The sequence below is a fragment of the Anomaloglossus baeobatrachus genome, chromosome 2, assembly GCF_048569485.1.
Source record: "Anomaloglossus baeobatrachus isolate aAnoBae1 chromosome 2, aAnoBae1.hap1, whole genome shotgun sequence".
Classification (NCBI taxonomy): Eukaryota; Metazoa; Chordata; class Amphibia; order Anura; family Aromobatidae; genus Anomaloglossus; species Anomaloglossus baeobatrachus.
Genome location: NC_134354.1, coordinates 733,412,025 through 733,700,382, shown reverse-complemented (window position 1 = coordinate 733,700,382; position 288,358 = coordinate 733,412,025). Strand labels below are relative to the sequence as shown.

At 48.6% G+C, this 288,358-nt stretch overlaps 2 protein-coding genes across 2 annotated transcripts in view; both read right to left on the bottom strand.

Moving 5' to 3' along the window:
• Positions 1-46,741: 46,741 nt before the first annotated feature.
• Positions 46,742-272,189, bottom strand: MIPEP (mitochondrial intermediate peptidase). Its single transcript, XM_075337383.1, has 19 exons — positions 271,997-272,189; positions 268,792-268,965; positions 248,105-248,193; positions 228,620-228,706; positions 202,126-202,189; positions 185,102-185,284; positions 180,295-180,451; positions 172,257-172,305; positions 170,366-170,426; positions 168,482-168,534; positions 147,640-147,793; positions 143,013-143,090; positions 140,611-140,815; positions 118,103-118,212; positions 117,644-117,718; positions 116,682-116,801; positions 91,935-92,056; positions 89,733-89,806; positions 46,742-48,928 (listed from the first exon to the last, which is right to left on the bottom strand). Exons 1-19 carry the CDS (start codon positions 272,129-272,131, stop codon positions 48,831-48,833), a joined length of 2,088 nt encoding a protein of 695 aa, XP_075193498.1. The 5' UTR covers positions 272,132-272,189; the 3' UTR covers positions 46,742-48,830.
• Positions 272,190-287,185: 14,996 nt separating this feature from the next.
• The window catches only part of LOC142290658 (complement C1q and tumor necrosis factor-related protein 9A-like), a 4,810-nt gene continuing 3,637 nt past the window's right edge, over positions 287,186-288,358 (bottom strand). The window contains exon 3 of the mRNA XM_075334635.1: positions 287,186-288,358. This exon is cut by the window's right edge and continues 45 nt beyond it. Coding sequence (XP_075190750.1) covers positions 287,913-288,358 — 446 coding nt within the window. The 3' untranslated portion in view covers positions 287,186-287,912.

The following is a 288,358-nucleotide window of genomic DNA, read 5'->3' as shown; positions in this document are numbered from 1 at the left end:
ATAAATCTGAGAGATATGTCACACAAAATAGTTACTAAATAACATTTCCCACTTGTGTACTTTACATCAGCGCAATTTTCAAAACAAAATTTTTTTTCGTTAGGAAGTTAGAAGGGGTCAAAGGTCATCAGCGATTTCTCATTTTTCCAACAAAATTTAGAAAATAATTTTTTTTAGGGACCACATCACATTTGAGGTGACTTTGAGAGGCCGAGGTGACAGAAAATACCCAAAAGTGACCCCATTCTAAAAACTGCACCCCTCACTCTGCTCAAAACCACATCCAAAAAGTTTATTAACCCTTTAGGTGCTTCACAGGAACCAAAGCAATGTGGAAGGAAAAAATGAAAATTTTACTTTTTAACACAAAAATGTTACTTTAGCCATAAAAGTTTCATTTTCACAAGGGAGAAAAGAGAAAGTGCACCCTACAATTTATTGTGCATGTTCTCCTGAGTACGCTGATACCCCATATGTGGTAAAAATCAATTGTTTGGGCACACAGCAGGACTCGGAAGGCAAGGAGCGCCATTTGAATTTTTGAACGCAAAATTAGCTGCACTCATTAGCGGACGCCATGTCGGGTTTGAAGACCCCCTGAGGTGCCTAAACAATGGAGCTCCCCCACAAGTGACCCCATTTTGGAAACTAGAGTCCTCAAATATTTTTTCTAGATGTTTGGTGAGCACTTTGAACACCTGGGGGCTTCACAGAAGTTTATAACGTTGAGCCGTGAAAAGAAAAACATTTTTTTTTACTACAAAACTGTTGCTTCAACTAGGTAGCTTTTTTTTCCACAAGGCTATCAGGAAAAAATGCACCATAAAACGTATTGTGCATTTTCTCCTGAGTACGCAGATACCTCATATGTGGTGGAAATCAAATGTTTGGACACACGGCAGTGCTCGGAAGGCAAGGAGCGCCATTTGAATTTTTGAGTGCAAAATTAGCTGCACTCATTAGCGGACGCCATGTCGGGTTTGAAGACCCCCTGAGGTGCCTAAACAATGGAGCTCCCCCACAAGTGACCCCATTTTGGAAACTAGAGCCCTCAAATATTTTTTCTAGATGTTTGGTGAGCACTTTGAACACCTGGGGGCTTCACAGAAGTTTATAACGTTGAGCCGTGAAAAGAAAAAAATTTTTTTTTACCACAAAACTGTTGCTTCAACTAGGTAGCTTTTTTTTTCACATGGGTATCAGCAAAAAATTCACCATAAAATTTATAGTGCATTTTTTCCTGAGTACGCAGATACCTCATATGTGGTGGAAAGTAATTGTTTGGGCGCATGGCGGGGCTCAGAAGAGAAGGAGCGCAATTTGACAGCAAAATTGGTTGGAATCATTAGCGGACGCCATGTCACGTTTTGGATACCCCTATGGTGCCTAAACAGTGGAGCTCCCCCACATGTGACCCCATTTTGGAAACTAGACCCCTCAAGGAGTTTATCTAGATGTTTAGCGAGCCCCAAGGGGCACCACAGAAGTTGATAATGTTGAGCCATGAATACAATTTTTTTTTTCTCATTACAAAACTGTTACTTGAACCAGGTAGCTTTTTTTTCACAAGGGTATCAGGAAAAAATGCACCATAAAACGTATTGTGCAATTTCTCCTGAGTACGACGATACCTCATATGTGGTGGAAAGTAATTGTTTGGGCGCATGGCGGGGCTCAGAAGAGAAGGAGCGCCATTTGACAGCAAAATTGGTTGGAATCATTAGCGGACGCCATGTCACGTTTGGAGACCCCCTATGGTGCCTAAACAGTGGAGCTCCCCCACAAATTACCCCATTTCGGAACTAGACCCCTCAAGGAATTTATCTAGATGTTTGGTGAGCCCCTTGTACCCTCTGGGGCTCCACAGAAGTTGATAACGTTGAACCGTGAAAATTATTATTTTTTTTTAACCACAAAATTTTTGTATCAAAGAGGTAGCTTTTTTTTTTTACAACGGTTTCAGGAAAAACTGCGCCATAAAACGTATTGTGCAATTTCTCCTGAGTACGCAGATACCTCATATGTGGTGGAAAGTAATTGTTTGGGCGCACGGCGGGGCTCAGAAGAGAAGGAACGCCATTTAACTTTTCAAACACACAGACGCGGTACAATGATCGGCCGCTGCAGGATGCACGGTCGGATGAGATACAAAAAGCGTTGGGGATACGGAAAAAAAAAGGTCACGCCAAAAATTGAGCAGGGATGCAGATCCGTTATGTGCATCCCTGATCAGCGCTTGGCGGGACGCACGGACGGACGCGATACAAAAAGCGTCGCAAATACGGAAAAAGTCACGCCAAAAATTGAGCAGGGATGCCGATCCGTTATCTGCATCCCTGATCAGCGCTCGGCGGGACGCACGGACGGACGCGATACAAAAAGCGTCGTGAATACGGAAAAAAAGTCACGCCAAAAATTGAGCAGGGATGCCGATCCGTTATCTGCATCCCTGATCAGCGCTCGGCGGGACGCACAGACGGACGCGATACAAAAAGCGTCGTGAATACGGAAAAAAGTCACGCCAAAAATTGAGCAGGGATGCCGATCCGTTATCTGCATCCCTGATCAGCGCTCGGCGGGACGCACGGACGGACGCGATACAAAAAGCGTCGCAAATACGGAAAAAAGTCACGCCAAAAATTGAGCAGGGATGCCGATCCATTATCGGCATCCCTGATCAGCGCTTGGCGGGACGCACGGACGGATGAGGTGTAAAAATGGACAGGATACAAGAAAAAAAAAAAAAAAAAAAGTTATACTCACAGTACCAGGAGGATCACTGACCAGAAGAGCTGCAGAGGAACAAGAAGGCAGTGAGATGGACAGCTTTACAGGAGCAGCAGGCAGGACGTTGAACAGATCAGCAGAAGGACCCAGCGATGGAGGCAGATGTGATCGGGCCAGTGAAGACCTCGGACGACCCGTGAAGGCAGGTAAGAGGACGTCGGGGGGGAGCAGAGGGGGATGGGGGGGGGATGGGGAGAGGGGGGGGCAGATGGGGGGGGGCAGAGGGAGAGCAGAGGGGCGGAGAAGCAAAAGCAGAAGGAAGGAACCTTGGAAGCAGATGACAGAGGAGGCAGGCAGAGCGCGTGGGGAGCAGATCGGGATGCCGGGGGGCAGATCGGGGCGTAGGGGGGGCAGATCGGGGCGTAGGGGGGCAGATCGGGGGGGGCACGGGCAGGGGCCTTCACGGGAGCGCGCAGGGGCCTTCACGGGAGCGCGCAGGGGCCATCGCCGAAGCGCAATACTTACCATTGGAGCAGGCGCGGTGACAGCAGAGGCGGCGTCTGCGGCGGCAGCAGCGGTGGCGTGGTACCAAAAGTACCAGCCACACCACGCTGCAGACATGTTGGGGGAGGGTCCCCAGACCAGGACAGGCCTGGGGAGGGCGGCCACCTCCAGATCAGACCGCCCCACTGCACACTGATTGGAGCGATTGCGCGTCATAGCACGATCGCTCCAATCAGTGCTGCAGGGGCTGGGGGCGACATGTTTGAGGTCCACCTATGATATGCTGCAGCAGCTGCGGCATCTCATAGCTGGATCTCACAGGATCGCACTAATTCCGGCATTATTTTTGCCGAAATTAGTGCGAACGATGTGGTTGGCGGTTCAGATTTGAACAGCCAATCACATCGATCGCCTATGGGGGGTGGCGATGCCACCCCCCCTGGGGTCAAGCAAAGGTCCCCTGCTGTAAGAAACAGCAGGGGACATCATTTGAAAGCCGTTGCTATGGCCACGGCAATCAAATGAAGTTTAGGCAGTAAAATTACGTCCCTGGTCGTTAAGTCACGTTAAAATAGGACGTAATTTTACTGCCCGCGGTCGTGAAGGGGTTAAGTAATTCAGGAGATGTGCATTTCTGTAATCGCCATATTTCAGAGCTGCAACATGACTGGAGTATCAAAAAGCACAAGGTGTGCCATACTCAGGGACATGGCAAAGTAAAAGAAGGCTGAAAAATGACCATCTTTGAACAAGAAACATAAGATAAAACGTCAAGACTGGGCCAAGAAATATCTTAAAACTGATTTTTCAAAGGTTTTATGGACTGATGAAATGAGAGTGACTCTTGATGGGCCAGATGGATGGGTTAGAGGCTGGATCAGTAAAGGGCAGAGAGCCCCACTCCGACTCAGATGCCAGCAAGGTGGAGGTGGGGTACTGGTATGGGCTGGTATCATCAAAGATGAACTTGTTGGACCTTTTCGGGATGAGGATGGAGTGAAGCTTAACTCCCAGACCTACTGTCAGTTTCTGGAAGACAACTTCTTCAAGCAGTGGTACAGGAAGAAGTCGGTATCGTTCAAGAAAAACATGATTTTTATGAAGGACAATGCTCCATCACATGCATCCAACTACTCCACAGCGTGGCTGGCCAGTAAAAGTCTAAAAGATGAAAAAATAATAACGTGGCCCCCTTGTTCACCTGATCTAAAACCCATAGAGAACCTGTGGTCCCTCATAAAACGTAAGGAGGTGTGAGATAGCGACCACCAATGTGGTAAATGGTCGCTATATGTTGCAGTAGAGAAGGTCGCTGCAATATTAAACGGAAGAGGTTGCTATGGGACTTGTAGTTCCACAAAGGCTTGTTTCTGCATATAAGGGCCAGGTTCCCTTTAATAATGCCTGTGTGCTGTGCAGGTCTGGAGAATCACAGACCTCCACCTGTGGCTGTGTCAAGTCTGATTTAGGAGACTCAGTGTGTGTTCTGCAGAGTGTGTGAGGGCAGAGCAGGGAGCTCTGGATGTATCAGCCTGTGTGGAGGCTGAACACGGGCTCTGGAATTCAGTCTGGGTTTAAACTGGAAGTAGTGTGCAAGCCAGGCTGGTTAGTGCTGTGGCTACTGGACCAAAGCTCTCCTGGAGTGGAGAGACAGACAGGAGTCTGCAGCGTGTCTCTGGGTTCTTGGAAGGAGCCACAGCAAGTGTTGTTCCCTGGCAGGAGCCAGTGTGTACAGGCGCCACACTTCCAATAGAGACTGTATTGGAAGCCCACGGTATGTGGTTTTGCTATGTTTTTGCCTTAAGCCAGGAGAGGTCTGTTATGTTTAATGTTTGCCGTTTATGACAAGTTTTTAATAAACGGCTGGAATTTTTATAAAAAGACTGTAGATGTGTTGCTGAAGCTACCTCACCCTGCAAGCGAGTTGAACCCCCAGGTTGCGGGGTGCATAGTTACATATGGTGGAGAACGCGGGAATGCGGTCTGGTTGCTAGGGGCAACGCAGCCTGGTTGCTAAGGGCAACGGCCTAGGACGGTTTGCGGTGGATTAGCGGGTCCACGAAAATTTTGTCTGTGCACTCAAGCAGCTGGCGGTGGATCGGCGGGTCTGCGAGGTTCCATGCTGCAGTGGCGGGAGACCTGCGACTGGAGGTTCCAGGTCAATCCGAGTTTGCTGGGTCCTGCTTGGTGAGCAGTGATACACCACAGGCTGGAGATCCTGGTTGTACGGGCGGTACAACCAGGAAAGGTTAGTAGTAACCAAAACACCCCTCCCCCCTTCTTGAACCACCGGGTATTACCCATTGGAGCGCCCCTCCTGTTGCTCTTCTCGTTTCAGCATGAAGGAGCTACTGAAACACCTGCTGCAGAGCCAGCAGCAGCACCAACAGCATGTGCCAGGAGGTCCAGCGACAGCCTGGGGGCTGAGATTCCAAAAGGAAGGATAGCTCATACGGACGCTATGGAGGAGCTGTACCAGTTCCTTGTGCGTGGACAGCAGGAGCCATCAGTACGCACCGATGTGGCAGCAGTGGACCAGTTTGTGAGTTCCTTTATGGGTCCAGTGTAGACACAGGGTGCCCAGCGAGACAAAGGGGAACTGTGTGAACTGGGGTCTAAAGACACTATAAGGGAGTCTCTGAAAGCCCAAAAGGGGGTGGAGTCCCATAAAGGGGTGGTTGCCCAAAAGAGTGCGGAGAATCCCAAATCTGAAGTTGCAGTGGCACCAATGGACAGTAGCCAAGGACAATAGTGTTCATGCTATGCGTGTCCGGTCTGCGGTACAGACTGCCCGGCTGATGAGAAGTCACGTCTGTGTTCTGTGGAAGTTGATGGCAAATGTGTGACTGGGCTGGTAGACTCGGTGAGCTTCGTGTCCCTGGTGAGGGCCACGCTTGATACCTACCCGATTCTTGGAAGGATGGAAGCCAGCTGCAGACATGAAAACATTGGAGAGGATCCACGGTCCCGAGTGGTCGTTGAGACGGATGGGGTGTTTGGATCCGTTAATGTTGGGGTAGTGCCTGACTTACTGCATGCCATTATAATAGGCCGAGACTTTAATTTTTTTGAGGACTTGTGGTCGATGGCGGAAATGGCCAGCTACTTGTGTAAAAGCCGGAAAGGCTCAAAGGAAGCCCTATCACAGCGGGAGGCTGAAAGTGTTCCTAGTATTATGATATTGTGTAATAAGGGGAAGACAGTGCTTACTAGAGGTGACAGTACTAAGTTAGGGGTGATCAAAGAAAGAAATGGACGTGCCCCCCTTAGGGATATGACGTTTACAGTAACAAAGGATAGTGTGACCGTTAAAAACGGGAGAGCTCCAGACAGGGGGTTCAACACTTGGTTAAGTGGGGGCTTGTTAGTTCAGGACACCAGGGGGAGTGACGATGACTCCAGTAAAGACACTGACTTTACTAAAGTGACAAATGAGTACAGTGACGTACTGATGAGCAAAGAGGGGAAAACCTCCCGTCGCCGAAGGCGCAAGAAGCGCAGAGGGGTGGAGCAAGCTACAACCTCTGACAATATGGTCCAGATAGAGACAGTGTCGTGTATTTCTGCCCAAAGTGTGGATTCCCTTCCAGAATCTGAGTGTGCAGAGAAGGTTGAGCAAGGCACATTGCCGATAGCAACCGCTAATGTAGAGTCGGACAGCAAAATCATGCAAAAGAAAGAGGAGTCTGAGCTGGAACTGACACATTGTAACAACAGAAATCAGCAGGGTGAAAACGCAGAAAAGGAGCCGACCAAGGAAGTACTGGTGGTGTCCCCTATGACTTCCCAGTGTGAAGCTGATGGTCTGTTGAGTGTAAGCACTATAGGATATCAAATCCTGGAAAGTACTGTAAGAGATGACATCCTAGAGAGTGGTGATGGAGAGAAAATCCACAATTATTATGGTGACCAGACTGGTGGTCCATCCAGTGCTGGGATGATGGACAGTGAAAATAGCGCCAAAGCTTTACAAGGAACAGAGTACCATCCTGAAGGGTGTGACACCCTGGCAGGAAAAGAAAAGGCTGAAGGTGACACTGCAAAGCCCCAAGAGGAAGTTGAAGGTAATGCAGTAAGGGTCCAAGAAACAACTGGTGCTGAAGTGGAAAGAGCCTCTGAGGAGGTGAAGTCTGGACCAAAGGTCTCATCCGGAGCTGAGAGCTTGACTGACCCAGCTGGTAAGATCAAGATGGAAGATACAGAGATTGACTCCACTCAGAAGGAGACACCAAAGATTAAAAGCAAAGAGAAACCCAAAGGCTCTGAAGCTGGGGCTGAACCTGAGGAGTGTGTAACTCGAGAGGTGGAGCCTTTGGTGAAGAATAAAGATGTATGCAAGAGACCAAAGGGACAGTTTAATGTCACTGAAGGTAAAGGAGCCCGTTTGGTCCTTAAGTGCATAATAGATGTGCCAGAAGACTTGAGAGATGCCTGTGCCAGTGAGGCGGTACATGAAAACTTCAAGACGGCCGTAGGAGCCTATAAAGTGGACTTTGCCCCAGAGTCTTGTCGGTTGGTGGTATGCTCTGTAAGTGATGTCACGAAGAAGCGGGTGGCTATCCTGAGTGGCATGCACCTACAGTGTCTTTGCACGAAGTGGCTCATCTCTACAAAGATGGCAGAAGACACCAAATAATTGGAGCATATGAAGCAGCTCACCGCAGCATTTCAGGAAGTGGTGGTTGTGAAGAAACCATTAATTGGGCTTGCAATAAGAGCGCTGAGAAGTAATATTCAGCAAGCCAGGAAGGTTCCAGGTATTACAGCTATTGAAGTAGAAGAACATTCTGAATCTATGGGAAAACTGCAGAAGCAGTGAAGACAGCTAGAAGGCTGTTGGAGTTTGTGGAAGAAGTCACACAAGTGCCCAGAGAACTTGTCAAGAAGCTGATTTGAAGAAATGGAAGAGTCATGCAGGAGATGGTTGATACGTCCGGTGTGACGAGAGTAAGAATTAATATTCATAATGAAGCCAGGATACTCTGTAAAGTCGGTATGGTTCCCTGTGTCATTGTGGGAACAAAGGAGTGTGTTGAAAGTATACGAGTTCTCCTAGAACACCGACTGGGATACCTGGAAGAACTGAAGCAATTGAGTCTTGAAAGACAGAAGATTGCAGAGAAACTTTGTCAAGTTAGTGTGAGGTCGCGACCGCTTTTGGGCCAGGGCCCAAAGAAGTGCGGTCCACCTGGTGACTGTGTTGCTTCAGATGGCAAAGGAAGCAGGTACTGTAGTAAAAGGAGCCAAGGTTATAGAGGACCTAAATTATACATCGGGCTATAGCACAGACTCTGAAGACTCTAAGCCCTCTAAGACAATGTCCGAAGGAAAGAGTGGCGCTTGGGACATGTCTCTAGTCAAAGATGGCATTGAGAAAGTGAACAATCAGAGCAACGGACGAAGATGTCCTAGAAGAGCCCAATATCGATCTGGACACAGAGAATGCATAGGCTCTAGTTATGACAGAACCTCAGGGCTGATGTACCCAAACAGTAGCCCCTCTAGTGGACTGAATAGCGCAGGGTCAAGCCGCACAGTAGTTACGACTAAGAGAGTGGCTCACTACCACACTGACCATTTGAGACGGTCATGGAGGGATAGGTCTGACCAGGGACCGTGTCTGAGAAGTGGGTTTCCTGTGAAGGGTTTGGTGACAGACGGTATGTCGAGAACTGGAGCTCAAGGTTGTCAAAGAGGGCCCTCTCAACTGGTAGGGCAAGGTAACCCTGATGCCCTGTCTCGGGGCCCCTGTAGGGTATCGAGTGTTCAACCCTACAAGTTTGAACAGAGGGGGGGGATATGTAAGATAGCGACCACCAATGTGGTAAATGGTCGCTATATGTCGCAGTGGAGAAGGTCACTGCGATGTTAAACTGAAGAGGTTGCTATGGGACTTGTAGTTCCACAAAGATCTTATTTCTGCATATAAGGGTCAGGTTCCCTTTAATAATGCCTGTGTGCTGTGCAGGTCTGGAGAATCACAGACCTCCACCTGTGGGTGTGTCCAGTCTGATTTAGGAGACTCAGTGTGTGTTCTGCAGAGTGTGTGAGGGCAGAGCAGGGAGCTCTGGATGTATCAGCCTGTGTGGAGGCTGAACTCAGGGCTCTGGAATTCAGTCTGGGTTTAGACTGGAAGTAGTGTGTAAGCCAGGCTGGTTAGTGCTGTGGCTACTTGACCGAAGCTCTCCTGGAGTGGAGAGACAGACAGGAGTCTGCAGCGTGTCTCTGGGTTCTTGGAAGGAGCCACAGCAAGTGTTGTTCCCTGGCAGGAGCCAGTGTGTACAGGCGCCACACTTCCAATAGAGACTGTATTGGACTGGAAGCCCACGGTATGTGGTTGTGCTATGTTTTTGCCTTAAGCCAGGAGAGGCCTGTTATGTTTAACCCCTTCAGCCCCCGGGCACTTTGCGTTTTTGCGTTTTTGTTTTTTGCTCCCCTTCTTCCGAGAAACGTAACTTTTTTATTTTTCCATCAATCTTGCCATATGAGGGCTTGTTTTTTTCGGGACGAGTTGTACTTTTAAATGAAACCATAAGTTTTACCATATAGTGTACTGGAAAACAGCAAAAAAATTCCAAGTGCGGAAAAATTGCAAAAAAAGGGTGATCGTGCAATAGTTTTTGGGATATTTTATTCACTGTGTTCACTATATGGTAAAACTGAGGTATCTATGTGATGCCTCAGGTCGGTGCAAGTTTGTAGACACCAAACATGTATAGGTTTACTTGTATCTAAGGGGTTAAAAAAATTCACAAGCTTGTCCAAAAAACGTGGCGCACGTTTTGCGCCATTTTCCAAAACCCGTAGCGTTCTCATTTTTCAGGATCTGAGGCTCAGTGATGGCTTATTTTTTGCGTCTCGACCTGATGTTTTTAACGGTACCATTTTTGCGCAGATGCTATGTTTTGATCGTCTGTTATTGCATTTTGCGCAAAATTTGCAGCGACCAAAAAACGTAATTTTGGCGTTTGGAATTTTTTTTGCCGCTACGCCGTTTACTGATCAGATTAATTGATTTTATATTTTGATAGATCGGGCATTTTTGAACGTGGCGATATCAAATATGTGTGTATTTTTTATTTTTTTAACCCTTTAATTTTCAATGTGGTGAAAGGGGGGTGATTTGAACTTTTAGGTTTTTTCATTTTTTTTTAATTTTTTTTTACTTTTTTTTTACTTCTTTTTTATTTTACTAGTCCCCCTAGGGGGCTATAGCGATCAGCAATCAGATCGCTCTGCATTATCTGCAGATCTCAGCTACAGAGCTGAGAACTGCAGATTTGCTGCTTCACTTTCAATGCCGGCTGTATTCCGGCATTGAGAGGAAGTGAGTCATGTTAGCTACAGGCGTCATCACATGACCCTGTGCTACCATGGAAACCGCCAAAAGTCACGTGATCATGTCACGTGACTTCCGGTGGGGGCGGGGTAAGTGACTGTCATTGCGGCGCCCATATACATATCGCTGCCAAGATTTTGGCAGCGAAATGTAAGGGGTTAATGGCCGCGGGTGGAAGCGATTCCACCCGCGGCTAGCAGGCACACATGTCAGCTGTTGATAACAGCTGATATGTGCGCGGATCGCCGCCGCCTGCCTGCGGCAGGGGGCGGGGCTTACCGGCACACGATCCATGACGTACCCAGTACGTCATGGGTCGTTAAGGGGTTAATGTTTGCCGTTTATGACAAGTTTTTAATAAACGGCTGGAATTTTTATAAAAAGACTGTAGATGTGTTGCTGAAGCTACCTCACCCCGCTGCAAGCGAGTTAAACCCCCAGGTTGCGGGGTGCAACGTTACATAGGGAAAACAGTCCACCTCTCGGAACAGTGTCTGGAGGCTGTGGTGGCTGCTACACGCAATGTTCAGCGTAAACAGATCAAGCAACTGACAGACTCTATGGATGGTAGGCTGTTGAGTGTCATCATAAAGAAAGGTGGCTATATTGGTCACTAATTTTTTGGGGTTTTGTTTTTGCATGTCAGAAATGTTTATTTCTAAATTTTGTGCAGGTATATTGGTTTACCTGGTGAAAATAAACAAGTGAGATGGGAATATATTTGTTTAAGTTGCCTAATAATTCTGCACAGTAATAGTTACCTGCACAAACAGATATCCTCCTAAGATAGCCAAATCTAAAAAAAAAAACCACTCCAACTTCCAAAAATATTAAGCTTTGATATTTATGAGTCTTTTGGGTTGATTGAGAACAAGTTGTTAATCAATAATAAAAAAATTCTCTAAAATACAACTTGCCTAATAATTCTGCACACGATGTATAGGGTAAGGAATGGTTACGTTTTGGAACTAGCAAACAATCGGAGGGGATATTTGATTGACAAAGAAACTGTTCAATTTAGAAAAGTCAGTGAAGACTAAAGGCCCCGTCACACACAGAGATAAATCTTTGGCAGATCTGTGGTTGCAGTGAAATCATGGACACACAGTCATATGAAAAAGTTTGGGCACCCTTATTAATGTTAACCTTTTTTCTTTATAACAATTTGGGTTTTTGCAGCAGCTATTTCAGTTTCATATATCTAATAACTGATGGACTCAGTAATATTTCTGGATTGAAATGAGGTTTATTGTACTAACAGAAAATGTGCAATCCGCATTTAAACAAAATTTGACCGGTGCAAAAGTATGGGCAGCCTTATTAATTTCTTGATTTGAACACTCCTAACTACTTTTTACTGACTTACTAAAGCAATAAATTGGTTTTGTAACCTCATTGAGCTTTGAACTTCATAGGCAGGTGTATCCAATCATGAGAAAAGGTATTTAAGGTGGCCACTTGCAAGTTGTTCTCCTATTTGAATCTCCTATGAAGAGTGGCATCATGGGCTCCTCAAAACAACTCTCAAATGATCTGAAAACAAAGATTATTCAACATAGTTGTTCAGGGGAAGGATACAAAAAATTGTCTCAGAGATTTAAACTGTCAGTTTCCACTGTGAGGAACATAGTAAGGAAATGGAAGAACACAGGTACAGTTCTTGTTAAGCCCAGAAGTGGCAGGCCAAGAAAATTTCAGAAAGGCAGAGAAGAAGAATGGTGAGAACAGTCAAGGACAATCCACAGACCACCTCGAAAAACCTGCAGCATCATCTTGCTGCAGATGGTGTCAATGTGCATCGGTCAACAATACAGCGCACTTTGCACAAGGAGAAGCTGTATCGGAGAGTGATGCGAAAGAAGCCGTTTCTGCAAGCACGCCACAAACAGAGTTTCCTGAGGTATGCAAAAGCACATTTGGACAAGCCAGTTACATTTCGGAAGAAGGTCCTATGGACTGATGAAACAAAGATTGAGTTGTTTGGTCATACAAAAAGGCGTTATGCATGGAGGCAAAAAAACACGGCATTCCAAGAAAAGCACTTGCTACCCACAGTAAAATTTGGTAGAGGTTCCATCATGCTTTGGGGCTGTGTGGCCAATGCCGGCACCGGGAATCTTGTTAAAGTTGAGGGTCGCATCGATTCAACTCAGTATCAGCAGATTCTTGACAATAATGTGCAAGAATCAGTGACGAAGTTGAAGTTACGCAGGGGATGGATATTTCAGCAAGACAATGATCCAAAACACCGCTTCAAATCTACTCAGGCATTCATGCAGAGGAACAATTACAATGTTCTGGAATGTACATCCCAGTCCCCAGACCTGAATATCATTGAAAATCTGTGGGATGATTTGAAGCTTGCTGTCCATGCACGGCGACCATCAAACTTAACTGAACTGGAATTGTTTTGTAAACAGGAATGGTCAAATATACCTTCATCCAGGATCCAGGAACTCATTAAAAGCTACAGGAAGTGACTAGAGGCTGTTATTTTTGCAAAAGGAGGATCTACAAAATATTAATGTCACTTTTATGTTGAGGTGCCCATACTTTTGCACCGGTCAAATTTTGTTTAAATGCGGATTGCACATTTTCTGTTTGTACAATAAACCTCATTTCACTCCAGAAATATTACTGAGTCCATCAGTTATTAGATATATGAAACTGAAATAGCTGCTGCAAAACCCCAAATTGTTATAAAGAAAAAAGGTTACCATTAATAGGGGTGCCCAAACGTTTTCATATGACTGTATTGTTCCATTTGGACACAGACAAAAACCTGGCACTGGTTGTCCACAATTTTACTGCAACCACAGATCTGCTGCAGATTTATCTCTGTGTGTGACAGGGCTTTTAGAGAGCAAAAGCAAAAAGATGGATAACACTGGGGAACAATTTGCAAAAAAATTTCTGTTGAGTTAGGTTTTTGAGCTGATTTATACTAAAATTGGCATGCTGATTCCAAAAATGTAGTCAGTTTTTTTCTATCATGTCAAGTTTTTCCTCCTCAACTTACCTGCCATAGAAGCACAATTGCACTGATTTCTGTAATAAGACTTGTTATCTGAGTACAATTCGACTCATATAGAGCTACGTGGCAACTTGTAAGAGTAATCACAACTGAGACAGTGTGGTGAGAGGTGTGTGCAGCTTTTTTGTTCATATTTGTACTATTTAAAAAAAAACAAAAACACTTTTTAGGTACAGTAGTTTACATATTTTTGAGAAGACAAAAATCTTATAGTTCAAAAACTTGACGTGATAGAGAAAAACTGAGATCATTTCTGGATTCAGCATCCAAAAATTAATTAAGAACAGTTGTCTGACCTAACTCCTAAAAAATTGCGTTCCCCAGTGTAATCTGTAGGTTGTGCTGGTCGCATACAGTTGGTGACTTGTGGTAGCTAATGAAATAAAGGGGACTAGAGACGGGATAACGTGATCCTTGAATGTTGACCGAGACACAGAACAAGAACAAAGTGATAACTAGAGCCTGACCCTCGAATGGGGCGGCCCCAGACAATAGGACAGAAGACAAGACTCTAGTGGCCAGGACGCTAACAGTCAAAGTAATGGGTTAATCTTAACTGGCCTGTGAACATAGTTGGCTTACATTAGCGGATTCTTACCAAGCGTTTGAGAGCATGAGGCCTATTCTGGCCATGGTGATGGAACTCTGATACCCCTGTAAGCAGACTAAACATGGAGCCGCTGCAAGGGAAAGTGACTGTGAAGAGTTGGGCTGTAACACAGGGCTGGGCTGGTCACAGGACCAGCAAACTCTGAAGCAACTAAGTGGTTGCCAATGTATGAAAAGCGCTATGGAATTAACGGCGCTATATAAGTGATTATTATTATTACTACTAGGACTGGGTCTGAATATGTCTTGTAGAACTGTATCTTGCTGGAAGATATACAGTATGTCCACTGTCCGAGTTGTAATGATTTTGCTGAGAATGAGTTGTTGAGTAAAGTACTGTTCTTTGAAACAAACGGGTGGTCTCCTTGTGAGTACAAGTCGTCATCCGATCCTGGCCACCTGATGTTATTGGAATCATGCGACCTGCATGGGTTCACAGCCCTCACGACACAAGTACACACCCTCAGCCCAGACCGGCTTTTTCATGTAGCGTGCCGGAGCATCCAGAGTATATCCCTCGCCAACGACTATAGCCCCATGGCACCTTATAAATAAAGGGTGTAATGTTGATTATTTGTATCTTGGTCTCAGTTTGGGATCGAGGATATAAACTTTGTTTTCACAATGGGTCTTATGGTCTTAACTTTACATTCCTCTGAGATACCTTCAAGCAACTCCAGGAGATGAAATTAATGATGTGTCTCCCCGCGCCTCCTCTTGTGACTGGAGATTACTACCTGCAGCACATTCCTCATCCTACACTGACTCTTTTTCTTTTTTTCCCTAAGACATAACAAAAGGCATAGTGTCTGCTTCTCCCGCAGATTCAGAGCGCGGTTTGTGTGCTGCATAACAAAGAAATACAAAGCTCACTTTGTGCTAGCAGGGTGCAATCTAATCCATATTTGGTTTAAGCATCAGTGTTGGCAAAACCCACTTGGCCTTCACAGTGCATCTGATCCATTTTGATTATATCCCATGATGCAATACTTCCAAACGGTACTTAACAATGGCCAGTGGATTTGCCAGCAGTCCTGCTGTTTTTCACATACGTGGTGAATGGCTGGATTAGAGGAGAATGTTTCTGATGGTAGACAGGATGGGAATGAGCATTGCATTGGGTCTCGCCAGAGATCAGAGTGGAAAGCTCGGTCTCCACAAGATGTGTGAGAAAGGAAGAGTTCAGAAGAAATCCCACCAGAAATATCTATGAAATATCTTATAAGACAATGGAGAATAGAAATGTGCAGATGTGCGGACTGTATGGTAGAGGAGCCAAGGTCACATGTGGTGGAAAATGCAATCTTAGGCCCCGTTCACATAATGTGTTCTAAAAACCCTCCACAAAACTCAGCCACTTCATCACATCACGGACACTATCGGTGTCTCACTCCGATACAGTTCTGGAGCTATAGGCTGGTTGTAAAGGCATATTACCCTACATTTAGAGTTAAGGGTGCTTTACACGCTGCGACATCGCTACAGATATATCGTCGGGGTCATGTCGTTAGTGATGCACATCCGGCATTGTTAGCGACATTGCAGCGTGTGACACCAAGGAGCAACGATCGCAAAAACGGCAAAAATCGTTGATCGTTGACATGTTGCTCCTTTTCATAATATCATTGGTGGTGCATGCCGCTGATTGTTCCTCGTTTCTGCGTCATCACACATCACTATGTGTGACACCGCAAGAACGACGAACATCTCCTTATCTGCGTCCACCGGCAATGAGGAAGGAAGGAGGTGGGCGGCATGTTCCGGCCGCTCATCTCCTCCTCTCCTCTGCTATTGGACGGCTGCCGTGTGACGTCGCTGTGATGCCGCACAAACCTCCCCCTTAGAAAGGAGGCGGTTCGCCGGTCACAGCGACGTCGCATGGAAGGTAAGTCCGTGTGACGGGTGTAAGCGATGTGTGCCACGGGCAGCGATTTGCCCGTGACACACAACCGACGGGGGCGGGTACGCTCACTAGCGATATCGATAGCGCAGCGTGTAAAGCCCGCTTTACTGTCAATGATTGTGTGATGCTCTGTCCAGATGTTGTTTCCCTGACAAGTGGAGATGACAATGGAACGAGTGCGGGGGAGTGGTGCTGGTCTGGGACAAAGGGGTAGTCGTGTCTGTCCTGGGGACAGGTGTAGTGGTGCCGGTCTGGGGGAAAGAGAGAGTAGTGCCGGTCCTGAGCAGAGGTGAAGTTGTGCTGGTCCAGGGGAAGGGCAAGTGGTGCCGGTCCTGGGGAAAGAGAAAGTGGGCTGGTCCGTGGGAAAGCAGAAGTGGTGGCGGTCCAAGTGAAGGGGGAGTGGTGATGGTCCAAGCGAAGGGGGAGTGGTGATGGTCCAAGCGAAGGGGGAGTGGTGATGGTCCAGGGGAAAGGGGGAGTGGTGACGGTCCAGCTATGTATAATAACATATGGCTGGGGAAAACTGCTTTGATTACCATATGAGTAAAGGTCCTACACTATATGGTCAAAAGTATTGAGACACCTACACATCACACCCACAGAACCCTCTAGGATGTTCTATTCTAGGCATTAACTTGAAGTTCTTTTCCCTTTTGCAGCAATAATGGCTTCCACTTCTCTGGCAAGACTTTCTACAAGAGTTTGCAGGTGCCTATGGGAATTTTGACCATTCATCCAAAAGAACATTTGCGAAGTCAGACTCTGATGTTGAATGAGAGGGCCAGATTCACAATCTCTATTCTAGTTCATCCCAAAGATGTTGGATGGGGTTAAGGTCATGTTCTTCCACACCAAACTGCCCCAACCATACTTTTATGGACCTTTGTGCACTGGGCACAGTCATGGGGAACAGAAAAGAGCCTTCCCCAAACTGTTCCCACAAAGTTGGAAGGTAAAATTGTCCAAAATGTCCTAGGTGGATTTCCTTTCATTGGCAATAAGGGTAGGCCAATACTTGGAAAAGACGCCATAACTTTGTCACGTCTCCATAGTTTAGAGTTGGCACAATGTCATCAGGCAGGTAACTTTCTCATGGCAGTCACTAAACCCATGACCAGCTGAGGGAGGATTCTCCGGTCATGATGTCTGTGTAACCAAACCCCCTTATCCTCTAAAATTAAACACACGGACTGCATGCGACTTGGTTCAAATGGCCACAGCAGCCTTTTTTATTGCCTATTGTTTTACAGACTAGTACCTTAGGGACGCCGTCCAACGGGCGACCCAAAACAACCACATAACGGTAACAATAGACAATAACATTTACAATACCCCCCGGGGTAGGCCCAGTCCACTACTACTACTCCCCCTGTCCCCGGCCGCAACACACCGACCCAGAGACGAGGTGCCAATCACCCACGGATTGACCCCCACACTTTGGCAGAACCCCGTGCCTGCCACATCCCGGAAACCGAGAGCCACCATACCAAGACAATGACTCCCGGTCCAGCCACCAATCACTTCCAAACCTCTGGACCAGACCTACCCCCACCGCTACTGTGACAAAAGGTATCCCAACTACCCAAAAACATCTCCCACATGACAACACAAAGGGAGGGTGGGCGGGGATCGTTCGGCGTCCGGAAACAGAAGAGGAGGTAACTCCTTCCTCTCCCAGCTAACCCTTTCCCTGCTCCTCCTCTTCCTCCCCGGCTAAAACCATCCCCCAAAGCCATATTAGGCATATACCACTGTCCCTATTAACCCATCACTCCCTACCTCCCCCTTGGTCATGTCGCCCCTCCCCCCAAGTGGGTCCGTGGCTTTCTTGACCAGCTGAGGGAGGATTCTCCGGTCATGATGTCTGTGTAACCAAACCCCCTTATCCTCTAAAATTAAACACACGGACTGCATGCGACTTGGTTCAAATGGCCACAGCAGCCTTTTTTATTGCCTATTGTTTTACAGACTAGTACCTTAGGGACGCCGTCCAACGGGCGACCCAAAACAACCACATAACGGTAACAATAGACAATAACATTTACAATACCCCCCGGGGTAGGCCCAGTCCACTACTACTACTCCCCCTGTCCCCGGCCGCAACACACCGACCCAGAGACGAGGTGCCAATCACCCACGGATTGACCCCCACACTTTGGCAGAACCCCGTGCCTGCCACATCCCGGAAACCGAGAGCCACCATACCAAGACAATGACTCCCGGTCCAGCCACCAATCACTTCCAAACCTCTGGACCAGACCTACCCCCACCGCCACAGGACAGACCACGTGACACCTTACGTGGCCTGGACCCGCCACACACCAAAAGCACGCTCCACACCATCCTGCAGACCCAACGCCCATAAATCCAGACCGACCTCGTTGAGGTGCACACCATCACCCCTCCGAAATCGCCAATCAGCCGGCTCCAAATCCCTGTGCCGTACCACAATCCCACCATTCCTGGTCACAAACCTAGCCACTACCCTATTCACCTGGGCCCTGGCCTTATTAACCTTCTCCACCGACCGAGCCCCTCTCCATGCCAACCTGGTCACTATGTCAGACCATACGACCAGCAAACCAGGATACCGCTTCCACAACTGCAGTAAATCAATCTTTATGTCTCGGATCAAATCCCGCGACGCCCTGGCACCAAGATCATTACCCCCCACATGCAATACCAGCACATCCGGGGGCCGCTCAACTTTACAATGGAAACGAAATTCCGGGACCACCCTGCCCCACTCCATGCCCCGAACTCCGATCCATCGAACAGTCGCCTGCGCACGATCCAAACCCAGCTGTCGACCATTCGGGCGGACCTCCGCCCGACGGGCACCCCAAAATACGAAGGAGTGCCCCAAGATCCAGATCAGGCACTTCCCTATAACAAATAAAACAAAACGAAAATATCAAAACCAATAACAGCACAACCACCAACACATCAAAAAACACCCCTTTCCTCAAACCTTCCGCACGTAACCAAAGTCCCATGATGCTACAACAACTGCGGTCTCACATACCGCCGAAAACAAGAAGATTCCCATCTACCAATACGCTTTACCACCTCATCTCCAAGCCCCCAACGGGCTGCCTCCGTTGCTGCACCAATTCGGAATGAATGCGACCCGAATTCCTCCGGGCGCTCCCCCGCGTTACGTAGACTTAGCCGCAGCACCGCCACAAACTGAAACCTCGACAAAAACGACCCATTCAAATGCCGCAACAACGGGCCAGGTAAGCCTCCCCTCACGGCCATAAATCTCTCGACTAAACGCACAGGGCACAATTCCTCTCCTGGAACCGCATATAACACCACCAATCTACCACGGCCCAGCTGATCCATTTTTGACCGGCGAATCCGGCACTCCACCTGTCTACTGCTCACTTGCACGTCCTCAAACATCAAACCACCACCCGTCACCCTGGACGGGCTCACCAGCTCGCCTATCCGGAACGCCCCATAAAAAGCGAGACCGAAAGCCGTTGTAAATAGAACCGTCTCGTACACAGACTCACAAATGCCGCTCAGGCCACCCACCATCCGTCTCAACAAACCAAACGATACAGGGCGCCTCTTGTCCCTCTCCCGTACGCCACGGCGAAAGCCCCGCAAAGCCTGACGAACCCGAAAATCCTGTGAAACATCACGCTCCCCTCTCATTTTTAACCAAAATGCCACTGCCGACACCCGATGTGCCACAGCCGATGCCGATCGCCCGGCTGAAAAATCCGTACTCACCAATGACAACAAAGCCACCAAGTAATCCACGCTTTCCCCACCAAACATCAGACGCAACAACTCCTCCCATTCAGCCCACACCTTAGCATACCGGCACCAAGTCACCTCGGTCACCGAGTTCCGAATCAAGTCTGAGATCACCGCCTCACCAGATGCCACAAATCCTCGGGGCACTCCACTCCAACTTCGTCCGCCCACGGCAACAGCGCCCGAAACCTGCTGAACTGAAAACGAGACAAAGCATCAGCCACCTCGTTGTCAACACCCGGAACGTGCCTTGCCACTACCTGCACATTCAACTGCAGACATCTCAACACTAAATGCCGCAAATACACCACCACCGGCTCCGACTTAGCAGACAAGTTGTTAATCGCGTGCACCACCGCCTGGTTATCACAATGAAAACACACTTTCCTTCCGGCAAAGTGCGACCCCCATAGCTCCACTGCCACTACAATGGGGAATAGCTCTAACAGAGCCAAATTCCTAACCAAGCCGCTCTCCCGCCACGCCTGTGGCCACTGCCCGACACACCAATGACCTCTGAAGACAGCCCCAAACCCGGCCGACCCCGCCGCATCCGTAAACAGCTGCAACGCCCCGTTAGACGCCACCCTCTCCATCACCAGCGTCCGGCCGTTGAAATGCTGCAAAAATTGATCCCATACTTCCAAATCGTCCCTGATCGCCTTTGTGATCCGCACAAAATGCGCCGGCAACCGTACCCCGGCCGTCGCCGTCGCCAAACGCCTCGCAAACACTCTCCCCATTGGCACAATTCTGCAAGCAAAATTCAATTTTCCAAGCAAAGACTGCACCGCCTTAAGCCGCACCTTCTTCGCCGCTTTTACCCCTGACACTGCGGACCTCAAATCACGGACCTTCTCCGCCGGCAACCTGCATTCCATAGCAATGGTGTCAATTTCAATTCCCAGAAAACACATCACCGGCGCCGGGCCTTCCGTCTTATCCGGCGCCAAAGGAATCCCGAAACTGGCCGCAACTTTTTGCAACGCAAATAGCAAACCCGCACAAACCATCGAACCCGCCGGCCCGACACACAGGAAATCATCCAAGTAATGAATGATGGACGTAAGCCCGGACACGTCCCGAACCACCCACTCAACAAACGAACTAAATGCCTCAAAGTACGAACACGAAATGGAACAGCCCATTGGCAAACAACGATCAACATAATAACTGCCATCCCACCAGCAACCCAACAAATGCTGACTATCTGGATGAACCGGTAACAACCGAAACGCTGCTTCCACATCCGCCTTTGCCATCAATGCACCCCGCCCCGCCGCCCTAACCAGGTCCAACGCCTTATCGAACGACACATAATATACCGCCGACAACTCCGGCGCAATGCCATCATTCACCGATAACCCTTCCGGGTAAGACAAATGATGAATCAGCCGAAATTTATTCCGCTCCTTCTTTGGTACCACCCCCAACGGTGACACCACCAAATTCCCGCACGGCGGGGCGACATAAGGGCCGCCCATCCTGCCCAAAGCCACCTCCCTTTCCAGCTTCTCATCCACCACTTCCGGGTGATCCCGAGCGGAACGCAAATTACGATACGGCGGAACCGATGCATTAACAACCGACGGAATATGAAAACCATCCGAAAAACCAGAACTTAACAACGCCGCCGCCTCCTTGTCCGGATACCTATTTAAAAACGGAACCATCACTTCTACCTTCACCGGCGTCGTCCCTCTTACCAGCCCCATCACCAGCCTTTCCTTTTCCTTTTTTAAAACATTTGGACAAGCTATGTCCCCCCCCACATCCGGAGCATTCATGCTTAAAACGGCACGCCGCTCCAAACCTGCACTGCCCTTCATTGTACTGCCAACACAAACCTTTCTTGAAACTTGCCGGGGACCCGGCCCCCCCCGAACCCCCGGCGCCCCCCCGAAAGGGCTGAGCCGGTGCCGACATCAATCGCATCCATAAGGAAATATCCTTATGGTCCCAACGCATATCTGGCCGCAATGCCTTCCGCTGCCTAAATTGCTCGTCGTAGCGCAGCCACGCCAGTCCGCCATAAACTCGATAAGCCTCCCCTATCGCATCCATGTAGCCGAACAAAGCCGAACAATGCTCCGGCTCCTTCTCCCCGACCACGCTCGCCAAAATCGCAAATGCCTGTAGCCAGTTGGCAAAAGTCCGAGGAATAAGCCTATAACGGCGCTTTTCCTCCTCGTCCTTCTCCTTTTTGGAATCACTCGGCTTAACCCTATCCAAATTAAATTTCTCCAGGGGAAGCAGAGAAAATATCTCCACATATTCCCCTTTCCAAATTTTTTCCCGCACCTCCTTCTTTAAATGGGCCCCCAGCGGGCCCTCAAAACAAACATAAACTTCGCTTTTAGCCCTATCATCTAAGCGCACCACCTCATCCTCCTTCTCCTTTTCCTTCTCCTTTTCCTTCTCCTTTTCCTTCTCCTTTCCCCCCCCCGTCTCACTCCCCCCTTCGCCCCCCCCCTCTACTCGCACCCGCTCCGTCACCCCCCGTCGCCGCCGAGGCCCCTAAACCGGCTGCACCCACCCACGCCGCCACCGGCGCCTGGGCCCCCTCCCCCCCCCGCTCCCGAAGCCGCCGCCAGCCCCTGCAACAGCCCCAACAATTGACTCCACACTGCGAAACCAGCGGGCGCTGCCGTAGCCGCAGCCGCCCCCCCCCCCGAAGCCCCCCGCCAGCGCAGCCCCTGCCGCCTCCGCGGCCGTCTCACCCGACCGCCGCTCGGCGTCTCCCGAGACCGCCGCCTCGCTGTCCTCCGTCTGTCGTCCATCCGACTCCTCCGAACCGAAAGCCTCTTCCCCCTCCTCGCCGCTGGCCTCATCTTCCATCCGACATCCGGGGGGCGCCGCCGCAGCACCCCCCCCACCACGGCCGCCAGACAGGGCCGCCGCGTGGGCAGAGTCATCCCCGCTCCATCTCTTGCCCCGGGGTGACAACCCAGGAGACCGTCCTGTCCCCCGCGCCGGCACCCCGGGCCTCGACCTCTTGCGCCCGCCCCCCTGCCGACTGCAAGGGGCCTCTGGGCGCGGACGACCAGACGCCCGGCTCCGGATCTCAGCCGTCGTCGCCTCTGGCCCTCCTGGGCTATTGCAGGCCTCCATCCGCCGAGTCCTCCCGCTCCCACGGGAGACTGCCACATCCGGGGGCTGCACAGCGGTACTGAGTGACCCGGCGGTTGCCGCAGGGCTCCCGCCGTCACTCCTTCTCTCAGCCGCACCGGGGTCAGGCACCGCAGACCCCCCCCCGGCGCCGGACCTACCGCCACGTGCAGCCCCGCGGTCCCCCCGCCGACTGCAGGGGGATCTGCTGGCCTCTCTCCTGCGCCGAGCGCGCTCCCGGCCTGGAGCCGCTGCAGTCTCAGTAACTCCAGCCCGGAGGCCGGGACCGGAAGCAGGCCCCGTGCTGGCCACTCCCACCTCCCGACCGCCGCGGCTGGAACGAAGATTCCTCCCGCCGGCCTCTGCAGCAGCCAGACGCTGCTGCTGCGCTGCACTCTGCGGAGGGTCCCTGGAGGGGCTCTTACATCTCCTCCTCGCCCCCCCCGCGCCCGGGGAATACCTGCGGGGGGGCCGCGACTGGCGCCCGCCGCTGCTGGGGGGACGAGGGGCAAGCGCCGACGGGTTAACCCCGGCAGCCCTGATGTGGGTCTGCACTGCCAGGGGCCCGTGCGCTGCGACCGCTGCCTGAATCAGACGCTGGAGCTCCTGAAGATCTGCCATGGAGGTGCACGTGCAGATCGTTCGGCGTCCGGAAACAGAAGAGGAGGTAACTCCTTCCTCTCCCAGCTAACCCTTTCCCTGCTCCTCCTCTTCCTCCCCGGCTAAAACCATCCCCCAAAGCCATATTAGGCATATACCACTGTCCCTATTAACCCATCACTCCCTACCTCCCCCTTGGTCATGTCGCCCCTCCCCCCAAGTGGGTCCGTGGCTTTCTGATCTGTCCATCAGGTGCCAGATAGTGAAGCCGGATACATTACTACCAGCACAGTGGAGGCAGCTTTACATCACTACATCCGCCACTTGGCGTTGTGCTTGGTGATGTAAGGTTTACGTGCTCAGTCATGGACTCCCATGTAATAAAGCTCCTAATGCAGTCTTTGTGTAGATATTAAGGCCAGAGGAGGTTTGGTGATGATAAACTTGTGGCAATCCACTGAATCAGACGCCTGAATGCAACAATTAAGACAAGACAGGCGTCCTAATATTTTTGTACATTTTGGGTCCATGATTTTGTGACATCTAAGAGCTCATCAAAATGCAGAATTCTTCCTGCTTTGGATGTAGAAACCCCTTATCTCTTGGGCCCCTGTGCGGCTGCACAGGTTGCACCAATAATATGTCCATCCCTGTGCACCCCCATTGATTGTCTGAATAAAGGGACTGCAGTGCTCCCCTTCATTGTTTACCAACCCATTAATGTGAAAATGTCAGAGCTGCAGTACCGGGCACTGCCACTAGATAATGTGTGGCGCTGTTACTGGTACACAATGAAAGGGTTGTGCAGCGCTGGTCAGCACCTCAATCAGTGGATCAGGGGGGAGTTCTGGGAGTCGGACCGCACCATGTGCTACAGATTGCAAATATAAAGGATTGGCCATTAATACCAAAGTCCTGGAAAACTTCTTTGCAACAGATATCCAGAATATTAAAAAAATCAGCTAAAAGTCAGTCACAATACTTCTCGATATTGCCCCCACAGCGTCCATGGTCTAATGGGCCTTGCGGGTCTTTGTGTTCTTTGCTGTACATTCATGTGACCACTGCAGTTAATCACCGACTTGACTTGTGATGTCCGCATGCATGACACATGACCGCTCCAGCTGGTATTAACAGATATGGATATCTTTGGGGGATTTATATTATATACTTAAGTGTGTAGATTTTGGGCCAGAAATATATATATTTTTCAATTGTGTTTCATTAAAAATTTTGCACTATTTGGCTTTTTACAGAATCTCTGGATCCAATTTTTAAAGAAAACCGAAACATTTCAACATTTGTGAACATAAACATCGTGACTTTTTCATTCTTTTTGTGATGGTGGAATATTGGGGGTTGTGCGTGGTTTTGTGTGGGTTCGTATTTTGGGTGAGGTGCTCTGTCCATTCTGTGTACATTGTCCTGTTAAGTTAGGTTAATCACCCCCTGCCTGGGTTTTGTTCCTAAGTCTGGGGGAGGGCACCTGGGATCCACCTAAACTCTGTTTACTTGGGACATTGGTCAGTCTGTCGGAGAACTTCAAGAGACAAGGAAGACGATTGATCCTCTGGGGGAGAAGCTGCAGCTACAAGCAGCAACCTAGAGAGCCATTGAGAAACCCCCCATCTGCCTGGAAAAGAACTGCTGGAGGATTGTGACTGATCCCCGGGACATTTATCCCTTACTGGACTATTTTACCCTCTGTGTGGTGGATTATTTTATGAACCTTCAGATTTTGCTTGGAATAAAGGTTCTTTGGATTGCTCACTGATCTTCAGCTCTATTGATTGTGTGATATCGGAGTAGGACCCCGTGACACTTTTTATGCCAGAAATCTGTCAAGACGCTTTAACAAAGTGCCTTCTCTATTCCCCTGCACGTTGCTGAATGAGTTAACAGAGCATCCATCAGTGAGCTCCTTAGAAGCTCATCTCAGCTGATTTATGACCTCGAAGCTCAAATCAACTTTGATGTTGTCTGTGGTTATAAATCAACACAGAGAAGCTCAGATAGACAGATAAAAGAAATACAAACTCCCCTTCAGAACAAGCTCACTGATGGACTCTTAGAGAACTCATTTTTTAACAATCAATTGAGTGTGGACAATGTAGGCTCTTGGAAGGAAGAAGTGCGACATTTTTAAGGAAACACAATTCATGCATTGAAGTAAAAAACAATTGCCATTAAATTTATCCATATCCCTTACTGATTCCCAGTATGTAGCCTTATGTGCCCGATGTGGCAGATCCTCGACTGTGTTTATTACGGTGACCTCGTGATACAACGTCTCCACTTCAAATGGTTTCTCATGCAAAGATCAAATGCAGCATTCTGTATATTGTTTTATATTCATTGTGCTCCAATAGATAATCCCATCAAGGGCTCGGAGGGCAGCCGTGATCAGAACAAAGTGCAGGACTCATCTATTGAGCATCCACCAGATCTGTCTCAAGTGGCTTTACTTTGTTTAAGAGCACAAAGACCTAATCATCTGGTACCTAGAACAGGTGCTCCCGACACCGGGCCCGGAATACACAGAACATCAATCTAATTAATGCCTCATGTGAAAATGCATAAGCTGGTAAATTTAGGGGGGGAAGTAAAAAAACTGAAAAACTCCTATTTTATAACCCCCCCCCCCCTCCTCAATTGCTTTCCAGAGCCTGAATCACACTTAGTTGCCATTCAACATACAGGGTAATGTAATGAGTTGTTATAGAATCCTTTGAAGTCAATGGGAGTTTTAAGACTTAATTCACAAAATGATATGTAGATTCTAAGGCTTCATTTAGGCCGTGTTCCCATATAGTGTAAATGCTGGTTTTTTTTTGTTTGTTTTTTGTTTTTTCAAACAATTCAGAGATTTATCTCTTAAAGGGGTTGTCCATTACTCGGACAAACCCTTCTGTCTCCATATTTCACCCCCAGGTAAAATAATAATGCCTATACTCACCTCCTGTACCAGCACCACTCCTATGGTGCTGTGGTTTGTGGTGCCAGGGTTCACATGGGGTTGTGACATCATGTGAGCCCCATGTTCAATCAACGCTTACTTATGTCTCCCCGCCTTCGGACCAAACGAGCAATCAACAGGAAGTGAGCATTTCAGCAGACACTCACTTCCTGTTGATTGCTTGTTTGGTCCAAAAGCAGGGAGACAGAAGTAAGCGCTTATTGGACACGGGGCAACAGCACTTGAGGAACAGGAACCGCTGGAACGGCGCTACTTCGGGAGGAGAGTATAGGCTTTATTATTTTACAAACAACACAAATGGTCACATGTTGACCTCTGGCAAGCAGAGCCGAATCCTGACATTGAGTATATTACACGCTGTTAGAGCAAATTTTCAGCAATTCACTGCAGCGTGCAAAATCCTTTCCTGAAAAATCCTTTTAACCAATATACCCTGGATTACCCAAGATTCATTTTGTTTATTCAATAGGCTTGCAGCAATTTAAAATAACAACTTCAGTTATACTCGCTCACTGCAGGTCATGTGATGCTTCTCCATTGTTGCTCTAGTCTTTGTTTACAAGTTGCAGTGTTGATGTAATGACTAAAGCTCACATGAGCGCTGCAGCCAATCATTTGGCTAAGAGTTTTTGAACTGGGTGCTCGGCATTACTACTGTGCCCAGTAATTGGATTCAGCGTTTACGTAATATTACTGTGGTAGCCTATCAACAAAGAAGAGAGCAGCAGTGGAGACAGTGCTGGTCCTACAGAAAGGTGGATATAGCTGAAAAAGTAAATTGGAAAATCCTTCTAAGGACTGAACGTGAAGTAAAAACATACTGTTTCATATATTTCATACACAAACATACTCAATAATCGACACCCCATATAACAGACTGGTACACTAACATTGATTTGTATACACACTTATACACAAACACTGCTATATGTTGAAACACACGTACTGATATACAGGTGTATCTCAATAAATTAGAATATCATCAAAAAGTTAATTTATTTCAGTAATTCAATACAAAAAGGGAAACATATTATATAGAGTCATTACACACAGAGGGATCTATTCCTATATATTATATAGAGTCATTACACACAGAGTGATCTATTCCTATATATATTATATAGAGTCATTACACACAGAGGGATCTATTCTTATATATTATATAGAGTTATTACACACAGAGGGATCTATTCCTATATATTATATAGAATCATTACACACAGAGGGATCTATTTCAAGTGTTTATTTCTGTTACTGTTGAGGATTATGGCTTAAAGCCAATGAAAACCCAAAAGTCATTATCTCTGAAAATTAGAATATTATATAAGATCAACTGAAAAAAAATATGTTACACTCAGAAATGTTGGCGTCTACTGAAAAGTCTGTACAGTAAATGCCTCAATATTTGATCGAGGCTCCTCTTGCATGAATTACTGCATCAATGTGGCGTGCCATGGAGGCGATCAGCCTGTGGCACTCCTGAGCTGTAATGGAAGCCCTGGTTGCTTTGATAGCAGCCTTCAGCTCATCTGCATTGTTGGGTCTGGTGTCTCTCATCTTCCTCTTGACAATACCCCATAGATTCTCTATGGGGTTTAGGTCAGGCGAGTTTGCGGCCAATCAAACACAGTGATACTGTGGTTAGTAAACCAGGTATTGGTACTTTTGGCAGCATGGACAGGTGCCAAGTCCTGCTGGAAAATGAAATTTCCATCTACAAAAAGCTTGTCGGCAGAGGGAAGCATGAAGTGCTCTAAAATTCCTGGTAGATGGCTGAGCTGACTTTGGTTTTGATAAAACACAGTGGAGCTACACCAGCAGATGACATGGCTCAGATGAAACTTCACACTAGACCTCATGCAGCTTGGATTGTGGCCTCTCCACTCTTCCTCCAGACTCTGGGACCGCGATTTCCAAATGAAATGCAAAATTCACTTTCATCTGAAAACATCTTGGACCACTGAGCAACAGTCCAGTTCTTTTTCTCCTTGGCCCAGGTAAGACGCTTCTGGCATTGTCTATTTGTCATGAGTGGCTTGACACAAGAAATGCAAGAGCTGTAGCCCATGTCCTGGATACGTCTGTGTCCGGTGGCTCTTGAAGCACTGACTCCAGCAGCTGTCCACTCCTTGTGAATCTCCCCCAAATTTCTGAATGGCCTTTTCTTAACAATCTTATCAAGGCTGTGGTTATCCCGCTTGCTTGTGCACCTTTTTTTACCACACTTTTTCTTTCCACTCAACTTTTCACTAATATGCTTGGATACAGCACTCTGTGAACATCCAGCTTCTTTAGCAATGACCTTTTGTGGCTTACCCTCCTTGTGGAGTGTGTCAATGACTGCCTTCTGGACATCTCAAGTCAGCAGTCTTCCTCATGATTGTGTAGCTTACTGAACCAGACAGTGAAAATTTTAAACGCTTAGGAAGCCTTTTCTGGTGTTTTGTGGTAATTATTCTAATTTTTTAAGATAATGATTTTTTGGGTTTTCACTGGCTGTAAGCCATAATCATCAACATTAACAGAAATGACAGAAATAAACACTTGAAATAGATTTGTGTGTAATCACTCTATATAATATACTAACTACTACCCGGCTTCGCCCGGGTTAATAACTGTTGTTAACAAAATAGAATGTATTAACAAAAATTTATTCTGCACACAATATCCGCTGCCCGGGATAGTAACTGTCTCTCTGTTTCTCTCCCATTCTCTGTCTGTCTCCTCCTCTGTATATATCTCTCTGTCTCTCTCTCTGTCTCTTTCCCTGTCTGTCTCTGTCTCTTTATTTGTCTGTCTCAATCTCTTTCCCTGTCTGTCTATCTCTGTCACTTTCGCTGTCTGTTTCTTTCCCTGTCTGTCTCTTTCCCACTCTTTCCCTGTGTCTGTCTCTTTCCCTCTCTTTCCCTGACTGTTTTTTCTGTGTCTGTCTCTGTCTCTTTGTCTGTGTCTGTCTCTTTGTGTCTGTCTCTTACCCTGTCTGTGTCTGCCTCTTTCCCTGTCTGTGTCTGTCTCTTTCCCTGGCTGCATTGTGACACGCCAACATTCCATATAAGGGCGTGGCTGCGCATTCTTCTGAAGTTCTGACTGCACTGTGCGCCTCCCAGCTCCATTCGCTTTAATGGAGGCAGGTTTTTTGGCGAATAACTGTAAAGCGCGGTGTTAAAATTTCCCCTCAAAACATAGCCTATGACGCTCTCGGGGTCCAGACGTGTGAGTGTGCAAAAGTTTGTGGCTGTAGCTGCGACGGTGCAGATGCCAATCCCAGACATACACACATGCACACACACACACACACACACACAATCAGCTTTATATATTAGATAGGAATAGATTCCTCTGTGTGTAATGACTCTATATAATATATGTGTTTCCCTTTTGTATTGAAATACTGAAATAAATTAACTTTATATTCTAATTTATTAAGATGCACTTGTATCTACACACACTCATTGATAGCCAGATTTATATTTATGTGCTTGAAAAAATTAAAAGCGTGAAAACAAAAGAAAATATAAACAGGACATACAAAAAAAACCTATTTGAGATAATGGCCCAAACACAGTGAATGTATACTATATAGAATTCTAAGAAAGGGTAATCATAAAAGATATATACACCATGAAGAGTGTTTATAGACGGCTGCAGTTTACATCCATCACTATACAGTATTATATTGTGCAGTGCTGACTATGGATCTTCAGAATTTATGCAGCTCCAACTACATGACATTTCAGCCAGACAATGTTGGGAATTCTAGCTTCACCGCTCTTGTTGTTCCTTATTTCATAGATTTAAGGCTCTTTCAGATGATCCTGCAATATGGTCCATGCAAAGACTAGAATGCACAGATTAGTCGCAGCTCTCTCGATAAGAATGTGACAGCTTCATATATTTTTGAGGCTGTCACGCTCGGCAAACAATACCCGCGGCCAGTCCGTGCATTCTGGTCTGTGCACGAACATCTGAAAAAGCCCTTATAGATGATTTGCACCAGAACCACCATCAGTACATGAATACATCACCTGAACCACCATCAGTATGTATGGGTGGGCAGTGCCCCATGATGTAAATGTGCTTTGCGTTATGTATTACTGTTGAATATTATAAATGCATGTGTTGATATTTAAGTGTTTTTAGAGAAGAACAGGTTCCAGATGGAGCAGAGTTAGGACTGTAGACTAGGTTGCCAAATCCTGCCACCTAGTGTTGGGTTAAAATAGCGGTTAAGAAAGAAGATGTTAGGTAAGATAGGGTTATGGTAGTGAAAGGGAGGAGTGACAGATGGCAGGGAAGATGGTTAGACGAGGGAACTCTAGAGGAAAGTCAGTTTTGAAGTGGTTCAAAGTGAGAGGTCATGGCCTCAGTGTTAGGGCCACCTCTGGAGGTCTGGAGCCTAGGGCTCACCCTGGCGGGCTTAGAATGTCATCCAGCTATAGAAGCCGCTGGGGCCCAGAAATGGAAGAATGTGTGTGGTATTAGGGGGAAGAAGCTGCAGATGCCAGAGTATTGAGAATGAGGTCAGAGATAGTGGGTGACAGAATGAGTAGTAACCCACAGCGAGAGAAAGGAAGGCCATGTCTGCCATAGCATGTGAAGAATAGAAGTGAAAAAGACTGGTTGGTGAAGGAACGCTAGTGTTGCATGTCTTGCTATCCATCGGCATTAACGACTGGTGATGAGCACCAGTCTGAACCAGCAAGTAAGTGTTATTCACCCCGCCCGAAGCCATGTCCGCACACGGAGTCTCCTTGGCAAAGGAGAGTGGCACCCAGGCAGCTCGGGGCCTTTTCGTCGAGTGCATGAATACATCACCAGAAATACTGTTATGCTCACAGGGGGAGCATGGTATTAGTGAGTCCACTGGACCGAAGGTGCAGTTTACTTGCCTGAAGAAGCGAACTGGACCAGCCAGCGAGTCTTCACTAAAGCCACCGGAGGTGAGAGCAGGTACACACGCTGGTATGCAGCCGGCAACCCCAGAGTCTCTGCGGCACCTTGGCAGCTGGCGCCATGGATACAATACAGTCTTTTGTAAAACCGGCAGCATTAGCAGTAGCTTGTGTCGTGGAATTGTCCTGTATGGACGCATGGATGGATGGACGAATGCAGTAGCAGTGACAGGTGTGGATACTTGCAGTGGCAGGTATCATGGTAGCCAATCGGCGTAGATGATTGTAGCAGCAGCGGATTAGAATAGCACTGAAATGTAGACACGAATAAGCAGCAAAATGTAGCACAATAACCGTAGCAGCAACAGCAACACTAAGAACCTGAGAACTAGCAATGTAACTAACTCATTGCCCAGGGACCGCCCTAAAGGGGAAGGTGCCTTAAATATATGTAACCTCTCAGCTGACCATGAGAGGCACTTCTGGGTCAGGGTGCACTGGTCCTTTAAGAAATGGCCGCATGTGCACAATATGGGCATTCCTAGGAGGTCTGTGAGGTGTGTGCAGGCCCCGTGAGACAGCAGCATGATCCAAGGACGGGGTGGTCACAGCAGGACAGCCAGGCAGGTGAGAGAGCCAATGCCCCAGCCAGAGAAGGTAGGCAGGACAGGGCGGGGATGCTGTTATGGGTGTTACAACCACTATCACTACCTCAATACAGCATCAGAATCATCATCAGTACAGGAATACATCTCCAAAGCTTAATATAGAGATCAATTTTAATATCAGATTAGCCCCATATATTTTTTGTACCTTGTGAACCTACAACTTCCAGTATGCCCTAAAGAATGGTAAGAAAATACTGCTAGTTGTTAACAGCCATCAGACAGCACACCATACAGGAACCTGATGACCAAACAGTACTGATTAGACACAGCCTCTCATTGAAGGTGACATCTTTGATTGGAGTAGTTCTAATCCTTTTGGCTCCATCTGGTATATATGACACCATAATGACTTCACTACCACAGCTTGTCACCTCCATCTTCTCCCATCTGCTGTAGCATATCCAGGAATGGTGCCCTTAAAAATAACAGTACATGATCATGTTCCTGAATATAAATATCTGCCCTACGTTGTTCCCCTGAATAAACTGTTGCATGTCACTGTACAAATATGGTCCCCACATGGTTAATTGCCTCCAAACTATATCTTCCTATTAAATATACCCTCATAATCAGAAGTCCCAGCACTTCCGGTCATACGCACTAGACCTCTCTGAAGCCGGGACGCATACACCCAGCTTCATAGTGCTCATGACCAGAAGTACGTTGCATTCTGATCAGATGCACTGTGCCTAAACTTGGCATCTGAGGCAGTGACACAGGTAGGCATGTCACTGCCGATGATGCTGGGCAATGGGCATTGAATAGCATGTTAGCACACCCCTGTGGGCGTGCTTACATGCTAAAAGGGCTGACTAGTCGGGGGAACTAACGCCCTTGCAACTAGTCCTTGCGCTCATTAGCATATGATAAAGGATCTTTAGAAATACTTTATCTAAAAAACCCATTATTTATGCTACTAGATACAGGGACGGTTAGGCAGGGATTAGGCATACGCACCCAGTGCTGCTCGTGGTTATGGGTGCATAGGGGACCTGACAGTATTTACCGTTTTACTGTATACTGGACCTTTTGTGTTTCCACCTCATTTTCGAACATTGTACTTCCACCTTTATGCAGAGACCCCCTCCCCACTCACTTGACAATCATCTTACATCGGCCAATCGTAATGCAGCATGTGTGGAGGCAGGGCCGCCATCAGTTCATTACTACTGTAACTCCTGTACCTGGCCCCAGCAAGGAGGGGGGCCCGGCCGCTGACAGCCCGGGCCCCTCCTCTTTCATTTCTCTGCTCACCGGGTGCCAGGGGCAGGGACGTTGCCACTACATTTCGCAGAGCCGGCTGTGCAGTCAGGGGGGGCTGGGCCGGGGGGCAATTGCCCTCCCAGTTGTTGTCCAAGGCCGGCCGCTAGCTGGAGGATCTGTTTCTGCATCCGTAGGTTCTGGATCCTGCTATCAGAGATTCATTTTCACACTCTTAAATTATCTTTGCCGCTCATCTGGTTTTATCCTTACATTTACATATCAGGAATGTGTAAATAAATAAAATATAATCGTAGTTTCCAGAAATCTTGACACTACAGAAACATGTATCCATACCGTTCTATAATTGGCTACACATGGATTTGTGACCTCCAGAAACGCTCTCCTCCACTAACCAATCAGAAGCAGCTGATTTCAATGTTATTTCATGATCCCTTGATAAAATATCCGTCGTTACAATACAAGGCGCCAAAGATGTCATACGAGTCTAGAACGTCCTATAATTTGGGTCTGGTTGCTCCCTCATTCCAACCACATTAACCACTTTCTAAAGTTCCTTATTATTACATTTTCTTTCAAGACTTTGGCCGTTCTTCATACAAAACAGAAAACACAGTCTCCTGTACAGCTGACTTCGGCAGAATATATAGAGCTTCAATGGAGATAAGCAGTAATGTCAAGAATGTGAACAGCTAGAAAAGGTTCAATGAAATCTGAAATTTCGCTGAGCTAGAAATGGCGCCCATATCTACATCTAAATTCATCATCATCATCATCATCTTACAGGATTGTCAGTCCGAATAATGTCCGTAAAAAAATACTAATGTTATTCAATAGAGCTGTGCAGACAAGTCGTTTCTTTTTTCCCACATAATATTCAAATTTCCTCTTTAGAGAGGACAAACTGTAGAGCAAACTATTGGAAGTAGGAATCCTAAAAGTCATTATCGACCCTTTAACAAGCCTTGTCATATGGCCTGAGATTAAAACCAAACCAGAACCTCACTTTGCAGACTCAATATTCCAGGATGGTGCCCCTCATCAGTGCAAAGCATGAGATTTGATTTGACTGTAAGAAACTAGGGCATACGGTACTTCAATTTTTTTGACTTTGGTCGATGTGTCAGATAAGGCTTGGCTATTCCAGTCAAAGGGAGCGCAAAAAAAAATAATAACAGATTTTTATTAATACATTGCAATTCTTTAATATAGTAAAGTGGATTTGGTCTTGTACATTTTTAATAACTGCTGATGTATAAAAATTGACGCCATACCTGTTATGCTCGCAGGGCGACATCTGTATTAGTTGGTCCACTGGACCGAAGGTACAGTTTACTTTGCCTAGGGGAACAAACTGGACCGGATGCCGAGTCTTCACTGCTGCCACTGGAGATGGCAGCAGATACACATGCTGGTAAGCAGCTGGCAGAGGGCAGCCCCAGGGGATCTGCGTACCCCAGTAGCTGGCACCACAGACACAGTACAGTCTTAGGTAGAAGCGGCAGAAGGCAGAGTAGTGGATCCGTCTGTGATGGATGGATAAGTAGAAATGGCAGCAGTGACCGGCGTGGATACTTGCAGTGGCAGGTATCGTGTTAGACTCCCGACACGGATGGTAGTGCCAGCAGAAGATTAGCAAACTGGCACAGCACTGAAATATAAACAAATGTCAGCGGCAGCACAAAGGGACCTGAGAACTAGCAACATAATTAACTCATTGCCCAGGCACCTCTCTTAAGGGGAAGGTGCCTTAAATACTTCCAAGCTCTCAGCTGACCTGAGAGGCACTTCTGAGTCAGGGTACACTGGCCCTTTAAGAAAAGGAGCATGGCTGCACACACACCCTACGGGAAAAACCAGGAAGCCTGTGAGGTGTACGCAGGCACTGGGAGATGGCAGCAAGGATTGGGGACGCGGCAGCCACAGCAGGATTTTCGGGCGGGTGAGAGAACCAATGTTCCCACCGGGGCAGGACAGTATAAGTGTTATAATACAGATGACAAGAGAACAAAAATCATGAGTTTTCTGTATGTCGTTCACGCAACTTTTTTGTACAGCCGTGACAACTTATCTATAAAGTGTAAAAATTACAGCTGTGTATTCCCCAGAACTAGTCCACTTTACTTTATAATTGGGGTAAACATGACAATGAGAGGACAAGCGGGACACTTTTCTTCTTTTTCCCTACATCTGAGACCAGTGTTTTAAGTGTTTAGTTTTTAGTATTCATGATGATTTGGGGCCATTGTAGAATTGACTTTACAGGAGTTTATGGTTTCCATTTCACTTACAGTAGAAGTATCTATATATATATATATCTATATATATTGCCTTATTCTGTCTGTCTGTCTTGCTTCAAAATGACGTCATTACAGTGACAACCGTCGCCACACCGCGCGCGCTAAAGAGCCTGCGACCAACGGCTCAGCTAACTGAACAGCTCGAACTACGGGCCCACAGGACGACGACCGACACTTTTCCCCGCATCCACACGGAGCCCCGACTCCCCGGTGAGTGCTGCAACCCCGGGAGCCCACACCGGGAACCCAGCCGACACATACCCACCGCTCACCTTCGCCCCCGCACACATTATCGCACTCGGCTCCGTCCCCCCCCCCACACTCCGCCCTCCGCATGGATACACTGAACACACACACACACACACACCCCTCTGGATAGTCACCTGTCCCCAGCCATGCAGTCCCCGGCACGGACGTCCTCAGCGCCATGGCCCCGCTCGGCTCCACCACCCCCGCACTCCACCCCCCGCACACATTACCCCGCAGGATGAGGGCACATGTCAGGATGGTGGCTACACCACGATGGGGGCACATACCAGCATTGGGCCACATCACAGCGTCAGCATATTTTTACTTAACTTTACACTGTTCATGGCCTTCTTTCATTACAAGCCATGGACATCATTAAACATTAGACTCATCTATTAACACTGTTCCTTCTGTTGTTTGCCATTTTAAAAGCAATAAACAATTAAGAATACTAAATTAAACCTAACCCATTCATTACCTTATTATTCAATCTGCTAACCTACATACACATTCTAGACTACCCGATGCGTTAGAATCCGGCCACCTTCTAGTTATTTTTATATATATATATATATATATATATATATTTATATACAGTCAGGGCCAGAAATATTTGGACAGTGACACAAGTTTTGTTATTTTAGCTGTTTACAAAAACATGTTCAGAAATACAATTATATATATAATATGGGCTGAAAGTGCACACTCCCAGCTGCAATATGAGAGTTTTCACATCCAAATCAGAGAAAGGGTTTAGGAATCATAGCTCTGTAATGCATAGCCTCCTCTTTTTCAAGGGACCAAAAGTAATTGGACAAGGGACTCTAAGGGCTGCAATTAACTCTGAAGGCGTCTCCCTCGTTAACCTGTAATCAATGAAGTAGTTAAAAGGTCTGGGGTTGATTACAGGTGTGTGGTTTTGCATTTGGAAGCTGTTGCTGTGACCAGACAACATGCGGTCTAAGGAACTCTCAATTGAGGTGAAGCAGAACATCCTGAGGCTGAAAAAAAAGAAAAAATCCATCAGAGAGATAGCAGACATGCTTGGAGTAGCAAAATCAACAGTCGGGTACATTCTGAAAAAAAAGGAATTGACTGGTGAGCTTGGGAACTCAAAAAGGCCTGGGCGTCCACGGATGACAACAGTGGTGGATGATCGCCGCATACTTTCTTTGGTGAAGAAGAACCCGTTCACAACATCAACTGAAGTCCAGAACACTCTCAGTGAAGTAGGTGTATCTGTCTCTAAGTCAACAGTAAAGAGAAGACTCCATGAAAGTAAATACAAAGGGTTCACATCCAGATGCAAACCATTCATCAATTCCAAAAATAGACAGGCCAGAGTTAAAATTTGCTGAAAAACACCTCATGAAGCCAGCTCAGTTCTGGAAAAGTATTCTATGGACAGATGAGACAAAGATCAACCTGTACCAGAATGATGGGAAGAAAAAAGTTTGGAGAAGAAAGGGAACGGCACATGATCCAAGGCACACCACATCCTCTGTAAAACATGGTGGAGGCAACGTGATGGCATGGGCATGCATGGCTTTCAATGGCACTGGGTCACTTGTGTTTATTGATGACATGGCAGACAAGAGTAGCCGGATGAATTCTGAAGTGTACCGGGATATACTTTCAGCCCAGATTCAGCCAAATGCCGCAAAGTTGATCGGACGGCGCTTCATAGTACAGATGGACAATGACCCCAAGCATACAGCCAAAGCTACCCAGGAGTTCATGAGTGCTAAAAAGTGGAACATTCTGCAATGGCCAAGTCAATCACCAGATCTTAACCCAATTGAGCATGCATTTCACTTGCTCAAATCCAGACTTAAGACGGAAAGACCCACAAACAAGCAAGACCTGAAGGCTGCGGCTTTAAAGGCCTGGCAAAGCATTAAGAAGGAGGAAACCCAGCGTTTGGTCATGTCCATGGGTTCCAGACTTAAGGCAGTGATTGCCTCCAAAGGATTCGCAACAAAATATTGAAAATAAAAATATTTTGTTTGGGTTTGGTTTATTTGTCCAATTACTTTTGACCTCCTAAAATGTGGAGTGTTTGTAAAGAAATGTGTACAATTCCAACAATATTTCTATCAGATAATTTTTGTTCAAACCTTCAAATTAAACGATATATATATATATATAGCTCCACAACTCCCTTTTCATATTAACTTAAAAAATAAAAGGTGTGAAGAGGAAGGGGTGACGGTGGCGAAATAATAAAGGCTTAAAAAGTTTTTAAAGAAATAAGTACATAGCTATGAAGTTTAAAACAAAGCTCCCGTTTTTTTTCAGGCCACCGTCATATTCACAATCCCCTTTTTAGTGTCATTGTCACTGCCTACGTAAATGCAAATAAAGTAGTTGTCAACTACCTGGGAGGCAAGAAAAATAATAAACAATTGAACCTCTGCTCCCGGACTGGTGCTGGTCCTCCATTATCAGTGTTTCAACCCCTGCTGATATCACCAGCAAGCAGAGAGGTCACGTGGGTGCTGCAGCCAAAGTTTGACTGCAGCGGTCACATTTTATCTGAGCCAAATGGGAAAATACAGTGACTAAAAAAAGGACTAGTGATACAGCGATGACTATGGAGGATTTTTTTCAGTTCCCTGTATCCATTGATAATGGGGGATCTGGTAGTGTTCAATCCCTTTAAAATGAACTGCACAAAAAGGAGCCATATCCATCTCCAGGATTATTTTATGCTGGCATTTCCCTTTAAATCCATCTGATATTGTAAATGTCTGCTTGGATTAGTCGCTCCGTGGCCTTTAATCATCAGCCAAATGACAGTAGGTTTCTTTCAGTAAATATAAATAAGGCTGTTTTGAATGGTGCCCATTCATCTGCCAGGTGCCGGCACATTGATAGTCAGATACTCGCTAAATAAAAGCTGCATAAAGTCAGTCTCAGACAGAGTGTAAGACGGTCTGTAATTTACTGTGATGAGTGAAACCACGATGACTTGGTCTATTCCAGCACTGACAACCAGTATGGAAGAACACACAATGGAAATAAACTGGGTCCGCACATTCCAAAGCCACAAAAAAAAAAGCGGGGTCACGTAGAGTGCAGTGGATCGCTAGAATAAAATACATAAAATGTAACTGAACTGAAATACGGAAAATGGAGAAGGTTCCAGTGACTAACGGCAACAAATGGGGCAGAGAAATTACCATATTTTTCGGATTATAAGATGCACTTTTTCTCTCAAAAATTTGGGAGGAAAATGAGGCGTGAGTCTTATAATCCAAATGTAGTTCACCGGGAAATGGTGGAGAGGAGTCGCAGGAGGCAGGGGTAATGCTTTGAGCGCTGCGCTATGGCGGCTGTGCTGCAGGCTTCAAATAATGGCGCCCGGAGTCGGCGCGTGCGCAGATGGAGCTCTCAGCTCAAGATCTCATCTGCACACGTGCTGCCTCCAGCCCTTTGATGTCACAGCAACGGACTTAAGGAAAATAGCACCCGGAGGTGGCGCGTGCGCAGATGAGATCCCGGCTTGTCATTGAGCTGATTGCTCAATCTGTGCATGCGCCAACTCCAGGCGCCATTTATTAGAAGCCCACACTGCCGACAGTTTCTTGGACAGCATCTGGGACAACCGCCGCTCCGCCCTGCTCCTGCCTCTTTTGACCCCACTCCACCACCACTGTTGCCCCCCAGGTGAAACACCATCAGATTTTAAAACTGACCCAATTTTGTTTTCTCTAAATTTGGGGTGCGTCTTATAATCTGGTGACTCTTAGAAACCAAAAAATATGGTATATTCACGCATATGTATCTATATGTAGCCTAATCCTTCTCTTCTCCCTAACCTACAAGCAGAATATAGGATGATGGGAGATTCGCATGACCGCAGATCAGACATACAGTCATGGCCCGAAAGTGTTGGCACCCTTGAAATTATTCCAGAAAATGAAGCATTTCTCCTAGAAAATTATTGCAATTACGTGTTTATTTCGATTGTGTGTATTGGAACAAAAAAAAAAAAAAAGAAAAATAAGGCAAATTGGACATTTCACACAAAACCCCAAAAATTGGCAGGACAAAATTGTTGGCATCTCTCAAAAAATGTCGGTAAACTGTTTCAATCATGTGATGCTTGTTCAAACTCATCTGTGGCAAGTAACAGGTGTGGGCAATATGAAAGTCACACTTGAAACCAGACAAAAAGGAGAGAAGTTGATTCAATATTTGTATTGTGTGTCTGTGTGTGAGCAATTACCACTAAAAATACTTTGGGAATCCCCCATAAATAGATTAAAACAAAGCACTGGAGAGATCCGATCTTAAAATCGCTATTGGGAGAAGGCGCCTTCAAATATGAGAGATCTGGAGCTGTTTACAAAAGTGGTGCAAAATTCTAGATGAGAGGCGTAAGAAGCTTGTTGATGGTTATAGGAACCGATTGATTGCAGTTATTTATTCCAAAGGGTGTGTGAAATTATGTCCAATTAGCATTTTTTTCTGTTTGTTTTTGTGTTGTTCCAATTCACACAAAAGGAAATAAATGTGTTAAACAACACGAATGTAATTGAAATAGTTTTCTGGTAAAAACACTAAATTTTCTGGGAGAATTTCAAAGATGTCAACATTTTTGGCCATGACTGCCATCGATCACATCTGGAACATCATAAGTTGGCAAGTGCAAAGGGAGTCAAACTGGAGGTCTGTTTCCATTACTGATCCAGCCATTGCCCATCCATCTGGTCCATGAAGAGTCATTGTCATCTTATGAGCCCATAAAACATTTGAAAAATTGGTCCTTACATTTTTCAGCCCAGTCTTCACATTTGCCTTTCTGTGTCTTGATCAGTGGTGGTTGGTTTCAGCCTCCTTACCTTGGCTTGGTCTCCGGCATTGAACACCTTGTAGTTCTTGGTTCTCTAAGGAGGTTGCAGTTCTGGAATTTGACAGCACTGGAGGATAATGGCTTCCTGGTCGCTTCACATTTGATTCTTATAAAATTTTTGAAAGTTAATGTGCACCTTTTTTTTCCCCCAACATGTTTTTTGCAACCCTATTGACTATTTGTAACAAAACTTTTGATGGTTTGGCCATGAGATCCCATTATCTTTATCTAGCAATTTCAACAGTGCTGCATCCCTTTTCAGTTATAATCAATATGGGCTTAAAGTGCAGCCTCTCAGCTTTAATTTGAGGGTCTTCACATCCTAATTGGAGTAAGGGGATTAGGAATTACAGCCCTTTAACATGTAGCTGCCTCTTTTTCAAGGGACCAAAAGTAATTGAATAATTATCTCAAAAGCTCTTTAATAGACTGCATGGATTGTTCCCTCGTTAATTCATCATGAAAGGTCTGGAGCTGATTCTAGGTGTGGCATTTACATTTGGAAGCTGTTGCTATGAATGCACAACATGTAGTAAAATAAGCTTTTAATGGAAGAGTCTGAAGAAAAAAAAAAGAAAAATCAATCAGGGAGATAGCAGAAATGTTAGCAGAAGCCAAATAAGTTAAATTCTGCAAAAAAAAAAAAAAGTGCACTTGTGAGCATGGGACTCAAAAAGGCCTTGATGGCCACGGAAGATATCAGTGGTGGATTATTGCAGAATCCTTTCCATGGTGAAGAGAAACCCCTTCACAACATCCACCCAAGTGAAGAACACTCTCCAGGAGGTAGATCTTTCAGTATCTAAGTCTACCATAAAGAGAAGATTTCATGAGAGTAAATAGAGGGTTCACCACAATGGGTAAACCATTAATCAGCCTTAAAAATAGAAAGGCCAGATTATACTTTGCCAAAAAACATTTAAAAAAGCCGCCCAATTCGGGAAAAGCAGCAGAGGATAGATGAAACTAAGATCAACCTGTACCTCAATGATGGGGAGAAGAAAGTATGGAGAAGGCTTGGATCAGCTCATGATCCAAAACACAACACAACCTCTGTAACACATGGTGGAGGCAGTGTGATGGCCGGATATGCATGGCTTCCAATGGCCCTGGGTCACTAGTGTTTATTGATGATGTGACTGAAGACAGAAGCAGCCGGATGAATTCTGAAGTGTACAGGGCAAGACTTTCTGCTCAGATTCAACCAAATGCAGCATGGTTGATTGGACAGTGCTTCACAAAACAGATGGACAATGACCCAAAAAAGTACTGCAAAAGCAACACAGGAGAAGGCAAATAAGTGAAATATTCTGTAATGGCTGAGTCATCACTAGATCTCAACCCCATTGAGCTGCATTTCACATGGTAAAGGCAGAAAGACCAACAAACAGGCATGGTGGCTCAGTGGTTAGCACTGCAGTCTTGCAGCGCTGGGGTCCTGGGTTCAAATCCCACCAAGGACACCATCTGCAAGGAGTCTGTATGTTCTCCCCGTGTTTGCGTGGGTTTCCTCCGGGTACTCCGGTTTCCTCCCACACTGCAAAGACATACAGATAGGGACTCTAGATTGTGAGCCCCAATGGGGACAGTATTGCCAATGTATGTAAAGCGCTGTGGAATTAATAGTGCTATATAAATAAATAAAATTATTATTATTATTATTAACAACTGAAGTCGGATGCAGTAAAGGCGGCAAAGCATCCTAAAGGAGGAACCATAGCATTTGGTGACATGCATGGCTTCCAGACTTCAGGCACACGTTGCCTGCAAACAATTCTCTACAAAGTATTAAAAATCAACATTTTATGTATGGTAAACTTACTTTGTACAATTACTTTTGAGCCCCTGAAATGAGGAGGCTTTGTAGAAAAATGGCTGCAGTTCCTAAACGTTCCACAGGATGTTTTTGTTCAGCCTGAAAGTCTACACTTCAATTACATCTCAGTTTTGACATTTAAAATAAAAAAATAGCTGCCTGCAGAGCTGAAATCACGAAGATTCACTGTACAAATATTACTGGACCTAACTATGATGATATGGTCAAAAAAACTGTCCTAATTATTGTGCACAGTGTATAAATGGCACATTTTGGAAGACGATAAGGGCATACACTGGCACCTTGTAGTCTCAAAGCGGAACGAGTTTCCAGATAATTTTTTTTTTATTTAGAAAAGTATCTACAATTCCATAGTGCTACAACACATGTTATAACTACAAACCCTTCCTGTTCCTAGATAATGTCTGTGGTCCCAAATAGAAATGTAATGAATCAGATGAAATGTCGTCTCCTCAAATTTTCTACTTGTATTTTTCTAGGAAAAATGATGATACAGGCCTTAAAGTGTGAAGAATGAATAATGTTCAAAATGAACCTTATGAATTATGTATACAGTGTGTTCACCCATATCCTGTCCACCGCCATTAACCTGTGAATGGCGGCAGCTATAGTCATATAAGTGGTGTCTAGGTATAGTAAAGTAGCCATGCGCTACACAATGAAACCATCTATAGCGCCACCTGGTGGAAAACAACGGAGTTAGCATTTTTATCTCGAAAACGGAACGAGATAGAGAAAAAAAGTGAATTACAAAGTTGTAGGGCATCATCAATTCAATAGGAATCGACACCTTGCATACAGAAATGCTATGATTAGAACGTGTAAAACTCACAAGGCTGCGGACGTGAAGCAATACCTCATGGAGACCTTCCTACAGGTCATTGGGTATGGTGGCTGCGTGGAGTGGCCTCTACACTCACCTGACCTGACCCCATTGGACTTCTTTCTGTGAGGTCACATCAAACAGCAGGTGTATGCGATGGGGCCCAACATTAACGGATATCTGTCAGCAGGTTTTTGCTAAATGTTCTGCGAGTAGCATCGAGGGCTAGAGAGACTGATTCCAGCGATGTGTCACTTAAACGCCTGTGTTTCTGTTTCAATAAATGTAGTGTTTATTCAGTAGGAGATTATCACTGATAAGCTGTCAACGATTTGCTGGTCCAACCCTGCCCCTCCAGCACTGATTAGCAGCTCTCTGTCAACATACAATGTACACAAAAAGCTGATACTCAGTGGAGCGGGCAGGGCTCTAATTCCAAGCTCTGCTAAATCTGCAGCAACTGCTTCACCCAGTATACTAAGTGACAGATCGCTGGAATCAGGGTCTTAGCCCCTAACGTCATGATGATGTTCGATTATATCGCAAAAACCTGCTGACATATTACCTTTAAGTGCACTTTCCCACCTGTTTTCCATTTATCTTTGCCCTTCTTTGGCTTTATGAAGACAGGGCTGCCAAAGAAGAGGAAGAGGAGGGTGAAGATAGAGTGAAAACAAGCAGGTGGGAAGGTGCCCTAAGGCTGGTTTCACATCTGCGGTATTTTGCCACACTGCCGGATCCGGCACAAATGCAGTACAGTTCTATACAGTTCACAGGCATCGCGGCAAGCTCCGGTCACATTCGGTCATGTGACCGGAGCATGATACAGCATGTGACCGGAGCTTGCCGCGATGCCTGTGAACTGTATAGAACTATACTGCATTTGTGCCGGATTCTGCAGTGTGGCAAAATACCGCAGATGTGAAACCAGCCTTAAATGGTTGGCTGCGTCATGATGCACCGAGCGCCTGTATTTAGTTTGAACAGTCATTCTATGCGACAGAGACACTTTAAATCTGATAAAAGTAAAAATGCCCTCTAAATACCTTGTATCAATTGGGAACTTAAATTATACATAGTGGCCCAGGCCACTCTGTATAATTTAAAAACACCTTCATAATACTCACCTAGGGGGTGTACCGATCCGATGAGTGTCGCTGCTCTCCATTCCAGCGCCTCCCTCCATCTTGTACGATCGATGCCCTCCTGCCCAGCTCTGTGTGGATGACTTGTCCTGCATCATTCACATAGAGGCCGCCATTGTGCTCCTCTAAAGTACTGTGATGTGCAGGTGCAATGAAAGGTCAAGGACCGCCCGCACATGTGCACTACAGTACTCTGATCTGCCCTCAGCCGAGCAGATCAAAGCACACATGCGCAGAAACGCATTGGCGGCCTCTGTGTAGATATCGCAGGACACGTCATCCATAGTGATGGGAGATCCCTCCGATGGTCGGGATTGGGAGCCTCGCCCGATCTTTTTGTAAAGATCGCGATAACACGATCTTGCGTCCGATCACCGATCTCAGGCTTTAGCTATGGAATAGGGCGCGGGGCTGTAAAATAAAGAATATAATTAATAATAAACATTGTCATTATGCTTACAGGTTCCGCGACTTGTCCTGCAAACTCTGTCACCAGGGCCGCTTCTGCTTGATCATTGCTGCGCCTCCGGGTTGAAGGACCTTCCGTGACGTCATGGCCATGTGACCAGTCAGGTGTGAATGTTTTACCTCGTTGGTTACAGACTATGTCATAGTCATGTGACCAATCAAAGGTCCTGTTAAGTGAGCGTCGCATCACATCACGGTGCACAATCTCCCGAAATGCAGCTGACCTGTCCTGAGAGCATCAGCCTTTGCGGGGTGATGCAATGTGATGCAAGTGCAATTATACCCTGTCAGCTCTGCTACATTGATCTGTACAGAGCAATGTAGCAGAGCTGACTTGGCTCTCTCTGCTTCTCACTTTGTATAGACTGTCTGTAAAGAGTGATGAAGCAGAGTTGACATTGCTGTCTCTGTGGATTACGTCGGACTATGGACTTTTTTTATAATCAAGGTGGAGTCTCTAAATGTTTGTTTTTTGTTTTATTTCTAATAAATGTTTTTTTCTGTGTTGCGTTTTTTTTATTTTTACTGTTTACTAGAAATTCATGGTGGCCACGTCTAATTTGGCGTGAATTTCAGGCTTAGTACTAGCTGAGACTACAAAGCTGGTATTAACCCGTTTATTACCCAGCATGCCGCTGTCATCAGGGCTGCTGGACTAGCCGGGTAAAGGGCCTGGAAATAGCGCTAAGAAACAATGCGCCATTTCCAGGAACGGCTGTGGGCTGCCGAGAATCCAAGCCCCCAGCTGCCTAGCTTTACCTGACTGGCGATCAAAATACAGCGAGGCTCCCGATCCCGACCATCTGGGGAGATCTCCCATCACTATAGATGACGTGTCCTGCGATATCCACACAGAGGCCGCCATTGCGCTTCTGCGCATGTGCGCTTTTATCTGCTCAGCTGAGGACAGATCAGAGTACTGTAGTGCACATGCACAGGCGGTCCTTGACCTTTCATTGCACCTGCACATCACAGTACTTTACAGGACCAGTCTGTAACCAGCGAGGTAAAACAACATTCACGAGCGGCCGGGAGACAGTGGCTGATCGGGTCTGCAGGACGCGTCGCGGGACTTGTAAGTATAATGACAATGTTTTTAATAATGTGCTTTTTTTTTTTTTACAGCCCCTGGACTCGATCTGTAACATGAGCTTCCCAGGAAAGCTCGTGATCGTGTACATGATCACTATGTGATCGGTACGATCACCCATCTTTAGAGATCGGGATAGCCCATCACTAGTCATCCGCACAGGGCTGGGCAGGACGACGGCAATAATGGAGGAGGCGCTGGACAGAGAGCAGCGACACCCACCGGACTGGAACGCTCCCTAGGTGAGTATTATCAATGTGTTTTTTAAGTTCTACACAGCGGCCTGAACTCTTATATACAGCATTCCAGAATATTGTATATATTGAGCTCACTGGTGGTGGCCGCAGCTTACAGGGGAAAAAGCTGGTGACATGTTCCCTTTAATAATATTCGTCCGTGTTGCCATTTTTCTGTTCATTGAGCTGTTGGAGGGTTTCTTTTTTGCATGGCCAGCTGGTGTTTTTACTGGCAATATTGGGGCATATTTTCATTGCAATTTTATTTTAGGATGGTGGGGCGATCAGATGGCAGCAATTCTCGCAATTTGATTTTTTTTTCCTGTACATCATTTACTGTATAGAATTTTTTTTCCATAGATTAGACACACGTGGCAACACCAAATATGTAATTTTTTTATTCTTAAATTTGAAGAAGGGAGATGACACAAATCCATATATTTCTTTAAACCATTTTTTACTTCATTTTTTGTTATTTCTCTTGGATTATATACTGTTGTACTACAGCTCTGGCAAAAATTAAGAGACTACTGTGCATATTTATAAACATCAGCTTCTCTACATGTCTGACAGCCATTCCATTCCAGTGTCCGTTGAATTCCAAACAGACTACAGACCGGCAGAGGGCGAAAGCGACTCTCCACTGACCGGGATGACCGTCATCTTATTCGCATGTCACTCAGCAACCGCAGGATAACATCAAGTGACCTACAAAAGGAAAGGCAAATGGCAGGTGGGGTGAAGTGCACGGCTAAATCAGTTCGTAACAGGATTCTAGAGGCAGGGCTCAAGTCATGTAAAGTTAGAAAAAAGCTTTTCATCAATGAGAAGCAAAAGAGAGCCAGCCTGAATTTTGTCAAAGACCATAAGGATTGGACCATAAAGGACTGGAGTAAGGTAATCTTCTCTGATGAGTCTAATTTCAAGCTTTGCCCAACACCTTGTGGTCTAATGGTTAGACGGAGACCTGGAGAGGTGTACAAGCCACAGTGTCTTGCACCCACTGTGAAATTTGGTGGAGGATCGGTAATGATCTGGGGATGCTTCAGCTAGGCTGGAATTGGGCAGATTAAAGTTTGCAAAGGACATGAATCAAGCCATATACAAGGTTATCCTGGAAAAACAGTTGTTTCCTTCTGCTCAGGCAATGTTCCCCAACTCTGAGGACTGTTTTTTCCAGCAGGACAATGCGCCATGCCCCACAGCTAGGTCAATGAATGTGTGGATTAAGGACCACCACATCAAAACCCTGTCATGGCCAGCCCAATCTCCAGACCTGAACCCCATTGAAAACCTCTGGAATGTAATCAAGAGGAAGAAGGATAGTCACAAGCCATCAAACAAAGAAGAACTGCTTACATTTTTGCACCAGGAGTAGCATAAGGTCACACAAAAGCAGTGTGACAGACTGGTGGAAAGAATGCCAAGACGCATGAAAGCTGTGATTAAAAAATCATTGTTATTCCACAAAATATTGATTTCTGAAGGCTTCCTGAGTTAAACCATTATTAGTATTGTTGTCTCTAAATAATTATGAACGTGTTTTCTTTGCATTTTTTGAGGTCTGAAAGCAATGCATTGTTCTGTTATTTTGCCATTTCTCATTTTCAGAAAATAAATACAAAATTTATTGCTTGGAAATTCGGAGACGTTGTCAGGAGTTCATAGAATAACAGAACAATTTACATTTCACTCAAAAATATACCTATAAAGAGAAAAATCTGAAAGCTGACAATTTAGCAGTGGTCTCTTAATTTTTGCTAGAGCTGTACATTGCAATATATAGTGAAAATGACATTCTCCTGTGAAGCCTAGCCTCATAGGGGTCCAACATGGCCTTCAGCACGTAAGTGCACCCCCGCAATTGTGTTGTTGGGTGAAAACTATGGGAGCCAATGAACATACGTACAGTAACCAGCCCATTAAATGCTACAGTCAGAGATGGGCAACGACATTTAAGTGATTAAGCAGCAGCGATCAGAGCTCTCACCGGTTCCTGCTGTTTTAGGCAGATGCAGGTTGTAGCTAGAATGTTGAGAAGAAGTTAAAAGTCCAAAGTAAAAAAAAAAATAAAAATCTATATTAATTTGTAACGCTGTCCATATTGTGTGTACCCGTCATGGGAATCTGATAATATATAAGAAAGCAGTATTCCGTTTTATCATGTGACATCTCTATAGAGTGAAAGGCTTGTCTGGATTTAGAAAAAAATAAAATAAAACAACAAAAACATAAAAAAAAAACTATTGAAGTTAAAAGTGAGGGGTTCCCAATTTAGGGCCCACATTTAGCAGTCACAAACTATAGAAAGTGCCTCTGCTGCTGGAGGACCCGGCCCATCCAGGTATCTTCTAGCTAGCAAGTGATCACACTCGGACATTTATCAGGTGCCCCGGTAGACAGCAGCTTTCATGTAAGGTGGCACTAATTAACAAGTCCCATATTCAGTGTTCTGCGTTCTTTGCCGTCTTCTACTCCGAGTCCATAATAAACGTCTCAAAGTCTGGATCCAGATCAGACACCAGGGCGTCCACATAATCATCCACCAACGGACACTTCTGAAGCATGCCTGCAAATAACGAGATTCAGCATTAATATGCAGAACATCTTAACTTCATTGTTATAATGGTATAATTATATCAAACAATCTCCTTATTCAGCAAAACATTTTCCCCAGCACTGACTCATTCTAAAAAGGCGAATCAGTCTTTGCTTTAGTACCAAACCATACTTGGATTTAAAGGGAATCTGTCATCAGATTTTTACTACCTCATCTGAGAACAGCATGATGTAGGCAAAGAGTCTGAATCCAACGATGTATCACTTAGATTACTGGCTGCAGCCGTTCTAACACAATCAACATTTTTAGATTTAGCCATGTAGCAGAGCTAAGAGGGCTGTCCCCACCCACACCAGGCTCTCTATAGAGATTGTACATTGACAGTGAGGTGTCAGAGGTGGAGGTGTTTTGGACTGCAACAATACGTCCTGCTGCTTAAACAATCACGGCAAATAAACAGATTAGACCGTGGCAAAACAGGCATCCATGAATTCTAGGTTTTAATCCTTGCAGAATGCTGGCTTCAGATTACATAGCAAAAATCTGCGGACAGATTCCCTTTAAAGCATGAAATAGTTCTCTCACAGCTTCTAATTTTTGCTTTGGCTATGATTGTAGCTCAAGCATATGTAAGACACTCACAATAGAGCTTGCCTGCTTTTATCAGCACAGAGGCTGCTGTAATCACAGGACTTTATTAATATGCAGGTTTCCTCTATTGACAGACAGCTCGTAATTTTCTTGTATTTTACCAAGGAATATCGCTAGGAAGGAAGAAATTAATTTCTTCAAGTACTCTACCCTATACTGAAATGATATTCATGTGGCTCTCTGGAAGATCACATTAACCCCTTCAGCCCCGGGGCACTTTCCGTTTTTGCTCCCCTTCTTCCGATAGCCGTAACTTTTTTATTTTTCCGTCAATCTTGCCATATGAGGGCTTGTTTTTTGCGGGACAAGTTGTACTTTTAAATGAAACCATAAGTTTTACCATATGGTATACTGGAAAACAGCAAAAAAATTCCAAGTGTGGAAAAACTGCAAAAAAGTGTGATGGCACAATAGTTTTTGGGAATTTTTATTCACGGTGTTCACTATATGGTAAAACTGATGTGTGGGTGTGATGCCTGAGGTCGGTGCGAGTTTGTAGACACCAAACATGTATAGGTTTACTTGTATCTAAGGGGTTACAAAAAAAATCACAAGCTTGTCCAATAAAAGTGGCGCACGTTTTGCGCCATTTTCCGAAACACGTAGCGTTCTCATTTTTCTGGATCTATGGCTCAGTGACTGCTTACTTTTTGCGTCTCGAGCTGTCGTTTCTAATGGAACCATTTTTGCGCAGATGCTACATTTTGATCGCCTGTTATTGCATTTTGCGTAAAACATGCGGCGACCAAAAAAACGTAATTTTGGCGTTTGGAATTTTTTTGCCACTACGCCGTTTACCAATCAGATTAATTGATTTTATATTTTGATAAATCGGGCATTTCTGAACGCGGCAATACCAAAATGTGTATATTTATTTATTTTTTAACCCTTTAATTTTCAATGGGGGGAAAGTGGGGTGATATGAACTTTTAGGTTTTTTTATTTTTTAAAACTTTTTTTATTTTTTTTTTTATTTTACTAGTCCCCCTAGGGGGCTATAGCGATCAGCAATCAGATCGCTCTTATCTGCTGATCACAGCTATACAGCTGTAAACAGCAGATTCAGTCACTTCCTGTTTCTCTCTGCTCTCGGCCGAGGGAAAACGAAAGTGAAACTTCATAGCTGCAGGCGTCATCACATGACCCGGTGCTACGATGGCAACCACCGAAAGTCATGTGATCACGCATGTGACTTCCGGTGGGGGCGGTTGTAAGTAAAAATCATGGCCGCGCGCATATAGATTTAAGGGGTTAAATGTTGCGAGTGGAAGCGATTCCACTCGCAACATGCAGGCACACATGTCAGCTGTTGAAAACAGCTGATGTGTGCCGACCGCCACCTGCCCGCGGCAGGGGGCGGGGCTTAACGGGACACGCTCCATGACGGATATATCCGTCCATGGTCGTGAAGGGGTTAAAGGGACTCTGTCAGCACGTTTCTGCAATGTAATCTGAAGCCAGTATGCTGTAAGAGTTAAAAACAGAAAATTTAGCCCTGCGTGTCTTATCTCAGTCTTTTTTTGTTTACTGAAATATTAGTTTAAGCCTCTTATCTTTATCATTAGTGGATCTCAGCAGCATGTGAGTTGTAGTCCAACTCTGCCCCCTTCTGTGATTAACAGCTTCTGTCTATGGAAATGTATACAAAGCCTGGTAGGTCTCCTGCATGCAAAATCTAAAATATTTCATGGGTGTCAAAATGTCTGCACACACTAATTTGATTGTTGAACTCAGGGCCTCTTTGCCTACATCATGCTGCTATCAGATGAAGTTGCAATAACCGATAGTGGAATTGGACATCCCAATCTGCACAGAGTAATATTCCTATAGTTTGCGCTAGGGGGATATTTTTCCAAAAGAAAAAATATGCATCTTATATTTTCTCAAGGTAATCTGTTAGGACTTCCAGTGAACTGTTTGTATAAGAGTTATGACCACATTGAAGGTTCCATTTTCATAGAAGCAATAAAGTCAATGTGAACAGAGTTTTAGGGTGCATGCCCACGATCAGTGTTTGCAGCATTTTAGACGCAGCATACGTCAGCTGTGTCTAAAATGCTGCATTGTACAGTACAAGCATAGTGGATGGGATTTCTAGAAATCCCGTGCCCACTGTGCTTATTTTTTCCGCAGCAAACACTGACCTGCGGAGCGTCTTTTCAGACCGCAGCAGGTCAATTGTTTGCTGCGGATTCACATGAGTCTTCCGTAGGGAGAACACAAGCAAGAGACCGCAGCGCACTGAACCCTGATCATGGACACAGTCAGCTGCGATCTCCTGCGGAGGAGACGCGTGCCTCCGCTGGTCAGGACCCGCTGAATTCTGAACGCAGCGAGTCCTGATTGTGGACACATAACCCTTAAGCTGGCCGTCCAGAAATGGCTGTCAGGTGAACACATAGAAGAGCTTTCAGAATGTAGAGGGGAATAAATGGCTGCCAGACTCTTCAGGTGGAGGCTTGCTCTTCTGAGAACCAAACAATTGGACATACTGAATCCAACTTTGTCCAATCCTCACCCCCCCCCCTGACATCCAGAAAAAGTCTCCCATACACATTAGATGGTCCGCGTCGAAGGTCAAGGTAAATGTAATGTATACAGTCAGCCTTGGAGTAATTGATTGACCATCTTACATTTGCGGGAACTCCCGTTTTATCTCCTTTGCAACCCCCCCCAAAAAAAAAAAAGAAAAAAAAAAAACAAAACATGTCCAGGACTCGGAAAAATCTGGTGCTTTCCTGAAGCCTGGTATAAGCTGGCACGAGAGCCAGAACCTAGTACACAGACTCTTCTGCTTTGATGTGGTTCTTTATGAAAGAAAGAAAAAAAATATCCTCCCATGTAAAAGTAAACATGACCCGATTGTGGACTGCCGCGCCTTGTGTACATCATGCAAAATAAAAAAAAAAAAGCCTTCTACAATTCGGCTTCTCTCGGAATAATTATAGGCAGCATTTATTAAAAGTGTAATCTCTGGCCTCTATCCCTGAATAAACAGTGCCGGAGCCCGTCCCCGCACCGGCCTGCAGCTCTGACAGTTCAATCAGCATCAGGCTCGGAGAAAAAAAAAAAAAAAAAGAGCCGCGGGCAATAGTGAGCAGTTATACAGATTGTTCCCTGATACACACAGTAAACTGCCTAATGCAAGTGCCGGCACGAAGAATCAATAGTATCAGGAATGGCTGCCACTTCCAAATAAAATCTAATTAGTAAAAAATTCCCGGTAGATCGCTGTAAGGAATGCAAATGGAATCCTGTTTACCCTCCGCATTCCAAAGACCACAAGAAAGGAGCCATCCCAGCCAGAGACCTTTTAGCCTGTGCCCCTGGCCTCCATGAGGGTGGTATCAAGGAAGAAAATAAGGGTTTTTTACCCCCCAAGAGGCCAATGACTGGTAATGCAGTTACCAAAATAGGGAGCAGCGGCAATATGAGACACAACCAATACATAAAAATGCTTCCACGGCATTGTCTTCATCAAAATCCATATCATTGGCTTCATATAGACATACATTAGCTAAATTAGTAGTTGTAGACATTAACGTATTATTCTGGTTAAGGCATATCAGATAGCCACTAATTAGCGGCGGGGGGGGGGATCTGAATGCGGAATTTGCCACAATTGGGTACTTGTGACTTGAGTTTCAGTGGAGCGGTGGTCACGCATGAAGCAATGTATATGGGACAGCAGAGTCCAGCGATAGGCTACCCCATGCACTGCTGCATAGAGTGCACAGTGTGGCCGCACAATGAACATGCACAACTACGTCTACATTCACGCGCGAGTCCTATATATAGTTCTAACTAAAACTCTTCTTTAACAGGGTTGTCCGCTAATGAGATGTTAGCATTAGAGATGAGCAAGCCCGAGGTTGAGGGGTCGTATAAAAAAAAAAAAAAAAGTTTTAGTTTTGAGTTTGGGTGCTTTACGTATGCTAACCACCCAGTCAAGTATCGCGGTGCTCGGGTACACTCGGTGCTCGGCCCAGTGCGAGCAGTTTGCAGTGTTTGATCGGGTCACACTGGGGGCAACAACAACATGATCGGCTGTAGTGTGCACCAAACAAAAAAAGGAAAGGAAAAAAGAAAGACCCTACCCTGCCTTCCCCAGAAGTGATCTGTTTATGGCTGCTGTATGTGGGCGGAGACACAAACTGCCCAATCAGTGACTTTCAATGGGGTTTAGGTCAAGTCCGGGTCCAGAACTGAACTTTATCTAAAGTCTGGCTGAACCCGCCGAACCGAACTTCCATGGGTCCGCTCATCTCTAGTTATCATCTATACATAGGTTAGGTGATAACTTACAGATCAAAAGGGGTCTGACCGCAGAATAGAGCGGCAGTGCCCAAGCTCAATCGCTGCTCCATTCATTCTCTATGGGACTATGATACTCCACTTGTTCCTGCAGTGTCATAGAAAATGAATGGAGCGGAGTATGAGCATGGGTACTGCTACTCCAGTCTAACAGGGATGAACATGCCCGTTGTGTGGATCAGACGGTGTCCCACCGGAGAGGTGATCATCTTTACTGGTCAAACCTTAAAGCAGCAGAATGATCCAGAGGTTTTACATGAAGTTCACAATGTTAAATATCTACCAGAGAACTAGACCTACCATGTGGCATGAAAACATTGTTGTCTTATCCTGTAATATTGCTTTTGGGCCCTCCAGCACCAGGGCCCGGGCGTGGCTGCTGCATCCTTGAAATGTACGGCATGTACACCATTCTATTACAGGAATCAGAACAGCAAATATTGTCCCAGGAGCAAACATGTGGTAACTCAAAGATGACCTGTCATTAGGGCTATTCCCATCTCTAAGATCCTATCCCAGTATGTAGTAGCTGTAATAATAATAATAAAAATAATAATAATAATAATAATATTACCTTCAATTAGAAATGTAGTATAGTTCTTCTGATAAGCTATGTATCTTACCTCATGTGCAGGGCATTGCAGCTTTGATATCCAGGATTACATCCACTCATATGGTGACAGTTAGTTGCTCGTGGTACCAAAGCTTCAATGCCCTGCACATGAGGTGAGAGGTAGCTTCTAATATTGTTATTATTACACCAACTACATATTGGGATAGTGTCTTGGAGATGGCAATAATCCTTTTAAGTTCAAAGCAGTCATTTTTTGTTCTTATTTTATTCCTCCTGCCCCTTCTCTTCTGCTAACTGTTATGGTTTTGGTAAAGAGGGCAGAGCTCATCGGATATTGGGCGCAATTAATAAAAAAAACCAAATATCTTTGGAACCTTATTTTGGGTTTAGAAAGAAAAAAAAATGTACTCAGGGGAATAAAACAAGTGCAAAAGCTGGACGCTTAAATTGGTGCCAGGTTATCTTTAAAGGGGCTGTCCAGGACTTATATACAGTCATATGAAAAAGTTTGGGCACCCCTAGTAATGTTAACCTTTTTTCTTTATAACAATTTGGGGTTTTGCAACAGCTATTTCAGTTTTATATATCTAATAACGGATGGACTCAGTAATATTTCTGAATTTAAATGAGGTTTATTGTACTAACAGAAAATGTGCAATCCGCACTTAAACAAAATTTGACTGGTGCAAAAGTATGGGCACCTCAACATAAAAGTGACATTAATATTTTGCAGATCCTCCTTTTGCAAAAATAACAGCCTCTAGTCGCTTCCTGTAGCTTTTAATGAGTTCCTGGATCCTGGATGAAGGTATATTTGACCATTCCTGTTTACAAAACAATTCCAGTTCAGTTAAGTTTGATGGTCGCCGAGCATGGACAGCACGCTTCAAATCATCCCACAGATTTTCAATGATATTCAGGTCTGGGGACTGGGATGTACATTCCAGAACATTGTAATTGTTCCTCTGCATGAATGCCTGAGTAGATTTGGGCGGTGTTTTGGATCATTGTCTTGCTGAAATATCCATCCCCTGCTTAACTTCAACTTCGTCACTGATTCTTGCACATTATTGTCAAGAATCTGCTGATACTGAGTTGAATCCATGCGACCCTCAACTTTAACAAGATTCCCGGTGCTGGCATTGGCCACACAGCCCCAAAGCATGATGGAACCTCTACCAAATTTTACTGTGGGCAGCAAGTGCTTTTCTTGGAATGCTCTGTTTTTTTTTTGCCTCCATGCATAACGCCTTTTTGTATGACCAAACAACTCAGTCTTTGTTTGATCAGTCCACAGGACCTTCTTCCAAAATGTAACTGGCTTGTCCAAATGTGCTTTTGCATACCTCAGGCGACTCTGTGGCGTGCTTGCAGAAATGGCTCCTTTTGTCATCACTCTCCCATACAGCTTCTCCTTGTGCAACGTGCACTGTATTGTTGACCGATGCACATTGGCACCATCTGCAGCAAGATGATGCTGCAGGTCTTTGGAGGTGGTCTGTGGATTGTCCTTGACTGTTCTCAACATTCTTCTTCTCTGCCTTTCTGATATTTTTCTTGACCTGCCACTTCTGGGCTTAACAAGAACTGTATCTGTGTTCTTCCATTTCCTTACTATGTTCCTCACAGTGGAAACTGACAGTTTAAATCTCTGAGACAACTTTTTGTACCTTCCCCTGAACAACTATGTTGAATAATCTTTGTTTTCAGATCATTTCAGAGTTGTTTTGAGGAGCCCATGATGCCACTCTTCATATGAGATTCAAATAGGAGAACTACTTGCAAGTGGCCACCTTAAATACCTTTTCTCATGATTGGATACACCTGCCTATGAAGTTCAAAGCTCAATGAGGTTACAAAACCAATTTAGTGCTTTAGTAAGTCAGTAAAAAGTAGTTAGGAGTGTTCAAATCAAGAAACTGATAAGGGTGCCCATACTTTTGCACCGGCCAAATTTTGTTTAAATGCGGATTGCACATTTTCTGTTAGTACAATAAACCTCATTTCAATCCAGAAATATTACTCAGTCCATCAGTTATTAGATATATGGAACTGAAATAGCTGCTGCAAAAACCCAAATTGTTATAAAGAAAAAAGGTTAACATTAATAGGGGTGCCCAAACTTTTTCATATGACTGTATAATATAGATGACCTCTCCTTGGATAGGTCATCAATGTCTGATAGGTGGGAGTGCGACACTCTGTCCCCCCCCTCCCCCCGCACCGATCAGCTGATCCCAGGGGCGATGGCGGCCGGAACTACTTAGTTGTGGAGCAAAAAAGCACAGCTCTGTCAGAAGAATGGTGCCTGTGGCCAGGAAATGCACATCTGGCCCCTATTGATTCAAATAGCTAGTGGATGTGCAGTACCTGGCCGCGGCCACTATATAGTTGGTGGAGCTGTGCAGCTTTGCAACTAAGTAGATGGCGGCATCAGGAACAGCTGATCGGTGGTGGTGCCAAGTGTCGTACTCCCACTCATCAGACATTGATGACCTATCCTGAGGAGAGACCATCAATATTAAAGTCCTGGACAAGCCCTTTAATACAAAAACATGTTGCTCCGTTTTGAAGTTTGTTCCTTTTTTTGCAGTGCTCTATAGCGTGTCTAGCAAGTGGGGAAGAAACGAGATATGGAAGGTGACCCCCTACAGGAAATGTCTTCTACCATGGTGACCATTCCGTAAGAGAAGCTGAAGGAATATAAACCCATGCATGTAATGGACAACGTGAAAAATACGTTGTAGCGGTTTCTAAAGGGGTTTCCAAAATTAGAAAAAAAAGCAGTCCCTTCTCCAAAAACCGCCATTCTTGTCCATGACCTGGTAGTGCAGCTCAATATAGACATTTTTTTCTGAGCACCAGGTTTTGCAGTTGAGCCGAGCTTATTCTATACTGGTGGTGCAGCTGACCTCCCTTCTCATATGATCTGAACAACCTCTTTGGCTGTTTATAAAGTTTTCGGAGCAGAATTGATAACTTTTAGGATTGCTACTTCCAATAAGTGGCACAATAGTTCATCATCTTCCTCTCTAAAGAGACAATTTAAATATTTCCCAGAGGAGCATTGCAGCTATAAGACTCCTCACCAATGATAGCCAGATTGGTTGCTCAGTCTCCACAAGGAGAAAATATTTCCTCTAAGACCCCAGTAGAGCTTCTCATACAGCCAGATCAGATCTCATACTTTGCACTGACGAGGGACAATCATCCCGAAACACTGTGTCTGCAAATTGAGGTTCTGATCTGGCATAAATCCTAGGTCATATGAAAAGGCTCACTGGAGGGCCACTTTTGACTTTTAGGACTGCTACTTCCAATAGGCGGCGCTAGAGTTAGTCTCCTTCCTCCCTGAAGAGACAATTTAAGTTTTTGGAGGAGGATTTGAAGCGTGTCAGCTCAGTTTCTGCTCCAAAAAGGCTACAAAAAAAATTGTGTGCCTATTGTTTCAGGGAGGAACATGGCCATGGGTAGATAAACCGCCTATATAAAGCACATACTGATCGATTAGTGGTAGTAATCCTCTCCAGTCTGTTTTTCTTATCCAGTCATTGTCGCCCATTGCCTCTGCTCATCGTTCTTAACATCCATTATTTTGTTGTTCAGTATATAAAGCCCCTACAGCAGTGGAGAATCCAATTTATTACCGAAAACCATCTGGCTATCAGTCATCTTTATAGGGCTGTGATAACGATCTGATTAGCCAGCGACTACAGACAGAAGCGCCGCAGTTTTCACAACAGTTTGGAGGCCAGCAGTGAACAGAGCCGGCCGCTCCCGGGCCCGGGGCCATGCTGAGGCTCACCTTCTCGGCTTTGAAGTTTTCGGCCCTCGTGAAAGGAAACAATTTCATTTAATTATGTTGGTGACAAGAGAGGTTCTTGGTTGAGGCAGTGATTTATGAGCGCGGGACATGTGAAGGAGGCCGAATAGGAGCGTGTTCAGAAATGTCAAGTCCTTGTCCTCACTCTCTGTTAACCTGACAAGTGACCACAAGACTCCTCCATAATCACAAGTATATTAAAGGCCGATTATCGTGAACACATGTTCCTAGAAACACCTTATAGTGCAGGGTAAACCAGGCTGTCAATCACCCAACAATCAAAACGGTCGTTCGTCGGGTGAAAGGATTTTTAAGATCGCTTTTCAATGTTCTTGGCAGCTGGGTCCTAGGGTCCCTCACCACCCTAGATAGGTTCCACAGCTATGCGGTGAGCTGGATACCTGACCCTAGGTGTCCTAGTGCTGTACCCTAAATAGGGAGTGGATGGGATGAGCTCTTCGTCAACCCCACTAAACACGAAAAGAAGACGCATGGGGGACACACGGGGAAAAATTCATGAACTACTTTATCTACAGATGAACCAGGTAGAAGTTCAGCAAAGTATTCAGCACCTATACTACAGATGAGTACAAGCCACCTGCTTGCAACTAAAGCTTCAATGAACTGAAAATATCACCAGCAACAGTCCAAGGAAGGAAGAATTATTTAAACACAAAGACAATGCTGAATATCAGCAGCTGGGTGGAAGGCAAACTCCTGCTGGGTCTAAAGGGGGAGAGATGAATCCGGCAGGAAATCTGCCTATACCAATGAATATTGACAGCGGGAACAATGGAAAGTCAGGTAGCATTCTGCGCAGCCACATGCTGTGACTTTCTATGGCCAGAAACCACATGTTTGTGGTGACAGCGCTATGGAAATGGGCGGAACTAGGTAAGAGCCGTGGTGGGATGGAGGCATGGCCACAACCACCCTTCAAATTCATCAAAAGTGACGTTTTGTATGCCAAGCATCCTACTCCAGAGAACATCCTGCAAATCCAATAAGTTGAGTGCGCCTCTTAATAAATTCGGAGTCATGTACTTCAGTAAGACTGCTGTAGCATGAGCATGTGCTATGCCGGTTTTGATGAATGGACCCTATGCATAAATGGCCTTTCTGACCAGCCAATAATCGGTTTGTATGAATGCTACTTCCAGATTATCAGTCCACATGAGGATATGAGCCATCACCCAACGAAAGAGCAAAACGTATAAAATGAGAATGTGCACCACTAACTTGCTGCTGTATGGGGTCAGAACGATGGCATTAAGAAGCGCCAATTTATGTAGTGGATCAGTGCTCATTAGCGGACCACAATCAGAAAATCTAAAGGGGCCTTAAAGGGCTATTCCCATCTCCAAGTTCCTGTCCCAATATGTAGTAGGTGTAATAATAATAATATTAGCAAATATCTCTAAGTAGAAATGTAGTATAATTCTCCTGATATAGCCATGTCTATAACCTCATGTGCAGGGCATTGCAGTATCTTAGGTATCCATCGTCAAGACCATGAGCAACTGTCACTATATAAGTGGAAATAACCAATGCCCTGCACATGAGGTAAGAGGCATGGCTATATCAGGAGAACTATACTACATTCATAATTGGAGGTATTTGCTAATATTCTTATTATTACACCTACTATATATTGGAATAGGATCTTGAAGATGGGAATAGCCCTTTAAGTCACTATACAATGCCATATAGTGCAGAAGAAATCTACTACACACTAAATGCATGGCTCGTGCCTTTGTACAAAACTAATACATTGGGGGGAATTTACTGAAAATGGCTTTTTGTATGCCGGTCTTGGTCCAGTGTAAGGTGGAGTGGGAGACATTAATTAGGAGTTGGTCTCCTTGATGTATCTTTGCCTCTGTGTGCCAGAAAAATGATTCATCCACACCAGCGTAGGTTAGCAGTACAATTTATTACGCTTTTTGCATATATGCCGTATTAAATCTGACGCACATTCTAGCGCCTGGACACTTAAGTGACAAAACTTTTTTGCATAATTTTGTGTAAAAGTGCGAGACAAAACTTGAAGCCATTTATATAGCGATACAGAAGTTGTGGGGACCTGCCGGGGAGTCACAGGTTTGGCAACAGCTGGAGACTAAAAACTAGAGAATATAAACCTCTTCACCGAACATGTAAAAAATTACCAAATCTAGGAATTGGAGAATTTGCTAATTTTTCTTTTTGCTTTTAGGGATATTGCCATTTTTTGGCTTTTTAGTGATTCTGGATAAAAGGGGTTGGCTAAACTGTGCCATCCCTGACCATGGAGTTGAACTGTAATACCCCGCGTGGTCAGAGGTGGCGCTCTTTCTAAAAGAAAGCTATGTTTTTATAATTCTGGATAAAGCCTTCACATGAGATTGTCGAGGATCAACAAATAAATAGGTGCTTCACTACTCTGCAATAGTCGCCACATCTCTGTAAAACAGATAGGGAAGGTTTTTTCTAAGTACCTTGTTCAGCCAATTCTGCCTCTGAGCAGCGCTACTGCAGTCTGTTTATCCCCATGAAGTCTATCTTTAAACTTGTCAAAAAGCTGGATATTGACTAAAAGAGACACTTAATATGGTGGTTATAGTGGTCTCCTAAAAAGAGCCACTGCTTGGCTAGGTCCTTCCCGGAGGGATATCTGGCTAGTTTCTGTGTTGAGACTCCTAACAGAGGCTCCACAGACTTTTTTGATTTGCATATTTCCCAGGGGGCAATGCACCTAGGATTTCACTGTGTTGAGCATCCTCGCTGGCTGCCGGCAGTGTTTTCTCTGGCTGGTCTCCCCGAGATCAGTGATTGTTTTGTGTTGTTGGTCTACTAGGCATTGCTCCCACATGGCCAGAATCCTCATCCACATTGATGAGGGGCAATACCCCGAAACAGCTGTCTGTGGATGGATACCTGGCCTTGGTATTTCCCTTGTCATAGCTTTAAACTTGTCAAAGAGTTGGATATTGACTAAAAGGGCCACTTAATATGGTGGATATGGTGGTCTCCTAAAAAAAGCCACTCCTTGGCTAGCTCCTTCCCGGAGGGATAACTGGCTAGTTTCTGTGTTGAGACTCCTAACAGAGGCTCCACAGACTTTTTTGATTTGCATATTTCCCAGGGGGCAATGCACCTAGGATTTCACTGTGTTGAGCACCCTTGTTGGCTGCCGGCAGTGTTTTCTCTTGCTGGTCTCCCCGAGATCAATGATTGTTTTGTCTTATCCCCATGAAGTGACACCCCTCTCGGGCTTCGTAACCTCTGAGATCCGGTGATGTCGGGTGAACTGGAAGTTGACCAGACATCACCGAGCCCGGCCCCACTCTCCATGAGTGACTGGGCTGTGGGAAGCGTTTCACCACTTGCCACAACCCAACATGTCTCCTGCTTGTGGCGCTCTGCAGCAACGGAGAGTGCGCGCCTAGATGCTGCGCTGTGACGCTGGGCTGTGACGAGAGCTGAAACGCCGCCCACAGCACAGTCGCTCAGGAAAACTGGGGCCGGGCTCTGTGATGTCAAGTCAACTGGAAGTTGACGTGACATCACCGGATCTCAGAGGTCACTTCATGGGGATAGACAGACCACAATAGCTCACAGACAGAATTGACTGAACTAGGTATTTAGAAAAAGCCTTCCATATCAGTTTTACAGGGATGTGTCACTATTGCAGAGTAATGAACCACCTCTTTAAGGTAGTCTTTTACCCAAAAATTTACCTTGTGGGAGATGGAGTAACAATAATATTTTTGATTACATCAGTTCTTCTGCTGCCCCTTAAAAATAACTTTAGCATAATATGTATATGAAGATGCTCAGTGCCCTCTTGGTGCGGCAAAGTGTGTCGGTGCACCGTTCCATCTATTTAGTTTACTGCCACTCACTTTAGGGTGCATGAGATCACGTTCTCCTCGCTTCTGGCATTACTCATCTCCTCTGCTATGCCTTCAGTACAGGAGAAAGCACACAAATCACTCCTTACTGATCACATTGCTCAGGTATAACTGTGTAGCAATGACGAGTTTGAGGAGAGAGCGCTCTGTAAAGTGATAGAGGAGACAAGTAATGTCAGAAACAAGGAGAGAGCAATTTGGGCGCGCTCTCCAGCAAAAGCCAATGATCACATAACAGAGAGCTATTTCCACACAGTGCTGGCTCTGGGCAATCCTGTATGGTCAATTAACAGATGGAGGAGCAATAATCTAAATAATTGGATAAAACAGTGCACCGAGGAGTTGAACCACGTCAGGGTTGCACTTAATTTGCATATTACAATAACGGTGTTTTTTGGGGCAATGATAGATATAAAAACAAAAAGAATGATTTTTTTTATAATTGCTCCATCTCCTACAAGACAATGTGGTTAGTCTGAAGTGTAATTTGGGTGCATTCTGCCTTTTAGTGGCTTATCTGTAGGATTACTTCACAGTGCATCACTCAGTGGTGTGCACTAAGCAATGCACATTGTGCTGTGCTCCGTGTCCCACTATCAAATAGTTTCGGGTACTATAGGAGCTGTATTCAACTGATTGGTGAGGGTGAAAGGGGTTGACTATCATCAATATGTGAATTTTGGAAAACCCCTAAAGGGGGCTTTACACCCAGTGACATCGCTAGCGTTCCCACCCGCCCCTGTCGTTTGTGCGTCACGGGCAAATCGTTGCCCGTGGCAGACAAACTCGCTGCTACCCATCACACATACTTACCTCCCTAACGACGTCGCTGTGTCCGACAAACCGCCTCTTTTCTAAGGGGCGGTTTGTGCGGCGTCACAGCGACGTCACACGGCAGGTGTCCAATAGAAGCGGAGGGGCGGAGAGCAGCCGCAGGAAAGTCACGCCCACCTCGTTGCCGGAGGACACAGGTTTGGTGTTGTTCGTCGTTCCTGGGGTGTCACACGTAGCGATGTGTGCTGCCTCAGGAACGACCAACAACCTGCGTCCAGAACAAGGAACGATATTTGGGAAATGGACAACGTGTCAACAATCAATGATTTGGTGAGTATTTTACATAGTTAGCGGTCGCTCGTATGTGTTACACGCAACGACGTCGCTAACGAGGCCGGATGTGCGTCACAAATTCCGTGACCCCAACGACATCTCGTTAGCGATGTCGTTGCGTGTAAAGCCCCCTTAAGGCAATCATTCAACTGAATGGGTGTCACGCTAATGCATGGATGTGGGGGAGCTGCTCTTTCATACTTGTTCCAGGTTCTGGCTCATAAAGGGATGACCCGAGCAATGGACCCTTTGTATGATGGCAGTCTGCCCAATTGGGGGAAAACTCCTTTTAGGACAGGATCATTATTTCACTGTTGTCTAATTTTTATGTGTTTATTTTTTTTTGACTGTTCCACTTGCATATTACATTGGGGATTTTCTGTCTTTTCGGCCCTCTTTGCCGTCCTTCCCCTTCTCGTCACATATGTAATTATTCTATACAGTGTAATGCTGTGCAGTCGGCCAGGACGTTTCTGCATTTCTGCTTGCCAGGATTAGACAGCTCTGGCACCGCAGCATGCGGCTATATAACATTCACATCTCCCTCCCAGATCCATTCTGCTTAGAAGTGCAGCTGTGCATCCCGGAGCCAAGAAACGGCTCTACAGAAAGGTCTAAATAATCCGCCCCACTGATAAGAACTGTGCATGCAGACTGGGATTTATCCTCCTCCACATCTGCACTCTTTGTAGTTTTTGCCCTTGAAGTAATGATACAATTTGCCCATCGGGTCTTAGCGGAGATAAAAATCGCTGTATTGTAGAAAGGAGTAAAAGTGGATCAAAGGCGAGAACGCGATGACCGAGCCAAGAAACAAAAAGTAACAGTATATCTTCAGCGACGCAGGATTAGATGTCGACACAAGTGACGTCCCAGGCTACAACACGACGCACAGACCAGGCGACCCAGGGCAAAAATAACGCTGCGGAAACCAAATACATAAAAAATCAAGGTCATTCTCTAATGCCTCTATGGGGTATTACAGCTAAATGTCAACTTAAAGGGAAGATGTCACCAGAAAATGGCCTATTGTATTAGTTTTTAGTGATAAATGCACTACAATACGAGTCTTTTTTATTTTTTGTTTTATAATTTTAAACATTTTGCAGTTTTAGACCCAACTTTTTGTTGGGCACATGGAGATCTGCAGTAGACTGACTCAGACACTATTGAATTGTATAGACGCATTATCCGAGTGCATGGTCATCATTGTGCAGGGAGGGGAAGGGGGTGAGCTGTGACATCACCCACTGTGAATGGTGGATTCCGTGTTACATGATATCATTGTAACTCTGTGTGTTAATGAGGCTGCTTAACCCTTTAACAACCAATGACGAAAAAGTACCGCATATATTCGAGTATAAGCCAAGTTTTTCAGCCCATTTTTTAAGCTGAAAATGCCCTCCTCGGCTTATACTCGGGTCAGGGTCCCACAAAAAAAACAAACGCTTATATTCTCACCTGTCTTCCGTTCCCGCGGTGACCTCAGCTGCTTCTTGTAGACCACAGGCACATAGATCCCTCCATGATAGCGTCTAATGCACGGGCTGAAGGATGCCGTCATGTCTTTACAGCAGTTGAATGTTTTACAGCGGCGGTGGTGCCGCCGTAAAGTATTCAACTGCTGTAAAGCCACAATGGCATCCTGCAGCGGCGGCTCCTTGCACGGGACGTGATCATCAAGGTGTGCCTCTTGCAGACAGCAGGCACATAAACCCCTCCGTGATTGCGTCCTGTACACGGGACAGCCACTGCTGCTGTCATGGCTTTACTGCAGTTGAAAGCTTTACTGCACCGCTGCCGCCATAACGCATTCAACTGCAGTAAAGCCACGATGGCAGCCTGCAGTCCCGGGCATTGGAGTCGATCATGGAGGGGTCTACAAGAAGCAGCTGAGGTCACCGCAGGAATGGAGAACAGGTGAGAATAATTTTTATTTCATAATAGAGGACAAGAAGGGGACCAATAGGAGGACATTACTGTAGGGCACATTACTAGAGGGTCCAACGAAGGGGCACAAGGATGGGCACATTACAATAAAGGGAGGGGGCACATTATTTCAATGGGGATAAGGATGGGCTTATTACAATAAGGGGAGGGGGCACATTATTTCAATGGGGATAAGGATGGGCTTATTACAATAAGGGGAGGGGGCACAAGGACAGGGCACATTATTTCAAGGGGGATAAGGATGGGCACATTACTACAAGGATGGGCACAGTACAATTTATTGGGATCTATTTTTATTTTTGAAACTTCCCAGTAGTTGCTGCATTTCCCTCCCTAGGCTTATATTGGGGTCAAGACTGTTTCCCACTTTTTTGTGGTAGAATTAGGGGCCTCGGCTTATACTCTAGTATATACGGTATTTCACACTCTAAGGTTATGTCCTGGACCATGGTGTGCAAATTCTCCATGACTTCAGACAGTCACTGACGGCAATCATAGATCAGTGTGGAGCTCGGCTGTGGTTCCAATCACTGTCCCGCTCACCCATTACTATAATTAGTCAGTTAATCGTAGTGCTAACTTTCATCCATCATGACAGGAGAAGAAAATGTTCCTTCTGGCTCTGATCAGTGCTGTTAAAGGGGTTGTCCGGTCTAAAATGACAAGTCTGCAGGAACCTGTCCTGGCTACCATGTGAGGAAGACCGTGCTTTCGCTATTGATCCTGAAAGTACAGTGTTAATTGGTTGATCTTCTTTCACTCCACGGCACTGGACCTGGGGGGGGGGGGGGGGGGGGTGTCTCCCGAGTGCACTGAATTGAGCAGCGGTGCTGCAGGAATATGACTCGCAGCAACCATCTGAGGGAGCAGACCCGTGATGGCGCTTCTTCCAACATGACGAGAGGCATAGAGAAGCTGGGGCGGATTGCTAGGAGCGCAGTGGATCGGATGGTGGAGAAGACCCCAGGTAACTCTGATTGAGATGGCTAAAGATTACGGGCTGCAGGGAGATAGTACAGGCAAGATGGCGCCACTTCCTCAGAGGAACATTCAGAGAGAGACACATGCTTCAGCCAGAGGATACCAGTTTAGAGGCGCCCAGTGAAATCAGTGATCCTACAGTGGAACCAACTTTACAGGATATACTGGCAGCAGATAAATCTTCTGTCTGCATATTGGAAACTCTGAAAAATCATGTGGGGCTTAGAGAAGATAATGCCCTTATCAGGCCGGACATGCAGAAAACTAATGAAAAAGTTACAGAACTGGAGGAAAGAGTCAGTGGAATAGAAGATCAGATGCCCTCTGTACACACAAGATCTTGAGAGGGCTGAAGAACATCAATGCTCTTAATAAAATAGGCGATCTAGAAAACAGACTCCCGCTTGGTGGGATACTTGAGACAGCAGAGGGCCATAATCCTGTTGACTGTTTTGAGCCCTGGCTGATTGAAAAAATTGGTAAAAAGGATCTCTTGCCACTGTTTGCCATTGAGAAAGCGTAGAGATCCTACGAGAGCTTTACAGCCTGGCGCTCCTCCAAGGTCTATTCTAATTAAATTACTGTGCTTCAAAGACTGTGGCAATATTCTACATAAAGCCTGAGACCACTCTGCACTATTCATAGACGGAAAATATTGATATATCCAGATTTGTCATCAGACGTTCAGAAAAAAAGGTCACAATTCTGGAATATAAAACAGAGACTAAGGGATAGGCAGATTCGTTACTCCATGATATGTCTGGCCCAGCTCAGGGTAGGTGCTATGGGTGGAGTTCATATGTTTGAGTCTTCCTCTGATGCCTTAGCACATGAAAAGTCTCTGTGAATTGGATCTGGATGATGGGACTTTCCCGACAGCGCGGAGCAACAGGACTGAAGCTGTGGTGTCCAACTATAGGGCTTTTCCCCTAATGGATTGTTTTATGGCTATGGGCGCACGCTGCATCTTTTTTTGACCACAAAGATGCGTTTTTATCTTGTGGTGACACCAAAGAACAGTGTTTTTGGTCTAAAAAAATCCGCAGGAGTCCTCCACCTGTCAGGCCTCTACTAAAGTGAGCCGCGGGATTAGCGCTGACGTCACTCAGGTGATGTGCAGTGACACAGCAAATCACCTGAGTGACGTCACCGCTGATCTCGCGCGGCTCACTTCAGCTGCGGCCTGATATGAGGTCACAAGTGGAGGACTCCAGCTGTCACCGCACATCACCTGAGTGACGTCACCGCTGATCTCGCGCGGCTCACTTCAGCTGCGGCCTGATCTGCAGTAACAGGTGGAGGACTCCAGTCAGATAATGTGCGGTGATAGCTGGCGTCCTCCACCTGTTACTGCAAATCCGTCCGTGACTGAAGTGAGCGCGAGATCAGCGGCGACTTCAGTCAGGTGATGTGTAGTGACATTTGAAGTCACCGCTGATCCCGCATGGCTCACTTCACTTGCGGCCTGACCCTTATAGTGAGCAGTCATGTTATATGGCCGCTCGCTGTGATTGTCAGATGTAGCAGAGTCGGATGTGTCATGGGACCTCATGTGGATTACGTCGGACCTGAAGGGGTGTTTTAGGGGTTAATAAAGTGGTGAAAGAGTGGGCTTTTTTGGGTTTTATTTCAAATAAAGGATTTTTTTGGTGATAGTGTTTATCTACTTTCACTTACAGCTGAGTGATGAGGGGGTGTCTCACAGACGCTGCCATCACTAAGCTAGAACTTAGTGGCAGCTATGGGGTGCCATTAACCCCTTATTACCCCGATTACCACCACACCAGGGTAATCGGGATGAGCCGGGAATAGTCCTGGGACTGTCGCACATCTAATGGATGCGGCAATTCCGGACGGCTGCTGGCTGATATTTTTAGGCTGGGGGGCTCCCCATAACATGGGGCTCCCCATCATGAGAATACCAGCCCTCAGCCGTGTGGCTTTACCTTAGCTGGTATCAAAATTGGGGGGGATCTCATGTCTTTTTTTTTTATTTATTTCACTGCACGATATAGACCCGCCCACCGGCGGCTGTGATTGGTTTCAGTGAGACAGCTGTCACTCAGGAATGGAGGCGGGTCTGCTTGCAATTAATCGCAGCCACTGGTGATCAGGGAAGGAGTGAATATGTTATGAGCCAGATGAGAATGAGCGGCCGGCTCTGGAAGATGAAAGAGCTGCCGCGGCAGCAGTATGACAGCCGCCCGGTGATCAGGGAGTATGAAGCGCTTGCTCTTATCCCTTTGTGCCCGATTCTGGTCCCCATTGACTTTATATGGGGAGCAGTATCTGGCCAAATACCAGCGATCAATCCCCACAACCCGGAGTCTAGTCAGAAACACGCATCAAAACGCATGTTAAAACAACAACTTGCATTTTTCATTGCAGTTTTCCACACCTCTTTGAATTCAATTGGTGAAAAACGCCAAAAGAATTGACATGCTGCATCTTTGTGGTCACCACAAAGATGCAGTAAAAACAAACTGTAACGTGCGGACAGCAAAAATAAAATCTCATAGACTTTGTTGGTGAAGGAAATTCATGCAGTTTTGAGACCAAAACTGCACCCAAAAAGGCGCAGAAACGCAGCAAAAAACACAGCGTACGCACATAGCCTATCAAAGGACAAGCCCGGATAATTGCAAAGGAGTAATCGTGACTTTCCAACCTTTTTCTCTTCTCAACCCATCCTCCTTTTTTATATTTTTCCTCTGTCTCCCTCTTTAATTTTCTGTTCTTGTCTGAATACAAATTGGCTGATAGCCGTTCTCTCCTTGCTCGTTTTTTTATGAATGGGACAATGCCGAGTTGAATCGATGGTGAAATTGATGAAAGGTTTACTATTGTGATCCTTCTTCTAGGTGCATTCAGGCTGTTGACCAGACATACTTGTCTAAGGCTATGTGCGCACTTACCGGATTTTGCCGCGGATTTTTTGCGGTTTTGCTGCATGTTTCGCTGCAGAAAATGTTCATAACATCTCTGCAAAGAATCACCAGCAAAACCTATGGGCAAAAAAAATCCTGTGCGCACTAGGCGGAATTTGACAGCTGCATGTTTTGCTGCGGGATTCCCGCAGCAAAAACAATTGCATGTCAATTCTTTTCCGCACGTCGCTGCGGGATTTCACTACATTGACTCCAATTTTAATCGTGAAATCCCGCAGGGAATAACGCAGGAAGCAAATTCTGTGCGGTTCACTGCGTTTTCCTGCGTTATTCCCTGCGGTATTTCGCGGTTTACCTGCGGTAATGTACATCGCTGTCTGCGGATTTGCAGGGAAGTGATGTCATTACAGGAAGAGGAAGCGGAGCAGAGAGTAAACACACACCGATCACACACACACAGACATCAGAGACATAGATCACAGACACAGACACATAGAACACACATAGAAAGAAAACGGAAATATAGAAAACAAAGAACGTGGGCTCCGCTGCATATTTACCTTCCAGCCGAGGTAAGCACACAGCGGCGGCCCGGTATTCTCAGGCTGGGGAGAGCGAGGGGCAGGGTTAATGTCCCCTGCCTCACTCCCCCTCCCGCAGCCGAGAATATCAGCCGTAGCTGCCCCGGGACTGTCGCATGCATTATGCGGCAGCACCGGCGTGTCCCCGGCTCTTCCTGCCGCCGTGTAGCAGTGGCGGTCAGGGTAATACAAGGGGTTAATGGTGGTGGATCACCGCCATTAACTCCAGGCTTGATCATGGCAGCGTCTATGTGACAGCTGACATGATCAACCCGTAAGTAAAGTGAATAAAACACAGACACCGAAAAATCCTTTATTTTAAATAAAATAAACAAGCCTCGTTCACCATTTTATTAACCCCTCCCGCACCAAAGCTCCGGCGTAATCCACAGCTCCGACGTCCTGCGCTGCTTACATCCAGCCGCGACTGTCACAGACACAGCGCTGAATGAATGCAGCAGACAGCATAGGTAATTACCGGTCATTTCCCACGGCCGGTAATGTGAACTCACTGCCGACCGTGGGAAATGTAGCGATCTGTCCTCTATCTATCCGTCTATCTATCTATCCCTCTATCTGTCTGTCTGTCTGTCTATCCCTCTATCTATTCTTCTGTCTATCTATCTACTATCTCAGAATTAAATGACTTTCTTTTTTTTTTTTTTCTTTCAATGTGCTTTATTGCATTGAATGCAATAAAGCACATCCCAACCCGCACGCGGCAAAACCGCAGCAATACCGCGAACAATACCACGGTGAAACCGCAGCAAACCACATGCGGTTTTCGGGTGCGGTTTGCCGCGGTTTTTTAACGCGGGTGCGGTAATCTTTGAGAGCATGCGGAATTTTCTCAAGAAAATTCCATTTCCCAGTGCGCACATAGTCTAAAGGCCACTGTACACACAGAGATAAATCTTTGGCAGATCTGTGGTTGCAGTGAAATCATGGACATATTGTTCCATTTGTACACAGCCACAAACCTGGCACTGATTGTCCACAATTTCACTGCAACCACAGATCTGCCGCAGATTTATCTCTGTGTGTGAGAGGGCCTTTAATGTAAGAGAAAAGTCTCACTGTTTTTGTGAGATTATTGTTGAGTTATTTGGGAGGGAATTTTACAGAGGAACCTGGTTTACCCCATACTGGAGGGTGTCTGAACGATGGAGGAATTGAAGACATATGCTATAAGGTGCAAATGTCTGGTACTCTGACCTGAGACCTTTGATTAGGCGCATATAATTAATGCAATAGCATGGATGTTCGCGGCCTATAGACGCCGGTTAAGAGGTGCGTTGTGTTTTCGCGGCTACGGCAATTTCAACCTGGGATTATTTGTCTTACTGAAACGCATATGATCATATGATGGGAGATTGAACCAGATTTTTGAAAATAGCCTTTGTGGGTCTGAAATGTCACTCACCCTTTACTACACATTCAAGGGAAGTATGTGTATTGGACTCAAGTCTATCCCCTGCTCATGTAGTAACTCAAAGATAGCTGCAGATGGCAGATTTGTGCGTTTGGCCTGCACTATATATATACACAATCTATACCGCCTTCATATTCAAAGGAAATCCTTAAAAGAATTTGGTCTTCGGTCGGTTCTTTTCCGGTGACTCCAGTTTTTATTGTGGGAGATTTTAATACCTACCTTCACCCATAATGGAATAAATTCCATGCCGGTAGCATCTCCCAAAATACACACTCTATCACTATATATCACTTGTTAGAAGAAACAGGATTGATCGATGTTTGGAGAATGCGGAACCCCGAAGTTAGACTCCTGCTATTGATTCTCATATCACCTCTCTGTTAAGAATAGACATGGCCATGGACTCTGCTTCAATGATCCCATATGTTAGGATGGTGCAAAATTTACCAAGAAGTGTATCGGATTATTCACCGATGCATATACAATTACAGCTGGGGGACTCGCAGACAGATATTTATGGAGGTTAAGCCCTTTTTGGCTATAGTTGATGGGTACGACTATTGGCGATAGGCTCTCAGAATACTTCCGCCTCAATAAAAAGTCAGTATCTAAGATATGTGTTTGGGATTCTATGAAAGGACAACATGCGAGGGGTCTAAATTTGAAGCGCTGTATGGTGGTTCAGCGGTAAGGGCTGTATGGTGACTCAGCGGTAAGGGCTGTATGGTGGTTCAGCGGTAAGGGCTGTATGGTGATTCAGGGGTAAGGGCTGTATGGTGGCTCAGCGGTAAGGGCTGTATGGTGGCTCAGCGGTAAGGGCTGTATGGTGACTCAGCGGTAAGGGCTGTATGGTGGTTCAGCGGTAAGGGCTGTATGGTGGCTCAGCGGTAAGGGCTGTATGGTGGCTCAGCGGTAAGGGCTGTATGGTGACTCACCGGTAAGGGCTGTATGGTGGCTCAGCGGTAAGGGCTGTATGGTGGCTCAGCGGTAAGGGCTGTATGGTGGCTCAGCGGTAAGGGCTGTATGGTGGCTCAGCGGTAAGGGCTGTATGGTGACTCAGCGGTAAGGGCTGTATGGTGACTCAGCGGTAAGGGCTGTATGGTGACTCAGCGGTAAGGGCTGTATGGTGATTCAGCGGTAGGGGCTGTATGGTGGCTCAGCGGTAAGGGCTGTATGGTGGCTCAGCGGTAAGGGCTGTATGGTGGCTCAGCGGTAAGGGCTGTATGGTGACTCAGCGGTAAGGGCTGTATGGTGGTTCAGCGGTAAGGGCTGTATGGTGGCTCAGCGGTAAGGGCTGTATGGTGGCTCAGCGGTAAGGGCTGTATGGTGGCTCAGCGGTAAGGGCTGTATGGTGACTCACCGGTAAGGGCTGTATGGTGGATCAGCGGTAAGGGCTGTATGGTGGCTCAGCGGTAAGGGCTGTATGGTGGCTCAGCGGTAAGGCCTGTATGGTGGCTCAGCGGTAAGGGGTGTATGGTGACTCAGCGGTAAGGGCTTCATGGTGGCTCACCGGTAAGGGCTGTATGGTGACTCACCGGTAAGGGCTGTATGGTGACTCACCGGTAAGTGCTGTATGGTGGCTCACCGGTAAGGGCTGTATGGTGGCTCAGCGGTAAGGGCTGTATGGTGGCTCAGCGGTAAGGGCTGTATGGTGGCTCAGTGGTAAGGGCTGTATGGTGACTCAGCGGTAAGGGCTGTATAGTGACTCACCGGTAAGTGCTGTATGGCGACTCAGTGGTAAGGGCTGTATGGTGGCTCAGCGGTAAGGGCTGTATGGTGGCTCAGCGGTAAGGGCTGTATGGTGGCTCAGTCGTAAGGGCTGTATGGTGACTCAGTTTTGCAGAGCTGGGGTCCTGGGTTCAAAACCCACCAAGGACGACATCTGCAAAGAGTGTGTATGTTTTTTGTGTATTTGGTTGGGGTTCCTCCAGGTTTTTTGTTTCTTCCCACACTCCAAAGACATACTGATAGGGAATCTAGATTGTGAACCCTAATGGGGCTTTGTAAAGTGCTGCGGAATATGATGGCGCTATACAAACAATGCATAATAAATGTGGTAAGTGGGGGACCCCATTATAGTCTTTACAGTGTTGCCCAAAAGCTTCAGGTTTTGCACGCAGCCCACACATGTGTGCACCGTCTGGATTAGCTCCCCATTTCCAGAACCATATTATTCTTCCTGGTATTAAAAAGTTTTCTATCGAAATGGAGTTGGCCAAGAGTGTTTTATGCATTAATTAAATATTCCTTTACTCAGAGCAATTAGGCAACACCCAGATAATGGGCTGAGCTCCGGGCAGTAATCTCCCCTGGACTAGAGCCATCCGTCCATTTATCCACGAGGCCAAATATCTCTAAAACACCAGTATAAATATTTAGACACATTCCGCTTCTAAACTAAAACAAAACTTTTGCCGTCACTCCGAAATCCAAGAGGGATTTTGAGCCGAAGCCATAAACAACGATTCTGCAAGGAGTAAAAATTCCTTTAATCCACAGCATCGATGGGATTTGGACGGGCGACGGATTAGAACATTATTTTGATTATTGGGCGTTCATTTAATAATGATCATACAACTCTAGAATATATATATATTAATATAAGCATAGAGAATTCACTTGCTTGGTTTGCGGATCTTCTCCAGCCGTTGTTGATCCAGCGCTCGCTCGTAGGAATTTTGATAATTGATGCAAGAACACAAAACGTGTTATTAGGAATAATAGTACGGGAGTGGAATGTGTTCCCAACCTGCCCCAATGCATCTGTAGCGTCTGACGAGAGGTGTTAGGCCATGTGCCCACGGGACAACGTACCCGCGGACTTTTCGGCAGGTCTTTCCGCAGGTTCACGCAAATCCTCGGAATCTGCAGCTATCCATTGCTGTGGTATGTCTGCGGAGTTGTTGCGGTAAACCTGCGGAAACAGTGCAGATTTTGTGCGGAAGTCCCGCTCTGTAACTCCATAGTGGAGGAGCGGGAATTCCACAGATATTTCCGCATGAATCATTGACATGCAGTTACGTGCAGGAAATCTGCAGCATATTCCGCAGCCGCACATACCGCAGCATTCATACAGGCACTCCCCAAATCCCATAGGATAACATGGGGAGTGTCTGTACTTGCTAGAACCTGCAGATTTATCTGGATAATCAAGATAAATCCGCGGGTTCTCCGCAGCAAAATCCGCGTGTACGTTGTCTCGTGGGCACGAGCCTTAGCCTCCATGCGCCTCACCACAAATCGGTGTAAAGAATGCCACCGCTCGCTCGTCATTAATAAGACGAGCTGTGTCATTACGTCACTGCCCATTTTGGCAAAGCTGGGTGAAACGGGATTGAAAATGCAAAAAATGGCAAATTTTTGTGCAACATCTACTTATTAAAGAAGGGAATTTTGTTTACTTACCGTAAATTCCTTTTCTTCTAGCTCCAATTGGGAGACCCAGACAATTGGGTGTATAGCTACTGCCTCCGGAGGCCACACAAAGCACTACACTTAAAAGTGTAAAGCCCCTCCCCTTCTGCCTATACACCCCCCGTGGGATCACGGGCTCCTCAGTTTTAGTGCAAAAGCAAGAAGGAGGAAAGCCAATAACTGGTTTAAAAACAAATTCGATCCGAAGAAACATCGGAGAACTGAAACCATTCAACATGAACAACATGTGTACCCGAAAAAACAAAAATCCCTAAGAAAACAGGGCGGGTGCTGGGTCTCCCAATTGGAGCTAGAAGAAAAGGAATTTACGGTAAGTAAACAAAATTCCCTTCTTCTTTGTCGCTCCTAATTGGGAGACCCAGACAATTGGGACGTCCAAAAGCAGTCCCTGGGTGGGTAAAATAACACCTCGTGATAGGGCCGTAAAACAGCCCCTTTCCTACAGGTGGGCAACCGCCGCCTGAAGGACTTGTCTACCTAGGCTGGCGTCCGCCGAAGCGTAGGTATGCACCTGATAATGCTTGGTAAAAGTGTGCAGACTCGACCAGGTAGCCGCCTGGCACACCTGCTGAGCCGTAGCCTGGTGCCGTAATGCCCAGGACGCACCCACGGCTCTGGTAGAATGGGCCTTCAGCCCTGAGGGAACCGGAATCCCAGCAGAACGGTAGGCTTCAAGAATTGGTTCCTTGATCCACCGAGCCAGGGTGGATTTGGAAGCTGGCGACCCTTTACGCTGACCAGCGACAAGGACAAAGAGTGCATCCGAGCGGCGCAGAGGCGCCGTGCGGGAAATGTAGATTCTGAGTGCTCTCACCAGATCCAACAAATGCAAATCTTTTTCACATTGATGAACTGGATGAGGACACAAAGAAGGTAAGACGATATCCTGATTGAGATGAAAGGGGGATACCACCTTAGGGAGAAACTCCGGAATCGGGCGCAGAACCACCTTGTCCTGGTGAAACGCCAGGAAGGGAGATTTGCATGACAGCGCTGCTAGCTCGGACACTCCCTGAAGAGACGTGACCGCTACTAGAAAGGCCACTTTCTGTGAAAGGCGAGAAAGGGAAACATCCCTCATAGGCTCGAAAGGCGGCTTCTGGAGAGCAATTAGAACCCTGTTCAGATCCCAGGGCTCTAACGGCCGCTTGTAAGGAGGGACGATATGACAAACCCCTTGCAGGAACGTGCGTACCTGAGGAAGTCGTGCTAGGCGTTTCTGAAAAAATACAGATAGCGCTGAGACTTGTCCTTTAAGGGAGCCGAGCGACAAACCTTTTTCCAAACCGGATTGCAGGAAGGAAAGAAGAGTAGGCAATGCAAATGGCCAGGGAGAAACTCCCTGAGCAGAGCACCAAGATAAGAATATCTTCCACGTCCTGTGGTAGATCTTGGCGGAGGATGGCTTTCTAGCCTGTCTCATGGTGGCAATGACCTCTTGAGATAATCCTGAAGACGCTAGGATCCAGGACTCAATGGCCACACAGTCAGGTTCAGGGCCGCAGAATTCCGATGGAAAAACGGCCCTTGAGACAACAAGTCTGGCCGGTCTGGTAGTGCCCACGGTTGGCCTACCGTGAGGTGCCACAGATCCGGGTACCACGACCTCCTCGGCCAGTCTGGAGCGACGAGGATGGCGCGGCGGCAGTCGGACCTGATCTTGCGCAGCACTCTGGGCAACAGTGCCAGAGGTGGGAACACATAAGGTAGCCGGAACTGCGACCAATCTTGAACTAAGGCGTCCGCCGCCAGAGCTCGGTGATCGTGAGACCGTGCCATGAAAGCCGGGACCTTGTTGTTGTGCCGGGACGCCATTAGGTCGACGTCCGGCATCCCCCAGCGGCGACAGATCTCCTGAAACACGTCCGGGTGAAGAGACCATTCCCCTGCGTCCATACCCTGGCGACTGAGAAAGTCTGCTTCCCAGTTTTCCACGCCTGGGATGTGAACTGCGGATATGGTGGATGCCATGTCTTCCACCCACGTCAGAATCCGCCGGACTTCCTGGAAGGCTTGCCGACTGCGTGTTCCTCCTTGGTGGTTGATGTATGCCACCGCTGTGGAGTTGTCCGACTGAATTCGGATCTGCTTGCCTTCCAGCCACCGCTGGAAGGCTTGTAGGGCAAGATACACTGCTCTGATTTCCAGAACATTGATCTGAAGAGTGGACTCTTGCTGAGTCCACGTACCTTGAGCCCTGTGGTGGAGAAAAACTGCTCCCCACCCTGATAGACTCGCGTCTGTCGTAACCACCGCCCAGGATGGGGGTAGAAAGGACTTTCCTTTTGACAATGAGGTGGGAAGAAGCCACCACCGAAGAGATTCCTTGGCCGCCTGAGAAAGGGAGACGTTCCTGTCGAGGGACGTCGACTTCCCGTCCCATTGGCGGAGAATGTCCCATTGTAGTGGACGCAGATGAAACTGCGCGAAAGGGACTGCCTCCATTGTTGCTACCATCTTCCCTAGGAAGTGCATGAGGCGTCTCAAGGGGTGTGACTGGCCTTGAAGGAGAGATTGCACCCCTGTCTGTAGTGAACGCTGTTTGTCCAGCGGAAGCTTCACTATCGCTGAGAGAGTATGAAACTCCATGCCAAGATATGTTAGCGATTGGGTCGGGGTCAGATTTGACTTTGAAAAGTTGATGATCCACCCGAAAGTCTGGAGAGTCTCCAGCGCAACGTTCAGGCTGTGTTGGCATGCCTCTTGAGAGGGTGCCTTGACAAGTAGATCGTCCAAATACGGGATCACAGAGTGACCTTGAGAGTGCAGGACTGCTACTACTGCTGCCATGACCTTGGTGAAGACCCGTGGGGCTGTCGCCAGCCCGAAAGGCAGAGCTACGAACTGAAGGTGTTCGTCTCCTATAACGAAGCGTAGAAAACGCTGGTGCTCTGGAGCAATCGGCACGTGGAGATAAGCATCCTTGATGTCTATTGATGCTAGGAAATCTCCTTGAGACATTGAGGCGATGACGGAGCGGAGAGATTCCATCCGGAACCGCCTGGTTTTCACGTGCTTGTTGAGTAGTTTTAGATCCAGAACGGGACGGAAAGACCCGTCCTTTTTTGGCACCACAAACAAATTGGAGTAAAAACCGTGACCTTGCTCCTGAAGAGGAACAGGGGTCACCACTCCTTCTGCCTTTAGAGTGCACACCGCTTGCAGAAGAGCATCGGCTCGGTCGGGAGGTGGAGAAGTTCTGAAGAATCGAGTTGGAGGACGAGAACTGAACTCTATCCTGTACCCGTGAGACAGAATGTCTCTCACCCAACGGTCTTTGACCTGTGGCAGCCAAATGTCGCCAAAGCGGGAGAGCCTGCCACCGACCGAGGATGCGGAGAGAGGAGGCCGAAAGTCATGAGGAAGCCGCCTTGGTAGCGGGTCTTCCGGCTGTCTTTTTTGGGCGTGACTGAGCCCGCCAAGAGTCTGAGCTCCTCTGATCCTTTTGAGTCCTTTTGGACGCGGAGAATTGGGACCTGCCCGAGCCTCGAAAGGACCGAAACCCCGACTGTCCCCTCCTCTGTTGGGGTTTGTTTTGTCTGGGCTGAGGTAAGGATGAATCCTTACCCTTGGACTGTTTAATGATTTCATCCAAACGCTCACCAAACAGTCGGTCACCAGAAAATGGCAAACTGGTTAAGCACTTTTTGGAAGCAGAATCCGCCTTCCATTCCCTTAACCACAAGGCTCTGCGTAAAACCACGGAGTTGGCGGACGCCACTGCCGTACGGCTCGTAGAGTCCAGGACAGCATTAATCGCGTAAGACGCAAATGCAGACATTTGAGAGGTTAAGGATGCCACCTGCGGAACAGATGTACGTGTGACCGTGTCAATCTGTGTAAGACCAGCTGAAATAGCTTGGAGTGCCCATACGGCTGCGAATGCTGGAGCAAACGACGCGCCGATAGCTTCATAGATGGATTTCAACCAGAGCTCCATCTGTCTGTCAGTGGCATCTTTAAGTGCAGCCCCATCTTCCACTGCAACTATGGATCTAGCCGCAAGCCTGGAGATTGGAGGATCCACCTTGGGACACTGGGTCCAGCCCTTGACCACGTCAGGGGGAAAGGGATAACGTGTATCCTTAAGCCGTTTGGAGAAACGCTTATCTGGATAAGCGTGGTGTTTCTGGACTGCCTCTCTAAAGTCAGAGTGGTCCAGAAAAGTACTTAATTTACGCTTGGGATACCTGAAATGGAATTTCTCCTGCTGTGAAGCTGACTCCTCCACTGGTGGAGCTGGGGGAGAAATATTCAACATTCTATTGATGGACGCTATAAGATCATTCACTATGGCGTCACCATCAGGAGTATCCAGATTGAGAGCGGTCTCAGGATCAGAATCCTGATCAGCTACCTCCGCCTCATCATACAGAGAGTCCTCCTGCTGGGACCCTGACCAGTGTGATGAAGTCGAGGGCCGCTCATAGCGAGCTCGCTTAGGCTGTCTGGGACTGTCGTCCGTGTCAGAGCCTTCACCCTGGGATGCATGGGACACCCCCGGAGCCCGGAGCTGTTCCAACTGAGGGGGACCAGGGAGCAATGATTCCACAGTGCCCATGGTCTGAGTTACTGGTCTAGACTGCAAAGTTTCTAGAATCTTAGTCATAGTCACAGACAATCTATCAGCAAAAACTGCAAACTCCGTCCCAGTCACCTGGACAGTATTCACAGGTGGTTCTCCCTGGGTCACCTCTAGCAGAGGCCCCGGCCGAGCAAGTGCCACAGGGGCCGAGCACTGCACACAATGGGGGTCAGTGGAACCTGCCGGTAGAGTAGCCTCACATGCGGTACAAGCAGCATAGAAAGCCTGTGCCTTGGCACCCTTGCTTTTTGCGGATGACATGCTGTTGTCTCCTCTGAGCAATCTAGGAGGGTATATAGCCAAGAATCACCAGCGACCGTACAGTGCAATGTATAGCATGCAAGCATAAAAATACAAATGTACACTTCGGCACTAGTGGGGTCAGCACCAGAGGTGCCGCTTACCGCCCGCTCAAACGCGGGTGTGTGGTCGCCAGAATCCCGTGTCTGGGTCTCCCAGAACTTGTCTCCCCTCTCCAGCTCAGACTGCACACAGGAATGGCTGCCGGCGTTCTGTGAAGAGGGGCGGATCGTGGGCGTGCCTCAGACAAAGTGCGGGATACTGGCGTCCCACTGTGCCCAGTGTGAGGGCTGGAGTATGTAAAGTAGACTCCAGCCCTCGGCGCTGACGTTCTGTACAGCGTCCCGCCCTTCCCCTGACTGGCAGGCCTGGGGGCGGGAACGAAACGAAACTAGGCCGCAAAAGCCGGGGACTCGAGTAATAAGCGCGGCCGTCATATATGCACGGTCAGCGCGGAAGTCCCCGGCGCACCACAAGTCCCAGCCGCGCCGCAGCGTGAACTGACAGCAGCGGCCGGCGCGGCAGTTCCCAATACATTGACTCACTCAGCAGAGCTGTAGTTAGTAATGGCACAAGCGCGCAGCGCTGTTGTCCCCGGCGCACTAACACACCCAGCAATGCTGCAGTGTGTCTGCGCGCGGTCTGTACGGGGACACAGAGTACCTTGACGTAGCAGGGCCCTGTCCCTGACGATACTCAGCTCCATATCCAGCAGAATCCCCAGGGGCTGTGGATGGAGCACGGTCTCAGTGCCTGGAGACCGGTAAAATCCCACTTCACCCAGAGCCCTAAGGGGGATGGGGAAGGACGCAGCATGTGGGCTCCAGCCTCCGTACCCGCAATGGGTACCTCAACCTTAACAAACACCGCCGACAAAAGTGGGGTGAGAAGGGAGCATGCTGGGGGCCCTAGTATGGGCCCTCTTTTCTTCCATCCGACATAGTCAGCAGCTGCTGCTGACTAAACAGTGGAGCTATGCGTGGATGTCTGACCTCCTTCGCACAAAGCATGAAAACTGAGGAGCCCGTGATCCCACGGGGGGTGTATAGGCAGAAGGGGAGGGGCTTTACACTTTTAAGTGTAGTGCTTTGTGTGGCCTCCGGAGGCAGTAGCTATACACCCAATTGTCTGGGTCTCCCAATTAGGAGCGACAAAGAAAACAGAATTCTCACAAAATTGCTTTGATGAACCGGGGGGGGGGGGGGGGGGGGGCTGGGGGCTTGTGTGTATGTATATATTTATGGGTTTTTCTCTTCATTGTCTCCTGAATTGCACATTTTTTGTCAACCGCTGTAACTCCATCATATAATGAGCTCGTCGCTCTGACTGATAAATCCAGGACTCCTCCGAGGGTGACGTCTCTGGCTTATGCGCTCCGTGTCTCTTAGGGATTAAGTCAATTTTAATCCTGGTTGACGTCTGGTAAACGTTGGACATGTTTAATAGCAAATGCGTCATACAACTCCTCTATCATGGTATACCGATAAAGACTGGGAAATTATATTATAGAGGCAAAGAATAGCTCGGATACTTCAGTGTGCAGAATTCAGTCTCGCCATGCTGGAGACCAGGAGTAATGTATGTATGTTATATTTTATATATATATACATATACACATATACATATATACATACATATATATATATATATATATATATATATATTTTTATTTATTTATATATATTATATATATATATATATATATATATATATATATATATATATATATATATATATACACACACACACACACACATACACATATATATATGTATATATACACACATACACAATATATATATCTAATATTATGTATCTATCTAATATATATATATGAATAAATATATATATATATATATATATATAAAAAATCTGATATATATATGTATATATAAAAAATCTAATATATATACACACACACAGTGTATATATATATACATATATATATATATATATATATATATATATATATATATTATATATATCCATCCATCTATATATCCATCCATCTATATATCCATCCATCCATATGTATCTATCTATCTATCTATCTATAAAGTTCTATATATAATATATCTAAACAACATCGGTGGTAGGGATCAGCTGCAGTCAGGGAAAATCCCAGGCCTGGTGCTATAGATGTACAAGAAGGACCTTTACAAATTTAGAACCACAGTATTGGTAAGGGAAATATTTCAGATACAGGTTGCACACAATGGGCAACTAAGTAAGGAATTGGCTAAAAGATAGGAAACAAAGTAGTCGTAAATGGTACATTCTCTAATTGGGCTATAGTCAGCAGTGGGGTACCGCAGGGATCTGTGCTAAGACCAATTCTTTTTAATCTCTTTATTAATGACCTTGTGGATGGGATTGATTCATTCATGGGCAGAAACTTGCATAATAAACTTTATTAATATCAATCTGATCCTTTATTAATATCAATCTGTCCTTCCTACAGTCAAGTATGGTGGTGGGAATGTCATGGTTTGGGGCTACACGAGTGCTGCCGGCTGTGCTACACAGTTCATTGAGGGAACCATGAATGCCAACATGTACTGTGACATAGTGAAGCAGAGCATGATCCCCTCCCTTCGAAAACTGGGCCGCAGGGCAGTATTCCAATACGATAATGACCCCCAAAAACATCTCCAAGACGACCACTGCCTAAAGAAACTGAGGGTAAAAGTGCTGGACTGGCCAAGCATCTCCAGACCTAAACCCTATGGAGCATCTGTGAGGCCTCTCCAAATGGAAGGTGGAGGAGCGCAAGGTCTCTAACATCCAACAGCTCCGTGATGTCATCATGGAGGATGGAAGAGGATCCAGCGGTTCCTGTGATGACCTAATGAATTCCATGCAATATTATTCATTCCCTTTTAGTTAATACTTTTTAGCGCCACCTTTTGCTGCGATTACAGCTTCAAGTTGCTTGCGGTATGTCTCTATCAGTTTTGCACATCGAGAGACTGAAATTCATGCCCATTCTTCCTTTGCAAATAGCTGGAGCTGAGTGAGGTTGGATGGAGAGCGTTTGTGAACAGCAGTTTTCAGCTCTTTCCACAGATTCTCGATTAGATTCAGGTCTGGATGTTGACTTGGCCATTCTTACACCTGGATACGTTTATTTGTGAACCATTCCATTGTAGATTTTGCTTTATGTTTGGGATCATTGTCTTGCTGAAAGACAAATCTCCGTCCCAGTCTCAAGTCTTTTGCAGACTTCAACAGGTTTTTTTTCCAAGAATGGTCCTGTACTTGGCTCCATCCACCTTCCCTGTCCCTGCTGAAGAAAAGCAGGCCCAAACCTGATGCTGCCACCACCATGTTTGCCAGTGGGGATGGTGTTTTCAGGGTGATGAGCTGTGTTGCTTTTACGCCAAATATATCGTTTGGAATTGTGCCCAAATAGTTCGATTTTGGTTTCATCTGACCAGAGCACCTTTTTCCACATGTTTGGTGTGTCTCCCAGGTGGCGTTGTGGCAAACTGCAAACAACACTTTTTATGGATATCTTTGAGAAATGGCTTTCTTCTTGCCACTCTTCCATAAAAGCCAGATTTGTGCAGTGTGCAGGATTATTGTCCTATGGACAGACTCTCCCACCTCAGCTGTAGATCTCTGCAGTTCATCCAGAGTGATCATTGGCTGCATCTCTGATCAGTCTTCTCCTTGTTTGAGATGAAAGTTTGGATGGACGGCCGGGTCTTGGTAGATTTGCAGTGGTATGATACTCCTTCCATTTCAATATGATCGCTTGCACAGTACTTCTTGGGATGTTTAAAGTTTTGGAAATATTTTTGCAACCAAATCTGGCTTTAAACTTCTCCACAACAGTATCACAGACCTGCCTGTTGTGTTCCTTGGTCTTCATGATGCTATCTGCGCTTTAAACAGAACACTGAGACTATCACAGAGCAGGTGCATTTATACGGAGACTTGATTACACACAGGGGGATTATATTTATCATCATCAGTCATTTAGGACAACATTGGATCATTCAGAGACCCTCAATGAACTTCTGGAGTGAGTCTGCTGCACTAAAAGTAAAGGGGACAAATAATATTGCACGCCCCAGTTTTTTATTTTTTATAAAAATTTAAAATAAGCAATAAATATCGTTCAAATTCACAATTGTGTCCCACTTGTTGTTGATTCTACACCATAAAATTATTTTTTTTTATCTTTACTTTTGGAGCCTGAAATGTGGGAAAAGGTTGAAAAATTCAAGGGGGCCGAATACTTTCGCAAGGCACTGTTGTTTTTGACCTGCACTTTCTGAGGTTTGGTGGAGGGTGATCTATCAGTGATAGTTTAGGGTGCAACAGGGTTAGCCGCCGAGAAACGGGGGCGCCACAAAATTTAGGTTGAGGCCCTCGCCATTTTGACTACAGTACATCAATTAATGTCCTCATTATAAAGTCACTACCTGTTGCCCCCCCGCTTTATCTATCACGTATTACCCTTGTGTAGTATCTACACATCACTTTTTCTGTTTGTGGTATGTTTGCTTGGGATTTTAATACATACAATAAAGTATCAGTTTTAGAGGTTTTTTGGTCTGTCTATACTATACCTCTGGTACTCGGAGTACACCTTGGTTTTGATTTAACAGTAATACTACAAGTAAACAAAACAATTTCACAATAACAGAAGATAAAACAGACATGACAAACTAAAGGACAACAGCGGGAATGTGTGTATATATGGAAATGACTTGTATGGCCTTGTGCGCACTAGGCGTTTTTGCCGCGTTTTTAGCGGCGTTTTTTACCGCGTTTTTGTGCTGAAAACGCAGTGACATTGCTTCCCCAGCAATGTCTATGGGTTTTCATAAGTGCTGTCCCCACACAGCGTTTTTTTGTAGCTGCGTTTTTGTGGTGACCACAAAAATGCAGCATGTCAATTATTTCTGCGTTTTTCACTGCGTTTTTCACCCATTGAGTTCAATGAGATGTTCAACAACGCAATGAAAAACGCATATAGCCGCGTTTCTATGAAAAACGCAGCTATAAACGGTGGTTTATACGGTGGGTGGGCAGTAAAGTGACGTGTACAGGAAGAGGATTCCTTCTGTTGGTAAACACAGAAGCTTGAATCCTCCCGGTACCGTCACCGCTGCGTCCACCTCCCGTCCTGTGCATGTCAACTCCGTGCGGCGCCATGTCTGGGCGGGAGGTGGAGGCAGTGGCGAAAACAAAAGTGAACAGTAGAAAAAAAAAAAAATGTCATATATACTCACCTGTCTGCAGGGTCCCGGTGCCATGCCCGCTCCCAGCCCCTGTCTCGGTACCGCCGCTCTGGCTGTGTGCAGTCTCCCCGAGGCAGGACCTTGCTTGCAGGACCTGGCGGTGGATCACCTGATGCAGTCACCTGACGCATCAGCTGATCGTAGTCTCGCCGGCTTTTTCGCGCCCGGCCGGCTATCAGCTGATCCTGCCGTCAGGAGACTTCATCAGCTGATTACCGGCAGCTCCTGCAGCGATCGGACAGGATCAGACTCCTGTCCAATCGATCGCTCCAGGAGCTGCCGGTAATCAGCACAGCACATAAGTGAGTATTATTTTTTTTTTTCTACTGATGCATCAGCTGATTGTATAATCGGCTTTTATACAATCAGTTGATGTGTCATGTGATTCACGTAGTTTAACCTGACACATCATCTGATCGCTTTGCCTTCTAGCAAACCGATCAGATGATATTGGATCCGGATTGGACGGCGCGGGACCCTGACCCAGGATTACTGCGGAGGGGGGTTCTTTATTTCAATAAAGATGGAGTCACTAATTGTGTTGTGTTTTATTTCTAATAAAAATATTTTTCTGTGTGTTGTGTTTTTTTTTTATCATTACTAGAAATTCATGGTGGCCAGTCTAATATTGGCGTGGCACCATGAATTTCGGGCTTAGGGCCAGCTGATAATATACAGCTATCCCTAACTCCATTATTACCCAGCTAGCCACCCGGCATCAGGGCAGCTGGAAGAGTTGGATACAGCGCCAGAAGATGGCGCTTCTATGAAAGCGCCATTTTCTGGGGTGGCTGCGGACTGCAATTCGCAGTGGGGGTGCCCAGAAAGCATGGGCACCCTGCACTGCGGATTCCAATCCCCAGCTGCCTAGTTGTACCCGGCTGGACTCAAAAATTAGGCGAAGCCCACGTCATTTTTTTTTTTTTTAATTATTTCATGAAATTCATGAAATAATTAAAAAAAAAAAAGGGCTTCTCTATATTTTTGGTTCCCAGCCGGGTACAAATAGGCAGCTGGGGGTTGGGGGCAGCCCGTACCTGCCTGCTGTACCCGGCTAGCATACAAAAATATGGCGAAGCCCATGTCATTTTTTTTTTCTTTTTGGGCAAAAAACTGCATACAGTCCTGGATGGAGGATGCTGAGCCTTGTAGTTCTGCAGCTGCTGTCTGCTCTCCTGCATACACTAGTGAATGGAGGATGCTGAGCCTTGTAGTTCTGCAGCTGCTGTCTGCTCTCCTGCATACACTAGTTCTGCAGCTGTCTGCTCTCCTGCATACAATGAACATTTTGAAGAAGGAAATGACATCAGACCTTTTTTTTTTTTTTTCATCAACAATCTTTAATGGCATTGTGCACTGATTAAAAATGCAGTGAGCAAAAACGCAGCAAAAAACGCACCAAATCGCGGCAAACGCATGCGTTTTTTAGCCGCGGGTGCGTTTTTTTAGACAAAAACGCACATAAAAACGCCTAGAGCGCACATACCCTATAGAAGGAAGTCTCCAGCTGGGGGAACATTGTGTGGAATGACTGTTTAAATTAAGGCTCAACACATACAGATCTAAAAGGTGGGTTCACACATAGCGACAACGACGCCGCTGCTAAGTCACCATTTTCTGTGACGTAGCAGCGACGTCCCGTCGCTGTGTGTGACATCCAGCAACGACCTGGCCCCTGCTGTGAGGTCGCCGGTCTTTGCTGAATGTCCTGCTTCATTTTTGGACGTTGCTCTCCCGCTGTGACGCACACATCGCTGTGTGTGACAGCGAGAGAGAGACGAACTGAAGCGAGCAGGGAGCAGGGAGACGGCTTCTGGCAGCCTGCGGTAAGCTGTAACCACGGTAAACATCGGGTAACCAAGAAGCCCTTTCCTTGGTTACCCGATATTTACCTTAGTAACTAGCGTCCGCCGCTCTCACGCTGCCAGTGCCGGCTCCCTGCTCCCTGCACATGTAGCTGGAGTACACATCGGGTAATTAACCCGATGTGTACTCTGGCTAGGAGTGCAGGGAGCAGGGAGCCGGCACAGGCAGCGTGAGAGCGGCGGACGCTAGTTACTAAGGTAAATATCGGGTAACCCAGAGAAGTGCTTTCCTTGGTTACCCTATATTTACCTTAGTTACGCTTCCACGCGTCGCTGCTGGCTGGGGGCTGGTCACTGGTCGCTGGTGAGATCTGCCTGTTTGACAGCTCACCAGCGACCATGTAACGACGCAGCAGCGATCCTGATAAGGTCAGATCGCTGGTCGTGATCGCTGCTGCGTCGCTAAGTGTGCCATTACTTTAAGACTTAAGGCTATGTTCACACACTGCATCTTTTCTTAACCACAAAGATGCAGCGTTTTTGGTCCCCAAACAAATGCACCCGGAAGCGTTTGATGCATTTTTACCGCATTTTGCCCAATGCGTTTTTTTAAGTCAAATCTATTGACTGGACGGCTCAAATGCTGAAAAAACACAAAGAATTGACATGCTGCATCTTCAAAAACACAGCAGAGATGCAGGCAAAAAAAGATGCCCAGTGTGGACAGCAAAAAAGAAATCTGATAGACTTTGCTGGGGGAAGGAAATGCATGCATTTAGGTGCATCTTTGTGACCTCAAAAATGCCCCAAAAACACAACAAAAGATGCAGTGTGTGAACATAGCCTAAAGGGGTTGTCCAGTCTAAACAACAAGTCTGCAGTCACTGCGTGCATCATTCCATGTGACTTCAGACTTGTGAACCCTCACATTGCGTACACTTTGCGCAGCGAGGATTCTCCGGTGTCAGTGCTGGGAATGGCGGTCACGTGGCTGTGTGTATGCAGTTTGTATACTCATGACCAGAATCCGATTAGTCTGTTTCTGGCCTCTCACAATACACCTTGCATTGAGCACACCGAAAACAGTATTTTCGGATTCTAGCGGCAGTCTGCATATCATATACTCACGGCTATGTGACCGCTGTTTCCAGCGATGACACTGGAGAATCCTCACAGAGCATGCAATATGAGGATTTATAAGTCTCAGTGATTGTCAGCTTCCTGCCTATGAATAGTGTAAGTTGCCAATCAGTGGTGGGGGCGGGGTTATACAGAGCTCAGCATTCAGGGGACTGGTAGTTCTGCGGCACATGCAGTAAGTACCACATCCCTGGAATCAGGGTCTCTGCCCTAATATGCTGCTCTCAGCTAAGTTAGCAAAAAAAACCTGGTGATAGATTCCCTTTACTAGCAGCTTGGAATACTTTTTGGGTAGAACAGTTTTAGTGGTGAGGGGAGGAGGGGGTAGAAAAAAAAAAACGCCTAATTTTAAAGTTCACGTAAAACATAACAGGAAGAGCAGATGTTGGGGGAGATAGACAGGAGCAAGCGGCAGCCAGAATATGTGCACAGGAATGTGAGGAAATCCATCAAAGGCTTCCTGCACTTTATACTAAAAGGTTCAGCACCGCCAGGACACAACATAATTACAGGTCAGTGCTACGACTGTCGGATACAACGTCCGCTGCAAAATAATAAATGAGAGAACGAGCGGACAAAACCGGGAGAGGACTATATGGGATAATGCCTCCCAAACTACAAGTCTTCAAGTTCTGTCAAAGGCTTTGCACACTACACCTGCACACATAATTGTTAATATTGTTAATTTACTTCTTATCTGCAAAAGTTAAGCAACTTTCTAAATAGTCTATATTAAAAAATGTTCTACCATATTGCTGCTGCAGAATGGCGATAAGTGTTGGTGGCCAAGACCTTGGCCTCTCCTGGATCTCCTCATACCTTTCCAACCACACTCCCCACACCATCTCCTCATCTTGCCTTTTCGCAGTTGGTGACCATCAAGACTCTGTCGTTGGACCCCTACTCTTCTCCATCTATACCTTTGGCCTGGCACAACTAATAAAGCCCTATGGCTTACAGAAGTACCATCTACACGCTGAGGACACTCGGAGCTACCCCTGTGGCCAAGACGTCACCCATCTGCTGTCCAGAATCCTGGAGTGTCTATCACCCACACCCTCATTGTTCTCCTCTTGCTTCCTAAAACTCAATGTGAACAAATCTGAACTCATCATCATTCCTCAATCTCACCTATTCTTCCCTACCCAATCTATTACAATCAATTACATCACGCTCACCCCAGTACCCAAAGTCTGGGTACCTCTCACCTTGCCTTGCCCTCTAAATCGCACAACCAAGCTCTCGTCACCTCCTGCTGCCACCAATTCAGAAATATTTTCAGAATCCGTTCTTTCATCAATCCTGAATCTACTAAAATGCTAGCGCATGCCCTCATCATCCCCCGTCTTGACTACTGCAACATTCTCCTGTGTGGCTTTCCTGCTATCACTTTTGCACCTCTCCAGTCCATCCTTAACTCTGCTGCCCAACTAATCCACCTCTCTCCTTGGTACTCCTCCACTTCTCCCCTCTGCAGATCCCTTCAATGGCTCTCAATTCCTCAATATATCTAGTTCAAGCTAGTAACACTGACTTACAAAGCCATCCTAATGTGTCTCTGAACTAATCTCCCAATATGTTCCCAAATGTAATCTCTGGTCCGCCCAAGACCACCTTCTCTCCTCCACACCTGTGTTTCTCATCCAACCGCCTCCAAGACTACTCCGGAGTATCCCCCAACCTCTGGAATTCTGTGCCCCAACACAATCGCTTATCTGCCACATTCAGAACCTTCAGACAGAAATTGAAAACCCCTTTCTTCAAAAAAAGCTTATAGCCTCATCACCCCTGGAACTGCTGCAAATCCGACCAACTACTGTCTCCCAACAACTGGCAGAAGAGGACAGTGGCTCCGGCCCCCGTACACCAGCCTTCAGCACGACTCAGACAGGGATAAAATAATGTAGATATCGTGTTAGGTCGCACAATGCAGTAGGTCGGCCATAAGAGCCGTAAGAGCCGTAAGAGCCATAAGAGTCAATTTCCGGAGAAGCATTGACCACATGTATGAGAACCACTGATTCCAAATAATCACAACAGAGGCTGTGTGCCCAACACCCCGGTGAGGGGCGCCGACATAGCTCAAACGTTTACTTTACCTTCCACCATGAGTGTCGGCTCCTTTCCCCCACCGTGTGCCAGCATCTCCTTGCGGTAGCGTTCTCCCATGACCCTACGGACAAGACATTTCCAATTATCATCCACTGCACGCTCAGGATCACACAAGGGGACAATTTAAATTTAGGCCACGTGCACACGCTGAGTATCTGGTGAGTTTTGTTTTTTTACATCTTTTTTGGACTATTTACCTGGGGACCTTCCCCGGCAACAAGGCAGCAGTTGGAACATAATAGGGTCACTTTACCATCCACAGGGTCATTTTCCCTCCTCCTTTAATAGGGTAAGCTCAGAACACTAACCCCACGCCCAGCATAGCTTTCTGTGTATATTGTATAGGGATAGTGAGCTGCTAATCAATGCTGGGAGCATGTGGTCGGTCTAGCAGTCATGCGAGACCTAATCCAAGCAGTGATGATCTCCTGCTGATAAAACACTCATTGTATTGAAACAGCAGCACATAGCGTAAGTGACACATCTCTGAAATCACACCGTGTTTCAGTCTCAACCTCATGCTGATTCCAAAGCAAAAACCTGCTGACAGATTCCCTTTAACTAGAATACGGCGGTACTGAATACATTTGTTATTTTTATATTTTATAATTGGTAAATGGGGAAGATTCAATTTTTTATTTTTGGTTCCCTCTACGAGACTTTAACCTGCAATCATTTGATCAATTGCCTCAAATATGGCAACATTTATGCATTGTAGTAAATTGGGAAAATAATGATCACTGAATGGCCAAAGAGGGCGCCTTTAGGCCCTGTGCCCACGCTGCGGATTTATTGCGCAATTTCCTGTGGTTTTTTTTTCGCAGATTTGCCGCAGATTGCTCAAAAATCCGCAGTACAGTGAGTCCCCATCCATTTCTACGGAATTTTTTAAGCATTGTGCCCATGCTGTGTTTTTTTTCCGCTGCGGAAATAGTGCGTATTTCCCTGTAGAAAAATCTGCAGCATGTCAATTATTCCTGCGGATTTACCTGCGGATTTTGCCCATGCAAGTGAACGTGAGGTCAAAAATCCGCAGCAAATCTGCATCAAATCCGCAGGTCTGTGCCTATAGGGTGGTTTTCCTGTCTTTTTGGTGCATATTAGACATGACATAAAAAAAAAAATTTTTTTACCCTCAACCTAATCCTAGCTTTATTCATACACACAACAGTGTACAATGGTTACAATCCGCACCAAAAATGAACACAAAAACGCAAAGTTTTGGTGCGTTGTTCTGGGAGATACTGCAGATTTTGCTGCAGAAAAATCCGCACCATCTTTTGTCCGTGGGCACATAGCCTTAAGCATTTTTTTCCCATCCCAAATACATGAAAAATGCATTACACATACAGAAAACGCAGCAAAAAAAGGTCAATTTTATTTTTGCCACGAGATTCAAAGTTGGTGCAGAAATTTCTGCCCCAAATACTCAGCGTGTGCACATAGCCGTAGTCTTTTACCCATTAGCTTTCAGCTACTGCAATGAGAAGGGGGCATGTTCTTTGGGGTTTCCAAGTAAACTAAGGCTGGTTTCACACATCCGTTTTTTGGCATCAGGCACAATCCGGCAAAAAAACTGATGCGACAGATCCAGCAAACCCCCCCCCCAAAAAACGGATCAGTCGCATCAGTTTCTTCCATGCGTTACTTCCGTTTTTTGACGGATCCGTTCTGATGATGAGCATGCGCAGATCAAAAAACCGGATCCGGCGTCTGGATCCGGTTTTTGACGCATTACGTCAGATCCGACGTCCATTGTAAATCATGCCGCACGGCGCTGGATCTGGCGCGATATGGTTTTTCGCCGGAGACAAAAGCAAGCAGCGTTCCATCCGGCCGCCGGATCAGCTATTTACACCGGATCCGGCAAAAGCCGCATGCAACGCAAGGCCATGCGGCATAGTCCGGCGCTAATACAAGTCTATGGGGGAAAGAACGGATCCGGCGGCAACACACGCCGCATCCGTTCTTTCCGGTTTTAACGGATTGTACCACACAGCAAAAACCGGATGTGTGAAAGCAGCCTTACTGCATCTTCCTAATTCAAAGCCTGATCATTTTGCACAAATGACACAATATGCACAATGTATTTATCAATGGAGCAACATTCATCTCTGCAGAATCCGGATCTGTAAATGTATCTTACATGTAATAAAATGATACCCCTGAGAGTGACATGAAACTCTTACCGGTCAAATGGATTTTTCATGAAGCACTGTTTCCATACCATGGAGGCCACCGCCCTGGACATCAGGTAGGAGTAGTATTTGGCCCCGTATCCTGCTAGATGACTGAATCTTAGTTGCCAGGCCTGCATTAAAACAAAACATTATATAAAGAGCTATTTTTAGCTGCTTAATAATGAAGTGGGCAAATAAAGTGTCATAATACAGTAGTAATTTAGATATAAGGTGCCTTATGGTAGTTACAACAGCTGGAAGAAAGTTGTGGGTTCAGGGCTGTTGTAAGCTGCTAGTAAAGTACTGAAAAGAACAAACCAGGTGTCACCTATCACCCTTAGGCTATAAGGGCATCAGTTCAATGGATTTACAATGGAAAGATTGATAAAAGCTCATGAAGTATACATTTAAAGACACAGAGTGACTGTTCAGACCAAGCACATGCGCTTGGTGCACCCTTGGCGTGGCCAAATAGTTCAGTGTATTTTCTCACCTACTTGTTTTCCATCCGTCTCTGCCCTCCTATGGCTGCTGTAAAGTCAGAGCTGGCAAACTTGGAAGAGGAGGGTGAAGACTGACGGAAAACAAGTGGGAAGGTGCACTGGACTGTTTAGCCACACCAAGGGTGCACCAAGCCCTGTGCTCGGTTTGAACAGTCTCCCTTGAATAGAATGTCACCTATAGGCTATAATGCTAAAAACACGTATACCACAAGTTTTTATTTTTTTTAGGACTCAGACTACGCTATTTCAAATACTTTTATAAAACCAAGGCTGTGTGCCCACGTTGCTTTTTAATGGGCAGAAAAGCTACACATAAAAAAGCATGTTTTGTCAGGAAAAAAGCAGCAAAAAAACACTCTTTTTTTTTTTTACTGCGTTACAGCTTTACATGCTTTTTTGTGTTTTTTTTTTTTAGTCATGGCGCTCACGGGGGTTCCTCCACTGTACCCCAGCGATTGCCGCCAGGTAACCGGCTGATCTAACAGCCGGGACCTGGCTTTTGCTGCCAGAAGCAGTGCCCGCGCCGCTCCCAGCAGTTTAGCCCCCTTAATGCTGCGATCAGTACGATTGCAGCATTCAGGAGGCAGGGTGAGGAATCGCTTACCTCTCCCTGGCGATCGGCTCCCTGTAATACGATGACAGGTACCAGATTGCTGCACTGGTAACCCTGGATTATCACCATGACAACCCTGGGTTACTGAGGTACAGATCACCTCACAGACCAGGGCACCTATGCCAGCAGAGTTCCCTGCAGCAAGGTCCCGCAGTAAAGACCGCGATATGAGTAAATGTCTGCAGGAAGCCCCAGTGATGTCAAAAACAGCACATAAAACCGCACAAAAAAGCAACATGGGCATTACACATGCGCTTTTGGATCCATTAAAATAAATTGGTGAAAAAAGCAGGAAAAAACACATAGAAAAAATTGACACGCTGCTTCTTTTTTCCACAACAAAAAATCCAAGGAAAAAAGAAGCAGCGTGTGCACTGTACGTCAGGAATCTCATTAGACTTTGCTGGGATACTTTTTCCATGCTTTTAAAAAAAAAGCAAGGAAAAAAGCAACGTGGCCACAAGGCCTAAAAGCATATGGAGGTCAAAAGGCTACATTTTTGCCTTATAGGAAAGGGCCCACAAAGCATGTACCAAAGGCACTTTTTACAGTACCAGCAAAAGCTAGGAGATTTCGGAAACCTCCTGCACACACTTGGTGACCTGACTAAATTGGAAAACAGCAACTTTTTTTTTTTTTTTTATTATTATTTTTTTTTATTATTATTAACTCTGGTCAGTATCATAACTGCTCATAACAATGAGAAAGTAAAAAAAAAAACACTGCCAAACAACCTAACTGTATTAAAAATGTAATGTAGACAAAAGACACGTAATTTGCACCCGAAAAACACTGCAAGGAAAAAAAAAATTGTCAAAAATATTGTGAAAAGCAGCAAATATGCTGAAAAATTGGAATTTTAAAACCCCTCTTTTTACTGCAAGAAAGCAGATTTTGGCTGTAGTAATAAAATAGTGTGTGAACATAGTCGTATGATATTTTTGTAGCTGCACCGTCGCGATCATTTCAGTCTCCAACCACAATCTTTGCTAATGCTCAATGATTTGTTGAAGTGCTTCTGTAGCGCCCCTGAACCCCTCAGGGCACTATTAGGTACTGCATCCTGACAAAGATGCAGGGCCTACCCCCAGGGACCTGGAAGACCAGTGCCGGTAACATCAAAACACAACATCCCCAGTTTCCCTCTCCCAATCATGGGTGACTGACTAGTCCAAGACCCAATGGATGGCCACCCAGAGGTGGAGCCAGTCCAGTCCACTAGACGAGAACCCGGTGGGAGGAGTAGAAAGAAAAGACAGGGAGTCCGGTAGTGACAGTTGAAGGGGACGGACATGTCTCCAGACAGGGTCGTGTAGCAGTGACGTAGGAGTGTGGTTGCCAGAGAGGGTACAGCCAGGTACCCCTGGAACCAGAGCACCGACGGGGCACAGGGCCCTAGGTCAGGCAAACACTTCAGGCTACCTGACAAATACCTGCACAGTGAGGGGACCTTCATGGAACTCACTGACCCAAGAATCTGGGGCCACCAGCAGTAAAGATAGAGCCAAAGACCGTAACAGAACACCGACCCTACAGGGCTCACCCTTCCCGCCATACGGACCAGAGACTGCCGACAGACGGTAGGGAACCCACAGACACTCCAAGCTACGGGGTTCCACCAACCTGTGAGAGGTGCTGGGGAAGGAAGCCGCCAGGTTACCACACAGGCACTGGAACAAAAAGGACCAGGGGTTGAAACCAGCAGTCTTCAGTGCCTCAGCTCAACACCACTGTGAGTAAACAACAGTTGCACTGCATCCCCATCGTGTGGTCTCCATTATTTCTGCGCCGGGACCCAACATCCACTCCCCGGGGCCCGGCCCTACTTACGGAGGGCCTACCATCTAGGCTGCCATCACCATCAGCCCCAGTGGTAAAAGACTGTGCAGCGGCGGTTCCATCACCAAAACCACAACCCGCAAGAGGCGTCACAATATAAACTCTTTAAACTCCCCTGTATATAATCCCTTTAAAAAGCGACCCCCAGGGTCACGGAACTGGGCATCGGCCATTACACAACTGTGACACAGCATCCCCGTACATATATGGCCCGGGACTGAGTACCCCACAGACCTGAGGCGTCACTCTTCTGATGTGAAATCAGCGCTGCAGACAATCACAGACAATAAGAAAGGGAGGAGACTGAGTGCTGGACCCGGGGAGAGTAAGTACAAACTACAGCCAGAGAAGAGGGGCATTTGGAAGACCCCTATAACTTTTCCTGCATTGCATTAAGTGATATCATCTCATAAGGTTCCAAGTCAATATGACCTTGAGGAAACCAGTAACAAAAGCAAAAAAAACACAATACACTTAAACTTTTGTTATTAATATGGAGTAATGTGTGATAGATGGGCAGCGGATGGCATCCACTCAATATGTTCTTTCCATGTTAACATCTCTGGATAGTTCCAATTTAGGGAAACCTCCTGTAGGTGGAAGAGTTTTTAAACAAAAATGGATTCATGAGACAATGTCTGGAGAACAGAGGGATTAAACCGAGATGAAGATTTAAGCTCTGTTCACATGTTGCATTTTTGCAGAATTGTTTTTCCATTTTTTTCATGAGTTTTATGCAAATAAAAATCTTTTTTTTTACAGTACCAGCAAAAGCGACGAGATTTTAGGAATATACACAGGCACATTTGCTATTTGTTCCCTGAAAAATGGAAAACTGATGCTTTTGTTTTCTACAGCTCTGAAAAAAATCAGCACGTCAATTCTTTCAGCGTTTTTGCTGCTTTTTGAACCATTGAAAGCAATGACTGTGAAAAAAGGCAGCGGTGATTTTTGCTACTTTTGCGGTCAATGAAACTAATTTTCTTTGTCGCTCCATTGGGAGACCCAGACAATTGGGTGTATAGCTTCTGCCTCCGGAGGCCACACAAAGTATTACACTTTAAAAAGTGTAACCCCTCCCCTCTGCCTATACACCCTCCCGTGCATCACGGGCTCCTCAGTTTTATGCTTTGTGTGGAAGGAGGCACAAATCCACTCATGCATTCTCATTTTAGTTATATCGGTTGGAAGAAAAGTGGGCCCCCACGGGGCCCCCGGCATGTTCCCTTCTCACCCCACTACGTCGGCGGTGCTGTTAAGGTTGAGGTACCCATTGTGGGTACAAAGGACGGAGCCTCATGCCGTCTCCTTCACCATCCCTTAGCGGCTCTGGGAGAAGTGGGATCCTGAGCGGTCATCCATTCACTGGGACCGTGCTCCCTCCGCAGCCCCTGTGGGAATCTGTCGGACAGGAGTTGATTTATCCTCAGGGACCGGGCCCTGCATCACTATGGTACTCTGTATCCCCATGGGGGATGTGCATGGAGCGCCTTCATCCCGGACGCTGCAGCAGCTGCTTATTTGTGACGGCCGGCGGACTTCCGCGCCGACCGCGCCTGTTTGTCGGCCGCGGTCTTAAATTTAGTCCCCGGCTTCAATTGCGGCCTAGTAGCAAAACTCCCGCCCCCGGGCCTGTCTATCAGGGGTAAGGGCGGGACTGCCGACCTGACGTCGGTTGTGAGGGCCGGAGCATCCTGTATGTTTCCTCCCCTCTCACTGATCACTGTGGGGACTCCAGATTCCCGCACTTTTCTAGCGCCGCCCACGGCCCCACTCCTCCCTAGAGAGCTCCGGCAGCCATTTTTTTGGCATTCTGCCTGTGGAGGATTTCCAGGAAAGAGCTCTGCAACGCTGGGAGACCTAAGGCAGGGAATCTGGAGGACACACACTCCGCTTTTTAGCGGTCGGTAAGCCACACCGGTCACCCGGTGCTGGTCCCCTTAGGGTGCCGGAATAGATACTATATATATATTTATATATTTCTGTTTGGTCGGGCTGTATACCCTTTCCCATATACCCTCAGTGATCACTCTCCTAGGAGACAACAGCATGTCGTCCACAAGGAGCAAGGGTGCCAAGGCACAGGGTTATTTTGCGACCTGTACCTCTTGTGCGGCTAAGTTACCTGCGGGTTCCACCTACCCTCACTGTGAGCAATGCTCAACCCCTGTTTTGCTTGCTCAGCCGGAGCCTCGGTCACTAGTGGGCCCCTCGGCTCAGGTAGAACCCCTTGCTCCCCCTGTCCAGGCGGCAGGGACAGAGTTTGCAGTTTTTGCTGAAAAACTCTGAGTCACTCCCACAATCCATGGCTCAGTCTATGGACAAATGGTCTGCCAAGCTGCTTGAAGCTTTGCAGTCCAGACCGGTCCTTCCACAGGCCCCGGGCCCTGTTGGATCTTCGCCTCCAGGCCCCTCTCTGTCCGCGCCGCAGCACGTTCCCAGGGGGGGCCCTAGGTCTCATGTGGAGGACTCCGGCCCGGACCACAGTCCCAGACCGGCTAAGCGGGCCCGCTGGGAATCTTCCCCGACTTCTTCACGCTGCTCGGGTTCCCAGCTTGAGGAATCTCTGGAGGACGAGGCGGACGTCGCAGCTCAGGGCTCTGACCCTGACGTTGCTCTCAATCTTGATACACCTGAAGGGGACGCCATAGTAAATGACCTTATCTCGTCCATCAACCAGGTGTTAGATATATCTCCCCCGCCGCCACCTGTAGAGGAGTCGACTTCTCAGCAGGAGAAACACCAGTTTCGGTTCCCTAAACGTACACGGAGTGAGTTTTTCGATCACTCTAACTTCAGAGATGCTGTCCAGAAGCCCAGAGCGGTTCCGGACAAGCGCTTTACTAAGCGCCTTACTGACACACGTTACCCCTTCCCCTCTGACGTTGTTAAGGGTTGGGCTCAATGTCCCAAGGTGGATCCCCCAGTCTCTAGATTGGCGGCTAGATCTGTGGTATCGGTTGCAGATGGCTCATCGCTAAAGGATGCCACTGACAGGCAGATAGAGCTCCTGGTGAAATCCATCTATGAAGCCACGGGCGCGTCTTTTGCCCCGGCTTTTGCAGCCGTGTGGGCACTCCAAGCTATCTCAGCTTGTCTGGCTGAGATTACTGCGGTCACACGTAATTCTGCTCCGCAGGTTGCGTCTTTGACTTCTCAGGCGTCAGCTTTTTCTTCCTACGCCATGAACGCAGTTCTAGACTCTGCTAGCCGTACAGCGGTGGCATCCGCTAACTCTGTGGCAGTCCGCAGGGCCATGTGGCTGCGCGAATGGAAGGCAGACTCGGCTTCCAAGAGGTTCTTAACCGGTTTGCCGTTTTCTGGCGACCGCTTGTTTGGCGAACGATTGGATGAGATTATTAAGGAATCCAAGGGAAAGGACTCCTCCTTACCCCAGTCCAAACCGAAGAGACCACAGCAACGGAAAATACAATCGAGGTTTCAGTCCTTTCGTCCCTCCGCCAAGCCCCAATCCTCTTCGTCCAGCAGGCCGGAGAAAGGCCAGAGGAACTCCTATGCGTGGCGGTCCAAGTCACGCCCCCAAAAGGCCGCAGGAGGCACTGCTTCCAAGGCGGCCTCCTCATGACTCTCGGCATCCCCGAACTGCATCCTCGGTCGGTGGCAGGCTCTCCCGCTTTTGCGACGCCTGGTGGCCACATGTTCAGGACCGATGGGTGAGAGACATTCTGTCTCACGGTTACAGGATAGAGTTCAGCTCTCGTCCCCCGACTCGTTTCTTCAGAACCTCTCCGCCCTCCGAGCGAGCCGATGCACTTTTTCAGGCGGTGAACGCTTTGAAGACAGAAGGAGTTGTGATCCCTGTTCCCCCCCAGGAACATGGTCGCGGCTTTTACTCCAACTTGTTTGTGGTGCCAAAGAAGGACGGCTCGTTCCGTCCCGTTCTGGACCTCAAACTGCTCAACAGACATGTGAGCACCAGACGGTTTCGGATGGAATCTCTCCGCTCGGTCATCGCTTCGATGTCACAAGGAGACTTCCTAGCATCGATCGACATCAAGGATGCTTATCTCCATGTGCCGATCGCACCCGAACATCAACGCTTTTTGCGTTTCGCCATCGGGGACGAACACCTTCAGTTCGTGGCTTTGCCTTTCGGCCTGGCGACAGCCCCAAGGGTGTTCACCAAGGTCATGGCATCTGTTGTGGCGGTCCTACACTCTCAGGGCCACTCGGTGATTCCCTACTTAGCCGATCTTCTGGTCAGGGCACCCTCTCAGATGGCGTGTCAAAACAGCCTTTCCGTCGCTCTGGCGACTCTCCAGCAGTTCGGGTGGATCATCAACTTCCCAAAATCCAAGTTGACACCGACCCAATCACTGACGTACCTTGGGATGGAGTTTCATACTCAGTCAGCAGTAGTCATGCTACCGCTGGACAAACAGCTTTCGCTGCAGGCAGGGGTGCAATCTCTTCTTCGGGGTCAGTCACACCCCTTGAGGCGCCTCATGCACTTCCTGGGGAAGATGGTGGCAGCGATGGAGGCAGTGCCCTTCGCGCAATTCCATCTGCGGCCACTCCAGTGGGACATTCTCCGCAAATGGGACAGGAGGTCGACTTCCCTCGACAGGAACGTCTCTCTTTCCCTTGCAACCAAGATGTCACTTCAGTGGTGGCTCCTTCCCAACTCTCTGTCGCAGGGAAAATCCTTCCTACCCCCCACCTGGGCTGTGGTCACCACGGACGCGAGCCTGTCAGGGTGGGGGGCGGTTTTTCTCCACCACAGGGCTCAGGGAACCTGGACTCCGATAGAGTCATCCCTTCAGATCAATATTCTGGAGATAAGGGCAGTGTATCTAGCCCTATTGGCCTTTCATCGGTGGCTGGAGGGCAGGCAGATCCGGATCCAGTCGGACAACGCCACTGCCGTCGCATATATCAACCACCAAGGCGGCACTCGCAGTCGTCAAGCCTTCCAGGAAGTCCGACGGATTCTGCAGTGGGTGAAAGCCACAGCTTCCACCATCTCCGCAGTTCACATCCCGGGCGTAGAAAACTGGGAAGCAGATTTTCTCAGTCGACAGGGCATGGACGCGGGGGAATGGTCTCTTCACCCAGACGTGTTTCGAGAGATCTGTCGCCGCTGGGGAACGCCGGACGTTGATCTCATGGCGTCACGGCACAACAACAAAGTCCCGGCATTCATGGACCGGTCTCAAGATCACAGAGCTCTGGCGGCGGACGCATTAGTTCAGGATTGGTCGCAGTTTCGACTGCCCTATGTATTTCCTCCTCTGGCGATGCTGCCCAGAGTGCTGCGCAAAATCAGGTCCGACTGTCGTCGCGCCATTCTCGTCGCCCCAGATTGGCCGAGGCGGTCGTGGTACCCGGATCTGTGGCATCTCACGGTGGGTCAACCGTGGGCGCTCCCAGACCGCCCAGACTTGCTGTCACAAGGGCCGTTTTTCCATCTGAATTCTGCGGCCCTCAACCTGACTGTGTGGCCATTGAGTCCTGGCTCCTAGCGTCCTCAGGGTTATCTCAAGATGTCATTGCCACTATGAGACAGGCCAGGAAACCAACGTCCGCCAAGATCTATCACAGGTCTTGGAGGATCTTCTTATCCTGGTGCTCTGATAATGGTTTTACTCCCTGGCCCTTTGCCTTACCCACTTTTCTTTCATTCCTTCAATCCGGAATGGACAAGGGTTTGTCTCTCGGCTCTCTCAAGGGACAAGTATCGGCGCTATCCGTATTTTTTCAAAAGCGTCTAGCCAGGCTTCCGCAGGTCCGCATGTTCCTGCAGGGAGTTTGCCACATAGTCCCACCTTACAAGCGTCCGCTGGAACCTTAACAGGGTGCTAACGGCTCTTCAGAAACCACCTTTCGAGCCGCTGCGGGATGTCTCTTTATCACGTCTTTCGCAGAAGGTGGCATTTCTAGTGGCAGTTACATCGCTCAGTAGAGTGTCGGAGCTGGCAGCGCTGTCATGCAAAGCCCCCTTCCTGGTTTTTCACCAGGATAAGGTGGTTCTGCGTCCGGTCCCGGAATTTCTCCCTAAGGTGGTATCCTCTTTTCATCTTAATCAGGATATCTCCTTACCTTCATTTTGCCCGCATCCAGTTCACCAGTGTGAAAAGGATTTGCACTCATTAGATCTGGTGAGAGCACTCCGGCTCTACGTGTCTCGCACGGCGCCCCTGCGCCGTTCAGATGCCCTCTTTGTCCTTGTCGCTGGCCAGCGTAAGGGTTTGCAGGCTTCCAAGTCAACCTTGGCTCGGTGGATCAAGGAACCGATTCTTGAAGCCTACCGTTCTTCTGGGCTTCCGCTTCCTTTGGGGCTGAAAGCCCATTCTACCAGAGCCGTGGGTGCGTCCTGGGCATTGCGGCACCGGGCTACGGCTCAGCAGGTGTGTCAGGCAGCTACCTGGTCTAGTCTGGACACTTTCACGAAACACTATCAGGTGCATACCTATGCTTCGGCAGACGCCAGTCTAGGTAGGCGAGTCCTTCAGGCGGCGGTTGCCCACCTGTAAGAGGGGGTCGTTTTCGGCTCTTTTTTTATCGAGGTATTCTTTTACCCACCCAGGGACTGCATTTGGACGTCCCAATTGTCTGGGTCTCCCAATGGAGCGACAAAGAAGAAGGGAATTTTGTTTACTTACCGTAAATTCCTTTTCTTCTAGCTCCTATTGGGAGACCCAGCACCCGCCCCTGTTCCCTTCGGGCTGGTTGTTCTTTTGTGTACAGATGTTGTTCATGTTGAATTGTTCTTTTGGTTCATGGTTTTCAGTTCTCCGAACATCCTTCGGATTGAATTTACCTTAGACCAATTTATAAGTTTCCTCCTTCCTGCTTTTGCACCAAAACTGAGGAGCCCGTGATCCACGGGAGGGTGTATAGGCAGAGGGAAGGGGTTACACTTTTTAAAGTGTAATACTTTGTGTGGCCTCCGGAGGCAGAAGCTATACACCCAATTGTCTGGGTCTCCCAATAGGAGCTAAAAGAAAAGGAATTTACGGTAAGTAAACAAAATTCCCTTCATTTAAACATGTATTGCAGACAAATGACAAAAAAAATGCAGCAAAACATGCAGCTTTTTTTTTTTACTGCCAATGGGGCAAAAATGCAACGTGTGAACATAGCCTTAAGGCCGCTTTACACGCAACAACATCGCTAACGAGAGGTCGTTGGGGTCACGGAATTCATGACGCATATCCGGCCTCGTTAGTGACGTCGTTGCATGTGAAATGTATGAACGACCGCTAACGATCAAAAATACTCACCTTATCGCTCTAATCCCGATTATCGTTGCTGTTCCAGGACGCAGATTGTTCAGCGTTCCTACGGCAGCACACATCGCTACATGTGACACCGCAGGAACGATGAACAACACCGTACCTGCGGCCGCCCGCAATGGAAGGAAGAAGGTGGGTGGGATGTTCGGCCCGCTCATCTCCGCCCCTCCGCTTCTATTGGGCGGCCGCTAAAGTGACGTCGCTGTGACGCCGAACAAACCGCCCCGTTAGAAAGGAGGCGGTTCGCCGGCCACAGCGACGTCGCTAGCCAGGTAAGTATAGTGTGACCGGTCGTAGCGATATTGTGTACCAAGGGCAGCGATTTGCCTGTGACGCACAACCGACGAGGGCGGGTGCTTTCACCAGCGACATCACTAGCGATGTCACTGTGTGTAAAGCGGGCTTTAGGCTGTGTGTGCATGACCAGGATTCACAGCGTTTTGTATGCAGAGTGTTTTCCCTGTGTCCAAAACACTGCGTTGTACAGTACAAGCACAGCGGATGGATTTCTAGAAATCCCATGCCCTTTGTGCTTGTTTTTCCCGCAGCGAAACCTGACTTGCAGAGCGGATTCTTGAGCCACAGCATGTCAGTTGTTTGCTGCAGAGACGCAAATGTCCTCCGCAGGGAGAACACAACTGCCTGAGCCCGAATCGTGGGCATGAGTGTAGCTGTGGTCTCCTGCGGAGGAGACTCGCGGCCCCACAGGTCCAGGACGCAGCGAGTCCTGATCGTGTGCACTTACCTTAAGGCTGTGTGCGCATGCTGCGTTGTTTTGGTGCAGTTTGTTGTTCAAAACTGCATGTCTCTCCTTCCCACAGCAAAGTCAATGAGAATTCAGAAATGCTGTGCACACGTTGCTTTTTTTTTTTGCCTGCAGTTTTAGGTAAAAAAAAAAACCCCAAAAAAAACCAAAACTGCAGCATGTCAATTATTTGAGCATTTTTGTCCAGTTTTTTTTTTTTTTAAACCTTCCAGCCATTGATTTCACGAAAACAAGCGCATAGACAAAAATGCGTAATAAACATGTGTATTCTGGCACAAGGTGCAGTTTTCTTGTGAAAAAATTTTCTGAAACAAGCGCACATAGCGTAAAAGTTTCCTATACAGGTGCAGGTTATAAGCAAAAAAACACCCTGTGGTTTTAGGAGCATGGTTACATAGGGCAGATAAACTGCAGATTTTTCTATGCAGTTTTCCAAGACATAAACGTGCAGCAGATTACAATGCTTACGACTTAAATAAGATTTTTACCAAATTTAGTGTTAAAAAAAATGTGTATTACGTAAAACAAAAAAAACAAACAAACAAAACTCCCCCCCCCCCCAAAAAAAAAACGTTTACTGTGGAATTCCCTGTGTGCAATGCCTGTGGAGGAAACCACAAGTGGCTCATGCAGTGGATTTGTCATTTTTCTGGCAAATCTTGTGTGGACGTTCCCCAACACACAGCTGCACATTTTGTGGACGTCTGGGGGAAATAAAAAAGTATGCGTTAAAGTTTCCAAAAGGACGACCACCCTGACCATAGAGTATTGGGCTGAGCTGCAATACCACAAATGACCTTGAGACAAAAGTGGCGCTGTTTTTGGAATAAAAATTAATAAAAAAAAGTTTATCATCTCAAAACATTAATTTTCATGGATCGCTGTGCCCTAATATAAGAGTTAATATAAGCTCTTGGACATGACATGCTGTCCAGGCTGGGTAAAGGTCTCGGGTTTGTTCTGTACTATGTAGGACACTGCATTTTAAGAGAAAAATCAGCGCCGGAGGTGCACGATCAGGCTACATTACAGGTAATACTGGCTCATGACAGTCTCTACAACACCAGGCAGATGTAACAAGTCAGGATTAAGACGTTCCAGCCATTTATTAAGCTGCTTTGCTCGGGGCCTGATATGTGCCATGTGCAGATCATGTCGCTGCCTGTTCTCAGTAGCTACGTCTAATCACAGTGTGAGCGATGATGTCAATCTGGATGAGCGCCCTGACAGCACAAATGCCACTGTTTCACCTTAAGTGTTATGGCTTAATTGACCAAAAAAAAATAAAAATCACGCTCCGGTTTTGTGCCTGTGTGCTAACACCTAGAGAAACCCTACACGGCATAAGACCATGATACTTCTCCCAGCTTAGATATTCTTTGTATACCCCATAAGTGTTCACACTGGAGGGGAGCAAAGCATTGGTAGGATAGTCTCTCCTCCCACAGCATGAAGGTTCTTACTGCAGCTGCATCTCCCCCCTCCCGGGATAACACAAGCAAGACTTTTGTAACGGCACAGGGAGGTTTATGAGTATTACCAGAGTCTGGAGACTTTACAGGACAGTGCTGAAGATGCCACCTTCTCCTAATATCACATATTGCAGAATCTTATATACTCACATGAACTACAAAGTTTCATATCTTCCTATGTACTACGTATTACAGAGTTTAATTTGTCACATTATCATTAAATTGATGTAGGCATGAAAGGGGTTGTACAAGGAAAAAAGATTAGACCCACAAGCAGTGTGACATGCCGGCAGGTATCGTGCAGGAATCATCTGCTGACAGTATTATTATTATTTATTATTATAGCGTCATTTATTCCAAGGCGCTTTACATGTGAAAGGGTATACATAATAGGAACAGGTACAATAATCATAAACAATACAAGACACAGACAGGTACAGGAGGGGAGAGGACCCAGCCCGCGAGGGCTCACAGTCTACGAGGGATGGGTGAGGATACAGTAGGTGAGGGTAGAGCTGATAGTGCGGCGCTGTATCAGACTGAGGGTACGGCAGGTTTTAGGCTTGTCTAAAGAGGTGGGTCTTCAGGATCCTTTTGAAGCTTGTCAAGGTAGGAGAGAGTCTGATATGCTGGGGTAGAGCATTCCAGAGTATGGGGGAGACACGAGAGAAATCTTTGATGCGATGGTGGGAAGAGGAGATAAGAGAGGAGTAGAGAAGGAGATGTTGTGAGGATCGATAGTTACGTACAGGTAAGTAATAGGAGACTAGGTCACAGATGTAGGGAGGAGACAGGTTGTGGATGGCTTTATAGGTCATGGTTAGTGTTTTGAACTGGAGTCGTTGGGCAATGGGAAGCCAGTGAAGGGATTGGCAGAGAGGAGAGGCCGGGGAATAGCAAGGGGAGAGGTGGATTAGCCGGGCAGCATAGTGTAGAATAGATTGTAGGGGTGCGAGACTGTTAGAAGGGAGGCCACAGAGCAAGGGGTTGCACTGACAGGTGTCCACCAGGTAGCGTGACATGCGAACAGGTATTGTGCAGGCATCATCTGCTGACATTGCACTGACAGGTGTCCACCGGGCAGCATGACATGCCGGCAGGTATTGTGCAGGCATCATCTGCTGACATTGCACTGACAGGTGTCCACCGGGCAGCATGACATGCCGGCAGGTATTGTGCAGGCATCATCTGCACTCCTGATGTAGAAGAGAGCGGTGCCGGAGAACGACTTAGGTTTTCCCAGATTTATAAAACATACATCTAGATCAGACTAGCAGACATTTTGACAAATAGATCAGTGGCACAAGATCTAATGCAGCTTACCAGGCAGGTTACTCACTCCTCTTGTTTTATACCAATATTCAGCAGAGAAACAGTGCTTCACATTATTAATCTGCTGCATTTGCTGCCTCCTTTGAAGCCGTGCACTTTTCAAAGTTGTCTGCTGATGGTCTCTGATGGTTAGCTGCAGCAGTGACGCCATGTCTATAGCGCTCATACCTGCTACAGACAATCACTGGGCTCAGCGATTCTGGCACAAGTCACAGAGCCCAGCGATCCCTCTTTATTGCTGCTCTGGTGTTTGATGATTGGCTGCAGCGGTGACAACACAGGTACAGTGCTGTAGACTTGTAGTCACTGCTGCAACCAAATCAAAAACCAGAACAGCAATGGAAACACATTGCTAGACCCGGAGAGGGGGAGTAAAAAAAAAAAAAAAATCATTGTTGTTTTATACATCTCAGACCCCATCATGTCTTAACCCTAGAACGCGCAACATAGAAATCTACACTTTCACATAACTGGGGCCTTTTAGGCCTGTGTGCAAATAACATGGAGTAACTCAAATAGAAATACTTTTCAAAGTTTATTTGAGATGTGAATATTTCAAGACATTATAATTATGTGCATGAAACCAACAAAAGTAATTACACCGGCTTAAAACGCCCAATATATGCATTCCAAATAATTAATATAATAATAATGATAATAAAAGTTTTAGTTCTATAGCGCCAACATATTCCGCAGCGCTTTACAATTCAGAGGGGACATGTACAGACAATATGAGACAATACAAAATAACAAAATTAAGATACCAGTAAAAGTAGTAAACATGGTGCAGGAATATTTCTTTTAAAAACTTTCCTTTTCAACATTACTGATTACCCCAACAATTTTCACATATTTTTTCTGAAGAATGTTCCTTGCAGACATTTTGTCCACAAGTAGTACAGAAACGCTCAGATTTCCTTTCCTTCTTTGCTGGACAAATATAACAGCGCTTTTTTTTTTTCTCTTGGCTCTGGATGTTCCTGAAAATGTATACCACATCGGATCATAGCTTTCGTAATTTGCCTTGGCAAGCATTTTGCGTTGCTTCGCTCCATCATGGTAGGCATCAAAAGTTCAAAGACAAAGTAAGACAAGATAAAGACAAAGTCTTCCCCAGCAACAGTACAGACAAAAAAGACTGAGGATCACATGTAAACCAAGTACAGGCCTAAAAGGCCCCAGGTATGTGACTATGGGGTAGTTCCAAAAAAAGAAAATGCCGATGACATAAAAATATATGAACAACTGGAAATTAGTAACAACTATATACCTGAGGAATAACTAGAATTTCAAAGTTCTAACTACAGTAATCTTGCAGAAAATAGAAAACAAGTAACCTAGCAGGCCTGCGAGGCCCCAGGTATGCGTTCTAGGGTTAAGAACTGAAAGGCTACAACTCCTTTAAGACTCATGCTTCGTCCCCTTGAGGTGCTTGCTAGGTATAATACAAAGTATCGGTATCTCGCTGTAATGATACGGCAGAACATGTTATTAATACAGTGTAATATGACAGACGGCCGGTCTGGTGCCCATTACTCCTTCTCCAATGTTACCGCATTGTTGCCGTTTCGTCTCCATTCATCTGAATATTACATTCTCCATCTCTTGGCAGGACAATCTATTCTGTCATCACCACGTCGTACCCGACACCCTCCTCCCCTTGAAGCCTCTTCTTCTTGAAGACATTCTCTTTTCCACTCAACATCATACGGTAATTATTTTTATTCCATGTCCTCGGGGTGTTTTTCTAAGCAGGTAACGTTACGTCTCAATCCTCCTGTGATTCTCCACCTGTCAATTACTTCAATTCTACAAGAAGCTGCTTTCCATATCCAGAGCGGAGAACATCAAATCCCACCATAAACCTAGCACCTTCCCAGAGGATAGGTGAGAAAAGCATGGGAGGTCTCCATGATCACTAGCAATCAGATTACTAGCAATCAGACCCTGACTGATGGCCAATACCAATGATACGCAATGTTATATATGGATGCACAAATGTGTACTGAGTCATTGACATCAAGACGCCTAACACGCTAGACAAGACTCTGCGTCGGCCATGGGCTGATCTCCTCACAGTTATATGACAGCTGTAACACAACCCAGCATTATCTAACAGAACGTAATTATACTGAAATTCCAAGATGTCAGTGTCTGTAATACTGCCAAAAGGCAACGCAACACTGCATGGCATGAAGTAATGCTGGTTTATAGAACTTAAAGGGGTTTTCCACTTTCAGGAGGTACCCCCAAATCTCTAAAATACCTAAAGTATAAAACAGAGCGGATACTCCCCCTCCCCTGCTCGGTTCTCGATGTTTTGGTTGCAGCAGTGAGATCACGTCGACATAAAATCGTGGTAGTGTCCTACCATAATACGTAAAAAAAAAAACCAACATGGACCATAATTTCATTGATTCTCACATGATATACTTCTCTGAGAAGTGGACGGTAAGTTTACAGTTCATGTACAGACACCCCACCACCTTAGCTGGCCAACGGCAGAATGATCATATGGAAGACTGGTACCTCTCCCAACTCCCCCACAACATATGGGTGCTAAGATCGGCTGAAGGTCCGTGTGTTTTCCACAAGGAGGGCAGAGAAGGTCACTACCAGACAGCTCTGGCAGCTGCTTAAAGGGAATCGGTCACCAGATTTGGAGGCTATAAGTTGCAGCTAGCACCACTGAGCTCTTATGTACAGTATTCTGGAATGCTGTATATAAAAGAGCTCAGGCCCCTGTGAAGAATGTAAAAACACTTATATAATATACTCACCTCAGGGGCGGTCTGGTCTGATGGGTTTCTTTGCTCTCCGATCCGGCGCTTCCTCTTTCCGGTACGGCGCATCCTCTCTGCTACGATCTCCATCCTACTCCTTTTGAGGCCTGTGTGCATGACGCGTCCTACATCATGCACACTAGCCGGCATTGCGGTAATGCGCAGGCGCACTTTGATCTGCCCTGCTGATCAAAGTGAGGGAGTAGGCACCAGACCAGACGTCTGCTACGATATCGTCTGCTGCAGCTAATCGGTAAGATCAGCTGTCCTCCATTCCTGTTGTGACCACGCGCGCTCCCGCGGTCACAATGAGATCTGAAGAAGCGAGGGCGCATGCGCCGCCCTCTCAGGCACAAGACTAGGTAATGCGGGCTTCAGAAACATGGCGCCGGGGATAAGCGCTATGCGCAGGCGCCAACTCTGACGCCATGTTACTGAATAGAAAAATTTGCATAGAACCAGAGACAGGGAGGAAAAGGCGGCGGGGGAGAGGGGGCGGGAATCATGTGCATAATTATCAGATATTATCTGCAGAGGTACAACTGGCAGTCAAAAAGATGATGAATTTTTAAACTTCACAAACTTGGATTTCAAAGCCTAAACATCCGAGCTGCCCACTAATGGTATGTACAGCCTGTGCCTGATAGTGCCAGTACTGCACTGGCTGCAGCTCATATACCAAAATCCTGATGTTTGGTTCCCTTTAACTTCTGGTCGGACGTTCCAACTGAACTTGCCCGACCACTATTTTTCCGACATTACCTGTCTGGGGAGAGTCGGGGATGCTCCATACACATTATACTCAGTCGATCCCATCAGGTTCGCCCAACTTTAGTCCAATGTGTATGGAGGACCTTAAGTGCTTCTTCCATCTTAAAAAAAAATGGTGTGATATTACTAAGGTCATTTGTGGTTCAACACCTAGGAACCTCAGAATCCTGAAAATGATGATTTAGCAGCACAGCCCCTTTAACTAATTTGATACAGCAGAAATGGCAATTTGGGTGAATAGAGCAGCACTGAAGGTCCCTGGGTGTCACTGAACAGGAAAGATACAAAAGGGGAAGCATCCCGAAACTATGATGAACTGAGGCCCTTTCACTATTAAGAACCGTGAGGTCCAAGAGATCAGACCCCCCACCAAAGACATGTCATACCCTAGTGATTTGCCATAATTTTATACGAGGTTCAGCTCCGTTGATGGGAACCGGTCACTCGATCCATCTGCATGAATCAGATCCTGACTGCACAATTCCAGCCAGGTATACACACAGTATATATCTCTGAGGTGCTCAAGTGCTTAAAGGGACTCTGTCAGAAGGTTTCTGCGATGCAATATGAAGACAGCATGCTGCAAGAGTTAAACCGAGAATTCAGCCCCTGCGTGTCTTATCTCAGTGTCTTCTTTTTTTTTTTTTACCTGCAATATTAATTAATCTTATCTTATCTTTATCATTAGTGGATCTCAGCAGCATATGAGCTCTAGCTTGACTCCACTCCTTCTGTGATTAGCAGCTTCTGTCTATGGAAATGTGCACTGAAAGCCTGGTGTGAGCGTGGGCAGCTCTCTCAGCACTGCTACATACAAAATTTAAATATTTCACTGTCAGAACGACTGCAGCCACTAATCTAAGTGATACATGGTTGGATTCAGGACCTCTTTACCTACATCATGCTGCTCTTAGATGAGGTAGTAAAAACCTGCTGACAGATTCCCTTTAAAAGAAAAATAAATACAATAGAGGTTTGCCACAACTGCAGGTGATTGACAGGTCTCTTGTTTAGTACACACATGGGGAGACTTGTCCGTCACCTGCAGTGTCATTGGGAGAATTCGGGCGAGGGGGCATGAAACCAATCTAGTCTCGGACTATCTTAACTATAACTTTCTCTGAAATGGAGAAGAGTTTTTTTTAGAGAAAAATACACCTGGGTGCAATCGTGCCGCCAAGCTCCGATTTAGGTCGCCAGCTTTTTGAGCAGCAGGAATAGGATGACAGGTTCACTTTAAGAAACAAAATTTAGCTTTCCTTTCACTGCTTGTTAGAAAAAACTTCAAGGCCCGTAATTTCAGAAACACTCTGCCAAATAAAGTGTCTCGAAGCTGGAAAATGTGTTTGATTTGGATCACTTATGTAAACCCAGGGAGAGCCCGCGCTCATATTGTTAACAGAGCAAGAGAGAAGATTAAAGGTCCGGTTCACGGCACTTGACTGTTTGTATGAAGCTGTCAGGGACACGTATAGATCAGCGCGCAGTGTAAATATTTAGGAGGTGTTTACTCAGGGGAAGTGCAGAGGAATTTACCATCCGATTAACCACTTACGGAGCTCCAGACACCAGCCAGGTGCTGGGGCAATTATTCATCCTTTATGCTATTGTGACTTTCCTGGAGGGATCTGCTACAACCGAGCCGTTCATCAATCCACTATACAAAGAGAAATCGGCAGAGGAGAAACATGAGGTGTCAGGAGGACTACCTGCAGAGTAACGTGTGAACATTACACAACATACATGGACAGACGCAACTTGTATTGGACAAGGTGCCACGTCATCCAGGAATCCAAAGCGAAAACAGTGGAGTTGCTTTCTATACATGGAGGGAGCACAACCGGGGCGAGACATACCGGCCGTCATAGATAACCCCGGTCACAGTCTCACATACCCCCCCCCCTCAGTTCAAGCGTGCGGGGTTGAACTCCCGCCATCAAACACGGGCCGCGGGACAAGGCATCGGCGTTGCCCTGCAACCTACCGGCCCGGTGTTCAACCGTAAACCAGAAGTTCTGCAGAGAAAGGAACCACCGGGTAACCCGGGCATTCCGTTCCTTGGCGGACCTCATCCAGACCAGTGGAGAGTGATCAGTCACCAAGCGAAACTGTCGTCCCAGCAGGTAATAGCGTAGGGACTCCAAGGCCCACTTGATCGCCAGGCACTCCTTCTCCACTACGCTATAATTCCGCTCGTGAGGGGTGAGCTCCCTACTCAAGAAGGTGACGGGGTGTTCCTCCCCCTGAACCACCTGAGACAGCACTGCCCCCAGGCCGACCTCAGAGGCGTCAGTCTGTACTATGAACTCCTTCCGGAAATCAGGGTTGACAAGAACGGGCTGTCCGCACAGGACCCCCTTCAGGGCCCGGAAGGAGTCCTCGGCCTGCGGAGTCCAGCGCACCATGACGGACTTCTTGCCTTTGAGAAGGTCCGTCAAGGGGGCTGATAGTCCCGCAAAATTTTTTACAAACCTCCTGTAGTACCCCACGATACCCAGGAAGGCCCTAACCTGCTTCGTGGTCAGGGGTCTAGGCCACTTCTGGATCGCCTCAACTTTGTTAATTTGGGGCTTAATCACTCCTTGGCCTATTACGTAGCCCAAGTAGCGGGCTTCCGTGAGCCCCAACGCACATTTCTTGGTATTGGCTGTCAATCCGGCTGTTCGGAGCGCGTTCACCACCGCTTGTACCTGTTCCAAGTGGGTCTGCCACTCAGAGCTGTAAATAATGATGTCATCAAGGTACGCTGATGCATACGCCTGGTGGGGTTCCAGCACCAAGTCCATCAACCTCTGGAACGTGGCCGGAGCGCCATGTAACCCAAAAGGCAAGACAACATAGTGGAAGAGACCCTCCGGCGTAACAAAAGCGGTTTTCTCCTTGGCGGACTGCGTCAGTGGCACCTGCCAGTACCCCTTGGTCAGGTCGAGCGTGGTGAAATATCGCGCTTGTCCCAGCCTATCAATCAGCTCATCCACCCGGGGCATGGGGTAGAGGTCGAACTTGGATATTTCGTTCAATCTCCTAAAGTCATTGCAGAACCTTAAGGAGCCATCGGGTTTTGGTATCAGGACAATGGGACTAGCCCATTCACTCCGGGATTTTTCGATGACCCCCAGGCGTAGCATTGTCTTCACTTCCTCTGATATGGCTTGTCTTCGAGCCTCCGGTACCCGGTATGACTTCAGGCGTACCTTCAGGTGAGGCTCGGTGACAATATCATGTCGTATCAGACTGGTCCTACCAGGCAGCTCGGAGAAGACATCGGGGTTCTGCTGAACCAGCCGTCTGGCCTCTCGCCTCTGTTGCTTGGTGAGGGCTTCTCCAATCCTTACTTCCGGTTCGCCCTCTCCGGAGGTCGCTGGAGCCGGGTTTGAACGACCCGAAGAGGAGGGAGATGGGGATAAATCAACCATCAGGCTTTCCCGTTCCTGCCAAGGTTTTAACAGGTTGACATGGTATATTTGTTCAGGTTTCCGCCTACCGGGCTGCAATACCTTATAGTTGACCACCCCGATTCTTTCCTTTATCTCGTCGGGGCCTTGCCACTGAGCCAGGAATTTACTCTCCGCCGTGGGGATCAATACCAACACCCGATCCCCTGGTTTAAAGGTCCGCACGGTGGCTTGTCTATTGTAGCGGCCGCTTTGCGCGGCCTGAGCCTCCTGTAAATGCTCCTTCACAATTGGCATGACCGCGCTTATGCGGTTCTGCATTCCTAAAATGTGTTCAATCACACTTTTATGGGGGGTGGGCTCCTGCTCCCATGTTTCCTTTGCCAGGTCCAACAATCCCCGGGGATGTCACCCGTATAACAACTCAAAAGGCGAAAACCCCATGGATGCCTGTGGCACCTCTCGGATGGCAAAGATCAAATAGGGAAGCATCATATCCCAGTCTTTCCCGTCTTTGGAAATCACCCTTTTGAGCATGGTTTTCAGGGTTTTATTGAATCGCTCCACTAAACCATCCGTTTGAGGATGATACACAGACGTACGCAACTGCTTGATCTGGAGTAGCCGGCATAGCTCTTTGGTCACTTTAGACATGAATGGGGTCCCCTGATCCGTAAGGATCTCCTTGGGCAACTCCACCCGGCAGAACACAGCAAACAACTCCCGAGCTATAAGCTTCGCCGCAGTATGTCTGAGGGGTATCGCCTCTGGATACCGGGTGGCATAGTCAACGATCACTAGGATGTGTTGGTGCCCTCGAGCGGACTTTACGAGGGGCCCCACCAGATCCATCCCTATCCGTTCAAAAGGGACTTCTATAATGGGTAACGGTACCAACGGACTGCGAAAGTGGGCCAGGGGTGCCGTAAGCTGACACTCCGGGCAGGTTTCGCAGAACCGTTTTACCTCCCCAAAGACCCCGGGCCAATAGAACCTTTGCAATATTCGCTCCTGCGTTTTCTTGACCCCTAGGTGGCCACTCATCAGGTGTTTATGAGCCAAGTCGAGGACCCGCCGGCGATATGGCTGGGGCACCACCAACTGCTCTACCCCCACGCCCCTTATTTCATCTACCCGGTAGAGTAAATCCTGCTTAAGAGCGAAATGGGGGTACCTTACCTGGGCACCGGGCAGCTGTGCCACCCAGTCAACCACTGTCACCCGACTCCGGGCATGTATTAATGTAGGGTCCTGGAGTTGGGCTGTCCCAAACGTATCCGGGGACGCCTCCAACTCCGGGAGGGGCTCGACCATCTCAGCCTCTCCTGCCAATACCTCTAGGGGCGACCTATCGGGTTCACATTCTGTCCCTATCATGGGGACCCCTACGGCAGGCGTCCCGGATTCGGGATTGTCGGGCTCAGGTCCCGGACTGTCCAATACCTGAGGGGACTTAGGAGGCCCCTTCCATAGAGTCCAAAAATACGGCAGATCCCTTCCTAATATCACGTCATAGGGAAGAGTGTTAATAAGTCCCACCTCATGTTGCACCTGACCGCAGGGTGCTGTGATGGTGACAATCCCCGTGGGATAATCTCGGCGGTCCCCATGTATGCAAACCACCCCCACGGTACGTCCTGTGGCCTTTACTTCAGCCCTTAGGGTTGATCGCACAAGGGTCACTAAGCTTCCGGAATCCAACAAGCCTGTAACCGGACATCCATTCACCTGTATTTGGCACAAGTGGGGCTCAGTCTCCGGGGAGACAAGGTCCGCGGTACACACCGCCTGAGCATACATTGAACCCCGCCGGATAACCCCACAATCCATGGGCTCCGTGGTGAGTGGACACTGGGCTTCCATATGTCCCACCCGCTGGCACCGCCAACATCTAATAGGGAAGGAAACCCCCTTGACGAGTTGTCGTTTAGGGTACATAACCTTCCGGACCTCAGGGACGGCGGGCGCGGCCTCAGACGGGATGGTAGCGGACTCCCGCACCGGTGTCCGCGGTGGGTCCTTGGCCCGAGGTTTGGAGAGGCTGGACCGATGGGCGGCACGCAAAGTCTCAGTGTCCCGTATCAAGTCCTGCGTAGCCACATGTCGCTCCACCAGGCACACTAATTGGTCCAGGGTACTTGGGTCGCCCTGTCCTACCCACCGTTGAATGGTGACGGGTAAAGTGCGCACAAAGCGATCAACCACTACCCTTTCCACCATTTGCGCAGGGCTCAGAGTGTCAGGCTGCAACCACTTCTTTACCAGATGCAACAAGTCATAGGCCTGGGAGCGTACGGTTTTGACTTCCTCATAGAACCACTGATTTACCCGCTGAGCCCGTACATAGGTATTCACCCCCAACCGAGCAAGTATTTCGGCTTTCAGGGTCTCATATTCTATGGCGTCCTCGGTACAGAGCTCCAGGTATGCTTTTTGGGGCTCCCCCGTCAGATAGGGCGACAATACCTCAGCCCACTGGGGGGTCGCAGCTTTTCCCGCTCGGCCACCCGCTCAAACACCGCCAGGAACGCTTCCACATCATCCCCCGGGGTCATCTTTTGCAACGCTTGTCTCACCGTTTTCCAGACGCTGCCGTCGTCACCCTGTCCCGGGGTTGTTGCTGCCGGTCCGGCACGGATCGACTTGGCCAGGAGAACCATCTGTTCTTGGTGCCTTTGTTCCTGCAATTGCAAGGATTGCTGCTGACGATCCAACGACCGGAGCAGGTGTGCATTGGTCTGTTGTTGCTGTGCATTAGCCTGAGCCAGCTGCTTTAGTATGTCCTCCATGGCGTCGCCGGGTTTGGGCTGTAGTATAGCCGCTCGAATCCAGGACATGCGCTGCTGGGTCACCAGGGATGGATGCTACACCTCACCGGGCTGGCATGCCTGCATTCTCCACCATCTGTGAGGTAGCGTGGTCGGCTGCGCGGCAGAAGACACGGGATCCAGGCACCAATGGTCACAGCACACGGTTTATTGCACAAACAAATGTCCAACACAGCACACACATGTCTGTCTCTGGCAGAAACTCAGGGAGTTGTGTTCACTCCCTCACACTAAGGACCCATGCCCATGTTCCTGTTTCCTTTTAACCCTCCTCTCAGCCTTCAGGGAAACAGCTTTAACCCTGGAGTGGAGTTGCTTTCTATACATGGAGGGAGCACAACCGGGGCGAGACATACCGGCCGTCATAGATAAGCCCGGTCACAGTCTCACAACCCCCAAACACAGTAGATGAAAACTGTCCAAACCCGCCAGTTGTAGTGACCATCAGATGTGTATGGGACCGCCAGATGCAGCGGGATTGGCGACCATCAGATGTGTATGGGACCGCCAGATGCAGCGGGTTTGGCGACCATCAGATGTGTATGGGACCGCCAGATGCAGCGGGATTGGCGACCATCAGATGTGTATGGGACCGCCAGATGCAGCGGGATTGGCGACCATCAGATGTGCATGGGACCGCCAGATGTGTATGCGACCGCCAGATGCAGCGGGATTGGCGACCATCAGATGTGCATGGGACCGCCAGATGTGTATGGGACCGCCAGATGCAGCGGGATTGGTGACCATCAGATGTGTACAAATAAAATAAAGTTAACTACCTATGCAATGAATGAAAAGCTTAAAAGGGAACCTGTCACCAGATTTGGTGTATAAGCTGCGGCCACCACCACTGAGCTCTTATACACCGCATTCTAACATGCTGTATATAAGTCTGTCTGGACATTAAGGTAAAATTAGGCCCAGTGCTTAAGGGGTTAATATAGCTTGTGTGTCAATTACTCGCTGGATAATCTCTGCTTGGGGGTCAGTGAATGAAAACCTTAAAATGAGTAAATAGATTTGTGCTGTTCTGGTCCAAGCCCAGTCCCCCGGGTCAGCCCGGCCGGGGCAGTCGCCACTTCTGCTGCCGGCATTAGGGCACTTCTTGCTGTTGGTCATACATCACCCATAGATCGCCAGGTTACACCAAAATTCATCTTAAAAAAGTCTTTAAACAATAAGTCACAGCACAGCTTACCGTATGAGGTACATATGGCAACCCGTAGGAGGATTCCTGGGCTTCCCTTAAAATATCCGTTGTTGAGCCCTTTAGAGGGTGTTTTCCATGATAAATTTGGTCCAACATAGAGTAAAAGACCTGGAATACAGAAAACAGCTGTGAATGCCGGGCACCAGTTATTAGAACGAGTCTCCAATGCAATGGTTTCTTTTTGTAGAAATGGCGCTGGTTTTACTTTTGAGCAATGTATATAACATGTATAGCACTGTATACCCTGCAGACAATGGTTTAGAATTCGTGAAACCTCAGAGTTTCCAAACCTGCATAACATATCTTCTATATAACGCATGCCAAGCGACATATGATGGAGCTGATCATCTGGTCTAGATAAAGCGGTGGTCTTCTCAGTGATGTGGTGTTATAGAGAGGTCTCACTGTATCCAAGGTATTTAAAAGGGAGCCTGTCATGTGAAAAACCTATTAACCTGGAGATATGAGGTTAATCTGCAGTATAATAGCGTTACAAAGCTATCGGCCAGTGTGCTCTGAAAGCTCAACTACTGGGAAGAGATTAACTTCTTTCACTCCCGGCAGCCTCCGGCTTTCAGTCATGGAGGTGCGACCAAAGCAGCTTTAGTCATCACAAAGTACATAGCGAGTGGCAGCTATAACCATACCCCCGAAACTGACCAACAGCTGGCTCTGTCCTGGAACTGACTGAAAGCTGGCTCTGTACTGATGCAATACAGAGCTGGCTGTCAGTCAGTGCCAGGATGTGGTTACAGCCACTGCTCATTATGTACGGAGTAGTGACTGAAGTGCGCCTCTATGACTGAAAGCTTGAAGCAGCCGGGTCAGACCATCATTGTGGTGGCCGCACAGCTTTAGAACACTAATGACCTGCAAGTTATTGGCCCTTTTTACATTACGGATTCCCTTTAAATATGCCATCCCTCCCATCACTGAGTAAATACACTCACCTGTAGCTGCATGTCTGAAGCTGCACCAACTTTTTTGGATTCACAGAGACGAGCTACCATAGGTTTAGACAAAGGCTGCAACAGAAAAATTGTAGACAACGTCAGCATCCTACATTGGTGGATTCCCCGAGCTACATTCTCAGCAAAGGCCCCAAACCACAACTCTGACGGTAACAATTTTACATAAAATTTTAAATATTTTTGCATATTTGCTTGCCCTCACCCCTGTTCTAAAAAGTAAGCTGGGGTTTCGCAGGATGGGCGAGGCTACCCCGATGGATTCACTATATGTCAGGAATTAAATTATAGGAAAAGTCTGATATGACAGCTCATAGCTCCAGCAATGTCAGGTTTGTGTCTGCACGAGGTGCTCCACATAAGACGTGCGCCCCTCCTGATTATGCTCCATCACTCTCAGGATTGGTGTAACAATCATCATACATGTCCCCCACAATTTACCTGTCCGGTCTGGTAGTGCCTTGCAAACTGGTTTACGACCCTGTAATCCCCAGCAAAGTATTCCATAAGAATAGACGGGACCTCAGCGAAGTCAGTGGCACATCTGGTGCCTAAAAACAGCAGAGGCAGAAGAAAAGAAAAACGCAATGTGAACTAATCCTGATTATCTTTATATCACAGGGACAGGACAGGAGCAGCACAGAACGCGTGACCACAGTATGTGCTTGTCAGGAGTCCGGGCCTTAGACAGTGTGCGGACGACTCTGCCTATGCATGAATTACCGTATTTTTCGGACTATAAGTCGCACCGGACTATAAAGGCTGCTTTACATGTTGCGACATCGCTAGCGATCTCGTTAGCGATGTGACACGCCAGGTCGCAGATGTGACCGGCGCTATAAAAACGACCCATGTGCGATCTCGGCAGATCGCATCTGCGATCTGGCGTGTCACATCACTAACGAGATCGCTAGCTATGTCGCAACGTGTAAAGCAGCCTTAAGACGCACCCTGGTTTTAGAGGAAAATAGGAAAATAAAATTTTAAGCAAAAAATGTGGTCATGACACACTGTTATGGGGGTAATGTCCCCAAATTCTCTACTAAGGTACCCCATCCTGGTAATGATCCTCCTGCCTTGTATATGATCCTGCTATAAACCCCCATCCTGTTTATATACCCCAACCTGCTCATATGCCCCCATCCTGCTCATATGCCCCCATCCTGCTCATATGCCCCCATCCTGCTCATATGCCCCCATCCTGCTCATATACCCTCATCCTGCTCATATACCCTCATCCTGCTCATATACCCTCATCCTGCTCATATACCCTCATCCTGCTCATATACCCTCATCCTGCTCATATACCCTCATCCTGCTCATATACCCGCAATCCTGCTCATATACCCGCAATCCTGCTCATATGCCCCCATCCTGCTCATATGCCCCCATCCTGCTCATATGCCCCCATCCTGCTCATATACCCTCATCCTGCTCATATACCCTCATCCTGCTCATATACCCGCAATCCTGCTCATATACCCGCATCCTGCTCATATGCCCCCATCCTGCTCATATGCCCCCATCCTGCTCATATGCCCCCATCCTGCTCATATGCCCCCATCCTGCTCATATACCCTCATCCTGCTCATATACCCTCATCCTGCTCATATACCCTCATCCTGCTCATATACCCGCAATCCTGCTCATATACCCGCATCCTGCTCATATGCCCCCATCCTGCTCATATGCCCCCATCCTGCTCATATGCCCCCATCCTGCTCATATGCCCCCATCCTGCTCATATACCCGCATCCTGTTCATATACCCCCATCCTGCTCATATAATAATAATAATAATAATAATAATTTTATTCATTTATATAGCGCTATTAATTCCACAGCGCTTTACATACATTGGAAACACTGTCCCCATTGGGGCTCACAATCTAGAGTCCCTATCTGTATGTTTTTGGCGTGTGGGAGGAAACCGGAGTACCCGGAGGAAACCCACGCAAACACGGGGAGAACATACAAACTCCTTGCAGATGTTGTCCTTGGTGAGATTTGAACCCAGGACCCCAGCGCTGCAAGACTGCAGTGCTAACCACTGAGCCACCGTGCCGCCCGCATATGCCCCCATCCTGCTCATATGCCCCCATCCTGCTCATATGCCCCCATCCTGCTCATATGCCCCCATCCTGCTCATATGCCCCCATCCTGCTCATATACCCGCATCCTGCTCATATACCCTCATCCTGCTCATATACCCTCATCCTGCTCATATACCCTCATCCTGCTCATATACCCGCAATCCTGCTCATATACCCGCAATCCTGCTCATATGCCCCCATCCTGCTCATATGCCCCCATCCTGCTCATATGCCCCCATCCTGCTCATATACCCTCATCCTGCTCATATACCCTCATCCTGCTCATATACCCGCAATCCTGCTCATATACCCGCATCCTGCTCATATGCCCCCATCCTGCTCATATGCCCCCATCCTGCTCATATGCCCCCATCCTGCTCATATGCCCCCATCCTGCTCATATACCCTCATCCTGCTCATATACCCTCATCCTGCTCATATACCCTCATCCTGCTCATATACCCGCAATCCTGCTCATATACCCGCATCCTGCTCATATGCCCCCATCCTGCTCATATGCCCCCATCCTGCTCATATGCCCCCATCCTGCTCATATGCCCCCATCCTGCTCATATACCCGCATCCTGTTCATATACCCCCATCCTGCTCATATAATAATAATAATAATAATAATAATTTTATTCATTTATATAGCGCTATTAATTCCACAGCGCTTTACATACATTGGAAACACTGTCCCCATTGGGGCTCACAATCTAGAGTCCCTATCTGTATGTTTTTGGCGTGTGGGAGGAAACCGGAGTACCCGGAGGAAACCCACGCAAACACGGGGAGAACATACAAACTCCTTGCAGATGTTGTCCTTGGTGAGATTTGAACCCAGGACCCCAGCGCTGCAAGACTGCAGTGCTAACCACTGAGCCACCGTGCCGCCCGCATATGCCCCCATCCTGCTCATATGCCCCCATCCTGCTCATATGCCCCCATCCTGCTCATATGCCCCCATCCTGCTCATATGCCCCCATCCTGCTCATATACCCGCATCCTGCTCATATGCCCCCATCCTGCTCATATGCCCCCATCCTGCTCATATGCATATGAGATGTGAAATCTCCAGCTGAAGGACGGTGGATCGCACAGGTGCTCCAGGATCCAAGGTGCCGGTGAATCCTAGGAGCCAGCAGCCATACCTAACTCGGACTCCTCCAGCACAGCAACGGAACATCAGCGGTGATAATAGAAACCCCCTACCCCGGAGGATATATCCATCTATCCATCTACCACCGTGGTTGTGCGAGGGCGCACAACCTCTTCAGGTGAGCAAAACCATAACTGTACTAAATACATTTTCAGCTCACGAGTGCTTCTCATATGCGCTACTATATATTTTTCAGTACCCATCCTGGTATATGGCCTGTATCCTATGGCACTATGGCACAGAGAAAAAATAAACGTTTATATTCACCTTTCCTCACTCCCTGCAGCACCGATCATCTTCCTCTCTGTCACAGCAGCGCCGCTGACGCTGACCTGTGTGGAGCCGTCCCCCTGCAGCAACGCGCTGTCTTCCTGTCTGTGCCGGTCAGCTGATCTGTGTGGACACTAGCGGCGCGCACAGCGATGACGTCATCGCTGTGCTCACCGTTCTCTACACAGATCAGCTGACCGGCACAGACAGGAAGACATCGCAGTGCTGCAGGGATCGTGGCCGGTGAGTATACTGATTCACTGCCCCCCCGCGTTGATAATGATGTGTGGGGGGCAGTGAATACAGCCGCACATGCTCACTCCAGACTGTAGTTGCCAGGGGTGATCATGTGGACCGGCTCTTTACTATGTGCGCGTCCCCGTCCATCACCCCGCCCACCTGTCAGCGCCGGCTTCTGCACTGAGAGATGGGCAGGAGGATGGGCGTGCATATGAAATGAGCGGTCCAACATGGTCACGGCAGGCGCTGCTGCTGCCTGCTCGTGCCCCCGATGACCCGCTCCACCGCAGCACCCTCATTCCCCGCAGCCATGCCCTACATTCAGACCATAAGACGCACCCCCCACTTTCCCCCAACATTTGGGGGAAAAAAAGTGGGTCTTATAGTCCGAAAAATACGGTACATGTACACAGGTATTGAAGGACATTTTTTGGCTATTGACAGCGATTTTAGTCCATTGCCAGGAGTTTCAGCTGTAGACAGGGGCGTAATGTGAAGTTCATTAGTCCCAGTGCAACAGCTCCAACAGGGTCCCCAATTATTGCAAGACTATTAGTATTGGACTTTTCATAATTGCACAGAAGAGCAGAGTAGAGCAGGGGTAGGGTAAGAACCCCTGGATCTTGGTATGCTGCGTTGGTGTGATTTCTGTGGAAAAGCTTTGCTGGTCATTAAAATCTGGTAACGGGGACTCTGGGTGTCACTACTGTGTGGAGAGCAGGAGTCGACTGTGGCTCGCACCCCTCTCTCAGATCTGAATCTGGCTCGCTACCCTCTCTCAGAGCTGAATGTGGTTTGCGACCATCTCTCAGAGCCAAATGTGGCTTGCACCCCTCCGACCCTATCTCAGAGCCTGCTGTGGCTCGTGACCATCTCTCAGAGCCAGATGTGGCTCGCCCCTCTCTCTCAGAGCTGATTGTGGCTCGCACCCCTCTCTCAGAGGTGAATGTGGCTCGCACCCCTCTCTCAGAGGTGAATGTGGCTCGCACCCCTCTCTCAGAGGTGAATGTGGCTCGCACCCCTCTCTCAGAGGTGAATGTGGCTCGCACCCCTCTCTCAGAGCTGAATGTGGCTCGCACCCCTCTCTCAGAGGTGAATGTGGCTCGCACCCCTCTCTCAGAGGTGAATGTGGCTCGCACCCCTCTCTCAGAGCTGAATGTGGCTCGCACCCCTCTCTCAGAGCTGAATGTGGCTCGCACCCCTCTCTCAGAGCTGAATGTGGCTCGCACCCCTCTCTCAGAGCTGAATGTGGCTCGCACCCCTCTCTCAGAGCTGAATGTGGCTCGCACCCCTCTCTCAGAGCTGAATGTGGCTCGCACCCCTCTCTCAGAGCTGAATGTGGCTCGCACCCCTCTCTCAGAGCTGAATGTGGCTCGCACCCCTCTCTCAGAGCTGAATGTGGCTCGCACCCCTCTCTCAGAGCTGAATGTGGCTCGCACCCCTCTCTCAGAGCTGAATGTGGCTCGCACCCCTCTCTCAGAGCTGAATGTGGCTCGTACCCCTCTCTCAGAGCTGAATGTGGCTCGCACCCCTCTCTCAGAGCTGAATGTGGCTCGCACCCCTCTCTCAGAGCTGAATGTGGCTCGCACCCCTCTCTCAGAGCTGAATGTGGCTCGCACCCCTCTCTCAGAGCTGAATGTGGCTCGCACCCCTCTCTCAGAGCTGAATGTGGCTCGCACCCCTCTCTCAGAGCTGAATGTGGCTCGCACCCCTCTCTCAGAGCTGAATGTGGCTCGCACCCCTCTCTCAGAGCTGAATGTGGCTCGCACCCCTCTCTCAGAGCTGAATGTGGCTCGCAACCCTCTCTCAGAGCTGATTCTGCCTCTCAAAGTCTGAGAAGTTGGGGACCTCTGCTAAATAGTAAAAATATAGACCCATTACAAGACAACAGGAGGGAAAGATTTAGAATAAATCATGAGATATCAAACCAAAGCACGGGATTTTTAAATCAACTTCTCTCAATGAAAGAAAAATACCTGAACTTTTAATAAAGTTTTTATGTAAAGAAGGGAATTTTGTTTACTTACCGTAAATTCCTTTTCTTCTAGCTCCAATTGGGAGACCCAGACAATTGGGTGTATAGCTACTGCCTCCGGAGGCCACACAAAGTACTACACTTAAAAGTGTAAGGCCCCTCCCCTTCTGGCTATACACCCCCCCGTGGGATCACGGGCTCCTCAGTTTTAGTGCAAAAGCAAGAAGGAGGAAAGCCAATAACTGTTTTAAATACAAATTCAACCCGAGAAACAACCTCGGAGAACTGAACTGTTCAACATGAACAACATGTGCACCCGAAAAAAACAAATTTCCTAAGAAAAACAGGGCGGGTGCTGGGTCTCCCAATTGGAGCTAGAAGAAAAGGAATTTACGGTAAGTAAACAAAATTCCCTTCTTCTTTGTCGCTCCTAATTGGGAGACCCAGACAATTGGGACGTCCAAAAGCAGTCCCTGGGTGGGTAAAAGAATACCTCGTGATAGGGCCGTCAAACAGCCCTTTCCTACAGGTGAGCCACCGCCGCCTGAAGGACTTGTCTACCTAGGCCGGCATCCGCCGAAGCGTAGGTATGCACCTGATAATGCTTGGTAAAAGTGTGCAGACTCGACCAGGTAGCCGCCTGGCACACCTGCTGAGCCGTAGCCTGGTGCCGTAATGCCCAGGACGCACCCACGGCTCTGGTAGAATGGGCTTTCAGTCCTGAAGGAACCGGAAGCCCAGCAGAACGGTAGGTGTGAAGAATTGGTTCCTTGATCCAACGCGCAAGGGTGGATTTGGAAGCTTGCGACCCTTTACGCTGACCAGCGACAAGGACAAAGAGTGCATCCGAGCGGCGCAGAGGCGCCGTGCGGGAAATGTAGATCCTGAGTGCTCTCACCAGATCCAATAAATGCAAACCTTTTTCAAATTGGTGAACTGGATGCGGACACAAAGACGGTAAAGTGATATCTTGATTGAGATGAAAGGAAGATACCACCTTGGGAAGAAATTCTGGAATTGGACGCAGAACTACCTTGTCCTGGTGAAACACCAGGAATGGAGATCTGCATGATAACGCCGCCAGCTCGGACACTCTCCGAAGAGACGTGACCGCCACTAGAAAGGCCACTTTCTGTGAAAGACGAGAAAGGGAAACCTCCTTCATAGGCTCGAAAGGCGGCTTTTGGAGAGCAATTAGAACCTTGTTCAGGTCCCAGGGCTCCAATGGCCGCTTGTAAGGGGGGACGATATGACAAACCCCTTGCAGGAACGTGCGTACCTGAGGAAGTCGCGCCAGGCGTTTCTGAAAAAATACGGATAGCGCGGAGACTTGACCCTTAAGGGAGCCAAGCGACAAACCTTTTTCCAACCCAGACTGCAGGAAGGAAAGAAAAGTAGGCAATGCAAAAGGCCAGGGAGAAACTCCCTGAGCCGAGCACCAAGATAGGAATATCCTCCACGTCCTGTGGTAGATCTTGGCGGAGGATGGTTTCCTAGCCTGTCTCATGGTGGCAACCACTTCATGAGATAAACCTGAGGCCGCTAGGATCCAGGACTCAATGGCCACACAGTCAGGTTCAGGGCCGCAGAATTCAGATGGAAAAACGGCCCTTGAGACAGCAAGTCTGGACGGTCTGGTAGTGCCCACGGATGGCCTACCGTGAGGTGCCACAGATCCGGGTACCACGACCTCCTTGGCCAGTCTGGAGCGACGAGAATGGCGCGGCGGCAGTCGGACCTGATTTTGCGGAGCACTCTGGGCAACAATGCCAGAGGTGGGAACACATACGGTAGTCGGAACTGCGACCAATCTTGAACTAAGGCGTCTGCCGCCAGAGCTCGGTGATCGTGAGACCGTGCCATGAAAACCGGGACCTTGTTGTTGTGCCGTGACGCCATCAGGTCGACGTCCGGCATCCCCCAGCGGCGACAGATCTCCTGAAACACGTCCGGGTGAAGGGACCATTCCCCTGCGTCCATGCCCTGGCGACTGAGAAAGTCTGCTTCCCAGTTTTCTACGCCTGGGATGTGAACGGCGGATATGGTGGATGCCGTGTCTTCCACCCACGTCAGAATCCGCCGGACTTCCTGGAAGGCTTGCCGACTGCGTGTTTCCCCTTGGTGGTTGATGTATGCCACCGCTGTGGAGTTGTCCGACTGAATTCGGATCTGCTTGCCTTCCAGCCACTGTTGGAAGGCTTGTAGGGCAAGATAGACTGCTCTGATCTCCAGAACATTGATCTGAAGGGTGGACTCTTTCCGAGTCCACGTACCCTGAGCCCTGTGGTGGAGAAACACAGCTCCCCACCCTGATAGACTCGCATCTGTCGTGACCACCGCCCAGGATGGGGGTAGGAACGACTTTCCTTTTGACAATGAGGCGGGAAGAAGCCACCACCGGAGAGATTCCTTGGCTGCCTGAGAGAGGGAGACCTCCCTGTCGAGGGACGTCGACTTCCCGTCCCATTGGCGGAGAATGTCCCATTGTAGTGGACGCAGATGAAACTGCGCAAAAGGAACTGCTTCCATTGCTGCTACCATCTTCCCTAGGAAGTGCATGAGGCGCCTCAAGGGGTGCGACTGGCCCTGAAGGAGAGATTGCACCCCTATCTGTAGCGAGCACTGTTTGTCCAGTGGAAGTTTCACTATCGCTGAGAGAGTATGAAACTCCATGCCAAGATATGTTAGTGATTGGGTCGGGGTTAGATTTGACTTTGAAAAGTTGATAATCCACCCGAAACTCTGGAGAGTCTTCAGTGCCACGTTCAGGCTGTGCTGGCATGCCTCTTGAGAGGGTGCCTTGATAAGTAGATCGTCCAAATACGGGATCACGGAGTGACCTTGCGAGTGCAGGACTGCTACTACTGCTGCCATGACCTTGGTGAAGACCCGAGGGGCTGTCGCCAGCCCGAAAGGAAGAGCTACGAACTGCAGGTGTTCGCTTCCTATAACGAAGCGTAGAAAACGCTGATGCTCTGGCGCAATTGGCACGTGGAGATAAGCATCCTTGATGTCTATTGATGCTAGGAAATCTCCTTGAGACATTGAGGCGATAACGGAGCGGAGAGATTCCATCCTGAACCTCCTGGTTTTTACGTGTTTGTTGAGCAGCTTTAGATCCAGGACGGGACGGAACGACCCGTCTTTCTTTGGCACCACAAACAAATTGGAGTAAAAACCGTGACCTTGTTCCTGAAGAGGAACAGAAGTCACCACTCCTTCCGCCTTTAGAGCGGACACCGCTTGCAGCAGAGCATCGGCTCGGTCGGGCGGTGGGGAAGTTCTGAAGAAGCGAGTTGGAGGACGAGAGCAGAACTCTATCCTGTACCCGTGAGACAGAATGTCTCTCACCCAACGGTCTTTGACCTGTGACAACCAAATGTCGCCAAAGCGGGAGAGCCTGCCACCGACCGAGGATGCGGAGAGAGGAGGCTGAGAGTCATGAGGAAGCCGTCTTGGTAACGGTTCTTCCGGCTGGCTTTTTTGGGCGTGATTGAGTCCGCCAAGAATCTGAGCCCCTCTGATCCTTCTGAGTCCTTTTGGACGAGTAGAATTGGGACCTGCCTGAGCCTCGAAAGGACCGAAAACCAGACTGTCCCCTCCTCTGTTGAGGTTTGTTTTGTCTGGGCTGAGGTAAGGATGAATCCTTACCCTTGGAGTGTTTAATGATTTCATCCAAACGCTCACCAAACAATCGGTCACGAGAAAAAGGCAAACTGGTTAAGCACTTCTTGGAAGAAGAATCTGCCTTCCATTCTCTCAACCACAGGGCTCTGCGTAAAACCACAGAGTTGGCTGACGCCACCGCCGTACGGCTCGTAGAGTCTAGGACAGCATTAATCGCGTAAGACGCGAATGCAGACATTTGAGAGGTCAAGGGTGCCACCTGCGGAGCAGATGTACGTGTGACCGTGTCGACCTGTGTAAGCCCAGCTGAAATAGCTTGGAGTGCCCATACGGCTGCGAATGCTGGCGCCAACGACGCTCCAATAGCTTCATAGATGGATTTTAACCAGAGCTCCATCTGTCTGTCAGTGGCATCTTTAAGTGCCGCCCCATCTTCCACTGCAACTAGAGATCTGGCTGCAAGCCTGGAGATTGGAGGGTCCACCTTGGGACACTGTGTCCAGCCCTTGACCACGTCAGGGGGAAAAGGATAGCGTGTATCTTTAAGCCGTTTGGAAAAACGCTTATCTGGATAAGCGTGGTGTTTCTGGATTGCGTCTCTAAAGTCAGAGTGGTCCAGAAACGTGCTTAATTTACGCTTGGGATACCTGAAATGGAATTTCTCCTGCTGTGAAGCTGCCTCCTCCGCAAGAGGAGCTGGTGGAGAAATGTCTAACATCCTATTGATGGACGCTATAATATCATTCACTATGGCGTCACCATCCGGGGTATCTAGATTGAGAGCGGCCCCAGCATCAGACTCCTGATCAGTTACATCCGCCTCATCACACAGAGAGTCGTCCCGCTGGGACCCTGACCAGTGTGATGAAGTTGAGGGTCGCTCATAACGAGCCCGCTTAGGTTGTCTGGGACTGTCGTCCGAGTCAGAGCCGTCACCCTGGGGTGCATATGACACCCCCGGAGCTAGGAAGTGGTCCAGCTGAGGGGGACCAGGGGGCAATGGATCAACAGTGCCCATGGTCTGAGTTACTGGTCTAGACTGCAATGTTTCAAGAATTTTAGACATAGTCATAGACAATTTGTCAGCAAAAGCTGCAAACTCCGTCCCTGTCACCTGGACAGCATTTACAGGTGGTTCTCCCTGGGTCACCTCTAGCAGCGGCCCCGGCTGAGCAATTGCCACAGGGGCCGAGCACTGCACACAATGGGGGTCAGTGGAACCTGCCGGTAGAGTAGCCCCACATGCGGTACAAGCAGCATATAAAGTCCGTGCCTTGGCACCTTTGCTTTTTGCGGACGACATGCTGTTATCTCCTTGAGAAATCTAAGGAGGGTATATAGCAGAAAACCACCAGCGACTGTACAGTGCAAAGTATTGCCAGCACAAAGAAGGGAATTTTGTTACTTACCGTAAATTCCTTTTCTTCTAGCTCCTATTGGGAGACCCAGACGATTGGGTGTATAGCACTGCCTCCGGAGGCCACACAAAGCAATTACACTAAAAAGTGTAAGGCCCCTCCCCTTCTGGCTATACACCCCCAGTGGGATCACTGGCTCACCAGTTTTAGTGCAAAAGCAAGAAGGAGGAAAGCCAATAACTGGTTTAAACAAATTCACTTCGAAGTAACCTCGGAGAACTGAAAACCGTTCAACATGAACAACATGTGTACCCGAAAAACAACCAAAAATCCCGAAGGACAACAGGGCGGGTGCTGGGTCTCCCAATAGGAGCTAGAAGAAAAGGAATTTACGGTAAGTAACAAAATTCCCTTCTTCTTCGGCGCTCCATTGGGAGACCCAGACGATTGGGACGTCCAAAAGCTGTCCCTGGGTGGGTAAAGAATACCTCATGTTAGAGCTGCAAGACAGCCCTCCCCTATATGGAGGCAACTGCCGCCTGCAGGACTCTTCTACCTAGGCTGGCGTCCGCCGAAGCATAGGTATGCACCTGATAATGTTTGGTGAAAGTGTGCAGACTCGACCAGGTAGCTGCCTGGCACACCTGTTGAGCCGTAGCCTGGTGTCGCAATGCCCAGGATGCACCCACGGCTCTGGTAGAATGGGCCTTCAGCCCTGATGGAACCGGAAGCCCAGCAGAACGGTAGGCTTCAAGAATTGGTTCTTTGATCCATCGAGCCAGGGTGGCCTTAGAAGCCTGCGACCCTTTGCGCTTACCAGCGACAAGGACAAAGAGTGCATCCGAACGGCGCAAGGGCGCCGTGCGGGAAATGTAGATTCTGAGTGCTCTCACCAGATCTAACAAATGTAAATCCTTCTCATACCGATGAACTGCATGAGGACAAAACGAAGGCAAAGAGATATCCTGATTAAGATGAAAAGAGGATACCACCTTCGGGAGAAACTCCTGAATGGGGCGCAGCACTACCTTGTCCTGGTGGAAGACCAGGAAGGGAGCCTTGGATGATAGCGCTGCCAGCTCAGACACTCTCCGAAGAGATGTGATCGCTACCAGAAAAGCCACTTTCTGTGATAGTCTAGAAAGTGAAACCTCCCTCAGAGGCTCGAAGGGCGGCTTCTGGAGGGCAACTAGTACCCTGTTCAGATCCCATGGATCTAACGGCCGCTTGTACGGGGGTACGATATGGCAAACCCCCTGTAGGAACGTGCGCACCTTAGGAAGGCGTGCCAAACGCCTCTGAAAAAAGACGGATAGCGCCGAGACCTGACCTTTAAGGGAGCCGAGCGACAAACCTTTTTCTAACCCAGATTGCAGGAAAGAAAGAAAGGTAGGCAATGCAAATGACCAGGGAGACACTCCCTGAGCAGAGCACCAGGATAAGAATATCCTCCACGTTCTGTGGTAGATCTTAGCGGACGTGGGCTTCCTAGCCTGTCTCATGGTGGCAACGACCCCTTGGGACAATCCTGAAGACGCTAGGATCCAGGACTCAATGGCCACACAGTCAGGTTCAGGGCCGCAGAATTCCGATGGAAAAACGGCCCTTGGGACAGTAAGTCTGGTCGGTCTGGTAGTGCCCACGGTTGGCCGACCGTGAGCTGCCACAGATCCGGATACCACGCCCTCCTCGGCCAGTCTGGGGCGACGAGTATGACGCGGCTGCAATCGGATCTGATCTTGCGTAGCACTCTGGGCAAGAGTGCCAGAGGTGGAAACACATAAGGGAGCCGGAACTGCGACCAATCTTGCACTAGGGCGTCTGCCGCCAGCGCTCTTTGATCGCGAGACCGTGCCATGAAGGTTGGGACCTTGTTGTTGTGCCGGGACGCCATGAGGTCGACGTCCGGCCTTCCCCATCGGCGACAGATTTCCTGAAACACGTCTGGGTGAAGGGACCATTCCCCTGCGTCCATGCCCTGGCGACTGAGGAAGTCTGCTTCCCAGTTTTCTACGCCGGGGATGTGAACTGCGGATATGGTGGAGGCCGTGGCTTCCACCCACATCAGAATCCGCCAGACTTCCTGGAAGGCTTGCCGACTGCGTGTCCCCCCTTGGTGGTTGATGTATGCCACCGCTGTGGAGTTGTCCGACTGAATTCGGATCTGCCTTCCTTCCAGCCACTGCTGGAAGGCTAGTAGGGCAAGATACACTGCTCTGATTTCCAGAACATTGATCTGAAGGGTGGACTCCTGCTGAGTCCACGTACCCTGAGCCCTGTGGTGGAGAAAAACTGCTCCCCACCCTGACAGACTCGCGTCTGTCGTGACCACCGCCCTAGACGGTGGTAGGAAGGATCTTCCCTGTGATAATGAGGTGGGAAGAAGCCACCACTGCAGAGAGTCCTTGGCCGTCTGGGAAAGGGAGACTTTCCTGTCCAGGGATGTTGACTTCCCGTCCCATTGGCGGAGAATGTCCCATTGAAGTGGGCGCAGATGAAACTGCGCAAACGGAACCGCTTCCATTGCCGCCACCATCTTCCCGAGGAAGTGCATGAGGCGTCTTAAGGAGTGCGACTGACTTTGAAGGAGAGCCTGCACCCCAGTCTGTAGTGACCTCTGCTTGTCCAGCGGAAGCTTCACTATCGCTGAGAGAGTATGAAACTCCATGCCAAGATACGTTAGTGATTGGGTCGGTGACAGATTTGACTTTGAGAAGTTGATGATCCACCCGAACGTCTGGAGAGTCTCCAGTGCAACAGTCAAGCTGAGTTGGCATGCCTCTTGAGAGGGTGCCTTGACCAGTAGATCGTCCAAGTAAGGGATCACAGAGTGTCCCTGAGAGTGCAAGACTGCTACCACTGCCGCCATGATCTTGGTGAACACCCGTGGGGCTGTCGCTAGACCAAATGGCAGAGCTACGAACTGAAGATGGTCGTCTCCTATCACGAAGCGTAGAAAGCGTTGGTGCTCTGTAGCAATCGGCACGTGGAGAAAAGCATCCTTGATGTCTATTGATGCTAGGAAAGCTCCTTGAGACATTGAGGCAATGACTGAGCGGAGGGATTCCATCCGGAACCGCCTGGCGTTCACATGCTTGTTGAGCAGTTTTAGGTCCAGAACAGGACGGAATGAGCCGTCCTTTTTTGGCACCACAAAGAGATTGGAGTAAAAACCTTGACCTCGTTCCTGAAGAGGAACAGGGACCACCACTCCTTCTGCTCTTAGAGAATTCACCGCCTGCAGAAGGGCATCTGCTCGGTCGGGATGTGGGGAAGTTCTGAAGAACCGAGGCGGAGGCCGAGTACTGAACTCTATCCTGTACCCGTGAGACAAAATGTCTGTTACCCACCGGTCTTTGACCTGTGGCAGCCAAATGTCGCAAAAGCGGGAGAGCCTGCCACCGACCGAGGATGCGGAGGGAGGCGGCCGAAAGTCATGAGGCAGCCGCCTTGGAAGCGGTACCTCCGGTTGCTTTCTTGGGGCGTGAGTGAGCCCGCCAGGAATCAGAGCTCCTTTGCTCTTTCTGAGTCCCTTTGGACGAGGAGAATTGGGGCTTGCCCGAGCCTCGAAAGGACCGAAACTTTGACTGCCACTTCCTCTGTGGAGGTTTGCTTGATCTGGGCTGGGGTAAGGAGGAGTCCTTACCTTTGGACTGTTTAATGATTTCCGCCAATTGCTCACCAAACAGTCTGTCTCCAGATAATGGCAAGCTGGTTAAACATTTTTTAGAAGCAGAATCTGCTTTCCATTCCTTTAACCACAAGGCTCTGCGCAAAACTACAGAGTTGGCGGATGCCATTGAGGTACGGCTCGTAGAGTCCAGTACCGCATTGATAGCGTAGGTCGCAAACGCAGACATTTGCGTAGTTAGGGACGCCACTTGCGGCACTGCTGGACGCATGAGAGAGTCCACCCGCGAATGCTGGAGCAAACGACGCGCCGATAGCTTCATAGACAGATTTCAACCAAAGGTCCATCTGTCTGTCATTGGCATCTTTAAGTGAAGCCCCATCCTCCACTGCAACTATGGATCTAGCTGCAAGCCTGGATATTGGAGGGTCCACTTTTGGACACTGGGTCCAGCGTTTGACCACGTCAGGGGGAAAAGGATAACGTGTATCCTTAAGGCGTTTAGAAAAACGCTTGTCCGGATAAGTATTGTGTTTCTGGATGGATTCTCTGAAGTCAGAGTGGTCCAGAAAAGTACTCAATTTACGCTTGGGATACAGGAAATGGAATTTCTCCTGCTGTGCAGCTGCCTCCTCTGCAGAAGGGGCTGGGGGAGAAATATCCAACAGCCTATTGATGGCCGCTATAAGGTCATTTACCATGGCGTCACCATCTGGCGTATCCAAATTGAGTGCGGCGTCAGGACAAGACTCCTGATCACCCACCTCTGAACCCTCATATAGGGACCCTTCTCGCTGAGACCCTGATCCGCGTGATGACGTGGAGGGTCTCTCCCAGCGAGCTCGCTTAGGCGGCCTGGGACTGTCATCGGAGTCAGAGCCCTCAGCCTGTGATGCCTGGGACCCCCTTGAAGTACGGATTAGTTCCAACTGAGGGGGACCGGGGAACATAGACACAGCAGTGTCTATGGTCTGAGCAACTGGCCTGGACTGCAAGGTCTCCAGGATTTTTGTCATAGTCACAGACATTTTATCAGCAAAGACTGCAAATTCTGTCCCCGTCACCGGGGCAGGGTTCACAGGCGTCTCTGCCTGGGCTACCACCACAATAGGCTCTGGCTGACGAAGTGCCACTGGGACTGAACATTGCACACAATGAGAGTCGTTGGAGCCTGCTGGTAGATTAGCCCCACATGCTGTACAAGCAGTGTATACAGCCCGTGCCTTGGCACCCTTGCGTTTTGCGGATGACATGCTGTTGTCTCCTCAAAGCAATATAGGGTGTACAGCCAAGAAGCGACCTTACAGTGCAGTATATAAATATATCTAGACACAGCAGTGTCTATGGTACAGCGAAAAATATAACACTGTGGCACTAGTGGGGCCGCACGTATGTGCTGCTTACCGCCCGCTTAGCGCGGGTGTGTGGTCGCCAGAAACCCCTAGCCTGGGTCCCCCAGAGCCTGCGTCCGTTCTCCAGCCAGACTGCATGTGTATAATGGCTGCCGGCGTCCTGGGGAGCTGCAAGCCTGGGGGCGGGCCTAGGGCGTGCACAGAGAAAAAGCGCGAAGCCTGTGTCCTACTGTGCTCAGTGAGAGGGCTGGAGCATGTAAATCGTGCTCCAGCCCTCGGCGCTGCCGATTGAACAACGTCTCTCCCCTACCCTGATTGACAGGGTGGGGGGCGTTAACGAAGCGGAGCTAGGCCGCAGAAAGCCGGGGACTAAAGTTAGAAGCGCCGCCGCCGTAAAAGCGCGGTCGGCGCGTCCCCGGCGCACTACAAGTCGCAGCTGCGCCGCCGCTCCAGGGGCGGTCGGCGCGGCGATCCACACACATAAAGTCCCCCAGTAATCTGCGGGGACTATAAGCCCAGCGCACAGCGCTACAGTCCCCGGCGCACTAGCACACCCAGCAAGCCTGGGGTGTGCGTGGCCTGCCATACGGGGACACAGAGTACCTGAAAGTTGCAGGGCCTTGTCCCTGAACGGCACTCCCGCTCCACATCCAGCAGGTTCTATGGGTCTGTGGATGGAGCCCGGCCTCAGGGCTTGGTGGCCGGTAAGATCCCACTTCCTCAGAGCCCTTCAGGGGGATGGGGAAGGAAAACAGCATGTGGGCTCCAGCCTCCGTACCCGCAATGGGTACCTCAACCTTACAAACCACAAGTGGGGTAAGAAGGGAGCATGCTGGGGGCCCCATATGGGCCCTCTTTTCTTCCATCCGATATAGTCAGCAGCTACTGCTGACTAAACAGTGGAGCTATGCGTGGATGTCTGACCTCCTTCGCACAAAGCAGAAAACTGGTGAGCCAGTGATCCCACTGGGGGTGTATAGCCAGAAGGGGAGGGGCCTTACACTTTTTAGTGTAATTGCTTTGTGTGGCCTCCGGAGGCAGTGCTATACACCCAATCGTCTGGGTCTCCCAATGGAGCGCCGAAGAAATACAAAAGTACACTATGGCACAAGTGGGGGAGAGCCCTTGAGGGCTGCTTACCGCCCGCTGAAAAGCGGGTGTGAGATCGTAGAATCCCTTGTCTGGGTCTCCCAGCCTCCCCTCCGCAGTTCAGCGTGCAGGCAGGAATGGCTGCCGGCGTCCTGTGAAGAGGGGCGGACCGTGGGCGTCCCAAACAAAAGAGCGGGAAGCTGCGTCCCCCTGTGCCTAGTGTGAGGGCTGGAGTATGTAAAACAGACTCCAGCTCTTAACGCTGCTGGACTGTACAGCGTCCCGCCCTCCTCCTGACTGGCAGGTCCGGGGGCGGGAACGATACGAACTAGGCCGCAAAAGCCGGGGACTGTAGTAATCTAGCGCGGCCGTCATATATGCACGGCCAGCGCGGAAGTCCCCGGCGCACCACAAATCCCAGCCGCGACCAGTAAACACTGACCCCAGCGGCCGGATCGGCCGATCGTTCAAAGTCACCTCACTCAGCAGAGCTGTAGTGAGTAACGGCACCAGCGCAGCAGCGCTGTTTACCCCGGCGCACTAACACACCCAGCAATGCTGCAGTGTGCGTGCGATAAGCACGGGGACACGGAGTACCTTGATGGAGCAGGGTCCTGTCCCTGAGAAAACTCCGCTCCGTATCCAGCAGATCCTCCAGGGGCTGTGGATGGAGCACGGCCTCAGTGCCCGGAGACCGGTAAAGTCCCACTTCACCCAGAGCCCTAATGGGGATGGGGAAGGAATCAGCATGTGGGCTCCAGCCTCCGTACCCGCAATGGGTACCTCAACCTTAACAAACACCGCCGACAGAAAGTGGGGTGAGAAGGGAGCATGCTGGGGGCCCTAGTATGGGCCCTCTTTTCTTCCATCCGACATAGTCAGCAGCTGCTGCTGACTAAACAGTGGAGCTATGCGTGGATGTCTGGCCTCCTTCGCACAAAGCATAAAACTGAGGAGCCTGTGATCCCACGGGGGGGTGTATAGCCAGAAGGGGAGGGGCCTTACACTTTTAAGTGTAGTACTTTGTGTGGCCTCCGGAGGCAGTAGCTATACACCCAATTGTCTGGGTCTCCCAATTAGGAGCGACAAAGAAACAGATTTTTGAAAAATATTTGGTGACTCTTCAGTTTCCATTTCACATTTTATATCTAAAAAGAATAAACAAGTTTTTACAAATTTTTGCTGTGTAGTAAGCAATGTTTGGAAGCTTTGATCGGTGGGGAATGCTTTAAAGGAAGGGGCAAACTCGCTCCACTTCTCGTTGAGTACTGATAGAGCGGCAGACAGGCTCAACGGCAAACCTACGAGTCTGTACACGGCTATGCCAAAGCTCCAACCATTAGCTAAGCACTTGTGCCCTCCTCTGAGTAATCGTGGAGGTTTCTGGACATGGACCAAAATGTTCTATAACAAATCTAATAATCTTGCACCTTTCACTCTGGCGAATTGTCAGCAGTCTCATTATCATTACATGCAGAATAACAATGACACACACAGGAACCACAATTCACTATAGGCGATAATCACATCTCACCTCCTCCCCCTCCCTGCACAGGTCACAGAGAATGATTACAATTTCACCACTCGACCTAAAACTGTCAATGAATATCTACAGTCTAGTGATTCCTATAGTTTACACACGTGGTCAAAATTGTTGATACCTCTCATTTAATGAAACAAAACCTCACAATGGTCACAGAAAACTTGAATCTGACAAAAGTAATAATAAATAAAAAATATTTAAAAATGAACAAATGAAGGTCAGACATTGCTGCTTTTCTGCTTCCACAGAATTTTTTAAAAATAAAACTCATGAAATCGACCTGGACAGAAATGAAGGCCACCTCCTCCTCCTCCTCCTCCTCCACTTAATATTTTGTTGCACAACCTTTTGAGGCAATCACTGCAATCAAACGATTCCTGTAACGGTCAATCAGACTTCTGCGCCTCTCGACAGGTATTTTGGCCCAAGAGCAAACTGCTCCCGTTGTCTGGTGTGTGAAGGTTGCCTTTTCCAGACGGCATGTTTAAGCTCTTTCCATAGATGCTCAATAGGATTTAGGTCAGGGCTCATAGAAGGCTACTTCAGAATAGTCCAATGTTTCCTCTTAGCCTTTCTTGGGTGTTCTTAGCTTTGTGTTTTGGATCATTATTCTGTTGCAAGACCCATGACCTGCGACTGAGACCAAGCTTTCTGACAGTGGGCAGCACATTTCTCTCTAGAATCCCTTTATAGGATTTAGATTTCATTGTACCTGGCCCAGATTCAAGACACCCTGCGCCAGATGCAGCAAAGCATCCCCAGAACAAAACAGCCTCCTCCATGTTTCACAGTAGGTACAGTGTTCTTTTCTTGATATGCTTCATTTTTCCGTCTGTGAACATAGAGCTGTTGTGTCTTGCCAAAAAGTTAAATTTTTGTCTCATCTGTCCATAGGACATTCTCCCAGAAGCTTTGTGACTTGTCAACATGTAGTTTGGCAAATTCCAGTCTGGCTTTTTTATGATTTTTTTTCGAAGTCCACTTTGGCTCAAACAACGACGGACGGTGTGATCTGACACTGATGTTACTTGAGCTTGAAGATCCCCTTTAAATCTCTTCAGAAGTTTTTCTGGGCTCTTTTGTCACCATTCGTATTATCCGTCTTTTTGATTTGTCATCAATTTTCCTCCTGTGGCCATGTCCAGGGAGGTTGGCTACAGCCCCATGGATCTTAAATTTCTGATTAATATGTGCAACTGTAGTCACAGGAACATCAAGCTCCTTGGAGATGGTCTTATAACCTTTACCTTTAACATGTTTGTCTATAATTTTCTTTCTAATCTCCTGAGACAACTCTTCCTTCCCTTCCTCTGGTCCATGTCGAGTGTGGTACACACCATGTCACCAAACAGCACAGTGAGCATCTGTAGCCCTATATACAGGGCCCACTGACTGATTACAAGATTGTAGACACCTGTGATGCTAAATAATAATAACAAACCGTGATTTCACATGTCCCTTTTGTCACATTATTTTCAGGGATACCATCATTTCTGTCCAGGCCTATTTCATGAGTTTTATTTTTTTTAAATTCTGTGGAATCATGGTTGAAAAGCAGCAATGTCTGACTTTCATTTTTCATAGATTCGTTATTATTACTTTTGTTAGTTTCAAGTTATTTCTGTGACCATTGTGGGTTTTTCTTTCACTAAACGAGGGGGACCGACAATTTTGACCACGTGTGTATATCGCTGCTGTAGATCTCATCTAAGAACGGTGCTAAAAAGAAGCTCACACAAAACCGACCCCCCCCCCCAAAAAAAAAATATTATTATAATAATAATAATGTACAGATAATAATATACAGACCCTACTTTCTAATATGTTTTCATTTTCTGATTGCAAAGAATTTTTCTTAGCACCTGGTTCTCATTTGTATGATATAGTGTTAGTTGGGAATAAATCACATGTACTATCGTCCCCCCCAAAGTCATTAAACACCCAAAAGACACTGCATTAAGGATCCCTAAAAACAGTGGAAAATATGACATTTCCAAATGTAATGATCGGAAATGAAGATCACAAGATCATTCATATTAGGTAAAAAACAGAATTTCTAATAATATTTGCACAGCTGTAAAATGATCTCAAACCCCCGCGGCTCACACCCTGCACAAACATTAGCAGGGCACTGCAGAGCTGGCCCGACATGAAAGCGCACAGTGTCACTGTGCTACATAGTGGCTGCCATCGCCCCACTGCAGACAGCCGTCATCAGGAGAGGCGTTGGTGCTCGGCTCACATCCGTGAGCTACCAACATCGGCCTACGCTGTAGTACCACAGATACCAACAGCCATGGACGGCCCAAAACCAATGGAGACATGTCTGTATTTCTCCGATATCACAGATGACGTGGGCCAATACAAGTGTATGGGTCTGTGAAAAATACGTGAGGCCTGTGGATTGCAAAGGATAGGAGAAGGTTTGTCATTTTTTTATCCATCCGTGAAAATCACACTGACACACACACAAAACACCGATAACACCGATTTTTTTTAGTACGTGTTTAAACACAGACATGTGCATGGGGGGGCTTTACACGCTGCGACATCGCTTCCGAAATATCGTTGGGGTCACATCGTTAGTGACGCACATCCGGCGCCGGTAGCGACATCGTAACGTGTAAATCCTAGGTGCGACAATCAACGATCGCAAAAGCGGCGAAAATCGTTGATCTGTGTAGCGTCGTTCATTTCCATAATGTCGGGTCGACCGCAGGAACGATGTTGTTTGTCGTTCCTGCAGCACCACACATCGCTGTGTGTAAACCCGCAGGAGCGACAAACAACATCGTACCTGCGTCCACCGGCAATGCGGAAGGAAGGAGATGGGCGGGATGTTATGTCCCGCTCATCTCCGCCCCTCCGCTTCTATTGGCCGGCCGATTAGTGACGTCGCTGAGACGCCGAACGCACCTCCCCCTTGAAGGAGGGATATTTTGGCAGTCACAGCGACGTCGCCGAGCAGGTATGTGCGTGTGACGCTGCTGTAGTGATAATGTTCGCTACGGCAGCAATCACCACATATCGCATGTGCAACGGGGGCGGGTGCTATCTAACTCAGCATTGCTAGCCGATGCTAAAGATGTTGCAACGTGTAAAGTACCCCTTAGACTGAATACAAATAAGCAAGTTTGCAACTGACTTGCTTTTTCTATCTGTTGTCATTTTCCTGCTATGATAGCTTTTATCTTTCCTATTGCACAGCTGATTTCCATGGAGCACGCCCACTAGTGCCTGCCCAGACCCTGGCCATAGTGTTCAGTACTTACATTCTGGGAGAGAAGCTATCTGGCTAACATACCAGCCATCTGTCTCCAGCTCATTGATTTCTATAGAGCATTTAGCTACTCAACTCCCTCTCCCTTCATCTCAGTGATACAGCTTGCAAAATTGCTTGCAGCAATGGCTTCTACAGCAGGTCTCCTAATCACAGCTCTCACTGTCCCGAGCTGTATACTTGCTCAAATGCATAGTTATTTCTACCTTTATGAAAATATAGCAACTGTATACACTCCAGAATAAACCATTGATGGCTGAACGTGTTACAGAAGAACTTGTGCCGAGTTCTATAAAGCTAGTAAGGCCGAAGCCACACGGCGAGAAAAACGGTGCGAGTGGAGTGCGATAAAACATCACATTCCACTCGGACCAATATTAGCCTGTGTGTCAGCACACATTAGCGATTATTTTCTCAGCCCTAATCGGACCGAGAAAACAAGCGCAGCATGCTGCGGGTGTAATGCGAGATTCTTTTTCTTGCATCCATTCAAGTCAATGGGGCGAGAGAAAAATCGCACTGTACTCGCGGGTACACTGGTTTACCGCGAGTGCAGGGCGAGAATGGCAATAGCCGGCTACGGAAGAGAGCGGGAGATAAATCCCTCCCTCCCCTCCGCAGCACCGGCCCGCCCCCCCGCAATTGAGGTCCGCTTGCACAGTCGGACCTCAGTCGCAGGGACACTCGCATGACACTCTGCGCTGCCAGGATGAGCCGAGTGTCATGCGAGCATCCCAGTAGTGCCCTGTGTAGCCCCGCCCTAATAATACAGCTCTACTAGACCAGACCTTTCACACAAAGGAAGAGAGCCTGTACTACCAGGAAGTAAGGAGACTGCACAACTTGGAGCTGCTCAAGAGACAATTTGAGAGTACACTTTTAAGGAAACACTTCTTTTGGGCTTCATAAGTGTGATGGTGGAACATGGGGGGTTGTGTATAATTTTGGGTAGGTTCGTATTTTAGGCGTGGTGCTCTGTCCATTCTGTGTACATTGTTCTATTTGCAGGTTAATCACCCCCTGCCAGGCTTTTGTCCCAAAGTCTGGGGGAGATCCCACTCTGCAGACAGATCTGTAGACATATTTGAGCAGTACTTGAGATTGTTCATTGCTGAGAGACAAAATGTGACCAGTTGGAAAAACAGGCATTTTATTTCTAAATCAGATGTTTTAGTTTCTTACCTTCACTTGTACTAATGGTTCATGGAACAAAAAAAAAAATGTCTAGTTAATTTAAACCCAAAAAGGGAGGAAAGTATATAGGAAAATCCATGCATGAAGATTGCGGGGTGAACAAGGTCGGGGATCTACAGGAAGTCCAATCTGCTCTTACCTGTGACATGCTGGTATCGTGTCCGGCCCAGCATGGAATGCATTGCATGGCCCATTTCGTGGAAGAGATTCTCCATCATCCCGGGGGTCAGCAGTGTTGGAGAGCTCTTAGTGGACTGTGGAAAATTCAGCATTAGGACGACCACCGGAAGCTGGTATTCTCCATCTTCCTTAAGCCTCCCGCCTCGAATGGTGAAGTGACAGTCCTGGAGAAGATACGCAGAGCAAATCATAGTTTTACTCACTTATTTAGCACATCCACAATTCTGCAGCGCTTTACACATATCATCCCTGTCCTCCTTTGGGGCTCACAATCTAAATTCCCAATCTAAATTTCCTGGAGGAAACCCACGCAAACACAGGGAGAACATACAAACTCCTTGCAGATGTTGTCCTTGGTGGGATTTGAACCTTAGGACCCCAGCACGGCAAGACTGCGGTGCTAACCACTGAGCCACCGTGCTGCCCACACATACGGCTTTGTTATTTTATTTTTAGTATATGTTCACTTTACTTACATTATTTTTTACCGCAATATACCTTAAATATGATGTTTTTCCTGGAAGAAAATTATATCTTTTCTCTAATAGACTTCCATTTTTTTTTTGCTTGTGATATAAAAAATGGTGTTATTTGTGTATTGTGTTTTTGATATACTGATGTGATTCTTACAAGAATCTATGAATTAGACAGCAAGTCAAAAGGATTGTAACATACCCTCTCTGATGTAAAGAACATAAGAGGGAGGTAAGATGCCAAAAACATGGGGGTAGGCTAGTGTCATGAGATGAAAAAGTTAAAAAAAATTAAATAAAAAAATATTAATGCAAACCTTTAATATCTGCATCTGTATAAACACAGGTTGTTATTTTTTCTAAAAGGATGAAATAGCAGCCAGGTGGCTCAGTGGTCAGCACTGTATGGTGGCTCAGTGGTCAGCACTGTATGGTGGCTCAGTGGTCAGCACTGTATAGTGGCTCAGTGGTTAACACTGCAGTCTTGCAGTGCCGGGGTCCTGGATTCAAATCCCACCAAGGACACCATCTGTTCGGAGCCTGTATGCTCTCATCGTGTTTGCATGGGTTTTCTTGGCGTTCTCCACTTTCCTCCCACATGCCAAAGACATAGTGATAGGGAGTTTAGATTGTGAGCCCCAATGGGGACAGTGATGATCCCATCTGTAAAGCGCTGTATAAGTGAGTAAAGTAAATTAATAAAAAGCGCAGCGGCCATGTGCACAAATGTACCGTATTCTCCGGAGTAGAAGACGACCCCCAACTTTTCCAGTTAAAATATAGAGTTTGGGATATACGGTATATAATTGAGTATAAGCCGACCCAAGTAATGTGCCCATTGTTTAGTAAGGTCCTCTGCAGTAATGTCCCCTGCAGTAATCAATGTGCCCATTGTTTAGTAATGTACCCTGCAGTAATGTGCCCATTATTTAGTAATGTTCTCTGCAGTAATGTGCCCATTGTTTAGTAATGTACCCTGCAGTAATGTGCCCATTATTTAGTAATGTGCCCATCCTTGTCTCCCCCTTGTAGTAATGAGCCCATTATTTAGTAATGTCCTCCTACCGATCCCCTTCTTGTCCCCTATTATGCTGTTGTTTACACACAATAAACATTCTCCCGCGGTGACCTCAGCTGCTTCTTGTACACCGCAAGGCACATAGACCCCTCTGTGATAGCGTCCGGTGAACGGGGCTGCTGTCTGCCGTCATGGCTTTACTGCAGTTGAATGCTTTGCGGTGCTGTAAAGCATTCAACTGCAGTAAAGCGCTGACAGCAGCAGCATCGGCCCCGTGTACAGGACGCTATCATGGAGGAGTGCTTCTTGCAGACCGCAGGCCCATAGACCCCTCCATGATAGTGTCCTGTACACGGGGCCGCCGCTGCTGCTGTCAGCACTTTACTGCAGTTGAATGCTTTACGGCACCTCAAAGCATTCAACTGCAGTAAAGCCATGATGGCAGCGGCTGCGGCCCCGTGTACAGAACGTTATCATGGAGGGGTATATGGGCCAGGTGAGAATAATGTTTATTGTGTGTAAGAAGGGGACCATTAGGAGGGCATTACTAAACAATGGGCTCATGCAGCACCGAGCACCGCCGTATAAGAAGACCCCCGACTTTTAAGATTTTCAGGGGTGAAAAAGTCGTCTTATACACCGGAAAATACGGTACGTCAAATGGGTTTTGATTAGACATACGCATTTCCCATTATAATCTATGTAACTACAAATTATCAGTTTATATGATTTTATTTTTGTGTTCAGAGAGCGCGCGATTACGTCCAGTACACCAGGTGAAGCAGGCCTCAGTATATAAGGGGGAGACCGGCGGACAGCCCCCCTGTAATAATATAGGCCCTTTACATCGGAAAACCCTACACAACTTACCTGAGGGGGTTTTTCTGAACGATGAAAAAAGTCACAATAAATGTATCCCAGAAGCCCTTCATGCTCATGAACCACAGCCTGGAGAAATAACAAAAGAATGGGTTATAAATGTCCTATTAAATGGATTTTTGGACAACTCACCTATGCTTTGCTGAAAGATAGAAAAGAATATTTCAGGTAACTATACAGCTGTCACATTCTATAACTATGGCGGACAATGTGGGGTCATATCACAACCATCCCCGTCACACGACATCTAAAATGTCATGCATATTGATATAGTAGGTCACTGATGGAGCAGCGCTAGAATCTACCCGTCACCACCGCCAGGGCTGTATTTTGCCTTCATGCTGCCCTAGGCACTTTAAGTGGTCGCGCCCCTTAGTGACAACGTAAAACTGAGTTTTCGCACACGACATCTGTTTAAGGCAGATCTACTCTGTAGCACACTTTAAAAAGTATCAATAAGAAACTACCCCCCCCCCCCAATGGGAATCACCACAGGCACATCAAAACATAGCATGAGTATAAAATATTCCCACCACACCGTCCCCACTTTTATACTGTGACTGTGACACTGCCCCTAATAAACTAAAACACCACTCTGCCCTCCCTTATAAACCACTGTATACCCACCACACCTTCCTCGATTATGAAATATGATCTGTACATTGTGAGGAGGGAGCAGCATGATTTGAGGACAATGTCCCATGCATGCTGCCCCCTCCTCACAATGTCCCATGCATGCTGCCCCCTCCTCACAATGTCCCATGCATGCTGCACCCTCCTCACAATGTCCCATGCATGCTGCCCCCTCCTCACAATGTCCCATGCATGCTGCCCCCTCCTCACAATGTCTCATGCATGCTGCTCCCTCCTCACAATGTCTCATGTATGCTGCTCCCGCCTCACAATGTCCCATGCATGCTGCTCCCTCCTCACAATGTCCCATGCATGCTGCTCCCTCCTCACAATGTCTCATGCTTGATGCTCCCTCCTCACAATGTCCCATGCATGCTGCTCCCTCCTCACAATGTCCCATGCATGCTGCTCCCTCCTCACAATGTCTCATGCATGCTGCTCCCTCCTCACAATGTCTCATGCATGCTGCTCCCACCTCACAATGTCCCATGCATGCTGCTCCCTCCTCACAATGTCCCATGCATGCTGCTCCCTCCTCACAATGTCCCATGCATGCTGCTCCCTCCTCACAATGTCTCATGCTTGATGCTCCCTCCTCACAATGTTCCATGCATGCTGCTCCCTCCTCAAAATGTCTCATGCATGCTGCTCCCTCCTCACAATGTCTCATGCATGCTGCTCCCGCCTCACAATGTCACATGCATGCTGCTCCCGCCTCACAATGTCCCATGCATGCTGCTCCCTCCTCACAATGTCTCATGCTTGATGCCCCCTCCTCACAATGTCCCATGCATGCTGCTCCCTCCTCACAATGTCCCATGCATGCTGCTCCCTCCTCACAATGTCCCATGCATGCTTCCCCCTCCTCACAGTGTCTCATGCATGCTGCTCCCTCCTCACAATGTCCCATGCATGCTGCTCCCTCCTCACAATGTCCCATGCATGCTGCTCCCTCCTCACAATGTCCCATGCATGCTGCTCCCTCCTCACAATGTCCCATGCATGCTGCTCCCTCCTCACAATGTCCCATGCATGCTGCTCCCTCCTCACAATGTCCCATGCATGCTGCCCCCTCCTCACAGTGTTCCATGCATGCTACCCCCTCCTCACAGTGTCCCATGCATGCTGCCCCCTCCTCACAGTGTCCCATGCATGCTGCCCCCTCCTCAGTGTCCCATGCATGCTGCCCCCTTCTCACAATGTCCCATGCATGCTGTCCCTCTCCATGAGCTCCTAATGCTGCCTTCCTCTTTTCCATAATGAGACCTTCATGTTGCCCCACTCATGCTAAGACCACCACACTAACGCTTATGCTGAGACCCCCCCACACACACTACCCCACTCTTGATATTGACTCCCCTACATTGCTCCACTCCATACTGATCCCACACATGCTGCCCCTTCTTCACATTGAGCTCCCAATGCTGACCCCTCTTATTCTGAGTCCTTACACTCCCCCCACCCAATCGATTTTGTCATTGCACTATCCCTCATCCCTTGTCCTCTGTCTCTAGCATTAGCCCCTCTCTCCCACTCCCCCAGCATCAGCCTCTCTCCCCCAGCATCAGCCTCTATCTTCCCTCAGCATCAGCCTCTCTCCCCCAGTCTCAGCCTTTGCCTCCCCCCAGCCTCAGCCTGCCCCAGTCTCCGCCTCAGCCTCCCTCCAGCCTCCCTCCAGTCTCAGCCTCAGCCTCCCTCAAGTCTCAGCCTCAGCCTCCCTCCAGTCTCAGCCTCAGCCTCCCTCCAGCCTCCCCCCAGTCTCAGCCTCAGTCTCCCTCCAGCCTCCCCCCAGTCTCAGCCTCCCTCCAGTCTCAGCTTCTGCCTCCCTCAAGCCTCCCCCCAGTCTCAGCCTCCCTCCAGCCTCCCCCCAGTCTCAGCCTCCCTTCAGCCTCACCCCAGTCTCAGCCTCCCTCCAGCCTCACCCCAGTCTCAGCCTCAGCCTCCCTCCAGCCTCCCCTCAGTCCCAGCCCCTGCCTCCCTCCAGCCTCCCCAAGTCTCAGCCTCTGCCTCCCTCCAGACTCCCCCCAGTCTCTGCCTCTGCCTCCCTCCAGCCTCCCCCCAGTCTCTGCCTCTGCCTCCCTCCAGCCTCCCCCCAGTCTCTGCCTCTGCCTCCCTCCAGCCTCCCCCCAGTCTCTGCCTCTGCCTCCCTCCAGCCTCCCCCCAGTCTCTGCCTCTGCCTCCCTCCAGCCTCCCCCCAGTCTCTGCCTCTGCCTCCCTCCAGCCTCCCCCCAGTCTCTGCCTCTGCCTCCCTCCAGCCTCCCCCCAGTCTCTGCCTCTGCCTCCCTCCAGCCTCCCCCCAGTCTCTGCCTCTGCCTCTCTCCAGCCTCCCCCCAGTCTCTGCCTCTGCCTCCCTCCAGCCTCCCCCCAGTCTCTGCCTCTGCCTCCCTCAGCCTCCCCCCAGTCTCTGCCTCTGGCTCCCTCCCGCCTCCCCCCAGTCTCTGCCTCTGCCTCCCTCCATCCTCCCCCCAGTCTCTGCCTCTGCCTCCCTCCAGCCTCCCCCCAGTCTCTGCCTCTGCCTCCCTCCAGCCTCCCCCCAGTCTCTGCCTCTGCCTCCCTCAAGCCTCCCCCCAGTCTCTGCCTCCCTCCAGCCTCCCCCCAGTCTCTGCCTCTGCCTCCCTCAGCCTCCCCCCAGTCTCTGCCTCTGCCTCCCTCCAGCCTCCCCCCAGTCTCTGCCTCTGCCTCCCTCCAGCCTCCCCCCAGTCTCTGCCTCTGCCTCCCTCCAGCCTCCCCCCAGTCTCTGCCTCTGCCTCCCTCCAGCCTTCCCCCAGTCTCTGTCTCTGCCTCCCTCCAGCCTCCCCCAGTCTCTGCCTCTGCCTCCCTCCAGCCTCCCCCCAGTCTCAGCCTCTGCCTCCCTCCAGCCTCCCCCCAGTCTCAGCCTCTGCCTCCCTCCAGCCTCCCCCCAGTCTCTGCCTCCCTCCAGCCTCCCCCCAGTCTCTGCCTCTGCCTCCCTCCAGCCTCCCCCCAGTCTCTGCCTCCCTCCAGCCTCCCCCCAGTCTCAGCCTCTGCCTCCCTCCAGCCTCCCCCCAGTCTCTGCCTCTGCCTCCCTCCAGCCTCCCCCCAGTCTCTGCCTCCCTCCAGCCTCCCCCCAGTCTCAGCCTCTGCCTCTCTCCAGCCTCCCTCCAGTCTCTGCCTCCCTCCAGCCTCCCCCCAGTCTCTGCCTCTGCCTCCCTCCAGCCTCCCCCCAGTCTCTGCCTCCCTCCAGCCTCCCCCCAGTCTCAGCCTCTGCCTCTCTCCAGTCTCAGCCTCTGCCTCCCTCCAGCCTCCCCCCAGTCTCAGCCTCTGCCTCCCTCCAGCCTCCCCCCAGTCTCAGCCTCTGCCTCCCTCCAGTATCAGCCTTTGCCGCCTCCCCCCCCCCGCATGCGCAGATCTCCGGTCTGCATTAGAGACACTCCCACGCTCCTTATGAATCCACTTACCTGCTCCAGTGCCCGCCACCATCTTCCTGGCTCACGTGAGTATCCTCTTCTGACACCGGCTTCCATCACGGCATCATCCGCGGCGTCCTGCTGTGAGCTCTGCATGTGACGTCCACACAGCAGTGGACGCATCACAGAGGAAGGAGCTGATTGGCGCGCGCCTGTGACCCCGGAAGTGCAGGCGCCGGCAGTTCCGGGGTCAATCAGCTCCCTGTGCTCGGCAGCCACAAAAAAAAAATGTAAAAAAAAAAATGTAAAAAAAAAAATGTAAAAAAAAAAAAAAAATTTTTTTTTTTTTTTTTTTTGCTGCCAGAAGGTGCCGCCCCTCACAATCTGCCGCCCTAGGCACCGGACCACGGGTGCCTAATGGTAAATACGGCCCTGACCACCGCACAACCTCCGGTCACAGACAATGAGGCCAACAGGACCGGAGTCAGCTCCGGCACCCTGGAGACCCGCAGGCATGATTACGGAGGTCAATCCTCCATCGTGTCCACAGTGCTCGGGGATCACCTGGACATCGCTCACATTTACATTTATCAACCATCCACACATTCATTAAAACTTACTAATTTCCGGACATCATCCGACCAAACCTCTCCCTTCTCCGGCTGCTCAGAATACAGAGAAATGCCGAGGAGCTGGTTGAACAGTGAATTTAATCCTTCCATGCAGGCACCGAGGGAGAAAAACGGGGAGTACAAGCTGGGCTCTATGTTATACCTAAGGGGGACAGACAGTGAAGACCGGGTGACTAAGGAGCAGAAGTGACAATAATCATCATCATCATCAATCATAAGTTACATATGTTTACATAAATACATAGATTGAAAAAAGACCTAGGTCCATCCAGTTCATCCTTCCACCAATTATATATTACATCTGTCATAATGAAAGCAATGCCACCGAGTGCTCGTACACAGCAGTGCCCACCACAAGCTGGGGACGGGACAAGGCAAATATTTAACATAGTTTTTTTTTAATGCAGTTCTAATATTAAAAAAACAACCCATGAACACTATATATACACACAGATCACCTACAGAGGGTGTATATACACACAGATCACCTATAGAGGCTGTATATACACACAGATCACCTATAGAGGCTGTATATACACACATCACCTATAGAGGCTATATATACACACACAGATCACTTATAGAGGCTGTATATACACAGACAGCTCCCCTATAGAGGCTGTATATACACACAGATCACCTATAGAGGGTGTATATACACACACAGATCACTTATAGAGGTTGTATATACACAGACAGATCACCTATAGAGGCTGTATACACACAGATCACCTATATAGGCTGTATATGCACACACACACACGCACGCGCAGATCACCTATAGAGACTGTATATGCATGGGTAGAACACCTATAGAGGCTGTATATACACACGCAGATCACCTATAGAGGCTGTATATGCACGGTCTGAACACCTATAGAGGCTGAATATACACACATCACCTATAGATGCTGTATACACACAAATCACCTATAGAGGATGTATACACACAGATCACCTATAGAGGCTGTATATACACACAGATCACCTAGAGAGGCAGTATATTCACACAGATCACCTATAGAGGCTGTATATACACACATCACGTATAGAGGCTGTATATACACACACATCACGTATAGAGGCTGTATATACACAGACAAATCACCTATAGAGGCTGTATATAGACAAAGATCACCTATAGAGGCTGTATACACACAGATCACCTATAGAGGCTGTATATACACATAGATCAACCAAAATCCCTGAAATATACGATGAGATGACATATTACTGCCACGGCTGCTCTGGGAAGTCAGAAAATACAGAAGTTGAGGAAAAACCCAAGTTTCCAGGTCATTTCTCTTCCTCTATTTTAGGGATAAATGCTGTTTAATTGCGATCATTTGGTCGGAGTCTTCCGTCCATCGCGTCACTTCAAGCGTGTTTTCTCTCTCACTGAGCTAATGTGGCTCATGTGCCTCTGATTAACTTGCCATCGGTAGGCCAACTCTCAGCGCCCGGAATAGAAGGATCTCCCTGATTGTCATAAAAATTACAGCCAGCGCGTTACATAAGCTTCTGGTTGGTAAAAAAAAAAAACAACCCAGAACCACAAGATGTTTGACATCTGCTTCTTACAAAGCTTTTCAGCTGCTGCCAGGAGCACAGATCTCTTCGCCCCTCCCGATGTTGTGAGTGCAGAAGCTGACAATCACAAAAGGTCAAGTCAAACTTAAAAGGCGACCATACGAATGTAGTCAATGATGGTTTTGTATCGTGAGGAGGGGCGTGGGACAATCCGGGTTGTTTGGTGTAACTTATGAAATGCAGGCAACATCTGTGCGGAGAAATCTGGAGGGTTGGGAAATGAATGATATGGTAGAAAGTGAGCCTTCAATTATCACAGCTCTGCACGTTAACGCGGGAAGGACACACTTGGTTAAGGCGTTCCAGCAGCGCCGGCGTCTTCACACGGCGGAGTCTGGAGACACTTGTAAGGTCCAACTATCAATGGGCCAAGAATTAAAAGGGCTGTACAGGAAAAGTAACAAAAACGGCGCCACCATTCAGTGTGTCAGTTATTGCAGAACCTGAAACAGAACGGTCAGGGGAGTCATCAGGTCCTTTATAATGGAAGCTGAAGGCACCTGCTGAACTCAAAGGATGTACAGCAGTGTTTCTCAACTCCAGCCCTCAAGACCCAACAAGAGATCATGTTTTCAGGTTTTCCTTAATATTAGACAGGGGATAATTCCACAACCTGTGCAACATTAAGGAAATCCTGAAAACCTGATTGAGGAAAACCTGAAAACATGATCTGTTGGTGGGTCTTGAAGGCTGGAGTTGAGAAGCCCTGATGTACAGGTTCCTCTATCAATTGGGCACCTCACGTCAGGGCCGCCATCAGGGCATGACAACAATGACTGGTATATGGGGCCCAGGGTAATTACTTTACTTTATTAAGCACTGGCCTGGTCTGGGCCCCCCTCATCACCAGGTCCCTGTCACGGCCGCAGCACAGGGGCCCGGCCTTGTCACTTCACCCACTACACTGGCTAATTTGCATGTGAATTAGCGCTTCAGGGGCAGCACATGCAAATTAGTCATGTGCTAGATGCTACTTTTCCAAGAGTGGCGGTGAGACTGTGGAAGATTTGACGGGTGGAGGTAGAACTAGGGTGGTGCATGGGCAGAGTCTCAAGGGGGCTCGAAGGTTTTGCCAGTATGGGACCTTGAAATTCCTAGTGGCAGGCCTCCCTCACGTTCACGTCACTAAAAAACAGGCCGCAATCTACAAATAAAATATATAAACATGCTAACAGAAGTCCTGGTATTTTGATTACTTTATTTCTTCTGGGGGGAAAGTGAATATATACACTTCAATACTACAATATTGCTGTATTCAAAAAATAGGCTTCATGGGAGTACAAAGATGGGGGTGACCGGGGGCTTCAGTAGGCAATTTGTCAGGGTGTGGTAGGAAGAGAATGCGCGCCTCCTACCCGAGGCGCTTTGATTTACAGCTGTTAGAGGTAGACTGTATAACCCGCTATCTATGGAGTGAGCGCAGCTCCTGAGCATGCACCCAGCCTGTGACGCCCTATTACAAAACACATCAGGAAAAGGTAAAAAAAAGTGCCTCATGACTTTTTAAAAAAATAACGTGGACCAAAATAATTTAAAAAAAAAAAAAAAGAAGACAAGGAAGGTTGAACGAGAAGGACCTAGGTCTTTTTTTCAACCTAAGTAACTATGTAACATTACTTATAGAAATGAGCAAACTTGATTTGGAAAATTCGGGGTTCATACTGAACACTGGGTGTCTGGGTGTCAAACCCGAAAAAAACAAAAAAAGGCCATGATCAAGTTCTGCTGCTGTTCGTGTGCTAACCACTTGACTAAGCATAGTTGTACTCGGGTACTCTCAGCCCAGTGAAAGCCGATCGCAGTCTCTGAATGGCTCTCAATGTGGGTAAAAAAACACATTAAACAAACACCACCCTCCCTTTCCCGTAAATGATCTGTTTATGGCTGGCTGTATGTTGGGCGGAAAACCAAATTGCCCAATTATTGACTTTCATTATACTTGTAAGGCTGCTTTCACACTACGTTTTTTTAACATGCGTCATGAACGTTTTTTTCCTGTAAAAGCGGATCCTGCTTTTACAGCAAAATAAACGCATGCAAACGCATGTTTTATTTTGCAGGATCCTGTCACTTTAAGTTTATGGGCGGGCATTGGAGTCATGTGATCGGGAGTCAGTGGAACTGAACGTGATAGACTGGGAGCCGGCATCTGACAGCTGTGGAGGCTCGTAACCAAGGTAAACATCTGGTAACTTACTTGGATACCCGATATTTACATTGGTTACCAGCGTCTGCAGCTGCTAGGAGCCGGTTCCCTACACATGTAACCAAGATAAACATCGGGTAACTAAGACCGCGGTTACCTGATGTTTACCTTGGTTACGAGTGTCCTCCGCTCTCAGGCGGGAGGAGAGTGGAGAGAGAGGGAGGGGGAGGGAGGGAGGTGGAGAGAGAGGAAGGGGGAGAGAGGGAGGGGGAGAAAGAGACTGATCACGCGAGGCTGGTTTCTGGGCATGCTCAGTAGAGCAAGCAGGATCCTGTCTATCAGCATGCCAGCGTTCACATGCGTTTGCGTGCTGTTTAGTCAGGATCCAGCAATTTGCAGTATTTGGACGCAGCTCAAAAACGCTATAAGTAACGTTTTTGAAAAAAGTTAAAAAACTGCAAGTCGCTGGATCCTCACTATAACGCACGCAAACGCAGGTGAACGCATGTTGGCGCAAGTCCATTGCAAATGCATTGAAATCAAAACGCATTTGCACTGGATCCGTTTTTGCGTTAATAAAACGTTCATGACGGATGTTAAAAAAATGTAGTGTGAAAGTAGCCTTACTTGGAGTCAAGCCCGTAAGTTCGGGTCCCACTGACTTATATCGGGTTCGGTAACAAGTTCAGGTCAAGTGTGGGTCCCGAAACGAGCTTTTAACTAAAGTTCGGCTGAACCCAGCGAACCCGAACAATTACTTACCTGATAAATCCTCCACTGTTCAAGCGCTACCACTCCCCGCCGATCTGACTTGGTGAGATAACAAAACCAAACTACCCAAGTGACTGCTGCAGCCAATCACTGGTCTCAGTGGTGTACTGCTAAGGGTAGTGATTGTCTGCAGTGGTGGTTATGTGAGTAGTAAGTGATGTCCTGGTCTTTGTTGACTGCTCTGCAATATTGAAATATGGTACTTGACAAGAGAGCGCTTAAGACAATCATTGTCCTCAATAAGTTTAGGGCTGAGACCGGCGATTTAGCTGCAACAGTCACATCATGTCAAAGGTTGAGGACAAACCAGTAGAGGAACTGAAATGGTGGTGAATTTAGCAGGTAATGTCTCATTATTGTATGCAATTTTCCCCACTTGGCTGAATTTATAAAAATACATAAAGGGGATTTTTAGACAGACCATAAGATGCCTTTCTCGCAGCCTTCATGAAAGATGGGGGGGAAGGGGGGGGAAACACAAGAACCAAAAGGTGGACGCTGCTGCCACCAGGTGTCTGCCACCAAGAAATACAACCTAAGAAAGAGGAAAAATAAAGTCTGCTCCTTCTCAGCAGGCTACACTTGCCTACTGGCAACCAAGCTATTCACTTAGTGGAAAAAGCATTAGGAAAAGCAGAATCCTTTTTTAATTATTTTTAATACACATAAGTGACCAAGGGAGGTGCTGGGTTCCCCAATTAAGGCTACAATAAAGGTATTTTACAGGAAGTCCCAAAACTCTCATTTTTTTTTCCTGCCACTTATTGGGGGGACGCAGCAACCATGGGACATCACAAAGCAGTCCCTAGGGCGGAATTTTTTTTATAAATGTTTAAGGCAAATCCCTTGCGTAGTACCCAGAGTGACTGCTGTGCACACCACCTTTCTGCCCAGACTTGAATCTGCCGTGGCGAAAGTGTGAACCCTGAAAAATTTGGAGGAAATATGAATGGTGAACCAAGTAGCAGCTTTACAAAGCTGCAAAGTCGATGCCCGATAATCAATAGCTCAGGAAGCCCCCACTGCCCAAGCGGGATAAGTCTTCAACTCTTGTTCTTGGCTTTATAAGCTTACAGGATGGTAGAAGGGACCCAGCAGGAAATGGTCGCGTTAGAGGCAGAAAGACCTCAACGAGGTCCTTCTGGGATGACATAGGGAATCCGAATGTCTGAAGCAAGCCGTCACCCTCAGGTAATGACACACTGATCTGACCAGATCCAAACAGTGTAAGGACTGCTCCACAGGACTAGAAGAAGGACAAATGTAAGGAAAAATCATCTATTTGCTAAAGGAGAAGAAACCACCTTGACAAGGAATGAAGGCACCGGACACAACACCACCTTCTCTAGTTGAAGGGTAAGAAAAGAAGAGTTTCAGGATGGAGGCACTAGTTCTGATACTCGTCTGATAAAAGTAATAGCAATCAGGAACGCCACCTTCCACGAAAGCAGGAGTGGGGAAAAGCTGTGGATCGTCATAAGGGAGGACACTGTAAAGCACCAGGTTAAGATCCCAGGGATCTAAAGGAGGCCAGCAGGGAGGAATAGCATAAGCCACAACCTGAAGAAAAGTCCTGACTTAAGGTTTTGAATGCAGGTCTTTCTGGAAGAGAATGGACAAAGCCGAGACCTGGCCTCAGAGTACCGAGGGCCAAGCTGGACTAGAGGCCAGGCTTCATGAAGGCAAGGAAAAGAAAATACCATAAGGTGAGAGAACCTGGTTTGATGGCAAAAACGAGATAGCTTCTCTGCATTGCTCAGGCCACGAACCAGGGATCCTTGTGATGATGTTTGGATGCCATCAAGGTCAACGTGTGGAGTGACCCACTACATGCAGACTTGATCAATGCAGAGACCACTCTCCCACGGTTAATGCTTCTCAATTTAGGAAGTCTGCAGCTCATCCACTCATATGATGTGGATTGCTGAGATTCTTGGTTCCACCTAGTCGAGAATCTGTGAGACCTCAACTCAGAGTCCCTCATTGACTGTTGCTTCAACAAACCAAGGGGGGGGGGTCACATTTTCAGACTGGATCTGGATAGGGACACATGTCTGCTGATCCGGCCAATGCAACAGTGCAAGATGAACTGCTCTGAGTTACATGACATTGATAGGAGGAACTTCTTCATGATTTGCCCAATGATGATGCATTGTCTACTTCTGGAAGATGCCTCTCCAACAGAGAAGGCTGGTGGCTGTCATCACAGTCTGCCAGGAGCTAGAAAAGAAGGAACATCCAAGAAGAATGAGGGGAAAGTCCTTCCACCAGATCCGAGAGTGTCTGACTCAGTTGGGGGAGGAGGATCGGGCAATCTACGGAGAGGGCAGACTTGTCCAAATGACAAAGCATAGCCAGCTCTGGTGTGGATGCTTATGGAGTAGTAGAGAGTAAGAGGAGACGGGAAGTTCAAGGATTGGATGCTAGTGGGCAAAGCCGACATCTTCTAGAAGAAAAGCTTGCTTGAGCTGTGTTGAATCAGCATGAACAGCTTTCTCAGGCCCCTTTCACACGTCAGTGATTCTGGTACGTTTGTGCTTTTTTTTAAACGTACCAGAATCACTGACATACGCAGACACATTATAATGAATGGGTCTGCTCACACGTCAGTGATTTTTCACTGCACGTGTCTCCGTGCGGCGTACCCGCGTGTGCGTGATTGCCGCACGGAGACATGTCCATTTTTTTCTGGCATCACTGATGTCCCACGGACCACGCAGTGGTGTGGTCCGTGAAACACGTGCCAGAAAAAAACGTGCTTTTAAAATAAAAATCATTATTACTCACCCGGCTTCAGCGGCGCTCTCTGCAGCCCGTTCTGCTTGCTGCTTCTGAGCCGGCTCATTATTGTCGCGCATATTCATGATGCACGACACAGCCGACCAGGAAGCAGCTGCTGCAGGGGTCAGCGCCGGCCGGATGCTGCACCGTGGGAGCGATCAGCACCAAGGACAGCGGGAGCGGGCACAGGTGAGTTAATCTCTAAGTGCAATCACGGGCCACGGAAAACGGAGCCCAGATTGCACTTAGACAACCCACGTGTGCCGTGATTCACGGCACACGGAGGGACATGTGCATGTTTTACACGCCAGTGAAAAACGTCAGTGTTTTTCACTGACGTGTGAAACGGGCCTCAGGAAGATGATGCACTGAAGCAACATTATTGGGCTGCTTGCTTTAGTTTTGATAAAATCACTATTTAATCTCCTGCAGAATTAGCAGTTCTCTGAATGCCAAGCTGTTTATAACCCTTCCCACACCACTGACTGACAGCTACGTATATTATGCATAGGAAGAAAGCTGCCAATCAGTGTTAGGCTGCTTTCACACCTCCGGTTTTAGCAGAGCCGGCCAATCCGGCTCTAAAACCTATGCAACGGATGCGGCGACAAAACCGCATCCTTTGCATAACTTTTTGACATGCGGCCCGTCTGTTTTTTGCAGCTTGCGGCATGCTACTGAGGATGTGCAGTGGAAAAAAACGCATGCGGCGGCCGGATGTGGTGTTTGCCGCAGGACGCAGCATGCGGCGTCCATAGGCATGCATTGCAAATTACGCTGCATCGGCCGGATGCGGCGCGATGCGGGGTTTTTTTGCCGGACCAAAAAAACGTGCCAGGCAACATTCCGTCCGGCCGCCGCATCGGTTAAATCTGCCGCATGCGGCAAAAACCAGACTGAACGCAAGCCGATGCGGCACAATCCGGCACTAATGAAAGTCTATGCAAAAAAAAACGCAACTGGTGGCAAAACAAAACGGTTGCTGTTTTTCTGCAAAGCGCCGGATTGTGCCGCACTGGAGAATCCGGATGTGTGAAAGCAGCCTTAGGAGTGGGGATAGACAGAGCTCATGAATATGGAAGCCTACCTGGCCGCAGATTTACTAGTCCTCTCATGAGAATATCCTGCTAAAAAAACATTAACTATCAAAACTACAGCAAGAAACCCAGTAAGTGACACCGCTGGAATCAGGGTCTCCGCACCTACAACATGCTGCTCTCTCGATTAGTTTGCAAAAACCTGGTGACAAAGTATGACTCTAGCAAGGCATGAGAGACCCAAATAGAGGTTTCCGTGCAGAATTCAGGCGGTCACTTATATGTCAACATGTTTTTTCTAACTCCTCCATTGGAAAGACCAAAATGATCCGGTCTCCCGGTGCTGAAAAACTAAACCTCCTCCAGTTATAACAGCAAAGAAGAAAACAAAAAGCGCCAGCCTCCTTTAACTTCCAGGTGAAATTATCACCTAGTTCTTCCAATTCCCTTTGTTGCTTTGCACATACCAGTTGTAACATATTTGTGCATATGGCCCTGAGCCTTCCTCAGGCCAGGCAATTACTGTGCGGCTGCTGTGCCTGCGCTGCCGCTGACCTTGCACGTCTGCTTCCAGATTTTCTTAAACATGCACTTACAGGATTAGAGGCTTGAAGCTAGAATAGTTAGTGCAGATGACATGTGGAGAAGAATCAGAGCGGGGGAACGTCTCAGTGAGTCATGTTCTCATTATAGGTTACTCATTCTGCCCCAGGATCCAGATAAATGCGAGGAGAGCAAAGATGACTAAAGCCGAGAGATAACAAATATATGGCTCTACGACCTCTGCAGGGCTATACAGTGTGGTGCTAAGCAGCTATAAAGGAAAGAAATACAAGTATAAAGATGAAAAGTGACAAAGAGGGCTAGGGGAATGTTTCTTCTGGACTGGACGGAGCACAACGGATGCAGCCAATCAGTTGCTACTGATTGGCTGCAGCGGTCACATGGGGTAGCGGGTGACGATTCAGGTAGATCAGCATTTTTTTTAACTTCCGCATTACCATGTGCTCATTTTTAACGCCTCAGTGACATCCATCATACTTCTATAGTGGATGTGTACACTGCAAGTATGAAGCAGGCTCAGGAGGTGAACCCAACTACATACAAAGCACGTGCCAGCTAAGTTATATAGCAAGTAGTCATGAGCGAGCACTACCATGCTCTGGTGCTCGTAGTGATAAGCAGGCACTACTATGCTCTGGTGCTCGTAGTGATGAGCGAGCACTACCATGCTCGGTGCTCGTAGTGATGAGCGGGCACTACCATGCTCTGGTGCTCGTAACTAGTGATGAGTGAGCACTACCATTCTCTGGTGCTTGTAGGGATGAGCGAGCACTGCTATGCTCTGGTGTTCGGTACTCATAACCAGCAGTCAGACGCTCGGATGTGCGCGATAAGAGTACAGAGTGTAATGGATGTGAATGGGAAACTCCAGCATTTTTCTGGAAAATCTAATCTAATACATCAGAAGAATAGGGTCACTTGTCGGCTGAGTGACACCTCACAAAGGCAGCATGGGAGTTACACATGGCGCTGGCCTATGCATGGAGACGTCTGTAGCGTAGTTTATAGGAGGAGTGAACAGCTAGGCAGCCATGACAGCACTCACAACTGGTAATGGAAAGAAATACATGTATGCGTCTGTTCTCTCTAAAATACTTGGTGACGAAGGTCCCCATTCCACCAGGTTCCGCTTCCAGGAATCCCAACTATCAAAGATTTTTTGCAAATGCAGTTACGGTAATATGCCATATATATCTGAGATGTCTGTTTTATGGCGATCCTCCGGGGGGTGGCATGGCGGACCTCCGGGGATGGGGCACAGCGGACCTCCGGGGATGGGGCACGGCGGACCTCCAGGGATGGGGCACGGCGGACCTCCAGGGATGGGGCACGGCGGACCTCCAGGGATGGGGCACGGCGGACCTCCAGGGATGGGGCACGGCGGACCTCCAGGGATGGGGCACGGCGGACCTCCAGGGATGGGGCACGGCGGACCTCCGGGGATGGGGCACGGCGGACCTCCGGGGATGGGGCACGGCGGACCTCCTGGGATGGGGCACGGCGGACCTCCGGGGATGGGGCACGGCGGACCTCCGGGGATGGGGCACGGCGGACCTCCGGGGATGGGGCACGGCGGACCTCCGGGGATGGGGCACGGCGGACCTCCGGGGATGGGGCACGGCGGACCTCCGGGGATGGGGCACGGCGGACCTCCGGGGATGGGGCACGGCGGACCTCCGGGGATGGGGCACGGCGGACCTCCGGGGATGGGTCACAGCGGACCTCCGGCCCTCCGGGGGGGACACGGCCGACCTCCGGGGGGGGGGGGGGACACGGCCGACCTCCGGGGGGACATGGTGTCTTTTGGATTAACCTTAAAAGTTCCATTGTCATGAAATATCGCCATCATTTTATGAACATTAGGTAAATACCTACGGACTCTGACATCCTCAGAATGAAGCGGCTGCAGCAATGTTTTCAATACGTAGCTAAGTGGCTGGAAGCAGCGGGGTCCCATAGGTTGGACCCCTACACCGCTGAATCTGCGGTGGCGGATTTTTTTGATAAGCTATCCTGGTTAATGATGGAAATGTCGGGGGAGATAAGGATCTAGCAGGTCTGATTTTGGACGATTGATTTGTTATCCAAGAGATAAGCCGCCACTAGAGCTGTCAGGGGCTTGCTCAGAGAATACAGAAGTGCTCGGCCCCCGATCTAGCAGCCGGCTGAGCCATCATTGGGCTGACCGGCATCTCATGTGTATGGGGGCCTGTCTTCATACAATATGGCCCTGTATCCTTCCTCAGCACAATCTGTAGCACATGTTAAGGAGTAGAGAAAATGCATAAAATAGGTGCAGCAGCATTGAAGGGGGTCGCCATGTGACGTATCTCGTGACGGCCGAGTTAGAGCTCGTGTAAATCGGTCATTACTGGTGCTGGAATTGTTAACATCTGACTGTTAATGGCAGCCCATGGCATAAATCACACGTAGGTAATAAGTTGCTGCCCTCGCGGTTTCGGACATGTGAACTGCATTTTCTGTGTCTCGTAATAGACAATGTTACATCAGTGGAGCGGATGAGCGACTGGAAAGTGCTATGATATGCCAACTACAAATTCTATTAGAAGGTGTTTTTTTTACCAGCTTAGATCATGTGGCCAACCCCTTCCCTCCGTGCGATTTTCCGTTTCTTTTTATGTTGTTGTTTTTCCTCCCCATCTTCTAAAGCCTGCTTTACATGTTACGATTAAGCATACGATATCAAATGCGATGTGACCCGCCCCCATCGTATGTGCGGCACGTTCAATTTGTTGAACGTGCCGCACAAACGATTTCCCGTCACACGTACTTACATACGACCTCGCTGTGGGCGGCGAACATCCACTTCCTGGAGTGGGAGGGACGTTCGGCGTCACAGCGACGTCACGCGGCAGCCGGCCAATAGAAGCGGAGGGGCGGAGCTGAGCAGGACGTAAACATCCCGCCCACCTCCTTCCTTCCACATAGCCGGCGGGAGCCGCAGGACACAGGTAAGATCTGTTCCTCATTCCCGGGGTGTCACACACTGCGATGTGTGCTACCTTGGGAACATTGAACAACCTCACGTTCAATTTTTAGCAATTGAACAACGTGCATGCGATGAACGTTTTAACATTCAATCGCAATCGCACGTAGCTGTCACACGCTACAATATACCTTACAATGCCGGATGTGCGTCACTTACGATGTGACCCCGCCGACACATCGTAAGATATATTGTAGCGTGTAAAGTGGGCTTTAGAGCCGTAACTTTTTTTATTTTTCCATCAATCTTGCCAAATCTTGCTTGGTTTTTTTTGCAGGATAAGCTGTACTTTTGAATAAAACTATTAGTTTTTAGTGTTGAGCGCACCCGGACTTGACAAATCCGGATCCGGGCGCTTTCAGCGGTAGATCCGGGTCCAAGCCGGACATGGGATTCCGGTTGCACGATCCGGATTCTGATATTTGTTTTTTTTTTCTCTTTCTCTCTTCACAAGTTTGTCCAAAAAAAAAAAGGGTGCACTTTTTGCGCCATTTTCCGCAATCCAAAAAAAGAGAATTTTGTTTACTTACCGTAAATTCTTTTTCTTATAGTTCCGTATTGGGAGACCCAGACCTTGGGTGTTTCGCTTCTACCTCCGGAGGACACACAAAGTACTACACTTAAAAGTGTAGCTCCTCCCCCTGAGCTTATACACCCCCTGGTGAGCAGACCCAGCCAGTTTAGTGCAAAAGCTGAAGGAGAATAGCCACCCACAAGTAGAACAGAGCAAAAGCCGGAACAACCGGAGACTCTGTCCACGACAACAGCCGGTGATAACACGCGGAACAAGAAAAAATTGCCAACAGGCAACAGTTCCAAAGCAGTCCCTGGGTGGGAAATAAACCGAAAAAAGGCAAGAAGTAGGTAGAACCTAACTTCACAAATGGGCGACAGCCGCCTGAAGGATGCGTCTGCCCAAGCTCGCATCTGCCGAAGCATGAGCATGCACTTGGTAGTGCTTCGAAAAGGTATGCAGGCTAGTCCAAGTGGCAGCCTGACAGACTTGTTGAGCCGTAGCCTGGTGCCTGAAAGCCGAAGAGGCACCAACAGCTCTGGTCGAATGTGCCTTGATCCCCGGCGGGGGAGGCACCTGAGAACTCTTGTAGGCGTCCGAAATGGTGGATCTAATCCAACGGGCCAAGGTCGGCTTAGAAGCAGAGAGGCCTTTGCGCCGACCTGTGGTTAGCACAAAAAGAGAAGTGTGCCACCTAAGAGCAGCGGTGTGAGACACATAGATCCGGAGCGCACAAACCAGATCCAGAGTATGCAGCGCTTTTTCAAAGCGATGAACAGGAGCCGGACAAAAGGAAGGTAGGGTAATGTCCTGGTTAAGGTGGAAAGGAGAGACCACCTTAGGAAGAAAGTCCGGAGTCGGACGGAGAACCACCTTGTCTTGATGAAAAACTAAAAAAAGGTGACTCCGAAGAGAGCGCGGCCAAATCAGAGACTCTCCTGAGGGAAGTTATGGCCACCAGAAAAACCACTTTCTGTGAAAGACGATGCAAAGAGACCTCCCTAAGAGGCTCAAAGGGGGGTTTCTGCAAAACCGTGAGAACTAAATTAAGGTCCCAGGGATCCAAGGGCCGCCGGTAAGGCGGAATGATGTGAGACGCGCCTTGCATGAAGGTGCGGACCTGAGCCAGCCGAGCGAGACGCCGCTGGAACAGAATTGACAGAGCTGAGACTTGTCCCTTGAGAGAGTTGAGGGACAGTCCTAGCTGCAGACCGGACTGTAGAAAAGACAGAAGGGTCGGCAAGGAGAATGGCCAAGGAGGATGGTCAGTAGAGCGACACCAGGACAGGAAAATTTTCCAAGTCCTGTGATAGATCTTAGCAGAGGAAGACTTACGGGCCCGAGTCATAGTGGAGATGACTTCAGGAGGGATACCAGAAGCCGTCAAGATCCAGGACTCAAGAGCCACGCCGTCAATTTGAGAGCCGCAGAATTCAGGCGGAAAAACGGACCTTGTGAGAGTAGGTCTGGACGGTCCGGGAGATGCCACGGCATCTCTACGGACAGATGGAGCAGGTCTGGATACCAAGCTCGCCTGGGCCAGTCCGGTGCAATGAGGATGACTCGACAGCCCTCCGTTCTGATCTTGCGCAGAACTCTGGGCAAGAGAGCTAGAGGGGGAAACACGTAGGACAGACGAAACTGGGACCAGTCTTGAACCAGTGCGTCCACGGCAAATGCCTGAGGGTCGTGGGAGCGAGCCACGTAAACGGGAACCTTGTTGTTGTGACGGGATGCCATTAGGTCCACGTCCGGAGTGCCCCATTTGCAGCAGATTGACTGAAACACTGCCGGGTGCAGGGACCACTCGCCACCGTCCACGGTTTGACGGCTGAGATAATCTGCCTTCCAGTTTTCCACGCCTGGGATGTGGACTGCGGATATGGTGGACTTGGAGTCCTCCGCCCATTGAAGAATGCGTTGTAATTCCAACATCGCCAGGCGGCTGCGTGTCCCGCCTTGGTGATTGATGTAGGCAACCGCTGTCGCGTTGTCTGACTGGACTCGAATGTGCCTGCCCGCCAACAGGTGGTGAAAAGCTAGGAGAGCTAGAAACACGGCTCTGGTTTCCAGCACATTGATTGAAAGGGCTGACTCGGATGGAGTCCAAGTGCCCTGCGCTCTGTGGTGGAGATATACCGCTCCCCAGCCGGATAGACTGGCATCCGTGGTGAGAATCAGCCAGGACGGGGCCAGGAAGGAGCGCCCCTGGGACAGGGAGAGGGGCCGAAGCCACCACTGAAGGGAGCTCCTGGTTTGTGGCGACAGAGCCACTAACCTGTGTAAGGAGGAAGGCCGCTTGTCCCAACAGCAGAGAATGTCCAGCTGCAGGGGGCGCAGATGGAACTGGGCAAAGGGGACAGCCTCCATGGACGCCACCATTTGACCCAGCACCTGCATCAGACGCCTGAGGGTATAACGGCGGGGCCTCAGCAGAGAGCGCACCGCTAGCTGGAGGGACTGCTGTTTGACTAAGGGCAACTTCACAAGTGCCGTCAAGGTCTCGAACTGCATCCCTAGGTACGTGAGACTCTGGGTCGGAGTCAGAGTGGATTTGGGCAGATTGACCAGCCACCCGAATTGAGCTATAGTGGAGAGAGTGAGCGAGACACTCCGCTGACAGTCTGCGCTGGATGAAGCCTTGACTAGAAGGTCGTCAAGGTAAGGAATCACTGCCAACCCCTAGAGGTGCAGAACTGCAATCACTGCTGTCATGACCTTGGTGAATACCCGAGGGGCCATGGCTAACCCGAAGGGGAGAGCCACGAATTGGAAATGTTCCTCTCCGATTGCAAAACGTAGCCAACACTGGTGTGAAACTGCAATTGGCACATGGAGATAGGCATCTCTGATGTCGATGGACGCCAGGAAATCCCCTTGGGTCATTGAGGCAATGACTGATCGCAGAGACTCCATGCGAAAGCGCCGCACCTCAACATGCTTGTTGAGAAGCTTCAGATCTAGGATGGGCCGGAAGGTACCCTCCTTTTTGGGAGCTAGGAAGAGATTTGAGTAGAAACCTCTGAACCGTTCCCGGGCGGGAACCGGTACAATTACTCCATTGGCCTGTAAGGCTGCCACGGCCTGTGAGAAGGCGGCGGCCTTGGAGCAGGGGGGAGTTGAGAGAAAAAATCTGTTTGGCGGACTGGAAGAGAATTCTATCCTGTAGCCGTGGGAGATGATATCTCTCACCCACTGATCGGAGACGTGTTGAAACCAAGCGTCGCCAAAGTGGGAGAGCCTGCCACCGACTAAGGACGTTGCTGGAGCGGGCAGATAGTCACGAGGAGGCTGCCTTAGTGGCAGCAGCTCCTGCGGTCTTCTGTGGACGGGCTTTTGTGCGCCAGTTGGATTTCTGGTCCTTGGCTGAGTTAGCGGACGAGGCCGAGGGCTTAGAGGACGACCAGTTGGAGGAACGAAAGGAGCGAAACCTCGACTGATTCCTACCCTGGACAGGTTTCCTGGCTTTAGTTTGAGGCATGGAAGTACTCTTCCCGCCAGTAGCTTCCTTAATAATTTCATCCAGCTGTTCTCCGAACAGCCGGGACCCAGCAAAAGGGAGCCCAGCAAGGTACTTCTTTGAAGAAGCATCTGCCTTCCACTCTCGAAGCCACAAGATTCTGCGGATAGCGAGGGAATTAGCCGAAGCCACCGCAGTGCGGTGAGAAGCCTGCAGCATGGCAGAAATGGCATAGGATGAAAAGGCCGAAGCTTGGGAAGTTAAGGCATCCATTTCGGGCATAGATTAACTGGTGAGGGAATGCATCTCCTCCAGAGAAGCAGAGATGGCCTTGAGAGCCCACACTGCTGCAAAAGTCAGAGAAAACGCGGCCCCCGCCGCTTCATACACGGATTTGGCCAGAAGGTCAATCTGGCGGTCAGTGGAATCCTTAAGGGAAGTGCCATCAGCCACCGACACAACGGTCCGGGCTGCGAGCCTAGACACCGGAGGGTCTACCTTTGGGGACTGAGCCCACTCCTTGACCACCTCAGGTGGAAAGGGAAAACGGTCATCAGAACCACGCTTTGGGAAGCGCTTGTCAGGACAGGCCCTAGGCTTGGTCACAGCGGCCTGAAAACTGGAGTGGTTAAAGAACACACTCTTTGCTCTCTTAGGTGAGGTAAACTGGTGCTTTTCTGCCAGAGAGGGTTGCTCCTCTGATACTGGCGGATTGAGATCCAGTACAGAATTAATAGAAGCAATCAAGTCACTAAGATCTGAGTCACTTTCGGACAGATCAATGGGGCACATGGAGTTAGCCTCCGAGCCCCCTGTAAAGGCATCCTCCTCATCCAGCGAGTCAGCTCTGGAATCACAGCCACGGGAGGAGGAGGGAGAGGGAACCCTGCGTCTCTTCTTAGGAGGACGGGGTCTGGGCCCTGATGATAAATCCTCTGTGAGCTCCGGTCCTGAGTGACCCCTAGCAGCAGAGGCACCCTGTGAAGGGGGCTGATGCATATTCATCAACGTCCTGGACAGAAGTCCCATGGACTCAGCAAAAGACTGGGAGATAGACGTAGAAAAGGATTCTACCCAAGCCGGGGGTTCAGCCACAGGAGCAGGAGCAGCCTGAGAAACCACTGGGGGTGAGACTCCAGGCTGTGGCACCGCCAAGTTAGAGCAGGCATCACAATGTGGGAAGGTGCTCGGTTCAGGCAGCAGGAGCTTACATGCAGCGCATACAGCATAAAGCTTTGGGGCCTTGCTCCTCGTGTGAGACATGCTGCTGGAGTGGGGGCTCTGTAAGAGAATGAACCCCAGAGAGTGTATACAGAGGTCCACAACCAGAGACCGGTTGTGGCTTACCAGACCGCTGGAGCGGTGTTGTGTGCCCTCCAGATCCCGAAGCCCGGACCCCCAAGCACAGCACCTCAGCAGAGATGCTGCAGACCAGCGCTGCAAAGAACGCTGAGAAAATGGCCGCCGGAGCGAAGAGAGGGGGCGGGACTTGCTTGAGGAGCGGGATCTGGAGGGCCATAGAGACCTACAGGGGAGGGGACACACACTGCAGTGGGGAGTGTCCCTCCCCTGTACAGAACGGCCGCCGGGAGGAGCCGAGACTGTCCCTCTGCATGAGTGACATGCGAGGGCAGTGAAACAGAAACTAGGCCTCCGGCGAAGCCGGGGCCTAAATTTGAGTGGCGCGGCCCACGCGCAGGCACCATCGCCGCGGTTCTCAGGCGACAGCTAGAGAACCCGCCGGAAATGTCAGTAAACACAATAAGCACACTCTCCCCCAACAATAAAGTACAGGGACCCCGAAATCTAACCGTCTCAGGTACTTAGCTGCTGAGACGCAGGGCCAAGTCCCTGGGGGTGAGTGCTCCGGTCCAGCAGGGTCCTGAAGGGCTGCGGATGGAGACCGGTCTCCTGCCAAGCATGGAGACCGTGCTGGCTCCCACTTCAAGCCAGAGCCCAGGAGGGATGGTGAAGGAGCACGGCATGTAAAGGCTCCAGCCTAGGAATCAACCTTACAACACCGCCGACACAGTGGGGTGAGAAGGGACATGCCGGGGGTCCAGACGTGGACCCCACTCTTCAATCTCGTTCCAAAAGGAAAAAATCATATGAGAAGCATGTGTGGATGTATGCCTCCTGAACACAAAGCGATAAACTGGCTGGGTCTGCTCACCAGGGGGTGTATAAGCTCAGAGGGAGGAGCTACACTTTTAAGTGTAGTACTTTGTGTGTCCTCCGGAGGTAGAAGCTAAACACCCATGGTCTGGGTCTCCCAAAGGAACGATAAAGAAAACGTAATTTTGGCGTTTGGATTTTTTTTGCCATTACGCCATTTACCGATCAGATTGATTTTATATTTGGATAGATCGGGCATTTCTGAACGCGGCGATACCAAATGTGTGTATATTTTTTATTTTTTTAATCCTTTAATTTTTAATGGGCCGAAAGGGGGGGGTGATTTTAAATTTTAGGTTTTTTTATTTTGAATTTTTTAAAACCCTTTTTTTTTTTTACTTTTTTTTTATTTTACTAGTCTCCTTAGGGGACTATAAGGATCAGCAGTTTGATTGCTCGTTCATATCTGTTGATCACAGCTACAGAGCTCTGATCACCAGAAATGCTCACCTCTTGTCAGTAGCAGCAGTCGGCCGAGTAAAAGAGGAAGTGACTCATGATAGCTACAGGAGTTATCACATGACCCTGTGTTACTATGGCAACCATCGGATCCACATGACTTCTGATGGCGCTGGGTAAGTGAATGCTTACTGCGGCGCGCTGTTTCATCTCACTGTCACATTTTGACAGCGAGATGCAAGGGGTTAACAGGCGCGAGTGGGTCTCATGCCTAATAGCCGCACATGTCAGCTGTTCAAATCAGCTGACATTTGCAGCAATCGCTGCCGACTGCCCGTGGCAGCAGGGAGGGATTAACCTAACATGATCCACGACGTACCCAATATGTCATCTGTGGTGAAGAGGTTAAGTTGCGGCTATGCAGATTGGATAGATGCTATTATGAAAAATAAACCAATTCCAGGGTGTCCATACCCATTTTCACGGCACTGTTTCCCATATATTAAGCAGGAAAAAGGACTGACCCTGCTAAGTGGTTAGTCCCACCACAGCCGGGGGCACCCGCGCGACCACCACACCCGGGGGACAGTGGATCGGGACACCAAAGCAAATAGAAATATAGTTCTCGGACTCACTAATATATATATATATAAAAAAAAATAAATAAGAAAAATGCAAATCGCAATGGTGGCTGCAAGGAGAATAATTGCACAGATCAAGAGTCTTTTTCAGTTATAGAGTTTTTCTTCACTTTTTTGGGTTTGTATCTTTTTTTTTGCTGTTTAAAACTCTGTATGCAGCTTTTCTTATCTAGATGTTGAAAAAACATGCTAAGTGTCTGAATAAAAAATTTTTTAAAAAAAAATGCAAAATTAAGGAAGACACAAAGGCTTTCGGTTTCATCTTCCTCCGAGGCTCACTTATTTTTCACTTCATTTATGAAACAGTGGCGCCCACTGCTGGACAAAAGCAAGTACAATGAAAATAGATGAAAACCTAACCTAGCAGAAGAAATGAGAATGGTCCCAGCTGACGTCTGTCGCTCTGAAGACTTTCACCATTTGAACACAAATACTTTAATACTTTTCTTGCAGCAATAACTAGGTGCAAACGAGACTCACAACTGTGCTGGAATCTAATTTAAAAATACAAAAAAAAAAAAAAAACCCCTCAAAACTAAAACTTTTTTTTTTTTTTTTTTTTTAAAGAAGAGCTAATGTCTACTAATTGCAAGTTTTTAATTAAAGGGAACCTGTCATCAGAAATTTTGCACTAAACCTAAAACATTCCCCCTCTGCAGCTCCTGGGCTGCATTCTAGCAATGTTCCTGTTGTTCTTGTGCCCCCTTTCTGACCAAAATAAAGAGTCTATAAAGTGGTACCTTTTTGTATTCAGATCTTGATAATGGTACACGGGGGCGGGCTGTCTGGTGGCCGTTAGTCTGCCTCCTGTCGCTTTAGGCCGTCCCCCATCGCGCAATTTCAAAGAGGTGACGTGAGGTAAGCTGGCCAGCGCTTGCGCAGAACGGTGGAGGCGGCGGTGAAAGCGCGAGCACGAGATTATGGGCGGGCACTTGCTGATGACAATCACAGCGCCGCCCATAATCTCACGCCTGCGCAACACGTCACCAGCGGTCACACTGTGCACATTGCACAATTCCGCGAGAGTGGCACGGCATATGTGCCCCTAGGGGGCGGTGCAATCCGATGGGTGTCGCTGATCTCAGATCTGGCGCCTCCTCTTTGTAGTGATTGCCGTTCTTCTTCTGAGGTCCGTGTGCATGACGCGTCCTACATCATCCACCAGCATTGTGATCCTGCACAAGCGCACTTTGATCTGCTCTGCTGAGGTCAGATCAAAGCATTGTAGTGCGCATGCGGTCTTTCACCCTTCCGTGCGCCTGCGTATTACAGTACTTTGATCGCCGCAGAAAGGAGGAGAGAGCAGCGACAGCCATCGGACCCAACTTCCCCCTAGGGGAGTATTATAGAAGTGTTTTTTACACTATACATCGTGGCCTGGGCTGTTATGTACAGTATTCTGTAATGCTGTATATAAGAGCTCACCGGTGGTGGCCGCAGCTTATAGGGGCCAAATCTGATGACACTGAAGGTACGAGGGTGGAGACTCCTAGGGAATCCAAGATTGGGGTACCGCAGAGCCTCGCCTTGAATGGAGCACTGATGCACAGTCTCAAACTCCCCTCTATCCATTGTATAGAAGACACAGCCAAGCGCTGCACCCGGCTTTCTCCAGCAGTCCCATATATCAGAATGGAGCTCCATTTACGAAAAGGGAATAACTTGACTTGGGGAATAACCCTTTCATAAAATCTATAAAAACAATCCTCTGAACTAAAGTCACTGTAATCGACAACTCCACTTACTTTTCCGCACGTAAAACACCAGCATAAAAAGGTGGATCCCACGGCATCAATTCCTAATGGAAACAGATCATCATCAGCGACAGAAGGACGCAGAGAAATTATTGCTAAACATTCCAAAGCAAAAAGAACCAATGCAAAACAAAGTATTATCAAGTAGAGGAAAAAAAAAAGACATACATGGACCGCACATCCAAAACTTATACATTGATCAATTGTGCCTAAGCAAAGTATACAAAACTGAACACAAGGTTCATAGATAACATTCTGATCAGACGGTCACGTCCTGGCAATCCTCTTAGTGGGTTCCTGACCTAAAAGGGAATCTGTCACCAGGTTTTTGCTCCCCCATCTGAGAGCAGCATAATGTAGAGACAGAGACCCTGATTCAAGCGATGTGTCACTTATTGAGCTGTTTGATGGCATTTTGATAAAATCAATGATTTCTCTGTTGCAGATCTAGCAGTTATACAGAGCTCATGAATATGTTGTACTACCTGCAGCATGCCAAGTAGTCCTGTAATGATAATCTATTGCTGATTAATCAGTGATTTTATCAAAGCTACACGAAGCAGCCCAGTAAGTGACACATTATTGGAATCAGGATCTCTGCCCCTACATTACACTGCTCCCAGATTAAGTGGAAAAAACCTGGTGACAGAGTCCTTTTAAAGACCACTGAGGCGCTACTTCACCTACAGGGGAAGCAACCCAGGTGTCCCACAGCCCCAATGCTGCAAGACAACATTGCATAATTTGCTATCAGCTTTCTGTCTGAGCCCATGTAGAAGGTGAATTTTCTTAGATCCTTTTACTTGATATTGGTGGTATTTTGCGGCCATTGTTGCTGTGCCTGTGTGGTGGAGTGACCCATAGCTGTGGGGCCTTGCCTTGCTATATGGGTGTTGTGGGTCGCTCTCACTGCTGGTGTGGTATCAATTTAACGGAAGACAGCACACCTTCTAGGTCAGGCATGCACTGAGAGGTTCGCCGTTATGTGGCAGTGGGCTTCATACAGTCTGATCAAGATGTTAAAGGGAACCTGTCACCAGATTTAGCGACTATAACCTTGAACCACCACCAGTGGGCTCTTATATACAGCATTCCAGAATACTGTATATAAGAGCCCAGGCCGCTGTGTATAATGTAAAAAACACTTTTATTATACTCATCTAGGGGGGCGGTCTGGTCTGATGGGTGTCACTGCTCTCCGGTCCGGCACCTCCTCTCTGCTGCGAACTCTGTCCTCCTTCTTCCCAGCCCAGTGTGGATGATGTGATCTATGTCATCCACACAGGCCGGCATTGTGGTCCTGCGCAGTTGCAATTTGATCAGGGCTGCTGAGGGCAGATCAAAGTACTGTAATGCGCAGGAGCAAGGAAAGGTTAAGGGCTGTCCGCGCATGCACACTACAGTACTTTGATCCTCCCTGACCAGGGCAGATCAAAGTGCGCCTGTGCAGGACCTCAATGCCGGCCTGTGTGGATGACATAGGACACATCATGCACACGGGCCTCAGAAGAAGGAGGACGACAATTGCCACAAAGAGGAGGCGCCGCACCGGAGAGCAGCGACACCCATCAGACCAGACCGTCCCTTAAGTGTTTTTTACTTTCTACACAGCGGCCTGGGCTGTTATATACAGTATTCTGGATTGCTATATATAAGAGCTCACTGGTGGTGGCTGCAGCTTATAGCCGCCGAGTCTGGTGACAGGTTCCCTTTAAATTGAGCGCCTCATGCTCAGTTTTGTACATTTTTGATCACCCACAAAAGACAGGAAAAGTAAAACATGAGGATTTTAAAATCAAGTATGAACTTTACACATCCTTCTGTTACATCTCACCGCCGTACATTAGAACGGGCAAAGCATAAAACCCTCCTTACTGGGTTCATGGGGTTCAATTTCATTTTCATTCCCAGCATCATTTCAAAATCTTTCAATGTCCTGTACAAAAAAAAAAAAAAAGAAGAATATATTGGACTCTTAAATATCTGGATTTTGCTGCTTTCACACATCCGGTTTTTCCTGTGCGGCACAATCCGGCGCTTTGCAGAAAAACCGCAACCGTTTTTTTTTTGCCGCCGGTTGCGGTTTTTTTGCATAGACTTACATTAGTGCCGCATGGGCTTGCGTTCCGTCCGGTTTTTGCCGCATGCGGCAGATTTAGCCGGCAAAAAAACCCGCATCCGTTGCATAGGTTATAGAGCCGGATTGGCCGGCTCTGCTAAAACCGGAGGTGAGAAAGCAGCCTTACACAGCCATTCTGACATGTATTTTCAAAGTAAGTACATCAGTTTCATCAGGTTTGAGAGATCTATACAGTCTACATTATGAAAACTGGTGAAAGATCTGCTTTAAGAAACCAATCAGCAAAGAATGTCGAACCAAAAGTGACATGGGGTAAGGAAAAAGAACAGGCAAAATACTGCCATTTTAGGGGCAAGTTAAGAGCGCCTCCTAGGGGCCTTCACTGAATTTCAATTTCTTATATGATTTTTACAGCCATCAGACCTTAGTTTTCTGTGTCACAGCAGATAACCACTTTAAAGTGAATCTGTAATCAGGTTTTTGATATGTAAATTAGACATAATGCAACAACGTACTGTTCGCAACAGCAATACATCAACATAAGGTCACAATGTCAGGCACTACACTGTGACTAATGATAGTTAAACACCTAGAAATCGCTGTGTAGCCCCAGCCTTAAAGTGGTTATAAGATTTGGACAGCCCCTTCCAGTGTGATAGCTGCCCTCTACAATAAGGAGAGTTGTAATGTGCTGTGGAATATGTTGGCACTATATACCGTATTTTCCCGGATTGTAAGACGCACTTCTTTTCTCCCAAAACTGGGGGTAAAATGTGGTTGAGTCTTATAAAACAGATATGGCTTACTGGGGCAGCGGTGGTGGAGCGGGGTCATAGGAGACAGAGTCATAGGACGAGCTCAGGGGTGTCACGGCATGCGCCATTGATCTGCGTGTGGGCTGCGAGAGTGTCACAGGACGGGGTGTCTCAGCGGCGGGTGCACTGAGCTGACTGTGTGCTGCATTGAATCGCCTGTGGGTGATGCAATGAACTGAAAGAAAATGACCACGGAGTAATATCTTCGCACGCACTGTCTCTGTGGCCATTTTCTTGATGTCCATCTTGTCAACCGCAGGCGATTCAATGGAGCCTGCAGTCAGCTCAAAGCACCCGCCACCGAGACACCCCATCCAGTGACACACCCGCAGCCCACCCACCAATCAATGGCGCCCGCTGCGACACTCCCGAGCAAGTCCTGTGACCCTGCCTCCTACGACCCTGTTCCACCACTTCCACCCTGGTAAGCCATAGTCGGTGAAATCAAGACATCCCCCAGTTAGATCAATGGCACCCACACCAAAACACCCCTTCCTGGCTCCATTGCAGTGTCACCCCTGCACCCCGCCAGCAGATCAATGGCGCCCGCCGCAGCGACTCCTCAGCAGCTCACCAGCAGATCAATCAACGGCACCCGCCAATGCCGCGACACCCCCCAAGTCCGCAGTATTGACGACCCTTCTGAGATGCGACACCCCTACTCTGAGCCGGCAGCATTGCCTATCCTGCCTCCTGTGACCTTCCTGAGCCGCTCCACCACCGCCGCTCCCCCCTGGTGAGCATTAGGCTTAATACGCACTACGATTATAAGACGGACCCTCGTTTTCACATAATTTTTTTTACTATTTTCCTCCTCTAAAATTTGGGGTGTGTCTTATAATGAAACAAATATTATTATAGAGCAACTTACCTTTCTCTTAGTTTGCTGGATAACTTTTCAAGAAACAACATCACAGTCTCTGTCAATAACAGTAAAATTGAAAGTTAGATCAGCCAAGAAAAAGAAGATTTGAGGTACTTACAGTAAAATCTATTTCTTTGAGCTTTCATTGGGGGACACAGGAGACCATGGGTGTATTCTGATGCCACTATGCAAAAAAAACATTAGCTCCTTCTCAGCAGTACAGTATATACCCACCAACTGGCATGGAAATAATCAGATAGTGAGAAAGTAGTAGGAGAAGCAACAGTAAGGCAAGAACATATTGAAGTAACATAGTAAAAGAAACCCAATTCATAACAATACAAGGGCGGGTGCTTTGTCCCCCAATGAAGGCAAAGTAACCAAAATCTTTTCTCTAACGCTTCATTGTGGAACACACAAGACCATGGCACATCCTAAAGCAGTCCCAACAGTTGGACACGGGATAGAACCCGCAAGTCTGAGCTCAGACCACTGCGACTTCTAGGCCCCCTTCTACCAAGGCTCGTATCCGATGAGGCATAAGTGTGAGCCCTGTGGAATTATGAATGGAAGACCTGGTAACAGCTTTACACAGCATCAAGACAGAGGCCTGGTAGCTGATGGCCCAGGAAGCCCCTTAATGCACGAGTGGCGTGAGCCATGACCTTGAGTGGGCGCGCTCTGTCCTTGTATCCGATAGACTTCCAGGATGGCAGATCGGATGCAAGGAGCAATGGTGGATCTGAAGGAAAGAAGTACTCTGCGATGACACTCCAAATTCACGAAAAGAGAGTTTGCCTGACTGAAAGATGCCGTCATCCTGATGTAGGGGTGTACACCTCTCACAAGGTCCAGCTTATGTAGTGACTGCTCCCGAGGGTGAGACGGAGACAGGCACAAAGAAGGGAGCACAATGTCCTCGTTCAGGTGAAACGAGGAAACGACGTTAGGGAAAAAGGATGGGTCGGACGCATGTCATGGCATAATACCAGGTACGGGGATCGGCAGGAGAGGGATGAAAGCTCGGACACTGAGCTACCAGGAAGGCAACCTTCCACGAGAGGAAAGTTAGAAACTTCTGGTAGCAGTTCGAATGTGGAACTCTGAAGGACGTCTAGAGCGGGGTTAAGGCCCGAAGGCTATACCAGAGGCCGGTAAGGTGACCCAGAACGTGCGAGCCCTTGAAGGAAAGTTCTGACCTGGGAACAAGATGCCAGGTTCTTCTGAAGGAGAATGGAAAGTGCAGAGACCTGACCCTTGTGAGAGCGAAGGGACAGAATCAAAACCCAACTGCAGGAAGGATAGCAGGGAAAATAAGAAGACCATGGGACCGGTCTAGTTTGCTTCACACCACTGGAAGAAGGCCTTCCATGTGCAATTGTATATACGACAGGAAGGCCAGTTTCTCTCCTTGATCTTGGTTTGGATAACCTGATCGGAGAGACCAATAGATCTTGGCACCGCAGCTTCAACAGCCAAGTTAAATTCAACAGCTTAGAATTGTGGTGGAAGAGGGGGCCCTGCGAGAGGAGATTTTGAAGCTTTCAAGAGGTGGTGGACTAGCTCCAGGTATAAAGGTCTTTAGACAACTCTGAGCCTTGAGAATGACGGGTACTCCTTCCGCCCTGATTTTCTTGACCAGCCTAGGTATCAGAGGTAGAGGAGGAAACGGATATGGAAGGAATAGGAAATCGTTACAGTCAATCACTAGGGAATCGCCAGATTTGGACACAAACCAGGAAACCTTGTGGATTAATCTGGACGCCATCAGATCGAAATTGGGTCTCCAACATCTGAGGGAGATGTGTTTGAAGACTGCCCGGTTTAGGGACCATTCAACCATGCAAGACCCCCTTTGCTGAGAAAGTTGGCGGCCTAGTTGTCTACTCCAGGAATATGTACAGCTGAGTGTACAGCTGATTTACTGGTACATTTTGTTTGGCCCATGAAAGGATTTGAGAAACCTCTAATTACTGCTCGGCTTCGAGTTCTTCCTTGGTGGATGTATGTCCCGGCTGTAACGTTGTCGGATTGGACGGCTGAAGAGAAGGTCTTGCTAGTGAAGAGAAAGCCAAGAAGATCGCTTTGAGCTCCAGAATACTGATGAGAAGAGATGATTCCTAAGCGTTCCATCATTCCTGTACCGTAAAGTTCGGAAAACTGCTCCCCAGGCAAGGGTGCTGGCGTCTGCCATAACAATCTTCCAATGCATCGGTAAAAACATTCTTCCACAAGAAACAAGGGTAAAGCATCCCCACCATTGACTTCTTGTCCCTGGAGAGAAGTGTGACCGGCCAGCACAGGGAGTGAGTGGACCTGTTCGATTTTGATAAGAGAAAGAGCTGTAGGGGTAAGTGTGGAGCTGAGCAAATGGGACTGCTTTCATTGTGGCTACCATCGTGCTTAGAATGCTCATACAAAACCAGAGAGAGCATGAAAAGAGACATCTGGGAGAACTAATCCCTCTTAGCAGGGCTGAGCACCTGTCTTCGGGCAGGAAGACTCTTGGGCATGCGGTGTCGAACAGCAAACTCAGGAAAATAATACATTGGGCCGGAATCAGAGACGACTTCACTCTGTCAATGACCCAGCTAAAGTGAGAGGGTGTCCTGAGAGATCTACAGGGTTTCACAACATGCTGAGGGGGGTGGCACTTAGATCAGGATGTAATTGAGATAAAGGATAACGAGAACAACTGTGGTCCGAAGTATGGCCATGACGGCAGTCATTAACATTCATGAAAATTCTGGATGCTGTGGATAAAGCGAACGGTAGTGCTGTGAACTGAAAATGTGAAACCTGAACTGCGAAATCTCTATTAGGATGGAAAAGTGGGTATGTGCAAATAAGAGTTTGTCTCATTCCTCTCTGAAGAGACAATTTGAATATTTCCCAGAGGAGAATTGCAGCTATAAGACTCCTCACCACTGACAGCCGGATTGGTTTGTCAGTCTCCGCAAGGAGAAAAGTTTTCTCCTGAGACTTATGTGCAAATAGGTATTCTGGATGTCCACTGTACATAGGAACTTCTCTTGGAGGCCATCATTGAAAGGAGCAGCTCCATCCTGAAGTGGCGGAGGCGGACGCATCTGTTCTAGCTCCAAGATGGGGTGAACGGATCCATCCTTCTTTGGAACCACAAACAGATTTGAATATAAACCTGAGAAACGCTCCACAGGGAAAATAGGTGTGACGACACCATCGATTCGCTCCTTGGGTCCTGGAGAACCAGGGAATGAGAGAGGGATGCTTTGGAGGAGGAGACTGGAGGAAGCGAAAGTGAGAGAAGGTGGCAAACGATTTTGTAGCTGTAGGAATCGATGTCCCAGACCCAAGAATTGTTGACTGTACAAAGCCACTCATACCGGAACAGGAAAAGACTATCCCGCACCCTGAAAGGATGGATTCCCATGTGTGGACGCCCCGTCATGCCACAGAGAATCTATTGGAATCTGGATCTAGATGGCTTGTCCTGGTGACCACCAGACAGGAGCATATATAGGTAAGGATGGTTGACCTTAGGGAGATCAACATCCAGCACCGCGGAGCACCAACGGAGTGATTCTAGAGCAATGCCCCCTCCTTGTTTTGCATATTTTCCAGGGGGCATTGCTCTAGAATCACTGCGTTGAGAAAACACGTGATGGTGCTCCGCGGTGCTGGATGTTGATCTCCCTAAGGTCAACCATCCTTACCTATATAGTCTTCTACTAGGCATTGCTCCCACTAGTGAAGGAAAAAGGTTAACAGCTTACCTGTCATCCACTGCTATATCCACCAGTTGGGTGCTCAGAGTCCCCCAGTCAGTCCACGCCAGTATAATGCAGGAGAAAAAAGGGGGAAGGTATGGACTCGCCACAATTTCCTTAAAAATATCTTAAGTCCTTTATTAATAATCTTTTTAAAAAGTCATCCAAAACGCATGCACAAGGATATCGTACAGGGAAAAACTTAACGCGTTTCGGACGTGATAATAAAAGCAATTAAGTCCTTAATCATAAGTTTACCTGTATGTAGCCAGAACCTGGATATATATGTGAATATCAGCCATGGGTGTGGAAGCTCAAGGGAACAGGAAAAGCCTTTCCTGTTCCCTTGAGCTTCCACACCCATGGCTGATATTCACATATATATCCAGGTTCTGGCTACATACAGGTAAACTTATGATTAAGGACTTAATTGCTTTTATTACCACGTCCGAAACGCGTTAAGTTTTTCCCTGTACGATATCCTTGTGCATGCGTTTTGGATGACTTTTTAAGAAGATTATTAATAAAGGACTTAAGATATTTTTAAGGAAGTTGTGCCGAGTCCATACCTTCCCCCTTTTTTCTCCTGCATTGCTCCCACTAGCCAGTTTCCTACTCCACACTGATGAAAGGCAAATACCCCGAAACAGCTGTCTGAGGATGGATACCATGTTTTGGCATAGGTGGTTTCCTTGACTGGAGACTGCCCTTCCCGTGATTTTTCCTTCCCGGTGAAAGACCTGGCTAGTTACCTGCCAGCGTTGAGAAACATGTGATGGTGTCTCCGCGGCTTCCTTGTTTTGCACCAGACAGGAGCAGGCTTGAAGCAGGGCTTGTTTTTTTTCCTGGTGGATTGTAGATTTATCCTGGCAAATATTGTTACTAGCTGAGAAGTGGTGAAAGGAGCAAAATCAATAGAGTTGTGGAACTCTTGGGGGGTGAAGGTTTGGGCTTCAGTTGTGAAAGTGAAGTACTTTATTCCACGGTGGCATCCGAGATGAGGAGAGTCGACGCATCTGATTGGCTGGAAAGCATGCGGCGTGTACTGGCCACAGGAACAGGCCCAGACCAACCAGGGGGCTAAAGTAGAAGCCTTGTCAGGGAGAGCTAAGACAGACCGCAACTGCTCCAGAAAAAAAAGATAGAATTAAAAAAGACTGCAAGGAAAGCCAGAGAAGAGGAAAAAAAAACCCAAAACAAATAATAAAAAAAAAAAAAAAAATACAAAAAAAGGAACTAGCGTGGACTGCTTTTTTTTTGTAAATCAGGAGCCCCCACATTTGCCCAGGACCAAGGAAGAGGGGATACCTGTCTTGAAGACCCAGGAATCCTTAGCAGCACGATGAGGAACATTGTCATCAAGCGTCCCGAACACTGTCTGTCGGGAACCTGGAGGGTACCAGTTCCGGCTCTGGAAGGAAAGCTGGCTGGGGTATGGTGGCAAAGACTGTCAGCCAGGGAGCCCTAACAATCTTCATGTGTGAGGGCCTAGGCTATGAATCAATTGTCCAAAATAATAAGATAATCTGTCTTTGTATAACCATTGCTTAAATGCTATCATGTATACTAGGGTGCACATCTTCTGGAATGTATTATTGAAACTAATCATGCTAAACTGAACAAAGCAGGCATTCAGGAGGCTAGCTTAGATTTGTCTCTTGAATGTCAGTAACAAGCTGCTGATGTACGTGCACAGACTTTGCTTATCTCCAGGTGCATTATCAAGGACAGTATAGTCATGTAGGAAACTATAGCCAAATAAGGGAGTAAGTGAAACCAAGTTACATAATTGGTTAATAGCAATACAGATGTACTAAACAAACTGTATAACTGTGTTTTTTTACAATACACTGATTAGAAGAGCATTGAGCTTCTCCCAGATAGAGATACGTCTCTGTGTGGTCATTTCTCCTGATTCATATACATCTGCGCAGTTCTAAACTGGAATCCTTCTCCGAGACTCTGAGAGCCCCCTAGAGGTCTCCCCCATATACTACTGGGGAGAAGCTTTTTGGAACAGTGTCAGCAGCTTACACCCACGGTCTCTTGTGTCCCCCAATGAAGCAATGGAGAAATACTCCTGACATGACCTGCAGAAAATCATAATTTGAAAAAGGCTTCATGTTTTATGTCACTCTTAAAGGAGCACCACTCAAATGAAGTTGGGTAGAGAAAAAAAAATTATAGAAATATATATATATATATATATATATATATATATATATATATATATATTCTACATATACACATACATACATATTATATATATATATTCTACACACACACACACACACGCACACACACACACACATTTTACTCTCTGCCCTGATGACAGGATTAGGCTAAGTACACACTACACTACACTTGTAGCCACTTTTGGGTGAGGCTAAGGCATCCCTCCATTTTAGGGTCCAATTGCCAAAAGCATATGCCACACAATAAAAAAATGAAGGAAAGCGATCCAGCTGAGTGACCAGGTGATTTATTCAGTGCAATACAGACATGGCATGGTCGTAGTTAACGCGTTTCTGGCTTAACGCCCTTAGGCCTTGTGCGCACTGGGAAATGGAATTTTCTTGTGAAAATTCCGCATGCTCTCAAAGATTACCGCACCCGCGGTAAAAAACCGCGGGAAACCGCACCCGAAAACCGCATGCGGTTTGCCGCGGTTTTACCGCGGTATTATTCGCGGTATTGCCGCGGTTTTGCCGCGTGCGGGTTGGGATGTGCTTTATTGCATTCAATGCAATAAAGCACATTGAAAAAAAAAAAAAAAGTCATTTAATTCTGAGATAATAGATAGACAGAAGAATAGATAGAGGGATAGATAGACAGACAGACAGATAGATAGATAGATGACAGATCGCTGCATTTCCCACGGTCGGCAGTGAGTTCACATTACCGGCCGTGGGAAATGACCGGTAATTACCTCTGCTGTCTGCTGCATTCATTCAGCGCTGTGTCTGTGACAGTCGCGGCTGGATGTCAGCAGTGCAGGACCTGTGGATTATGCCGGAGTGGTGGATTACGTCGGAGCTTTGTTTCCGGGGGGGTTAATAAAATGGTGAACGAGGCTTGTTTGTTTTATTTAAAATAAAGGTATTTTCGGTGTCTGTGTTTTTTTCACTTTACTTACGGGTTGATCATGTCAGCTGTCACATAGACGCTGCCATGATCAAGCCTGGAGTTAATGGCGGTGGTCCCCCACCACCATTAACCCCTTGTATTACCTTGCTGCCACTGCTACACGGTGGCAAGAAGAGCCGAGGACACTCCGGTAGTGCCGCATAATGCATGCGACAGTGCTGGGGCAGCTGCGGCTGATATTCTCGGCTGCGGGAGGGGGAGTGAGGCGGGGGACATTATCCCTGTCCCTCTCCCTCCCCAGCCTGAGAATACCGGGCCGCCGCTGTGTGCTTACCTCGGCTGGAAGGTAAATATGCAGCGGAGCCCACGTTCTTTGTTTTCTATATTTCCGTTTTCTTTCTATGTGTGTTCTATGTGTCTGTGTCTATGTGTTCTATGTCTGTGATGTCTGTGTGTGATGTGATCTGTGTGTGTTTACTCTCTGCACGGCTTCCTCTTCCTGTAATGACATAACTTCCCTGCAAAACCGCAGACAGGCAATGTACATTACCGGAGGTAAACCGCGAAATACCGCAGGGAATAACGCAGGAAAACGCAGTGAACCGCACAGAATTTGCTGCCTGCGTTATTCCCTGCGGTATTTCATGATTAACATTGGAGTCAATGGAGTGAAATCCCGCAGCGATGTGCGGAAAAGAATTGACATGCACTTGTTTTTGCTGCGGGATTCCCGCAGCAAAACATGCAGCTGTCAAATTCCGCCCAGTGCGCACAGGATTTTTTTTCTCCATAGGATTTGCTGGTGATTCACTGCAGAGATGTTATGAACATTTTCTGCAGCGAAACATGCAGCAAATCCGCGGAAAATCCGTGGCAAAATCCGGTAAGTGCGCACATAGCCTTAATCATAATGATGATTAAGGGCGTTAAGCCAGAAACGCGTTAACTACGACCATGCCATGTCTGTATTGCACTGAATAAATCCCCTGGTCACTCAGCTGGATCGCCTTCCTTCATTTTTTACTGCTGCGGCTGGGGCAGGGCCGGATCAGAGTCTGAGGTGCGGTGAGGTCAGACGTGGGTGAGCTGGATTCTTTTACATATGCCACACAATACTCGCTATTTGCTGTGAAGGTATCTGAACCATATAAAATGAACTGCATTCTTAGTTGCGTGATTATTACACACACTTCTCACCAAAATTTTACCTGGTGTTCTTGCCATGGTCCCAAGCAATGCTCTGTGTGCAAAGGTTGGATAGCCAACAAGCTGAGCCAGCGCATTCCTACTCTTCAGCAATTCATCCAAGCACTGCACCTGATTGCTGTTAGGGTAAAGGAAGATCTTGTAAGCGGCTTCCCGAACCTAGATAAACACAAAAAAATATAATGATAAGCTACAAAAAAATAGGAGGTAATCAGGCATCACATATATACTACGCATAGTGTTGAGCGAGAAGTTAACTATTCGTACTTGCTATGCTGTTAGCGAGCACTGTCCGCTACTCGCATATTCGTTACGAGTAGCGGACACAATGTAAGTCAATGGAAAATACTTGCTAAGTAGCGAGTAACCCGAAAGTTTCTGGGTGCATATTGTTGCTGGGTGGTTCTGGGTGCATATTGCACCTGACAGGTTCCCTTTAAAAGCAATATTGAGACATTAGTGGCAGTTTAACCCCTTCAGCCCCCGGGCATTTTGTGTTTTTCCGTTTTGTTTTTTTCCTCTCTTTCTTCAGAGAGTCGTAACTTTTTTATTTTTCAGTCCATCTTGCCATATGAGGGCTTGTTTTTTGCGAGACGAGTTGTACTTTTAAATGAAACCATAAGTTTTACCATATAGTGTACTGGAAAACGGCAAAAAAATTCCAAGTGAGGAAAAATTGCAAAAAAAGTGTGCTCACACAATAGTTTTTGGGATATTTTATTCACGGTGTTCACTATATGGCAAAACTGATGTGTGGGTGTGATGCCTGAAGTCAGTGCGAGTTTGTAGACACTAAACATGAATAGGTTTACTTGTATTTAAGGGGTTAAAAAAAAAAATCACAAGCTTGTCCAAAAAAAGGCGCACATTTTGCGCTATTTTCCAAAACCCGTAGCGTTCTCATTTTTCGGGATCTATGGCTCAGGGATGGCTTATTTTTTGCGACTCGAGCTGACGTTTTTAACGGTACCATTTTTGCGCAGATGCTACGTTTTGATCGCCTGTTATTGCATTTTGCACAAAATTTGCGGCGACCAAAAAACGTAATTTTGGCATTTGGAATTTTTTTGACGCTACGCCGTTTACTGATCAGATTAATTGATTTTATATTTTGATAGATCGGGCATTTCTGAACGCGGCTATACCAAATATGTGTATATTTTTTATTTTTTTAACCCTTTAATTTTCAATGGGGCGAAAAGGGGGTGATTTGAACTTTTAGGTTTTTTTATTTTTTTAAATTTTTTAAAACTTTTTTTTTTTTTATTTTACTAGTCCCCCTAGGGGGCTATAGTGATCACCAATCCGATCGCTCTTCCCTATCTGCAGATCACAGCTACAGAGCTGAGAACTGCAGATTTGGTGCTTTACTTTCAAAGCCGGCTGTATTCAGGCATTGACAGGAAGTGACTCGTGTTAGCTACAGGCGTCACCACATGATCCTGTGCTACCATGGCAACCACCGAAAGTCACGAGATCATGTCACGTGACTTCCGATGGGGGCGGGGTAAGTCACTGTCATGGCGGCGCGCATATACATCTCACTGCCAGATTTTGGCAGCGAGATATAAGGGGTTAATGGCCGCGGGTGGAAGCGATTCCACCCGTGACTAGCAGGCACACATGTCAGCTGTTGAAAACAGCTAATAGGTGCGCGGATCGCCGCGACCTGCCCACGGCAGGGGGCGAGGATTAACCTCACACAATCCATGACGTAACCAGTACGTCATGGGTCGTTAAGGGGTTAAAGGCAAGCAATAACTCAGATCTCATTTATATGTATAAATACATTTGGATTTAATAGAAAGGAATGGCACATGATTTACATGAGGTTACAAAGGACCAGGGGGCTTTCCTTACAAGTAAAGTTAAATAGGAAAGGGTTCTTTACAGTTAGAGCAGTCCTAGATTGTGGAATGTCCACAAGAGGTAGTAATGGCAGATACTATAACTGCATTTATAACAGGGCTTCTCATACAGGTTCTGTCATAACAAATGGCATTGGGGTTAGAAATAATCTAGTAATAGAGAAGGTATAAGTTTTGGAGAGAAGCTGAACTTGATGGACCTGTGTCTTTTTTCAACCTATGTGTTAGAGTTGAGAGGCCCCTGATAATCATCAGATGATCGGCCGCTATGCCCAGTTTTTGGAATGTGGACTTTAGGCTCTATTTATATGACAGACAAAAGGAATAATACTTTTGTTACTTACAGGTAGGTGGATGTGGCACAATCTTTCTGGGATGCCCATCAGTTTACTGGGTATCCTACATGTGCCGTGAATTAAAAGTATGCAAATCAAAAAGGTCCGTGGAGCCTCTGTTAGGAGTCTTGACAAAGAAACTAGCCAGATATTCCTCCAGGAAGAACCTAGCCAAAGAGTTGCTCTTTTTAGGAGACCACCATAACCACTATATTAAATGGTCCTTTTAGTCAATATCCAGCTCTTGACAAGTTTAAAGATATGACAAGGGACATACCAAGGCCAGGTACCCATCCACAGACAGCTGTTTCGGGGTATTGCCCCTCATCAGTGTGGAGTAGGATTCTGGGTGGAGCAATGCCTAGTAGACCAAGACAAAACAATCACTGATCTCGGGGAGACCAGCCAGAGAAAACACTGCCGGCAGCCAGCAAAGGCGCTCAACACGGTGAAATCCTAGGTGTATTGCCCCCTGGGAAGTATGCAAATCAAAAAGGTCAGTAGAGCCTCTGTTAGGAGTGTAGACACGGAAAATAGCCAGATATCCCTCCGGGAAGGACCTAGCCAAGAAGTGGCACCTAGAATTTCACTGTGTTGAGCGCCTTTGTTGGCTGCCGGCAGTGTTTTCTCTGGCTGGTCTCCCCGAGATCAGTGACTCAAAAATATATTAACCCCAATTTTCTAAAAATTCTCCTTTATTATACCAAAGCTAAAAAATGACTCATAGACATAAATACATACAATGTCTCAACTGGAATCAGCCAATAAAGGGGTAGATACATAACAATAATTCATTTTTCAATCACAGATCGATATACATTTCTCCTCCTACAAATACCTCAGAGGGAAAAATTGCAATTTTTCAAGAATTTATATATATTTCATACCGTTGCTCATATTACATATTTTTAAAAACAACTATTAAACTCACTGTTACACAGTGGTTTAGGAGCTAAATACAGTGACAAAAAAGGGATATTTCGTCTCTATATCTAGTTCCAACTCCTATCCAGTTCTAGAGACCATATAACCACAATAATGCAAGTGTCATCCCTAATAACTCCTTTTGATGTATTTTATGACCGCTATTCAACATCCAGATCACATCCACAGCTGGTCAATTTAACAAAGGAAAAAACAGGGATAACTTTAAAACTAGGCACATCCTGGAATACCCATAGGTTATTCCTAACAGAACCAACACCCAACATGTGGTGTACACTTATCTACTACGTATTTTTTGTCTTGCTTGGATGGAATATTAATATTTTTATGATCAATAAAGAATCTGTTTTTTAAGAAAATTCTACTTTCTCCTGAAGTTGCTGGAATTTCTCCTTTTTCTTTACACTTATCTACTGAGCTGTTATTTTAGATACCATGCACCTTATAGAATGCCAAAAGGTCATTCTCTACAGAACAGAGACCTAATATCGGCCCAACGCCATCATCTGAACTGTTAGAAAAAGGATTTCTTCAGCAAAGCAACAAACACATATATGCCAAGGATTACACAGAATAAGTCCAATAACCATAGTTTGTTCCTTGATAAAATTCTTGATAGATGAAATGTTTATCACATATATACTTGAAGTTAAAAAATTGTATTCTTCTTCATAAAGATAGTTGATTTCAGACACATGATATGTCACAGGTTCCTTCTGGTAATGGTTAGACACTCTGTGCTTGATAGCTTCACACTCTTGGGATACACTTTACACCTTACACCTCATTTCAGACACATGATATGTCACAGGTTCCTTCTGGTAATGGTTACACACTCTGTGCTTGATAGCTTCACACTCTTGGGATACAGTTTACACCTTACACCTCGACGCGTTTCCCCCCCTTGTATGATAGAGCCAAAGGGTTCATCAGGAGGTTTTATTGATCCATGAGTTCAATATCAATATTCAATATGGATCTAAAAGAGGAGGAGAGAAATGTATACAATCTCTCAATAAAGATGAAATACACTTCCTAACATATATATAAGAAGGCTACACCATCAGGGTCTTACTAAAAATGAGGCCATAGATAATCCTCTCCCCGAGATCAGTGATTGTTTTGTCTTGTTGGTCTACTAGGCATTGCTCCCACCTAGCCAGAATCCTACTCCACACTGATGAGGGGCAATACCCCGAAACAGCTGTCTGTGGATGGATACCTGGCCTTGGTATTTCCCTTGTCATATCTTTAAACTCGTCAAGAGCTGAATATTGACTAAAAGGGCCACCTAATATGGTGGTTATGGTGGTCTCCTAAAAAGAGCCACTCCTTGGCTAGGTCCTTCCCGGAGGGATATCTGGCTATTTTCCATGTCGAGACTCCTAACAGAGGCTCCACGGACCTTTTTGATTTTCATACTTCCCAGGGGGCAATGCACCTAGGATTTCACGGTGTTGAGTGCCCTCACTGGCTGCCGGCAGTGTTTTCTCTGGCTGGTCTCCCCGAGATCAGTGATTGTTTTGTCGTGAATTAAAAGTAACATGTCCTGGTAACAACTTTAATGAGTAATGAAATAAAAAGCTTCATACACATGTACTGTGCAACTCGGAGAACAGACGGAGGCAGCCATGTATCATCTACTCCTGCAAATCACCTACCAGATCGTCCGGACAGTCTGCGTGTATCCCACTGATCTGTATGTACTTTCCATCCCAGGAGAAATGAGAGCGGATATGTTCGGGGATAACACTGACATCAATCCTATTGGGCAGGTTGGATCCCATTAGGAAGTCATTACTGAGGTCGGCAATCACAACGTTCAGGTTGACGGCCTTCTGACGCTGCGATGAGACAAAAGAATTACTCTTCAGATTCAGATGTCAAACTTTGATGACACTTTCTACTCCCGAAAGGAAGCACTAATCCCAATAAGACTTGATATAAGGGGGGTAAAATCCTTATTGCAAAGTGACAGTGCTTGCTGCAAAACCTATAAGCAGGTAAGTAAGGTCGGGATTACTAGTATACACATGTGCATAGAAAGTTAAGAGACTTAGAAATGTAGTGTTACATGGAGAACTTTCTGATAAAAAGGTGGTGCATGTAATGCATACACATGCCAGGAGCCCAACAACAGTGGTTGTCATCCCAAAACACTTCCCTAAAGGAAGGTTGTCTCATCTGAGTGGTTAAACCTGCCAAGTGCTCATAAAAAACATGCAACTTTGCAATATAATGGTTATTAAAAAATAGTATTTCTATAGCTCGTTGCCTAGGGAACCAGCCACCGCTGCGGTCTGTTAGCAGAGGCCAGTTTCCAAGGCAAGAAAGGCAGCGCCTGCAGCTACGACTAGCTTCAGTGCTCCTGCGCTCTTCTGATGCTGCACCACCCATGATTAAGCCATCGTAAACACTGCGAAACGTACGTCGGGTCCTCCACGGGACACCCTGACTGGTAATATGCCTCACCGTTTTCCCCCTATCCCGCTGGAATACACATCATAGCCATTGTGTCTTTTCTGATTTTAGGGAAGGCCGTGTGTGAACGGATAGGAGGCGGTGCACTCATAGTGCTGGTTTAAGCTATCCCACTGTACCTTTTAAAGTTGTCCTCTATATTCTAGGTGTTGTGTTATCAAGCATTGTGTATATCGATTAATTATTTATCTATGTATTGCAGAAAAATCTTCAGTAATTTTTGTCTTTTAACTATTTCATACCAATAAAACAATTTTTATATTTGTACCACAAAAAAACTCCTCATTCCTTTGTGTTTCAACTTACAAATAGCAGTCCGGCCAGCTTCAGTGCTCCTGCGCTCCTCTGATGCTGCAGAGGTAAACCTACCTTTCCTTGCCACATTGGACAGTGCACAGTCTGGGACCGCACATTAAAAGGGAACCAATCACAGGGATTTTCCTATATAACCTAAAGCCAGTGCTATACTAGCACTATCAGGCTGAGTCTATACATACCTGTAGTGGTCAGCTCGGATGTATAAGTTTTGAAACCCCAAAAAAGTTTATAAAATGAGCTGCTTGTTGAGTGACAGCAGCTGAGGATCAGATAATATCTGGGGGGCAGCGTCGCACTGGCTACCGGAGGAATCTCCAGTAATGCCAGGCCTGGATTCAGTTACTTGCATTGCACTCCGGAGCTCTCACCTGAGCTCCAGAGTGCAGCCTAGACTGCACCGCGAGCGCCGAGTGATTGATTCCCCGGCGATTGCGGTTCAGTTCATGACACCAGCAGACAGGCCAGGCTGATCTACGGTGCTCCCACCTGAAATCCACATTGCAGCCCAGCCTGTCCGCAGCTGTTATGAACTGAACCGCAATCTCCGGGGAATCAATTACTCGCTGCTCGCGGTGCAGTCCTGCAAACTCTGAGATCAGACCAGGCTGCAGGTGAGCGCTCCAGAGTGCAATGCAGGTAACTGAATCCAGGCCTGGTATTACTGGCGATTCCTCCGGTAGCCAGTCCGACGCTGCTGGGGGTATTCATAGTTATCCCCTCCCCCTGTTAGAATTAGCATAACTATTATACAAATGATTCCCTTTGTCTCTTGCAGGACCTGTGTGATGTCATTCTAGAAGACTGTTTATAAAAGCTCACTGGTGGTGGCTACAGCTTATAGTCGCCAAATCTGGTGACTGGTTTCCTTTAAAGGAGGTCTCCACTACTAGGACAACCGCTTCCTATTCCACATGTTTCCCCCAGGTAAAATAATAAAGCCTATATTCGCCTCCAGGACCAGTGCCGTTCCAGAAGTATCAGATTTGCATACAAGCGGTCACTTGATATAAGTATGCAAATCGGATACTTGCAGTCACGTTACTGTTGCTCCTGGTGCTACCACCAAAGAATCTTGACAGTGTGCAATGCACGCACTGTAAGGATTCAGGAGTCTGCAGTCAGACTGGAGACTAAGCTCAAGCCTGGACAACCTCTTCAAACCAAAACAGAACTATGTAAGTAGCTTTGCACAACCCATATCAATTGGGTTCTGTGAATATATCAAAGAAGGGAATTTTGTTTACTTACCGTAAATTCCTTTTCTTCTAGCTCTAATTGGGAGACCCAGACAATTGGGTGTATAGGCTATGCCTCCGGAGGCCGCACAAAGTATTACACTCAAAAGTGTTAAGCCCCTCCCCTTCTGCCTATACACCCCCCGTGCTCCCACGGGCTCCTCAGTTTTGGTGCAAAAGCAAGGAGGAAAAAGAATTATAAACTGGTTAAAAGTAACTTCAATCCGAAGGAATATCGGAGAACTGAAACCATTCAACATGAACAACATGTGTACACAAAAAAACAGGGGCGGGCGCTGGGTCTCCCAATTAGAGCTAGAAGAAAAGGAATTTACGGTAAGTAAACAAAATTCCCTTCTTCTTTGTCGCTCTATTGGGAGACCCAGACAATTGGGACGTCCAAAAGCAGTCCCTGGGTGGGTAAAATAATACCTCATAATAGAGCCGTAAAACGGCCTCTTCCTACAGGTGGGCAACCGCCGCCTGAAGGACTCGTCTACCTAGGCTGGCATCCGCCGAAGCATAGGTATGCACCTGATAGTGCTTCGTGAAAGTGTGCAGGCTCGACCAGGTAGCCGCCTGACACACCTGCTGAGCCGTAGCCTGGTGCCTCAAAGCCCAGGACGCGCCCACGGCTCTGGTAGAATGGGCCTTCAGCCCTGAGGGAACCGGAAGCCCAGCAGAACGGTAGGCTTTGATAATTGGCTCTTTGATCCACCGAGCCAGGGTTGATTTGGGAGCCTGTGACCCTTTACGCTGGCCAGCGACAAGGACAAAGAGTGCATCCGAGCGGCGCAGGGGCGCCGTACGAGAAATGTAGAGTCTGAGTGCTCTCACCCAATCTAACAAGTGCCAATCCTTTTCACATTGGTGAACTGGATGAGGATAAAAAGAAGGTAAGGAGATATCCTGATTAAGATGAAAGGAGGATACCACCTTAGGGAGAAAATCCGGAACCGGACATAGAACCACCTTGTCCTGGTGAAACACCAGGAAAGGGGCTTTGCACGACAATGCTGCTAGCTCAGACACTCTCCGAAGAGAAGTGACTGCTACTAGAAAAACCACTTTCTGCGAAAGTCGTGAGAGGGAAATATCTCTCATTGGCTCGAATGGTGGTTTCTGAAGAACCATCAGAACCCTGTTTAGATCCCAGGGTTCTAACGGCCGCTTGTAAGGAGGAACGATGTGACAAACCCCCTGCAGGAACGTGCGTACCTGTGGAAGCCTGGCTAGGCGCTTCTGGAAAAACACAGAGAGCGCTGAGACTTGTCCCTTAAGGGAGCCGAGCGACAAACCCTTTTCCAGTCCAGATTGAAGGAAGGACAGAAAAGTGGTCAAGTCAAAAGGCCAGGGAGAAAAACCCTGAGCAGAGCACCACGACAGGAAAATTTTCCACGTCCTGTGGTAGATCTTGGCGGACGTTGGTTTCCCAGCCTGTCTCATAGTGGCAATGACGTCTTGAGATAACCCTGAAGACGCTAGGGTCCAGGACTCAATAGCCACACAGTCAGGTTGAGGGCCGCAGAATTCAGATGGAAAAAACGGCCCTCGAGATAGCAAGTCTGTTCGGTCTGGTAGTGTCCACGGTTGGCCGACCGTGAGATGCCACAGATCCGGGTACCACGACCTCCTTGGCCAGCCTGGAGCGACGAGGATGGCGCGGCGGCAGTCGGTCCTGATCTTGCGTAACACTCTGGGCAACAGTGCCAGCGGAGGAAACACATAAGGGAGCTGAAACTGCGACCATCCTGAACTAAGGCGTCTGCCGCCAGAGCTCTGGGATCTTGAGACCGTGCCATGAACATTGGTACCTTGTTGTTGTGCCGGGACGCCATGAGGTCGACGTCCGGCACCCCCCAGCAGCAACGGATCTCCTGAAACACGTCCGTGTGAAGGGACCATTCCCCTGCGTCCATGCCCTGGCAACTGAGATAATCTGCTTCCCAGTTTTCCACGCCTGGGATGTGAACTGCGGATATGGTGGATGCCGTGGCTTCCACCCACATCAAAATCCGCCGGACTTCCTGGAAGGCTTGCCAGCTGCGTGTGCCGCCTTGGTGGTTGATGTATGCCACCGCTGTGGAATTGTCCGACTGAATTCGGATCTGCTTGCCCTCCAGCCACTGCTGGAACGCTTTCTGGGCAAGATACACTGCCCGTATTTCCAGAACGTTGATCTGAAGCGAGGACTCTTGCTGGGTCCACGTACCCTGAGCCCTGTGGTGGGGAAAAAACCGCTCCCCACCCTGACAGACTCGCGTCCGTCGTGACTACTTCCCAGGATGGGGGTAGGAAGGATTTCCCCTTCGATAACGAAGTGGGAAGAAGCCACCACCGAAGGGAAGCTTTGGTCGCCTGAGAGAGGGAGACGGTCCTGTCGAGGGACGTCGGCTTCCTGTCCCATTTGCGTAGGATGTCCCATTGAAGGGGACGCAGGTGAAACTGCGCGAAAGGGACTGCCTCCATTGCTGCCACCATCTTCCCCAGGAAGTGCATGAGGCGCCTCAAGGGGTGTGACTGGCCTTGAAGGAGAGATTGTACCCCTTTCTGTAGTGCCTACTGCTTGAACAGCGGAAGCTTCACTATCGCTGAGAGGGTATGAAACTCCATGCCAAGATATGTCAGCGATTGGGCCGGTGTCAGATTTGACTTTGGAAAATTGATGATCCACCCGACACCCTGGAGAGTCTCCAGGGAAGCGTCGAGGATGCGTTGGCATGCCTCTTGAGAGGGTGCCTTGATCAGCATCCAAGTACGGGATCACCGAGTGACCCTGCGAGTGTAGGAGCGCTACTACAGTAGCCATAACCTTGGTAAAAACCCGTGGGGCTGTTGCCAGGCCGAACGGCAGTGCCACGAATTGCAGGTGTTCGTTTCCTATGTCGAAGCGCAAGAAGCGCTGGGCTCTGGAGCAATCGGTACGTGGAGATAAGCATCTTTGATATCGATCGATGCAAGGAAATCTCCTTGGTACATTGAGGCGATGACGGAGCGGATGGATTCCATCCTGAACCGTCTGGTTTTACATGTTTGTTGAGCAGTTTCAGGTCCAGGACCGGGCGGAAAGACCCGTCCTCCTTTGGGACCACAAACAAGATGGAGTAAAAACCGTGGCTCAGTTGCTGAAGAGGAACCGGGATCACCACTCCTTCTGCCTTCAGAGTGCACAGCGCCTGCAGAAGAGCCTCGGCTCGCTAGGGAGGCGGGAATGACCTGAAGAATCGAGTCGGGGGACGAGAGGTGAACTCAATCTTGTAACCGTGAGACAGAATGTCTCTCACCCAGCGGTCTTTTATTTGTGGCAGCCAGGTGTCGCAAAAGCGGGAGAGCCTGCCACCGACCGAGGATGCTACTAGAGGAGGTCGAAGCCATGAGGAAGCCGCTTTGTTAGCGGCGCCTCCGGTGGCCTTTTAAGGACGTGACTTAGACCGCCATGCATCAGAGTTCCTTTGTTCTTTCTGAGACCTTTTGGACGAGGAGAATTGGGACCTGCCCCGCCCTGAAAAGACCGAAACCTCGACTGCCCTCTCCTCTGTTGGGGTATGTCCTGTTTGGACTGGGGTAAGGATGTATCCTTTCCCTTGGATTGTGTGATGATTTCATCCAGACGCTCGCCAAACAGCCTGTCGCCAGAAATTGGCAAACTGGTTAAGCGCTTTTTTGGAAGCAAAATCTGCCTTCCATTCCCGTAGCCACAAGGTCCTGCGGAGTACCACCGAATTGGCGGTCGCGACCGCCGTACGGCTCGCAGAGTCCAGGACAGCAATAATAGCGTAAGACGCAATTGCCGAGGTCTGGGTGGTAATGGATGCCACTTGTGGCGCGGCCATGCATGTGGCTGCTTCAATTTGCGCTTGACCTGCTGAGATAGCTTGTAGCGCCCATACGGCTGCGAATGCTGGGGCAAAAGAAGCTCCGATAGCTTCATAGATGGATTTCAACCAGAGCTCCATCTGCCTGTCAGTGGCATCCTTGAGCGAGGCCCCCTCTTCCACTGCAAGTATGGATCTAGCCGCCAGTCTGGAGATTGGAGGATCCACTTTGGGACACTGAGTCCAACCTTTAACCACGTCAGGGGGAAAAGGATAACGTGTATCCTTAAGGCGCTTAGAAAACCGCTTATCTGGACAAGCATGATGAATCTGGACTGCCTCTCTGAATCAGAGTGGTCCAGAAACATACTCGGTGTAAGAGAAGCTGACTCCTCCGCCGGAGGAGCTGAGGGAGAAATATCCAGCATTTGATCGATGGACGCAATAAGAACGTTCACTATGGCGTCCCCGTCTGGAGTATTAAGATTGAGAGCGCCCTCAGGATCAGAATCCTGATCAGCTGTCTCCGCATCATCAACCAGAGATTCCCCCCGCTGAGACCCTGAACAATATGATGTCGAGGGAAATTCTAAGCGAGCCCGCTTAGTCGGTCTGGGGCTGGGGTCTAAGTCAGAACCCTCAGTCTGGGATGTATGAGATACCCCGGGAGGACATTGTTGGTCCAACTGAGGGGGGCCAGGGAACAATGATTCAACAGAGTCCCTTTGCTGAGATACCGGCCTGGACTGCAAGGCTTCTAGTATCTTAGTCATAGTCTCAGAGAGTTTTGCAAACTCCGTCCCCATCACTAGGACAGTGTCAACAGGTGGCTCCCCCTGGGCCCCTCTTAGCAGAGGCCCTGGCTGAAGAAGTGTCACAGGGCCGAACATTGCACACAATGAGGGTCAATGGAACCTGCCGGCAGCTGGGTCGTACAAGCGACGCAGGCAGCATAATAAGCCTGTGCTTTGGCACCCCTGCCTTTTGTGGGCGCCATGCTATTGTTTTCCCTGAGTAACACACTAGGGTATATAGCCAGAATGAACTGTGCTCATACAGTGTAAAATATATACTATAAACAAATAATGTATCAATACACTACAGCACCATGGGGCTAGCACCACATGTGCTGCTTACCATCCGCCTAAAGCGGTTATGAGGCCACCAGAGACCGTGTCTGGGTCTCCCAGGGTTAATCCCTCTCTGCAGCGTCGGAGGAGCTGACAGGAATGGCTGCGGCGTCCTGACGAGAGGAGGGAGCCGTGGGCGTGGCCGAGGTGCTCACACTGTGCACAGTGAGGGGGGTGGAGTATGGAAATCATACTCCAGCCCTCAGTGCTGCTCTTCCCGCCCTTCCCCTGCCTGTCAGGGCTGAGGGCGGGAGAAAGGGAAACTAGGCCGCAAGCAAGCCGGGGACTCGAGTATACGCGTGGCCGCCGTAAAAGCGCGGCCGACGCCGAAGTCCCCGGCGAACTACAAGTCCCAGCCGCGCCGCAGTTTCCCATGGCAGCGGCGGTTAGCGCGGTAGCCCCTACATATAAACACACTCAGCGACGCTGAGTGTGTAATGGCACAGTTTAACCCGGTCAGCGCCGCGGTCCCCGGTGCACTAGCACACCCAGCAAAGCTGAGGTGTTGCCGTGCGCGGTCCCCACAGGGATACAGAGTACCTTCACGTAGCAGGGCCATGTCCCTGAACGGTACCCGGCTCCTATCCAGCAGGCTCCACAGGAGTTGTGGATGAAGCACGGTCTCAGTGCCTGGAGACCGATAGGATCCCACTTCACCCAGAGCCCTGAGGGGGATGGGGAAGGAAAGCAGCATGTGGGCTCCAGCCTCTGTACCCGCAATGGATACCTCAACCTTAACAACACCGCCGACAAGAGTGGGGTGAGAAGGGAGCATGCTGGGGGCCCTATATGGGCCCACTTTTCTTCCAACCGACATAGTCAGCAGCTGCTGCTGACTAATCTGTGGAGCTGTGCTGTGCGTGTCTGACCTCCTTCGCACAAAGCAAAAAAACTGAGGAGCCCGTGGGAGCACGGGGGGTGTATAGGCAGAAGGGGAGGGGCTTAACACTTTTGAGTGTAATACTTTGTGCGGCCTCCGGAGGCATAGCCTATACACCCAATTGTCTGGGTCTCCCAATAGAGCGACAAAGAAATACCACTTTTATTAACTTCTGCAGTTTCAGAATTACTACTCCCCCTGAATTAAATCCCTTATAAGAGCACAGACTTGTCTCAAGTACATCAGATGTAACCAAGCAGTGGTTTCATTAGTTGCATTAAGTGTTCTTCACTAGGGATGATCGAATACCCTAATATTCGCTTTGACGGATATGCGACGAATAGTTGACGCGCAATGTAAGTCTATGGGAAACCCTAATAATTTGACGTTGGACCTAACCGTGAGCTGTGGTGACGAAGGCACATGCCGAAATGGATGGAAAAAGGCAGTCCCCCTCTCTACCCCCCCCCCCTCTCTCTCTCCTCCGTGGAGCTAGAAGCCAAAGCAGTGGGGACTATATATGTATCGTTCCCGTAAGCTGCGGCAACGTGTATGTAGATGACTCTGTGCGGCCAAGCCAATCACAGTAACACCACAACAAAGATGGCTGCGGCGTTACTGCGAGAGCAAGCAACATCAGATGTGTTCATTGGCTGGAAAACAGGCGTCAGGAAGTCAGAAATGAAAATGAAAGTATTGGAGCGGATGTTGTTTTATTCGCCGGATACCGAATGGCGCGAATAGCCTGTTGTCCGTCGGATACCGAATAGTGGCGAATACATTCGCTCATCCCTATTCTTCACACAATATGGAGCTAGAGTTTAATTTTGCATACAGCAAAGCATGGCGGTGGCTCAGCGATGCCTACAGCAAAGCATGGCGGTGGCTCAGCGATGCCTACAGCAAAAGCATCACTATGGGGAGATAAGGTATGCACACCAGTGACTATGTAAGGGGAATACATGAAATAGCAGAAACTGCTGTGTGAATACTGACTTGAAAAATCCAATAGCTATATGCAAGAGTGAATATGTGAAAAATGGAATCTGCATTACTGCCATGAACATATGAATAAAGAGAAATTTAGCTACTGAATTGATCAATGCAATAGAGCCCCAACACTACGCCAAAGTATTTCTCTACGTTGGGGTCCATAGCTTGTGTGTGTCCTCTCATGCAGTTAAAAAACCTACCGTGTATGGCCAATCCATATCATACGCATATATAGCCTGGGTCTCAGCTTCCCATACACGGTAGGTTTTTTAACTGCATGAGAGGACACACACAAGCTAGGGACCCCAACGTAGAGAAATACTTTGGCGTAGTGTTGGGGCTCTATTGCATTGATCAATTCAGTAGCTAAATTTCTCTTGATTCATATGTTCATGGCAGTAATGCAGATTCCATTTTTCACATATTCACTCTTGCATATAGCTATTGGATTTTTCAAGTCAGTATTCACACAGCAGTTTCTGCTATTTCATGTATTCCCCTTACATAGTCACTGGTGTGCATACCTTATCTCCCCATAGTGATGTTTTTTTAGGTTTTTGCACCCAGTTCGGACTTAGAATGGTGTTCCAAACGTTATTCCTATTTGTTAGTATTTTTTCGTTTGTGAACCCTCCCCAACCACACCTATTGCCAATCCATATCATACGCATAAATAGCCTGGGTCTTAGCTTCCCATACACGGCAGGTTTTTTAACTGCATGAGAGGACACACACAAGCTAGGGACCCCAACGTAGAGAAATACTTTGGCGTAGTGTTGGGGCTCTATTGCATTGATCAATTCAGTAGCTAAATTTCTCTTGATTCATATGTTTACAGCAAAGCATGGCGGTGGCTCAACAATGCGTACAGTGAAGCATGGCGGTCGCTTGGTGATGCCTACAGTGAAGCATGGCGGTGGCTCAGTGATGCCTACAGTGAAGCAAGGCGGTGGCTCAGTGATGCCTACAGTGAAGCAAGGGGGTGGCTCAGTGATGCCTACTGTAATGCATGGTGGTGGTTTGATGATGACTACAGTGAAACATGGTGGTGGCTCCGTAATGCCTACAGTGAAGCATAACGGTGGCTCAGTGATCCCTACAGTGAAGCATGGCAGTGGCTTGGTGATGGCAACAGTGAGGCATGGTGGTGGCTCAGTGATGCCTGCAGTAAAGCATCGTGGTGCCTCAGTGATTAATCTGGTGTTGCTTTGCTTCCTCTGGCACTGGAAACCAGCAGCGTCTGTAGGGCAACATGGATTCAACGAAGAATCAGGAAAGAAGGGAATTTTGTTTACTTACCGTAAATTCCTTTTCTTCTAGCTCTAATTGGGAGACCCAGACAATTGGGTGTATAGGCTATGCCTCCGGAGGCCGCACAAAGTACTACACTTAAAAGTGTTAGGCCCCTCCCCTTCTGCCAATACACCCCCCGTGCTCCCACGGGCTGCTCAGTTTTGGTGCAAAAGCAAGAAGGAGGAAAAAATAATTATAAACTGGTTTAACTTCAATCCGAAGGAAACTCGGAGAACTGAAACCATTCAACATGAACAACATGTGTACACAAAAAAACAGGGGCGGGTGCTGGGTCTCCCAATTAGAGCTAGAAGAAAAGGAATTTACGGTAAGTAAACAAAATTCCCTTCTTCTTTTTCGCTCTATTGGGAGACCCAGACAATTGGGACGTCCAAAAGCAGTCCCTGGGTGGGTAAAATAATACCTCGTAAGAGAGCCGTAAAACGGCCTCTTCCTACAGGTGGGCAACCGCCGCCTGAAGGACTCGTCCACCTAGGCTGGCATCCGCCGCAGCATAGGTATGCACCTGATAGTGCTTCGTGAAAGTGTGCAGGCTCGACCAGGTAGCCGCCTGACACACCTGTTGAGCCGCAGCCTGGTGCCTCAAAGCCCAGGACGCTCCCACGGCTCTGGTAGAATGGGCCTTCAGCCCTGAGGGAACCGGAAGCCCAGCCGAACGGTAAGCTTCGATAATTGGCTCCTTGATCCACCGAGCCAGGGTTGATTTGGAAGCCTGTGACCCTTTACGCTGGCCAGCGACAAGGACAAAGAGTGCATCCGAGCGGCGCAGGGGCGCCGTACGAGAAATGTAGAGTCTGAGTGCTCTCACCAGATCTAACAAGTGCAAATCCTTTTCACCTTGGTGAACTGGATGAGGATAAATAGAGGGTAAGGAAATATCCTGATTGAGATGAAAGGGGGATACCACCTTAGGGAGAAACTCCGGAACCGGACGTAGAACCACCTTGTCCTGGTGAAAAACCAGAAAAGGGGCTTTGCACGACAACGCTGCTAGCTCAGACACTCTCCGAAGTGAAGTGACTGCTACTAGAAAAACCACTTTCTGCGAAAGGCGTGAGAGAGAAATATCTCTCATTGGCTCGAATGGTGGTTTCTGAAGAACCATCAGCACCCTGTTTAGATCCCAGGGTTCTAACGGCCGCTTGTAAGGTGGAACGATGTGACAAACACCCTGCAGGAACGTGCGTACCTGTGGAAGTCTAGCTAGGCGCTTCTGGAAAAACACAGAGAGCGCTGAAACTTGTCCCTTAAGGGAACCGAGCGACAAACCCTTTTCCCGTCCAGATTGAAGGAAGGACAGAAAAGTAGGTAATGCAAATGGCCAGGGAGAAAAACCCTGAGCAGAGCACCACGACAGGAAAATTTTCCACGTCCTGTGATAAATCTTGGCGGACGTTGGTTTCCTAGCCTGTCTCATAGTGGCAATGACATCCTGAGATAATCCTGAAGACGCTAGGATCCAGGACTCAATGGCCACACAGTCAGGTTGAGGGCCGCAGAATTCAGATGGAAAAACGGCCCTTGAGACAGCAAGTCTGGTCGGTCTGGTAGTGCCCACGGTTGGCCGACCGTGAGATGCCACAGATCCGGGTACCACGACCTCCTCGGCCAGTCTGGAGCGACGAGGATGGCGCGGCGGCAGTCGGCCCTGATCTTGCGTAACACTCTGGGCAACAGTGCCAGCGGAGGAAACACATAAGGGAGCTGAAACTGCGACCAATCCTGAACTAAGGCGTCTGCCGCCAGAGCTCTGGGATCTTGAGACCGTGCCATGAACGTTGGTACCTTGTTGTTGTGCCGGGACGCCATGAGGTCGACGTCCGGCACCCCCCAGCGGCAACAGATCTCCTGAAACACGTCCGGGTGAAGGGACCATTCCCCTGCGTCCATGCCCTGGCGACTGAGATAATCTGCTTCCCAGTTTTCCACGCCTGGGATGTGAACTGCGGATATGGTGGAGGCCGTGGCTTCCACCCACATCAAAATCCGCCGGACTTCCTGGAAGGCTTGTCGACTGCGTGTGCCGCCTTGGTGGTTGATGTATGCCACCGCTGTAGAATTGTCCGACTGAATTCGGATCTGCTTGCCTTCCAGCCACTGCTGGAACGCTTTCAGGGCAAGATACACTGCCCGAATTTCCAGAACATTGATCTGAAGCGAGGACTCTTGCCGGGTCCACGTACCCTGAGTCCTGTGGTGGAGAAAAAACCGCTCCCCACCCTGACAGACTTGCGTCCGTCGTGACTACTTCCCAGGATGGGGGTAGGAAGGATTTCCCCTTCGACAATGAAGTGGGAAGAAGCCACCACCGAAGGGAAGCTTTGGTCGCCTGAGAGAGGGAGACGGTCCTGTCGAGGGACGTCGGCTTCCTGTCCCATTTGCGTAGGATGTCCCATTGAAGAGGACGCAGGTGAAACTGCGCGAAAGGGACTGCCTCCATTGCTGCCACCATCTTCCCCAGGAAATGCATGAGGCGCCTCAAGGGGTGTGACTGGCCTTGAAGGAGAGATTGTACCCCTGTCTGTAGTGACCGCTGCTTGATCAGCGGAAGCTTCACTATCGCTGAGAGGGTATGAAACTCCATGCCAAGGTATGTGAGCGATTGGGCCGGTGTCAGATTTGACTTTGGAAAATTGATGATCCACCCGAAACTCTGGAGAGTCTCCAGGGTAGCGTCGAGGCTGTGTTGGCATGCCTCTAGAGAGGGTGCCTTGATCAACAGATCGTCCAAGTACGGGATCACCGAGTGACCCTGAGAATGGAGGACCGCTACTACAGTAGCCATAACCTTGGTGAAAACCCGTGGGGCTGTTGCCAGGCCGAATGGCAGTGCCACGAACTGCAGGTGTTCGTTTCCTATGGCGAAGCGCAAGAAGCGCTGGTGCTCTGGGGCAATCGGAACGTGGAGATAAGCATCTTTGATATCGATCGATGCAAGGAAATCTCCTTGGGACATTGAGGCGATGACGGAGCGAAGGGATTCCATCCGGAACCGCCTGGTCTTTACGTGTTTGTTGAGAAGTTTCAGGTCTAAGACAGGACGGAAAGACCCGTCCTTCTTTGGGACCACAAACAAGTTGGAGTAAAAACCGTGGCCCTGTTGATGAAGAGGAACAGGGACCACCACTCCTTCTGCCTTCAGAGTGCCCAGCGCCTGCAGAAGAGCCTCGGCTCTCTCGGGAGGCGGAGAAGACCTGAAGAATCGAGTCGGGGGACGAGAGATGAACTCAATCTTGTAACCGTGAGACAGAATGTCTCTCACCCAGCGGTCTTTTATTTGTGGCAGCCAGGTGTCGCAAAAGCGGGAGAGCCTGCCACCGACCGAGGATGCTACTAGAGGAGGTAGAAGTCATGAGGCAGCCGCTTTGTTAGCGGTGCTCCCAATGGCCTTTTTAGGACGTGACTTAGACCGCCATGCATCAGAGTTCCTTTGTTCTTTCTGAGACCTTTTGGACGAGGAGAATTGGGACCTGCCCGCGCCCCGAAAGGACCGAAACCTCGACTGCCCTCTCCTCTGTTGGGAGAGGTTCTGCTTGGGCTGGGGTAAGGATGTATCCTTTCCCTTGGATTGTTTGATGATTTCATCCAGGCGCTCGCCAAAGAGCCTGTCGCCAGAATTTGGCAAACCGGTTAAACGCTTTTTTGGAAGCGGAATCTGCCTTCCACTCCCGTAGCCACAAGGCCCTGCGGACTACTACCGAATTGGCGGTCGCAACTGCCGTACGGCTCACAGAGTCCAGGACAGCATTCATAGCGTAAGACGCAATTGCCGAGGTCTGGGAGGTAATGGAAGCCACTTGTGGCGCGGCCGCTTCAATTTTCGCTTGACCTGCTGATATAGCTTGTAGCGCCCATACGGCTGCGAATGCTGGGGCAAAAGAAGCTCCGATAGCTTCATAGATGGATTTCATCCAGAGCTCCATCTGCCTGTCAGTGGCATCTTTAAGCGAGGCCCCATCTTCCACTGCAAGTATGGATCTAGCCGCCAGTCTGGAGATTGGAGGATCCACTTTGGGACATTGAATCCAACCTTTAACCACTTCCGGGGGAAAAGGATAACGTGTATCCTTAAGGCGCTTAGAGAAACGCTTATCCGGACAAGCATGGTGATTCTGGATTGCCTCTCTGAAATCAGAGTGGTCTAGAAACATACTCTGTGTACGCTTGGGGAACCTGAAGCGAAATTTCTCCTGCTGAGAATCAGACTCCTCCGCCGGAGGGGCTGAGGGAAGAATATCCAGCAACTGATGAATGGATGCAATAAGATCATTCACTATGGCGTCCCCGTCTGGAGAATTAAGATTGAGAGCGCTCCCAGGATCAGAATCATGATCAGCTGTTTCCGCATCATCAACCAGAGAATCCCCCCGCTGAGACCCTAAACAATATGATGTCGAGGGAAATTCTAAGCGGGCTCGCTTAGACGATCTGGGGCTAGGTTCTAAGTCCGAACCCTCCGTCTGGGATGTATGAGATACCCCGTGAGGACATTGTTGGTCCAACTGAGGGGGGTCAGGGAACAATGATTCAACAGAGTCCCTTTGCTGAGATACCGGTCTGGACTGCAAGGCTTCTAGTATCTTAGCCATAGTCTCAGAGAGTTGATCCTTAAAGGCTGCAAACTCAGTCCCCGTCACCTGGACAGTGTCAACAGGTGGCTCCCCCTGGGCCCCTCTTAGCAGAGGATCCGGCTGAGGAAGTGTCACAGGGGTCGCTTACATGCGGCGCAGGCAACATAATAAGCCTGTGTTTTGGCACCCCTGCCTTTTATGGGCGCCATGCTATAGTTTTCCCTGAGTAACACAATAGGGTATATAGCCAGAAAGAACTGTGCTCATACAGTGTAAATTATATACAGTACACAAATAATGTACCCATACAATACAGCACCATGGGGCTAGCACCACATGTGCTGTTTACCAGCCGCCTAAGCGGTTGTGAGGCCACCAGAGACCGTGTCTGGGTCTCCCATGAATATGTCCCTCTCTGCAGCGTCGGTGGAGCTGACAGGAATGGCTGCGGCGTCCTGACGAGCTGAGGAAGCTGTGGGCGTGGCCTAGAAAGAGCGCGAAACGGGCGCTCATACTGTGTACAGTGAGGGAAGTGGAGCATGTAAATCATACTCCAGCCCTCATTGCTGCTCGCTCCGTGCAGCGTCCCGCCCTTCCCCTGCCTGTCAGGGCTGAGGGCGGGAGAAAAAAAAAAAAAAAGGGAAACTAGGCCGCAATGAAGCCGGGGACTGTAGTAATAAATGCGGCCGCCGTAAAAGCGCGGTCGCGTGAAAGTCCCCGGCGAACTACAAGTCCCAGCCGCGCCGCAGTGTCCCGTGGCAACGGCGGTCAGTGCGGTAGCCCTTACATATAAACACACTCAGCGACGCTGAGTGTGTAATGGCACATATAGACCCGGTCAGCGCCGCGGTCCCCGGTGCACTAGCACACCCAGCAAAGCTGAGGTGATGCCGTGCGCGGTCCCCATAGGGATACAGAGTACCTTTAAGATGCAGGGCCATGTCCCTGAACGGTATCGGCTCCTATCCATCAGGCTCCACAGGAGTTGTGGATGAAGCCCGGTCTCAGTGCCTGGAGACCGATAAGAGCCCACTTCACCCAGAGCCCTAAGGGGGATGGGGAAGGAAAAACAGCATGTGGGCTCCAGCCGCCGTACCCGCAATGGATACCTCAACCTTAACAACACCGCCGACAAAAGTGGGGTGAGAAGGGAGCATGCTGGGGGCCCTATATGGGCCCACTTTTCTTCCATCCGACCTAGTCAGCGGCTGCTGCTGACTAATCTGTGGAGCTGTGCTGTGCGTGTCTGACCTCCTTCGCACAAAGCAAAAAACTGAGCAGCCCGTGGGAGCACGGGGGGTGTATTGGCAGAAGGGGAGGGGCCTAACACTTTTAAGTGTAGTACTTTGTGCGGCCTCCGGAGGCATAGCCTATACACCCAATTGTCTGGGTCTCCCAATAGAGCGAAAAAGAAAAACATCATGCCTTCTCTGATGAAGCAGTAGCTTCTGTGTAACTGGACCTTCCAATAATAAAAAGATCCCAAGCATTAAAGGCCACCAAGGCTTGATTTCAGAAGTCATGGAGCAACCTGAAGTTTCCACAGTCACCTGATGAACTGCAAAAAAAATGTCTTTGGTGGGATGTCAAGAAGGCGGCTCCAGCAGCAAGACCAAGAATATTAGTGACCTGGAGGCGATCTCCAGTGAGGAATGATTTAAGATTCCTTACTAATGATGCCAGAAGCTTTGCCTGGCTATGTATCATGATTGCAACAGGTCATACCAGCCAAAGGGGCTCACTAAGTACCAAAGAGGAGTGTCATGAAGGAGTTGAATACTTCTGAGACTGCAGTAGTCAGTAAAAGTGGCAATTTCCAATGGGGGGAGTGAATAATTTTGATTGCAATTGTATAACATCCCTTCTGCTTACAGAAGATATATTGCACCGTCACATACACACAGATGCCATACACAATCGAGGTACATCTTATATAATTGGGACTGACCTTCTCCTCATTCATGTGGATTCCGCTGATCTCAAAGTCAATTAGAAATAATTCAGCAACGCGTCTGTTAAAATGAAAAATAAAAAAAATACAAGATCTGGATTATAGGCATATTCTCGTCTCAAAAGTATGCATATACATGTACAGTGCCTACAAGTAGTATTCAACCCCCTGCAGATTTAGCAGGTTTACACATTCGGAATTAACTTGGCATTGTGACATTTGGACTGTAGATCAGTCTGGAAGTGTGAAATGCACTGCAGCAAAAAGAATGTTATTTCTTTTTTTATTTTTAAATTGTGAAAAGTTTATTCAGAGGGTCATTTATTATTCAACCCCTCAATCCACAAGAATTCTGTTTGGTTCCCCTAAAGTATTAAGAAGTATTTCAGGCACAAAGAACAATGAGCTTCACATGTTTGGATTAATTATCTCTTTTTCCAGCCTTTTCTGACTAATTAAGACCCTCCCCAAACTTGTGAACAGCACTCATACTTGGTCAACATGGGAAAGACAAAGGAGCATTCCAAGGCCATCAGAGACAAGATCGTGGAGGGTCACAAGGCTGGCAAGGGGTACAAAACCCTTTCCAAGGAGTTGGGCCTACCTGTCGCCACTGTTGGGAGCATCATCCGGAAGTGGAAGGCTTATGGAACTACTGTTAGCCTTCCACGGCCTGGATAGCCTTTGAAAGTTTCCACCCGTGCCGAGGCCATGCTTGTCCGAAGAGTCAAGGCTAACCCAAGGACAACAAGGAAGGAGCTCCGGGAAGATCTCATGGCAGTGGGGACATTACTTATGGTATTGCCTGAAACCAATGTACTCCACCGCAATGGTCTCCGTTCCAGACGATCCCGTAAGGTACCTTTACTTTCAAAGCGTTATGTCAAGGCTCGTCTACAGTTTGCTCATGATCACTTGGAGGACTCTGAGACAGACTGGTTCAAGGTTCTCTGGTCTGATGAGACCAAGATCGAGATCTTTGGTGCCAACCACACACGTGACGTTTGGAGACTGGATGGCACTGCATACGACCCCAAGAATACCATCCCTACAGTCAAACATGGTGGTGGCAGGATCATGCTGTGGGGCTGTTTCTCAGCCAAGGGGCCTGGCCATCTGGTCCGCATCCATGGGAAGATGGATAGCACGGCCTACCTGGAGATTTTGGCCAAGAACCTCCGCTCCTCCATCAAGGATCTTAAGATGGGTCGTCATTTCATCTTCCAACAAGACAACGACCCAAAGCAAACAGCCAAGAAAACCAAGGCCTGGTTCAAGAGGGAAAAAAATCAAGGTGTTGCAGTGGCCTAGTCAGTCTCCTGACCTTAACCCAATTGAAAACTTGTGGAAGGAGCTCAAGATTAAAGTCCACATGAGACACCCAAAGAACCTAGATAACTTGGAGAAGATCTGCATGGAGGAGTGGGCCAAGATAACTCCAGAGACCTGTGCCGGCCTGATCAGGTCTTATAAAAGACGATTATTAGCTGTAATTGCAAACAAGGGTTATTCCACAAAATATTAAACCTAGGGGTTGAATAATAATTGACCCACACTTTTATGTTGAAAATTTATTAAAATTTAACTGAGCAACATAACTTGTTGGTTTGTAAGATTTATGCATCTGTTAATAAATCCTGCTCTTGTTTGAAGTTTGCAGGCTCTAACTTATTTGCATCTTATCAAACCTGCTAAATCTGCAGGGGGTTGAATACTACTTGTAGGCACTGTATATTATCTATATATATAATTGCCTTATTCTGTCTGTCTATCTGTCTGTCTATCTGTCTTGCTCCAAAATTGTGTCCTTACGGTGACACAAAGCTGATTGGCTGCTGGGCTCGAAATGGCCCCGCCCCCCCACACGGATTGGCCGCTCGCCCAGGCTGCGCCCCCACACGGATTGGCCGGCCGCTTGCCCAGGCTCCGCCCCCCCCACAGATTGGCACCCTGCAGGCATTGGCAACTCGGCCACGCCCCGCCCCCCTCATGCAATGCACGCTAGCTCTGGCCCCACCCCCCCACGCATTCCCCGAACCGACACGGTCACGGAGCCACGACTCCCACGTGAGTACTGTATCCCCGGGAGACCACATCAGCGTACGCCGCCAACCCAGCTGACACATACCCTCGCATTGCTGGGGCTGGCCGGCGTATGCTGGTATGGGCTCCCGTGCGAGTGGGGGACGAGATACGATGGTAACCATGGTAGCATAGTTACCAGCGCATCAAGGTCCTGCAGCGGCGGAACATACACACACGCACACACATAACAACACACACACACACACACACACACATACACATCAGATCACACTCACTCTCACACACACCTCACACACACATCACATCGCATCCACACACTCACAACATCCTGGGATATCGCTTGCTTCTCGGCGGCGATACTGTGCAGTGAGCTTCCAGGACCTGCCGGAGGATCACATGGCCAGAAGCATGTGGTATCTCCGGATGTTGTGCGTGGGAGCACGGGAGCGCGGATGTTTAATATCATCAATGTTTGTGTGTGTGAGTGTATGCGATCGGGGGTGTGTGAGTGTATGCGATCGGGTGTGTGTGTGTGTATGCGATCGGGTGTGTGTGAGTGTATGCGATCGGGTGTGTGTGAGTGTATGCGATCGGGTGTGTGTGAGTGTATGCGATCGGGTGTGTGTGAGTGTATGCGATCGGGTGTGTGTGTGTGAGTGTATGCGATCGGGTGTGTGTGAGTGTATGCGATCGGGTGTGTGTGTGTGTGAGTGTATGCGATCGGGTGTGTGTGTGTGTGTGAGTGTATGCGATCGGATCTGTGAGTGTCGGCAGAGGAGCACGGCGTGCTGGAGGAGGCTGGGAGGAAAGAGGCTGATCCTGGGGAAGGCTGGGAGGAGGAGGCTGATGCTGGGGGAGGCTGATGTTGGGGGAGGCTGGGAGGGTGTAGGCTGATGCAGGGGGAGGCTGGGAGGAGAGAGGCTGATGCTGGGGGAGGCTGATGCTGGGGGAGGCTGGGATGAGAGAGGCTGATGCTGGGGGGAGGCTGATGCTGGGGGAGGCTGGAAGGAGAGAGGCTGATGCTGGGGGAGGCTGATGCTGGGGGAGGCTGATGCTGGGGGAGGCTGATGCTGGGGGAGGCTGGAAGGAGAGAAGCTGATGCTGGGGGAGGCTGATGCTGGGGAGGCTGGAAGGAGAGAGGCTGATGCTGGGGGAGGCTGATGCTGAGGGAGGCTGGGAGGGGGAGGCTGATGCTGGGGAAGGCTGGGAGGAGGGAGGCTGGGAGGAGGGAGGCTGATGCTGGGGGAGGCTGATGCTGGGGGAGGCTGGGAGGGGGAGGCTGATGCTGGGGGAGGCTGAGAGGAAGGAGGCTGGGAGGAGGGAGGCTGATGCTGGGGGAGGCTGATGCTGGGGGAGGCTGGAAGGAGAGAGGCTGATGCTGGGGGAGGCTGATGCTGGGGAAGGCTGGGAAGAGGGAGGCTGGGAGGAGAGAGGCTGATCCTGGGGAAGGCTGGGAGGAGGGAGGCTGAGTGGAGAGAGGCTGATGCTGGGGGAGGCTGGAAGGAGAGAGGCTGATGCTGGGGGAGGCTGATGCTGGGGGAGGCTGGGAGGAGGGAGGCTGGGAGGAGAGAGGCTGATGCTGGGGGAGGCTGGAAGGAGAGAGGCTGATGCTGGGGGAGGCTGATGCTGAGGGAGGCTGAAGGGGGAGGCTGATGCTGGGGAAGGCTGGGAAGAGAGAGGCTGGGAGGAGAGAGGCTGATCCTGGGGAAGGCTGGGAGGAGGGAGGCTGGGAGGAGGGAGGCTGATGCTGGGGGAGGCTGATGCTGGGGGAGGCTGGGAGGGGAGGCTGATGCTAGGGGAGGCTGGGAGTAGAGAGGCTGATGCTGGAGGAGGCTGGGAGGAGAGAGGCTGATGCTGGGGGAGGCTGGGAGGAGAGAGGGTGATGCTGGGGGAGGCTGGGAGGCGGAGGCTGATGCTGGGGGAGGCTGGGAGGCGGAGGCTGATGCTGGGGGAGGCTGGGAGGAGAGAGGCTGATGCAGGGGGAGGCTGGGAGGCGGAGGCTGATGCTGGGGGAGGCTGGGAGGCGGAGGCTGATGCTGGGGGAGGCTGGGAGGGGGAGGCTGGGAGGTGGAGGCTGATGCTAGGGGAGGCTGGGAGGGGGAGGCTGATGCTGGGGGAGGCTGGGAGGAGGGAGGCTGGGAGGGGGGAGGCTGAGAGAAGAGAGGCTGATGCTGGGGGAGGCTGAGGCTGGGGTAGGCTGGGACGAGAGAGGATGATGCTGGGGACAGAGAGGAGAGGCTGATGCAGGGGGCAGAGAGGCTGATGCTGGTGCAGCATGGGAGATGGAGCACAATGGAGGGATGCACAGCATGGAGGATGGAGAACGATGGGCAGTGCGCAGCATGGGGGATGGAGCACGTTTGGGAGTGCGCAGCATGGGGGATGGAGCACGATGGGGAATGCGCAGCATGGGGGTGCACACAGCTACACAGCAAGTGATCAACAAGCAAAAAATAAACCACCACTGTCGATTTGCATAGTTAGCCAATTTGCACTCTGATTAGCAGCTTAACGACTTACGCAGGTAACAATGGTATACAATCCTGTAACTATGGAAAGCACTTTGGTTTCTTAGCCAATGTGTACCATGGTTACCAGCTTACCCCAGCTCACGGTACACGTGTGCGGGAATCGGCGTATGCTGGTAACTATGGTACGCATTGGGTAAATAAGCAAAGCAATTTGCATAGTTATCCGATTGTGTACCATGGTTACCAGTCTACGACAGTTCCCTGCACATTCAGATCGATGGTCTCCCGCTGTCAAACACGCTGATGCGTGCTGCACAGCTGAAGACCATCGAGCAAAAAATTAAACATCATTATTCAAGACTTTACCTCACACACACTGATACATACCTTGAACAAAAATCAAACAAAAAAAAAAAAATAACAGGCCGCTGAATACATACTTCTTGCCTGTAGTCTACCATATCATTTACCATGTCTTGCAATTTTTGTGTCTTTTTCAGATTACGTCCAGCACGATTTACACTGATTGCCTTATAATGGGGCCGAAGCACAAGTACACCACCGACCAGGAACGAAAAGCAGCTGCAGCAAAAAGAAGGCAACTACAACGTCAAAAACAAAGGCAAATACAACAAGAGGTCAACAGACAACGATGTGATGCCAACACTAGCACACAGCCTCCAGAACAAGACACGCGTAAACAAACTGCCTGCACAATAACCCACGAGGGTACGGCTCACACACCACAGCTACACCAAGATACTCTTCAAAAAAAGGACAACAGACAAGCCTTGGAAGTACCACCTCCCGCACTTCCACCACAACAGGAGACACCACAAGAAATTGAAAATGAACAGGTAAGCCAGAAGAAGAAAGGAATGGACACACACAAAAGACACATAGTAACTACCAAAATCATCCCACCTCACAAACATGTCTTGCCTCCACTAGCTCCAGTTTGCATCTGCCTGCGCAGATAAATTGATGCCCCAATGCAACCTCCATAACCCAACGCCCCCTTAGCAATGGCACAAGTACTGTCACATCAACTGCCTTACATTACAAATGGAGGCAACTAACAACGCAAAAAACTAACGAGATTTCTACCCATCTCATACCTTACTGTATCGTAGCCCACAAAGAAGGTCACAACACAACGATAAACACTCCCACACTCCTACAGTTTTTCCACGTGGAACACACACATAATGTAAACCATGTAGTAATATACTTTCAGCAACATTTGTAAAGACCTGCTCACTAACACAGTGCAACATAGCTCTCACAAGTCAACTCAACACCTTCTCTCATGCACAGTACTCTAACAAAAAAAATCCTTTACTTGACTCGACAATCTAACTGTCTTATTCCGTCTATCTGTCTGCCTTTCACAGCTTCACCCAAGAACACCTGACGAGCTCTGTCTTACAAGGGGGCGTAAGCGAAAATACACCAGCAAACATGATAGAAAAATAGCAGCAGCATCAATGCGACAACAACGTCGCAACGTCGAGACACTTCAACAAACTACTGAAAGACAAGCCAGAGATGCTAATTCACACAGACTATGTCGACACAAAGCCTCACCTAAACAAACTTCCGATAGACAAGCCCACGATGCTCAAGCTCACACACAACGTAGAAAACAAGAGACACTTCAACAAACTGTGGACAGACAAGCAAAAGATGCCACAGCTCACAAACAACGTAGAAAACAAGAGACACTTCAACAAACTGTGGACAGACAAGCACAAGATGCCACAGCTCACACACAACATAGAAAACAAGAGACACTTCAACAAACTGCCAAGAGACAAGCCCACGATGCTCAAGCTCACACACAACGTCGCCTACAAGAGACACCACAACAAACTGCTGCAAGACAAGCTCAGGATGCAGAAGCCCACAGCCAACAACGGAGACAGGAATCCCCACCTTCCAAACTAAAAAGACAACAACATGATCGCCTAATTCATCACAAAAGAATGCTCTACCATCTCAGCCAAACTCAACACAATATTCAACTTTTTACAGCCAGCAGAACACATAACGAAAATACAATTATTCAGCACTACTGTGGAAAGATGAATTCACTCTGCTCCAAATGCAACTCGCACAATTTTACCGATGAAAAACCAGCAGACAATCTGTTCACTCAATGCTGCCAAAAAGGGAAAATTCAGTTGCCCATACCTCAATACTTTATGGACAATATCCGAAGCATCAACAGTTCACATGCATTTGCTTCATTTGGAGCCAATATTGCACCACCTCCAGGATTTGGCCCGTATTGTTTTAAAATTCATGGTCAAATTTACCACCGCAAAGGGACACTTCATCCAGAAATGGGCCAAACTCCAAAATATGCTCAATTAGGCTACTTTCACACATCCGGCTTGAGCTCTGCGGCTCAATCCGGCTGTGCAAGCTATGCAACGGATGCGGTGAAAACACCGCATCCTTTGCATAAGTTTTTCCTTTGCGGCCAGTCCGTTTTTTGCCGCTTGCGGCATGCTACTGAGCATGCGCAGTGGCAAAAACCGCATGCGGCGGCCGGATGCGGTTATTGCCGCATCGCGCCGCATCCGGCCGCCATAGGCATGCATTGAAAAATGCGCCGCATCGGCCGAATGCGGCGCGATGCGTTTTTTTTTTTGCCGCACGAAAAAACGTGCCAGGCAACGTTCCATCCGGCCGCCGCATCGGCTAAATCTGCCGCATGCGGCAAAAACCGGACGGAACGCAAGGCCATGCGGCACAATGTGGCACTAATTAAAGTCTATGCAGGAAAATCGCAACCGGCAGCAAAAAAAAACGGTTGCGATTTTCCTGCAAAGTGCCGGATTGTGCCGCATAGCAAAAACCGGAGGTGTGAAAGCAGCCTTATACATCTTGGATCCAAATGAAGCAACAGAACAACGGCTGACTGTTCACGAAAACAAAAAGTGTAATACTGAAATGATGCATCAAATTGCACAACTTTTACAACAAATCAACCCATTTGCAGCTGCATATCGCATGCTAAAAGACGTAGAAGCCGAAGAACAGAAGGCTGTCACATATGGAACTTCAATGCCTTCTATTGTCATGGCCATTAAACAAGAACGTGGACAAGATCCACGGCGATACAACAAACCACGCATTAGTGAGGTCACAGTAGTTTTCCAAAATGATTATGGAGAGCCTCCTTTTAACAGGGATATATTAGTTCATCTTCACCCAGACAAAAGCAACCCTTTACTTCCTAAAACACAGCGGATTAGCATTTTACACAGCAACCTTGATGCTCTTCTATATCCGCTTTTCTTTCCAAGAGGTGATCAAGGCTGGCATGAAAACCTACAACAACAAGGTACTACTAGAAGAATAACACAACTGCAATACTACAGTTTTCAACTCTCTGTCCGCAATCACTTTAATCCAATTTTAAACGGTGGAAAACTAACACAACAGTACTTAGTAGACGCATATGTTAAAATAGAAGCTAATCGCCTGAATTACATAAGACAAAATCAAAAAATCCTCAAAGTAGAAGACTACTGTGTTCTTCAAGAACATTTGCAACAAAAATCAATTGAAAAGGGAATACCTATTGGCAAAACAGTTATTCTACCATCGTCATTTGAAGGAAGCCCCCGCAACATGCAACAACGTTATCATGATGCAATGGCAATAGTCACTAAGTATGGAAAACCAGACATTTTTGTTACCATGACCTGTAATCCCAAATGGGTAGAAATCACCGAGCATCTGGAACCATGGCAACACGTAGAACATAGGCCTGACTTAGTTGCACGCATATTTCGGCTAAAACTAAAAAGCCTTTTACAAGACATCAAAAATGGCCTCTTTGGAACAGTCATAGCAATGGTTCAGGTCATCGAGTTTCAAAAAAGAGGTCTACCACATGCACATATTCTCCTTATCTTAGACACCAATTCTAAGATTCTCACCGAAGAAGACATCGACAACATAGTATGGGCTGAGATTGCTAACCAACAACAATATCCAGAGCTCTATGACATTGTAGTGTCTCACATGGTTCATGGTCCATGTGGAGTTCTTAATCCAGCAAGTCCATGCATGCAAAACGGAAAATGTACTAAAAATTTCCAAAGGACTTAAAACAGCACACTGTTAAAGATTTAGATGGCTACCCATCATACCAACGACAAGATATTGAGAACATTGTTCACAAAAATAAACATATCAATAACTCATGGATAGTCCCATACAATCTATACCTACTAAAACGCTACAACTGTCACATCAACGTGGAAATCTGTGGTTCAATCAAAAGTGTAAAATATCTTTTTAAGTACATCTACAAAGGCCATGACAAAGCTAATGTCGAAATCCAACAGAAAACTCTGAACCATGATGAATCTTCAACTTTTGTAGACTCAAGATATGTCAGTGCTCCCGAAGCTGCGTGGCGAATATTTGCCTTTCCAATGCATTCACAGTCCCATGCCATTATACGATTAGCTATTCATTTACCACATCAACAACAACTTTATTTCTTTGAAGATGCTCAAGTCGAAGATGTGTTCAAAACTTTAACCACAACCTCAACATTACTAGAATGGTTTTTGCTAAACCAACGAGATGAAAATGCAAGGCAATATTTGTATCGAGAGATTCCAGAGCATTATGTTTGGAAAAAAACTTGGAATCCAAGACTACGTGGAGTAAGCACAATAATTGGACGCATGTATACTGTTAGGCGGGCTTTGCACGCTGCGACATCGGTAACAATGTGTTACCGATGCTGCAGCGATAGTCCCGCCCCCGTCGCACGTGCAATATCTAGTGAAAGCTGACGTAGCGAATAGCGATTATTATCGCTACGGCAGTTTCACACGCACATACCTGCCGTGCGACGTCCCTCTGGCCGGCGACCCGCATGCTTCCTAAGGGGGCGGGTCGTGCGGCGTCACAGCGACGTCACACGGCAGGCGGCCAATTGAAGTGGAGGGGCGGAGATGAGCAGGATGTAAACATCCCGCCCACCTCCGTCCTTCTCATTGCAGCCGGCGGCAGATAAGGAGAAGTTCCTTGCTCCTGCGGCTTCACACACAGCGATGTGTGCTGCCGCAGGAGCGAGGAACAACATCGCACCTGTCGCTGCACCGGTATTATGGAAATGTCAGAGAATGCAGCGATGATACGATAACGACGCTTTTGCGCTCGTTCATCGTATCAAAAAGGATTTGCACGTTGCGATATCGACTGCGACGCCGGATGTGCGTCACTTTCGATTTGACCCCATCGACATCGCACGTGCAATGTCGCAATGTGCAAAGCCGCCCTTAGTCTCAAAGATCAAGAAAGATATTGCCTTCGCCTCTTACTACTGCATGTCAGAGGAGCTACAAGTTATAACCATTTAAAAACCGTTCATGGAGTATTCCATGATAGATTTAAAGCTGCAGCTTTGGCTTTGGGACTTCTATTTGATGATACAGTTTGGAAACTTACTTTACAAGACGCAGTAACCCTACATATAAAATAGTATCATAGTATCATCATAGTATCATAGTTTTTAAGGTTGAAGGGAAACTCTAAGTCCATCTAGTTCAGGGGTCAGGAACCTTTTTGGCTAAGAGCCGTAAACGCCACATATTTTGAAATATAATTCCGCGAGAGCCGTACAATATGTTTAAAGGGCCATTGACAGATCAATCGCTCCAATGTTCACTTAGTACAGCAAGGAATGCTCCTCCCTGCTATATAAAGCCACAACTGGACTGAAACAATGGTAATTAGCAGTAAAAAAATCAAATAAATAACTTACATTGTGAACTTGCGATGCATGACATCAGTCCAGCAGTCTGGCTTCTTCTTTTTCCTGCGCATGACTGGAAGCTGGCATTCTTCCCACCTGATGTTGAGAGAATGCCAGCTTTGAGGCATTCGCAGAAGAAAGAAGCTGGAATATTGGACATGTCACACAACGCATTGTCAGTTATGTCAATTATCTATTTTATTATTTTACAGCGAATTATTGTTTAGGTCCAGCGGTGGCTTAGTGCAGCAGAGAGGAACACTCCTTTGTGTACTAAGTGACCGCTGGAGCAATTCTATCTGTCAGTGGCCCTTTTAAAAGTGTTGGTCTTACAGAAAATGAACAAAAAAGAGAGGCTCAGACCCAGGAGATACACACACAAGCCATACACAGCACTCAACATGCCGTATACACAGTACATAAGGAGAAGAAAAAAAGCTCTGCAGGTAAACATATGCACACCAGGAATTAGATATACCAATAAACCTCACAATATGAAACTTTATTAAGTGCCAAACACAACAAACACAGCACACATACACACCATATACACAGCACACACTCACACACGCCGTATACACAGCACATGCACGCGCCGTATACACAGCACACATACACACCATATACACAGCACACGCACACGCCGAATACACAGCACACGCACGCGCCGTATACACAGCACACGCACGCGCCGTATACACAGCACACGCACGCGCCGTATACACAGCACACGCACGCACCGTATACACAGCACACGCACGCGCCGTATGCACAGCACACACAGATATAAGTACCTGCTGCTTAGTTGCCCTGTAAGATCAGGTGCAGCACAAGTGATGGATGCAGCAGTTCAAGGGCTGGCTTCATTCTCCTCTTTTCTCTCCAAGAAAAGACCTTATAGACCTGAGCAGCAGAGCACAGAACTGGAGGGTGAGAGGCAGAACGCACGGCACTATACAGGCCCCTGCCCCATCACTCTGCTTCTATCTGCAATTTCACAGGGGAGCATGTAGGAGCCGGAGGGAGGAAGTCCCACCCCCAGTGCTGTCTGCCGGCAATAGACAAGATCAGCGGCTGCCCGAGCACTGCAGCCTCCGGGAATCTGCCCCAGTGCCCCGGGGGCCGCAGAAAAGGTCATCGCGGGCTGGATGTTCCCCACCCCTGCCTTAAAGGGACGGAAGCACAGTTTCCTGCCGAGGACTGCGGTCCCCGGAACTCAGCCCAGGGACAGCAGAACTGAAGGCGAGTGGCCAAAATGCCGCCCCCCTGACATGTGCCGCCCGGGGCGGACTGCCCCCTCCGCCCCCCCTTCGCTACGCCACTGCAGACCTGCGGGAGAGGCGGGGGGCGGCGGCCCCCCACCCCTCCACCGGCCAGCCCACCGGGAGAAGTCCCGCCCAGGGCCGGCTCCAGGTTTTTGTGGGCCCTGGGCGAAAGAGTCTCAGTGGGCCCCATCCACACATAGACATGCACAGATACATACACATACAGGCACACGTACACATACTTAAAGAGAAATTCACAAAAACACATAAATAGACATAAATCTAGACACAGTCATATACACTGCCATACATAGATACATATCATACATACACACACATTATTTTTATATATTTATCCTGTATATATATTTCTAATATTGGGAAGCCGGCAACAGCCTCATTCACCTCCTGGCTTGTCTAACAGACATGGCCGCACATAGGGCACACTAACACTGCTGTATATACATCCCAAGGGAGGTCTGGGGTGGGGGGGGACATACAGCACCTGGGTGGAGGGGACATACAACTCTGGGGGTATAGTAGTATGCAGCCCCCATATTGTGTTATGAAGCCCCCATTGTCCTCCATATAGTATTATGTAGCCCCCACATGCACTATGCAGCCCCCATATAGCACAATGCAGACCCAGATAGCATTAGGCACCTTCATGTAGTATACAGCACACATATAGCACAATGCAGACCCAGATAGCAATAGGCACCCTCATGTAGTACACAGCCCCTAAATACCACAGTGCAGAGCCAGATAGCATTAGGCACCCTCATGTAGTACACAGCACCTATATAACACAGTGCAGAGCCAGATAGCATTAGGTATCCTCATGTAGTACACAGACCTATATAGTACAGTGCAGACCCAGACAGCACAGTGGAGAGCCAGATAGCATTAGGCACCCTCATGTAGCATACAGCTTGTATATAGCATAGCCTGTATATAGCACAGTGCAGAGCCAGATAGCAGTAGGCACCCTCATGTAGAATACAGTGATTAATACTCAGTGGCGTAACTAGAGTTTGATGGGCCCTGGTGCAAAATTTGGATCGGGGCCCCCCTCCACGTACACCGACACTTAGGGTGCGGGATAATGACACTGACACTCGGGGTACAGGATAATGATGCTGACACTTGGCTCTTACCCTCAGCACCCAGGTTTCCCATGATCTGAAATCCCTCTATCAGTACCCAGCTTTCCCATGTTCTGATATCCATCTTTCCCTCAGCACCCAGCTTTCCCATAACAGAGTAAAGCTGGGTGCTGAGAGATGTATAGCAGAGCATGGGAAAGCTGGGTGCTGAGGGAAAGAGCCTTTTTCCCTCAGCACAAAACATTCCCATCCCATACTTGTATCTTTGGCCTCCTTGTATATAGATCTCCAAATACTATAATGGCCCCCACATAGCCTTCCGTATAATATAAAGGGTCCCACATAACCCGTCATATATTATAATGCACCCCCATAGTTCTCCATGTATTATAATTCACCCCATAGTACTCCATATATTATACTGCACCACAGTCCTCCATGTTTTATAACGCACACCCATGTGTGACCATGTGTAAGGTAGCCTCCATATTCCTCCATTTATTATAATGTAGCCCCCATAGTGCTATATGTATTATAACGTAGCGCCATAAATCATCATTTTGTATTATGCAGCCCCATACTCCTCCATGTATAATGCACCCCTAGTCCATGTATAAGGTGTCCTTCATGTTTATTATGCAGTCCCATAGACCTCCATGTATCATGGAGCCAGGCCCCTCCAGGCCTCCATGTGTCATGCAGCCAGCAAAATAAAAAACAAGTACCTCTCTTCTCCTTCCAACCCTGCGACTGCGGTAGTTACGCCCCTGCCCCCATATGTCACACACCCTGCACCCCCATATCACACACACTACACCCCCATATCTCACACACCCTGCTTCCCATACAGCCTGCACCCCTATATCACACACACTACACCCCCATATCACACACACTACACCCCCATATCTCACACCCTGCTTCCCATACAGCCTGCACCCCCCATATCACACACACACACACACTGCTCCCCATACAGCCTGCACCCCCCATATCCCACACACACACACTGCTCCCCATACAGCCTGCACCCCCCATATCCCACACACACTGCTTCCCATACAGCCTGCACCCCCCATATCCCACACACACACACTGCTCCCCATACAGCCTGCACCCCCCATATCCCACACATACTGCTTCCCATACAGCCTGCACCCCCCATATCCCACACACACACACACTGCTCCCCATACAGCCTGCACCCCCTATATCCCACACACTGCTCCCCATACAGCCTGCACCCCCCAGATCTCACACACTACACCCCCATATCTCACACACCCTGCTTCCCATACATTAACATAACATAACTCACATCAAGAGCCATTAGAAAATAGGCACCAAGCCTCCCTTAATTAGGCAGGGAAGGTGCCAGCACTACTCATTACGAGAATGAAAGGCAAGAGAACAAGAGTAAAGTGCAAAAATAGACAAAATTTTATTGAATACACAACAAGACATATACTTCATTAAAATAGTGTACTACCAGTATATCCTGGGGATGCCAACATTGAAGAGTAGACCAGTAATTACAGCCAAGAAAGTCAAAAAGACCAACTAGTCAAAATCTATGTATATGGCTAAGACTAGCCTAAACAGATCACAGTGGTGGGGAACATACCCAGAAACAAGGGAACTGCTGAGTGGAAGGTAAAGAAAGGGTCAGATCAAACCGTGGTTGCCCACCATGTAAAGGTGGGGAATCATGGTGATACCGCTGGCTATGCTGTTAATAAACATGAGTATACAGCAGGAGATCGGCATGCAATAACAGTATGGCACAAGTGTGCAATTGGAAAATATTCCCTTACCTAAAGTGCTAAAGTGCAAACCAAACCAGCGCAGGACAGCCAGCCGTGGACACAAGCAGTTCCTATGGGGTGTAAGAAGGCATCCTCAGGTCATCCAAAGGTCTCCATCCGACGCGCGTTTCGCGGGAATAGCTTTATCAAGGTGGAAAACCAAAGTAATAACCCCATGACCTGCATGCCTGTTATATATACCCCTCCTAATATGAAATCCAACAGCTGAATGGCCGGAAATGGCATGGAGACAGGAAGTGACATCGCTTAGCAACAAGCTTATGTCACCGTCATACCTCAAAGTGGTTACAAGTGCATATAATCTGCAGGTCCATAGTATATCCAAACTAATCTTGATTAAACCGCTAGAAATTGAAACTGAATACATCAGAAAATCCAGTAACGATATATGCCAGGGCTGGATTTTCTGATGTATTCAGTTTCAATTTCTAGCGGTTTAATCAAGATTAGTTTGGATATACTATGGACCTGCAGATTATATGCACTTGTAACCACTTTGAGGTATGACGGTGACATAAGCTTGTTGCTAAGCGATGTCACTTCCTGTCTCCATGCCATTTCCGGCCATTCAGCTGTTGGATTTCATATTAGGAGGGGTATATATAACAGGCATGCAGGTCATGGGGTTATTACTTTGGTTTTCCACCTTGATAAAGCTATCCCCGCGAAACGCGCGTCGGATGGAGACCTTTGGATGACCTGAGGATGCCTTCTTACACCCCATAGGAACTGCTTGTGTCCATGGCTGGCTGTCCTGCGCTGGTTTGGTTTGCACTTTAGCACTTTAGGTAAGGGAATATTTTCCAATTGCACACTTGTGCCATACTGTTATTGCATGCCGATCTCCTGCTGTATACTCATGTTTATTAACAGCATAGCCAGCGGTATCACCATGATTCCCCACCTTTACATGGTGGGCAACCACGGTTTGATCTGACCCTTTCTTTACCTTCCACTCAGCAGTTCCCTTGTTTCTGGGTATGTTCCCCACCACTGTGATCTGTTTAGGCTAGTCTTAGCCATATACATAGATTTTGACTAGTTGGTCTTTTTGACTTTATTGGCTGTAATTACTGGTCTACTCTTCAATGTTGGCATCCCCAGGATATACTGGTAGTACACTATTTTAATGAAGTATATGTCTTGTTGTGTATTCAATAAAATTTTGTCTATTTTTGCACTTTACTCTTGTTCTCTTGCCTTTCATTCTGCTTCCCATACAGCCTGCACCCCCCCATGTCACATACACACTACACCCCCATATCTCTCACACCCTGCTTCCCATACAGCCTGCACCCCCCAGATCTCACACACTACACCCCCATATGTCACATACCCTGCTCCCCATACAGCCTGCACCCCCCATATCACACACAATACACCCCCATATCACACACACCCTGCCCACATATCTCACCCTGCCTGTACCCCAACTTACCCCTCTCAAACACTGTGCACCCCTTCACATGCTTCAGTCACAGTCTGCAGCCCTCATATGCCACTCACCCTGCAGCCCCCCCCCACCCTCATGTCCCCTCTTTTCTTATTACCAGTCATCATGTGTCCAAATCGCCTTCAGTATCTTGCTTTCTGCCCGGCATCCTGTGTCTCCTCACACACAGTCACATGGGCGTGACATCATCGCAGGTCCTGCAGGATGGAGATTCCGTCTGCTGTGCAGGTCAGGACTAGCACTCCTGCAGCTCAGACACGGCTGGTGGCCTCTCCAGGTCAGGGGCCCATCTACTGACACTGGGCTCCCCTGACTCACAGGCCGGCCACTACACAGCGGCACTACACATAGGGGCCCGGCAGCCGGCTCTGCAGAGCGGCTGCCGGGCCCCTATGTGTACTAGTGCCGCTGTGTAGTGGCCGGCCTGTGAGTCAGGGGAGCCCAGTGTCAGTAGAGGGGCGGCTCACGTCTCCTCGTTCCCCCACTGATCCGGTCTCCTCGGCGCGTCGTCCATTGCTGTCGCTCGCTCTGACCTCTCAGCAGGCGCGCAGTGATGACGTCACCGCGGTCCTCTGCAGAGCTGTCAGAAGAACGCCGACAGTCACAGCGGGGAGAATGATAAGAGAGGGAGCGCCGCTCACTCTCTCATCATTGCTCTCAATTGTATCGGCACCTGCGATGCCGATGCAATTGAAAGCTCGATCCTCGGCGGGGGGCGGTGACAGCGCGGCCACCGGGCCCCCCTGAGTAGCGGTGCGCCACTCCTGCCACCGCGAGTGGGCCCCCCCGGCAGCTCAGGGCCCCGTCATTTGACCGGGTTTGCCGGGTGCTGGCGCCGGCCCTGGTCCCGCCCCTCCCGCCTGTCAGTCTGGGCCTGATCAGCGTGCACCGCGGCCTGATGGAGCGCGGTGCATGCATCCTTCCCATAGACAGGTAGGAGCCCTGTCTGCGAGCCAGATACGGCCATCAAAAGAGCCATATCTGGCTCGCGAGCCATAGGTTCCCGACCCCTGATCTAGTTCAACCCATAGCCTAACATGTTGATCCAGAGGAACTTCGGGAATTGTTTGCATACATCTGCGTGTTTGGCCCCCCTACAAACCCTGATCAACTTTGGACATTTTTCAAAGAAAATCTAATTGAAGATTACTGCTTACATCTTCACAACCAAACTGGTCATTGTTGCAAATGTGAAGCTTACGCCATGCAAGATATCCAAAATATTTTATTACTACATGGAAAAACGTATGCGGACTTTAATTTGCCACACCCTGAAATACAACTTCCACAAGCTCCGCAGTATAATGAATCTTCAGAATTATTGTTAGCAACAGAGCTGAGAATCTCCTTAAATGAACAACAACGAATTGCATATGACACCATTTTAAGCGCCATTCAAAACCAAGGAAATGCAAACCCTAAATGTTTCTTTATTGACGGTCCCGGAGGAAGCGGCAAAACATACCTTTATGATGTTTTAATACATCACGTTAGAGGTTTGGGAAAAAAAGTGTTGACGTCTGCTACAACAGGTATTGCAGCAAATCTTTTAAACGAAGGTCGCACTATGCATTCACTATTTGGCATCCCAGTTCCAGTCAATGAAATATCCGTTTCACGAATCAAACAAGACACAGTAGCAGGAAAACGTTTACAAAATGCAAGTCTTTTAATAATTGACGAATGCACTATGGCCTCAAAATATGCTTTGACCTTAATTGACAGACTTCTACGTGAAGTAATGACCACAAACGTAGCAGAAAAAAATTTAAATTCCATTTGGTGGAAAAGTGTTTGTTATTGGGGGAGATTTTCGACAATGCCTTCCAGTTATACCAAGTGGAACAAGAACAGATATTATTGAGTCCAGCTTAAAAATGTCAGAACTTTGGAAAAACTTTACCAAACTCCAACTAATTAACAACATGCGATCTACTGATCCAGATTACAGCCAATGGCTTCTGAAACTTGGTAATGGTGAACTTACCAATCAATATAACCTTGGAGAAGACATTATAGAAATACCTGAAGACATGTTATGTAAAGACTGCATTGTAACTGAGGTTTTTGGACGTTTTAACATTGATATTAACGACAAAAACAATGTTAACAAAGCCTCTTCCTATGCAATTCTCTGTGCCAAAAATGAAGACGTTACTCTACTAAATTCCCGTGTAATGGATCGCATGCCAGGTGAATATAAGTTGTACAAAAGTGATGATTCAATCGATGTAGATAATGAAGATGAACGTGAATATTATCCCGTTGAATTTTTAAACAGTGTAACACCATCGGGAATGCCATCCCACATACATAAACTTAAAATTGGAACCATTGTTATGTTACTCCAGAATCTAAATACCAAACAAGGACTATGAAATGGAACGCGCCTTATTGTGACTGGAATGTATTCACACCTTATTCAAGCAAGAGTCATCACTGGATCAGCTAAAGAAAAGGAAGTGTTAATTCCACGCCTTGATATATGTCCTTCAGACACTCGCCTTGCATTTAAACTTCGCCGTCGTCAGTTTTCCCTAAAACCCGCATTTGCCATGACAATAAACAAGTCGCAAGGCCAAACTCTACACCGTGTTGGCATATATCTACCTGAACCAGTTTTTGGCCATGGACAACTGTACGTTGCGTTTTCAAGAGTGACAATGAGATGCAACGTCAAAGTGCAAGTTCTTGACACCCCTTTACAAGGAAAGTTACTTAAAGAGAGTGAAAAGATCTTTACACAAAATGTGGTGTATAAAAATATTTTTAATTAACTTTAGACTGTTCATAACCTTCTTTCATTACAAGCCATGGACATCATTAAACATTAGACTCATCTATTAAAACTGTTCATATTAATCACCAATCATAAAAATATTTAACATGAACTAAATAAGCAGGAATGTTTCCACAACCTCTTTCCATAGTACCCACTTACCTCATTGTTACCCTGCATTCTCCCCTAATAAAATATTCTTACCCCTCTCATCCCTCCCATCCTTTCATTTTCCTCTCATACAAAAAAAAATTGTAAGCATTTATAGTATATGAAATATATGTATTGAAAGTTTCAAACCAATTCATTATCTAATAAATTATTGAAAAAAAAATTGTTTCTTCTATTTGTCATTCTTAAACCAATAAACTATTTTAAGAATACTAAATTAAACCTAACCCATCCAATGCATTTATTACATTATTATTCAATCTGCTAACCAACATTCACATTCTAGACTACCCGATGCGTTAGAATCGGGCCACCTTCTAGTACATACATAATTATATACAGTAAATATATATGCATCGTTTTAATCTACTACGCTTCTTTGCCTACCCAAATCAAGTATGTTTTTTTCCACTGAAATCAATGGGGATCGGGTTATGCACAAACAACTCTCCCTCCACTATTGCAAGTATGGTAAGGGAAGAAAAGAGCCGAGCGATACCTAGTACCCTCTTAACCCCTTCACGACCGCGGGCCGTAAAATTACGTCCTATTTTAACGTGACTTAACGACCAGGGACGTAATTTTACGGCCTAAACTTCATTTGATTGCCGTGGCCATAGCAACGGCTTTCAAATGATGTCCCCTGCTGTTTCTTACAGCAGGGGACCTTTGCTTGACCCCAGGGGGGGCGGCATCGCCACCCCCTATCGACGATCGATGTGATTGGCTGTTCAAATCTGAACCGCCAACCACATCGATCGTACTAATTTCGGCAAAAATAATGCCCGAATTAGTGCGATCCTGTGAGATCCAGCTATGAGATGCCGCAGCTGCTGCAGCATATCATAGGTGGACCTCAAACATGTCGCCCCCAGCCCCTGCAGCACTGATTGGAGCGATCGTGCTATGACGCGCAATCGCTCCAATCAGTGTGCAGTGGGGCGGTCTGATCTGCCGGTGGCCGCCCTCCCCAGGCCTGTGCTGGCCTGCGAGCCCTCCCCCAACATGTTTGCAGCGTGCAGTGGCTGGTACTTGTGGTACCACGCCACCGCTGCTGCCGCCGCCGATGTCACCGCCGCTCCGGCTCCACGTGAGTATTGCGCGCTTCCCGTGATGGCCACTGCATGCTCCCTGATGTGCCGCCCTGCTGCGATCTGCCCCCTGCTGCGATCTGCCCCCTGCTATGTGCTTCCCTGCTGTGATCTGCCCCCTGCCATGTGCTTCCCTGCCGCGATCTGCCCCCTGCCATGTGCTTCCCTGTTGCGATCTGCTGCACGTGAGTACTGTGCTCACTTTGCAGCCCGTGCGCGCTCCCGTGGTGCCCATGCACGCTGCCGTGATAGCCCCCCCCCGCGATCTGCTCCCCCCAACCCCCGCCCCCCCCCGACATCCCGATCTGCTCCCCCCGCGATCTGACTGCCTCCCCCATTATCTCTATTCTGCTTCTGCAGCTCCCTCTCCGGTCTCCCCCTCTGCTCTCCCCCCCCTCTGCTCTCAACCCCCCCCCTCTGCTCTCAACCCCCCCCCCCCTCTGCTCTCACTCCCCCCCTCTCCCCCTCTGCTCTCCCCCGACGTCCTCTTACCTGTCTTCACTGGCCTGATCACATCTGCGTCCATCGCTGGGTCCTTCCTGGGCATTCTGCTGATCTGCCTGCTGCTCCTGTAAAGCTGTCCATCTCTCTGCCATCTGTTCCTCTGCAGCTCTTCTGGTCAGTGATCCTCCTGCTAGTCCTCTGGGTACTGTGAGTATAACTTTTTTTTTTTTTCCGTATCCCCTGTCCATTTTTACACCTCATCCGTCCGTGCGTCCCGCCAAGCGCTGATCAGGGATGCAGATAACGGATCGGCATCCCTGCTCAATTTTTGGCGTGACTTTTTTTTCCGTATCCCCGACGCTTTTTGTATCGCATCCGTCCGTGCGTCCCGCCAAGCGCTGATCAGGGATGCAGATAACGGATCGGCATCCCTGCTCAATTTTTGGCGTGACTTTTTTTTCCGTATCCCCGACGCTTTTTGTATCGCATCCGTCCGTGCGTCCCGCCGAGCGCTGATCAGGGATGCAGATAACGAATCTGCATCCGTGGTCAGTTTTTGGCGTGACTTTTTTCCGTATTCACGACGCTTTTTGTATCACATCCGTCCGTGCGTCCCGCCGAGCGCTGATTAGGGATGCAGATAACGGATCGGCATCCCTGCTCAATTTTTGGCGTAACTTTTTTCCGTATTTGCGACGCTTTTTGTATCGCATCCGTCCGTGCATCCCGCCAAGCGGTGATCAGGGATGCACATAACGTATCTGCATCCATGGTCAATTTTTGGCGTGACTTTATTTTTTACGTATCCCCGACGCTTTTTTTTTATCGCATCCGACCGTGCGTCCTGCAGCGGCCGATCAGTGCACTGCGTCTGTGCGTTTGAAAAGTCAAATGGCGCTCCTTCTCTTCTGAGCCCCGCCATGCGCTCAAACAATTACTTTCCACCACATGTGAGGTATCTGCGTACTCAGGAGAAAATGCACAATACGTTTTATGGTGCATTTTGTCCTGTTACCCTTGTGAAAAAAAAAGCTACCTAGTTGAAGCAACCGTTTTGTGGTAAAAAAAAAAAAAAAATTCTTTTCACGGCTCAACGCTATAAACTTCTGTGAAGCCCCCAGGTGTTCAAAGTGCTCACTAAACATCTAGAAAAATTATTTGAGGGCTCTAGTTTCCAAAATGGTGTCACTTGTGGGGGATCTCCACTGTTTAGGCACCATAGGGGGTCTCCAAACGTGACATGGCGTCCGCTAATGATTCCAACCAATTTTGCTGTCAAATGGCGCTCCTTCTCTTCTGAGCCCCGCCATGCGCCCAAACAATTACTTTCCACCACATATGAGGTATCTGCGTACTCAGGAGAAAATGCACAATACATTTTATGGTGCATTTTTTCCTGATAGCCTTGTGAAAAAAAAAGCTACCTAGTTGAAGCAACCGTTTTGTGGTAAAAAAATTTTTTTTTCTTTTCACGGCTCAACGCTATAAACTTCTGTGAAGCCCCCAGGTGTTCAAAGTGCTCACCAAACATCTAGAAAAATTATTTGAGGGCTCTAGTTTCCAAAATGGGGTCACTTGTAGGGGAGCTCCATTGTTTAGGCACCTCAGGGGGTCTTCAAAACCGACATGGCGTCCGCTAACAGGTGCAGCTAATTTTGCACTCAAAAATTCAAATGGCGCTCCTTGCCTTCCGAGCACTGCTGTGTGTCCAAACATTTGATTTCCACCACATATGAGGTATCTGCGTACTCAGGAGAAAATGCACAATACATTTTATGGTGCATTTTTTCCTGTAACCCTTGTGAAAAAAAAAGCTACCTAGTTGAAGCAACCGTTTTGTGGTAAAAAAATTTTTTTTTCTTTTCACGGCTCAACGCTATAAACTTCTGTGAAGCCCCCAGGTGTTCAAAGTGCTCACCAAACATCTAGAACAATTATTTGAGGGCTCTAGTTTCCAAAATGGGGTCACTTGTGGGGGAGCTCCATTGTTTAGGCACCTCAGGGGGTCTTCAAACCCGACATGGCGTCCGCTAACAGGTGCAGCTAATTTTGCGTTCAAAAATTCAAATGGCGCTCCTTCCTTTCCGAGCTCTGCCGTGCGCCCAAACAATTGATTTTTACCACATATGGGGTATCGGCGTACTCAGGAGAACATGCACAATAAATTGTATTGTGCACTTTCTCTTTTCTCCCTTGTAAAAATGAAAATTTTATGGCTAAAGTAACATTTTTGTGTTAAAAAGTAAAATTTTCATTTTTTCCTTCCACATTGCTTTGGTTCCTGTGAAGCACCTAAAGGGTTAATACACTTATTGGATGTGGTTTTGAGCAGTGTGAGGGGTGTAGTTTTTAGAATGGGGTCACTTTTGGGTATTTTCTGTGACCTAGGCCTCTCAAAGTCACCTCAAATGTGATGTGGTCCCTAAAAAAAATTATTTTGTAAATTTTGTTGGAAAAATGAGAATTTGCTGATGACCTTTGACCCCTTCTAACTTCCTAACGGAAAAAAAATTTGTTTCGAAAATTGCGCTGATGTAAAGTTGACAAGTGGGAAATGTTATTTAGTAACTATTTTGTGTGACATATCTATCAGATTTATGGGCATAAATTTTCAAAGTTTGAAAATTGCGAAATTTTCAAAATTTTCGCCAAATTTCCTAAATTTTCACAAATAAACGCAAAAAATATCGGCCTAAATTTACCACTGACATGAAGTACAATATGTCACGAAAAAACAATCTCAGAATCGCCAGGATCCGTTGAAGCGTTCCAGAGTTATAACCTGTCAAAGTGACACTGGTCAGAATTGCAAAAAATGGCCCGGTCATTAGGGTGTTTTAGTGGCCGGGGGTGAAGGGGTTAATACTGTAGGAATGGCCTAAAAAAATAAAAAGTAGTATAAAATGGGGCCCTATGACAGTGATAAGTGCCATATACATGGCTAGTGCAAGAATTGCTCTTATCAATGTGGCTCTACTCTGGTTAATTGAGGATCTAGTCCAGGATTAGAACACGAGTTATCCACAGTTGACAACTCCATTAGGTACTTTTCATTATAGGATATTTTTTTATATACCGTATTTTTTGGACTATAAGGCGCACATAAAAACCTATGATTTTCTCAGAAACCGAAAGTGCGCCTTATAGTCTGGTGCGCCTTGTATATGAATACAAGCGAGCATTATGCCTCCTGTTAAGAGACATGCTTACTCACCTAAACCGGTCGCTGCTGTGCTGGTTGACCAGATGGGCGGCGCTGTTCTCCGGGATCGGCGCCTCCTCTTTCGGCCCTCTTGCTCCTCTGTCTTCTGAAGCCTGAGTGCATGACCCGTCCACATCTTACACATCTTACACACTCGCAGACACTGAGGTCCCTTGCAGGTGCACTACAATACCGTACTTTGATCTGCCCTCAGCAGGACAGATCAAAGTGCGCCTGCGCAGGACCTCAGTGCCGGCGAGTGTGTATGACGTGGACGCGTCATGCACTCAGGCTTCAGAAGACAGAGGGGCAAGATGGCCGAAAGAGAAGGCGCCGGTCCCAGAGAACAGCACCGCCCATCTGGCCAACCAGCACCGGAGTGACCGGTTTAGGTGAGTAAAGTGTTTTTTATGTTCCACAGTGCGGCCTGCGCTCTTACTGTATATACAGCATGTTAGAATGCTGTACATAAGAGCAGCGTCGCACTGGCTACCGGAGGAATCTCCAATAATGCCAGGCCTGGATTCAGGTACCTGCATTGCACTCCGGAGCTCTCACCAGAGCTCCGGAGTGCAGCCTAGACTGTACCGCGAGCGCCGAGTGATTGATTCCCCGGTTCAGTTCATGACACCTGCAGACAGGCCGGGCTGATCTCCGGTGCTCTCACCTAAACTCCGGATTGCACCCCGGCCTTTTTGCAGCTGTCATGAACTTAATGCGCTACAGCTTATAATCCGGTGCGCCTTATATATGAATCTAGGCGCCTTAGCAGGCTCTCACTGCTAATGCGTCTTATAATCCGATGTGCCTTATGGTCCGAAAAATACGGTATATTCCCTATTTGCTTTACTTTAATTAGGAATATTCTTAAGATTTCCACCCCGGCATCTCAAAATGGTGTAATTCTTCAAAGCATTATTCCCTTTAAAGGGAACTGGTCATCAGATTTTGACCTTCTAAACCAAAACTACCACCTGTGTATATAAATTGTCCGGTCCGGTCTGATGGGCGTCCTAATCTGCGCCTCCTGTCCCTATTTCGTCCTCCTCATGTGCTGATTAACATGGATGACGCCTCGGACTCCATCCACGTAGGTGGGCAAAATCTCCTTGTTCCCGGCTTTCGTAGGCTCTATTGTGGTTAGAGTCAAAAACATAGGTGCGCCTGCACAAACTGACAAGTTCTCTGCACAGGTGCGAAATTTTGCTCAGCGATGTGGATGAAGCGGGTGACGTCATCCACTTTGCCGGGCAAAATCTCACGCCTGCACAGAGAACCTTCCAGTTTGCGCAGGCGCACCTATGTTTTTGACTCTGCCCGCAATAGAGCCTGCGCGAGACGGGAATATGGAGATTTTGCCTGCCTATGTGGATGGCGTCCGAGGTGTCCTCCATGTTAATCAGCACAGGAGGAGAACAAAAAAGGGACAGGAGGCGCAGATTAGGATGCCCATCAGACCGGACCGGAATATTTACATATAGGGCGGGAGATTTTATAAAGGTATTTTTGGTATCTACAGGGGGTCAGGGGATAACATGTACCTTCATGGAATGTAGGAAAGGCGCTGCTTAAGGTGCTAATTTTAGTTTAGAAGGTCAAAATCTGGTGACAGGATCTCTTTAATGGCAACAGAACATGTGCCAGATGCTTGCCAACGTATGTTATGTCATCATCGGTGCTCGCCCCTCAATGTGGAAGTGAGCAGCGTCCAAATAAGCTCTCCTGGTTGAGACCAAGGCGTACAAATAATGTACTGTAGAAATGGCAGCCTGGATAGAAATAACTGCACATGAATCTACAATACTGGAGCTTGTTCTTATGAGCTTATAACTGGTCCATGCGCACCATGGAGCCATTACAGCTAGTAGTAGAGCAAAATTCCAGACAACTATACCAAATACGTTCCCGAGGGTCCTATATATCCTAGGGCCACACGGGTAGCACAAACTCAAAATCATATTTTGTGAAGGAGAAAAAAACGAGAAAAAAACATAAGTAATTCCTGCCAGAGCAGGGGTCATACCCTTTAAAAGACGATGGAGGATTCAGTAACGTAGTACTGAGTAGTGCTGGATGATCAGAGGAAGATGGCCCCAAGGCTGCCTGACGTACGTTTCGATGAACGGATAATTAATTCTTCCTCAGGGAATGGGGTTCCGTGATCACAGCACCCTATCCCCCGAGGAAGAATTAATAATGATGGAATTGTCTTGGACTTGTTGTGGACTATAACCTGACAATGGAGCGGTATACCCTTTGTAATATTGATCGGTTCTGTACACATGTTACATGCTGATCCCAGTCAGGATCTTTTTTACTGCTGGGTTTATGTATGTTTCGCTATATTTATTTATATTTAGACTAACATTGTCTCTTATGCGATAGAAATACCCTGTAGAACAGTCCTTTGACTATGTTATTTTGAACCGATCATCCTTTGCTGTTGGGGGTTAGCTGTCACACTCACATATACAGTATCCTGATTAATCTTGGTATTTTAATTACCTTTTATCAACTTCTACAAAGATTGTCACCTATTTTTCAATAAATAATGTATTTTTGCACTATAAAAACTTGTTTTTTTCTCCTTCACAAAAACTATTACAGCTAGTGTATGAGTGCACATCAATGATCTTCCACAAAGACTGATACTCTGCTTGGAAAAAAAAACATGCACTACTTTGGTCCGTTTTATGGACCAGAATAGATGCAGTCCCGGCACCGTCCCACAACGTGGAGCGGAACCGAGAGCCAGTCAAGGCCGCAATTTGCTGATTCGACTGGCCTGTGCAGCTGTCTGAACCCGACCTTGGTGGCATTCCTCAATATCTCACAGGAGGAAAACGTACCTGGTTTCTGGGTCCAGAGAATCCATTACAGATTTGTTTTCCAGAAGTCTCCTCAAACTCTCACACAATTCAACATTTGTGTTCAACCTGCAAAAGAAACATTGTTCTATAATAATCAGACTTTACTGCAGACTTATCGAATGCAAAGACACACGGAAGAAGGGAATTTTGTTTACTTACCGTAAATTCCTTTTCTTCTAGCTCCAATTGGGAGACCCAGACAATTGGGTGTATAGCTACTGCCTCCGGAGGCCGCACAAAGTACTACACTTAAAAGTGTAAGGCCCCTCCCCTTCTGGCTATACACCCCCCCGTGGGAGCACGGGTCCCTCAGTTTTAGTGCAAAAGCAAGAAGGAGGAAAGCCAATAACTGTTTAAAAAACAAATTAAATCCGATAAACAATATCGGAGAACGTAACTTATCAACATGAACAACATGTGCACCCGAAAAACAAATACCCTAAGAAAAAACAGGGCGGGTGCTGGGTCTCCCAATTGGAGCTAGAAGAAAAGGAATTTACGGTAAGTAAACAAAATTCCCTTCTTCTTTTTCGCTCCTAATTGGGAGACCCAGACAATTGGGACGTCCAAAAGCAGTCCCTGGGTGGGTAAAAGAATACCTCGTGATTGGGCTGTCAGGCAGCCCTTTCTTACAGGTGGGCCACCGCCGCCTGCAGGACTTGTCTACCTAGGCTGGCATCCGCCGAAGCGTAGGTATGCACCTGATAATGCTTGGTAAAAGTGTGCAGACTCGACCAGGTAGCCGCCTGGCACACCTGCTGAGCCGTAGCCTGATGCCGTAATGCCCAGGACGCACCCACGGCTCTGGTAGAATGGGCCTTCAGTCCAGAAGGAGTCGGAAGCCCAGCAGAACGGTAGGCGTGAAGAATTGGTTCCTTGATCCACCGCGCAAGGGTGGATTTGGAAGCTTGCGACCCTTTATGCTGACCAGCGACCAGGATAAAGAGTGCATCCGAACGGCGCAGAGGCGCCGTGCGGGAAATGTAGATCCTGAGTGCTCTCACCAGGTCCAACAGATGCAAACCCTTTTCAAATTGGTGAACTGGAAGCGGACACAAAGATGGTAAAGCGATATCCTGATTGAGATGAAAGGAAGATACCACCTTGGGAAGAAACTCTGGAATTGGACGCAGTACTACCTTGTCTTGGTGAAACACCAGGAAGGGAGATTTGCAAGATAACGCCGCCAGCTCTGACACTCTCCGAAGAGACGTGACCGCCACCAGAAAAGCCACTTTCTGTGAAAGCCGAGAAAAGGAAATCTCCTTCATAGGCTCGAAAGGTGGCTTCTGGAGAGCAATTAGAACCTTGTTCAGATCCCAGGGTTCCAATGGCCGCTTGTAAGGGGGAACGATATGACAAACCCCTTGCAGGAACGTGCGTACCTTAGGAAGTCGCGCCAGGCGCTTCTGAAAGAATACGGATAGCGCAGAGACTTGTCCTTTAAGGGAGCTAAGCGACAAACCTTTTTCCAACCCAGACTGCAGGAAGGAAAGAAAAATAGGCAATGCAAATGGCCAGGGAGAAACTCCCTGAGCGGAGCACCAAGATAAGAATATCTTCCACGTTCTGTGGTAGATCTTGGCGGAGGATGGTTTCCTAGCCTGTCTCATGGTGGCAACAACATCATGAGATAAACCTGAGGTCCCTAGGATCCAGGACTCAATGGCCACACAGTCAGGTTCAGGGCCGCAGAATTCAGATGGAAAAACGGCCCTTGAGACAGCAAGTCTGGACGGCCTGGTAGCGCCCACGGTTGTCCTACCGTAAGATGCCACAGATCCGGGTACCACGACCTCCTTGGCCAGTCTGGAGTGACGAGAATGGCGCAACGGCAGTCGGACCTGATTTTGCGGAGCACTCTGGGCAACAATGCCAGCGGTGGAAACACATAAGGTAGTCGGAACTGCGACCAATCCTGAACTAAGGCGTCTGCCGCCAGAGCTCGGTGATCGTGAGACCGTGCCATGAAAACCGGGACCTTGTTGTTGTGCCGTGACGCCATCAGGTCGACGTCCGGCATCCCCCAGTGGCGACAGATCTCCTGAAACACGTCCGGGTGAAGGGACCATTCCCCTGCGTCCATGCCCTGGCGACTGAGAAAGTCTGCTTCCCAGTTTTCCACGCCTGGGATGTGAACTGCGGATATGGTGGATGCTGTGTTTTCCACCCACGTCAGAATCCGCCGGACTTCTTGAAAGGCTTGCCGACTGCGTGTTCCCCCTTGGTGGTTGATGTACGCCACCGCTGTGGAATTGTCCGACTGAATCCGGATCTGCTTGCCCTCCAGCCACTGTTGGAAGGCTCGCAGAGCAAGATAGACTGCTCTGATTTCCAGAACATTGATCTGAAGGGTGGACTCTCTCTGAGTCCACGTACCCTGAGCCCTGTGGTGAAGAAACACTGCTCCCCACCCTGATAGGCTCGCATCTGTCGTGACCACCGCCCAGGATGGGGGTAGGAACGACTTTCCTTTTGACAATGAGGTGGGAAGAAGCCACCATCGGAGAGAGTCCTTGGCTGCCTGAGAGAGGGAGACATCCCTGTCGAGGGACGTCGACTTCCCGTCCCATTGGCGGAGAATGTCCCATTGTAGAGGGCGCAGATGAAACTGCGCGAAAGGGACTGCTTCCATTGCTGCCACCATCTTCCCTAGGAAATGCATGAGGCGCCTCAAGGAGTGGGACTGGTTCTGCAGGAGAGATTGCACCCCTGTCTGCAGAGAGCACTGCTTGTCCAGTGGAAGCTTCACTATCGCTGAGAGAGTATGAAACTCCATGCCAAGATATGTTAGTGATTGGGTCGGGGTTAGATTTGACTTTGAAAAGTTGATAATCCACCCGAAACTCTGGAGAGTCTTCAGTGCCACGTCCAGACTGTGTTGGCATGCCTCTTGAGAGGGTGCCTTTATAAGTAGATCGTCCAAATACGGGATCACGGAGTGACCCTGCGAGTGCAGGACAGCTACTACTGCTGCCATGACCTTGGTGAAGACCCGAGGGGCTGTTGCCAGCCCGAAAGGTAACGCTACGAACTGCAGGTGTTCGCTTTCTATAACGAAGCGTAGAAAACGCTGATGCTCTGGCGCAATCGGCACGTGAAGATAAGCATCTTTGATGTCTATTGATGCTAAGAAATCTCCTTGAGACATTGAGGCTATGACGGAGCGTAGAGAGTCCATCCGGAACCTCCTGGTTTTTACGTGTTTGTTGAGCAACTTTAGATCCAGGACGGGCCGAAAGGACCCGTCCTTCTTTGGCACCACAAACAGATTGGAGTAAAAACCGTGACCTTGTTCCTGAAGAGGAACGGAAGTCACCACTCCTTCCGCCTTTAGAGCGGCCACCGCCTGCAGCAGAGCATCGGCTCGGTCGGGCGGTGGGGAAGTTCTGAAGAAACGAGTTGGAGGACGAGAGCTGAACTCTATCCTGTACCCGTGAGACAGAATGTCCTTCACCCAACGGTCTTTGACCTGTGACAGCCAAATGTCGCCAAAGCGGGAGAGCCTGCCACCGACCGAGGATGCGGAGAGAGGAGGCTGAAAGTCATGAGGAAGCCGTCTTGGTAACGGTTCTTCCTGCTGTCTTTTTTGGGCGTGACTGAGTCCGCCAAGAATCTGAGCCTCTCTGATCCTTTTGAGTCCTTTTGGACGAGGAGAATTGGGACCTGCCTGAGCCTCGAAAGGACCGAAAACCAGACTGACCCCTCCTTTGTTGGGGCTTGTTTTGTCTGTGTTGAGGTAAGGATGAGTCCTTACCCTTGGAGTGTTTAATGATTTCATCCAAACGCTCCCCAAACAATCGGTCGCGAGAAAAAGGCAAACTGGTTAAGCACTTCTTGGAAGCAGAATCTGCCTTCCTTTCTCTTAACCACAGGGCTCTGCGCAAAACCACGGAGTTGGCTGACGCCACCGCCGTACGGCTCGTAGAGTCCAGGACAGCATTAATCGCGTAAGACGCGAATGCAGACATTTGAGAGGTCAATGGTGCCACCTGCGGGGCAGATGTACGTGTGACCGAGTCGACTTGTATAAGCCCAGCTGAAATGGCTTGGAGTGCCCATACGGCTGCAAAAGCTGGCGCCAACGACGCTCCAATAGCTTCATAGATGGATTTCAGCCAGAGCTCCATCTGCCTGTCAGTGGCATCTTTAAGTGCCGCTCCATCTTCTACTGCAACTAAAGATCTAGCTGCAAGCCTGGAGATTGGAGGGTCCACCTTGGGACACTGGGTCCAACCCTTGACCACGTCAGGGGGAAAAGGATAGCGTGTATCTTTAAGCCGTTTAGAAAACCGCTTCTCAGGATAAGCGTGGTGTTTCTGGATTGCATCTCTAAAGTCAGAGTGGTCCAGAAAAGTGCTTAATTTACGCTTGGGATATCTGAAATGGAATTTCTCCTGCTGTGAAGCTGCCTCCTCCGCAGGAAGAGCTGGCGGGGAAATATCTAACATCCTATTGATGGACGCTATAAGATCATTCACTATGGCGTCACCATCCGGTGTATCCAGATTGAGAGCGGTCCCAGGATCAGAATCTTGATCAGTTACATCCGCCTCATCACCCATAGATTCGTCCCGCTGGGATCCTGACCAGTGAGACGAAGTTGAGGGCCCCTCATAACGAGCCCGCTTAGGTTGTCTGGGACTGTTGTCTGAGTCAGAATCGTCACCCTGGGGTGCATGTGACACCCCCGGAGCTTGGAAGTGTTCCAGCTGAGGGGGACCAGGGAGCAATGATGCCACAGTGTCCATGGTCTGAGTTACTGGTCTAGACTGCAATGTTTCAAGAATCTTTGACATGGTCATAGACAATCTGTCAGCAAAAGCTGCAAACTCCGTTCCTGTCACCTGGACAGCATTCACAGGTGGTACACTCTGGGTCACGTCCAGCAGAGGCCCCGGCTGTGCAAGTTGCACAGGGGCCGAGCACTGCACACAATGGGGGTCAGTGGAACCTGCCGGTAGAGCAGCCCCACATGCGGTACAGGCAGCATATAATGTCTGTGCCTTGGCACCCTTGCGTTTTGCGGACGACATGCTGTTGCCTCCTTGTAATCTAGGAGGGTATATAGCCGAGAATCACCAGCGACCGTACAGTACAAAGTATTTGCAAACACAAAATACTCAGTATACAAACGGCACAAGTGGGGGTGAGCCCTTGAGGGCTGCTTACCGCCCGCTGAACAGCGGGTATGAGGCCGTAGAATCCCGTGTCTGGGTCTCCCCGTCTCCCCTCTGCAGCTCAGCGTGCAGGCAGGAATGGCTGCCGGCGTTCAGTGAAGAGGGGCAGACCGTGGGCGTGCCACAAACAAAGTGCGGGAAACTGCGTCCTACTGTGCCTGGTGTGAGGGCTGGAGTATGTAAAAAAGACTCCAGCCCTCAGCGCTGATGCTCTGTACAGCGTCCCGCCCTCCTCCTGACTGGCAGGTGCGGAGGCGGGAACGAACGAACTAGGCCGCAAAAGCCGGGGACTGTAGTAATAAGCGCGGCCGTGATATATGCACGGTCAGCGCGGAAGTCCCCGGCGCACCACAAGTCCCAGCCGCGTCGCAGTCCCAGCGGCCGGCGCGACCGTTCTCCCTGAGTCTACCCACTCAGCTAAGCTGAAGTGAGGAAATGGCACAAGCGCAGCAGCGCTGTTGTCCCCGGCGCACTAACACACCCAGCAATGCTGCGGTGTGCGCGCGTATGCACGGGGACACAGAGTACCTTGACGGAGCAGGGCCATGTCCCTGACGATACTCAGCTCCATATCCAGCGGCTTCTCCAGGGGCTGTGGATGGAGCACGGTCTCAGTGCCTGGAGACCGGTAAAATCCCACTTCGCCCAGAGCCCTAATGGGGATGGGGAAGGAATCAGCATGTGGGCTCCAGCCTCCGTACCCGCAATGGGTACCTCAACCTTAACAAGCACCACCGACAGAAAGTGGGGTGAGAAGGGAGCATGCTGGGGGCCCTGTATGGGCCCTCTTTTCTTCCATCCGACATAGTCAGCAGCTGCTGCTGACTAAATAGTGGAGCTATGCGTGGATGTCTGACCTCCTTCGCACAAAGCAAAAAACTGAGGGACCCGTGCTCCCACGGGGGGGTGTATAGCCAGAAGGGGAGGGGCCTTACACTATTAAGTGTAGTACTTTGTGCGGCCTCCGGAGGCAGTAGCTATACACCCAATTGTCTGGGTCTCCCAATTAGGAGCGAAAAAGAAAGAAGAACGGCATCACATCCGGAGGAAGCCGAATATCATATAACTCAACTGTGCGAAAAACATACAAAACAAAAACAGAATAAGAGACATCATAAATATATAAAAAGGAAAACCGAGAGAAAATGGCATTGACCGAGAAATGGTTGTGCCCCCCCCACCCAACAATGTTTTCCTTAGGTTTTTATATAAACCATCAGGGATAATGGTTATAACCTAACCATCCAGCATTTCTTTTATCCTATGTACAGTCAGGGCCAGAAATATTTGGACAGTGACACAAGCAGGGCTGTGGAGTCGGTAAGCCAAACCTTCGACTCCGACTCCGACTCCGACTCCTCAAATTCTCTTGCACCGACTCCGACTCCGGCTCCGACTCCGACTCCGGCTCCGACTCCGGCTCCGACTCCGGCTCCGACTCCGGCTCCGACTCCGACTCCTACATATATTGCTTATAGTTAGGTGAAAAATGTATTGTAGTACATGAATATGTGTATGTGAACATCAGACATTTAATAATTTTTATGATACAATAATCAAGATATTTGGATAGAACATAAAATATATTTATTGGAATACAACTTTAGAACACAAAAAACTGTAATAAATTGTAAATATGTAATACACTATGTAATATACAGTAGATTACATATATATCTTGTGTGTGTGTATATACACTGTATATATATATATATTATATATATTACATATTTACAATTTATTAGTTTTTTTGTGTTCTAAAGTTGTATTCCAATAAATATTTTATGTTCTATCCAAATATCTTGATTATTGTATCATAAAAACAATTAAATGTCTGATGTTCACATTGTACTACAATAAATTTTTCACTTAAATATAAGCATTATACTAAATGTTGTTATTTAGTAAAATATTCAGCACATTCTGCATTGCACTCCTGTCCCCAATTTATTATATATTTTAGGAGTCGGAGTCGGTGCATTTTATACCGACTCCGACTCCGACTCCACCAAAATGAGCTCCGACTCCGACTCCACGACTCCGACTCCACAGCCCTGGACACAAGTTTTGTTATTTTAGCTGTTTACAAAAACATGTTCAGAAATACAATTCTATATATAATATGGGCTGAAAGTGCACACTCCCAGCTGCAATATGAGAGTTTTCACATACAAATCGGAGAAAGGGTTTAGGAATCATAGCTCTGTAATGCATAGACTCCTCTTTTTCAAGGGACCAAAAGTAATTGGACAAGGGACTCTAAGGGCTGCAATTAACTCTGAAGGCGTCTCCCTCGTTAACCTGTAATCAATGAAGTAGTTAAAAGGTCTGGGGTTGATTACAGGTGTGTGGTTTTGCATTTGGAAGCTGTTGCTGTGACCAGACAACATGCGGTCTAAGGAACTCTCAATTGAGGTGAAGCAGAACATCCTGAGGCTGAAAAAAAAAAAAAATCCATCAGAGAGATAGCAGACATGCTTGGAGTAGCAAAATCAACAGTCGGGTACATTCTGAGAAAAAAGGAATTGACTAGTGAGCTTGGGAACTCAAAAAGGCCTGGGCGTCCACGGATGACAACAGTGGTGGATGATCGCCGCATACTTTCTTTGGTGAAGAAGAAGCCGTTCACAACATCAACTGAAGTCCAGAACACTCTCAGTGAAGTAGGTGTATCTGTCTCTAAGTCAACAGTAAAGAGAAGACTCCATGAAAGTAAATACAAAGGGTTCACCTCTAGATGCAAACCATTCATCAATTCCAAAAATAGACAGGCCAGAGTTAAATTTGCTGAAAAACACCTCATGAAGCCAGCTCAGTTCTGGAAAAGTATTCTATGGACAGATGAGACCAAGATCAACCTGTACCAGAATGATGGGAAGAAAAAAGTTTGGAGAAGAAAGGGAACGGCACATGATCCAAGGCACACCACATCCTCTGTAAAACATGGTGGAGGCAACGTGATGGCATGGGCATGCATGGCTTTCAATGGCACTGGGTCACTTGTGTTTATTGATGACATAACAGCAGACAAGAGTAGCCGGATGAATTCTGAAGTGTACCGGGATATACTTTCAGCCCAGATTCAGCCAAATGCCGCAAAGTTGATCGGACGGCGCTTCATGGTACAGATGGACAATGACCCCAAGCATACAGCCAAAGCTACCCAGGAGTTCATGAGTGCAAAAAAGTGGAACATTCTGCAATGGCCAAGTCAATCACCAGATCTTAACCCAATTGAGCATGCATTTCACTTGCTCAAATCCAGACTTAAGACGGAAAGACCCTCAAACAAGCAAGACCTGAAGGCTGCGGCTGTAAAGGCCTGGCAAAGCATTAAGAAGGAGGAAACCCAGCGTTTGGTGATGTCCATGGGTTCCAGACTTAAGGCAGTGATTGCCTCCAAAGGATTCGCAACAAAATATTGAAAATAAAAATATTTTGTTTGGGTTTGGTTTATTTGTCCAATTACTTTTGACCTCCTAAAATGTGGAGTGTTTGTAAAGAAATGTGTACAATTCCTACCAGATATTTTTGTTCAAACCTTCAAATTAAACGTTACAATCTGCACTTGAATTCTGTTGTAGAGGTTTCATTTCAAATCCAATGTGGTGGCATGCAGAGCCCAACTCGCGAAAATTGTGTCACTGTCCAAATATTTCTGGACCTAACTGTATTTGTGGCATTTTTGCAATCGGGTTTCATAAATACGTTGAGCTGATTGGCTTCTACAACCTCTATGCATCACAGTCCACAGAAAACTGCAAGTTAAAGGGAATCTGTCACCAGGTTTTTGCCACCTAATCTGAGAGCAGCATAAAGTAGGGGCAGAGATCCTGATTCCAGTGATGTGTCACTTACTGGGCTGCTTAGTGTAGATTTTGATAAAATCACTGATTGATCAGCAGGAGATTATCATTACCGGACTACTTGGCATGCTGCAGGTAGTCCAGCATATTCATGAGCTCTGTATAACTGCTAGATCTGCAGCAGAGAAAATATTGATTTTATCAAGATGATAGTGTGAGGTAAATCCTGGGATATGAAGAGGAATTATGACTAGAAGTCATAATTGCTCTCATCACTCCCTGGCAGTGCCCCCCCCCTCCCTTCTGGTTCTCAAATGTCCAGCATCTGTGAAGGTGTCACATCCCACTTACACCTCCAACAGCCATCTCCTCTGATATGGAGATGAGATGATGTGAGGACAATGGACCCAGGATGACTCCCTGCCGTCCCCCTGTAACAAGAGTTGTATCTCATTAGCAAGGCTTGGAAGTAGCCAGACAGAACGACTCCAGTAAAAAATGGTTCATATCTCGCAAGCCATATCTCCGATAAATATGGCAACCATAAAAATGGTGTTTGCGCAGGCGGACGATGCTGGCACACCTTTTTTATGGAAGGGGGAGCTTGGGAAATACCCCAGGCGTGATATCAGCCATATGGGAACTCGTAGACAGGTCATGAGTCCCCTCGTTCTGTAGCTAAATTCATAACTGTCACAATGAGAGCATTGGCGTCTGCCTACGACGCTCCCAGGCAAAGTTATGGCCAATATCCCCTTTGCTGGATAATTCTGATCCATGCAGGGGGAGTGGCAGTGCTTCCCTGTGAGGTCACTAAGGTAGGAGGGGACCTGGATCTGCCCAGGTTGATAACCCTACTTCGGCCATTTTCCAGTGTTCTTCTGCTCGGGGGCCTGGTTGGGAAAGACCTGTGAGGGAGTTCCTGGAAACCTGGTCTACAGCGCCCCCCTGTGGCCAGACGCAACAAGGTAACTGCTGGAACTGTGTATGCCTGGTTGTAACCCATGCTTTATCTGTAACTGTACTCTGACATATGTATATTCTGTAGATTCCCTATTGTATATATTGTAGTTTCTAGTGTGCTTTAGGCTGATTAAATTATATAATTAATCTTGGGCTGTTCTGTTATCTCGATCTTGAATCCCACGTCTGTGTGTTCGGCTAATAGTTACCGTAAATCGGTTGGTGGCAGCGAATTGTGCCAAGGATTATTGTGGGGAGGCCAGTGAGATTCGGGGAGATTTTATATATTCCGCCCGCGGAGGTCGGGGGAATATATACCCTACTCTCACTGGGGACCCTTCAATAATCGGCATAAGTAGTATAGCGGCCTCCTTGCTTATTGTCGGGCAATTCCATAATTGGCCTGACTATAAGAGGGGCGCTAGAGAGCGCGTCACGTGCTCTGTCTGTCGGTCGGGAGGTATAAAGGAGGGGTGACCCCCACTTGTTACCCCCCGATTGTGACGTACTGGTAGCCAGCGCGGGGGATTTCTGAGTGACCCCCCCGGTGGTTCGTGACATATTGGTGGCAAGCGGTGGGATCGAGATAATAGTGTGTGTGAGTGTGAGACCCATACTCCCAGACACTAAAGACTGCCTGCAGCAGCTGTGGCTGCTGGGGTCTTCAGACTAGCTCAACACTAGAGTGTCAGAGTGCAGATACTGTAAGGTGTGTGGAGGCATCAGGTGTCAGTTCTGTGTCAGTGACCAAAAGTCTGCAAGAATGGCTGATGGCACCAGGAGCAAAGCTAGGCAACTGGCCAATGCTAAAGCAGGAGCCGAAGAGAGGGAGGACGGTGCTGTGGGCAGTAATGAGGAGGTTGCCCACGAGTCCTCCAGGAGCTCGACGCCAGAAAACAGCTCCGCAGAGGACATTGCACAACCGGGCACTGCTGGACAAGAGGAGGAGCAGCTCACCCAAGGGTCCTCAACGAGCCAGATGCCAGCCCTCCGCTCTGCAATGGACAGTGAATCACCAGGCTCCGCAGCGGGCCGCAGATCACCACGTGCCATTCCACCGAGCCTGGGAGGCTCGGATAGCCTTCTTCAAATGGCTATGGCCCTTCTCCAGGCTGGAGACCAGGAGGGCTACAAGGGACTCCTGGCAGAGCACAGGGCAGAGCGGCAGGCAGCGCGTGATGCTGAGGCTGCGGAGCGGCAAGCAGTGCGTGAGGCTGCGGAGCGGCAAGCAGCGCGTGAAGAGCGAGAGCGAGAGCGACAGGCAGAGCGTGACTACCAGCTGCAGCTAGCTCAGCTCCGGCCCTCATCAGCCACACGTGACCTTCAAGACACCAAACTTCCAAAGGTCCGTGTTGAGGACTTCCCAGTGCTGGAGAAGGATGGAGACTTGGACTCTTTCTTGACTGCTTTTGAACGGACTTGCTTGCAGCACCATCTGGACAAGGACCAGTGGGCCAAATACCTGACCCCCCGTTTAAGGGGTAAGGCCCTGGAAATCCTTGGGGACTTGCCTGCTGAGGCAGATCAGGGCTACGACACCATCAAGCGGGCCCTGATCCAACAGTACAACCTCACTCCGGAGTCCTACCGCAAGAAGTTCCGGACGCTGCAGAAGGGACCAAAGGACTCCTGGGCTGACCACAGGCGGGCACTTGCCCGAGCTGCCGACCACTGGACCCAAGGCCTGCAGCTTTCCACCGGACCGGAGATCCTGGACTTGTTCATCACGGAGCAACTCTTGTGGAACTGCCCTGAGGATCTCCGCCAGTTCATCCGAGACCAGAAGCCAAAGGGGTCCACGGCTACAGCTGCCCTTGCCGATGACTACACCAACAACCGGGCCCCTGAGGCCAGGAGAGCGGCCACCAGCAGCACCTGGAGAGGGGGTAAGATGAATTCTGCGACTGCCCCACCTGCCCCTAGACTGCAGGGGGTGTCCCCCTCAACTCCCCTCTCCAGGCCCGTGGCGGAACCAAGACGGTGCCACCAGTGCAACCTACCTGGACACTTCAAGGCCATGTGCCCTCAGCGTCCCAAGACCCCGGCTCCGTCCCCGTCCCAAGGGCCGCCCAAGGTGTATTGTGTGGGTGGGGGTGGTGGTAGGTCCCTGGACAGCTTCCAACCTGTCACCGTCGGCCAGTCTGTGACCATAGGACTGCGAGACAGCGCCTCGGAGGTGACTCTGGTGCGGCCTGAGATGGTGTCCCCCCAAGACTTGATCCCTGGAAAAACCCTCGCTGTCTCCGGGATTGGAGGCATTGACCCGGCGCTGCCTGTTGCTGACATTTATGTGGACTGGGGCGCAGGGCGAGGGGTGAGGGAGGTGGGGGTAACTGATCGGATCCCTGCAAACGTGCTACTTGGGACAGATTTGGGGCAAATAACCTCCCAGTTTGGCCCCGCCCCAAAGGCTGAACCTTCAGCCAGTGCTGACGTGCCTCCGGACAATGTTAATGTGTTATCTATGAATGATGTAAGGGAGGAGGGAGTGAACTCTGATATTTCTGCTTGCATAGACACCAAAAACACACACTCAGCTGCAGCTGTGACAGGGGAGGGGGTCAGAGAAAGGTGTGACCATGCCTCTACAAGTAACCAGCCTGTGAGCTGGGATCTGTTGCCCTCTGCAGGGATAAGCAGAGAGCAGGGTGCTGCAGGGGGAGGACCAGTGTGTGGGGTGGGGGCTACCACAGCAAATGTGGGGTCCCCAGAGATTTCACAGCGGGGTTCTGTTGCTGCAGAGGGGGAACAGGCAGGTGAGATTGGGGCCGGTCCAGGAGCGGAAGTGCTCCCAGGTAAGATCTCGGTGCAGGGTTCCCCCACAACCGGGGTGTCAGGAAGCCAGGTAGGTCTGCCTGAACCGGCGACTTGGTCAGGAACGGAGGAGGAGCAGGCACGACCCACGGTCGCAGCGGCTGTGGCCGCTGTCACCCGCAGTGGGAGTGCTGGAAGCCAAGGGGCCTCCCGGAGGTCCGATAGCTCTTCCCCTTCTGACCAAGTGGCAGCCGAGTCAGGTGGAGGCCAGGACACAGGTCCCGGGGTACTGACCGAAGATGTGACAGTCTCGTCGATTCTGGCCACATCTGGTCAGGGGTTTCAGGCAGCGTTAGAAGCTGACGACAGCCTGAAAGCTCTAAAGGAGCAGGCGGCACAGCCTCCCTCGGACTCGGACCCGGAGCGAGTGGTCTGGGACCAAGGACGGCTGTACCGGGCCACGGTCCAGCAGGGTTCACCGGAGGCGTGGCCCAGGGACCGACAGTTGGTGGTACCCTATCCGTTCCGGACGGAGTTGTTGCGGATCGCACATGAGATTCCGATGGCCGGACACCTAGGGATCGCTAAGACCAAGGCCAGGTTAAACCAGCATTTCTACTGGCCAAAAATGGGGGCCGATGTGGCTGCCTACTGCCGTTCGTGTGAAACCTGTCAGAGAGTGGGGAAGGCGGGGCCACACCCCAAAGCCCCACTAGTATCTCTGCCAATCATCGATGAGCCTTTCAGGAGGGTGGCTGTGGATCTGGTCGGCCCGCTGGCCATCCCCAGCAGCTCCGGGAAACGCTTCATACTGACGGTAGTTGACTATGCCACCCGGTACCCAGAAGCAGTGGCCTTGTCGTCCATTCGGGCTGACAAGGTGGCCACCGCATTGCTGGAGATTTTCTCCCGAGTGGGTTTTCCCCAGGAAATGCTCACCGACCGGGGGACCCAATTCATGTCCCAGCTGATGGAGACCCTCTGTAAGCAGGTCCAGGTGCGACATCTGGTGGCCAGCCCGTACCATCCACAGACTAATGGCCTGTGCGAGCGGTTCAATGGCACCTTAAAGCAGATGCTTAAGATGTTGGTCGACTCCCATGGGCGTGACTGGGAGCGGTATCTCCCACACCTGTTATTTGCTTACCGGGAGGTTCCACAGGCCTCAACAGGATTCTCACCGTTTGAGCTCCTGTACGGGCGACGTGTGCGGGGCCCCCTGGCTCTGGTGAAAGAGGCTTGGGAAGGGGATTTGGCCACCCCTGGAGTGTCGGTCATCGAGTATGTCATGCGCTTCCGGGACAAAATGCAGGCCTTGACGCAACTGGTACACGACAATATGGCTCAAGCCCAGGCCGATCAGAAGCGTTGGTACGACCAGAACGCTTGTGAGAGGACCTACCAAGTGGGTCAAAAGGTGTGGGTACTGGTCCCCGTACCACAGGACAAGCTTCAGGCAGCCTGGGAAGGCCCATACCTCGTGTACCAGCAGCTCAACCCTGTAACGTACCTGGTCACCCTGGACCCCGCCCGTGGAAGGCGAAAGCCCTTCCATGTGAACATGATGAAGGCACATCATGAGCGGGAGGCATGTGCGCTCCCCGTGTGCAACCTGCCCGAGGAGGGAGAAGCGGAAACCCTCTTGGATATGCTAGCCCAGGTTAGGGCAGGCGGATCCATTGAGGATGTGGAGGTTGGCCACCAGCTCTTGGAGGACCAACGGTCCCAGCTGTGGGCCACCCTCCTCCCCTTCCGGGGGTTGTTTACCAACCAGCCCGGAAGGACTGACTTGGCTGTCCATCACGTGGACACTGGGGATCATCCCCCGATCCGGCGTTCAGCATATCGGGTCTCCCTGGAGGTGCAGCAACACATGCGCCAGGAGATTGACGAGATGCTGGAGCTGGGGGTGATCCAGGCATCCAACAGCGCTTGGGCCTCGCCTGTAGTCCTCGTCCCTAAGAAGGACCGAACCACTCGGTTCTGCGTGGACTACAGGGGGCTCAATGCTGTCACGGTCGCCGATGCGTACCCAATGCCACGCATCGATGACCTGCTCGATCAGTTGGCCGGGGCTCAGTACCTGACCATCATGGACCTGAGCCGGGGATATTGGCAGATCCCCCTGACTCGCAAGGCCAGGGAACGCTCTGCCTTTATTACCCCATTTGAACTGTACGAGTCCACGGTGATGCCATTCGGGATGAGGAATGCCCCTGCCACTTTCCAGCGGATGGTCAACACCCTGCTCAAGGGACTTGAAGGGTACGCGGCCGCGTACCTGGATGACATTGCCGTCTTCAGTCCCACCTGGGAGGACCACCTAGAGCATCTAGCACAGGTGCTCAGGCGGATCCACCGGGCAGGTTTGACCATCAAGCCGGGAAAGTGTCAGCTGGCCATGAGCGAGGTCCAGTACCTCGGTCACCGGGTAGGTGGGGGAACGCTGAAGCCCGAGCCTGAGAAAGTGGAGGCCATCGCATCCTGGCCCACCCCCAGGACCAAGAAGCAGGTGATGTCCTTCTTGGGGACCGCTGGGTACTATAGGAGGTTTGTTCCATGCTATAGTAGCCTGGCAAAGCCCTTGACGGACCTCACCAAGAAGAAGCTGCCCTCTGCAGTCGATTGGACAGTGGACTGCGAGACAGCCTTCCGGGCCCTAAAGGACGCCCTGTCCAGCCCGCCCGTGCTACAGGCAGCCGACTTCACGCGGCCGTTTGTAGTACAGACCGACGCCAGTGACTTCGGCCTCGGTGCGGTGCTCAGCCAGGTGGACTCTGCGAGCCAAGAGCACCCAGTCTTGTACCTGAGCAGGAAGCTGTTACCAAGGGAAGTGGCCTATTCTACAATGGAGAAGGAGTGCCTGGCCATAGTGTGGGCCCTGCAGCGTCTGCAACCCTATCTATACGGGCGCCACTTCATCGTGGAGACGGACCACAATCCCCTCAGCTGGTTGCACACCGTCTCTGGGACGAATGGGCGATTGTTGCGATGGAGCCTTGCGCTCCAGCAATACAACTTCACCATTCGCCACAAAAGGGGCCGTGACCACGGTAACGCAGACGGGCTGTCCCGACAAGGAGAGGTCGCGGACGGGCGCACGGGGGAACACCGGAGTGTGCTGCCCCCTAGCGCCCTCAAAAGGGGGGAGGTGTGAGGTAAATCCTGGGATATGAAGAGGAATTATGACTAGAAGTCATAATTGCTCTCATCACTCCCTGGCAGTGCCCCCCCCCTCCCTTCTGGTTCTCAAATGTCCAGCATCTGTGAAGGTGTCACATCCCACTTACACCTCCAACAGCCATCTCCTCTGATATGGAGATGAGATGATGTGAGGACAATGGACCCAGGATGACTCCCTGCCGTCCCCCTGTAACAAGAGTTGTATCTCATTAGCAAGGCTTGGAAGTAGCCAGACAGAACGACTCCAGTAAAAAATGGTTCATATCTCGCAAGCCATATCTCCGATAAATATGGCAACCATAAAAATGGTGTTTGCGCAGGCGGACGATGCTGGCACACCTTTTTTATGGAAGGGGGAGCTTGGGAAATACCCCAGGCGTGATATCAGCCATATGGGAACTCGTAGACAGGTCATGAGTCCCCTCGTTCTGTAGCTAAATTCATAACTGTCACAATGAGAGCATTGGCGTCTGCCTACGACGCTCCCAGGCAAAGTTATGGCCAATATCCCCTTTGCTGGATAATTCTGATCCATGCAGGGGGAGTGGCAGTGCTTCCCTGTGAGGTCACTAAGGTAGGAGGGGACCTGGATCTGCCCAGGTTGATAACCCTACTTCGGCCATTTTCCAGTGTTCTTCTGCTCGGGGGCCTGGTTGGGAAAGACCTGTGAGGGAGTTCCTGGAAACCTGGTCTACAGCGCCCCCCTGTGGCCAGACGCAACAAGGTAACTGCTGGAACTGTGTATGCCTGTTTGTAACCCATGCTTTGACTGTAACTGTACTCTGACATATGTATATTCTGTAGATTCCCTATTGTATATATTGTAGTTTCTAGTGTGCTTTAGGCTGATTAAATTATATAATTAATCTTGGGCTGTTCTGTTATCTCGATCTTGAATCCCACGTCTGTGTGTTCGGCTAATAGTTACCGTAAATCGGTTGGTGGCAGCGAATTGTGCCAAGGATTATTGTGGGGAGGCCAGTGAGATTCGGGGAGATTTTATATATTCCGCCCGCGGAGGTCGGGGGAATATATACCCTACCCTCACTGGGGACCCTTCAATAATCGGCATAAGTAGTATAGCGGCCTCCTTGCTTATTGTCGGGCAATTCCATAATTGGCCTGACTATAAGAGGGGCGCTAGAGAGCGCGTCACGTGCTCTGTCTGTCGGTCGGGAGGTATAAAGGAGGGGTGACCCCCACTTGTTACCCCCCGATTGTGACGTACTGGTAGCCAGCGCGGGGGATTTCTGAGTGACCCCCCCGGTGGTTCGTGACAGATAGCAAACAGCTCAGTAAGTGACACATCACTGGAATCAGGGGCTGTCTCTACATTATGCTGCTCACAGATGGGGGAGCAAAAACCTGGTGACAGATTCCCTTTAACTCACCTTAGGACAGGGTCTGTAAACCATCTGGATTTTTTTCTAAGGTGATTCATGGCCATATGACAATATAATAATGAGTCTGACATAAATCATCTTGAAAAAAGTAGAGGCTTCCAGCGATCAGACATTTTTTTACTTATTGCTTTTGACCTTTCTGTTGGAGATAGGAGCATTGCCTGAGGCTCCTGCACAGACATAATATGGTATGTGATGCTACTGGACATCAATATTAGGGAAAAGAAAAAAAAAAAACACACACACCCCCCAACAACAACACCACCAACAAACACCAACACCAACAAACACCAACACCAACAACAACAACATACTGGAGGCAACAGGACCGAGGCATCAAGACTGGCACTGTTCTCGCTGGTCTTGATGAGGGGGTGTGTTGGTGTCAGATGATCCCGATTTATGAAGAGGTGCCCGCCTCTTCATGAAACAGGAGTATACACAAGTGTGGGAGTTCATGCGCGATGCCAGAAACCTCACTAACGTCAGGTACTGGATTGAGATTTCTGGAGTAAAGAATATCACACCCCAGCAGTGCCCTTAGGCTATGTGCCCACGGAACAACGTACCCGCGGACGTTTTTGCAGGTTTCCCGCAGCTGCTCCCCGGAATCCGCAGTTATCCATTGCTGCAACTTCCGAGCATTTTTGTTGCGGTAAACCTGCGGACATTCATGCGACTTACCTGCGGAATTCCCGGCCTGTATCTCTATAGTGGAGAAGCGGATTTCCGCAGGTATTTCCGCATGAATAATTGACATGCAGTTATGTACAGCTGCGGGACATCCGCAGCATATTCCGCAGCCGCACATACTGCAGCATTGATACAGCACTCCCCATTTCCCATAGGATAATATGGGGAGTGTCTGTACTTGCGTGAACCTGCGGATTTATCTGGAAAATCCAGATAAATCCGCAGGTTTTACGCGACAAAATCCGTGGGTACAGAGTCCTGTGGGCACATAGCCTAAAGGGTGCTTTACACGCTGCGAGATCGCTAGCGTTCTCATTAGCGATGTACACACCAGATCGCACATACGATTTGCCAAAATCGCACATGTGACCGGCGCTATAAAATATGACCTATGTGCGATCTCGGCAAATCTTATCTGCGATCTCACATCGCTAACGAGATCTCTAGCGATGTCGCAGCGTGTAAAGCAGCCTTAAATCTGCTATTTTGGTTGAGCTGGGAGAAACTGGTGTGAAGACGAGAAAAGTTGCAACATTAGGTGCAACGCAGAGTTACGCCTAATTTTTGCAACTTTTCAAACCTTTTAGCCGAGTTTTCTGGCATGAAAGCTTTGATGAATCAGACCCAATGCATTTTTTTTGTGTGGGATGTCTCTGTTTAAGGCCTCTTTTACATGTCCATAGAAAAGACACGTTTTTCACAGCCGTGTTGAAGGTGCATATGACCCTTCGAGTGCCATGATGTTAGCACACGTGTGTTCTCCGTGTGCTATGCATGATAGCACATGGAGATCAGGAACTTTTTACTCACCTGTCCCCGGCGCTGCTGCTTCCGGGTCCGCGGTGCCGTGAATATGCAATGAGCATAATGAGCGGGCCCGGAAGCAAGTGGCAGCAGCGCCGAAGACAGCAGCACTGGAGCCAGGTGAGTATAGAAAATCAATTTATTTCAAAGACACTTGTTTTCTCCGCTACGTGTCACACGGATCACACCACTGGGTGATCCACGTGACATCACTGCTGCCGGAGAAAAACTGACTTGTCTCTGTGCGAAGCAAAAGGACAGGCGTGTGCTCCATACGGACACACGGCCCTTGTGAAAACACTAATATGTGCACAGATCCATTTGATCCATTGATTTTAATTGGTCTGCATATGGCCATGATTCCGGTGTGTATGAAAACGGCGTCACACATACCATTTAGGTGGACTTGGAGTTTCCGGTCAGTATCTGCTCAAAAAAATCCTCTACGTCTCTGTGTGCACATAGCCTTATATACAGTACAAAAGACCCAAATTCTAATAAAATATCGCTGCCTGATGGAGGCACAAAGAGCACCCCTGTGAGATGAATGGATCCTATGGATATTTCGGAAGTGTCCACTAGATATACAGTATGCATTGAAAAATCCAGTGTGAACAAGGCAGAAACACCACACACAATGTACACAGACAGCGGCACAGCGTGGCACCGGTCACATACTTCTCCACCATGGTGCCTATGTTCCTGCAGGCTTCCTCCGCTGCTTCTCTGAATGAAGGGTCCGGATGAGCAACCTTCACAAAGTCAGCCTGCAAGGAAGGAACGAAAGGATTCATTTACCAGAATTAGCCGATCACCGTATGGACTTATCCCCGACACTACATCTGCTCAGCATCCCACAGTCACAGGTTCTTACTTATGCAATATTTGTACTCGCTGCATTTGAACATTTTACACCATAGGTCATGGACAGTAACAAGTCATAGGTGAATGCTGCTTTAGCATAATTAGTTGTCCAGGATAAGAAAATTATTTTTTTAGACCAAAAATAGTAAGATTTAGTGATAATCGAGCACTACCATACTCGGGCGCTCAGTACTCGTAACAAGTGATGAGCGAGTACTACCATGGGCAGTACTCGTAATTAGTGAAGAGCGGGCACTACCATGCTCAGGTGCTCAGTACTCGTAACTAGTGATGAGCGGGCACTACCATGCTCAGGTGCTCAGTACTCGTAACTAGTGATGAGCGGGCACTACCATGCTCCGGTGCTCAGTACTCGTAATTAGTGAAGAGCGGGCACTACCATGCTCAGGTGCTCAGTACTCGTAACTAGTGATGAGCGGGCACTACCATGCTCGGGTGCTCAGTACTCGTAACTAGTGATGAGCGGGCACTACCATGCTCGGGTGCTCAGTACTCGTAACTAGTGATGAGCGGGCACTACCATGCTCCGGTGCTCAGTACTCGTAACTAGTGATGAGCGGGCACTACCATGCTCCGGTGCTCAGTACTCGTAACTAGTGATGAGCGAGCACTACCATGCTCGGGTGCTCAGTACTCGTAACTAGTGATGAGCGGGCACTACCATGCTCCGGTGCTCGGTACTCGTAACTAGTGATGAGCGAGCACTACCATGCTCGGGTGCTCAGTACTTGTAACTAGTGATGAGCGAGCACTACCATGTTCGGGTGCTCAGTACTTGTAACTAGTGATGAGCGAGCACTACCATGCTCGGGTGCTCAGTACTCGTAACTAGTGATGAGCGAGCACTACCATGCTCGGGTGCTCAGTACTCGTAACTAGTGATGAGCGGGCACTACCATGCTCCGGTGCTCGGTACTCGTAACTAGTGATGAGCGAGCACTACCATGCCCGGGTGCTCAGTACTTGTAACTAGTGATGAGCGGGCACTACCATGCTCGGGTGCTCAGTACTTGTAACTAGTGATGAGCGGGCACTACCATGCTCGGGTGCTCAGTACTCGTAACTAGTGATGAGCGGGCACTACCATGCTCGGGTGCTCAGTACTCGTAACTAGTGATGAGCGGGCACTACCATGCTCCAGTGCTCAGTACTCGTAACTAGTGATGAGCGGGCACTACCATGCTCCGGTGCTCGGTACTCGTAACTAGTGATGAGCGAGCACTACCATGCCCGGGTGCTCAGTACTTGTAACTAGTGATGAGCGGGCACTACCATGCTCGGGTGCTCAGTACTCGTAACTAGTGATGAGCGGGCACTACCATGCTCGGGTGCTCAGTACTCGTAACTAGTGATGAGCGGGCACTACCATGCTCGGGTGCTCAGTACTCGTAACTAGTGATGAGCGGGCACTACCATGCTCGGGTGCTCAGTACTCGTAACTAGTGATGAGCGGGCACTACCATGCTCCAGTGCTCGGTACTCGTAACTAGTGATGAGCGAGCACTACCATGCCCGGGTGCTCAGTACTCGTAACTAGCGATGAGCGAGCACTACCATGCTCGGGTGCTCAGTACTTGTAACTAGTGATGACCGGGCACTACCATGCTCAGGTGCTCGGTACTTGTAACTAGTGATGAGCGGGCACTACCATGCTCGGATGCTCAGTACTCGTAACTAGTGATGAGCGGGCACTGCCATGCTCGGGTGCTCAGTACTCGTAACTAGTGATGAGCGAACACTACCATGCTCGGGTGCTCAGTACTTGTAACTAGTGATGAGCGAGCACTACCATGTTCGGGTGCTCAGTACTTGTAACTAGTGATGAGCGAGCACTACCATGCTCGGGTGCTCAGTACTTGTAACTAGTGATGAGCGGGCACTACCATGCTCGGGGGCTCTGTACTTGTAACTAGTGATGAGCGAGCACTACCATGCTCGGGGGCTCTGTACTTGTAACTAGTGATGAGCGGGCACTACCATGCTCGGTACTCGTAACTAGTGATGAGCGGGCACTACCATGCTCAGGTGCTCAGTACTCGTAACTAGTGATGAGCGGGCACTACCATGCTCAGGTGCTCAGTACTCGCAACTAGTGATGAGCGAGCACTACCATGCTCAGGTGCTCAGTACTCGTAACTAGTGATGAGCGGGCACTACCATGCTCAGGTGCTCAGTACTCGCAACTAGTGATGAGCGAGCACTACCATGCTCGGGTGCTCAGTACTCGTAACTAGTGATGAGCGGGCACTACCATGCTCAGGTGCTCAGTACTCGTAACTAGTGATGAGCGGGCACTACCATGCTCAGGTGCTCAGTACTCGCAACTAGTGATTAGCGAGCACTACCATGCTCGGGTGCTCGGTACTCGTAACTAGTGATGAGCGGGCACTACCATGCTCAGGCGCTCAGTACTCGTAACTAGTGATGAGCGGGCACTACCATGCTCGGGTGCGCAGTACTCGTAACTAGTGATGAGCGGGCACTACCATGCTCGGGTGCGCAGTACTAGTAACTAGTGATGAGCGGGCACTACCATGCTCAGGTGCTCTGTACTTGTAACTAGTGATGAGCGGGCACTACCATGCTCGGGTGCTCAGTACTCATAACTAGTGATGAGCGGGCACTACCATGCTCGGGTGCGCAGTACTAGTAACTAGTGATGAGCGGGCACTACCATGCTCGGGTGCGCAGTACTAGTAACTAGTGATGAGCGGGGGACTTTAATTGTACACCTATAAAGGCAGATGGATTCAAGGACGGCATCCGTCAACACTTTCCCATTTAAAAAAGGTGTCCAAGCAGCTCTTTACGGATTTCAATGGGAGAAGCGGCTGCACTGAATCTTAACATAGTCCTCCCTTATAGGATGACACTGCATCTAGTAGACATTGACAGCAACTGCAGGAGATGGGAGTACCCGAGTCCGTCTGCACAGGATGGAGGCACTGTGGATTTCCCATACATGGAAAATCATCAGCAGATTTCACTATCCTAAACGGCATTAAGATTTCATAAAGACTTTGCTGAAGTTCGCCACAGATTTGCATCCAAATCTACCTCCAAGGGAGAATTGTCAGTAAAGTCAACCCTCCTCCCCCACAAACATGGGCATGCTGGTCTTTGAAATGTAAACCCATTGACACCTTTATATCTTTTATCTGCTGTTGCATTCCTGAGTAAAGAGCATTTTCATTCCTATGAAGATTAGACACTAAAGCTGGGTTCACACTAAACGACAGCGACAACGACGTCGCTGTTACGTCACCATTTTCGGTGACGTAACAGCGACCTTGTAAGTCGCTGTTATGATCGCTGCTTAGCTGTCAAACACAGCAGAAGCAGCGATCATAACGTCGCTGTGTTACATGTTCAGAGAGCAGGGAGCCGCGCTTAGCGCTGGCTCCTTGCTCTCCTAGGTACAGTACACATCGGGTTAATTAACCCGATGTGTGCTGCAGCTACATGTCACAGTGCAGAGAGCAGGGAGCCGCGCGCACTGCTTAGCGCTGGCTCCTTGCTCTCCTTGCTACAGTATGCATCGGGTTAATTACCCGATGCATACTGCAGCCACATGTCACAGTGCAGGAGCCGGCGCTGGCAGCAAGAGCGGAGGCTGGTAACCAGCGTAAACATCGGGTAACCAGGGAAAGGTCTTCCCTTGGTTACCCGATGTTTACGCTGGTTACAGCTTACCGCAGCTGCCAGTGCCGGCTCCTGATCGCTTCATTTCGTCGCTCTCTCGCTGTCACACACAGCGATGTGTGTGTCACAGCGGGAGAGTGACGACGAAAAAATGAAGCTGGACATTCAGCAACGACCGGCGACCTCACAGCAGGGGCCAGGTCGTTGCTGGATGTCACACACAGCGACAGCGACGGGACGTCGCTGCAACGTCACAGAAAATGGTGACGTAGCAGCGACGTCGTTGTCGTTGTCGCTGTGTGTGACACCAGCTTAAGTGCTCAGAGCACTTCATAAACCTCCTGAGCTTGAGTGATCATTCACTATCCAATTTTCCTTGTCTAGTATTCATTGTTACACACTGTGAGCTATAGAGGCGGGTGCTAGACAGCAAAACAACCTGGCGGAGCAAAGGAGCATGAGGTTCTCCTTGACATACTTAACACCTCATGTGCATTGGAGTGAGAATGCCAATTACTTGGGACTGCAGCAACACATAGAAGAAATAAAAGGTGTCAGTAGGTTTACATTTCAAAGACCAGCATGATCATACATGAGGGAGAGGTATGATCTTAAAATCTCTGTCTTAAGCTAGCATATGGATTTTTTTTTACATCCAGACCGGTCCTCATTATCTCCTGGTTTGTAAGATGCACATGATTAAATTGGCTTCCCCACTCAAGATGTGACATCGCAACCCGTGGTCATGTGACTGCCACAATCAATGTCTACTGCTGTATGTAGGGCTAAGGCAGAGGGTCACAGGACTGATGGACGGGCCAGTAAAAAGCTGCACCCGCCATAAGATAACATCCAGACTTTATTGAAAATGGTACATAAAAATCATGGAGGTCAAGGGCCAGGCGCTGGAACCCAAAAGGACTACGGCTGTTTCGCACAAATGCGCTTCTATGGGTCCTTTCAGGACAAAGGACCCATAGAAGCAAATTTGCGCGAAATGGCCATTGTCCTTTTCAGTTCCAGCGCCTGGCCCCTGACCTCCATGATTTTTATGTACCATTTTCAATAAAGTCTGGATGTTATTTTACGGCAGGTGCAGCTTTTTTCCCCTTTTTACTGGCTCACGTTTGGATCTGCCTGTTCACACCAGCGAGTACCAGTGAAGCCCAGCAACAGCCAGGAGTTCACATCTGTTCCCCGGCCAGCATCGGACAAGGTAATCAAGTGGTGCGTGTCTGCACTTATTCTGTTGCAAATGTACACTGTGTGCAAAATTATTAGTCAAACGAGTATTTTGATCACATGATAATTTGTATACATGTTGTCCTACTCCAAGCTGTATAGGCTGAGAGCCAACTACCAATTAAGTAAATCAGGTGATGTGCATCTGTGTAATGAGGAGGGGTGCGGTGTAATGACATCAACACCCTATATAAGGGGTGCTTAATTATTAGGCAACTTCCTGCCCTATGGCAAAATGGGTCAGAAGAGAGATTTGACGGGCTCTGAAAAGTCCATAATTGTGCGATGTCTTGCAGAGGGATGCAGCAGTCTTGAAATTGCCAAACTTTTTGAAGAGTGATCACCGAACACTCAAGCGTGTCATGGCAAATAGCCAACAGGGTCGCAAGCAGCGTGTTGTGCAAAAAAGGCGCAAAATAACTGCCCATGAATTGAGGAAAATCAAGCGTGAAGCTGCCAAGATGCCATTTGCAACCAGTTTGGCCACATTTCAGAGCTGCAACGTTACTGGAGTATCAAAAAGCACAAGGTGTGCCATACTCAGGGACATGGCCAAGGTAAGGAAGGCTGAAAAACGACCACCTTTGAACAAGAAACATAAGATAAAACGTCAAGACTGGGCCAAGAAATATCTTAAGACTGATTTTTCAAGGGTTTTATGGACTGATGAAATGAGAGTGACTCTTGATGGGCTAGATGGATGGGCCAGAGGCTAGATCAGTAAAGGGCAGAGAGCTCCACTCCAACTCAGACGCCAGCAAGGTGGAGGTGGGGTACTGGTATGGGCTGGTATCATCAAAGATGAACTTGTGGGACCTTTTCGGGTTCAGGATGGAGTGAAGCTCAACTCCCAGACCTACTGCCAGTTTCTGGAAGACAGGAAGAGATTAGGACCCTGCTTCACCTTATACGTGCTCTGGAGAACAAAAGAGATTTAATACCAGGGAGAGAACTCCGGCACACTACCCCAATAATTATAAGAGCAAAAATTTTTGAATCAAAAAGGTTCTTTATTACATGAAAGTCCAATACAAGAAAGTCCAAAAAAAAAAACGTTTCGACCTATAAGGTCTTCATCAAAGGACTATGATAGTCCTTTGATGAAGACCTTATAGGTCGAAACGTTTTGTTTTGGATTTTCTTGTATTGGACTTTCATGTAATAAAGAAACTTTTGATTCAGAAATTTTTGCTCTTATAATTATTGGGGTAGTGTGCCGGAGTGCTCTCCCTGGTAGTTTCTGGAAGACAACTTCTTCAAACAGTGGTACAGGAAGAAGTGGGTATCGTTCAAGAAAAAAAGAGAATTTTGTTACTTACCGTAAATTCTTTTTCTTATAGTTCCGTATTGGGAGACCCAGACCATGGGTGTTTAGCTTCTGCCTCCGGAGGACACACAAAGTACTACACTTAAAAGTGTAGCTCCTCCCTCTGAGCTTATACACCCCCTGGTAGCCAGTCCTAGCCAGTTTAGTGCAAAAGCTGAAGGAGAATAGCCACCCACAAGTAGAACTGAGTAAGAACCGGAACAACCGGAGACTCTGTCCACGACAACAGCCGGTGATAACACACGGAACAAGAAAATTGCCAACAGGCAACAGGGAGGGAGCTGGGTCTCCCAATACGGAACTATAAGAAAAAGAATTTACGGTAAGTAACAAAATTCTCTTTTTCTTTATCGTTCCTTTGGGAGACCCAGACCATGGGACGTTCCAAAGCTGTCCCTGGGTGGGAATAAACAAAAAAAAACTAAGAAGTAGGCGGAGCCTAACTTCACAAGTGGGCGACAGCCGCCTGAAGGATGCGTCTGCCCAAGCTCGCATCTGCCGAAGCATGAGCATGCACTTGGTAGTGCTTCGAAAAGGTATGCAGGCTAGTCCAAGTGGCAGCCTGACAGACTTGTTGAGCCGTAGCCTGGTGCCTAAAAGCCCAAGAGGCACCGACAGCTCTGGTCGAGTGTGCTTTGATCCCCGGCGGGGGAGGCACCTGAGTACTCTGGTAGGCGTCCGAAATGGTCGATCTAATCCAACGGGCCAAGGTCGGCTTAGAAGCAGAGAGACCCTTGCGCCGCCCTGTGGTTAGCACAAAAAGAGAGGTGCACCGCCTAAGCGCAGCGGTGCGAGCCACATAAATCCGGAGCGCACGCACCAGATCTAGAGTATGCAGCGCTTTCTCAAAGTGATGAACAGGGGCCGGACAGAAGGAAGGCAAGGAAATATCCTGGTTAAGGTGGAAGGGAGAGACCACCTTAGGAAGAAAGTCCGGGGTCGGACGGAGAACTACTTTGTCTTGGTGAAAAAACAAAAAAAGGTGACTCCAAGGAGAGCGCCGCCAAATCAGAGACTCTCCTGAGAGAAGTTATGGCAATTAGAAAGGCCACCTTTTGAGAAAGACGATACAAAGAAACCTCCCTAAGAGGCTCAAAGGGGGGTTTCTGCAATACCATGAGGACCAAGTTAAGGTCCCAGGGATCCAAGGGCCGCCGATAAGGCGGAATGATGTGAGACGCACCTTGCATGAAGGTGCGGGTCTGAGCCAGCCGGGCGAGACGCCGCTGGAACAGCACTGATAGAGCTGAGACTTGTCCCTTGAGAGAGCTGAGGGACAGTCCTAGCTGCAGACCGGACTGTAAAAAAGACAGAAGGGTCAGCAATGAGAATGGCCAAGGAGAATGGCCGGAAGAGTGACACCAGGACAGGAAAATTTTCCAAGTCCTGTGATAGATCTTGACGGAGGAAGACTTACGGGCCCGAGTCATAGTGGAGATGACTTCAGGAGGAATACCCGAAGCCGTCAAAATCCAGGACTCAAGAGCCACGCCGTCAATTTGAGTGCCGCAGAATTCGGGCGGAAAAACGGACCTTGCGAGAGCAGGTCTGGACGGTCCGGAAGATGCCACGGCATCTCCACGGACAGTTGGAGCAGGTCCGGATACCAAGCTCGCCTGGGCCAGTCCGGTGCAATGAGGATGACTCGACGGCCCTCCATTCTGATCTTGCGCAGGACTCTGGGCAAGAGAGCTAGAGGAGGAAACACGTAGGACAGACGAAACTGGGACCAGTCTTGAACCAGAGCGTCCGCGGCGAAGGCCTGAGGATCGTGTGAGCGAGCCACGTAAACCGGAACCTTGTTGTTGTGACGGGATGCAATTAGGTTCACGTCCGGAGTGCCCCACTTGCGGCAGATTGACTGAAACACTGCCGGGTGCAGGGACCACTCGCCACCGTCCACGGATTGACGGCTGAGATAATCTGCCTCCCAGTTTTCTACGCCAGGGATGTGGACTGCGGATATGGTGGACTTGGAGTCCTCCGCCCATTGAAGAATGCGTTGGACCTCCAACATTGCCAGGCGGCTGCGTGTCCCGCCTTGGTGATTGATGTAGGCAACCGCTGTCGCGTTGTCTGACTGGACTCGAATGTGCCTGCCCGCCAACAGGTGGTGAAAGGCTAGGAGAGCTAGAAGCACAGCTCTGGTTTCCAGCACATTGATTGAAAGGGCTGACTCGGACGGAGTCCAAGTGCCCTGAGCTCTGTGGTGGAGATGTACCGCTCCCCAGCCGGATAGGCTGGCATCCGTGGTGAGAATCACCCAGGACGGAGCCAGGAAGGAGCGCCCTTGAGACAGGGAGAGGGGTCGAAGCCACCACTGAAGAGAGCTCCTGGTCCGTGGCGACAGAGCCACTAACCTCTGTAAGGAGGAAGGCCGCTTGTCCCAACAGCGGAGAATGTCCAGCTGCAGAGGACGCAGATGGAACTGGGCAAAGGGAACCGCCTCCATGGAAGCCACCATTTGACCCAGCACCTGCATCAGGCGCATGAGGGAATAACGGCGGGGCCTCAGGAGAGAGCGCACCGCCAGTTGGAGGGACTGCTGTTTGATTAAGGGCAACTTCACAAGTGCCGGCAAAGTCTCGAACTGCATCCCTAGGTACGGGAGACTCTGAGTCGGAGTCAGAGTGGATTTGGGAAGATTGACAATCCACCTGAATTGGGCTAGGGTTGCGAGAGTGAGCGAAACACTCCGCTGACAGTCTGCGCTGGATGGACCCTTGACCAGAAGGTCGTCCAGATAAGGAAGCACTGCTAACCCCTGGAGGTGCAGGACCGCAATCACTGCCGCCATGACCTTGGTGAATACCCGAAGGGCCGTGGCTAACCCGAAGGGGAGAGCTACGAATTGGAAATGATCCTCTCCTATCGCAAAACGTAACCAACGCTGATGTGACACTGCGATTGGCACATGTAGATAGGCATCTCTGATGTCGATGGACGCCAGGACCACTCCTTGACCACCTCAGGTGGAAATGGAAACCGGTCATCAGAACCACGCTTTGGAAAGCGTTTGTCAGGGCAGGCCCTGGGTTTGGTCACAGCGGTCTGAAAACTGGAGTGGTTAAAGAACACACTCTTCACTCTCTTAGGCGAGGTAAACTGATGTTTTTCTGCCAAAGAGAGTTGCTCCTCTGACACTGGCGGATTGAGATCCAGCACAGAATTAATAGAAGCAATCAAATCACTAAGATCTGAGTCACCCTCAGAGAAATCAATGGGATACATAGCCTCCGAGCCCCCAGTGAGGGCATCCTCCTCATCTTGAGAGTCAGCTCTTGAGACAGAGCCGTGGGATGGGGAGGGGGAGGAAACCATGCGCCTTCTCTTAGAAGGACGGGGTCTGGGATCAGATGATGAATCCTCCGTGAGCTCTGATGGACGGAGGTCAGAGGATAGGAGTCCTCTGTCAAGAGTATTAGAGGCACCCTGTGAGGGGGGCTGATGCATATTCATCAAAGTCCTGGACAAAAGTCCCATGGACTCAGCAAATGACTGGGATATGGACCTAGAAAAGGACTCTACCCAGGCCGGGGGTTCAATCACAGGTACAGCAGCAGCCTGAGAGACCACTGGGGGTGAGACTCCAGGCTGTGTCACCGCCAAGTTAGAGCAACCAACACAGTGTGGATAAATGCTCGGCTCAGGCAGCAGGAGCTTACATGCAGTGCATGCAGAATAAAGCTTTGGAGCCTTGCTCCTTGTGTGAGACATGCTGCTGAAGTGGGGGCTTTGCAGAGAATGAACCCCAGGGAGAATATACAGAGGTCCACAACCGGAGACCGGCTGTGGCTTACCAGACCACTGAGCGCGGTGTTGTGTGCCCTCCAGATCCCGAAGCCCGGTCCCCCAGTGCGCAGCACCTCAGCAGAGATGCAGAATGCAGGATGTCCCAGAGCAGAGTGAACTCTGCCTGAGAAATGGCCGCCGAAGCGAAGAGAGGGGGCGGGACTAGGGGCGTTCCTATAAAAGAGCGGGAACTGGAGGGCTATAGAGACCTGCAGGGAAGGAGGGACGCCCCAGCAGTGGGGAGTGTCCCTCCCCTGTGTAGAACGGCCGCCGGGAGGAGCCGAACCTGTCCCTCTGCATGAGTGACATGCGAGGGCAGGAAAACGAAACTTGGCCTCCGGCGAAGCCGGGGCCTAAATTTAAGCGGCCAGGCCGACAAGCAGGCACCATCAGCGCGGTTTCGGGCAAAAGCTGGAGAACCCGCCGGAAAAGTTAAAAACAATCACATACAGCATACTCTCCCCTTACAATAAAGAACCGGGACCCCCAACATAAACGTCTCAGGTACTTAGCTGCTGAGACGCAGGGTCATGTCCCTGGGGATGAGTGCTCCGGTCCAACAGAATCCTCAAGGGGCTGTGGATGGAGACCGGACTCCTGCCAGGCATGGAGACCGTGCTGGCTCCCACTTCAAGCCAGAGCCCAGAAGGGATGGTGAAGGAGCACGGCATGTAAGGCTTCAGCCTTGTAAATCAACCTTAACAACACCGCCGACACAGTGGAGTGAGAAAGGACATGCCGGGAGTCCAGACATGGACCCGCTTTTCTTCAAACTCTTTCCAAAAGTCAAACAAATCAGATGAGAATTCATGTGGATGTATGCCTCCTGAACACAAAGCGATAAACTGGCTAGGACTGGCTACCAGGGGGTGTATAAGCTCAGAGGGAGGAGCTACACTTTTAAGTGTAGTATTTTGTGTGTCCTCCGGAGGCAGGAGCTAAACACCAATGGTCTGGGTCTCCCAAAGGAACGATAAAGAAACATGATTTTCATGCAGGACAATGCTCCATCACATGCATCCAACTACTCCACAGCGTGGCTGGTCAGTAAAGGTCTAAAAGATGAAAAAATAATGACATGGCCCCCTTGTTCACCTGATCTGAACCCCATAGAGAACCTGTGGTCCCTCATTAAATGTGAGATCTACAGGGAGGGAAAACAGTACACCTCCCGGAACAGTGTCTGGGAGGCTGTGGTGGCTGCTGCATGCAATGTTGATTGTAAACAGATCAAGCAACTAACAGAATCTATGGATGGTCGGCTGCTGAGTGTCATCAGAAAGAAAGGTGGCTATATTGGTCACTAATTTTTTGGAGTTTTGTATTTGCATGTCAGAAATGTTTATTTCTAAATTTTGTGCAGTTATATTGGTTTACCTGGTGAAAAAAGAGAATTTTGTTTACTTACCGTAAATTCTTTTTCTTATAGTTCCGTCATGGGAGACCCAGACCATGGGTGTATAGCTACTGCCCCCGGAGGACACACAAAGTTACTACACTCAAAACGTGTAGCTCCTCCCTCCTAGCATATACACCCCCTGCTAGCCAGTTCTAGCCAGTTTAGTGCAAAAGCTGAAGGAGGACATCCACCCACAAGAAGAGAGAGTAAAATCCGGAAGAGCCGGAACCTCTGTCTACAACAATAACAGCCGGTGAAGACACACGGAACAAGAAACCTGCCAACAGGCAATAGGGAGGGTGCTGGGTCTCCCATGACGGAACTATAAGAAAAAGAATTTACGGTAAGTAAACAAAATTCTCTTTTTCTTTATCGTTCCTATGGGAGACCCAGACCATGGGACGTTCAAAAGCAGTCCATGGGTGGGAATAAACAGACAACTGAGAAGCAGGCAAACCTAACTTCACAAATGGGCGACAGACGCCGGAAAGATGCGTCTGCCCAAGCCCGCGTCTGCCAAAGCATGAGCATGCCTTGGGTAGTGCTTCGAAAAAGTATGCAGACTAATTCGAGCTGCAGTCTGACAGACCTACTGAGCCGTAACCTGGTGCCTGAAAGCCCAAAAAGGCGCCGACAGGTCTGATCAAATGTGCTCTGATCCCCGGCGGGGAAGGCACTTGAGTACACTTGTAGGTCTCCGAAATGGCCGACCTAAGCCAACGAACCAGGGTCGGCTTAGATGCCGAGAGACCGCTACGCTGACTAGCAGTCAGCACCAGAGAGAGGTGCACCGCCTAATAACGGCGGTGCGAGACACATAGATCCGGAGCGCCCGCACCAGATCCAGGATATGCAACGCTTCCTCAAGCGATGAACAGGAGCCGGACAAAAGGAAGGCAGGAAAATTGCCCCGGATAAGGTGGAAGCAGTAACCACCTTAGGGAAAAAAGTCCGGAGTCGGACGGAGACCACCTTGTCTTGATGCAAAGACCAAAAAAAGGGGGTGACTCCGAGAGAGTGCAGCCAGAACTCTCTGGCGGGAAAATATAGCCACTAGAAAGACTACTTTCTGTGAAAGATGAAACAAAGAAACCTCCCCAAGAGGCGCAAAGGGAGGTTTCCGGGAACCGGGAGGACCGGATTAAGGTCCCAGGGCTCCATAGGCCGCCGGAAAGGCGGAATGATGTGAGATGCGCCCTTAAAGGAGCGCACCGGAGCCAGCCGAACGATACGCCGCTGGCACATACTGACAGAGCCGAGACCTGTCCCTTAATGAGGGATAGTCCTAGCTGTAGACCGGACTGTGGAAGGGACAGGAGGGTCGGCAAGGCCAAAAAGGTCAAAGGACACTTTGGAGCTCGAGTCATAGCGGAGATGACTTCAGGAAGGATACCAGAAGTCGCCAAGATCCGGGACTCAAGAGCTACGCCGTCAATCTGAGAATCCAGAATTCTGACGGAAAAAACGGACCTTTTGAGAAAAGGTCTGGACGGTCCGGAAGATGCCATGGCAACCCAACGGACAGAAGGAGCAGGTCAGAGTACCAAGCCTGCCTGGGTCAGTCTGGAGTATGAGAATGACCCGACGGCCCTCTTTACTGATCTTGCGCAGGACTCTGGACAAGAGGTAGAGGGTAAAATACGTAAAGAGACGAAGCTGGGGTCAAACATGAACCAGTGTGTCTACCGCAAAACCTGAGGATTGTGGACCACGGTTGGACAGCTGAAATAGTCTGCCTCGCAGTTTTCACATCTAGGATGTGGGCTGCGGATACGGTGGACTAGGAGTCCCTTGTCCACTGAAGAATGTTGAGCCGCCAAGATTGCCAGGCGGCTGAGTGTCCCGCCCTGGAAGCTGATGTAGGAAAAACGCTGTCACGTTGTCCGACTGGACTCGAATGTGCCTAGCCGCCAACAGATGGTGAAGGCTTAGAGAGCTAGAATACAGCTCTGATTTCCAGCACATTGATCCAGAGGGCTGATTCGGACAGAGTCCAAGCGCCCTGCGCTCCATGGTGGAGATATACTGCTCCCAAGGCGGATAGACTAGCATCCTGGTGAGGCTCACCCGGGACGGGGCCAGGAAGGAGCGCTCCTGAGACAGAGTGGCCGAAGCCACCACTGAAACGAGCCTCTGGTCAGTGGCGAAGCCACCACCCCGTGGGAGGAGGGAGTTCGCTTGTACAGCGGAAAACATCCAATCTCAGAGGACGCAGGAGAAACTGGGCAAGGAATCGCTTCCATTGATGCCACCGTCTGACCAGCACCTGTATATGGTGTCTGATAGAACGACGCCGACCGCCAGCGGAGGGACTACTGATCGACTAAGAGCAGCTTCACAAGTGCCGATAGAGACTCGAATTGCGTCCCTGAGAACCTCTGGTTCGAAGTCAGAGTGGACTTGGGCAGAAAGACAAGCCACCCGAATAGGTTAGAGTGGCGAGAGTGAGCGAAGCACTCTGCTAAGAGTCAGCACTGGATGAAGCCCCGACAAGAAGGCCGTCCAGGGCAAAAGATCACTGCCAATCCCTAGGGGTGCAGGACCCTAATCACAGCTGCCCCAATGAGAATACTCGAGGGGCCGTGGCTAACCCCAAGGGAAGAGCCACGAATTGGACCACTCCGATTGTCAAAACGTAGTCAACGCTGGTGTGAAACTGCGATTGACCCCTGCAGATAGGCATCTCTGATGCCGATGGCTGCTAGGGAATCTCCTTGGGTTCTTGATTGATCCGGTGAAAAACACACGGAACAAGACCGAGACTCCATGTGAAAACGCCACACCTGACTATGCTTGAAAAGCTAAAGATCCAGGTCGGAAGGCACCGCCCTCTTCGGGGACTAGGAATAGATTTAAGCAAAAATCTCAGAACCGTTCCCAGTCGGGAACCGGTACAATTACTCCATTGGTCTGCAAGAAATGCCACGGCCTGTGAGAAGGCGGCGGCCTTGGAGCCGGGAGGAGTTGACAGAAAAAATCTGTTTGGCGGGTGGACAGAATTCCATCCTGTAGCCATGGGAGATATAATCCCGCCCCCACTGAACGGAGACGTGTTAGAACCATACGTCGCCAAGTGGAGAGAGCCTGCCACCGACCAAGGAGGTTGTTGGCGTGGCTAGATAGCTCGGAGGAAGCTGGCTCAGTGGCAGCATCTCCTGCGGTCTTCTGAAGACGCAGCTTCGAGCCATTTGGTTCTATGAACCTAGGCCGAGCTAGAGGACGATCAGATGGAGGAACGGAAACCACCGAAACCTCAACTGATTCCTGCCCTGGACAGGTTCCCTGGTTTAGGATTGTGGCGAGGAAGCACACTCCCCGCCAAGAGCTTCCTTAATTTCACCCAGCTTGGTTCCGGGGAAACTGGGCCCACCAAGGGGGAGCCCAGCCAGGAACCTCCATAGAGGCATCTGCCTTCCAATTTCGAAGCCACAGGAGCCTGCGGATAGCGAGGAAGGTAGCCCAGACCACCGCCGTGCGGCGTCTAGCATGGCAGACCTGGCAGAGGATGAAAAGACTGAAGTCTGGAGTTCAGGCAACCGTTTTGGGCATAGAGTCCCTGTGAGAGAATGCATCTCCTCCAGAGAAGCAGAGAAGTTACAAAAAACCGCACTGCTGTAAGCTGAGGAGAACAAGCTCCTGCCGTTCCCATACCGACTTGGCCCAAAGGACAACCGGGCGGACCGCAGAACCTTAAGTGAGGAGCCATCAGCCACTGACATAACGGTCCGGGCTGAGCCACCTGAAGTGAATGAGCCCACTTCTTGACCACCATGGGTGGACAGGGGAAACACAGTCCTCAGAAACACGCTTCATCTCAGAGCGGAGTGAGGTCCAGTACAAAATTAATGTACGGTAGAATCCTATAGAGGTGCCGTCAGCCACTGATACAACTAACCGGGCAGTCTAGACCGGAGTGGCTACCCTCTCTGAAGGGAGGGGGAGACAGGCAGCAGAACCCCGCTGTGGGGTCTGCAGGATAGGCTGTGGGCTTGGACGCAGCGGCCTGAAAACTGGAGTGGTTAAGTAACACACTCCTTGACCTGCTAAAGGTAAACTGTGCCTTTCTGCCAGCGGGGAATACACCCCTGATCAGGCGGACACAAGAATAATGGACGCAAGCCAATCATTCGCATCTGCGTCACCTACGGACGGATCAATGTACATAAAGTAGCGTCCGTGTCCGCGGTAGAGACATCTTCCTCGTCCGGTGAATCAGCTCGTAATCGGAGCTGCGGGACGGGGAGGACAGGGGACCCTGCGTCTCCCTGTCAGGAGAACGGGGTCTGAGCCCAGAAGGAGAGTCCCTTGTGAGCTTGGCCGAGCGAGCAGAAAACGCCCTGAGAGGGGAACTGCATGCTCAGCAGATGCCGGGACAGCCGACCCCTGGAAATAGGAATCCTATGGGGGTCAGCCACCAAAACCGGAGCAGCTGGAGGGACCATTAATGAGCCCCCATGCTGAGGGGCCACAGTGGTTAGGAGCTCGGTATAGCCGTACGAGACTACCTGCAGTGGATAATAAAGAAACAGCCTGCAGCCTCGCTCTGTGAGACATGCTGCAGAGGTGGGGGCTCTGTCCAGCATGGGTAGAATACCCAAGACAGGGGTTCAGCCTGGGGGGACTCCCACCTAAGAACCATTACAGTGTGCCGCTTCAGGCAATATGAGGTTACATGCAGCACATGTAGAACCTTGTAGCTTAGCTGCTAGAGTGAGACATGCTGCTGAGGGGGAGATTCTATGATAAAGAATTAACTCCTTCAGCATGCCTGAGAGTGTCATGCTGCTGAGGAGGAGATTCTATGATAAAGAATTAACTCCTTCAGAATGCCTGAGAGTGTATAAAAAGTGCACAACCAGGGGTTGTGACTTATCAGGCCATATTATGAGTGCCCTCCGGATTCCAAGCCTGGACCCTCAGCCAGTATTCCCTCCCTGTGCTGCAGGGCAGCCAGCGCCGACCAGTGTACTAAGACGCTGGAAAATGGCGCCAGAGTGAGGGGGGGAGGCGGGGGTTAACCCAGGAGCGGGAATCGGAGGGCGAAGGAGATGTACAGGGGAGGGAATCATCACCTCAAAACGGAGCGTCCTCCCCTGTGCAGAGCGGCCGGCGGGCGGCTCTGCAGCGTCCCCCTGCATGCCTGACATGCAGAGGAACGAAACGAAACTAGGCCGCGGCTGAAGCCGGGGCCTAAAGTTATGCATGCGCCGAAAATCAGGCCTCATCGGCGCGGTTCTCAGTAAAAACTGTGGAACCGGCCGGAAACACAGTAAACAAAGCAGCATTATTCAGCAATCACTGTCCCCCCCAATAAAAGTGCCCCACATGCAGAAAGACCCTCTGAATAAACGTCTCTATACTTAGCTTTGAGACGCAGGGTCCAGTCCCTGTGGGGTGGGGGTCAGTGCTCCGTCCAGCAGGGTCCTGCACAAGGGCTGCGGATGGAGGCCGGTCTCCTGCAAGGCAATGAGAACCGTGTTGGCTCCCACTTCAAATCAGAGCCCCTAAGGGATGTTGAAGGAGCGCGGCATGAAGGGCTCCTGCCCTGAAGTCAACCTTAACAGCACTGCCGCCAGAGGAGTGTGAAGGGACATGCCGGGGGTCCAGTGGACCCGCTTTTCTTCCAAATCTTTGTAAAAAATGAAAAATCAAAAAGGGATGCATGTGTGTGTGTGGATCCTCCTGACACAAAGCAAGAAACTGGCTAGAACTGGCTAGCAGGGGGTGTATATGCTAGGAGGGAGGAGCTACACGTTTTGAGTGTAGTAACTTTGTGTGTCCTCCGGGGGCAGTAGCTATACACCCATGGTCTGGGTCTCCCATAGGAACGATAAAGAAATAAACAAGTGAGATGGAAATATATATATTATATTTATATATATATCCAGGAAACCATTATCTATCCCCCATTTTCTTGAGATGGCTGGATTGTCATTGTAAATAAGCACTTGTACCTTGTCCCCCCCCCCCATCTCATTGTAGATTGCAAGCTCTCACGAGCAGGGTTGTCATTATTTCCCTTTAAATATTGTATTTTCTATAACTGTTACTTGTTTGTATATGATCCTCCTGAATTGTAAAGCGCTGCGGAATATGTTGGCGCTATAGAAATAAAGATTATTATTATTATAATATATTTGGTTTTTATTAAGTTGCCTAATAATTCTGCACAGTAATAGTTACCTGCATAAACAGATGTCCTCCTAAGATAGCCAAATCTAAAAAAAAAAAAAAACACTACAAATGCCAAAAATATTAAGCTTTGATATTTATGAGTCTTTTGGTTTGATAGAGAACATAGTTGTTGAGCAATAATAAAAAAAAAATCCTCTAAAATACAACTTACCTAATAATTCTGCACACAGTGTATATAAAGCGCTATGGAATAGCGCTCTATAAATAAATATTATTGTATTATATTCTTCCTTTGTACATGACTGATAGACATTAAGGCTAGGTGCTTCAGACAGGTGAAGGTAAAATTATCAATCTTTCATCCAGGAAAGGAAAAAAAAAAGGATGATTATTAATCTGTATTGTCATCCGTATAGCAACATTTAAAATACATAATAAAAGACCACAGAAGACCACGCCTATATAAACTACCCCAATGATTTCATTAGGTCTGGATGCTATTTGATTGGAATACAGACAAACTAAGATTGCCTGAACGAGACCTTAAAAGGGGTTGTCCACTCCTAAGAAGACCCCTTCTCAAATATTATATTTCCCAATGTAAAATAAAAACACCATATACTCACATCTTGTAGATGCCAGCGCCGATACTGCTGGACCAACGTCAATGCTGCAGGCCCGCCGGTGCAGGAGGTGAGCATATGCTGGTTTTATGTCACACTGGGGGAATGTAGTATTTAAGAAGCAATTGTTCTAATAATGGACAAAACTTTTGACTTGGCTCTCATGGCCTTTGGGTTTCCTGGAGAAGGGGGATTGGTCAGGTGGGCGAATATATCTCATCTTTTTACGACTGATAGAATTTAGACAGCACCCTGACCAATGTATGCTAATGCAGTAGTTTAGGAGTGTCAAATATTGCTGTTTATTCAGATAAGACCCACCAATTAAATTTCATGGGTAGGTAAAAAAAAAAAAAGGATGTCATGTGTGGATGTAAAAATGGACATATCGATGACATGCAGAACCCAATATGGATGGTAAACTCCATTTTGTTGATTGTTAAAGGATGGACGATCTCACATATGTTCATCTGAACCACACAAAACAAAACAAAACAAAAACAAAAACTTTCAATACAAGAACAAAGAATGATTTTAAGGCCTAAGCCACACGGCAAGTGGAGTGCGAAAAAAAAAAAAAAAAAACTCGGACCAATATTAGCCTATGTCCCAGCACACACGAGCGATTATTTTCTCAGCCCTAATCAGACCAGGAAAACAATCTCAGCATGCTGCGGGTGGAATGCGATTCTGTTTTCTTCTCTTGCACCCATTCAAGTGTGTGGGGCGAGAGAAAAATCGCACTGCATTCCCGGTACACCGGTGTGCAGGGCAAGAATTGCAGTAGCCGGCTACGGAGGAGAGAGGGAGATAAATCCCTCCCTCCCCTTCCTCAGCGTCGGCCACTGCCCTACGCAGCACCAGTCCGCTCACATGATTGGACCTCAGTCGCAAGGACACTTGCATGACACTCGGCTCTGCTGTCCTGCTAGCGTGAGCCGAGTGTCATGCAAGGGGATCGCAGTAATCCCCGTGTGGCCCCGGCCTAAAGGCGTTCTCCACCTTAATGCTATGTGCTCAAGGGACAATGTACCCATGGATATATCCGCAGGTTTGTCCACAGGTTTCCCGCAGCAGCTCCCCGGAATCCGCAGCTATCCATTGCTGCGGGTTTCGAGCATTTTTGTTGCGGTAAACCTGCGGGACAAGTGCGGAAATACCTATGGAAGTCCCGGCCTCTATCTCCATAGTGGAGGAGCGGGGATGCCACAGATATTTCTGCACGAATAATTGACATGCAGTAACATGCGGCTGCGGGAAATCCGCAGCATATTCTGCAGCCGCACATGCTGCAGCATTGATGCAGCACTCCCCAAATCCCATAGGATAACACGGGAATGTCTGTACTTGCTTAAACCTACGGATTTATCTGGAAAATCCAGATAAATCCGCAGGTTTTCCGCCGCAAAATCCACGGGTACAGAGTCTCGTGGGCACATGGCCTCAAGTACTTTTTATACATTCAATACATGTATTTGGATTTATAAATCATGTGTACAATTGGGTTTCATTAAAGGGAACCTGTCACCTAGAATATGCGTTCTGACCTATCAGCAGACGCATGTGTGCCCTAATTACACCTCCCTACCCATCCCTGTGTTATAAAATTGTATAATATCAAAGTAATAAAAAAACATTTTATTACCTTCATATTTCCTATGTAAATGGTCACAGGGGCGGCGCCTTGCCCTATGGAGGTCTGCATACTTTCTGTGGTATCACACCCCTGTGGGCGTGATACCATGGAGTCACATGAGCGACGTCTCCGTCGCTCATTCTATCCTGCGCACGTTTACACTTACAATTGCGGCAGGCTTCTCTTCCGGGTTCTCCTTGTCAGTTTCAGACGCGCACTGCGCATGCGCAGTGTGCGTCTGAAGCCGGCGCATGTACACCCGGAAAAGAAGCCTGCCACAATGCGCGCAGGAAAGAATGAGCGACGGGTGACGTCGCTCATGTGACTCCATGGTATCACGCCCACAGGGGCGTGATACCACAAAAAGTATGCAGACCTCCATAGGGTGAGGCGCCGCCCCTGTGACCATAAACTCTCCAATTTACATAGGAAATATGAAGCTAATAAAACGTTTTATTACTTTCATATTATACAATTTTACCACACAAGGATGGGTAGGGAGGTGTAATTAGGGCACACATGCGTCTGCTGATAGGACAAAACGCATATTCTAGGTGACAGGTTCCCTTTAAAAATGTTGCACTGTTCGGTTTTTCTAGGCTCTTTGGTCCCCGCACATTCTACTTTAATGTGATTAGCTGTGGAGCTCAGAAAAAAAAAAAATCGAAAGTTTTTTATTCTTACCAAGTCGGCGACTTTACACAGCTCATCGCTCAGTTGGTCGAACATCTTGACAGTCTCTGCACTTGGAGGTGCAGTGCACACTTTGTCCACTAGGGATTCTGTATTTCTCAGGGCATTATCCTGAACGATCCGAAATCCCTCTGGGGAACTCAGCTCAGGAAACCCGAACAGGCCCTGCGGAAAAAGGAGGGACAAGCAGCGTTATAGGTCAGTAAAATAGATATGGGCTGTAAAGCAGAGCAATGTATAAGGAAGAATATGTCCTATCATCACCTTCTACTACACTCATCGGATATACAGTGCCTTGCCAGAGTATTCACACACACCCAAAATCTCTAATTATTCCCCAGAGTACCATAAAATCCATTATCATCAAATGGTAAAAACATGGAACCACAACAAACCTGCCAAGAGAGGGCGGCCCATCAAAACCCTCAGCCTGGGCAAGCAGGACATTAATCAGAGAGACAACACAGAAACAAGGGTAACCCAGAAGGAGCTGCAGAGTTCCCAAGCAGAGACTGGGGTATCTGTCCATACAATCACAATAAGCCGTGCACTCCATAGCGCAGGGACTTATGGAAGAGTTGCCAAAAAAAAAGACCTTACTTACAATTAAATATTGGAAGTCTTGCATCAAGTTTGCCAAAAAACATTTGGGAGACTCCTCAAATGTATGTATGAAGGTGCTGTACTCAGATGAGACCAACAATCAACTTTTTGACCACCAAGGCAGACGCTATGTCTGGCACCAAACCAGCACAGCTCATCACCATAAGAACACCATCCTCACAGTGGAACATGGTGGTGGCAGTATCATGCTATGGAGACATTTTTTGACAACAGGAAAAATGGACCTAGTCAAAAGGAAGATGGATGATACAAAATACAAGGATATTCTTCAGCAAAACCTGTCTCAATCTGTCAGTGGTTTGGAACAGAGGTTCACCTCCCAACAAGACAATAACCCAAAGCTACTGCTAAAGCAACACTCAAGAGGATTAAGGGGAAACGTGTAAATGTATTGAGTGGCCGTGTCACAGTTCAGACCTTAATCCAGTTGAGAATCTGCGGTCAGACTTGAAGATAGATGGTTTCTTCTGGTGAACAGCAAACGTAAAAGGAGCTGGATCAGTTTTTCCTTGAGAAATGGGCAGAAATCCCAGTGGTAAGATGTGAAAAGCTCATAGACACCTATCCTAAGCAACTTGCAGCTGTAATTACCACAAATGGTGACTCTACAAAAGTATAGTACTAACTTTAGGGGAGTGAATAGTTTTGCACACTAACGTTTTCAGGGTGCTATTATTACCATCTTTTCAGTTAGCCATTAAAAGGTATCAACTACTGAGGACTTCAGTTCTTTTAAACAATTTTTATATCTTAGAGCAATAATTTTGCAAAATGAGTTGTAGTTGTGATTGATGTAATTCATATCATCATATGGTGTACTTTACAAAGAAACAAGAAAAAAAAAAACAAGAAAAAAATTCCAAGTGTGGTGAAATGGCAAAAAAAAAGCAATTCTACATTTTTTTTTCGTTTAAGCTCCATTTATTGAGCCACGGAAATGACTGATTGGGTCGGTGCGACACCGGGGACACCACCTCTGCATAGATATTTTTTTTCTTTACATAATACTGTTTATTTTTTAAATAAAAAAAAAACAATCATTTTTTGTTTTTTCCATTATTGAAGCCATTAGGAAGATTTGATTCTTTTGCAAGTTGCCGTTTTTATCGTGTGGAGGCGCACATGACGTTTTGATGGCTTTTATTAAAGGGAACCTGTCACCACTTTTTTTTCTCTTATAAGCTGCGGCCACCACCGGGCTCTTATATACAGAATTCTAACAAACTGTATATAAGAGCCCAGGACGCTGTGTAGAACGTAAAAATGACTTTATAATACTTACCTAAACCGGTCGCTGCGGTGGAGTTGGGCCTTATGGGCGTCTTCGTTCTCCGGTGCCAGCACCACCTCTTTCGGCCATCTTCGTCTTCCACCTTCTGAAGCCGTGGTGCATAATGCGTCCGATGTCATACACACTCGCTGGCATTGAGGTCCTGAGCAGGGCAGATCAAAGTATTGTAGTGCACCTGCGCGGGACCGGCGAGTGTGTATGACGTAGACGCGTCAATAACACAGGCTTCAGAAAGAGGATGAAGATGGCCGAAAGACGAGGCACCGGCACCGGTGGACAAAGACACCCATCTGAGCCACATCCACCGCAGAGTGACCGTTATGTGAGTATTATAAAGTGCTTTTTATGTTGTACACAGCGGCCTGTGCTCTTATATACAGTATGTTAGTTATGGCCGCAGCTTATAGTCCAAAAAAGTGGTGACAGGTTCCCTTTAAATGTTTTATGGTGGGAGCAGTGACCCGCTGAGTTTATTTCCACGCCCAGTGACTTATGTAGAGGTTGTATGCGGAGCTCTGTATCGCTCACTGCAATATTTTACACATGGTCCATACAGACAGCGCACGGAGACATCACACATTCCTCCGAATAAGTCCGAAGGTGGGAATCCTAAGGGGGGAGGGGGATTTATGTTAACTTTGTTCCCCCCCCCCCCACACTTTTATTGTGGCCCCTGTGAATGGTTTAATAGGACACTGTGGGCCTCACACGGGCAGAGTGAAAAAAATATAAGAGATCAGGAAACCCCTGTCCTGGATGATACATGAAGAGTGTGTGTGTGTGTGTGTGTGTGTGTGTGTGTGTGTGTGTGTGTGTGTGTGTGTGTGTGTGTGTATTAAAATATTATTGCTATCACGGCTTGAATAGGCATCAAGAGTAAAATTTAAAAAAAAAAAAATTATATATATATATATATATATATATATATATATATATATATATATATATATACATACACACACACACACACATATACAAAAAAATTTTTTCTTTTTAATCATTTTTTGAACTTTGAAAAAACAAATGGTAAGGATACATTCTAGAGGTCGTCCCACAATAAAACAAGCCCCAATATGACAGCATTATGGGGCAGAGAAATAATGTGGGCAGAAAAAAAAAATATAAAAAAAAAAACACAACCTCATGGATCCTGGAAGATGAGGACAAATAGAGGAGCCCAGAGGGGTCTCCAATGGCCACACAAATATGGCGCCTGACCTCTGACCCCGGCGGATGTCATGGTGATATGTCACAAGTCACGTGTCCCTGCCGGCCTCTCACCGTGTTCTTTCCAAACACATCCAACCTCCTCTGCTGCTTCACATTGAAAGCGGCCCCGACCGGAGACCAGCCGGTGCTGACCGAGCGACACGCCGGGAGGTGCAGGGAGCACAGCAGCCGCCGCAGGGACAACATGGCGGGAAACAGAGGACACCGGCGGCCGCCACACAACTGAGCACAAGCTCCTGTGACCCCGGAATACAGCAGACACGGGGAGGGGCTAAAGGACGTAGCCTCAAACTTAAAACTGCTAATTGGTCAGACTGTGTGATTGACAGCGACTATAACAAATGAAAAAAGATACGATAAATGGGTTGTAGTCTGTGAAGGCTTGAGCAGCCAATAAGCGTTCAGCATAGCATGTCGGGAGTTGTAGTTTTCTCCCGTATTTGCTTTATATGAGACGCGTTGCCTACTTCCGGATGGATGTATGAACTGGATCGGACTGTGGTTCCCAATCCCAAGGGTCCTGCTGCTTCTCCTCACACACAGACACTTCACCTGCTCCTCAGCACAGACACTTCACCTGCTCCTCAGCACAGGCACTTCACCTCTCCCCTGCACAGGCAGTTCACCTGCTCCTCAGCACAGACACTTCACCTGCTCCACAGCACAGGCAGTTCACCTCTCCCCTGCACAGGCACTTCACCTGCTCCTCAGCACAGGCACTTCACCTGCTCCTCAGCACAGGCACTTCACCTGCTCCTCAGCACAGGCACATCACCTGCTCCTCAGCACAGGCACTTCACCTCTCCCCTGCACAGGCAGTTCACCTGCTCCTCAGCACAGACACTTCACCTGCTCCACAGCACAGGCAGTTCACCTCTCCCCTGCACAGGCACTTCACCTGCTCCTCAGCACAGGCAGTTCACCTGCTCCTCAGCACAGGCACTTCACCTGCTCCTCAGCACAGGCACTTCACCTCTCCCCTGCACAGGCAGTTCACCTGCTCCTCAGCACAGGCACTTCACCTCTCCCCTGCACAGGCAGTTCACCTGCTCCTCAGCACAGGCACTTCACCTGCTCCTCAGCACAGGCACTTCACCTCTCCCCTGCACAGACACTTCACCTGCTCCTCAGCACAGGCACTTCACCTGCTCCTCAGCACAGACACTTCACCTGCTCCTCAGCACAGGCACATCACCTGGTCCTCAGCACAGGCACATCACCTGCTCCTCAGCACAGGCACTTCACCTGCTCCTCAGCACAGACACTTCACCTGCTCCTCAGCACAGGCACTTCACCTGCTCCTCAGCACAGGCACTTCACCTGCTCCTCAGCACAGGCACTTCACCTGCTCCTCAGCACAGGCACATCACCTGCTCCTCAGCACAGGCACATCACCTGCTCCTCAGCACAGGCACTTCACCTGCTCCTCAGCACAGGCACTTCACCTGCTCCTCAGCACAGGCACTTCACCTGCTCCTCAGCACAGGCACTTCACCTCTCCCCTGCACAGGCACTTCACCTGCTCCTCAGCACAGGCACTTCACCTGCTCCTCAGCACAGGCACTTCACCTGCTCCTCAGCACAGGCACTTCACCTGCTCCTCAGCACAGGCACTTCACCTGCTCCTCAGCACAGGCACTTCACCTGCTCCTCAGCACAGGCACTTCACCTGCTCCTCAGCACAGGCACTTCACCTGCTCCTCAGCACAGGCACTTCACCTGCTCCTCAGCACAGGCAGTTCACCTGCTCCTCAGCACAGGCAGTTCACCTGCTCCTCAGCACAGGAAGTTCACCTGCTCCTCAGCACAGGCAGTTCACCTGCTCCTCAGCACAGGCAGTTCACCTGCTCCTCAGCACAGGCACTTCACCTGCTCCTCAGCACAGGCACTTCACCTGCTCCTCAGCACAGGCAGTTCACCTGATCCTCAGCACAGGCAGTTCACCTGCTCCTCAGCACAGGCAGTTCACCTGCTCCTCAGCACAGGCAGTTCACCTGCTCCTCAGCACAGGCACGTCACCTGCTCCTCAGCACAGGCACTTCACCTGCTCCTCAGCACAGGCACTTCACCTGCTCCTCAGCACAGGCACTTCACCTGCTCCTCAGCACAGGCACTTCACCTGCTCCTCAGCACAGGCACTTCACCTACTCCTCAGCACAGGCACTTCACCTGCTCCTCAGCACAGGCACTTCACCTGCTCCTCAGCACAGGCACTTCACCTGCTCCTCAGCACAGGCACTTCACCTCTCCCCTGCACAGGCAGTTCACCTGCTCCTCAGCACAGGCACTTCACCTGCTCCTCAGCACAGGCACTTCACCTGCTCCTCAGCACAGGCACTTCACCTGCTCCTCAGCACAGACACTTCACCTGCTCCTCAGCACAGGCACTTCACCTGCTCCTCAGCACAGGCACTTCACCTGCTCCTCAGCACAGGCAGTTCAGCTGCTCCTCAGCACAGGCACTTCACCTGCTCCTCATCACAGGCCCTTCACCTGCTCTTCAGCACAGGCCCTTCACCTGCTCTTCAGCACAGGCCCTTCACCTGCTCCTCAGCACAGGCACTTCACCTGCTCCTCAGCACAGGCACTTCACCTGCTCCTCAGCACAGGCACTTCACCTGCTCCTCAGCACAGACACTTCACCTGCTCCTCAGCACAGGCACTTCACCTGCTCCTCAGCACAGGCACTTCACCTGCTCCTCAGCACAGGCAGTTCAGCTGCTCCTCAGCACAGGCACTTCACCTGCTCCTCATCACAGGCCCTTCACCTGCTCTTCAGCACAGGCCCTTCACCTGCTCTTCAGCACAGGCCCTTCACCTGCTCCTCAGCACAGGCACTTCACCTGCTCCTCAGCACAGGCACTTCACCTGCTCCTCAGCACAGACACTTCTCCGCTTCTCTGCACAGATACTTCGCTGCTCCTCCGCACAGACACTTTTTTGGTTCACTGCCTTTTCTGCCAACAGGTGTTTCCATGCTGTACTTCACCCTGCCTTATTACCTGGCGGGTGTAACTATAACACTTTCCCCCAAATTCTTAAGAAGGTACTGTCACTGTAGGCTAGGAAGGCACAAGAGGCCACTATGCTGTCCCTCACTCTAGGAGTCCCTAGACTTTCCCTATTTTCTAGATTACCCCTAATGGTAGAGATGCCGGAGTCTCGTGCCTTGACATACTCCTGAGTAAAGTTAATCTATTCCCCCAATATCCCCAGGGAAGGAAGAGGCAGGAATATGATGGAAACACAGATTAAGACAGATATGGACAACAGAAACTCAGTCACACTGCACACTGTCAGTAAAAAACAGTATGAAACTATGGAGGAAAGCAAGAGCAGGAAGGTAGCAACAAAAAGACAACAAGGGTTAACACCATAATCGCTCACAGTAATAATGCACAACCACCAGTAAGTCTGGATCAAACCACCTCTCCAGACCAGTATAGATAAACTATTCCTGACACTAGGGTCCAGCCAACATATACAGGAGAGGAGCAAATATGACTGGCTCTCCCACACCATGTGACCAAAGGAGATTGACAAGAAAACAGCAGAGATTTAAGGCCATGCCACACACAGATAAATCTGTGGCAGATCTGTGGTTGCAGTGAAATTGTGGACAATCAGTGCCAGGTTTGTGGCTGTGTACAAATGTAACAATATGTCCATGATTTCACTGCAACCACAGATCTGCCAAGATTTATCTCTGTGTGTGACAGGGCCTTAACTCTTGCTATCCTGCCTATGAACTACAAATCTGTGGGTTGACACCGGAGTCTGCCTGTGCTGATCACGGACATCAGAGAAGTTAGCAGGCAGAGTGCAAGAATCCGTAGTTTCCACCAATCCTGACGCCGCCATGACTGTCGTCAATCCTTGCAGAAACCTCCTTGTGACAGGTTCCTCGAGAGCCGCTTATTAAGCAAGGCTAGAGGGGCCATGTTACTTCATCCAGTTAGGGTTGTTTCAGCCTGCGCAGCTGGGACCTTAAGGCTATGTGCGCACGCTGCGGATTTGCTGCAGAAAATATTTCTAACATTTCTGCAAAACCTATGGGTATAAAAAATGCTGTGCGTATGTGTCGCCCGTGGATAAGGGGTACTCAGATCCGGGCCACGAGGTCACTTCTGTAGGTATCACGGTGGCGTGACCCGGTCTGTGATCCCAGGCTCCACAGTAAAAAGGGGTTAGGTAAGGGAGATTGTCCGTGACGCCACCCACAGTTGTGGTGAGGTTGTGACACCACCGCTGCTCTGGACGGGGATCCCGGGAGCGATGACAGGGAGCAGCGTAGTTGTTATGTCCCCTCAGTGGGTAGGGGGGTTGGTGGTCCTGGGGCCCGTGGAGGGTTTTGGAGCTGGCAGGCGGGTTACGGGGCCTGGAGAGGTGCAGGGTCGCGGGGGCAGCGCTGTGCCGCACGGCACGGTGGTAGTTACTCAGCCAGTAATGATGACACAGTTCTCGGTAAAACACACGGCTGGATGGACGGGTCCCACAGGCGGCTGCGGTGTTTTTCCCCTGACCCCAGGTTGGTAATGTAAGTCCTCTCTTTCACCTCCGAGCACGCTCCTCCTGCAATCCGGTTTCCAGCTGGCTCCCCGATTCAGTACCGGTAGGCCACCGCCCAGCCCCGGCTACCTACGGTTCCACCAACTGTCTTCCCGGCTCTCGCAGACGGCCACTACCGTCTGCCTCACTCTCTGCATGGGGGCCTTAGGCTCAAACCTAGGCCCCTGTCTGCTTCTGTCTCCCTGCAGACCTTCTCTCTCCTACTCTCCCTGGACTTGACTGGACTTGTTTCCTGCCTCAGGCCAGCTAAACTCCTGGGTGGGTGTCTCCATCTCCTGACTCCGCCCACCTGGTGTGTCTGTCTGAGCCCGAGGAAAGGAATCAAGTTTCACTGGGGGTGTCTGCTGTGAACTGCTGGGGGTGGGGGTGTGTGTGTGTGTTGTTACCTGTGGCCCCTGGCTTGTCCAGGGCGCCACACATACACTGCGTTTTTTTTTTTATACCTGTGGATTTACCAGCAGAATTTCCGCTGCGTTATTAATGAGCATTTCACTTCTTTTCTGCAGGAACCTGCGTTTTTCGACATAGATAATGATAAAAACCCGCAGGGACTAACCTGCGGAAAAACCGCAGTAAATCTGCGGCAAATCCACGCAAAACCGCATGCGGATTTCATTGCGGTTTTGGTGCGTATTTTTACCGCAGGTCCGGGATTCTTTAAGAGGGTCCAGTTTTTCCTTAAGAGAAGTCAGTTTATAGTGCGCACATGGCCTAAAGGCCTCTTTACACGCTGCGATATCGGTACCGATATCGCTAGCGTGCGTACCCGCCCCCATCGGTTGTGTGACACTGGGAAATCGCTGCCCGTGGAGCACAACATCGCGCGGACCCGTCACACTACTTACCTGCCTACCGACGTTGCTGTGACCGGCGATCCGCCTCCTTTCTAAGGGGGTGGTTCGTTCAGCGTCACAGCAGCGTCACAGCAGCGTCACTGAACCGCCGCCCAATAGAAGCGGAGGGGCGGAAATGAGCGGGATGTAACATCCCACCCACCTCCTTCCTTCCGCATTGCGGGCAGCCGCAGGTAAGGTGAGGTTCCTCGGTCCTGCGGTGTCACACGTAGCGATGTGTGCTGCTGCAGGAACAAGGAATTACATCGCTAGCTGCATCAGCAGCGATAATTGAGAATAGGGGGGATGTCACCGATGAGCGATTTTGAACGTTTTTGCGATGATTCAAAATCACAGATAGGTGTCACACGCAACGACATCGCTAAAGCGGCCAGATGTGCGTCACAAATTCCGTGACCCCAACGACATCGTTTGAGTGATGTCGCAGCGTGTAAAGCGGCCTTAAGTCTGTACAATCATTGAGCGGGTCAGGTGTAGTGGTTTTATGTTAAGGCCCTGTCACACACAGAGATAAATCTTTGGCAGATCTGTGGTTGCAATGAAATTGTGGACAATCAGTGCCAGGTTTGTGGCTGTGTACAAATGGAACAATATGTCCATGATTTCACTGCAACCACAGATCTGCCAAAGATTTATCTCTGTGTGTGAGACAGGGCCTTTAGACCTTATTTTACTTTATTTCCCCATATTGACACTACAGATGTCACAGAATTTTACACCACTGGGCAGTTAGGAAAAAACAATTGTATTTTTACCACAAAAATGTAGTTTTCGTCCCAGATTTTACAGTTTCACACAGGAAAATGAGTAAAAATGGCTCCAAAATTTGTCACACAGTAACTCCTAAACGTGGTGTGGCGCCCTGGACAAGCCAGGTCGTCACAGAACTACACCAACACACCCCACACCCCGGTTAGGCACACCGAAGTCAAACACAAAACCCTTGTTGCCTTCCTCCAGGGGCTGATGTCCACACCAGGGGGTGGGCCAGGCGGTTAGTCCCGCCCACCGAGGAGTTCACAGTCCTGGAGGCGGGAAAAGGAGTCAGTGGAGTGGAGAGTTTAGTTTTGAAGATGGAGGAGTGAAGTGGTAGAGGAGCAGTCTGACGGCGTCCGGGTGTGTGGCCCGGACGGAACAGCAAGGTTGGCAGACGGTGGTGACCGTCTGCAGGAGAGGCTGATTGGAGCGAACCGTACGGACCGTGGACGGGCGGTGGCCCGACGGTACCGGATCGGAGAGCAAAGAGAAGCCAGCACCATCCGGCAGGGCTTACGGACCCCGACCAGGCTAGGAGTCGCCGTAAAACTGGTCAAATCCGTTAGCGAAGGGAACCTCCGGGGTTTCCCAGCAGTCAAGACCCGATTGAAGGCAACAGCTCACACCGTAGAGGGAAACACAGTCACCGCCAAGGCTACAGTTCCCAGGGCCAGAGCCTGCGGGCAAACGGGGCTCCTTCAGCATCCATCCAAGCTGGGGAGCGGGTTACCGGTGGGAAGCCATTGGAACCGTAACACAACACAGGTGCAGGGAAAGGCAGTCACCATCAACCTACCGTGAGGAGAACAACCGCAGCCGCCTGTGGGACCCGTCCATCCAGCCGTTTGTTTGACCAGAGACTCCGTGTGAATTACTGGCTGAGTGAGTACCACCGTGCCGTGCGGCACAGTGCTGCCCCCGCGACCCTGCACCTCTCCAGGCCCCGTAACCCGCCTGCCATCCATCCCCAACCCTGACCGGGCCCCGGGACAACCAAACCCCCTACCCACGGAGGGGAGAACCAACATCCAAGCTGCTCCCTGTCATCGCTCCCGGGATCCCCGTCCAGAGCACCGGTGGTGTCACCGATCTCACCACAGCCGTGGGTGGCGTCACGGACAATATCCCTAAACCCAAACCACCCCCCTTTCACTCACGGGCGAGGAACGCCGCTCGAGTCCCCAGGATCCGGCCCACCGCTCGAGCCACCACCGAGCAGCAGCAGCCGGACCCGAGCAGTGGGTGAGCACAGCGTCCCCTCCTCCGCCCGCGACAGTGGCATTATCCCATATGTGGCTGTCCAGTACTGCTTAGCCAAAAGGCAAGATTCAGGAGTGGTGGAGCACTATTTGACTCTTGGAGTAAATTTTTGCACATAGTTTGCGTACTCCATATACAGAACACCTAAGTGCCAGAAGAGCAGATTCTCACCTCAAGTGACCCTATTTTGGAAATTACACCCCTCTAGGAATTTATCTACAGGTGTAGTGACGATTTTGACTCCAAGTTTTCCAGAAACAAGCAGCAATGGATGTTGCTGAGTAAAAATTGCAAATCTGCCCAGTAAATTGTAGAGCCCAGTATGTTATTGTACTCCGTACGCTGTAATGCCCGTACATTGTGCCCAGCTCATGCTTCTGGAGACACTCACCCTGTAAATTAAGCGGGCTTCCTCACTACAACAATGTCAAACATGGGGATGCTATATGAGGTTTAGGCACACTGTGGGACTAAGAAAAGGGGGTGACATTTGGATTTGGAAGTGCAGATTTTGCTGGATTTCTTTTTTTTTTGGGCGGGGGTCATAATTCTTTTCCAAAGCCTGTGTGCTACCAGTAACATGGAAGCTTCCTATATTTCTGTTTGTTTTGTTTATTGAATTGAGTTGAAGCTTTTATTGTGACCATTTTACATAAAATTTTGAATCACATTTATCCCATGTTCTACACTGAGAGCTTACATCATGGTTTCCATCTAAGTCACCGAATGATGGCATTCAGATGACACTCCCAAATGGAGTCACCTTGGACTCAGTCTGTCCTATGATCTGTATATGGAGTTCACAAACTATTGTACGAAAATTTGTACTCCGAGAGTCAAACAACTCTTCTCCCCCCCTAAACAGTACTGTACAGCCACATATGGGGTGGTGCCTCATTCAGCACAAATTGTGTGGCAACATTTGGTGCCATTTTTACCCATTTCCCAGTGGGAAAATGTAAGATCTGTGACACATTTGTGGTGTCAATATGTTCCCTGCAGATGATACTGAGATAGGAGATGGCAGTCGTTGCTGATGAGATTCTATGTAGATGAAAGAAGGAAGAGGGGTGGAGTGCTGTCTCTAGCTCCCCCCTCTGCCTCTAGCTCCCCCCTCTGCCTTTAGCTCCCCCCTCTGCCTTTAGCTCTTCCTTCTGCCTTTAGCTCCCCCTCTGCCTTTAGCTCTTCCCTCTGCCTTTAGCTCTTCCCTCTGCCTCTAGCTCCCCCCTCTGCCTCTAGCTCCTCCCTCTGCCTCTAGCTCCACCCTCTGCCTCTAGCTCCTCCCTCTGCCTCTAGCTCAGCTCTCTGCCTCTAGCTCCTCCCTCTGCCTCTAGATCCCCTCTGCCTTTAGCTCCTCCCTCTGCCTCCAGCTCCTCCCTCTGCCTCTAGCTCCCCAATCTCCTTTAGCTCCCCCCTCTGCCTCTATTGCCTCCCTCTACCTCCTCCCTCTGCCTCTAGCTCCCCCTTCCGCCTCTAGCTCCCCCTTCTGCCTCTAGCTCCCCCCTCTGCCTCTAGCTCCTCCGTCTACCTCTAGCTCCTCCCTCTTCCTCTAGCTCCTCTGTCTGCCTCTAGCTCCTCCCTCTGCCTCTAGCTCCTCCCTCTACCTCTAGCTCCTCCATCTGCCTCTAGCTCCTCCCTCTACCTCTAGCTCCCCCTCTGCCTCTAGCTCCCCCCTCTGCCTTTCGCTCCCCCCTCTGCCTCTAGCTCCCCTTCTGCCTCTAGCTCCCCCTTCTGCCTCTAGCTCCTCCCTCTGCCTCTAGCTCTTTCCTCTGCCTCAAGCTCCTCCCTCTTCCTCTTGCTCCCCCTCTTCCTCTTGCTCCCCCCTCTGCCTCTAGCTCCCCCCTTCTGCCTCTAGCTCCACCCTCTGCCTCTAGCTCCTACCTCTGCCACTAGCTCACCCCTCTGCCTCTAGTGCCTTCCCTCTGCCTCTATCTCCCCCTCTGCCTCTAGCTCCTCCCTCTGCTTTTAGCTCCTCCCTCTGCCTCTAGCTCCTCCCTCTGCTTCTAGCTCCTCCCTCTGCCTCTAGCTCCCAACTCTGCCTCTGTGCCGCCCCCGTGCCAGCAGCTGCCGCTGCTCAGATCTGGACCTCCTAAGGGGGTGGCTCGAGGGTCTCCGGACCCGGGGGTCTCGCGGACACGCCGAATAAAATGGGGGTATGTAGATGTACGGGCTAGGCCGTATTAAGTTCGTGACACCACCCACGTTGTGTGGTGAGTTGGGACACCACCGCTGCTGTTATGGGGCACCCGGGGGAGATGCAGTGGCAGCTGGATGTTAACCCCTCCGTGGGTAGGGATGGTTGCCCCGGGACCCAGTGTCTGGTGCAGGGTGTAGCAACGGCAGGGGGGATGATTGATTACTCACAGTCAATAAATCACACAAGTCTCTGGTAAACCAAGGTGCTGGTGGCCGGTGCCGCAGCCGCTTGCATTCGGGTCCCCCACCCGGCTAGTGGTCTCTATCCTTTTCCTCTGCACTGACTTTGTGTAAGGGGGACATCCTAGTCTGGAACTCAGGAGTCCGCTCCCGGCTGGATGTGGCCTAAGGAGCCGTGCCCGCAGACGCTGGCCCATGGGATCTATGGGCCCTGGCAGTGACCTCTTATACCTATCGGTTGGCTGTTGTCTTCTATGAGGGACTTTGGGTGGGACAGAACCTCTAGTCCTGGCCTCAATCGGTTAATTAACCAGGCTGCTTGTTTCCAGTCCTGGCTTCAGGGTCCGAGTACCCCTCTTGTGCTCCAGTTTCCTGGTCAGTTCCTCGTGTCGGTACCGGCGGGCTACAACCCTGACGGAGACCACTGTCTGCCTCCTAGCCAAGGTACCAGGGCTCCTACCCTGGCAGCGCTCAACTTGAACTTTCCCTGCTGGAGCTACACTTAGCTCTAGCCCACACTCCTCTCCAACTTGAACTCCAAACTCCTTCTCTTTGTTTTCCCACCACAGGCTGTCTAAACCCCTGGGTGTGCGTGTCCAAGTGCCTGGTCACGCCCACTGGTGTGTCTATCTTTCCCTAAGGGGGGTGACTAGGGTTTCAGGTCGGCTGTGTGTTTCCTAAGTGGGGGAAGGTGTTATGCGGGGCCTATCTGTGACTACCTGGTTTTGCCAGGGCGTCACACCTCTAGCGCCTTCCCTCGGCCTCTAGCTCCCCCCTCTGCCTTTTGCTCTTTCCTCTGCCTCTAGCTCCTCCCTCTGCCTCTAGCTCCCCCTCTGCCTCTAGCTCCCCTCCTCTGCCTCTAGCTCCTCCCTCTGCCTCTAGCTCCCACCTCTGCCTCTAGCGCCTTCCCTCTGCCTCTAACTCCCCCCTCTGCCTTTTGCTCTTTCCTCTGCCGCTAGTTCCTCCCTCTGCCTCCAGCTCCTCCCTCTGCTTCTAGCTCCCCCCTCTGCTTCTAGCTCCCCCCTCTGCCTCTAGATCCCCCCTCTGCTTCTAGCTCCCCCCTCTGCCTCTAGCTCCCCCCTCTTCCTCTAGTTCCTCCCTCTGGCTCTAGCTCCTCGCTCTGCCGCTAGCTGCTAGCTGATAAATATAAACAAAGTTTCTTATTTTAATGTGCACTATTGATTTGGGAAATAATTAAAATGATGGTATAACATCAATTTGTCATTTTTTTCAAGAGATTTACAAAAAAAACCTGTTTCTTTAGAGACCTATTCAGATTTAAATGGAATTTGAGGGTCCTACTTATTAGAAACTTTTCAAAAGCGATATTATATAAAAACCCGCACCCCTCCAATACTTCAAAACTGCTGTCTGAATTAGTGCAAAATGGAATAAAAAAATACTAATTTCTACTCTAAAATGTTGCTTCATCCTCATTTTTATCACTTTTACAAGGGATAGAATTAAAAAAAGAACCCCAGAATTTGTTCCTCAGTTTCTTTTGCGCTGCTACCCCACATGAGATCAGAGACCTCTGTTTGGGCGCACGGCCGGGCTCGAAAGGGAAGGAGCGACATTTGAATTTTGAAACACAACTTTGGCTGAAATTGATTGCTGCACCATTTCACATTTGCAGGGCCCCTAAGGTGCCAAAACAGCAGAACCCACCCACAAGTGACCCCATTTTGGAAACTAGACCCCTCAAGGAATCCATCTCAGTGTGTTTTCAGCATTTTGAACCATTGCTGTTTCACAGAACTTATTAAAATGTGGATGTGAAAACGAAAATTACACTTTTTTTCCGCTAAAATGTTGTTTTAGCTCCAAATTTATAATCTTCACTATGGATAATAGGAGAAAATGGACTCCATAGTTTGTTAAGCAATTTCTCCCAAACGCGTTGATACCTTACATGTGGCCAAAATCTGCTGTTCGGGTACATGGTAGAGCTCGTAAAGGAAAGAGCATAAAATTGTCTGGAATAGTATGTGCCATGTTGCATTTGCAGAGCATCTGACACACCAAAACTGCAGAAACCCCCACAAGTGACCCCCTTTTGGAAACTACACCTCTCAAGCAGTTCATCTAGGGGTATATTGAGCATTTGTAATTTGTATCCTACAGGTGATTCACAAAATGTATAACATTTAGATGCAAAAACAAAAAAATCTTTTTTTTCCACTCAAGTACTATTTTAGCACCAAATTTATAATTTACGCAAGAGGTAATAGAAGAAATTAAACCCATATGTCTTTTGGCAAACTCAAAATGAGGTTTCCAATTTTGTCTGTAAGTAAGGCCTCCTTAACATGTCCATGTTTCCAGTATGTGTAACATCCATTTTCACACGTAACTGAGACACGGACACACGTAGACCCATTAAAATCAATGGGTCTGCACACACATCCTTGTTTTTCATGCACACCATGTGTCTGTGTGGAGCAAACATGTGTCCGTGTGCTCCACACGTAGACATGTCCATTTTTCGCTGGTAGCACATATGTCACACGGCTCGCACACAGATGTGATTCGTGTGACATCAGTGTGACAAGTACCGGAGAAAACAAGTGAAATAAGCTGTGAAATAAAATGGCGGAAGTACAAAAGCAAAGGGCAGAGGGAAAGCTGGACATGCCCGAGAATGTGAGTCACCATACATCCAAAGAGTGCTACGATGAAAAGTCCGCCAGGTAGACTGCAACACGTAAAAGAGAGGAATATAACATTTTCTTGCTTTATTTCCACATTAAATAAAAAAGTCCATCCAAACATAGTACCATGACGCGTTTCTGGCACAAAGGAGCGCCCTAATCATAGGATCCAGTTTTCTTCGCAGCTACAGTTTTTGCTCCACTAATCCTTCCTTTCTTTCCCTTTCCCCAAATCCCAACACTCTCTAAACAAATTATCTCCCCTTCCCTCTTACCTCACTCCCCACCTGTCCTCATCTGCTGACCTGCTCCTAAACCTTAGTTGTCTCCTACTAAAACACAAAACATGCCGGCCACTCTCCTCTCCCTCTTCTTGCTTCTCCTCACTAATGGTGATATATCTCCCAATCCTGGACCACCACAGCTGATATTTCCCAATAGCTGAAGGCGATTTTAATTTCCTCCCATGAAATTGAAGGCTTTTTCAGCCCAGGTAAAGGCATTACTAGGTAGGGATCCAGTAAAATGAGATACGCCTTGATACTGGCTGCTGGGCTCACATAAAACTGGCCTTTTGTATGCACTAAGTGTCTCACCTTTTAAATTTATTTCCTTAGCAGTAATTCTTGTATTCAATGTTTGCATGCCTTAGCGTTGCAGAGTGGAGCTATTTATTTGTTAGAACATGTTGAATGTTCATTTTGCACCTGTTCACATTTGTCTGTTAGGAAGTGCCGTCAGTTTTTTCCATTATAGTTTTATGTGAGCGCTGCAGCCAATCAGTTGCCATTGACTGGCTGCTGCCTGTACTATATTATAAGAACGGATGTCCATTATAAAGGAATATTAATGAGCAGCGGAGAATCTGTAAAGGTTTTTTTGTGCTCTGGTATCTTAGGGAGATCAGGAAACAATGTATGGATGGAATAACCACACAGAGCATAGGCTTGATAAAATGGCACCTTAAAATGGCTTACACCTCGAAACTTCTTTCCCTCTGTCTGTCTGTCTGTCTATTGTGAGTGAAATACACTCCTTCTATGCCTCTTGAACTCCAAATTAAAGGAAACCTGTCACCAGATTTGGCCCCTATAAGCTGCGGCCACAACCAGTGAGCCCCTATATACCGCATTCCAGAATACTGTATATAAGAGCCCAGGCCGCTGTGTAGAACATAAAAAAAACTTTTTTAATACTCACCTAGGGGTTGGTCTGGTCCGATGGGTGTTGCTGCTCTGCGGTCCAGCGCCTCCTCTCTGCTGCGATATTCGTCCTCTTTCTGTCCAGCATTGTGGTCCTGCACAGGCGCACTTGGATCTGGAAGGAAGGAATGGGCTCAGCACCAATATGATAAAATATAAAAAACTTTTATTAGTTTCTGATTAAAATAATGTCAGGGAACACACTGTACAAAACATGAAACAGGTGAAACTTTACGCAATTCGGACAAAATATTATTATTTTTTTTTGTCCGAAACGCGTAAAGTTTCACCTGTTTCATGTTTTGTACAGTGTGTTCCCTGACATTATTTTTTATGAGAAACCAATAAAAGTTTTTTATATTTTATCATATTGGTGCTGAGCCCATTTCTTCCTTCCAAATTTTCTGCTACACGTACCGGTATGCACTGACCGTCGGGACTCGTGCACCTTGGAGGAAAGCATGGATTTTAATGACAGGTGAGATGGATACACTTTTCTCTTTTTTGCCACACTCTGATCTGCCCTGCTGAGGGCAGATCAAAATACTGTAATGCGCAGGCACGAGGAAAGGTTAAAGACCACCTGCGCAGGCGCACCACAATACTTTGCTCTACCCTGAGCAGCTCAGATCAAAGTGCGCCTGCACAGGACCTCAATGCCGGCTAGTGTGCATGATGTAGGACGCGTCATGCACCCAGGCTTCAGAAGAAGGAGGGCGGCAATCGCCGCAGATAGGGTGTGCCAGACCGGAAAGCAGCGACACCCATCAGACCGGACTGCCCCACAGGTGAGATTTATAGTAGTGTTTTTTACGTTGAACAGCGCGGCCTGGGCTCTTATATACAAAATTCTGCAATACTGTATATAAGAGCTCAGTGGTGGTGGCCTCGGCTTATAGTCGCCAAATCTGGTGACAGGTTCCCTTTAATAAGGTTTGTTTTACAGGCACTCAGGAAATCAATACAGCGCACACTTAGTATGGTGTACTCAAACAATTCTCCTTTATTAGTACATGTGACCACTTTATATAAGGTCAGAAAGGAAAAATCTCCTCTGAACTACGAACCAATATGAGCAGTAGGGGCGTGAACAGAAAGGTGAAACTTCCCCGCCCATGAGTGTTAGCTGAGCCCTACGATATCATTAGTTATAGGACAACATAGACACTATGAGAACAAAATGAATTATGTTCTCTCACTCTATCGATCTATCTATCTATCTATCTATCTATCTCTCTATCTATCTATCTCCTGGATGGCAACTAGCCAGTACCCCATGAATATAATGGCTGATTGCCAGTGGTTCTGGGAGCCATGAAATCAGCTCTTTGTGTTTTGTTTTGTTTTTGCCTAATCTTACTGGTATTTTTCTATATTAATATGCAGTACAAGTCACTCTATAGAAGCCTTGCATGTCTAAAATCAGTATCAGCTTTCCCCCACAAACCATTAGTTAGTGCATGTTGCACCTAAAAGTACTTCTTTCCTCCTATAATTAAATCACAGGATTAAAACTGAATATACAGTATATACAATATAGAACAGCATAAAAGACACAATAATGTACAACAATTCTGTGCCACAAATGCTATTTTATTGACAATCGTCATCAATAATGTAAAAACTATTTTATAGCTTTGATTTTTTATTTTGCATTGGATTAATATATTAGTGTGTACATTTTTTTGTCTGTCAGATTCATGATATCAGATTCCTCCTTGAGAAAGCAACAGTACCTCCGCGAAACGCGCGTTGGTGGTGATCTTGTGTTTGATGGGTTATTCGTACTGATGTCGTGACTGCGCCCTGGTTTCCCCTGTGACCGGGCTTGCACTTTATTCAACTTTTTGACCTGTCTAAGCATGATTATATTGGGGACCCTGCTCAGTCGTGTGCACTTGCACTTTATTGAATCATGTGACAGATCTATATAAACTTTTATTTGTTTCCTGTTTCCCTCCTCATCCTCCCACTTTAGTCCTCAATTTTGAGGTCTAGTTCAACTTCCATTCACTTTATTCCTGGATGAATAGAGGTAAATAGGAAACTTTATATCGTTTACCATCTATCTGCTTACCCATCTTGTACTCCCCTTGATCTCATGGTAATTTTTTATTCTGTGATATTGTGCTATTTTGTTGTGAGTGATCTTCATTAATAAAAGTTTTGTATTTTGCACATTTACTCGCATTTCTCCTCTGTTATGATTATCCTTGAGTAGTGCAGACACGTGGTCAGTATATTTTATACTGATAACGTGTCCACCTTTATGGCTCGTTTATTGGGAATTGTTCTCATATCATGATATCAGAAAGCCTGAGAATGTAGAGTCGTCATCACTATCAGTATAAAGACCGTTGTTGTCTCCTACAACCTGCAGCCAAACCTCGTCTCTCTCTTTCAAAGCTAGAATTGAAGCCCCGGAGGCTTGGTGAGTATTAGAAGAAAAGACGTGATACATGTACTGTACAATCTTACCATTATGCCTTAGGCTAATATGTACATTTTTATTATAGACTGTAATTTGGTATGTGAAGAAATAAAGACCATCTACTGGAGTTGTGAACTTTCCGCTTCCGGTGTTGTAAGTAGTTTGCGCGTTGTAAAAAACTTTTGGAAATTTAATCGGACCATCAGTCGATGGGCTAGAAGATGTCAGTCCGACATGAAATGCAAAGGTTTTCTTTGTCCCTGGTGATCCTGGAAAGCCTGGTAAACCTATAAGGCCAGGAGGACCTGGAGGGC

What these genes read in the sequence shown, in the direction of transcription:
- MIPEP (XM_075337383.1), bottom strand. Translation starts at nt 272,131, where the DNA reads ATGTTGTCCCTGCGGCGGCTGCTGTGCTCCCTGCACCTCCCGGCGTGT. An exon ending in AATTGAACCCCATGAACCCA is followed by an intron (nt 168,535 to 170,365) that starts GTAAGGAGGGTT and finishes TGTTTCCATTAG; the next exon opens with GAATTGATGCCGTGGGATCC. An exon ending in GCCGACACTCATGGTGGAAG is followed by an intron (nt 48,929 to 89,732) that starts GTAAAGTAAACG and finishes CGTTATTTGCAG; the next exon opens with GCATGCTTCAGAAGTGTCCG.